Source organism: Calliopsis andreniformis, chromosome 1, assembly GCF_051401765.1.
Source record: "Calliopsis andreniformis isolate RMS-2024a chromosome 1, iyCalAndr_principal, whole genome shotgun sequence".
Lineage (NCBI taxonomy): Eukaryota > Metazoa > Arthropoda > Insecta > Hymenoptera > Andrenidae > Calliopsis > Calliopsis andreniformis.
This window is the reverse complement of record NC_135062.1, coordinates 15,584,184-15,827,976: the sequence shown is the minus strand read 5'-3', so window position 1 is coordinate 15,827,976 and position 243,793 is coordinate 15,584,184. Positions and strand designations below refer to the sequence as shown.

The following is a 243,793-nucleotide window of genomic DNA, read 5'->3' as shown; positions in this document are numbered from 1 at the left end:
CTTGTTAATATAACCTTCGAGTCGAATTTCTTCTCCAGGTGGAAAAAGTTTCTCCCGTTAATTGCAGTTTTATTATGCTTCCTAAAAAACGGTGGTAAAGGTGCTTGAAAAATCGCAACGAATTAATACATACAAACGTGCGTATACGATACTCATATAGTTATCGGTTATTAATTATATTATATTAGCCGTTTGTTTTTGCAAAGGCTCAGAGCGAATTGAATTTCAAAAACGCTAGTAATATCAGGGATTCGAGAACACTCGTAATTTGCCCCTTCAAAATGGATCATCGACGTAGCCATTACCAATTGTCTCGTCAATTATTTGTGCATTAATCATTGTACGTTGTTCCACGAGGCAGAAACAATCCACTTTGAAATTTGCAAGAATCCCATTCGAAAGCCCCTTTGTTAACGAATTGAAAATAATTTCCGAATATTTTTGCAATAACGACCCACTCTAAATTCCTCGAACGCAATTTAACGCACAGTTTTCTCGCTCCCTCGTGGTCGATCGCAGAATACTCTCGTGAGAGAGCGCAACTTATTACAGCGACGATTAACATGAACGCGTAAGAGGCACGAGCTTTTTAATTATGCATAATTGAGAATAATTAAACTCGAATCTGATCAGATCTAGATCGTTCGGTCAGTGTAAATCTTAACAAGCCTCCGTCCTTTTCTAACCAGATCCAGCACTTTCCACGTACTTCGCACAGGCCTAGATATTTGCAATGTCATTAGCAGCCGTCGTTGCCGCCACCTTGCGTAAGATTTTAAATCAGTGGAGCTGCAGTATCTAAGAACATTATTCTCCCAGAGCTTATAACACGTTCGCGCGCCATAAATATTTTGATACATGGCCACGAATTACGGCGCATCGCGTAATAAAACGCACGCGAGGCGGAAGAAGGATCTCGATACGTTATCGTGGTCTCGAAGAACGAAAAATCCTTCGGGAGATAATTCCGGATATAAATAGTGCTGGAGTAATTGCGAGAGAAAATTGCGAGCAATTATGACCACGATTCCCATTCGCTATGGAACTCGAGCACGCTTTAACGCACCCTCCGTGCAGGAGGAAGTTCTCCGGAATGGTGGTTTATCATAGCGTAGTCAGCTGCTGTCTGCATACACATAAGCTTAATAGCAGTAGTAGCAACAACAATACAAATTTTCTTGAAGATAATTACAAATGATTCACTTTAAGACACTTTAAATCTTACCCTTTAAGATCAGAGCTATCAGCGGACTTCTAATGAAACTTGAAATTAAGATCAGGTTTCTATAAATATTTAAATCACAATGGTAGCATCAATAGGTTGGAAATTCATTTGGTGACGAGCGAAACGACACAGAAAAGGGTTAAGTCAGCGTCGAAGGTGACTGTAATAAATTTCCCGGGAGCCACGGTCGAGCTCGCAGGGTTCTGGCGCAATTTTCTGCGGAACGCTTCTCCGCTCGCTCAATGGGAGAACAGGAAGCGAAGTAGGAACAACCAACCCCCGGTTTCGCTGCGCCGGCAGCAGGAAGAGGTGGGACAAGACAGGAGGAGAGGAGCATGGGATGAGTGAAGTGGAATTAGAGCAATCCTCTCTAATGGTAATTAATGTGCGGCGTAGTCAATGTAACTCACGTCGAAAGAAGGGCGCGCGATCAAGTCGAAAGTGGTAGAAGGCTCACCCTAGCTGCTGTGTGAGAGGGTGTTGGCGTTCACTGAAAACGCTGGTGGCCCTTTCTAGTAGGCGGATCAAATTTGTGGAACGAGATAATGTGAAAGAAAAATTGTAGGATAGGCTGAAAATAATAAGAAACCAATCTGGTGTCAGAAACTAACTAATTCAAGGTAGACTGAATTACCACTTTCTCTCTATACCCAATCCCGTGCTAAATTAATCTACTGATCACTTAAGAAAGGAATACAGTTATTTGAGAAGACCTGTATTTAAGCAACATACATTACTCCGATAATTGATTTATCACGTAGCGTTCATCCCCCAGAATCAAGACCAACCTTTTCTGCTTTCCCTCACTTCGCACCACGAATTTGCCGCACCCTGTATGGCAGGACAAGAAACACGATTGTCCCACTGGCGGTAATAGCGGCAGGAGCGTCGCGGTATCGGGGCCAGCACTTTTAAACAATGAAAGCTGATTGAATCGGGCTTCGTGCCGTAACCCTGTCTCCACTCTTTCGTCGAGCTGAACCTTGGTCGACGGTCGTACTCACCCCATGGATGGCATCGTGCACGTTCCAATCGCAGGCCACTTCTCCATGTCGATGGGGTTGGGCAGGTCGTGCACGTACGTTCGGGGTCGAGGGACACATAGTGGCTACTTTTCCTGTGTCACACCTCGTTCCTTCCTTCAACTAGTTTTATTACGATCGACTGTGTACAAAAAGAAGGCTCCAATCGATGATATTTTCTTATTGGCCGTGAAACGTAACTGGGTTAGGTGTTAGAATTGTACGAGGAAATGGTTTTCAAGAATTAAGTTAGTGTTGAATTTTAATAGTATTCCCAGTCGGAAACTCTGCTGTGAAAACATTTTTTGGGGATTTTTATTAAAGGGGAATGGCTAACATTGATATATCTGCACGTCGAAGCTTCAAGACGTGCCAAGATTAATGCAGGTACGTGGAGGGATGATTTTAATTATTGAAGTACTATAAGGATCCTGCACTTTCGACTCTTCCGTTTCGTTATACCGCGAGTGCTCCGATGCACCGTTCCATTAAGTCCTAATGCAATCTGGGGGACCGGACGGGGGTAAAATAGACACGGCTGCAAGTGGAACAGGTACAAACTACAGCTTTTAAAAGCCCTCTTTTAAAACTACCCCCACGGTGCTTACCTAGATCCCTCGCTGACCCTCTCTGTATGTTTCTTCCAAAACGCTTTGATGTTTCGCCGAAAGGCATTAAGCAGTACGCCATGGCTGAGTGCTGGTCAAACTAAATACACGATGTCCCCAAACGGGTTATTTAATCGAAACGCCGGATATCGATTAAGCAAAGAAACTGTGCAATTTGTAAACCGCAATATTATTCGACGTAGAATCTAAAAGGTACGTCAAGTGCATCGTTTACGAGGAAATGTTTCCTGTAAGCACTTTTTTCGCTAGAGTCTCTGGGCGAAATGATCTCTTATTCTACAGAAATTTGTAGAAAAGAAGAATTCCTACTAAAAGAAAAACGAAAATATTTGTATAAACTTTCGTCCCGAGGCGGTTCATTCTCGAGCTGCAGTCAATTTTTTCCTGGTTGCCTGACGCGCGTAAAAACGCCTGTAACACAGGCAGCTCTTGTTGAACCTTGCATCAATTTGCTCCGCGCGCTCTGTGGCTTCCTTAATTCTTAAGTTGGAGCTGAATCGCGGTAAAAGGTGGAGCATTTGCGAGAAAAATTTTCTATTTAGCGTTTCAACTAAATTCATACCCAGAATTCTCGAGCGAACAATCGCTGAAACACAATTCGAATTTTAGCGCAGAGAAAGGGAGCCGAGATTCGAGCGGACTGAGTGCTCCTGCACGTGGAATTTAATATCCAGCTAGTGGAGGCTCAGGCTCGTTTCGAAAGCATCCTTCGTCCATCAGAATCGTAGCAGCGTTCTCGCGGATGGACGATCAGTATTCGCGACGTGTACATCAATTACCGTCGACGTGGCGTCGGTTGCGTCGGCTTTGACGTGGCAGAGGCAGTTAATAATGCCGCGGCGCGCTACTTGCTAATGGTTTTCTATTACACGCGGCAGAATAATTAGCTTATTACAAGTGATCGCGAGCTACCTGTTGCCCAGCTGGCCTCTGTTGTTTAAAGTTGCCGGAAACTGGCGGGGCCAGCGCACATGCTAAATAATTAACGAACGAGCCAGCTCGTTGCAAAAACAACCGCGCGTCGCCGCCGCGCTCGTTCGCGTCCGGCCGTAATTAAAAGTAATATCGACCACGATGACGACCAAGTTTGCTGACGGAATTGACGGCCTGGATGAGCTTACACCTTCCGGCGCGGCTATTACGCAACGCCGTGCATGCGAGTTGACCGTAATGATACGCTTGGAAGAGGAACGAATGCTTACTAAACAGGGATGGTCAGTGCATCCTTGATTAACGAAAGAATATACCCAACTGCAACGTGTTCCTCTGCTCTGTTAATCCCATTTACTCTTGCCCCTATTTTAATTTATAGGTGCTTCCAAAAGCTTTTATCTGCAGCAGGAAAGAAACAGCGAGGCACTCAATGTAACTTCCTTAATTTTATTAACACCTTACTGAACCCAATACTTGCAAAATCAAAATTCCAAACAAAGGAAAAGAGCTCTGGTGGAAGTGCACTTGAAAGCCAGCGAGATCTCCTGCAATCCCATAACGTCTTGCAATTTTTAAAAAGGAAGGGATTTAATGAGTCTGTTCTCCGCGAGAAAGCAGCCCCGAGGTAGCAGTGGCGCTTCGCTGTCCGTATTGTAAAAACAGCCCTCGAGAACAATCGAAACGCAGCGGAACGAGAGCGAACGCGTTGGCCTCGACGCGTGTTCCTCGAACGTTCTGTAACGAAGACGGGCGATGGAACGGTTTAATCGATTCCAGGCTCCTCGTAATCGCTTATTCACCGATACCACCTGCACCCCTTTGTCCCCGACGTGGCGTGAGATCGACGCCAGCGAACCTGGCCGCTTTACCAGCGCGTGGAACGACCGCGAGGACGGTGTCGAGCGAGTAGCCGCCATAAACGTCCCCGCTCGGTTGATTGAAATTTATGTTTTAATTCATAGGCAGCGAACACGCTGCTGCAGCGGAAGAATAGGGCGGGAGGGACGATAGCGCGCGTGGAAAAAAGTTCGAGCGGCCGTGGTCGTTTCGTTTCGTTTCCCTGTTTGCTGTTAATTTACAGTGACACGCGTACTGGGCTAATAAATTTCTAGACTCCCACTCGGCTCGCTGGGAAGCTTTCTCGCGGCCTCCTTCCTCCTTTCTTCGGTCGCCCTATTGAAACTCGCCTTTTATTCCTTCCTGAGCGTCTTCCCTTTACACCGTGCCAACGTTTCTACGGTCTAGCTGGCAATTCGCGGTTCACGGTCGCTTTGTTGCGTGTACGGCTTCAGGGATGCGTCGTTATTCCCGATGTCGAGCTGATAGAGCTTCGTAAGGGGGATTGCTGCTGGCTTTTCTGGGAAAGGAGGAGAGGTGAACGTTTAACCCCTTTGCTGCGAAGATGCGCCAGATGTATTGGAATTTATAGAGCTGCCGTAGAGGAGATGTGTAATAGATCTATCATTCTGTAGGAATTGCTTCCCGTTGGTTCAAGAAGGTATTAACTGGGGTTTCTTAGGATCGATTACTGAATATTTGAGGAATTAATGAAAATAGAATTGGTTTCTGGTGTTTTATTGAAGATGAAAATAGCGTTTTTAAATGAATCGTAACGTTCAAAGTGGCAGATATTTTTATCCATTCTTTCTCCTTCGACGAGATCCTTTTTCATTTTTATTTCTCCCATCTGATCCCTTTCGTGACTACATTTTATAACAGGGTGGTTTCCTCTCTAGTCTCAAGTGAAGGGCTCGCGACGACTTTAAGTGGCTCGTCCCTGAGGTAGAAGATTCTTTGATTTATTGTCTGACGAGTAGAAGACTTTCCACAATATCGATTTCTTTCTCGGAAATACCACCGACCCATTCAATTGTGATAAATTAATTTTTTAATACATACGTGGTATAAGAAATCTTAGCAAGAGAAATTACTTGGAAAATTGTAAAGCAAAAATTTTGATAGAAAACTGGGTCGAGACCCTTTCTGTTTATGCAAATAGGAATAATACTTCCTCGTTTATGGTAACGAAGTGTACAGTCTATTGAGTTCGCCCAATTGAAATATTTGACGTACAGATTCATTACGAAGAAGTTGAAAGGAAGCTACGAAAATGGAGAAACTCGAAGAGAATAGCGAAATATACAATAACTCAATTGAAAAGAATTTTAAATTAATGTTCAGTTTGAAGAAGCTTTTGAAATCTCGGTTTGCGTTTCCCCTTAAAAGAGGGGAACAATAAATAGCGCGGTTCTACTTGAAGCGTCAATAGCTACGCTTTTCATCGTCACCGTTCACCAACTGTTTGCTTCAAACATTTGCGGGTAGCCGGTTCGCGGATATTCCAGCAAAAGGAAGACGAACATACCGTAAATTTCGGTGCAAACGTGTAAAACAGGGCAAAAGCAAACAACCAACCCCCGAGGCCAATATATTCGCTCTTAACTAACTTTTGAGACCGTCCAGGTCCCAGGTTCTTCGTGCTTTTCTTTCCGCCGTCGTTGTCTTAACTTTTGTCCCAACGATATCCAACTCTGCAAATTTAATAGAATTTTTCCTCCCTTCAACTTTTACCGATTCTGAAACTTCAACTGTAATAACGAAAATTATAAACTCCGAAGTCACTCACGATTGAAAAATGTCGGTCCGTCACTGTTCCATAAAAACAAAAAAAAAAAAAACGATATTTGACGAGATCAATCACCGAAAGCAGTAGGTATGCGGCCAAAAGGAAAAAAGAGAAAGATAAATTGGGAAGAGAGGAGCATAGTTGACTGTAAATCCACATCGACGCATGCAAACCTCGGTGAAAAATGGTGTCGCGAGCAAATTATTCCAACGGCCGGGTATTTCCTCGTGGCAGTGATTTATCGTAAACGAGCAATCGATACATTTCACAAATTTTTTGGTCGCGCAGCGGCCCACCTTTTTTTTTTCTCTTCTCTCGCCTTTTCAGTTTGCCTCTCGGTCAGGGAAAAATAAAAAATCATGAGGACCAGCGCTCAGAGCCGCCGAGTTCGATTATTGCAGCGAAGGAACGAGAGGCAAGTGAAGCAGAAAATCGTAACTTTCGGCCGTGAGATCGCGACGAATAAATACGACGCGTTTGGTCGGATCGCATAAAGCGTTTCGTATTTTGCGGGCTCCGCTAGCGAGCAGCGAGGGATAAAAAATCGAGGCGAGGGCTGTTGGTGAATTTTATAAATGCACGACGCACGCCTTGCGTTCGCCGATGTTTCGGTGGCTGATGGCCGACGGGGGTGGAACGGTGTATAAGTTTCCAAGATGGACGACCGACCGTCGGTTTTACGCGGAACTTGAACTTCCAAATATCTCATTAATTCCGAACTGTCTGCCGGTGGCAGTCATAAGTTTTGCCGCTCGTGGCAGTTTCAAAACTTCAGAAAGATCGCGAGAGGGCGAAATAAAGAAATGGTCCTGGCAAAGTTCGGTACCTTGCGCGCTTCTGGTCCACAAGCCTCGAAACGACCGACAAACGAGATACTGGAATAAACGTGATCGACTAGCCATGGGAAAACTCATAGCGCAAAGAGGTACGCGAGTGGCTGTTTTCTTTAATGACTGTGAAAAAAGGAAATATCACGAAGAAAAGTTCTGCCTTAGTTATTACGAAGTCATAGCATTTATCGACAATTTAAGAAAGGTAATGTAAAATATGAATTGTGACTGATTCAGAGGTTCGGTTACAACAGGCTTGTTATTATTCAAAAATATTCGATTTCGTGAAAGTATAGTCAGTGTGCATGTTACCAATTTTCAATAAGCAGTGTCGCAAATTTCAATGCAAGGGACGCTGCCGGAAACTGCCACTTCTGTCACCAATTTCGCATCCAGCACGATATCGAGTGTTTCAATGATAAATTTCAATGTCACGTTTCGCCAGAGATTATTTTATAACGCGAAGCAACAACAGGGAACACGTTCCGATTGCTGTATTGAACAAAGCCAGGAACAGTGCCGCTTGTGCGCGTATGAAACACGAAAGTGAAAAACGCTTGACACAAATCGAGCCTAGGTGCGCATAAATTCCAGCGCATATTTAAATTCACGATCCATCGCTCGTAGATCTGTGTCAGCTTTTAAAATCAACGTTTTCGATGAATTTCAACATGCTGAAATTGAATACGTTCACGTAACAGTAATAAAACTGGCTACTTTTAATTGAATTTAATTTAATTTATTCGATAATCAGAGAGTCGAAGTGGGCGACGTTCACAATGAAAGATCAAAGGTAAATAATTATACATATAGGTTATTGTAAAACGTATAAAAGAAACTTCCCTTTGTTATGAATTCAATATTCCCTGCAAAATATACCGCACAGCTAGAAAAATACACTGTAGCTAATGAATTTAACGAGAAAAGACTCCACTGACTTCACCATTGATGTATTTCTGAATTATAAAAAAATCCCTCAGCGAAATATTACATTTTTTAATAAATAGATATCTTTACCAAGACTTTCTCCCCACAAGATTTATTTGCAATCTCGTTCACAGATAATGCGCACACGCACTTCGTAAACGATCCATTTGTTCCCGACCCATAACGAATGGCCAATTTACTTTGAATCGCGGGGCGAAAATCGTGCAAGATGCGCGCCATTCGCCGTGCGCATCTATAATACACACCCTTCTGCAAAACGTCGAGGAAACTCAAACTTAAGCGCCGCCAGTTCCTGTATAAATCTACCCTCCCCTTCGTTGTAACGAAATCCAACCGTGCGCCGCCGTGATATCGTGCTCGTTACCATTCCCCCCACCCTCTGCCCTCGTCCCTCACACTCCTCTACCATTTTCCGACCCACTTTCATCTTCAACGGATGGAAGTTCGATTGTTTGCGTTGGAACTTCGATCGTTTAATTAGTCCATAAATTAACATAGAATTACACGCGGCTGGTCGATTGTACATCTCCTTGAGGCAGATATTTCCTTGCTCGTCGCATGCTTTCGACTGTTTTTATCAGTGACCTGCGTGCGTTGGGTCCCTTGTTTTCGACTGTTTTGGCGGAGGATGAGACCCAGTTGCCCCCTCGTGAATTGATGACCGCCATCCTTTGACGTTAATGTCTTCCTGTTTCCCGCGCAGTAGTGCGAGTCAGCCTATGGTCAGACAGCACGCGCTCGGTCTGGGTGGTGAGTATCGATCAAATACCACGACCGTTTTGTATCGATTTAATATTTCCGAGGCGGGACGTAGTGTTAGCATAGACGAGGTACAGGAACGAGCCAGCTTTCCGCATTTTTCTGCCCCTATTTTTCTGTTGGATGTATTCTAATTTTTACAGCTTTTAGGATTTTTATGGGAGATCGCTGGAAATATTTTAGCGAGGCGTTTGAACGCAGTATTACGTCGAAGGATAGGTTTGGTTTATATTCGTGTGTATACATGTCGATTTGATTGCGTAGCAGTGCATAAAGCAAGGTTTTAATTCGCACAGAAAAGAGTGTATTGAATCATCTGGTTTGGTTCCGTTCGGTTGCATGAAAACACTCGCGCATTAATTATATACTGTGACTTATTTCGAGCCATAAATAAATTTATTATTTGGAGTGGAATTGGAAATATTTTGCAGGGAACAATAACCAACCGTAATTTAAATACTCTCACTCAGGTTCTACAATTTCCTTCCTTTTTATTCGAGGGTCATTTCCGAAAGTTCGACTTTCGAAAGCAGGTCATTGAGAGTAGAAAAGAGTAAGGTAAGTAATAGTAAGTCACGTTGAAACATGATCTACAGACTACGCTGGATAAAATGGAAGTCGCGAAGTTGAGATGTAAACGATGCGTCGAAGTAAGCGACCCTTGTATTCTAGAGTGTATGGCGTCCTTTGTGGATCTGCACAATGGGATTCATAAATTACATAATCTCCCTTTTATCATGCAAAGTGGACGAACACGTAATTACGTGGGATAGTGGCGAACACTTGAATAGACGAACTTACCCGGTTGTGAAATAAGCTGGGCCTCGTGGCTGGGAAGGGTAGTGGATCGTAATGACGAGTATGATCACGAGAGTATAATGGATACATAAATAGCACCTTATCTAATATCACAGGATAATGCCTGCGGATATACGTCCATTAAGCTTCGCTGATATTTCGGGAAGATATTTATGTCTGTGATTTTCTATTGTCGAAAGGGCTTCGATCTGTCAACAGTGTAAAAGGGGATTCTCATCTAAAAAATTTCAGCTCACGGATTGAAATATAAAACGGAGGAGGTGAAACAAAAATCCATGGCCCCATTCGAAGGAATAGGTTTGGGATTGAAACCTCGGCAAGTAATACTATCAAAAAGGATTCAAGTAAAATATCACATTTCCTGTTTCAAATCAAACATCTCTCGTATCGGGAACTTTTCTATAGCCCTGATGCTTTGAAAAGTAACTACCTGCCCTTAAGTATCTTTTACTTAGCCTTTTACTCAAAGTATAGACCTTTGAGGGCTCTCCAGTGACCCCAACATAGGAACGCGAGGATTAAAAACATGTGACCTCGTTTCTCGATCTTACCCACAGGTCTAAATTGTCGCGACTCATGATTTCATTAACAAGATTATTAAAAAATCCTTGATTAATTCTCTTTCAACAGTTCCTGAGTCCAAGAAGATTCAATCGTAGTATTTCGATGGTTAATATTCCTCTTCAAGCCTCGAAAACATACTAAACCTTGAATACCGCGCATCATATTTTGATCAAACCACCCACCACTCCCTTCCGAATCCCCTCGATATTAATAAAAATACAGAAATCCTTGTTAGAGGAGGGAGAGGCCACGGGAGATGGGACAGGATGAAAATCGAAGCAGCCAAAGCGAATTCAATCTCGAAACACTTGGGTAAACGTGAGGGTGGTCGGACATCGAAAGGGGTCGTAGGAGGTCGGGGCGGAGGGTTGAAGCGAAAAGTTTAGCGAGCAGGATCTCCAGGGTGTATCGCGGAAACGCCGAAATCCGCCAGCGGGCAACGACGGTATCGCCATTGCTCGCCGCTGGAATTGGCGTGGTCCCATCGGACATAAATTTCAATCAACGGCAGCGACGACGCGCGCTCGACGCGCGCTCGACGCGCGCTCGACGCTCGCTTGAAGGGAATCCGAAATACACAATCGGTCGTTCTCATTCAAGGCGTCGCTCGCATACTTCGCTCCCTGTAGAGATATATTTATTGTCGGCTGATCGCAGCCACCGAGGGTCGATTGGCTCTCTCGCGTTCGTCTATCGTCCACCGTGCCGCGCGTTACACGCCACCCACGGAAACGTAAATCCCGTTGCCAGTGTTCCGTTGATTGGTTCCGGCGAGTCGAGATTTGCATTAAACGAAACCGTCGCTACGCTTTCGTTCGACGTTGTCGTTGCCCGTGATTCGGCCGTCAATTATTGATCGACCGTCGATTGACTGGTAAATTGGGCTTGCTTGATCCCCTCGAGAATTCCTCCAGTGTGTGCCGGAGAATACGTGAAGAAGGAGCTTTTTCATGGCGACGTGGGAATTGTGGTATGGAGGGTGAGTCGATAAGCAAAGTAATTCGACCGACTCCTGTAACACCTAATTTTGTGATTCACCAAACCGAACAGAGGTTAATAGATTTCTCTGGAGAAGCTGAGAAAGGAGTACAGAGAAAATGATGCAAGTGGAAAAGTTACTGTGAAAGATCTGCAACTTTCCTTAAACTACAAGGTTTCTCCTTTTTTCCTTGGATCTGCCATCGAGATCGGTGGATGCAAGCAAAAACAGCGCCTGTCGCACCCTCGTCGAACGTAAATTGCTTCATTAAGCTTTCCTTACCGCTCGTTCTCCAGACGTTTTTGTTTACCGATCGGCTACATCGAGTCCATTCGAGCGGGTAACAAACGTTACAGGGGAGTGACGTTCCCTGACAATCGAACGTTTCCCCCTATCGAGAGGCAACGCGAAATCGTGCGCTAGAATATTGCCTTCCGCTGCGAATTGACAGATTTTAATTAACTTCGCGTTCGAAGAAGTAATAATGCCCGGGCACTTTACATAAACTCGATAACCAAGGGACTGGGGCCACGAGGGAGCCGGGATTGATTCGAAAAACCTTGCATTGTGACTTCATTATTGCGCGACTACCGACTGCCGTGTACTCTGCTGCAGTCGACTGCAATTAACTAGCCACAATTGCTCTGAATTCTGCAGCGGAAGTGGCACTTCATTTTGCTTTTGATTGGCGGGAAATTTAGAATATTTTGAGAGATTTGTTTGTAGTGAAAGGCTCCGCCCTGGAAGGTGACGTGGAGCTATACAATTAGCCGGAATTCTAATAATCTTTTCATCAGTCCTAAAAATAGAAGTTTCATAAAAATCCATGTAACTTGACGCATGTTCCTTAGCAAATATTTGAATTATCAAGGAGCGTTCTCAGTAGAGCTGCCATAAATTTTCTGAATGTTTTAAATATTCCCAGCGGCTCAGTGCTCCGTGCATTCTGCATTCCCCATTGTTGCCGAATAGCTGCACTAATTGTGCATTCACGAACCATCGGTAATGAAACTGCTCATCAATCCGAATTACCAGTCGAACGTGCACGTTTTATTTTACTTTTTCACGGCAAAGTGCACGCCAGCGAGTCTTCTCGTTTCAATGAACTTCTGTGAAGAGTGCAATAGAGAACCAATAGTTCTCGTTCATGCTTGTGTAAATCGAAACGTAACAAGTGCCGTCGCTCCCGTCAGTTATTCTCTACACTCTATAGGACTGATTAGTCCCTTGATACTACTAATTACAGAGCGAAGCTGGTATTATAATGAAAGCATGAGTTCCACAGACACGTGGCAAAACAATTTCTGCAGAGTACAATGAAAGCAGTAGCAACGCAAATAGGAAAAATAATGTACTCCTATGGTATCTTCTCCAAGAAATTTGTCGCTAGCAAGCGATAAACAGCGTTAATCATTCTCTTCCTATCCACCCTCCTCCCTGTGTAACATTCACCTGATGGGCTCGAAACTTCCTGGAACAGGAACGCCCGGAGGACCTTCGCAATTAGTAAATTCAGCGTCCCTGAACGCGTTCGACCGCGGAGGAAAAGAAAGCAGCGGTGTATCTAGTTAAGGTAACGCTACAGCGGAAGTTTGATTAGGCGGCAGCCGGATGCAAGCAGAATATTAGCGAACTTAACCCGGGAAACTTGTTCATTAATGGATCGGGAGTTGTACGCCTTGGTATATCCACGGTTGTAATCTGAAGGTTGGATCGGGAGGGCAATTGAAACTGCCAGCAGCAGCCGAACAGTTCCAAGCCACCACGGTTTAGGAGGGTCTGGACCGCAACTAATATACGCACTTGTAATTAGTTGTGTCGCGCTCGATAGTGCGCTTCGTGGCTGATTTGTCGTCGACCATGGTAATTTTATTGGTTCCTCCGTCGCGTACCCATCGTCCCCCATTTCTGCAACTGTGCCGATGGTCTAAGCGCATCTAGGTTCTTGGTGGAAATTGTTTTCGATGAGGAAGGGAAGTTTGCGAGTGGAGAAGTGGCAAGTTATAGTGGAAGGGGAATCAGGAACAGGATAATTCCTTCTGGCGGTTCGTCAGGGGAAAGAAAATGAGACTCGTCTTAGAAAAACATTTACATATTTATATATATAAAATATAATACAATTTGTTACAGTGTAGATGATAGTGTAGCGTTTAGACGTTAATATCCAGTGTAAATTAGGTATAAATCTAACAAGAGCGGTATGGAAGGACAGGGCGCCCAGATACGCGTACGAATCGTGCTTGCGCGTCCGCTACTTGCTGCGAGGACGCACGCGCAAGTACTTCGAGTACAGCTTAACATGGTTACATGTAAATTATACAGATACAAGATACTATTTTTTTTTTCTCAGCTAGCTACCTTGAAGTCCAGTGTAGGTGCCTATGAAGAGTCCGAGACGTAGTTTAAATCTAAAAACTATATACAGGATAACTATGTACACGCACACGCTATTCGCTCGATTCCTTAATCCACTCGCTTGCGTTGCCGCTCGACCTGCCGCCCGCCCATCGATGGGCCTCACGGCTGTCGCTCATCACCTCTAATCTTTTCTACATACAGTACATACATCTCCGATACCCTGGCCCCGTCGAACTTCCGCCAAACACTCGTTGCTTCGATCGAGTTCTCGACGTTTCAGATATCTGTTTAATTCTCAGGTGGCTGCTTCTCCCTACTGCTGCTACGACTCAGGAGTAGGGGAACAGCCTCCAGCAGTCAGTTAACGTCGTTTGGACTATAAAGAAGTATTCTGGCTCGAGTTGACGAGAAATCGATGAACGTTCTTTCATGCACGACGCATCTTGTCAGGTACTGCACGCTGTCGTTGATTCGTTAAGCAGGATTCACACCTAACGAACGGGCATCTCAAAGCTAAGAATAAACGAAGTTTGGCAAGTGTAATATAGTAACGGACTAGAAGCTATTGCGTAGAGTATCGATAAACTCATAAGTGAATCGCGTCGTGACTTTTTCCACTTGTTTGTTAGATATGAACCCTGCTCTCTTGTGTACTCTATATTGGAGGAATTACTATGGAAAATCGCTAGCTGAATGTCTGAAGGAACGTGTGACGCGTCGATTTCGGATCGTCGAAAGGCTGACGGGGCGCCAGGAGCCTCGGCGCGAAAACGAACCAGCTAACGTACACACAATGCAAGATCATTGAGTATAAATGCGTAATATCGTTTCCCTATCGTATCTAACATACTTATTTCCAGCGTAAATGACATTTATACTTGTGACACTTTGCTTGATTGTTCTGGTCATATCACCGACAGTTCCTATCAACTCCCCACCCGCACTGCTCCAAACCACCCCAGTCCTCGTCGATGACGTCGGCATCTCGGAGGGCGGAAGAAGTCATAGCTTCCTCCTCGTACGATCGATTACGACGAGTTTCTTGGGCAATGATAAATCATCGCTTATCCCATGGATCATACGCGCACCGAAGATATTCGATTACTTCGTCGCCCCATTCTTGGACAATTTTTATCACCCATCTCTTATATTACGTGTCAGTATGCTTGTGTGTCTGTGTGTGTTTGTAAGTGTACGATGATTCGATGATTCAGAGTTGCTTCGGAAATCAACAACAGGCAGTAACGATAGGCAGTTCTGATGGCGAGCTACGAGCTCGATGATCGAGAGACGGTTCTCTTCAGCGCCTAAAACTGTCCGAGGCAAGGTAATCGCTCGACTGCCCTACGCTCTCTACACATACAAATCTCCTATGACACTTACGAGTAATCCGTAGTATTTAAATCGTAAAACGTAGCTACGCGTTATCGTTACCGATTTACTCGACTACGTGAGGTTTATCGCTACGCTAGGGAGAGACCTTCGTCACCGACAGGACGCGATGTACAGTGTTCCCTCGCTGCAATCTCGTTCCTGTGCTCGCCATAACTCGGAATTACTCGGAGCAAACGAGCTTTGCCGTCGAGTATCAGCGAGACAAAGGTGAGCTAGCAATGCAGGGATTCATTTAGAAATGTGTCCCTCGCTGTAAACTCGTCGACGAATAGCCATCACTTTTGCGACGAGGAAACACTGCATCGGCGACTGACGGTCCAGCGATTGTGAATCGAAACGTGACTTTTCCCCATCGTGAATTTTCGGTAGGATACGCGTTCGCAAGGCTCCCTCTCCTCCAGATTTTAGGTGTCGTCCCCGTGTAAGTTAAGTTCTTCCCGATGCTAATGGAATTCAGAAAAAGTGCGCGATAGGGGACCCTTGACTACAACGTGCTGCTATCGATCCAGCCGTGCTCTGGCGTAAGTCCTCTAGTTGCACGCCACCGTGCGCGTCATTTTTCCCTCTATTTCTTTCCCCAGAGAGAAGGAGACCTCTCCTTTCTTCCTCTTTTACTTGTTTCTTTTTTTTTTTTTTTTTTTTTTTTTTTTTTTTTTTTTTTTTTTAATACTTAAAGTGGTGCTTCGGAGACTTGATCGATTATACGACAGTGGAGTGTCGAGCGAGTAAATTAACGAAGTCGAAGATCGAGTCGAGTTAAACCAGGTTACGCGCTACTTCTGAGTTCAATTTAATTAAGAGAGGCGAGAGGCGCTCTCGAGAATGAAGTCGAAAATACTGAAACTGCGTTGTTGTGTAATTCGAAGTGGTCTTTCACCTGCGATTCAATTATTCGTGTGTTTTTAATATTTTTTACAATTTACCTGGAGTATTTCGTTAATTTTTTCCATGGAAAATACTCTGTTGCAATTTTTATCGATTCTTTTTACCTCGCGTGGTATTCGAATGAAAGACTGCAGCGGTAATGAATGAAGTTTCTGATAGCCACGCTTGATAACAACTATTCAATGAAACAATTGGTCATTGTTCATTTCCTACGATGCACGGGTATGTTCTCCGTTGAATAGCACCCCTTTAAAACGCTCCACAAAGAAACAGAAGTATGTGTCATTCATAGATAGAGACGATCAGGTAGAGATCGATCGAATCGCAGCGACAAGTGTCCCCGGTGGCGAAGACTGAGGGTGTGCTGGTACTTGAAATTTTCAGTGGTAACTGATCCGTACGATTCTAGTCAGGATTTCGAAAGCTTTCTAGGAGGAAAGATTTTTGGCCAGCGTGAACTCAATTTGGCAGCAACGCCTAAGGGTTACCTTTATTGAGGAATTGAAGTAGTACGTGAATTCACAGTTCAACTATTTCAGTTATTTTTTTAAGAGAAAATCCCTTACTGCAAAGTAAAGAAATGAAGGCACTGTTTCGTTAGTAGTAGTGCATGCAGGGCTCGCTTGAATTCACTAAATTCAAATAAAGTATTATTATAAAACTCCTACATTTATTTCATATACAACGATTCAATTTCCTCTACCTCCAGTTCAATAAATTCAAATAAAATAATATCGTGAAAACACATGCAATTATTTGATACAGAACAATATAACGAAAATCAAGTCGCAATAAAAATATAATTTGATTTATTTCTATTGCTTACAAAGAGTTTCACATTTACCATTGTTGCTATCCTGCAAATTACAAGTAAACCAAACCCCAGAGTGAATCGAAATCCAACACTCGAATCGAACCTAGCGGGAACGTTCGACGTCACGGTAAATCTTCGATGGTAAATCTTCAAGCACCGCCGTCACACCCCCGCAAAAGGCGCATCGAGAAGCCGAACGTGACTCGCGGGATACAAACGTACGCGTGAAAGAAAACGCGAGCTAGCGCGTAGCAAGCGAAACAGCGTCCGAATGTGGCTCTATACAATTAAATAAAAAATAAATAACCGCTCGGCCGCGCCTGGACCGGCATCTCGAACAACGTTACACTTAATAAACTGTACAGAATATTACAAAGGATCACCAGAGTTGCTCCATACAAACGTTGGTCGAGCGACACAACAGTTGAAAAAAAGAAACAAAGTACGATGTGTCTCGCATAACCGCGAAATGTCAACCCCTGTGCGGATCCACCAACGTTTATATGGTAATCCATTAAAAACGCATCTATTCATAGCTCTAATAATAACAGAATATACAAAGTCGGCTGGGAACCAGACGCACAATCGATTCGAAGAGGGTCGAAACGCAAAATCATGCGTTCCTGTACTCTGTAGACACTAACGTGGTCAGAAATAATATCAGCGAAAATCGCCATTGTCTACTGGTTCCCAGCTCCAGAAATAAACAACCAACAATATAAATTCTTTCGAGTCGAGCATCTTCAAAATATAATAATCCCACTCGATCGACAGGACTCAAGTGTCAAATTTCTCCCGTGGATATCTTTCGTTCGAGACCATCGACTGTTAAAAGAGGCCAAGCACCGATGATGCGCGCACGAGGACCGCGCGCGAGCGGTTCTTAACATAGAAATGACGAGCGAGCTCGAAACTCGTCGCTCGTCTACGTGGACTAGAAACTTGTGTGTCTCCTTGCTCCCTCTATCTGCATCGATCCTATCGCGATACTGCTGATCAACACAACGTGACATCCTATTACCCTCTCATCGCTGGACTTCTATATTATACTCGGAGCGATATAATATAAATCGTTCAGATGCACAAAAGGAGGAAACGAAAGGGTTGGAGCAACCTTATCGCTCCTCGGGACTCGCGACTCATATCGACTTTCGAGTTATAGAAGCATCTTTGCCAAAATCTCTAGCTACTTTCTTGGATCGTATCTTATATCTGCTTCTGCCTGCTCCTTTGCCAATGGACTCGATTCAAGAGAAGTGTCCTCGTCGATACGGGTCAGCGAATCTACTCGCGTCTGTAGATTCATACGAACATTTATACAGTCGTCGCATTCCATACACTATCGCAACCCCATTTACAGGGGAGATTAGACCGATCGAGAAATCGTGAACCGGGCGTTCGAAGCCGAAAGATATCCAACGACCGTCCTGTGCGAGCACGCGATACGTCATAACAATAGTGCACGAATAGAGATCGCGAAAAGGGAGGTCGATCGTCGAACGAGGGCAGCATGGATCCTCGATGGACGCGCGATGGGAACCTCTAGCCGGCAATCGGTTACGCGACGCGATAACGAATTCCATTCGTTCTGCTCGGTCGCGATCCCAAACTCGTCCAAAAATACGTGATCCCCTGCGATACTCACGGTCCATCGGTCGCGTCTCGACGTCAGCGAACGGAGAGCCGTCCTCTGTGTATGAAACATTGCACGTGACATCTAGTTTGGGTGACCGGGGGCGATCGTGGACGCGGGGAAAACCGTGTGTCGAAACGGAGACCTCGAAACGCAACCACCCTGTCCTCGCTCAACGACCAAACGAACGACAATAGTTAATTTAGTCTAAGTGACGCGTCAGAGAGAGTACACACCGGCACGTACTTACATGCATCTCCTCCCCGATCCAGCGCGATCAATAAGAGGATAAAACGGCCGTCCTAGGTAAACAGGATCGATCGAGAGTCGATCGGCGTCGAGACGACCGGCCAGTGTTCACCTGAACGCGCCGCCGACGATCACCGTGAACGTGGCCAGGACCAGGGCCACGGACACCGATCTAGTGGAGGAACTTCCGCCAGTGGGCCCGTCACTGCTGCGGGACACTTTGCTGCGCACCAATTGTCCCCGTTCGACAGCGTTGGTCTCGTCACTGTCAGGATCTACTGGCGCCCCGATGTCCCCGTCCTCGCTCAGCAGCATCGACAGCTTGTTCCTCGGGGGCTTCTTCGCGCAAGGGAGACTGGTCTCCTCGTACGGCCTCAGGATTCTAGGATAATGGACCTCCAATGCCTCCGTGCCTGCCAGCGCTCCCTGGCTAGTGGAGCAAAGAGGCTTAAAAGTACCTCTGCGTGTAGCCTCCTGGAAGCTTTGGAAATTCGTTTCCCAGTCGTACGTCATCAGGCGTTCCTCCAGCGTTTTGCCTTTTAGGTTCTGGGGTTCCTGGATCCTCACTGGGCTGGAGAATCTGTGGACAGAGAAAGGGTAACGCGGAGATGAGATTAAGGAGATTTTGTGTGAAAGGATTTCGAGTGAAATTTTTCTCGGTGGATTCAGAAAGTTCAAGTCGCTTCCTTAGCCTTGCAATTGAAATTATTAAGTTGGCGGAGCAATCGGGAACTGTACTACGTGTGTTTGTTACACGAGAACACAAGGGGCTTGAAATTTCGGAGGCAAGAGTTTCGCAACGGTGTATGTTCCATGACCTGCATCACGAATACGCTCGTTTGGGGAACAAAGCATGCTGGGAAGCCTTTGTGTACGCCGCTGGGGACCACGACATCTTTTTCTTAACAGAACAATTTTCCTGGATGTCGTGGTAAACTAGATTTCTCTGTCAAGAATAGAAGGCGAAACGAGACTAGCGTTAATGTATTCTATCAATAACATCGCTTCGATAGATCAAAAATATATACAAAATATTTTTTAAAATCACCCAGAATAATTTTCTCAATCATTCTTTTTTCCACACTACTCCTTAATTAGAGACACTCCGGTACTATGCTCACGTCCTATGAAACACTCTGCATAACTCTGGCATTCCCGCAACAAGCACATTCTTCTGGGACACACGAGTTTAAAGCGGAGACATTCGTTTCCTAGTTGGTCGTGCTTATCTGGTACCGATGTCACGCAACGATGACAATGATCTCCGCCAGAGTTAACGACCCAGACCGACAACTATCAACCTGCCGATATTAGTGGTGGTAATAATAGTAATTTAGCTACGGTATTCTATGTAACCGGGCGTGTGTTTAGCGAAACAGGACGCTTGTTACATTAAAGTTCGTGACACGTCGCAGGAAGCGTCTTCGTGACACACGTAACGTTACGTAATGCAATGAACGATGCGTCTGGTCGCAATATAGCCGGCCCTCGTTGAACTAACGACAGGTCGCGGCGGTCGTGACGCACGGGCCATCGCCGTCCCTAATTGCCAATTTAAAGTAATCAGAGTAAAAGGAGCGAGAACGTTTGCCCGCTTTGTGTACGTGCATACAGAGACACAGTGGTTGATCATTAGCGCGGTATCAAATGTGTCTCTGCCGTGTAAATTAATATGAAACGGTCTTTGAACTCCGATCAAAGAGAAACGAATGCGTGAAATGAACACTGCGATTATTTCGCGAGATTCGGAGCAGTAACGCGTGCGATCTTTTTGTCTAGAGACAGGGAGACGCCATGACAGAGTAGCCTGAAGAAGAAAACGATGGAATCTTGAAGGAATACTCACGGTATTAGCTGTTTGATCCCCAAACTCCCGAGAACAGTCGGTAACGAGGGTAGAGAGTAGCAGAGGGACAGGTCCATGCGCGGATAATAAAGAGTGGACACCAGGCAAGTCTCCTCTTTGGTCGTCACGCCGCCCAGCGTGATTGTTTGCCTCGACTCGGACGTATACGTGCACTCGGCTACCAAATGATCACCCTGTAACAAGAAACGAGAGATATGGCTGCGATTAGTCGACCAGAACGCTCACAGTAGATTGTTACTTCAGCCCCTCTCGGTTTCTTTCAGCATTCTTTTCGGTTTAAACGAGAGGGACATTAAACGTGTAAGAATAGCTAAATGGGCCACTGTAGACAGTTCATTAATAGTAGCTGAGTGGTCTGGAGTAGATCTCTTATAGGGTTCAACGTTCTACAATCTGTTCGACTTCGAATAAATAAAAAGATATACACTTTGATTCTATAATTAGATTCTCTACATTCGAATATATCCACAGCAATTACTAAATTACTTTGCACGAAGTCAAACATTTCCCTATCCACTCTAATCTCCATCCACTTCGAGCTAATCTAGCGATCTCTTCGTGGCACTATTTAAATCAACGTCTAATCAAATACATGGAGCACACAGCGCCGGCGAATCGTCGGAGCAAACACTCACCGGATAGACCATGACGGGCCTCTGCAGCTTCCGATACTCCTGATAGTTGGGGTCGTAATTGGTGTCAGACGCAATGGGTGGCAGTTCCTCGCCAGACCTTATCTGACGCAATCGGACCTTCCTGCCCAGCTGATGGGTATGCATGATGACGGCGAATACGTTGATGCCGCTGTTGGGAATGGTCTGCTTTGTACAGTCCGAGATGCAGTGACCTTCGGAGACCACTTCCGGCTGGCCAGGCGGTATGATGTGCCTCCAGTTCGGATCGATCCCGACGCTGAGGATACCAGCGTCATGCATGCGCAACCGATCCGTGTAATACAATCGTAGGCCTGAGTTGTCGGTGACGAACGAGTCCATCTGTGGATTTGTGTAGTGCGTCTCCAGCATGTAATAATGGGGGCCAGATTGTGGGTCCAGGGCGTAGCCTGCCTCTCGAGGATAATTGAAGCCCTGGAGAAGAGAATGGTGAAGGTTATTTCAGAGTTTCAAGATGAAGAAAGAAGGAGTACTGATGAGTGAATAAGAGGACGATGTATATAGCTCTGGATATCCACAGTTTTTAGTACAAGTGTTTTATTTAGAGATTGCTTGATCCAAGTTGACTAGTATTTTAGGATAGAGACATCTCAGCTAAGGCTAGAGTAGTAATAGCGTTGCTAGGACAGAAATCATCAGGTCCTAATCGGTAATTTGTCAGCTGAGCTTAACCAAGTAGGCCATTCTGGTCGTTGACAGGCTCTCCAATGCTAATTTGGTAAATTGCTGAGCCAGTCATAGCTCTCAGCATGAATCACCTAATAGCACAATAAAATTGAAGTTTCACTTGCAACACCGTGATTTCTATTCTTCTCAGTATTCTCATAATTATTGCTGAAATCCCTACAATTGTACCTATTCGTAAATTATGTTTGAGACACGGCTGAGATCTGCATCAGTCGGGCGACTAATTACAAAGGGGATAAATCACTGTCCACGGATGTTAATCTGACGTCATCGTAAGAGACACGAGTATACACAGGGTGTATCGCGGTAACGCTGGCTTTTGCGTAATGCATACCAATGCGACGGCAAGGCCACCGCAAACTCGTTCCTCCGTGGTCGCTGGAAACACGAACGTCCTGTGAAGACGCGACTGATCGTGCGACAGCGGTCACTAATTTCACACGGGATACACTGACAGAATTTAATTGCTTGTATGGATCATATCTATCCACTTCGTCATGCGAAATATACCATTCGCCTCTTCTTAGAATGAATGAATAGTGAGTCTATATCAAAGGAAAATTCTCCCCTTCCATACGACTAAAATTTACCGAAACAAGGTTCAATTAAACAAATTTCCACTGCATTATGCTTCGATTCCAAACGTTTCAATTAATTTCCTGCCCTATCTCCATAAGTTCCCGCAAACGTATTCAAGCGTATTCAATTTGGCAGCGTACTTAGACTGAAAATTCATTTCACCAGGCCACGCTGGGAATTTATCTAGTTCTTGCTCATTTACATTTAAACGTGTCACGTACCTCAGAGCCCAGGCTCCAGATAGCCGCGATTGTGTTGCACTGAAGGGACGGCTGATTGAGCTGCTTGCAAACGCTGCCGGACGTCTGCGACGCGGCTTCCAATTGTGTCTGGTTTCCACGACACTCGTACAGCGTCATGTGATGCAGGTACTGGTGACTTCCGGGTGGTATCACTGGCTCGTACTGTGAAAGAAAAAGGAAAGAACCATGATTGCGTTGCGCCGAACACCTGTCAGGTGCAGGAGAGACGTGAGCGCGACTCAGCGCGCGCCTTGAGGACTTAATCTACTGCGATCGAGGCATGAGAGTTGTTGATAGATCGGGGATGTTCCGATGAATCGATAACGTGTCGATGCGGTTTTAAACGATCGTTTCAATCGCGGAATCCTGATAATGAACGAATACTAAACAGCAGAGTTATCAGGATCTAGAAGCTAATCACCTCTGGTGCGAGAGCGATCGCATCGTGTATCACGGTCACGTTCGATTGACTTGGAGATGCTGTTGGGTCGATAGTAGACACGTACTGTATCGACTCGACATTGTTCGAGGTCTACCGAGTTATTCCACGTACTTCAGACAGGACTGTAAATCACAGCGAATGGGGAATTGTGATTTATGTGACGGGATGACTAGCGAGAAGGATTCGCGACGTGGAACGTGATAGAAATGAATCTCTGATTCGACTACTTTTTATTATTTCACAAAACAAACGTGTCATTTTCTAAGGAGACTTTCTACTTGCTTTCTCTATGTTCAGAACAGGCGGTGCTCAGTTCAGAATATCTATATCTACCGTTTGAATCTGTCGAAACGAATAGAGAGCAAATTTCGAAACGACTCGCTCTGAAATCTGCTACTGATAGAAAACGATTCGTGGTTAGCAACTTTACGATCACCACAGGTTCCCGTCGATTCAGTTCAGGAGCAGGTGTACTAAAACCGTAAAGTAATTTCGCAATTTCGTCCCGCCGCAATCAGGGACAGAAAACGACGTTCGAATGAGTCCTCTCGCGCGCGCAGGAATGATCGATTTCACGTAAACTCGACCTCGAGGTCTTGAAATATCCTTAAAACGTGCATAAAGATAATTTGATAGCCGTTTAAAGGAGAATTCGTCGCGTGGCCATCGAATTGACTGTTCCTCGAGTGTCCTCGTGAAACGTTTACGGTAATCGAGTCGTGGGACGTTAAACGTAAATAGAGGGAAGAAATGGCTGCCTCGATCCCAGAGAAAACTTGCGAGGATCTCTATTCGGGGGACTAGAATACACGTGGAAATCGAGTGCTCCCATGTCGACGGAGAATCTGCACCCACGTTCCTCGGTTTAATCAAGTTTAGATGGCTTGGATGCATATGGCGTGGAGCTGGCGCTGGCTTATAGCTACGAGAACTTACCTTCACAACGTGGTGTTTGTGATCAATGTTTGGCATCTTGAGAGTACGGCACCAGAGAAACGAGTCCTGGTCCATGGGTAGGCGAACCTGCTAAGTAGTTCAAAGAAGATTGGTTAAAAATGTGCTGCTTCCTGCGAATGGTATTTTCAAGGTGTTGATTAAACGTTCGAAGGTAGTTCCGCGCGAAGGGAGAAGAAAATGAATTCTAGTCTATATACTTTTTCTCGTGGATGTAGTTCAGTTTAGCGTGTCGTTCGTTGTCTACTCCGCATTCAGTTGTAATTGGACCCGTTAACTCTACCCAGCCATGCGTCTTCGTTCCTATTCTCCATGCAGCCTCGCGTTTTGCTATACAACGATAATCTAGGTTGCTCTGCAGTTTGTTCACTGCCCTCAGAACCCATGTACCTTAGCAAAAACCTTCCCTGAAGGTACAGAAACTGGCGAGGATGAGCAACCGACCTGTACTCGCGAAACCCGAAGAGACAAACACTCAAAGAACTTTTCCCAGCACCTAGTGAAACATGTGTCACTGGCAGTCAAAAGAAACACGTGTCCACGTGAAGTACATCGAATCCTTGTCGACGCCCGCGAGTAGACGGAAGATTACATAGCCTGCACGTCCAAGTGATTCAAACTCTGGAGAATCCAACTTGCTGGGACAAGGGGAAATGAAACACGAGAGACAAGACGTCCAACAGAATATCTGCAACAATTTACCCCGAACGCTATCCCGAAGTTATTCCTTTGATCCAAAGAAAACTTTCCCATCGATATGATTTTTTTGTCCACCCTTTGATAGGCCCTGCTCGTAGCCGAAGTTACAACTAATCTTTTAGGAATACCCCAGCATGAATGATGGTCGCAGACAGAGGAGCCATTCGCTTTTCTTGTGCCAAGGGGATGAGGGGAATCAGAGCTGGACGGGGATAGGCGGATGCTGTTGGCTGTACACGCGCGAGGAATTTCGTTAATGCTTTCTCAAAACTTCCCGAATGTTAACGCCCTGTACAGCCCTCCCTCTCGCAGCTCGCGTACCGTGCAATGCGACTGAAAACTCATCCAACGTTGCACGAAACTGTCTGGATACAGTAGATCCGTCTATACCCGTTAATGGAGTAACGTAGTATTTAGCAGGGAGTACACGGTCGCCAGACTCCAAACTGTTTTTCTAATTGCGACCGTCTTCGAACGAGTTCCCTGTATACAGGACATTTCGCGTGACGAAGTTAATCCGAGGCACAATTTTCGGAGCGGGGATGGGATTGCGAGCGAAACGAGCGAGACTATTGATGTTTTTGAAAATCGTCTGCTGTCTGTGTAGCAACTTCTGCCTCTACTTCCTCCCCTGGATTAGAGTATCGATCCGCAGCGAGTGAGGCGATCGATCAACGCGCGTCCTTTCGTGAAAATTTCATTTTCATTTTGTAATTTCGATCACAGGTACTTGGCATTTAACTACAGAGGCTCATTCATAAATCAAAATAGTTTTATCGTTGAAATAAGAGACTGACCACAGGGATCGGTATCGGATTTTATGCTGACATTGAAAGCGATCCGCTGAGATCCGAAAGAATGGAGAAAGCGAAGGAAAGGAAGGTGGCTGGCTCGAGTTGCAGCCGCGGGGTGTGTACGCGACCGAGGGGTCCCGAGAAAATTGCGATTCTTTTTTAGCAGCCGTGTTCCTCGGACGCCCTGAGCCTTCAGCATCGCCGTCAGATTCTCCCACGCGCTTCTGCGAAATTATCGATGTCAAGATTACCGAGAAGGACGGCCGCGTTTATTGTTTTGCGGTCGGGTATGCAGAACGCACCCTCCGGGGGCCAAGATTTAGGCTCGCGATCTGTATTTACGATTCCATAGCTGCTGACTGTCTGACCCTTTCGCAGCTACCCTATCCATGAAACGAAACGAAGCCCATCTGAGAGAAAATCTTCGACGAAACTTTTGCACGGCGTAACAAAAGACTGGACAATTTAATATCACTTTAAAGAAATTCATATTCGAATCTCTGAAAGAGCCCAAAGCAGTGCTTCCAGACGAAACTACAAATCTTTCGAACAACTTCGATGCACCGAAGAACGGGAGTCGATATCCATCCCCAGAAGCCATCGCCGAGATGGATGATACAAGAGAAATATTGCTATCGGTAAAGTTTGAAAGATTTCTTTGGAATTTCGTTGTAGAACAAATCGAGATGGAAAACTACCACTCTCGCTCGCGAGGAAAATCCTGAATATTGAAAGAGCAACTTATGATGCTAGAGTTGAGAAGAATTAAGAACGTTTAAAGACCATACACGGTGGAGGATCGCAGAATTTATTTTCACGAATTCAGCATGAGCAAACGTCGTTGAGCGAGCGATTCACGACGCGGCTCACCCTTGGCCGCTTTTTCCCCTGTCGCGCCACTTCTTGGAAAGAGAGGAGACGATAATTATCCTCCGGGTACGCCGCGTTTCACGTCCTACGCGTTCAAATGGGTGCCTTCTTTTGAACCGGGGGCCCATATAAAAACGCGTTTTATGCTGCTCGACCGGCTCACTCGTGCGACCACTTCGCATTTCGCTCTTTCCTGTTTCCCAGCGTGGCGCCGACTTTTTATCCAAGCTTTTGCTCCTACAAATAGCTAATAACGCGTCGCGATCCTCTTTCCAGCTCGACTCTGCTCGCGATCTACACGAACTATGGAGAGAATTAGTCTGAAAGGAGTTCAAACTAGAATATTTCATTTCTTTAAACAAAGTGAATTAAAAAGTCCAGAATAAATTCCGAAACCTCTCAAACATACAAAAACTTCTCTAGATTCTAATACCAGAGAATGCGATACACCAGACTCTTTATTATAAGCCCCAGCGTTTGTTGAAAAAGTACCAACACCTTTCGAAGCAAATAGGGACCAGCCCCGCAATCGACTCACGCAAGCACAGCCCGCAGGCAGATCCGTCTCTTGTCGACGAAGTTTCCCTTTCGATTCGTCGCGAGAATGGACCGAGTCGCGCAAAAAAAAAAAGGGTATCGCTGTCGGCCGAGAAAGGGGGTCGAATGAATGCAAACCTGTTCTAACAAGCCGCGCTCCTCTTTGTGCCCGCGGACATTCATATTCATCGCGGCGCGATACAAAAGTTATTCGACCGCCGCGAAACTTCCGCGTACGTAGTTAGGGGAAGAACAAGTAGCGTCCGCGTAAGAAAGAAGTAAAGGAAGACGAGTCGCTGCGGAGAGATAAGCGGCGTACACGGCTAACTTTGCCCGCGTCTGCCTCGAACGAGGATACTGCCACTGTCGAGACAATTAAGGCAGCGACGCGTTACTAAAGTTTCTGCGAGAAGGCGAGAACGTGTGTCGAGTAATCGGCTACATATGGAATTAAAAAGTTCGCGTTAACGAGAGAGGATGAAGGGAGTCTGGAGTTGTTCGGAGAAATTGCAGTTGAAGTGCGGGAGAAAGTATCCTGGACTTAAAGAAATCGATTGGAAGATATTGAGCCAAATGAAAGGAATTTGTAAGGTTTTGAAATTTATAAAAATTGAAACATTTAAAGATTTGAAATTTTAAAAATTTGAAATTTGAATTTGAAATTTGAAATTCGAAATTTTAAAAATTTGAAAATTTGAATTTGAAATTTAAAAATTTGAAATTTGAAAATTTGTGAATTTATTATATCTGGTTGATCGAACACAGTCTAAGTTAGGTTTACCTAGCTCTCTGCTCTCCTCTAGGAGTATCAACAATCGAATCTCCCAGTAGGACCATCTCAGCGTGCAAAGCAATTGGTACGGGAAGAGATCGATCATTCGGGAACGTAGCATAGAGGAAAAATCCTCAAGCGCGAGTGGCGTTGAAATATTTTTCGCTCTAAAAGAGAAAGTTCGCTTCGACGAGCCCGAGCGTAAATGGAGCCGTAAAAACGGCACAATTCGTAAATACGGAAATAAGGAGCGTACACAAGCACAGCGGAAACGGGGAGAAAAATCGCGAGTACACCCCGTCGGCGTTCGTCTTCGCCCCATCTTTCTTGCTCCGTTGCTCCCGATTCGCGGTGGATCGTAAATTTTAGAAAGAACGCCCGCGAAATTTCTACTGTCGTGGTTCTCCGCGCGAAATATATTCCATTCGCCGGACGAATCGACGCGTCGATATTTTTGAATAATTCAATCAACCGATGCGTGTCGACGGGTCGCGTAATGGAAGCGGCGACGAACGGAAGGAGGGTGACATTATCGGAATACCAGCGACGAAATAATAAATTGGAATTACGCGGGGTGGCGGTATGCCGGATGATACCGAACGACGCTAATTTCATCAGCTCTGTTTACAATTTATATCGAATGGAATTGGCGTGTTTCGGTGCTCATCACGCTGTAACCAATTACCGCTGCTCCCAGCTGGAAAGAAATTACTCGTTCGCCTGGCAAATGAAACGATCCGATGCCCCCTTTCGCCTTTTACTTCTGTTCCCCTCTGCTCTGAAATTATTTGTACTGGCCCGAGTAATGGGATCGCTCTAATCATTTCTGTTGTAAGGAAATTGGATGTTCATGGCGGTCGAATTAACATTAATAGAAATATTTAATGCATCGATAAATTTATGCTAGTGCATTACACGTATACTAAAGTTCAGCTTTTATCGTATCGTTAAAGGTAATAGCACGACAATTCTTTGCTACTTTTAACTTTCAGCTTGCGACTGTATTTCAGAGTATCAATTTCAAATGTACATATCTAAGCCCCATCCTTATATGTATAATACACCAGTATTGACGCGGAATTAAGAGTTACCGTGCACAAACTATAAGCAAACGAGGCAGCCTGTGGAATTAGCATCGTCCGATGGCAGCGATAGCGTCGACCCGTAATCTATGACCCGGCGACGCTAATGAACGAATAGTTTTTGCCGGCTGTGACCCGTTTAAGATTTATGTCGTCATAAATTCGCCATCACAATGCTGCCGCGGCTTGCATCCGATAAAAATCCACTCGTACCGGCCCTGAACAACGTTAAATGCGCTTCGAACATTCATCTCACGCGCGACCGAGTCACCACCGCCATCCCCTGTTCCCACTCCCCCTCTTCCCAGTCTTCCTCATCTTCTCTAGCTGTGTGTGCACGCGCAAAACAGAAGCGTGACTAAATCGACTTCGCCGGAGTATCGCAGCTCGAGCAACAAAAATCTATCCGCCGACGTCGGTTGCCTTCGGTTGTCGAACGAGGACGAATAATGGCCCCCTTTGCGCGAACAGATTGCGGCCAGGGCATCGACGGACCAACGAAATTAGCGAGCATGTGGGGAAATTGCGTTAGGGTGCCTTGGGATCCACGGAGCCCAGGCTTTTTGATTCTATTGGTTCTTCGAGTGAAGGGATTCTTCCTTCGATGAGTCTGGAAGTTGATCTGAATTTCGGGTAGTCCAGATGGATATGGGCTATGCTATTCTACATTATCCTACGCTATTGTATCGAATTAAAATGTGGATCGATGAATTGCGCCGAAGTTTAGAGTTTCTGTTCAATTAATTCTTTGCCATGTGCTGTACATAGTTCCGTCGAACTTTATTACAGATAATACTTCATAATTCTGCAGACACCGAGCAAGTTCGATGAATCCGTATCAGTGCTTTTACCACTCGACGATTCATTTCGCCCGGCACACTTTCAGGAAAGTAAACTCCAGCGGAGAGCTTTTAGAGAAGCAGCTTCTATAGAAGATCAAGTTTAGTACGCTATCGGTTATACCGCAAAAACCATCCACCTTTCGAACTGTAATTAAAAGTCTTTAATCGCCTTTGTCGGGAAATACACGGTCCCAGCGAATATTAAACTTCGTCCTGCCTCTTCTACTTAACTAGTAACTGCATTAAAAATAAAGTAGCAATATTCCATCCCTGGCAGCCACGCAAACAGAAAGATTAAATGCTTATTTGATGAGTCGATAAAAATTCCTTCTCTATTTCCAACCAATTGTCCCATTGTTTAGCGCATTGTTTGCGCAAAAGTGCGCAACCAATTGATTTCGACTCTGTAACGCATTGTCGAGCACCGAAATTTCAAAGCATTGTTCCCTAGGTGGTCCACGATCCGCAACAAAAGCGTGGCAAACAAAAATCTACGCGAAGTGTGTTCACGCATATAAAGCTCTTACCACGCCGCGCTATGTACACCGAGATATCCGGCTGGCTTCCCCTCCTACCCGCCTCCCCGTTAATTTTCCTAACACCCAAAATCCAGCGAACACCTATACATTACATTATTACCACCCACGCCCACGGTCTATCATTATGCATACATAAGACGCCTTGCACCGCGCCGTATACTTCTTTTCCTCCGCGGTATAATCATATTACGGGGATACTCGCCACGCAATGGCTCGTATTACACCATAATTTTCCGCCCACGCGATTCCCCCGGTTTCGCACATCATCGAGCGTCGAACGGAACGATTCGGCCGTGGCTGGACGCGCGGCCAACGCGTTACATAAGGATGAGATACAACGTGTAGGGTAATTGATCGCCTGGGAGCCACGCAGGGGACGTGGATAAATGATTGGACACCAACCTGGTTGAATATGTCCCACGTTTGAAGCGGTGGCTCGGCTTCTTGGTTGCGCGGGCTTGGCCTCGGCTGCGTGTCCCTTTGCGTGAAATACAGCGGCTTCGAGCCTTGCACCGTGCCATACTCTGGCAGAGCCCCGGCCACTGACATAGGCTCGTCCACGTGGTACTGCCAAACCACTTGCATCGTGTCGTTCTGGAACAGAAAAGAAGAATACTTAGGTATGCTTGGTAACTGGAACGAAATGAGTACTTAGGGTTAGAGGTGGAGAGATTGTGTCTACTGATATGCTGATTAGTGAATTTCCAGGTGAACCAAGTGGAAGAGATGGAGATAACGCTGGCAGAGTAAGAAAGTTTAGTCCGGAGGAGACGAGTTCAACGGTCGTTTTTCTTGCCGAAAAATATCAATAAGAACGTTTCGCGCAAGCACAAAGCTCCCATCTTTTGTACCCAGCATGCCATAAAAGTCGAAGCCTTTGGGTCAGAGTGGCAGGCGAAGGGAAGCCTTGTTCGTGCTTTCACGTTCAAATTCCGCAAGAATATTCTCGAGTCTTGGCCGAAGGACGGGGAACTCGACCGAGAATTTTTAATTTAACCCTTTTTATTTCGCAATATCCCCCGGCGGCGAATCGCATATTGCAGTGTTTCGACAAGGTCGCTCCAAGGGGAAAGAGCGTTCTCGTGTACATCGCACTCTAACCTGTGTTCCCCCGTTTATCGAAGGATAAGAGCCTTTTCAAAGCAGACTCGGCAGCTCATGCTAGCTATGTCAGACTCATTCACAGGCATTCCACATCTCCTTTGTTTGCCACTTGATAATGTGTCGCTTGTGAAACGAGTGGTACACGTTCGTCTAACCATGGAATCGAGTGGCTCGCCACCGACACGAGGGTAATGTGTAGACCTATTACACATAATTACAACAAAACAAGCACGAGAATAGAGCTATCTATTATCCACATGAATTTCACAGCTCCACGCCGTTTCCACATCACTCAGACATGTATAAAATTTCAACAAGCTTAATGAAATGCCACATATAGTACTTAATTCGATTTCACTTATATTCTCGTCTGTACCGCTGTCTCATCCTCCTCAGTTCTCATTTACTCTTAATAGTGCCACCAAAATGGAACTCGACATAAATTGATTAGCGGGCCATGGTAATAGAGTGGCGAGCAACACGGAATCGGACGAATCGCGTTCTAAGGGGCACGCCTGCCTGGAGTAATATTCCCCTGGCAGTCGTTCGCGTGGAATTTATCGCGATTGGATTGTATATCGACCAGGTGAAATTAGATAGGCAGGCCAGTCGAATCCTTCCCCTTTCCCCGGTTCGTCGATCCTTGAAATCGACACCTTACTCGGCCAGAGAGATACGCCTCGTTATTTGAGGTGAAATTAATTAATCTGCGAGCAGTTCGATTGCTCAAAATTCAGCACGCGAAAGAATTGATTGGCGGAAGAACGGATCACTGGACTATCCGATTGAGCGTGCAGACGTCGCGCATCCGTGTCGATAAATATGTCTCGCTAATCTAACCAGTCGACCTCCGTGCATCGCTCGATTTCGAATTAAGGATAGCCGGCTGGATTCATTTACGATTCACCTCTCCAAAAATTGACGTTATCGCCATGAAACGTGTGTTTACCCCGCAGCTGGCACCGTTCCAAGCACAAAATAGTATAGACATGGTTTTATGCATATACCGAATTAGTGCTGCAAGTGGTACCCTATCATTTTCATTTTTTCGACAAAATCGCGTATGAAATTCATGTTCGAATATGACACTTCAACTGCGAGCTATGTGAACTCGAAGAGTTGTGTTCTGAACACTTCGAGGGAATTTATTAATAAATTTTGTGAGACTTTAGAGGAATTGACTTCTGAATAAAAGTTAGCTAATACGAAATTTAACGATATGCAATTTATAATTTCTCATGTATTTTTCTTGTATTGTAAATCAAGTGTGCAACCTTAAGCTGTATTTTTTATTTGCTGCCTATTAAAGAGCAACCCTCTATTACAGGGTTTAACTCGCCCTTCGCACGACATGTTTAAGAAATATGCCAGCGAGCGTGTCTGATTTATTCACGTGACGCGGCCTGAATTTTTCCCACGTGAACGCGAGCAAAGCAATCAATCCGCAGCGTTTTCATCTCCGAAAGTTTTACGTGTAGGCATGCCTCAGGGATCAATTCCCCATTGTGTGTACCGATAATCTGTGTCTGTCGTGCACCCGCACAAGCTGCACCCTCGAAAAGGAGGGACACACGAGACACAGGAGGGTGGTCGGCCTCGCGAGCGTCCCACACAATACCGCCGATGGTATTCCTATCCACCGGTCGTGGTCGACCTCGAAACATGTATATCGATCCGCGTTATGTGCCAAACGTTTGGGGTCCACTCACAATTTGGAACAATCACACTTGATTGGAGCATTGGCCAGATGCAGTCTCGTTAATGTTGCATTCGACCGTAGGGAACCCCTTATCAGGTGGTCCTAAACTAATTGGAGTGATCAGATTTGTCCCATGGATCCTGTGTAGGGTGACCTTTCATTCTGGAATGGTTTTTGTTCGTTGCGTCCTCTATAATTAGTTTTTTGGGTCTCTTAGTGAATGATAGTTAATGATGTACATAGTACATAACAATGGTTGATAAATGGTATCGCGATACCTGATGTTTAGTATAAGTCTACCTATTATCCGACATCCATCACCTACTATTAACTATGCACCACGAAATATCTCGCACTTAACACCCCACTCAGCACTGCACATGTGTCTTCAGCACCTCCAACCCTGCCCTCCAATCCAATCTCTCTCACGCCTTGAAAACTTTCCCATCCCAATCCATTTTCCCATTGGTATTCCAGAACCACTCGAGACCAAATCATCTCCTTACCCTCTCGTAACGACAGATAAGATAACGCAGCCGCCGTAACGAGGGTACGTGCGACGTCGTCGAAAAATCCAACATAACATCGCGGCAGACTCGTAATTTAAGTCAAAGGGCGGAATTTCGCAGTCCCGATCGAATGACGGGAAGATTCGCAGGCGGCTCACGCGTCAGCCATCCAGGCTCTTCGATAATCGCCACAGTCTGAGATCCAGAGGCCCTGGAATCAACGATCTGACGGGGCTTTCCGCGCCTACGCTCATTCCGCGTCGAGACAATTGGGCGCCGTTTACCTGAATTGGATAGGTTGGGATAGGTACAGAAAGAGAGAGCCACCGACCTAGATCCCCGGCTGGAGATCGAGAGATTCCGTCAGGGCGAGGAGATGGAAGGTCGATAGGAGGAAATGGGCATCGCGTGAGAAGTCGGGACGGAATCACGCGATCCGACGCTATCGGGGAGCCTCTTTGACGACGTCATACAGAGCCAGCGCTTCTCACCGAACTTCCTCTCTTTCTCCGCGAGCTGATCATTAAGAAAATTAAACGCGTCGCATGCGACGGAACGATCGATACGGCCGCTCGGCTTTGAAGCGACGATCCCTCAGATCGAGACGAACCCTCCCGAGGGGACAAAGGCGGACGGTGAAAATTTCGATGGAACGGGGACTCCCTGAAAGGTTTCTCTCGCGAAAATTTCTTCCTCGGGGTTTCTTTCACTTTCACAGTCGCCTGGAATGTCTTGAATTTTCGCGTGATATTAGAGCTGCAGCGAGTGTCACTGTAGGCGAGCTACTGAATTAAAATTCCGAGAGCAGATGGATTAGAGTGACAACATTATCAATTGTCGGTGGGAGGCAGCAATTGGGGAGGAACGACAGAGGGATTAAGGGAAACAGAAGGAGCAATTCTAGGAGACAGAAAGCGAGGAGCTCAGGTTAAGTGGAAATATCTTTCCTTTCGTGGAAGCGTTATTCTTCATTAAGAAACTCTGTTGTCTTTCGCTCTGAAACGCTGGAATCTCTTCGTTCCTGAATCCTCTTTTGGATTTCCACCCCCATACACCTGAGCCGAACGTTTATCTTGCAGAGGACCATAGTTCGCGATTATCCTTTCCAATAGTCGTTGAATCCCCAACACGAGATCCCATTTAGGAAGTTAAAGATGTCACTGGCGATGCGAGCAAATGGCCTCGGGTCCTTCCAACGACCGTGCCATAAAGGATGTAGCCGCCCACGCCACTGACTCTGGTCTAGGTTCAACCAGATGCTGGCACGAATATTGGCGAATTACGTAACTGCGCTGCTCTCTTTAATAATGTTTTTAACAAAATAGCAGAAAAGATCTGGTGTAATTGCTCGAAGCTGTTGGAGACGATAGAGGTGGAAGGTCGAAGTATCTACGAGCGACAATCGGCAGGCAGGGTGGGGGTGACGAAAGGGTTGACGCGATACCATGGAGAAAAGAGATTAGTTAAGAAGTCCGAATATAACGAGCCATAATGGATCGCGAGAAAGGAGCCTTTTGTCAAGGCGATTCGACCAGTTCTAAGTTCGTTTCACTCCACCCTTCCTTTGTTCCCTCCATTTTCCAGCGCCTCCCCCACGAAGAGAGACCGTGCCTCGCCGATTAACCTTTCGCTCAGTGACAGTCGAATGCGAGAGGCGTGCTCCAATTTCGAGGAGAGATATCGGCGACGAACGAGTCGCCTCCGCGAAAAAGGCTCGTGTTAAAAGGTACTCGGTCGGACCCTCTTCGAGGCTTTCGAGACTCGGGGATGTTCTATGGGGAGGAAAAGATACGAGCGGCCCTCCCCCTTCGCGAAGCGCTCCCTTGCAATACCATTCGGTTTCGCATTTGAATGGACGTTCAGATGGAGAGCATCCCCGTGTTCTCATGCAATATGGATCAAAATGTAGATTAAACGCGTATCGTTAGGGGAAACGTTAAACAAGATCCACCGCGAAACGACTCGCGTTCTCGGTCCGCGGAAAATGAGGAGAGCCATTCCGACTTTCGAGGGAGGATAAAAATTTAGGGCGTCATTCGGCTGCTGCTGTGGGTCTACTTGATGATTCCCGTGAAATAAGATGAAGTAGAATATCCGTAGACACCTGGAGGTTTCATTAATATTGCAACGCTTGAGGGATACGTGGCAGGTGAATGTGCACCCTCCAGAAAATGGAGAAAAAGGTAAAATTCTGAGAATTGTATACGATCTATACAAGGAACGTTGACGAAGCATCGCGAGGCTCTTATGGGATGCTGGTGATTCCAGGGACGAAAGTTTCGGACCCCAATAAAAGTATCCACGCGCGAAACTAAGGAAAGGAGAACCAGAGAAAGTTGGAGGGGTCGAGCACTTTACAGTTTCGCGGAGTTTCGTGAAAGAAAAGTGAGCTTGACGGCCTGAGGATAGACAAACCGATAGAGGCGAGCGAAGGAGCGCGGCAGGTTCCCTCTCCGAGGGGCAGCGTTAATTGCTTCGAGTGCAAAAACCGAGTGGCGCGCGGCTAGTTATCGACGGGCCTCGAACTGTCTCCTCCTCCCTTTCTATTTTCTTGCGCGTCGCCACCCTCTTAGCGAGAGGCCTCTTCCTACCCCCTCATGGTGAGCGTGTTTGCAACTCCGATAGGGAAAACTAATATTGAACATTCCAAAGTGGAATGCAAAGGGTGCGACCAGGACGCGGGACGAGGATGAGGAACGACGAGGGGTCCGAGTCGAACTTGAAAGTTTTAAAAAGCAATTAAGGGCTTCAAACTTTCGACGCTTACTTCTCTCCCCCGCCACGCGGATCTATTCTTCTTTCTCTCAACCCTTATTTCTCTCCCCCATCTCATTCCCTATCAACTTGCGTTCGTTCATCACTAGCGGGGCAGTTTTCCTCGTTTTTCCCTCGCGCTGTCCTCCGTGTCGTTCGGGAAAGCCCTATTGTCCCCGATGCACTCCGATTCTCCCATCATCGCGCAGAATCTCGCGGTTCAAACCGCGACAGTCGATCAAAAGCTGGAGCCAACACAAGTGGAGTATTTACTCAAATTCTTGAAGGCATTTTTCCTCGACAGAGACTCGGAGTGTAAAGTGAATCTCATAACGCGTCTGTGTTCCCGCTGGCATTTCACTCTCGTCCTCCTCGAGTGGAACGCGATACGCATATCGTTCGAGGAGTCGTTCGTCTGTAACACAGTCCCATTGAGGCTGTCGCCGACGCAGTTACAAGCTGTCTGCATCGATTAGATTCGAATTCGATGCCTGCAGCTCGGGTTCCCTCGACACGCAGAGAGAATCGAATTTTTCTGTGAAATTCCGTCTGTGACGGCTCGAATGGACTCGAGCAAGCCCGTGACTTCATTCGTGCCTTTGGTAAACTGTGCGGTTTCGAGTTTAAAATTTAATTGCCTCGCGAGCAACCGCGTTCAAACGCGGAAGCAGCGTATAAAAGATCATGGTACTTAATAGCGACGAGGAATGAAAGTACTGAATCATTCGAGACCGCGCGAGCCATTCCGTCTTTTTTCTTTACCTCGACCGACCGCGTCTGACCTTTAACCTTCGCGCAGCCTACGAAATCCTTCGCGTTCGCGCGCCCATAGCTCTGGAGATAATTTTAGAATCGCGTGATTAAACTTTCCGCGATTAAAGCTCCCTGGGTCGGCCGTGAATAATGACTTTAAAGCGTGTAACACCGCGGCAAAGATACGCAACCTGCCCTGTCGGCTTGGATTATTTTCATGCTGACTGTTGTTGGCTAAACAAATTGAATTTCAAGGCGATAACCAGTCGTCGGTCGATCAAAGAGCTCATCTTCATACAATCAATAAAGTAAAAACTGTATCTCCTGAAATTATTCGAGATGGTCTAAGATATAATATTCCCCAATTAGAATCACAAATAATTGTATACTAGACCATCAGTAATTACTTGATCCGACTTCGACAGATTTACCATTTGCATGTATTTATAGAAGACCAATTTGCAGCGACTGGTTGATACGGTCGATAAAGTCAATTTACTTCCATCGAGGCGATTACCCGCACAGTCCTACGAAGACCGCGATATGGATTTCTCCTCGCGAAAAGAATACTGGCCAATTACGGTCAGTCTCGTTAAACGTGGATCGACGAGACTGGCATATCATCCAGTTAAAAGCAACTGGATCGATGAAATTGACACGGTATACCGTTTAACCCTCGATTAGATCGTTTAAAACTACGGCGAAATCGTGTCAAATAGCTTCACTTACGAACTTCATGGGAAGGATAGAACATTCCCGAGGAACTAACCAAAATGACTAGGCTAGGAGGCAGAGGCTAAAGAAGCAAGGCGGGGGTGCAAATATCCCCGGTTGGATCGGTCGATGGCTAGGAATTAAAAGTGAACGATGCACATGCCACTTGAAACGAGGTTTATCGCCCTGCTCGAGCCCACCCCTGTTGGCGCAACCCTCGCCTCCCTGTCTAGGGCGGCTGAATATTCGCGTCAGCAAGCCAGTCGAGTAAGTACGTACAGTACTTGTATAATTAATGACTTAGAAGACCTTCCGCTTTCCGACGGCATCCGGGATCCCCCCGAAGTCACATGTGTCCATTTCCAACCACGCTACTTATGCCGAACGCTCTAAAGTATTCGCCAACCACGACCTCCTGTTATTTCTCTCGAGTAATTGTTCTTTGTATCGACTCAGGGGCAAGCATCTTGTGTGTAAGGCAGGATAGAAAAAGTATCGTTAATGAATGATGCTAAGTGGCGGGGACCCTAAGGTCGGCTATAACTGTGGGAGTGGGAGGTACTAAGCAAAAAATTGTTCGATCGTTTATCTACTGCATCCTCTTCCATACATTATGAGTTTGAAGAAGTTGGTATGTTCCCTCGTGATGGATTATTTTTTAAAAAACTAGGAAATAGTATCCATGAACTGTGTGTCTTTCACTAGGTTGCAAGTTATCTATGTCCCGCGTCTTTCCAAGAAAGCCTATTTACGACGTGGCTCGACGATAGAGTAATTTCAAAGTCCTGGTGGAGTGAAATTTGTGCTACAAGTGCCTTAATGCCTCCCCGAAACTTCAGACGATTTCCCAATACAATTAGGCGTTCACTTTCCTTACTTTGTTCGGGATCCAGCCCACGGTAGAGCCATTTAATTCGAATTTAACGACAGACGAAGGGCTTAATAAGAATACTCGAGTCCGTCCCATCGAATATCTGGGAGGGCTGCGGTACCAAGGACGAGATATCCTAACTTCTGACGGTGACTGTCGCGCCGACGAACTGCGGAATCCCTAAGGACTGCCGCGTAGGTGGGGTTGACAGACACTAAAGTTTACCCACTATGTCTCTCCAGGAGACCGTATTACTTCCTTCGCCGTACACGTGGGTCAATATTAATCATTGTCATTAGAGAGCTTGCCAGACGCCCTGGAACAATGATTATCTGGGACGATAAAATTTTGAGCTTCCTCCGTAAGCCATGATGAACGTTCCTCTTGAATCTTTAATAAAGATTCTTTCGACAATCCTGGGAGATGCTAAAGAAAGGGAGCGCGTCCTTTTATGGGACACCTGTGAGCGTCGTTGCTCTCCAAGTCCTCAGGGCAAACGAGGATTCAATTGCGCTTCAAATTAAATCCGTCCACCCCTCGAAAGATACTATCGTGAACGAAAAGCAGAGGACGCAACGTAGTCGCAGTGGATATGGTAAAAATAACGCTGGAATAAAATGGAATCCTCCATTACGGACCCCCGAGGTTCATGCGGGGGTTATCTAAGCCCCCCCCACTGTTATCTTAATGGTACTTATTGTCTTGACGTATAGTACACCTTGCTTCCTAGCCCCTGTTCCTCTCTGTTCCTCCCTATTCCACCCCTGCAGTCTTACCCTCTCTACTTCTACGTACATTAAGCTCGTAGGGCCACGAAGGTGGTAGGTAGAGGCGCGCTGCTGATGCCAGTCGTTATCGCACACTGAAAACCCACCCCACTGTGCTCTGTCTCCTTTCCACCTGCGCAACCCTCCCGTTCACCCTTTGGCCCTATCGTGCCTCGTTTGCCCCTCGTTCCACCTTTCCATGTCCTTTCCTTTTCAAGCTCGCGGAGGCGCATGCGTGCTTCCTATTGCCGCCACCTGATTTCAAAGGGAGGAAGTCGACGACCAGAGAGCCGGAGAAAGAGGACCAAGGGAAAGTTCGAGGGGGGCGGAGGACGAGAGAAAAGAACAGAGTTCGGCACGTCCGATATCCGTGCACATATTGCCAGAGCGCTCGCGCACCTTATCCCGATCAGTAATTAGTCCGATCGTTTGCCAAAGAGCAAAAGGGAAGGACCGTTGATTGCCATTAACGGCGTCGCTGATTGGGCGAAACCGATTCAATTGCGCCTGGCGAGCCTTCGTTTCGCTTCGTACTTTCGAACACTTCCCACCACTTCCACACCGATTCTACTCCCCTTATTCCACCCCCCTTATTCATTCGACTCCGTCGTTTCGTTAGCCCCGTTCCACGGTTTCTTCGGGGAAGCTATTTCACCGCGATGTACAGGATAATAAATTGCCGGCGTATCTATTCCAGGATTCCGCTCGCGTGTACTCCGGTCAAGGATTATTGTACGAGCTGACGTTGAAATTCCATCGTTATCTCTTCATCCCCTTCCACGGACTTTTTCTTTGTTCTCTGTCGAGGGTTTTATTGCCCCGCCGGGGGAAGTGAATACAGCGGACTTCCACTGCAATTGGTAAACGTGATTACGTGGGTCGCCAAAGATGCGGAGAGTTCATTCATGAAATGTCTTTAGAAGAATAAACAAAGGTGGATGACGAGATAATCTTGACGAGAGAAAGGTAGATCTTGGAGAGAGATTGAATATCTACAGTGATGACAAAGTAATAACTTTAACTCTGAACATCGTGCTATCTGGAAGGGAAATATACTTCCTCGTACAGTATCGATACTCTTGTTCCTCTTTCGAATTTCCTTCAACCAGTCTTGTAATTATAAATACTTCCATCACGAGGCATTAAAATGTAGAATATTCCAGTACTTATTCCAGGTAACAAGGGTATAGCTTCTTTTTCCAAGAATCTTGAAAGCTGCGCCACTCTAACATATTTCAATTTCCTTTCGCTAAATAATTCAGTGGAGGACTTAATCGAAACAGAAACAGAAAGACGAAGTCGCTCACGATAAATGTACCTACACAGGAGAGAACGGGAACACGTTCCAGGCAGTCGGTAGACAGACGTTAGGATTGGATGGTACCGCAGCTCGAATCGATCCATGAAAATTCTTATCAACCGTTCGCCAGCCCAACCCCTTTCGTTTATTCTTCATCTTTCCCTCGTGCACCCCGTTTCGGGCAGCCGCTTCGACTGTTCCCCGCGCTCGAGATAAATAAACCTCGAATCGCGCGAGATTACGCGGGGGGCCGCGCGTTTTCCAATCCGTGGAGCGGTTCCCGAAAACCAGCAAGCGGATATGTAACGGCGCGGAAGAGGATCGAAGTCTGACAGAAGCAGGATCAGCGGTGGCTCGATAGACGAGTCTGGATTACGCGAGCGTGCACACACAGACGATTCCACACACGGGCGAAGGAGCACACGCCAGTCGAAAACGAATACCTTATGCGCTTTGAATCGAATCGGCCCCGCCACGATTGATCCAAAGGTTTCCGGCATGGACTCATTCATGCGTGCACCATCGGGCGAGCCATCCAATCAGCAGGGAACACCGAAAGGCTCGCAGAAGAGCTGCGGCCATTTAGTCGGTCGGATAAGCTGGCGGCCATGTAACAAGGCGGGAAAACGGTGAAAGAAGGCCTGGGAGCCGGGCGAAGGAGAATCGTGAAACTGGAGCATGGTCAGCGAAGTCGAAACTGCGCCAGTCGTTTCGTTTTCGTTCGACGTTTCCTTGCGCAAACCTGGGGAGCGGCCGACTTGGAGGAACGAGGGGGAGATTGATGGTCACGTTCGTGGAGAATTCGTTGGGCGCCCAGAGGGTGGAAATGACGCACGAGCGGGTTCGGTTTTCGGAAAAGCTCGAGAGATGTGCGTGGGAGGGTGAGCAGTGAACTGTGGCGAGGGAGGAAGTGCGCTTGGTGAACGAAAACCGTGGTAGGAGGTGGGAGAGGCGATTCTTTGCATGATAATGAGGGATTGGCTTTCGAGTATCTATTTACAAATTTGTTATATAATATTTATTAATACGACGAATATTTGTGCCGATAATTTACTGAATAAATATGAAATTGGTTGAAATTAGCGTTCTCAAATTTTCGACGATACTCTTCATCTTCTAAAAAAATTCCTTTCGGACACCTGTCGACTACTACCGAAGAGGAATCACCGTCGACTGGCAGCGAACGGTAAACAATATCGCGAGTACTATGCGAAGTGAGTACAGTTCAGCGAGCAGAGACAACAGCGGTATCGCGAGTACGGTTCATATGTTTCGTTCGCGCGACTCCATTCTCATCAACGCGGCTTCATTTGGAGCTATCCGCGAACAGGTCTCATCAGCTTTTTACAGTCTTGATTTATGCGCGCGGAAACGCGACAACTTTGGCATTCTAACATCGACTCGCGCACGCAGACAATGCAGAGGCTCGCGAATATAATGGCGTATTTAGGTCACGTCGCGGTTTCGCGGCAAAAATAACGCTGCCAGCGTTGTACTTCGATGCCTGACGTTTATTTACTGCGCCATATGGCTGAAGGGAGAAATTTATGTTAATTCCGCTCGGTGGAATTGTTATCTTTTTAAGTTGCGCCGCAGAGTAAATTTCTGTGTACTTCGTGCGGAAAGAGTAATGGAAAGCTCGGATTAAATGTTACAATGGAGCTGTCCAAAGTTCTCGTGCTATCTTCAGTGCAAAATGTTCTGCTGAAAATCGTGGAAATCAAATTCCCTGCATTTTATTCCGAAATATGGTAAATGAGAGTGCAACCCTTTCCCCAGACTGGAAATCGATTGACCCATCAGCCAAAGGGAGTTCAAGCATCCGCGGAAGAATTCAGCAGTGACAGGAGGCTGTTGTGCGGCGACGACGACGTTCCTCCAGCACTCAGCGCGCGAGAATTCAATCAGGGTTGAAAATACGGATAAATCGTGTCGTATCGCGCGGTCCACGCGACTCGATAAGGACGAGAACCATATTCCATTCCTATTACGCGGCTTATTCGCTGCTAGAATCCGTCAGTCGGTCTTCGCGAGCTGGCAGACGCACCTCTCCTCCCTTTGCAGACTCAGTCTAAGAGCACGCTGAATACAACCATTTGAGTAGCAGCCACTCTTCTGGCATTCGCCACTCGATCTTCAATTTCCACGAAATCCGAGCTATTTCGCGCTATTCGCCTCGGTGAGCCTCTTCTACCCTTTCTTTCGCTTCCGCTGGCTGAACAGGAATACTTAACGCAGCGAAGAAAGAACTGCCTAAGCGATAGGACCATTTCTTTCTTTATACTCCCATATTTTTCACGTGCTGAAATTTCTGCAGACTAGCGTGTGTAGAGCGGGGAAATTTTGTAACTTGTAACGCGATTAACGCAGCCCCGATAAAGCCATCTCCGCTGTGCAGTTTCGCGCGTCGCCGCCTTCCGGCGCATTTCCATGCATGGGAAATCAACTTTGACAACGAGCCCGGGAAATTTATAAATACGACAAGCCACGATAGGGCGGAACTATCGTCGGACGCGGCGAATAGGCATTAATTATACTCATCGCCTGAATCGCGCGGTAGCCACAGTATCGGTCCCCGTCGAGTTATGAAAGTTTCGAGTTGGCACGCTTTGCATAAAATAACATCCAAGTTCGCCTCTCCCTATTCCAGGGTTAACGCCCTAGCTCGCGACGATCCACTTGGCAAACTTGGATCGAAAACTGATCGTTTCTGTTCTCCGCTGGGACCTCCGAAATAAATAGCAATTTCATATTTAGACTTTGGACACATATTAAAAAAGCATTCTGAAGACACGTTCTCCCCTATCTGTTTTCAATTAGGTAACTCCAGGTAACTTTTGTAGCTTTATTGTTACTACTTGTCTCGCTAAAGCTGCCAAAATGCTCAAATTTAAGATGCTTCAGCAAACGCTGGCGATGAGAAGCTTTTTAGGACACCATCCATCGGAACACCTGTTACTGGCGTGTTTCAGCGAAAAAACGTGCGGTAGAGAGAGATAAGGGTGAAAGAGTAACCTGGGGATGATGGAAGTCCCTGTGCAGGCATCCTTGGCCGCAAGCTCGTGGGATTGCCGGTCTTAACATATATTAATCCAAGGATTCTGGGGAGGAACAGGGTTGGGGAGGGACTTCGATGAGCGCGTAATTCAGGGCAAAGAAGATTAGAGGCAAATGCGAGTTTTTCGTTCCCACGATAATTCCGAAGGTTACGGCGGCGAGCTTTTAGGAATTCATGGTGTTTGCACGGGTTCGCGCGTTAAAACACCTCCGCCCTCCGAAAATATGCGATTATGAGGGCGACGGTGAAGAATTTAAAGAATCCCGATTAGCGCTTCTACGCGCTAATACTGTTACTCTGCTTTCGAGATTATATTCGAAAAGCTCTAATCGGATTAGGCAGCCTAGCTTTTTCTATACTCATTTCTGCTTTGCAATGCTGAATATTCACACAGGAGGAATTACAAATTCGAATTGCTTTGCATGTGAAATTTTTATGTTAGGAATTAGTATCGACGTGAGTCCTCAGTGGAACGTTGAAGATCCTTATCGCGATGACATCGATCTAGGATACACGTTAGACTCGCAAGGTTTCCGCAATATGCAGCTTGCCTTCTCAATTTCTTCGGTGCGCTTTCACGCATGGAATGGAATCCAATCGGTGGCCTACATTTCCCCCTTGATGCTCGCCCCCACGACGAGATTTATATATCGAGGAATCTCGTACATATGATATCTCAACGTCGATTCCGGCCGCCCGCTCAGCTGTCTATTTCGAAGGAATGTGTTCTCTGGTTGACAAACTCGACACAGGAAAGGAAATGAACGTATGAAATGACATAGAATTCCTTGATACTATTTCCTTTGTCCAAGAATTAGAATAACCTTCTATTTAAAACAGAATGTGAACCCTCCAAAATCCACATCCTCATAAACACTCTTAAGCTTCCAATATTTCAGATCAATCGGATATCAGTTTAGCCCGAAAGTTAAGCGAAGAAGGAACATATGTCTGTTCCGAATCCTCGTATCAACCCTCCACCGCGAGGTTGCGATAGTCTTCTCGCGGCGGACGATATATTATGCGCGATAACCTGAGCGCGGAAGCGAGAAAGAGTTGTTCACCCGTAACTTAGTTGAGCTATCGCTGATTCCATGATATTTGCACGGGATTACCTCTTCGTTTGACTTCCGTGTGCTCGCTAGGGTGGTTCGCCAGCGAGGTACGTGGCAGTATAGAGACTGAACGCGTGCAAGGGAAAGAGGGTGAGCGCGGTGAACGATCGGCGGAAAGGGGAGAGCCGTCCTGGCATCGTTCTGGAAGCGTTCGAATCAGAGTCAACCAGAGGCCCACTCAGAGGAAGTAGGTAAAGGGAAGAAGTTCAACGACGGCAGAGACGAGAATTGAGAAGTAACGGGCGAAACTTCGACGCGAACTCCATCCAGGTTTGGCTGGATAAGCGGGAGGATTGTCGTTTTCGTGGAGGAAGCTGAGGTGACTCTTCCTTCTATCCAGCCAGCCAGGTATCTCTCCTGGGGTGGCTGGCTACATGACCGGAACTCGAATGTCGTTCCAGATCTCCGCGGTGACGGGAATTTACGATCATTAGAGTCTAGCCGAATCTTGGTGTCCTCGGAACAGGGACAAGGAAGATGGCTCGTCGCGATTAAAGGGAAACTGGTGAGGTCGGGTTTACGATCTACGTATCGGTATCCAAAACCTCGCACGATTTGTTCTTCGAAAGTTATTGTATCGACGTGATCACGGAGAAACGTACGGAATGTCTAAAAAGATGCTATCTAATATCTGTAGGAGAATATGAGTTGAGGAAGTTGGGCTACGATTGGATTGTGGTTTAGAGGAGGTGTCGTTAAGGGACATCTGGTATCTCGGATCGAAGCGGTCTTGAGAGTGTAGCTGATTTTATGACTTCATTATTTCTGAGTGGAGCTAGTGGAAGATAGGAATTTAAAGCACTATGAACGAAATAATGTGAACACATTTTTCAGCTTCTAAAGTGTTAATATATAAAATCTAACTTCACTTGGTCTACTTCTTGGCCTATCCCTTAAACTAGCTAGAACATTATACTGTAAAAGATCAATTCATTTTAATTTAATTTTATTCAGAAAATATCTGCTATAAATTGAACAAATACAACGACAGTTCATGCTCCTGATTGACTACTAACTCAGCCATAAATTGTTTCGAAAGTAAAACGCTCTCACCGATCGAAATTCCACAGCCTGTTCCGTTTCGTTTTCCTTGCTATCTAAATCTATACTGAGGAATGCATTTTTCCAAGTTCACGCACCAGAGCGCTCAAGATCCCCGCCGGAGCATGAGAAAGTTTAAATTAACTTGCAATATCTGGTGGCTGTTAACCACGCCAACTCCGATTCGAGCCACGGCCGCAGACATAATAGTTGCATTATCGCTGCCAACGGGTATTTCCTAGCTGGCATTTAGGGCCGAGATGATCGGACAGTTTAAACGTGCAGCCAACACTTAATCGATCGAGCTGCGGTAGTTATCAGACCGATAGAAATGCGACTGGGGGTCGAAGTCAAGCGTAAACTTTGTTCGACAGTTCATTGGTACTTTGGTGGGCTGTAATGGAAACAACAGGCACAAGGTTGCAACTTTTCGAGATTCCTTTGCGCATGCATATTTCTGCTTGCCCCGACACGGCCGATACGCGATCAATCGAACGATTGATGAAGTGGAGCTCGAACCCAACTTTGGTTTCGCCAGGAAACGTTTTTTTTTTCTTTTTTTTTACCTCGATGAATCCTTTCTTTCATCGTCACGCACGTGGTGACCATCTGGACGCTCGAAACTTTATTTTCTCATCGCGGTTGATCGACCCAACACGCCAGGCAAGAAGCCAATCTCTCTCGACCAAAGAAACTGTTGATGAATTTCGAAAATCGTCAGCGATGAAAACGGGTTAACTCACTGTGATTTCATTCGCCCGCGTTAAGTTTGCATTTCCCAGCAATTTCCCATCGCGTTCGACGACAGAACGGAAAAAAGTCGATCCGATAAGGAATTCCGCGCGCACGAGAGAGCAAAGTAAAGGGGTGGCGAAAATTGCTTTCGGCCGTTCGATTATTTCAGATCATAAATCATAAATCGCATTCCGCGCACGAACCTAGGTAAACCTCGTTACGAACTATAAACTTCCGTGTGTGACTTTGATGTAATGCCGCGATGTGTACACGTTCTAGAGCCTGGCTACAAATTGAAATCGTTGGTCGGATCAGTTTTATTAATGGTGCCCGACGATCGCGATCGGCAACACTATGACAACCCCGTCAACTTTCCAAAGATTAATGTCGCCTGTTCATTGCGTGAGACGTGTTTTCGTCCTTTTTTCCTATTCCCCCCGCCCTTCTCGTTCGCTTCGTTCTTTTTTTCTTTCGTTCCCCGCTAAATCGGGTCGCGCCGCCGCTAACCGACCACCGTTTTTGCATATAAAACCGCAATTAATGATAATGGAAATTGTTTCCTCGGTCGGAGCCATAACGCATAATCGTTATAAGCCCGGTTTAATCTCACCATTCGGTGTTTCAATAAAGAACATGCAGAGCCCGCGGGAAGGGACTCTACGCTGGTGTTGTACCACTAATTCCTATGTAGAATGCATCTTTCTGCTCAAGATAGCCGGGGGAAGACTAATCTGTTGAATAGTGATGAGTAGGAATTAATGATAATTTCTTGTCATTTCTGTGATAAGTATTTCAGCCTGGAAGCTATGGTTAAAGGGAGACCAAACACGAAGGAGGCTTTAATAGCTTCAATCGATACACGTGTACGCGGTAAAACGCGTGTAGCCTTCCTTCGTAAGAATGTCGCTTAAAATTGCATGACCGGCTCTTTCTACGTCGAACGTCCCTTTCCGGGCCGCCCAAGCCGCTGCCCTCCCCCCACCCCTAAATACGATCGCTTCCGCTTTGCATTAGCTTATTTTGTATGCAGCTAATTTACATGTCTAACGGCCACGATAAAATTGGTTAACGCTGTTCCGAGACTGTGAGCGAACGCCACCTAATTTTAAGCTTCGGTGTAAGCAGTTAAGCTCCGTGGCCGATTTCGTAATATGTGCTGGGGACGATTTAATGGCGTCGAGCTTGTCCTGTGTATAAACTACTTCGTGCGTATGACCACATCAACTGGCGACAACCTGGACTTTTAATGCAATTTTACAACTAGTCGATAATTGCCGCGCGAACCCGCGAGGATGCTAGTACTATTCTTCGATTAAGCACTATTGCTAGATTAATTTCACCGCGAAGAGCATTAAGTAAATAACAGAACAAAAAGCAGCGCTTTCTTTTAATCTGATCCTAGTGATTTGCACAACCCTGTGGAGTTAACGTTACTTCAATTTTAATTAGTCCGAAAATAAAAAAAGGACATTGAAAAAGATACGATTCGAATATTGCCATGCCTGTTACCATAGATCGGAGCACCGGTCATTTTTCATTTCTTTCAATTATGTACAAACATTCGTGATGAGGATCGAGTACACAGAGTCCCTTCTGTGTGTTTAAAATCACCCGCCCCCCTGGTTTCATCCCCTTTTACGAGGTCGCATCGATGTATCGACGTTTCAGATATATTTCGAACGCGATTCTTACACGTATAATATGTCCGTTAAATATTGATCCGCCCCAATGCAGCTTGTATAAAGTCATCGGTACAAAACCATCCCCTGCGATTCTTTCTTTCAAGTTAACAAGGTTTCCACATTGACCCGCTTTCTTTTGTAAAACGAAATTAGTGTGGTACAGTAAAAAGCAGCCGCCACTCCCTCTCTATCTCGGTTACGTATTCGCGTGGCCATGTTTCCGGTTTATGTACATTAATACACGTATCGGGTCGTCGAGTGCCACTAAAGCCAGTCCTTTGTGACGAAGTGACACTCCCTCGTCATCGGGGGAGATAATGAGAAGCCGCCAATTATTATAGCATATGTTCATGGACTCGGAAATGCCGTGAACTAAGCTGAATGATATCGTACTCATTGTTTTCAGATACTGTTATCTGTATATTTTAACTATATAAAACATGAAAGTACTTTTTTATCTCTCGCTCCCAGGATGACTTCCCCTTCTATCCCTTTATCCAACTCCCTTAAAAATGCCAATAGTTGCCACGGTTACCCAGACTAATATTTAACAGAATTCTCAGTCGAGATCGCGAGAGGAGATTCCCAGTACCTTGTCCGATAAAAAATGATTGGGGGCCGTCTTTCTTCCTGCAATTTTTTCCGCGCCATTTTACTTTCATTCCAGCCAGGAAGAAGTTACGGTCTCGCAACGCTTATCCAATTTAGCCTGAAGCGTGCCGTCGATAACTTGAACCTCGCGAAGGAAAGAAGCTTTTGTGAGGGAACCTGGAGGAAGTTTCTTCCAGGATCTCGAGCCATGGCCAGTATAACGTGTCCAACAGCTTAATCTTCGACTAATCCTGGCTCCCTCGACGCGACGCCTCCGAGGAATCAGATTATAATCCGAGACACGAGTTTAATGGCGACTCTTCATACAGTCGCGAGCTGAATGTTTACGCGACTACCGGGGCTGATGCATAAACAAATTGACGGTCTTCGTCGATCGATTATTAGTCAATCGGATTATTAGATTATTAGTGATGGAACCAAATACCATGAGAACAGTGATCTGTCTAAGCAACTTTTGCAGACTCCACAATATTTCAAATATTCATGCCCTTTATTTACACTGTCAGTTTTGTTTCGTTTAATTGTACTCTATTAAAGAAAACAGATCCTCTGTTCTAGAAGGAAATTAATTTGTTTTCTTAAAAGAGTCAGACAATTTCATTTTATTCGATTTAATTACTCCAATTTCTCGGACGACCAGGTCAATATCCACGTTTCCCTTTATCTCTCATGGTGGCCGCTCGACCCAGTAGTAACATTTCGAATATGGGAGACATTACCGAGTCGTGATCGTCTTCACAGAGAACATTCGATTCTTCGATTGGGAAGGGTTTCCAGAAGCAAAAAGGCCAATTCTGAAGTCTGATTTTCCGAATCACGCCACTTTTCGAACTTCTAGCATTCTAGAACTTTATTCCCGCCATTTCGACGAAACATCACAGACGTAAATGACGGTGATCGCTGATTGGAAAGCGCTGGGATGCGATTGATCACAGTCACCACATCGATAACACCCCCTACGAGGATAGTCCCAGTGTCTGAACGGGATTCTTCTAGGTAAATGTCAGTTTGCAAGTTTTTGGCCGATTGGAAAACTTTGAAACCAGACTGGAGAAGGAGGAGAAACTTCTTCGAACTGTCATTAGTTACAGAAGCGTGGGCTCGCATGATAGGCGAGCGGGTTTCATTCAATCTCGGCCGGCTGGCCCCCTTTAACAAACATGTTGACAACGGCACGATTGTTCGCTGCGAAAAACCGAGGAAGAACAGGCATCCAAGTAATTGGAAGCTACTTCTCCGTGACGCTCGTCTCTCTGACCGCCTGCCTCCTACGGAACTTCAGAAACGGTTGCTTTTGTCGCATGCTTGGTTAGATCGATGTCTCGCTGGCATCCGCAAAGAGACAGCCGATTGAGCGAAAATGGGGGCTCTGGGACGAAGTAGTTGTTTGAGTAGTTTGTACACTGTCTCTATGTAGCCCAAAATCCCTGTATCTTCTATATTTTAAGTCCAGAACGTGTTAGTTTTTAAGGGGATTTAAACTCTTAATGAATTTAACTGGGAATAAAATATGTAGACGGTGTTAAATTTAATTAAAAGAAAGTCCTCTTCTGCTGCTGAAATATTGAAACACAGAGGAGCTGAATCAGCCCAAGAACCTTTCTCATCTGACAATCCTGTCTTGAGTGAGCGATTAAAGCAATAATCGGGCACAGGCTGTCTGACGCAGAAATCGAATTTCCGCCAATAATTGTCTCCAAACGTATGTAATCTGGATGCTGGGGGGTCCCGCGGAATCTCCTTCCCTGTTGATTTGATTTCCCGTCACTCCGGATAGTAGCTTCCGGCGAAATCCCCCTGGCGCCCTCTGCCATCACGCTAGGAGTATACGAATCCACCCAATAAGATCGTCAGCGCACCTGGCGACTCGTCCTCCCCTCTGGCTGGGCCAACCCTCTCCTCGTCACTCCCAAAGGCATCGGTCAAATTCGATTTTCCTTTTACACCGAGTCGAACCATTCGGAATGGCGATCAGTTCTAGCGCCGAGGGAGGACCTTATTCAGGAAGTTCGCGTTGGTTACTATAGGGCCGGTCGGTAGTCAGCCAGCCAGCCAGGGAGCGAAGTGGTAAACTAGATACGGCTACAGATAGGAAGGGAATAGAAGCAGAACCGGGTCAGCTAGCCAATCCCCTCTGCAAGGCACACCAATCACCCTGCCGGTAACATTCACGTGCACATCCTCCAGCTACCTCCAACTGTCCTCTTTCTTTCTCCCCCTCCGCCCTTTCCTCTTCAGTCCTTCATCCCACTTTTCCTGCATCTTCTTTCCCTCTTGCCACCTCCCGATTTTCCATGCGCTTCCTTGAGATATGTACGTCCGAGTTCGCGGCAGCTCGCTCCAGATCGCGCCGATTCCCCGTCATCGCACTCGAGAGGATTGCGCCGTGAAAAAAGGACGCCAGCCGCGGCCCACGGAAAAACCGGACCAGAAATCTTGCAAAGTGGAAACTCTCGGTGACGGTCGATTTCGTTTGCCAGCTTTGGTCGGATTGCATAATGCCTCGCCGCAGAATCCTTGCTCCCTCAAAGAGGAATCCGTGGACGCGCGGCACAGAACTTTTGCGGCTTCTCTATCGCTGACGTCCGACAACACACGGCCAGTGGAGTTGCTGACTGACTTCCCAGATCCCGTTGCAGCCTGTCCCGCGCATTGGGAAATTTATCGGATGCAAAGGACCTGGTCTGTTTACTCTGTCCGCGTGACCCGCGGACAAATGCGAAATTAGGCCGAGCTTGCCAATGCTGCTGCTGGTTGCTTCTTTGTCCCGGAGCAGAGTCGGGAGCGACCTGTGGTGACTTTGTCTCGCGATGAATGTCGGTGCTCTGTATTGTCTGAGTAATTATGTTCGTTCTCAGACTCAATTTTGCTAATAATCCTCATTACTCTAAATCAAATCTCGTTTCTTCAAAGTCCACTCAGGGATAGTTTTGGTAGCAGCCTCACTTTCGACCATTCTTTCAAACTTTCTCCATTAGGCTGGCATATGAGAAGCCCCCAGCAAAGCACTCCAGCAGTTGGAAATCCTCTGTCCAGCAGGTTCGTTTGCAATTTCGCCGCGGCGGGCTAACGAAATAATTACTAGTTTGCATAACTCTGTCGCGTGATTTGTACCGGGCAGAGAAGCCTAATTACGAAAAATACGTGTTTCAATGGGCGTCGAAATATCACGCGTTCCCTGTTCCCTCTCCCCGTTAATGAACTAATTACGAACACACAAGACGAAGCAGAATCCTCTGAATACAACCCCTGGATCGTTTCCGACTCTGCGTCATTCACGACGTAGTCGAGCTTAATTTCGTGTCCCGTCGGTGGAACCGTCTGCATACTAAGCCAACGAACGGACCAACAATATTAATATGCGATCGTGGTCCTCTCTCTTCCATGTAAGCCGGTTAGGTTGGAGCATCACTTAATTTGATGTTCATTCGATTAATCCAACGTGGTTGGCGGTAGAAATAACAATGGTTCGAGGGCCCGTTGCGAGACCAAGCTATTGCCAATTTACAAGGACGATCGATACCATGGATGTCGCGCTCACGTGTACCTTGTAACCCTAATTTGACACGCGAGTGACATTTGCTTTCCAAATACTTTCTCGTCTTTTCTTACCCTTATCTTGTATCGGAGAAAACATCGATTCGTTGTCATATTGCCATGTACATTAGACTCTCGATATGGCAGACCAGGAATTTCTATTTTTGAATTAAGTTTCGAAATACTGTACAAGCTTTAAGACACATGAGTACCTATATAGACCTATGTAGAGGTGAACAGGTGTTCCATAAAGAGTTCTGATGATTCCCCTGCACAAAATTTTTGCTTGTTTCTTTCTCGAAGGATCGCCTCTTTGGTAGTAGTACATATATTGATATCTTGCCTCCGCTGGAGCTCCTGCAATGACTCCTCAGCGTGATTTTCGTTTTCAAAACAAAGACTCGCCATACATTTTCCGTCCCTGATCGCCGATAACCTTGTACGAAACGTACGCTGGTACCGAGACTCGGGCCCATTTAAAGTATCTCGGGTCCACCTACGGATTCAGCAGTTCCTTTCGCAGGGCATAATGCAGGGCCTAGGGTCGTCCCGGGCAGGCGAACGTGACACGTAAAAATATCATGTAGGGTACCGATACATCACGCGATCAGATAAAACGAAAGGGGAGCTGACTTCGTCGTTTGTCGTGCCGATAGAATCTCGGTGGCCGCGGTGGCTCGCTTTATTTTTGCACCCAACTATTTTGATGACTCAACTGCCTAGATGGACGTACCCTGGGCCGTGGGCAACCGGTACTGCCACGTCCAGGAGGATGTTCAGCGCCTTCGTAACAGATTCCCGGAGATCAAGATCCCCCAGCGGCCCTGACCGTTTTTTCTAAATCGTGGCTACGTGGAGAAGATCGGCCCACGCGACAACGCTCTGAAATCTTCATCTGCATGATTTAGACATTTCTCGAAATTAATGGTCGATCCTGCTGAGCCACGCTTAAAGAAGCGTGGACGAGTACACGGATTATCTTCAAATTTCGGAGTTCCCCCGAGCCGAGCAAACAATGCGTTCCTCTTTCCTATGAACATTACCTATTCCTCTGCGAGAAACCGCGAACACCGTGTTATTACTTTATTGACAAAGCACTCCTGCTTCAGCGTCTTCGCGTGCGTGGAAATTCCACGCGTCAGTCTAGCCAAACGTTCCTCTTCAACTTCGCGTTCGCCTGCCAATATTTGCACTTGCATGCGTCGATTATTTACGCGTACACAGAACACGAATATTCATCGTTCGGCCAGCAACGAGTCACTCCGTTCTGTTTCGCGCGTCACAGCATCGAACGCTAACTTCAATGTTGACACTTGCTGCGTCATCGTTACAGTAGCCATGTATCCAGAATTATTTTCACTTAGTTGACAGAAAAGATTTCCTTAAGGATCTTTGCTCTAATTCACATCCAGATGAAGTCGCTAGGAAATAAAATTCCAATTCATCTACCAAGAAGATAAGCTTCTTCACAAACATATTATGTACCAGACTAATATCTCGATTAGAATTCCCTGAACCCCAAAACGATGGAAGTTAGTCACGAACGATTACCAATTAAAGCGTCCCATGTCCCACGATAATTTCTCGGCCGATTGCACCCCCTCAGCCCCGACCTCGCCAATTAGTCCCCTTCGAAGGCAGCCGCTGAAAAATAGTTGCAGGACACCGGAAGACATAACTGCACATCGATGGCGGCATTAGCCAGGCCTCGTGCCCTGCTCGATCGCCACAAATTGCAGGCTGCATGGGTTCAGGCAAATCGCAACACGCGCGTAATCCCTTTTCCGCGAGTTAAACCCGTGCCGAGCACCAACGGCGGTGAACTAGACGGCTCTATCGTGCGATCTACTTCTGAGTTAATTACCAACGAAATAAAGAACTGGGTCGGCCTGTCCTACAACCGGTTGGAATGCTGAGAACGAAAACCGCTCGCGATAACGAGTCTGGAATGAATCGAGGCCTACGTTAACCCTGGCTGACCAATCGTTCTGCATATCGGTCAGGAACCCTCGGCTAGACCTGCGGGCTCCACCCTCTGGTTACTCGACCGTGAACCCTTTGGACATTCCTGACACTTTGGCTGGTGGGATTCGAGCACGAGTCGGGGCGGTAATTAAAGTTAATTGCGATGAAGAGTGAAGTTCATTGTGTTCAGGGGAACTGTGACTGGAGCTTAATTTTATCCTGGCTTTGTTGTAGTATTGGATTCTGAATTAATTTGCCTGAAAGGGGACAGATTTGTTTCGTGAAGGACGTGGTTGAAGTAGAGAGGATGCTTAATTCTCGGCTGCTTTGGTTACTTATACACTGTAGGGGTGACAGAATTAAATCGACAGTGGTGTAAGGTGTAATTTAGTGAGATTGATAAACTGAATATTAAATTACTTTTTGTAGTATGGTACCAGAGATCCAGTTGTACCACTTTCATTATAACAGTGTCACTATGTCAACCGAGCATTAAGCACGCGTTTAAATCCTACACAGACAACTCACGGAACCACTGAATCACGCGCTCTTCGTTTTCGTATCAATACTACCGCGTTGTGCAATTTCCTAAAGAGCCAGGATAAATAATTCTTCCTGTGGCTGTTCAATTTTTCCCGTAAATCCATCAAACGATCCTCTGGCGAGTACTTCACGCTGCAGGCGAAATTATCTTTCACACCGGCAACCTTATAAATCAAACCACCTACCGTGATCTTGAGGTCCCGTGGGTCGCACGTATCGTATCGTCTGCTGAAACGGAGAACCGTGTGTGTCTTGTTCTCGTAACCCACTAGCAGACAATAGTCTTGGCTCGAGTCCATCTGAGGGTACTTGCTGTCATCCTTCACGTGCCGGTCCTGAAAAGAGCAATAACTTCACGTTAAACTACGCGCAAATCGAGCGGTAAAAACATTAGGATAATGTACGACGGTGATGGACCATTTCCATTTCGGAATCGACCTTCTGTCGGCCTAGACGACGAAATGGAGTTCCGCCCGATCGCAAACTTTCGCACTCCATATTTTACCCTTCTGTGAGCTCTTTATCAAACCAATTCATCAGGAAACGGCGATCTATCTCCGTTTCACTCAAAAAACCTCTCTCCACAGATTTTCAATTCTTTCAAAGTGCAGTAATCCTAGAAAATTTGATACTCGAGTGAAGTTCATTCCTGCACTACACGCTACTACGCTCTTCAAACAAGAAGAATCTAGTATGCTACTCCGAATTGCAAAGGGAGGGAAGCCTGATTCCTCTCCCACGTGCCAAAAAAATGAAACAACTCACAAGTCCTCGGGTCTGAAGAATTCCCTATCGACTCCCTGCATCCAGCTGGTCTCGGTTCTCGAAACGCGAAGGTATCAAAGCAGCCGACCAGAGGCGATAGAAAGACGCAGCACACGAAGTCCACAAAGGCACGAATGCACGAAACTATTCGTCGCGCCGCCTTTTTCGACTATCGCCACCTAACCCAGACCTTTTTTCTCAGCCCGACGCGGTTCGAGGCGACACACCTAGTCGGATACCGACGCGAGCGGGAGTTAGTTAACAGTCACCGTGGCGGGGCCCGAGGACAAGTTTTTCTGCGGGATTCCCGGTCGCCGCCTCGATATAATTATCCGCGGTTCGCGTCGGCCCGAAGGACGCCTCGCAACGCCATTGTTCACTCGGTAAACGGGGCCAGGGGCCCGTCGGCTTTTTTCTCGGGCTTTTTCGGCGGGCTTTATTAGAATTTAATTTAGCCAGGGACAAGAGAGGCAGCGCGTACGCCGTGTGCGCCGACGAGTCACGCGTGTTATACTTCTGGCCCGTCTTTTGTCCCGGCATTCTTTGGCCCTGGCCATTCGTCTCACCTGCGAGTCGCATGCACATGCACGTACGCGAAAACACGGCGAGAGGGAGAAGGATGGCAGAGGGAGGAATAAAGAACGCCTCGAATATCCATTTACGTTAGCTCCGACGCGTGAAAGGCTCGGAGCAGGCCCTGTCGCGGGGGGAGCGGCCTGATTGGATATAAAATATAAAGCTGTTGGAAATAAAAAGTTGCCGCGGCGCGAGTGGACTGGGATAGCGCAAAAACAAGCCGCTGTTTGGAACGATGAAAAAAGAGGCGGTCGCAGGTGTAGGAATGGTCGAACGGGAACGATATTGTCAAAGTTGCCTCTCGTGATGCTAGCTGGTGCGCGCGAAGTCGATACTTATATAGATTTCTATTAACGTTCTCGAAGGGCTCCTCTCTTGTCTTCCTTTTTCGCGTCGACCGTCTGCAATGGACACGGTAACTGCTTGAAAATGTAACACAGTGAATCTGGAGAGAAAATTCGAATTCCTGGAGGAAACAAGAGCCGTTCCTTCGCTTTGAGAGCGCGACGATCGTGCTTTGAGCTGGCAGTCGCCGTCGATATTGCTTCCGCGTTTAGCGTTTCGATAAAGGCTTCCCTGGGAAAGAAAGGGAGTTCGTGTACGCTGATAGCTAACAACTACTCCCTTTTGTCTCGGACGCTTCGGGAATCCGCGTCGCTGAGACAAGATGCTGTGGATTTAAACTTGCCGGGATATGGGGCTACGCTTTATTGGCTAGATAAGCGTCGTTTTAATCGTCCAAGTGAAACTGCTTGCAGAGGAAATTGAATGCTCTCTGGATCGATTGTTCAACAGTTGTAACTTAGTAAAAATAATGTACAGATTAAATTCCATCCAAATCTCTGGGCGTGTCTATTCCTGGAATTATCAATCTCTTTATTTCGAAGCTTCTCGTAATGGATACTAATCTGTCAAAGAACTCGAAGACACTGTCTCTTAAAATTAGCAACTGGTAATATTTTATTGCCAAAAATGTCATTGTAAGACGTAATAGTAGATAATAACAATCTGGGGTACAAACTCAATTTTATCCAGACTTATTTTAAGAACTTAATACAAAGCGAAGTGTTCTAAAATTAGAGAAATATTCCAGAGATCCGCAAGGCGCATCTGCGATACTATCCATGTTTCAGTTGGATACGCAAGAGCTAATCACACCTCGTAATACCGAGTCGAAGACTCAGCGGACCTTGAACGCTAAACTCCACGATCTGGCCACTGAAAGGCTGGGAAACCGCGGGCTGGGCTGCAAAAAGCAGTGACGCGAGACAAGCGAGTAATAAATAATTTCCAGCACCGTCTCGCGCAACTTCTTCAATTTCCGCCGCCACGTCGGAAGCGTACTTTTTCCCGCGCTGGCAGCCGCCGCCAGACGCACAAGACCGATCGAAAATTCAGGCCCACCTCCTCCCCTCCATCACACTCTACGGTCGTACGTGCTCCCCCCATCGCGCGAGGTGCTCGTCGACAATTTCGCGTACGCGAGACACGGTCTGGGGGGCAGTTTACAAGTCCCTACCCCTGCCTCTTCAGCGCTACACGCGTTCGTTCACCGAGGTATGTCGGGCCGCGCGCGGACGCGGTCGTCGAACGATAAAGGGAAGTCGGATCGAATCACGTACGGCAGTAAAGCCGCGGATATATAGTTTTCCTGTTGGCAGCCGCGTGAAGTAGCGCCGTGAGAAAGGGATAGCATCGAAACGGAGAACCATCATTTTCGCCCTGTGGAAATCGCTCCCTGTCCCGACGAGGGTTCCGTTTCCGCCGCGGTCCCCACACTATTGTCCGCCTCCAGCATGCGCCGGCTGTTTATTGCCACCCACGCGCTGCCGGTTGATGCCCGCGGAATACCGCGTATCGCCGCGAAAGAATACGTGTCCTGCAATTACGCGAATTATGTCTGCGCCATTCAACAAACGGACAATACCTTCTCGCGAACGAGCGCCAGCCTGTAGACTCGTCGGGAACGCGTTTAGCGTCCCAGATCCAAATGGGAAAAGCGAGTTTCGGCTACCGTTTCGAGTCTGCTCGTCAAACCTTGTACCAGTCGTTGCAAAACGACTTTCTCTGCGATTCGACAGGTTCTCCCGTGCCATTTTTGCTTTTTCGTACGCTGGATAATGCATTCATTTGCGACGCTCCGAAATAGTGAATTTAATTTGATTCATTTGAAAGTTAGCACCTAATTTGAATAGAATACTGAAAATAATTGAAATGTTTCGTTCATTACAGAGTCGATTGAAGCAATAGTCAAGTTGCAGGCTGAACCTTGCTTTTGTGAAGAGTTTGCAAGGCGTAACGAGAAAGTTTTCACAAGTTTCTGCGGCTCGCGTGCAGCGGACTGCATTGTTTGCGCGTTTACATACACAGTCCAAAGCTACTGAAAAAATCAGGAAGTGTACGCTGTTGTAAAATGCTATCGCGATAGAAGCATCGTTTCCGCGGCTGCACGCGTCCCACGGTGCTATTGCCTTGCCTTTCCATCGACTGTCATTCCTCGTGTTTATTGTCGCGAGGGCGTCATGCTATAGGAAACACGCAGCTCGCGAGGTTGGTCTTGGAATCAGCCGATTCGTGGAACTACTTTATCGTACAAATTGCATTCCAGTTATTCATTAATTCCGTAATACTAACCTTATCTGAATAACGTTTCAGAAAACAGAAAATTGTTTCCAGCAGACCAAGACGCAGCAGTAATTCTTAATTATGAGCGATACATAATTACATCGCCGAAAGCGGAAGTCTGAAGAAAATAGAGAACTTACTCGGCCCTGTCAATTCTCCCTAAGCCAGCCCACAGCCACCAACCTCCTATCAACGATCGTTCGCCAGCAGTCAATGAATTACTCCAAGCTCGTTATCGCAAGATCGTTCAACCGAGCAAGCAATAAATTTCTTTCGGTCGCAGCCGTGTTTGTTAATACAATTTCCGATATGCTGGTAATCAAATAGCCAGGAGTATCGCTTAATCTGCAATCAGGTCGGTAATCCACGACTGGGAATTATGATCAACCCCGAGTCTTCCGTAAATCCAGCCGTGTCGTTCGGCGTCCACGCAACCAAGCCACGTGTGTACCTTTGCTGGACGCGAGTGTCCGCTGTCCCATCGCGTATAATTGTCTTGACACTCCATCGGGCCAGGTATCTCACGTTCGCCACCCGATACGTGCGTTTTGCGTCCTGCAGCACACGTACGTGGCGTAACAACAGATCCTCTGTGTGGAGAAATTACAGCAATTACGTTGATCCTATACGCACTTGCGTGTGAAGCATCATCAGGGGCGAGAAACGACAGGTTTCGCTGAACAGCCAGCAACCCGTTTGACGGTTCGTCGAGGATAGTATTGACGTATCATCTAAGCGTGCTTCTGCCTTGGACCTGAAATCCTTTTGTTTGGATGCTAGGTGATTGCCTCGAAATCATGAATATTTTGTGTACTGTTTAAGTCCCGAATTTTTCTACCATCTCACACTTGTCTGTAGTTATGAACACGAAGAATGGTTTAGAGAACGTTCGGTTCCCAGTGTTTCTTGCGCCGAGAGTTATCATCTTTTATGCAAAACGTCGAGAATATAGTTTTTAACAATTGACCTGTCACGCTTCGACAAAAATCGTTGGAGTCTCAGGAGAGGGTCGGTCACGCACGCAGACGGGAACAACCACCGGATGGGGTAATTGTTAATAAATTGTCGTTGCGTTCTTGTGCTCGACGCAGCGTGTTCACGAACCGTGTGAGAGCGAGAAGGGAAAGGAGAAACGCGAAGCGACAAAAGGAAAACGTTTCCGGAAATTCCAAGTCGCGACTCGCGGCTGGAAAGTTTCTTTATAATAACGAGTGACACGGAATGAACGAGGGTGACCGCGTAATTGACCTTCGTGTGTCCAACCACAGCTTCTCACGATTACTCTAATTATCTTGCGAACCTGCAGTTTCCCGTAGCGAAAAATTTGCACCAATTAGGCACGATACTCCGTTTCGGCAGTCATATATCATCCTCGGGGCAACTTTGGAAGCATTGTTACGTAAAGAGGGGTTCACTAATCTTCCCCTTTCTCTACTAATTACACTTCTACCACTAATTATCCTTATTTAGGGATATTACATAATTTGAAGCGCGCGAAAGGCCTCTGTTGTTTGTTCCTACAAAAGAAGGATGACTTTTGGGGTGAGGAATGTTGGAAGTTTAGTGTCAGGGGCCAGTACGCATTCCTTTCAGACTAAAAAAGAACGCAAAACAGTCAAAATCGAACAATGGACAATCAAATCATTCAGAATAATTGCCTTCATTAAATTAGCAAAGACAGTGGTTGAATATCACATAATAAAATATGCATTTCCTCGATGGTTAATGATCAGCCACTTTAAAAACCCCAATAAAGTGTTCTCTGACATATTGAGCTACTCGAGGTACCAATCAGTTTGGTCATCGTAAAGCTGCAAGAACCGTTTCGTAGAAGCTGCAATTACGAGGTACAGTTCATAGAATTTCGTGATAAGCACAAGGTCCTTCTCGCCCTGAACCCTTCCTCGCCGTCGAACCCAATCGATTTCACGTACCGGACAATTATGTCAATTACTCCGTCCCGATTCGTCGGTGGCGATAATGCGATGCGACGTCAGCGACGCTGACAGCCGCGTCCTGGCAGACCAGCTAATGATCGCGCTTAATGGGCTCCAATAGCGTCAAGAACCAGAATCGATAGCCGAAATTCCCATAATGAGAACGTCATATCGAGGGTCGAAGGTGGTCGCTGTCCCCTTTGTCGCGAACGACGGAATGAAGCAGCAGGACGAGATTGTACGAGGGCGCGCATTGTGCCAAAGATTTGAATCGAAGTGTCAGGGAGCTATGGATCTCAAAAATGAATGATAGAGAGCGGGAATATTCTTCGGGTTATGGATGCATATTGGCAACCACTGACGTGGATATGTCTGATAGGATCTTCACAAGAAGAACAATGGTGAACCGACGATGAACTAGATTTCTCGAACAGGAACTCACTATTTGAACAAGTCTTTAACAAGTGAAAAGATACTGATTTCTGAAGAAGATATCGATCATAACATTTTCAGCTCTTCGGGTTTACTAAATACATTGGTCAAAATAATTATGGCATAGAAAAGTTTTGGGCAAAAATCGGCTAACTTTGACTGACGATAACTCCGCGAAAAATCATCGTAGAATCATGATCTTTTTTTTAAATTACAGCTTGAAGTCTTGACTGAAAGATGCTGTACTTCAATTTTAAGTTTAGTGCACCTCTACTACTGTAGCGCCTTAAATCTGAAGGCATGTTTGTCGTATTGAAAATTATCAAATTCGATGAGATGCACAGACTTGGCAAAATTTTTTTCAAAGATGCCGTGTACAGGAGCATATAGTCTGATCCTTTCCCTTTAATTTAAAAAAAGAATCAAGTTGCTACGATTTTTTTTCGCAAAGTTACAGCAGTTCAAAGTAACCCATGCATTTTCATAGCAGATGGGGTAGTGCTAATACATGACAGAAATGCAAGGGTTACTTTGAAGTGCTGTAACTTCGCGAAAAAAAATCGCTAGGGGATGATCTTTTTTTTAAATTAAAGAGGAAGGTTCTAATCTTATGCTCCTGTAAACGAAACTTTCAAAAAAAATGTTTCCAAGTCTGTGCATCCCGTCAAAGTTGGCAATTTTCAATACGACAAATTGCAAAGTTTGACAAAATGCAGGGACTCGTTAAAATTTTTTTCGGAGATATCTTTCACAGTAACATAAAGTTGGGACCTTCCTCTTTGATTTAAAAAAAAGATCAAGTCGCTATGATTTTTTTTCGCAAAGTTACAGCACTTCAAAGTAACCCTCGCATTTCTGCCATGTATTGGCACTACCCCATCTACTATGAAAATGCATGGGTTACTTTGAACTGCTGTAACTTTGCGAAAAAAAATCGTATCAACTTGATTCTTTTTTTAAATTAAAGGGAAAGGATCAGACTATATGCTCCTGTACACGGCATCTTTGAAAAAAATTTTACCAAGTCTGTGCATCTCATCGAAGTTGGTAATTTTCAATACGACAAACATGCCTTCAGATTTAAGACGCTACAGTAGTAGAGGTACACTAAACTTAAATTTGAAGCATAGTGCATTACAGTCAAGACTTTAAGCTGTAATTTAAAAAAAAGACCATGATCCTACGATGATTTTTCGCAGAGTTATCGTCAATCAAAGTTAGCCGATTTTTGCCCAAAACTTTCCTGTGCCATGATTTGTTTGGCCAGTGTATTTCAGCAATTATCATATTGCAGAGCATTGCATGGATCAAGTCGAGGCATCGTCTACAGCTACTGACGTATCTCGGGGAATCTGGGTTACCGTGAAATTCGTAGCCGGCAGCTCCTTGGTATTCATGAAATTTTTTCGTCCCGTCGCCCTTTCCCCTCGCCCTTCCGCTGTTCTTTTTCAGCGCGTAATTGTCTTCATCTGTAACAAGTCCAGAGCCGCCGCTTACGATTTCCCGGCAATACGAGGCAACGTCTTGAATAAAATATTTCTCTCGTACCGAGACGTCAGCCACGCTCAATCTCCGCGAAGACGATACATTCGCGTTCCCGCATCCAACATTCATTTTCCATCCGTTCGATAATTTCCTGTAAATTCCCCGAAGCTTGCCGTGACTGCTGCTCGATAATGCTTCATTTGACTCCACTCTGCTCCTATAACGCCCCTACCTTTAGACAGGGTAATCCCCTTGGAAATCGTTCCTGGACGAAACCTTAAAGTAGTAGCCGAGAAACGAATCGATTTGCAAGTGGAAGAGATCGACGAGAGAGCAGACCGAGTCTCCGACGAGCTTTTCATCGCCGTCAACCTTTGACTTCGCCAACCCGACTTGGCAATTTATACACGACCCATTCGTAAGGCATTTTGGCACTTAAAAGAACCTGAGACGTGTCTCTTCTTAGAGCTGCAATTCTATTACTCGCAATCCATCATTTACGAAAGTTATTTATTCGAATAGGTCCGACAGAGTTTGAGCGGAGATTTTTGAAAATATTTGCTGCTTCGAGACTTTAAGTTTTGGACTCGTGATTTAATCCTCTTTACAAGTCTGCAGGAAATTAACGACAGGGAGCTCCTCCCTCACAATTATTACAAATCAGTCCTGGTAGCCAGACCGCCCAGAAGCTCCGAAATTAATTTAAACAAACCCCAGCCAGCATCTCATTGTCCCAGTTCTTCTATCGCCGTAGGGTGGTCCTTCCAACCTACTTGGCACACGGTGCAAGGGTCAAATAAGTCGACGTTATCCACAGCGCAATAGAATTAGCCCGTGCGAGCTCTCGATACGACTCTTTCACCGATTCCAATTCAGCTGGCGTCTCTGAGTTACGTTCGATTACCGAGACGCACGAATTCGCCGCGATTGTAATCCCCGCTCGATGGATAAATGGAGTACGAGGAATCGAAGGTCGTTGTTCGGGCTGTAACATCGATTATGTCGTGCACCCACGGAATCGTGTTGCACGGAACAATGTTTCGCTGGACACGAGCGCGGTAAATTATTAATCCTGATTCGTGTGGTCGCGCTGTTAAGGTGAAAAGCTGTGAAGCAAGCATTTTTCGAAACAGTCGAGTTGCACACTCGAACTTCTGGAATTTATTTCTCCAAAAAGGCAGGGAACAATTTTCGGGAAAAGTAAGTTTCAGAAGCCTCCAGCGGTTCCATATCTCAGACAGCGGTTAACTCCTCTCACATACAAAGACCTAATTTTTGGTCGAGCACCTTTACTGCATTCAGTCTTATCACGAGCCACCGTGCATCCTGCATAACTCTGCTCCTGGAGCAATTTCTCTTGACAACGCCACGAGGATGAAGATACACGTTTAATCTCGTGGCTCATTCCGCGCTCGCTTTTGTTATCGTGTAAGCACTTGTCATTAAACCACGGCTATTTTCGACCGAGAATCAGCGCCCCATGGCTCCCGTCTGGTTTCGCGCGCACGCGCTCGCAGATAAACATGGACCGCGGATGCGTGCGGTTGTCGTTATCAATTTTATGATTTCGGGAGAACGCGCGACCGCCAAATGTTTCACGGCTGAGAAACGCCGCACGGGCTTTGCGCTTATTTATCGAGCCGATAGCATCGGCGGCAGAGGAACACGGGCTACTGTTAATGATTACGCGGACACTCGTGGAAACGAGCGCGCCGTATAAAATCCACATTGCTCGGTACGCATTGCGACAAACGGGACGAGGTTAACCGCCGCTTAGATCGTCGCGCGACGATAACCGTTTTATGACGGGGCAAGGATGTGTGGCCAACCCTCCACCCTGAATGCCAATGGACGCAGGAGCACGCGAAAAGTGCGCGGCTTAAGCAAAACCAGCAGGCTCAAGGTAACCTTTGGAGAGTTTGTCAATTTCTGAAAAAGCCTAGCTGAGAGATTGAACTCTCGTAGAAAATAATCTATGTAGAGCAGGATTTCTCCTAAAGGTCAGATAAATAAAAGGAAAATGGAGCAGAAAAAAATGAGAATAGGAGAAAAATAGGAAGAGAAGGGAGTCGTAGAGGTGGCCAATTGCGAAAGGAAAGCATGTTCCCCAAATGAGTTGAGAAACCCTGGTCTCGAGAAAACTAATGTCCTGAATACCCAAGTAGATGCTCCAGAAAGTTATCGAATAAGCTCATATCCTCTAATATCAAGTTAACCCAGCAATGAGATAATGAAAGGAAACTCCAGCTGAAACAGTCCCCGAATTCGCGCGAAGATCGCACGCCCCCGCGGCCTGCATAGTAAATTTCAGCGACGTCTGATACGCAGCACCGGTGTTACGCTCGAAGGAGCTCCGCCGCGAGTGCTCCACTATGCACGCAGATCCTTGTCGCGTGGAGTGCGGAACGAAGGATCCCCATATTACACGTTCACGTCTCCTGACAGTTTAAACCTTCCCACGGCGGGGGTGTCGCGCGCGTCTCGCAGTCGTCGCCGATGGAGGCTTGCTACGAAAGGAGTCATCAGTGCGCGACGCCATTATTCTTTCCGTCCCGTGCAGCCAGTTTTTCTGGATCACGAGTCGAACCAGGCACAAGCTCGTCGCCTTTTCACCAGCCGAGCGACTGCATTAATCACGAGACAGGCGGGGATATTATCGTGGAAACGCGAAACGACCTCCACCCGTAAATTCCTTGCCCTTTCTGTCCTGCTTCGATTCCCCTCCACACTCCTTAGTCTGATTAAGTATTAATTTATTCGATTCTTTCGCAGTTCTTGCTCCCTCCCGACGCTTGTTTCCAGAGATGTTCCGCGTTACGAGGTCTCCTCCCTGGGAATCTATTTTCTTCACCGATGCCTCGTGCAATCGTGCATCCGTCGATCGTTATCGTTCCGCGCGGAGACATCCGGCGGAGTGGTTCATCGACGACGAAACAACGTCGCCGTGATCGTTCGATTTTATTGGCAATTGTTCCCGCGTTATTGCGCGTTCGCGCAGAGGACACCGACCAGGCTTGCAATTCTGCGCGATCCATGTTCGGTCGATGTAGAATCGGAGTGAAGCTAGTGCTCCGGTGGTAATAGCGATTGGAACAGCGTGTATGATGATGATGGAGTATGAGTACTGTAGAAGAGAAGGCTTCCATGCCCTTTGAGGAACAGAGTCGATCTTGTGCCTTAGAAAGACAGTTCTCTATAATTAAATATTTTGAAAGAGTCCTACAACAGACAAATTTTTCCCAAAAATGCATTCTCCGGTTCCCTCCTTTGCGTGTTCCAGTGAAAAGCATCAAGCGCCATAGCGTCCAGGAACTTTAAAATGCAAATTCTGACCACTTGCGCGTAATCCGCATTAAAAACAACCTCACCAGGAGGAGTAAGTAATTCTAAACAGCAATCCCGTGTTACTCCGTATATTAGTTCCCGTGACAAGTCGGGACTTAATTAGATAACAGAGGAAACGCGCGCGGTTAAAAGTTGTATACGCTCACGGCGTGCTACCGTTCTAGGTGGACTCGTCGCTCGTTTAAAATTCAAGCCTCGAAACCCGACGGAGATAATCGCCTCCAATTTCGCCGGGCCATCGTTACGAGCCACCCCTACCGTTGATAATTTCGCTATAATTACGCATGTTCGTAAATTATCAGGGTGGCGGGGGGTAAGTATCGAGCGCGCGACCGCGACCACTCGCCGCTCCGACGATAGAAAATCCCAGAAAGCGTTTCACGCTCATAAATCACTTTCATCGTATTTAATATCGCGCTACTCCAGTCCTCCACTCGCTGTACACGTGCACCGTGAAAGAAAAATGGTCATGCTGTGACGTCACGCCGAGGTGGAATAATAATCATCAGCCTGTTAAGTGCTCTTCGTGCACTCGATGAGCCATCTGAGTATATTTTCTGCTGAATTTCGCTTCAGATGCTGTGCTCGACGAGCTTTGGTAAAATATCACTGATTCGTAGAGTAATTAGTTTATAGTCCACAAAAATACAGCAAGTGATTATCTTGAGCCTTAGGTAGAATGAGAGTCTATCGCTTGACAGGTGGACAATGTCGTATTCAGGAGCCTGTATAGAGTCTTGACAAAAGTGTGATCGTTCTATTATCTATTATGCGTCACAGAAGTCCCCTCCATTGTCATCCGTCACGAAGTCAACGGCAACGCACCGCGATACCAGATATCGATAGCCCGGAAGATTAATACGAAAGAGTTGGCACAAAGAAAACTGACTGCGAAGGGGCCGGATTAAAAAGTCATCGTTCACCGGTCGCAGTTGAAGACGAACCAGAGAGTTTGCTCTTCCTCGGTCTAATTCATTCGTAACTTCTCCCCCGTCCAGCTGCGGAGGGGGCAGGAGCGGAGAAAGAAGTCGTCGTCGGCCGGATGGGATGAGGCGAAAGCTGAAAGACGTAAAAGCAGTCTGCGGTAGGCAGTGAAAAATCTCAAAGCCATTCCTCATCTGTCCTCGTGGAGGGACAGAGAGGGTGGTCGTGGCAGGGAGAGAGAAGACGAGACAGGTAGTAGCCGCGGCGCAGCGAAACCCACCCGCATCAGATAATATTTAAATTGATGATAAACATTTATAAAAGCGTTTTGTTATACAGAAAACATATTTGGATCATTGTGCGCCGTAGGAATGAGGATTATGAATTCAGGGGCCCGGTCCCGAAAGCCATTGTCCGACGGGCCCTCTCATCTCCATAACGGGTCCCATCTTCGTCGACCTTCTGTCTTTCTTCTCCTTACCCCTTTCTTTCCTCTCTCCCTTTGTCGTCCCCCTGTCTCTGTCCTCGTCCCTTCAGCAGCGATCTCCTCTGCATGGACGCCCTGGGTCCTCTCCTGGATCCACCTTCTCTCGCCCAGAGGTGGCCTCCTCGCTCGGTATCTCTCGCTACCGCTTCTCCCGCGCGACTGCGCTCTCCCCTCTTTGTAAGTCCAAACTCGACTCGATCCCGATCCCCGATTGTTTTCTCCTTGTCCGCCTAAATTGTCCAAATGAATGCGAGCCGAGGCGGGCTGCGCGCAGGCCCCCTCGTATATACGCTAAACGTCGCTGGCATTAATCCTGGCTGCCGGAATAGCGCGATCCTATCGTAACGAGGACTCCTCCTTTGAACGCTGGACCGAGAGCAGGCTCGTAAAGGCGAAGAACGCGGCACAGGATCGCCTTGTAACGCCGTGGAACGTCGCTGCTTGATATTACACCGTACCTTAGCTGCTCCTTGAATCGACACGAATAAGGCCTTAAACTACGCATTTTCATGGCCCTGTTGCTTCGTGATTGGACCTACTTTGGGAGACATAAACTAGTGGAGGCTGTTTCTTGACAATTGCTCTTGCGACGACAGAGCTACAAATCTTGAGCGAGCCTTCAACTAACTATGAGAAAGAATTTATTTAGACAGTATTAGAATCAGCCAACTTCTTCATAAATCTAATTCACTGATAGTATAGTCCATTATAAGTACTTCAGCCAAGAACAGGCTGTACGTACCATCCCACTTCCACCTTGAAAACAGCTTCGGGGCATGCTCCGAAAGAAGATACGTAAGTGGATGATAGGTGTAGGTACGACAAACGAGTCCCAGAATCAACCTCCTTCACGACCACGATCGTCCGCGGTGCGCGATGCCGCGCATCAGTGTGCGAAGACAGCATTAATCAAGCCAACCGAATCACGATCCCCTCGTCGGGACGTTTCGTTTTCTCGCGAAACCCGACGTACGTTCGCTGCAAGGAATTCCAAGACATCCTTTCGCATCCTCTCGTCCAACGCGCTTTCATGGCTGACTGAGCCGGATCTCGTGAAACCTGCTACTAATATTTATCCTCCGAGTGACACCGGAGACCGTCCTTCGAACAGGGCTGCTTTTTATTTCCCTGTCCCTCGAGCAGCCTTGTGTCGTATACCGCAAGGGTGGGCCCGCAGCCTCTTCTGCCCCTCCCCTCTCGTTACCGCGAGCCTGTGTCCAGCCGAAACCGAGGGCGAAATTTATTTCACGGACAGAATATACGATAGCTGTAATATGCAAATCGCCGACGCACGCGTGACTTTATTGGCCGTGACACGTTACGCGAGCCCTAAGAGAACGTGGCCTTCCGTTGGCCAGCGGCTCGGGATCCGCGCGGACCAACAGAAACAACGAGAGACGCAGAGGGGAGGGAAACGTTACACCAGCCAGGTTCGTGAATTTATTAGAACGGCTCTCGGTAATTAGATTCATGGGATTCCCCGAAGTTTTTGCGCGACTGCCGCGGCAGCGAGCCCTCAGAGTCGGTCCGCCGCGGTTTCGACGAGCTCACCGCGAAATCAACTCTTCCGGCGGATTATCCACGAAGGAATCTCGCGGCGTTTCTGCGCCGAATGACGGCGACGGACGTTTTAATTTTATTCGTCGGGCCAGCGCGGTCAGGCGTTAGCGAGCCACGCACTATCACCTTCGGTGATCTCGGACAAGCTCGTAATCCTCGACTCTCGAATTCCCCTGGACGTCTCCGCGCCCCTAGCTTCTAGTTCCCTTCGCGTTTTATGGCTCGCGCTCTTTTGACACAGGCCGTTATCGTTCACCTGCGTCTGATGCGTGTTGACGCGGACAGGACAGCGCCGTTGTCCCCGACACAAAGTAGAAAAAGATACGGGCCTCTCGCGTTTCCTCGGCCAGACGTTCCGTGGAATTTGACGAGGTGTGGCGCGGACGCACGGTCGAATTAACCGGGCCAGTGCTCGCCAAGATCCGTGGGTCCGATCGTCGAGGGTCAGAATGTAAATGGGGAAGAGGATCCTCTGGAACACGAGAGTCCATGTCGTCGGGAACGATCGTAGCTTTCGGTCCAGTAGACCCCCGTCTACTCCCTAAACTCCCAATTTTAGGGGGGTCTTGAAGATCTAATCTCTGTGCATTGCGATGTATGTTTCAGACAGACGCTAATTATTATTGTCGTTATTGTCACGGGGAAGAGTTAGGTTTCGATGGGCTGGTATGGGTAGCTGGCTTCATCTGCTTCATCCACGAGTATTCTTCAGGTCTAAGGGCTCGTGAAGTAGAATGTGGAGACGGTGGAAGCTATGTAGGTCAGGCATATAAGCAGTGGCCACGATAGTACTTATACTTCAGCATGACTCACCCTCCTCAGGCCTTGAAGCACAGCTCTGGAGACGGTGACAGTGTCCACGAAGAAAAGACCGCAAAGTACGTGCGCCGAAAGAAAGCAGATTAGCAAGAAACAGAGCAGGCATGGCATATCAGCAGTAATCGACAACGAGCAAGTGTACCCCTCGCATGTTTTCCGAAGCTGACATCTTTCTTCAGCAACTTCCCTCGCGCAGCGGTTTTTCGCATGGCATCCCGTAAATTAGAAGCACCGAGTTCTCGGTGGATCGCGCGCGTGCGACAGAAATTACGACGTGGCAGGGAACCTCGCGCACCGTTCGCCTCGTCTATCAGCTTTTTCAAAGGATCGCGCGCGCGGCTCTGCTCCTGTTTTATAGACTCCTCGGCAACTCCCATGTCCCGCGGTAATTAGAAATTGTTTCCTCTTTCGCGGCGGGCCCAGCGCGAATCCTGCGCCGGTAATTAACGTCGTCGGGTATATTGTAATTTATTAATAACGTGCGAGCTTACTTAGCAACGTTCAGGCGGATGCGAGCGCGTCTCCGCCGTGAGCTTTCGTCCCTCGAGCCATTATACGTCGTGACCCATTGCGATATTTTAACCTGGACCTGGAACGCTTATTAATTCCGCTTCCTGGTCTCCCATGGTGACGTGGCTTGTAAACTGAGACGATACGCAACGCTGCTGTGTTTTGGACCGTTTCTTCTCCCTGGGGGCGTAGATCGTTCGCGCGATCCTCTGTTCTCGATAGGTCCAAGACGTTTACAGGCTCCCTCCTGAAAACTTCATTCGCTTGTTGACCCTTCTGAACCACCCTCGTCTCTCAGGCTCCTTTGCACGCGCGAGGAATCGTAAGTTTGATCACCTTGTGACTTGCGAAATGGTACAAAGGTAAGAGTGCAAGGGAGAGTTCGTGTATCGTCCAGTTTCAGCGAAAAGTGCTCGACTGCCGTTTTTCCCTGACAAAGTGCTAGCGTTTCTTTCATCCCCTGCTGGAATAATTTCGTTTTTTCTTCCACCTCCGCACAGCCAGCTGCTTTTAGCCTAATGATTTTTTTCCTTTTTTAGAACGCACCACTCTCTGAACGCTGATACACCTGCGCTCTTCTGGTAATATTCCACCGTCAGAATGATGCTCGTCATCGACGCAAAGTTTCCCGTGACTGGGGCTTATCGCGGAAACTGGGACGAATCTAGTTCTTCGTGGATTATTGAGGGGACGAGAAAGTTGGGTAACTTATAACGAGGACGTTTGTCGAGGAAGAATTCGAGGATAATGGTCTCGAGTTCAGCATAGAATGATAATTATTCTAATTAAATCAACAAAAAACATAGATCCTATTACTCACACTTCTCAGCAATTATTCTGTTCTCGTTTGATCCACCTCGAATGCACTTCATCTGTATATCACTGCACACACTGCGTGCAATAGATAAACGAAAAATGTTTCACGCGCACGCGATTGAAGTCACGAAGAACTCCGAAAAGCTTCGGGAAACCTGTCACTCCAGAGAATTCGAGCGCCTACGAAACAAAGCAGATCGATGAAAAAGCCGGATAGACGAGACAAATCACGCGTCGCTGCTCTGGCCGCGTTTTCCTGCGCTCGCTGACTTATCGCCAGCCGCGAAGCGGAAGATCAACACGGTACACGAGCGTCGAAGACAAATCGTGCGCGTGACGGTTGCGGTTTTTCCAAGCGGAGCTGCTCCGAGCGTGAACATTGAATGTGACATATTTTCGCGAGGCAGCCAGCGATTTCTCGGGGAAAAAGGGGGCGATGACCGTTCGACGAGCAGGTACGCGAGCTCCTATCGTTTTCATGAAACTCAATACCCTTAACCGAGGCTCCCTCGATTCCCACGAGGCGCGTATAAACTGTCCCCGTTGCTGCGTGCCCTCGTAACACCAAGGGTTTCCGTGTAATAAGATGTCATCGACATTCCGTCGTTACGGCCCGTGAATCCCTTGTAAAGATTGGTCGGAAGGGGTCAGGTTCTTGGGAAGGGTAGAACGAAATTCGACAGCAAAGTTTTTTTCACTGCGAGAAGAAATATTGCGCAGCTGCTGTGTAGATTGATTTTTTAATTTTTCTACTTCAATTTTGTTTTAGTTAAAATTTACTCTCACTTGTGGGAGTATAATATCGTTAGAGTCGATTGATCAAACGCTGTTTGAATGTAAGTGTCAAAGTTCCCATACAGGAAGCGTCGATCAAAGCTGCTAACCCTTCGCGTCTTCTAATTACGGATAATTGCTTACAGACTCAGGCGTGGTGCACATAAACGAATGGGAATTCTCAGCTGGTCGGCAAGACAATTAATACGTGCGAACAAGCCCAAAAATACGAATATCGCTAAAAGGAGCAAAAGATCGAGGAAGAATTTATTGAAATTTACTGGATTTAATGGAAAACCGATGCCCTGTACTTCAGCAAAAAGCTACGATAGAAAGTTCGTGCCAGACAGGCAAGTTAAAGAAGGTTTTGCCCGGCGGTTAAACGCTCCACGAACCAACCATTCGGCCTCGCAAATTTCGAGAAAGCCGGAATCGAGTGCAGGAAAGTCGGAGCGTGCAGCGTTTTTCCCTCTATCGCCTTCGCGATGGCTCGTACTTGCGGCACGCGGCGGCGAGCAATTATTGAAAAACGATTTGCCAGGCCGCAGAATATTCCGCAATTCCAGTATCAGTGATACGCGCTGCCCTGATCGTAGCTAACCAGCGCCCAGGATAACTAGCCTCCATCCCGCAATCGCTCGACCACCGCTCGTAAAGCGTTTTAACGAGCTATCCTGCTTGCTTTGGAATTGACATTTGCACGTGGCGAAAATTATACTGATCATGTGTTCTAAACATAGTTCTAAAAGAAACCCTGCAACGCGAACTGGACATAAATCTTCTGAACGGGATGATAATCTTGACTCCGAGTTACTAGAGTGTTATAATCGAGTGAAGCTAGTAACACAGGAGGACCTGAAGTCACAACCAAGGCTTCGTTAACCTGTTTCTTATTCTCCGACGGATGGAAGAGGATGCAGAAAGTTTGCGTGAAGTAGGCTCGAAGGGGTCTCGCAGTACATATTTCTGAAGGTTTCCCAAGCGACTAATACGCGATCGAATCAGCTCGTAAACTACTTCCGGCGGTCTATCGGGGGTAGGCACGACGTGTAGTTCGCAGCACGGGACTAATCCACTTACGTGACCTTTGGTGCATGCACGCATATGCACCGGTGAACGCGTGGCATTCATGCAGCAAGCCGAATGGCTGAGGACCGAGCGAGCGACGGTCAACGCTTCGGCGAACGCGCACAGCCCTCTGGCCCGACGCGAGGAATGTCAAGCAGCCGAAAATCCTCCGGCTCCTTTGTCAGATCGTCGTGATAAAGCCATCGAAATTCTCCGCGTCGTATCCTCCGCTGAGATTCTCTGCCGCGCACGCTTCGGTTACCCTCCATCGATTTGCGAGATCCTCGATCGAGAGCTATTGTCCGCAATTATTCCATTGAGATTTATCTCACAAGTGTATCGCGAATTTCAGAAATCCAAGAGTGAAACGTATAGGGAACAGCATTCACGTTGGCAACCCAAGCAAGTTAGCCACGTGGCCTACAGTAAATGCGAAGTTTAGAAATAAAAAACGTCGTCTATTTTTATTTGGCGACTAACCTAGAAAAGAGCAATCTCGCGATGCAGAAATAAACGGGGCCAAAACGATAAATCGGTCTTCCACTAATTCCCCATCGAACATCTAAAAGAGAAACACCCAGAAGATAGCCTGATAGCTTATACACTCTCTCCACCGTGCAGTCGGACGGATGACATCCATTTATTCGTTCCACTTTCCAACCGTGCCTCTTTTTTCATCCATCTCCAGGGAAATACATACTATTTCTCTATCTAATCTTTTTCACAGCCCGTGCCAATTTCTTTGCGCTGGGGAACGGTGGCGAGAGCAGTCCGTGCAAAAGTGAATTTCTCCGAGAGTCATTTTTCCCGAATGATAACCGAGATCATCGATAGTTAATCCGCGAGGTGAATTAATCGTGATGAAATCGTGTATCGCCACGGTTTTGTCGACTCTTCGATGAGGGGAAACACCGCAGCCGCGTGGATAAAATTTTTATTGCAGTAATAAACAAAAAACCGTTTCCCTCGGCTTTATCTGGCTCCAGCGATTGTAAACGTATTGATAAGGAAGGTGTAAATTGTTCTGTCGTAAAATATAAATCACTCTGGAGCCAGGGATTTACCGAGGTTGATTCCCCGCCTCGATTCAACGGCGAGAGTGCCTTTTTTACGGCACCGTAGTGTTTCCACGACATCGGGAAGGCATTTCAGCTGCAGACGATACAGATAACTGCCGTTTGAGGTTTCCAGTAGCCCTGACTTTGTCGGAGATATTTTCTCTTCGAGGGAGGGGAATAAAGCTGGGAGTTAATGAAGGAATATTTGAGATAGGACTGCGAGAGAAACGATAACCGGTTCCATTTAAGTCTTGGATGGATATACATACAGCATTTTTTTGCTACAAGATCAGTGCTATCTTCAATAACTCTTGAAGCGATAAATTTCTCTAGTTCCATAAAAAGGACTGAAAAGATAAGTAACTGTTCCTAATTCACTTCAACAAGAATTTCCATTCGCATGAATTTGATTGAAAGCCTCGACAAATCATCCCGCTGGTACATAGGAAGACATCAAACACGCGAAATGAACCGAAGCAATCTCGAAACATCTCCACACCCCAACATCTCCATCCAGCTTCATCCCTGCAACCATTTAACGACCTCTTCCCCTTAACGCACATCAACCTCAAACTCCCCCGACTCACAGTACGCTCATACGTTAAAATAAGCCGTCCCGCGCAATTTACAAGAGGGTCTGGGTCCGTAGACACCACTACATCGAAAGTCGCAGACAAGCCTGGTCGTTGTAGCAAAAGGAGAGCGTGTCCGTAGCTCGTTCCATCCCGCTGCCATTTTCCCCGCTAACACGGCGCGTTGTTGTCCCGAAGTGGAAACACCGAGCGAATTGCGCCCGATTGTCCGTTCTCGTCGGCCAATCCCGAGTAACTGCACCGTCAGCGAGAGTAGCAAAACTGTCAGCGGCACGAAGGAAAAACACTGCTATCTTGTCGGGACAGAAATAAAGCGGCCGTGGCAAGAGGATGAGGAGGAGTCGGGCGAGGCGGGGCAGGGCGTACAGAAGGGTAGAGAGCGCCGCGACGGAGTGTGCGAGTGGATGGATAACGTTATGTACAGAGCAAGTGGTCCGGTATCACGCTACGTTTCCTCCCACGTCACAGTTCGACGTCTCTTTTCGCCGTTTCTTGTCCACCGTTCGCCTGCTCGTCGTCGTCGTCGGGCTGAGAGCAAGGGGACACGATGGTAGACGGCCTCTCGCAGCCGGCAGAAAGAGACGAAGGGCCAGCCCCGTTTTTCTTCCCGACCGTCTTATTGCGGCTCATTACTGCACGCAGGATGTTCCTGGCCCCAGCAGAAGCTTTGTCCCGGCGGGGAAGCGAGCCGAATGCCAGGTGCCGGCCGCCTTCTCTTCATCGCGGACGCAATACATTAGCTGGCGAACGAAACGGCAAAAAGTAACTTACGACCAGGCCGCTTGTCAACCCGATAATGGCGTAAGCTCTTGCCATCATAATCGGATGACAACGAACGCCGCAGAAAATCCACGACCCTTCTCCACGCGCACAATGCCGCGGATGGATAGAAAACCGCAGTCGTTACGCGAAGCCTCGTTATTCGCGGGGAATTCAATTGTGCTCCCTCTGCCTCGCCTTCGAGAATCAAAACGGGAATTCCACGGCTGGATACGCGATTGAGCTCCGTCGATTTTTAGACGTTGCTGGTGTTAAATATGTTCTTTCGAATAACGTAGTCGACTCGGTACTCGATCAGTACACATCATTTCGATAGATAATAAGATAGCGTTACTTGAACTTTCTTAAATTAATCTCACTCTAAGTTTTGATATGTTATTATATCTTACAGTTTTTCTTAATAGCACAATGAATAAATAAGTACTTCAACACCATTATTTATTGAAGTGATTGAGTATCGAGTCAATTATTTTAAACCACTCGCTGAGAAAGGATCAATGAATACTTATGAATCTTAATGAATAGTAAGAGTGATTTGAAAATATATTTTTGTAGGGTTGAAAAATTCTGGATCCTCTGCAAGGTGTGATGTTTTTCTACAGTGGAACTCGTAAAGAGTGTCGAAAGGAATTTAAGAGCAGAGTGAAGGCAGATCACGCGAAACAGTTATCAGGCGAATAAATAAAATTCCAAAGCACGATCTCGCCGCCCCCGGCTCGTTCACCTAATCGACGCCCTTAATTTTCCCGGCAATCACCCGCGAGCAAGCGTACAACAGAGTCCAGAAAAAATGACGCAATCGCGAACTGGCCGATGTTTCTTAATTACTTGAAACGCCTTAATTTATGAGGCTGGGCAAGACGAGTCGGCAAGAAACCGGGATGCCAATGAATAAGTGCCACGACTGTAATTAATCTATTAACGATTATTGCCTCCCTAACGCAGACCCCGGGAGCTAATTGGTCGTGAGGCGTGACACTGTAACGCGGCCAACAGCGACCGCTCTCTTTCTCTCTCTCGAGGTAGAAATGGAAGCGTCGTTAAGGAGTGAGCCATTAAACGGACGCAGCCGTTCCACCAATTAGCCGTAATACGAGTTAAGTAGCCGAATAGCCGGAATTTATCTTGGGGAGGGCCCCCGACGAAAACCGACGACCTCGTGGCTTTCACCTCGGCCCCGATAATCTTTTAACAAGCCATGGGCATCCTCGACTCGTTCGCGTTCCTCGCGATGCTATTGCGTGTGAACGATACGGCCGATAATTTGTCGAATTTACAGATAATACGTTCTCGCTCTCCGCGGGCCGGCCGAGGAATCCGAAAGATTCTTAAGATGCTATCGCGGACCGCTGCTGCAGCACCGAGAGCTCCATCAGGCGTCTCCCTCCCACTGGACGTTAACACGGCGATCGTGACTCGAGCACGCCGCCTGGGTTGTTCCTTTCAACGGAAACTCGATACACCTTTAATTCCTCGCCGGGGCTAAATTAATCTTTCGCGATCTCTCGAATCGTCTCGGCTCAATTATTCGGGGCACCCCCGACGCTTCGACTACTGTGCGGAATCAATTAATGGGTGGGCCCCTGCTTCGAGACGTGCCGACAGTGTTCTTTTGGAAATGCGAAGAGGTCAAGGAACGATGAGCTGGGAAAGAGATCGGGTGGAAGATATTTTTCGAATACATAATTGTTGTTTGGGTAATAGATATGTGTTCTAAGCATCACGCGTCCCATCTTCGAGGGATTAAATAAAATAGGTACTATTGTTAAGTATAGTATGACCTTCGACTGACCTGAAGAGTGAATTTTACTTAAAAAATCAATCTGTAAGTTTGAAGCTCCTTTGCTCATACATGACCCCTCTTCCTAAAGTTCCCCACGGAGCAAAATTCAATCTCAATTCGTGAGTTCTCCCGAGCAACGAGGAAACAGAGTTTTCCTCCGGCTGACAGCTCCAGGATAATATAGTCCGCGAAGGATACGTGAAGCCACGCGAGGCAATCATCCCGCTTGCCTTCGAGACACTCTCCTCCGCGGTGGAGGCGATCGCGCGCGCACCGCGTCGAAACGGTGAACGTTCAAAAAACTTCCATCCAGGGAGCGTCTCGAAATTACGCTCGGTCCGCGTTCCAGATAATGCGGCGCCACTGCGAGAGTTATTTACCATGTTTAAAGTGAGCAGCCCATCCCATTATACGAGGGTGCTCGGGCGGGGGACGAGCAGCGGGCACGCAGACAGAGGCGTGCAGGGGCCGTGCAGGGGCCGTGCAGGGGCCGTGCAGGGGCCGTGCAGAGGCTCACGGACAAGGGCGGGAGGGACAGAGACGCGGTCGCGATGCCACAGATTGCGGCCTCTCACACGGATAACAGCCATCTCTCGGACAATAAGGCGTAAAAGGTGTAAGCGGTCTCGAAGATCATTGCCATACGAGCAGAGCGAAGGTAAGGGAGTCAAGCGGGCCAGAGCAAAGCTGGAGCGGACGCGGAGCTATCATTGCATCTCCTCATTACCATAACTAGTTCCTCCCCTTCCCCTCCCTGCCTGCCTTCGTTCATGCCTCTTAGGCCTCCACCTTCTCCTCCCTCTGTTCTACCCTTCTCTCTGTCCTTCGGCCTCCATGCATCATTCCTGATACACATTCACGCACACCGTCGCCGCCGAGCCTGGGCTACCCGAGATGGAGGACGAGAAAAAGGACCAAGAGGGGACGGGGACGCGAGAGATCGCAGAGGGACCTGGTGGACGCTCTTGAAGAGCGGCGGCAGCAACAGCTGGGACCGCGGACGTTTGCCTTATAAGATGAAACGGAGCTGGGAAATGAGAGGCGAACGGAGATACTCGATGAATGTCCCTGCGCAGGGCCCGAGATCTGCCGAGATTTGTTTCGTGCTCTCGTTGCGCCGTCTTTGGTGTTCTTCTTGCGCCGAGCTAGTCGATTTTTGGTATCCCAAGGAGGTCGACCTCTTTTCACTTTTATTTCATGCACGTTTCGGTAATAGGTTTGCGAGGTGTTCGAGAATATTACGCCCCGTCGGCTTGTTCTTATAACACAGCCTTCGAGCGAGGCGGAAAAAGACAACGTCCTCGAAGAGTTTCTGGCGCTTCGCAACCGTCACAATGGCATTAAGCTATATCTAGAGATATGGCCGAGCGCCTTATAAGATCAACCTGGGTCGAGAGAAAAAGGCGGAGGAAAGCAAGACAGATAATGAGTCTTCTTTTAAGAAGATAAAACACGTACCGACTATTTCGCTCTCTTCACGGTCTAAGTCAAGAGCAACCGCGAGGAATTGTTCTCCGGAGTTGAACGTGTTACCATTTAATCTAGATTCGCACCTGCTCCTAGAAAAATCGCATCAATCTACCTTCCTCAACGTGCCACTTTTCGACCATGAAATTAATATTTCGTCCAGAAAACGAGCACGCTCGTTAAAGGTCGATAAAATCCTGATGCCGACCTGGAAGTAGAAATATAAGGGCACGTGTGATGAAAGAAGATGAAAGGGGAGCAAGGAAGAGGATTTCGGTGAACCCACACACCTACCAGACCTGCTGCTGATGCACTACCTGGCCAACGCCGTAAACATGAATCTTGCGAAATGAGGAATTTCATCGTCAACCGGATCGCGGCTGCTCGCATAAAAACGTGTCACGCACGCTCCGCGCAGCGAGGTAGCAAGAAAGTAGCCGGTTCCTGAAATCTTGATGGGACCGGTCTCGTTCTCCACGCGTTAACCCCGAAGTTCCGGGCACCACTCACGGGAAAAAAATATCCACGAAGTGATATAATGGCGTGCGCGTGACTTTCATAACAAAAATTGTTTAATCCCGCGACAGCGGGGGGTTTCGACAAAAAGGATCGATAAGAAGCTGCCGGTTGACAATGTTTCAGTCTGGTTTTAATCAATTCCGAGAAATGAGTTTTACGATGCACCTCTCAATCCTGAGAGACCAGTCTTTCGATGGCCTTAGTCTCTGTCCACGCTAAATGTTAAGTCAACACTTGAAGCTTCCAAAGCCAACAGTTGAATCTTCAGAAGGATTTCAACCTTCCTCTAATCAACCCTCCCAGTCCTCGGTTGTAAACTTCTGTGTATCGAAGTTCTGGTACCAGCTTCTATTTCCACTCGAAATCACCAGTATCCGCAAGCTCTTCAAGTCAGGCCTGGAACAGCAGTTGACGCGTCCCACGCGCCTCTTCTTTTGCCCACGAAAGCCGAAGGGAATTCCCGCGCGGGAGGACAATTTCCGGGTCCATTTGGAAAGGATTACCGGACAAAAGGCGCACGGCTCGTAATCCGCGATAAAGCAGTCAATACACCGGCATCACTCGGCGTGCTTGCAATGTAAGTCCTGTCCCCGGCGTAAAAGCCTCGAGTGCGCGACTGTCGCGAGCGATTCAGGCGTTTCTCTAGGGGTTTGGGGGGAAACGGAGGGAGGAGAGTGCGCCTAGCGGTCTTTGAAGAGGAGCCGACCGTGCAGCAGCATTTTTGTTCTGTCCCGGAGCAGGAAAGGCTCTCGGGAATTTCGATACAATGCTAGGCTCGCGAGGGGCGGGTCGGGGCGAAAGGCGAAGGATAGGGTTGTACGGAGCCGTAAGAGACGAGGTAAAACTAGACACACACGGCTGCCTAAAGCTGACTCAGCGGAGTCGACTTTTACGTCGGCGCTTGTTACAGCCGGAGATGTGGAAGGACGAACAAGAACGGCGGGAGGGGCTTAAGTCGACCCGCAATCCTTCTCTATCCGTCGACCAGAACCGAGTCTATCCGTTTCGCCACTGCAACCGGCGTCTTACCCTGGTCCTCGTGTTGCCCTGGACACTGGCCGAGCACCGCGCGAGCCAGCTTCACTTCGAGGATTTCGAACTAAGCCGGGGATCGTTAAGAGCTGGCAGATTTGATCCTTTGTATCGTGCCACCACTTAACCGCGGGGCTCGGTTAAATCTATGGAGACTCCTTTTGGCTCGGGATTCTCGTCCCCTCGAAACAGGGGAAGGATAACGAAAGGAGGAAGAATTATTGAGGGCTTCCTCCATCTTGGGGTCCAATGATGAGAGCAAAGTCGGAGGATATCCTCCGAGGAGACAGTATATATATATCTATCTGTTCTGAGACGTCCTGCGCTATTATATCAGGCGATGTATTAGATCCCAGGTCGTTTGTCTTCCTCCCGGTGTGCAGAACTAATAAAAATAAAGACGCGATCGAGCGGGATTAGGTGCTTTCGAAACGATGGGGTTACGGTGACGTGGCGCGGGAGAATGACGTGTCTGGGTGTATCAACCCTCTGGAGCACTCGACGAACGTCAGCATTAGCGTGGCTTCACGCAAAAGTCCGCTTGCTCTTGTGACGGATCATCATCCAACGACTGGTGGTATTTAAAGTGCCTCTCGGTTCGGAGAAACAAGATCAAACTCTGTAGAAACTCTCTCTCTCTTTCTCTCTCTCTCTCTTGATCGTGAAATGAAACGGACGAACAGCTTTTCGAGCGTTTCCCACGCTCCCCTACCTCGACACAATTTCCTTTCGGGAACTCTTTCTTCGAAGTCCCCAAACACGCTAAGAAGTAATTACAAATGAAAAAGGAATTCATAAATGCTAGTGGAGAGATTAAAAGAGAACAAGCAATGGGAGACGCGGCGAGGATTTTTCATTACTCCAGGTACAACAAGTCGAGCAGCGCGCTTAAAAATGCAATTACTTACTGCAAACGAACCCGAAGGATGAGTCGGCAAATCCTCTTACGACCGGTTCATAATTACGCGGAGAAATCAAAAGGACCGCAATAAGTCTCATAGTTAGCGTTACATTTGCTTGGACAAGCTGCTCCTTTTCTATTGTCCCTCTCGCCTGGACGGTGGGGGTCACGGGCCACAGTTGAGCAATTAAAAATTAAAGGGCTCGCGTTTATTGGCTGTGCTTAAAGAATCGGCCATTAGGAAGATACATCGCGCGGACAGCGGCGGAAGACAAAGCCTGTATCAGTAATTGGCTTAGCCGCAACACAATCGATGAATCCTGCCGTCCTTTCCGAAGAACCAATAGAAGTTGAACCCAATTTAGCCCGAGCCCCGGTTAACTTTCCCTCCCAGGGAACCTACGTTTCACCGAATCCCTGTTTCCCTCGTCTAAACTTATTGGACATCTAATTTCTGCTAATTAGCCGCTCCCGAAGAACGGTAGCGCTAGGACAGTTATGGAAGTGCAATCGTAGCTGTTTCTACGAGGACATATTAACGTCACGGAATAATACGCTTAGCTGGATGACAAGTGAAAACTGTGGGCATGAAATGGTCGATGATGAACCATTTTATGAGAGAAATTCGTGTACCGCTTTTCTGCTAGTTTCAGATGGACTCTGCTGACTTTGTCAGAAGTGAGATCTCATCCATGACCGATTACATTCGTTATGGCGTTTCAGAAGTAAAACAGAACGAAGAGTCGGGAGGTGTGCTCCTGTCTGACATAGCTGGGACATCGGAACCACCTTGTCTCTGTTAGAGATTAATGCGATAGAGTCGTGTCGAGATGACAGTAACGTAAGATTAATTGATAGAACTTCTTGTCTATCGTGTTCCAACAAAATCGATTATCCACCATACCGCGTCTGTGTTGGTTGTACAGACAGAAGTGGTCATGACAGTGGTCATGATGAATCCCGAATCGGAGTTGTATTTCTAACTTCGTATCACTGTAACCATGGAAACTGTAATTTTGTCGTGATCCCTCGTCCCAAGTTATTGTTATTTATCGACCAATCATATTTCACGGCTCAATAACTGTGCGTTCACCTGGCCACGAATTTGCATACGTATCGAATCAGTTGTCGGTGTCCTATCCGTCGCTGATAACGGACTGACGCATTCACGAGACGTATGGTGACTCGTGACAGCTATCATTCGACTGCCCGCTGCGTTCATCTGTCTAACGAATAGCGCGTTGTAAATTGTTATTAAATCGTTCGCTTGTGAATGTCAGGATTCTCAATCCCCATGCACCGGCTGTATGGAATATGATAATTGTATCGCATATGCCCCACTAAAGCCAGGCTACGCTTCGGTGGAAGTACTGAATAATCCATAAACTTCTTCCTCCGCTTCCTTTAGTCCCCGAATAACGAGAACTCGTTGCTAAAGAATATCATTATTACACGATATAGTTTTGCAATCAGATTAATTACGAGCAAGACGATAATTGCCAAACACTTGCGTAAACAGAAATCCGAGAAAGATAACAGCGGTGACCACACGCTGGATCGTTTATCCCTCCCCTAACCACCGCATAATTTAATAATTAAACGACAGTAATGACAGCAGATTTTGGCGTTCCAATAATTCACGTCGCGCGACATTCCAGCTAGTCATGTAACGGCCCGCGGAGCCGCGTCGAATTAACAATAATTTAATAACATCTGCCATCGATGGCCGCTGACCCACCGTTGGTTAACGAGCAAAAGTTACAGCAGCGGTGGGACTCGTTAAAAAATTGTTAACCACCTGACACGACGAGTCGAGGAAGTCGAGGAAGATAATCGTTGCTGTTCCACTGGAGGGAGAGATAGAGGGGACGTTCACGCCCATCCTATCGTCGTTCAGACAGTATCGGCCTGGCTCATCGAGGTCCCCGAGAAAGTAACTTCTCGACTCCCTTTCAAGAGGACACCGATCGACGTTCAAAACGATTGCATTATAATATACCTATCTATATTCGCGAAATGAGACCTGATCCATCACTCAGCGTCCACCTTCAGACATTTCTTTGGTTCTTTCAGTATGTATTCCTTTCTCGGGGGACGTTGCTTTCTCTTCTTGCGTCAAACTGGGTGGTTCGTGATGTTTACTGATCTTGATCCTCGATCCACTACTGTATTGTAATTGAAGGTGTATAATGGGAACGAGACTTTGAGATCTACTTAACACTTGGCGTAATATTTTATGTCAAATCCTGACGCAAGTATAAATACACGTCAGGGAAAACATTGGTCCTAATTACCTTTTTCCTGTCAGTGATTATTCAGGTTCGTGGTGCATTTGCATTTGCGTGGCTAGAATCGAATGAGCTAGATAGACCCTAACTAATGTCTCAGGTATTATTTACAACTTCCGAATGCTAAAAAGAAACTGCCCGAAGCCATCAAAGCGGCCATAGTTAACTAGCATCGCCCACCAACTGCAAAATCACCTCTGGTGCGACTGCGATACTTGTAGGGGTTATGGTCGTTGAAAATGGTTAATAAGACGAGACGTAAGGGCGGACAATTTGATTGGTCCAGCGTTGAATCGCAGCGACAATCGTATTAGCGCCATTAAAATCGTTCAAGAGTGACTCGTTTGAATTTGAAGATTTAAATGGTCCTTCTTGGAAGGATTTGGGTCTGAGTAATCTCGTCTCGAGAGTCTAGACGCAGCCCGAGGCGCCGAATGGCTCCAAAGACGTCGAGAGAGAGACGAATCAGCATGCGAGGCATGGCTTCGGGCCGAGGATCTTTTGAAGCCATTCGTATAGCGAGAGAGTCTTCCATGGACTCGTTTCAGGCATACATTTCGCGACCGACTACAAAACCTCGGACTGCTTGAATGCCATTATGTAGCCCTTCCTCGGGACACCTCCAATGCCAGCTACGTAATTATGTCCGCCATTATAATGCAATTTGTAGCGAAATTAATTCTCCTTCAAACATTTCCCTTCCGACACGACACCTTTTTCTCTACGACTGGACAAGGAATACTCCATTCAAATCACGGCAGCGTTCATTGGAAAATCAATATTATCTTTTGACGAATGGTTCGAGAGATACCGCGAGTGGCTCTCCAGTGGACCAAGAAGGCACAGAATCGCGAAGCAGATATATTCAGAAGAATGTCTGGAGAATCCTTTATTTCCCTAGGACGCTCGTTTCGCTTTATCTTAATACATTCTCGAAATATCTGTATGATCGTATAATTTAGACGATTTGTGGGTTCTTCTTACAGATGGAACTTTAAATGGTTTTCTGTTGTCGATTTCGAGGTGTGCGACGATTCCGTAGAATAGCAGAGGAGGAATCTCGAAAAGTGAATCGACATGCAAGGCGTTGAACGAGAAACCTTTTACACAGCCCCACGCTTTTCCAAACGACGCGCCACCCAGGAACACCCAACTTCATTTCAAATGCCATAACACGGACTCCTATCCCTGATCCGATAAGTAGCTGCGCAGAGTCAATAATGGAATCGACTGACTGAATCCGTTCATTCTCGAACAGGTGATCGGGACTTTCGCGTTGGCTCCAGGATAGGGAAAGAAGCGAGAGATCGACACTGCTTGTCTATTTCCGCGACTGTGGAATTATACTAATACCCAGCCGGATTTGATCAATTATTTCTATAGACGAGCCATCGACTCGAATCATTTTTTAAAACGAACCGATGCAGGATTTATTGATAGGAAAATTGGTCCCACGGAGAAGCGTAGGGCACACGACAGAATCCAACGTTAAATGTTGTACACCGGAGAGCGGATTGCATCGATTGTTTCGTTACAGTTTCGCGTCGATCCAAATAGAAAGCCAGGAATGAAAAGTAAATACCCCTGACAGCTCGTAATTACTTGTGCAATTTTCATTGGATCAACTCGCTTCTGTCCGCGTGTGCCTGAGTGGACTTTGAAATTTTGGTAAAACTGGTAGGAAGGGTTGATTTCTCGTACTAAAATAAAGTGGAAATGGGGCAGGTGTTCCTGGACGTTCAATTTACCGTTGAGGTAAATCTAAAAGGTGCCTCGATTTATCTACGCCAGAAGCATCGCATCTCCGTTTAGAAATTGACGTTATTAAAAAATGACAAGCATCGCGTCGAATGAAATTCTCTTACTCGTGATCAGACTCTGCGATCTTGCTGACGTCTGCAGCTTTTATATTTCCACCCAGAAAATGAACAAAGAATACAGAAGCACTCTTTTCGTCCCCGAACCTGCTCACAATTAGAAGCAGAGGATTCGTTTGTCACTCTAAGAAGCTTAGAATGAAAAAGACGATCCTCATTTGCAGCAATTGCATTCGAGCTTAGTAGCACAGAGATTTCGTCGCAGCGGGACTATCGTGTCGATGCATGTGCAAGAGGTGAAAGCAGCAGCGAGGAGTGGGGGTCTTTTAAACAGTGTCGCGACACAACATTTGCTCGAACGTGCGTGCGCGTGTGTATACGTAACTGCATTTACGCTGAATCCTATTTACGGTGGGTAAAATCGCATTGGGGGATCCCATGGCAGAAGTGCCTTGGGAATAGCCTCTGCACAGTTATACACCTCTCGCCCCTTCCGCAGCGTGGGTGCAGCGAACAGTGCCGCGCATGCAGAATGCACAGCTAGCATTTTTACGCAAGAACGTTGCACGCCGCTGCTAAGCACTTTCGCGAATCTCGCGTATTTTTATCGTCTCTCGTTGTTTCTGCCCCCAACCCTCCCTCTGTTTCTTTTCATCCCCCGTCGCCGTTCGTCGAGGTGTCCCAGAGCTAGTCGGTGATTTTGTACGCTCCGCAATTTTCTGTTTTTTAAACGACTAATAGGCGGAGTATCGCGCGAAAGTAAAAGGAAAGGATGAACAGCAGTCCACTAATACCTAAACGGAATGGTGGGAAGAGTAAACGAGATTCGATTCCATTGAAACTCGGTCTTCCAACTTCCTACACTTTCAATAGATAATGACGATATTCACAGATGAATAGAATTAAAACTGTGCCGCATAAATCGTGTCAGTAGTTCGAAGCTTATATTAATACCCACAAATTGATGTTATTCATTCTGAGACGATTGAAACTGAGGTTAAATCTAAACGAGATCCGAATACAATTAAATATCCATGAATAGAACACCCTTGCTACACTCTAACTATAACAACTTTTCGTGCTTCCCGTATCATTCTATTTCATCATCAATAAAATCTCCCGTAAAAAATTCCTACTTGACAATTGTATGGAGAAAAGTCCGCTGCGCTCGTCGTCAGCGCGTGACATTAAATCATTTAGAAAACAACAATTTACGATCTGGACCCACGCATCGCACGATTCTTTTATGATTTATTCACCTAGCCGACTATTTGCCCGTGTCCCCTGCCTCCCCGCGGCTGCCCACGAATACCGCGAGTAGCGCATCGCGACGTGGTATTACTAAACATATCATTTATTCACCAAACAGTCGGAATGCACGGCGAGCAGAACGGGTGCAGTTGGTTGTGCACCTCGCACAATAAAGGGCGGAGCACGCGGCACATGTTTGCGAACATCGAACAGAATTCAATGTGGACACGCGTCCGCAAATATCCGCAAATTCTTTCCAATCCCTCCTTCCACGGCGTCATCGGAAAAACGTTTTTTTCCCCCAATGCCCTCTGTTCGCCTGATGCACTCGCAATTGCACCGCTACGCTGCGGTCATTGTTTCCGTTTCGACGCGTTGCGTTCTTTTAAACGCTACCCTCGCTTCGATATTGCTCGCCGAAAGAATTAATGGCCGTCGAACGATTTTTTTCAGCGCGACGCGGCGAGAGTGAACCGAGAAATTATGCAGACTTTATTGTTCATTCACTGGGAAAAACGTGCCAAACTATATCTGCATTGAAACGCTACAATCACCAACAGTGGAAATCGGAAAAACTATTAACAATCTATTTCCACTTGGCCAAATCAATTAGAAATATTAAATTGTACATACTAAAAATACGAGTTCGTCAGATACGATTATTCAGTCGACCATGGAAATTCGAGATAGCCAGAAATATCTCGTTTCTATTCAAACAGGAATAACCCTCCGTCAAAAATTATTCCCAAAAGATATTCCACATATAACCATGCCCGGAATATGCGGAAAAATTGTATTCTGTTTCATACATATTACACTGCCGCATTCGCCTTGCTAAACTCTAATTTAAATTCCGATGCGCTTAGATCGGAATAGATTCTGCATGCGGAACCGCGGCCGAACTATCCGCCGCTTCGAACCCTTTTGGGTGCCGTCCAAAACACCGCCCCTCCCATCCCATCCTCCGCCCAAGGAGCTCTCGTTCTCCAGCAGGCAGAGGCTGGCTCAAAAAAAAAAAAAAAAAAAAATTCCCACCGCGAATTAGGAAATTCGCTGTTTGCCCAACAATCGTCCGAACCCCTCGTTAATGGGTTTCGCGTAGCAAGTGTTTCGCCACGTGACGACGACGAAATACGCGACGCAGCGTGCACGGAGGCTCGCTGAATTTCATCTCGGCCGAATGGTCGCCTTTTTCAGCCACTTTAGCCGAGTGCTGGGCGGCGAACCGCCGACAATGCGGAATAGGAATTTCATTCTGCGCGTCGCTCCTCGTTTTTTCCTCTCACCCATGCGCCTGTCCCGCATCCGGTTCCGCCGTGATTACATTTGACTACTCGCGCGCAACGAAACGAGGGCCGTCGCGGGGGAGATACCGAAATTAACTGCACGGGCGCAAGATCTCATTACCATTTCGCTCGAGGCTCGTTTCGTCGTGACCCACCGACGTCGCCAAGCGGTTGAAATAATCGCGCATTAACCGAGTTTTCGCGCGCGATGCTTTCTTTTAAAGAGGCTCGAGGGTAGGGGGAGGAAGAACACTGGAGGACCAGGGCAGCTAAACCCGAGGAACGATTTATCATGTTGCATTATTTATCCGTACGCCAGCCACAGCTCCCGAAGAATTTTCTGTGTGCTCCTCGGCTCGCAGGTCTGTATAAGTTGTTAAATATTAACCGCCCTCTTTGGATCATACTGCCGAGGATCTATTCTTTCCTTCGTTTCTGGTTGCCGCTTCGTATCGCGCGCCACGCGGCAACACCAGGATTCTTTACGACAGAGAAGAACGTTCTTGAGGTCTTCTGAACGTTCTGAGCTGTTGGGAATTTTTTGGACATCGCTGTGGGTGTCAGACTCTCGTTTTCTAGGGTTTAGCTGCCTTGGGAGCATTTTTAGGAATTCTCAGCAGAAATAGTACGGCAGGGTAATTATGATTTTAATTATAAATTAGATTAATTAAATTTCCTATCAATCACCGACTAATCACGGGGGACAAAATGGGTAACTGAATTTAAAGAACGATAAAACTGAACCGTCTGAAGGTATGAATTCGTCTCAGGGACGCTGGAAAAGTATTTCAGGTAGAGGAGACCTCAAATAGACACCGAGCCAAGGATCCGCCGTGAAACGACGCGCCGAACGGAACGGGCAAGTTAAACGAAGCGAATAAAAGAATTAGACCAGGGAAATTGAATTCAGCTGACTGAAGAGAGACGGGGGGTTCGAGGAGTGGTTGAGCACACAGGGAGGCTGCAGTCTGAACGGCGAATGTATCGAGCGTACATCTTTAATCAACTTCAATTCGTCTTGTCGAGCCTCGCTCCTCTTCCCCGTTCGCATTTGCCTCAGGAGCAATAAAGACGAGTCACCTCCGCGGCGAAAATACTCTCCATAAACAGTCCTTGTCCAGATGGCGCAAGGTTAGACCTTCGACTCCACCAACCCCATTCGCCCAACGTTACGATACGTCATAGAGACTCGGTTCGTTTGCCACGGGAAGGGCCGAGGGGAAGGGGAAGTGGAGCCACGCGAATAAAAGAATCGGACTATTGGATCGAAAGCGTGGCGTGGGAGGATGGGGGGTGCAAAACGGGCATATCCACGAGGACAAGAAATCGAGCGCTAGGAGTCTCGGGGTCGTTCGGTCGCCTGGCTGGGTCTGGACGCCCGCGGCTGTTCTGGTTCTAAGATTACGATCATAACGAAAAACCTTCTCGCTCCCATTGCCCCGTCAACTCTCTCTTTCTTTGCCCGTTCTTCGGAGCCCTCTGTCCCTCTCTGTCCTGCTGCCAGCCTCGTCCCTTCCTTTTTCACCCCGGCGTCGCTCTGTATGAGAACGTCCGGCGACGGCTGCATCGCATAGAGCATTGCGCGCGGCACGGCATGCATTATGGAACGAGCAGGCAACGATTCTACCGGAAAAATTGCGGACACGCGAGACGGACGCGATCTGCAGCCTGACTACCTATCCACCTACCAACCTAACGTAGATATGTACCTAAGTACCGACCCACCACTCTCGGTAACCCGGCGCGCTGGTCGACGGAGAAGATTGCTTTCCTATATTGCATCCCTCTTCTCTGTTACAGCTCCTTTCCATTTTAGAAGAAACGCCCGAGATCTCTATACCGCGAGTCTGATACCGAACGATCATGTACTCCTGTGCAATAAGCAGGCTGTTTACGCGATAGAATGCCGAGGAGAAGAGGGAACTACTTCCTTTGTTTTCTCTTTCATTCTCTTCGAGTTCCTAGAGATCAAGTAGGGCTGTGCTTTAAGTTGATCTTAGGGTGTTACTGTTATTGAATTATTAAAGGCATGTTAAACGTTCCAGAGTTGCTTGAGAAGTACAAGTGTATTACTAGTTATTCCCTGAAAGAGCCCTTAATTATTCCCAGCTAACCACTCTCCACTTCCTCCTCTCAACTCCTCACCAGTTTCGGTCGTATGAACCCGTATCTCATCGATGAACTACAAAATTGCTAGGTTATGCTTTATAGCAAAAAATAGAAAGCTTGAAATCACTCAGCTGAAAGTAGCTGAGCATGTACCAAGCATCGCTGTAATCATATCAGAATTAACAATTGGTCAGGCTACTTGGACCGCAGGTTTCGGATCCATTACCGGAAAAGAGAAATTATATCGATTAAAATGAGCAGTGGAATGGTTATCTCCTGGACAATCCTATGATAAGAAATTACAGCCGCGCTCTGAAAGGCTTATTCGTGGCGAAGCTGGTGTCGTTAATTGGGGAAAGTAATCAGGAAAGGTGGAACGTCTGTCGTGCGGTTGACAATGCCGCAGCGGGTTCGTCGTCGACGGAAAACTCCTCGGCAAGCAGCTTGGCCGAGGCCGAGGCCGATAATGAAACGGAGCGTTAACGTGGCCATTGCGAAAGAAATATTCAACGAGAAAAACGTGCAAACGAGAGACGAGCAACGCGTGCACGGTTGCTCGCGTAATGCCTCCTCGTCCCCCATTTGCGTCATAGCAAAAGCTGCGGGGGAGGGAGGGAAAAAAAAGAATAACATCCGTCTCCCTGCGTCGGAGCCCAGCGTCGGAGCCCAGCGTCGCAGCGAAGAACCGGTGAAGTGACAACAGCTCCGCGTAACGCTGATGAAAGGGAGGATAGCCGCGTAATCCTCTTGAGTCCGGTTTTCGAGAAGGGCTTGCGTCAACAGATGCGCCCGAGGACAACGAGATGTTTTAAATTTAACGCCGCTCGAAAAATAAACCGGCCACGACGAAATTCTACGCACGTTCGCTTTCTGAGCCTCTTTTCTAGCGAAATTAAACCGGTTCGAAACGTTTCCAGGGCGTTTCCCGGCACCGATGTTTACCCTCCGTGCTTTATCAACCTGCTTCCACGGATCTGGAAGATATTTCGAACGTGCTCCGTTTCAACGAGCCGGAAGATATCGAGTCGATCTGCACCTTCCACGTGTACCTTAGCAACCGACTCACAATGTACATATTCAGACGTCCGTTACTTTACGAGGGAAGATACGAGTGTGTCATGACTCGAACCAGTTTCATTTCTTACGTAGAAATAAAGCACGAGGTCTTGTAAGAGCTGGACGAAATGTTATTAAATAAATCATCGCTGAATTAGGTTGAATTGCTGTCTAAAATTGACTGTACCTTCCCTCGTTACTCGTACAGCTTTTGTTCCCCTTGTTTTCTTCCATTGTTGAAAGTATTGAAGTCGAAACAAGGCTTTATCCTCTTCATCGAGGAACAGCGGTGCATCGTTTCGACAAAAGCGATGCATCATGCACGGTGAGTGAAAATTGTCCAAGATAATCGTCCCCCGCGCAATAAAACGACAACAAGTGTCGTACAAAATGACGAGCACGCGTAATGACAGGCCGCTGGCCTCAGTTGGCAAGATTGATAACTATCCGATGCACCGATCGAAACGAGAAACCCATTACTTATCTTCGGAAGGACTATCATTATGCGCGGTTCCCCCCACACCGGTTTGCATTCCGAGCTACAACGTTCGACCGAGCAGAGGGATCGGTAGCATAAGAGTAATTAGTCGAAATTATTCCACGCGGACGTACACGGTGGATGAATATAATCTTGCTAGAGGACGCTGGGAGTAATCGTTTTCGCAGAACGAATAGCTTTTCTATTTCTTGTCTACGCAGCTGCCAATGATAGTAATTCATAATTACGTCTCTCGTTTCTTTTATTACACGTGAGTCTCTATGAACAAGCTTCGTTCATGGGTATCAATGATTCGATACATTAAGAAGCTTCCAGGAATCGTGGAGGAAATTCGAACGACGAGTATGGTGGTAAAACTAAGAGCTTCTCTAGAATAACGCTCGCTAAAGGACACTTACCTCGAGATGGACCTGTCCTTGGTTGTCGACCCATCCGATGACCATGTCAACTCGACCATCATCGTTCGTGAAACCGAGGCCCACGTAGCCGAGGGTCTTCACTTGAACCTCGAACGTAACCTCGCTCTCATCTGGCGCCCAAAGAACCAAGAAGTTATTGTCCAGGATCGCGCTGTGTTTCCACTCGACGACAGAGAGGACGCTGCTAACGAGGAGAAGGAGGACACAGCACCCGATTACGGCCTTCATCTTTACGGCTGGTGCGATTCAAAACATCTGCAATCAGAGAATTATGGGTTATTAATTTCTGGCCAAGTTCAGGAGGGGAAAACAGCTGCTTTACTGGCTACAGTAGAGAAAGTGGGGAAGTTTCCTAGAAGGGATGGGTAACAAGCAGTGCTTCTCACAGATGGGCTCGCGAATTACTTAGGAAATCTTAATCAAATTAGAATATTGTACACCACGTCACTTGTGTAAAAAGTTCTTTATCTTCGTGATTAAATCGCAGGCTGCGTGAAATCGTGGTATTGCTGATACCTCCAAGGTGATTAAAAGAACAATTTTCACACGTAGTGCAAGGCAAGCACTTCTTATGCACATTCCACTGTTTCACTTTAGCAATTCTCTGCATACGGAACATAGACCAGCAGTTTCGCAGAGACTCCAATGCTGCAATTACAAGTACTTCGAGTCCTTAGAAGGAATGCGGGGCCGTGAAAACGACGCGGGAATTTTTCCATCGATGGTCGATCTCCGCGCGAGAACGCTGCCTCGATGTCCAAGTCCTATCAGCAGCGAAAATTCAAGACGCCTCGTAATTCAGGCTTCCACGCCACTGGCGCATCGTTAGTCTTCTATTTAAGAGTCTTACGCAGCCATGGACGGCCGAGTAGTATTTTCCTTCAACATTTTAACGACGCCGATTCGCCATTAAGCGATGCGCAAAGCAGGCCAGTCGGCCTTTTAAAGCGTAAACGAGTCGACTAGGTACAGGACCGGTTGTTGTTCAAGCTCAATGCTTCCTGTTTCGTGCGACCCATTTCACCACGTTTAAGGGAAGCTACCGTGTACGTACATTAGCTATTTTCACTCGCTTCCTACGTGAAATCGTATTAACCTCTTTATCGCGGCCCCTGGTCGCCCCACTTGCCGCTGAAGGTAAAGGTTGCCACCGGAAAGTGCATGGAAACACGGTTGCACGTTGGGAAAATGATGTCATCGTCGGAAAATTTCTATCTGACTTCGTTCATCTGATTTTAGCTAGGTCACGTACACTGAGATTGGTTTATTTTGTCGATTATTGCCGCTTGATGACCTAGAGCGATAAACCAAGAGTGATCTCAGGAAATGGACAAGATTGTAGCGAAGAACTGAGTTTAAGGGAAGCAGTTTGATAAGGTTGAAGTTGTGAGGATAATTTGATGCAATCTTGTGGACTTCACTGGAATTCTTGGCTGACACTTCTACCCAAGCACACGAAGCTAAATGCTCGCAGAAACGGAAGAACAGTTTCGGTCGTCTTTACTTAGCTCGGTATTCTTATCGGTGATTGATGCTGACCTTAATTTCGAATCGAAGTGAAAGGCGATTCGATTTCCAAAGACAACGCGATATTATGGATATATTCTTGCCCAGTCCTTTGTGAAGTCGCGTCGATCTAGCCGCTATCAATTTTACTTTGTTCCCAGCGAGTATATATCGCAGTGCTATCGTACCACAGGTCGATGAGTATAACGTGATTAACGTCGCCGACTGAATAGCTCTCCGAACAAAGGGAGAATCGTGCGGCTATACTGCTCGAAAAAGAAAACGATCGAAGCGCGTTCGAAAAGACCATCGACGCATCATTTGGACGAACGGCAATCAAGCAAGGCGCGAGGGAATTCTCGCACCAGCCGAAGAGTCAATTTGCGTTCCAGTAACTTTCCTCTGCACTCTCGAAAAGAAAACAGAATAGATCTAAGAAAAGGAACAGCGTGAAAATAGTAAGGGAGAAAAATTCAGGACACGGTTCGAGTCCTGGGAAAACACGATGGGAGCCTGGACGAAGGGAATCGAATGAAACGTCGATTAAAGATTCAATAGGCACCGTGGAACACCACGAAAGTCTGTGAAACGTGCGAGGTCCCTCAACAGTGGGCAGCGGAAAGGGAGAAAAAGCAGATGGAGGTGGTGGGATGCCTCTTTTGTCTAGCGAGCGCAAACATCCGCCAGTAAATCAGCAGGACACCGCTTAAGAGAACTGTCAATTCGAAAGCAATCGAATCGATTAATAGTAACGATCGCGTGACGCTTGAACGGGCCGATGCAAATTGAGGGGACGCTGCAGTTACCAAGTGTCGGACGAGTGCCGGCCACCATCGAGCTATTCGTTTCGCCCGCGAACAGAGGAGCGCAGAATTAAGCGCTTCAGAGAGATCATCGATCGCGTGGATTGCACCTGAATGTTTTCCGCGGGCGTCTGCAAAACGCGCGGCACCGCGGTTCACCCTGCCCGCGTGCCTCCGAGCAATTTCCACAGGCCGGCGAAACGACCGCGAACTCGCGACCGATCGGTTTAATTAACGACAACAATGGTATTACGCGGGGTTTAACTAACGCCTGCGCTACAATGTTGACGTAGTGATTCGCCGCGTGACAATTGCGACTGTTAGCTTCGATTCGCGCCTCCGAGTTTATGGCGAAATTAGTTTCAATGGATTAGTTGAGTGCTTAGCGTTGGCTCGTACGAACCTTCTTTCTCGGATTGCTGTCGAAATATCTTCTTCTAAATAGCTTATTCATCTGAAATGTTTATGGCTTTCGAAAATAATAGAATAAATTTGCTAATTTGAAATATTCATTCTGCTTCGCTAATTATGTAGCAAGTGTTGCAATTAAAGCGAGTTTTGGGAGCTGAAATATTGAGAGTGCGAACAACGAGCATAAACTATTAGTAATTAATTTGCTCTCGCCGGAATAAAGAATGAGAATGAGAAATACATGCATCCAGAGATACAGTATTTATGTCACTTGTTGCTCTCGAGCGTAATAATTACCTAGCAAATTTGGGACGAAACAGGGACAATTGCAATGACTGAGATAGCAAGCGTAGGACGACTTCTGAATTGACAAATTGAGACTTGGTCAAGCGACGAAGCAATTTGGGAGAACTGTATGGACTTCTGATGCATAACCATTTCTAACGCGGCACGAAGCCGAAACTTCACTCTCGAAGAGCAGAAACCTCAAATAAGGTCGCACAAATAGTTGAAGTTCGACCAGCAATCAAACTACATCGCTTCAAGTGCGCGAAGTTTCAAGTACATGTCAGATAATTTCCCTGAAGAACATTCAGTTTATATTGACGACGTCGGTAGGAACGTCTTAAAAAATACAGAAAAAATATTCAATCCTTTTTCATGAAGTATCTGTCACCACTTCTATTCCAATCTGTCAACCATAGACTATAATACAGAAATGCAGGAAGAGCCATCAAAGAGCCAGGGATCGATTTGCCAAACGAAATCACGTCGAACGATATCAGCCCCGATCTTAACGACCCTCGAAAAGGAGCCATAGACAGACGGAAGTTGAATCGTTACCCGTTTCCTCGAGCCAGCCCGCATCCGATACACCGAATTTGCGGTAGCACCCTCATCCCTCCCGACGCGACACGTCGATCCTGGCCCCTCCCGTGACGAGGCAACGCCACGCTTATGCATGCAGGCGGGGAGCGCGCCCGATGTGATTTCGACGATTTCACGGTGCTAGTAGAGCAACCGCCAATCTGAAAACGATCGATTCAATTAACAGTAACAGCGGTGTAATGCGCGTTCGACGCGAGGTGATGCATCGGCGGGAGCAGCTGTCGCTCGCTCGTGCGAGCGCGCGCGCGCGCTCGCGTACACGACAACTCGAATCGGCGAACCGTGCAGGGAAGCGTCAACTCAAATTGAGAGGACAGTGGCGGTCCGCGAAACGGCAAGGGTGAGGGTCAGGGGGGTGGTTCAGGGTGAAAGGTGACGCAAAGGGTCCAAGGGAGCGTCGGAGGGAGGGGGAAGGGTTCGAGGGTGACAGAAACGACGGAGGTGAGGCTGGCTAACACACGACTACCACGGGTGGGTTTGATTTGCGGCGTGTCGTTCAGTCGATTGCTCTCAAATTGCGTCCAACGCCAGTGGCATCAACCTGGAACGTACCCCCAATACATTGACGCCCCCGAATGTCGGAGGGATGCCTGCTGCCAGGCTTTCCCATCGATGCACGCGCATCCACCTATTCTCCCCTTTCGCGTCCCGCAAAACCAACCTATTCTACCCGTCTCCCTCCTCCTCTCGACCCACATCCACGTTCTCCCTTTATCCGTCCTCTTCATCCCTGCCGCTGGCCACCACTTCGCCGCTCAACTCCTCTTAAAGTTAAATAAATCGCGAAGTGCTTGCTAAAGCGGCGAAATCGAAATCACGCGCGGCGATCTCGATCAGCCTGTAAACCGGGACCGCTGCTAGGCCAACGAGAGGATTGTTTGCGATGAGGGCCGCAGCGACGAACATGAAATGAAACCGTGGCCCATCGATTTTTCCTCGTTGCTGAAGGGTAGTTTTTGTGCGAAGGATTAGTGCGTCGGTTCAATCGTTCCGTGATACGTACTTGGCGCAATAAAAGGAGAATTACCGAAGAATTGTTTTTCAAGCAGTTTCATCTATAAAAGCTTAAGCATTGTTCGTGGATCAATAACCAATTTACTAGCGTGTAATCGTGCGAATTGTGTAGGAAATTTGAAGTCAGTTCTCTGGAAAATTAAACGCAAGATTCGCAAACTATTCGGTATAAGTAACGCGAGAGATTCTCAAAGCAAAAACTACGGTCACGCTTTTTACTTACGTCGAATCTGCTGTGTCACATTGTTACTTATGAAACTAATATGCTACGATACTAAGCTATATTCAGCAATAAAATTCCAAGCTACTGTAAGATCCTCGTGACACATTTCAATCCAATTGCCCCGTTAAGAAATTTTCCAGCGATTCTAAGCAAACTTTGTCGAAAGAAAAACGAGAACTACTGTATCGGTACGAGGTCGTTTGAAAAATCTGACGTTGGTACGCTAAAGAGGAACTTGAAATGTAATTTCTGCGGATGACACCGGAGATAAGCGTGACGTGGAATATTACAAAGCTGCTGTCGCCCCTCCCATTCACTTTTAATCCCAGACAAATTCCGACGCTATCGGGATGACAGTTTAAAACAGTATAGAGACGGTGGACCGGTATCGGTCGATGCAGCTACGGTATCAAGTTTTCGAGGCTGAAACTTTTAAACGAACCCCCTGGGTCAACGAACCAGCACGGTGTCGTTTGGAGTGCCGAGAGCTGGCTAACTCGAGTCTCATCCATCCATCAACCTGACACTGGGCCGTCTTACTCTTTTTCACGCTGCCAAGGGAGAGGGGGAATCATATACCTGCTGACAAGTTGGGGACGTGGAGCGCTAATTAACGCCCGTGAAATCATTCGGTGTCACGAGAAGACGCCTGGAACGCGCCTCAAATTGCCTTTACTATCGTGAAACGCAACGGGGCCCAGAGGTCTAAACGTTTCAGCGTTTAAGACGCGTTGACGTGATGGATCTTAACTATGTGTGCTAGGAAAACACGTTAAGCGGTCTTGGGTTTGTAAATTCCGCTATGGTACGTTACTGCGATCCTCCTCGTGTTCGATTGATCAGAGCTTTCACGGGATTCGTGACGTCCACGACGCTTCGCCGAAGGATAAAGGCACCGAAAGGTAGATGCAACGCGGAGAAGTCGGAAGACGCGATAAAACTGAGATTGGACTGAATGATCATTTATATTCGTGACCTCGTTCCATTTCTTAATTGGATATGCGCTGAAAGGAGGGTTCCTGGGGAAAGAAGGAAAGAGGGAGTTCCATTAGCGACGCACTATCTTTTGAGCCCTGTCTATGCCGAAAGAAGGAAATGGAATGAAAGCAACGAAGTTTGCGTTTTCGTGGAATGCTAATTAAATTCTTGGGTGAGTCTATTCAAGGACGGGTGTAAGCGTCGATTTTAGGTGAGCTAAGGTTACGACTATGCACATACATCGCTCGATTTAGAAGAAAGATACGGTTAAAAAATTACGAAACCATGCAATATTTTTCTTATCCTATTTTCACCTTGTTTCAGGAAAAGATACGGTACTACCCAGTAAAATATTCATTACACGTAACGTGTCCAGTAGCAATTAACACAGTCTACCGTTCCGTCAACAACCAGTCGACGTTCCTCTCGGCTCCCATTTTTCTCTGGCAGCTCTGCACCCAGTCTAAACAACACTGGTCGCGAAATTAAAGCACCTCCAAGGTATCACATCAAAGGTCGTCGATAACGAACGTTAGCGATAACGCGTTTCACCTGAACTCGTTCGTCACCCAGCGACACGGTATCGTTATCGCGCTATACATTGCTCTCGCGTGTTTTTCGACACGGTCACGTGTCCTTCCGCGATTAGCTTGCCAGTTCTCCCTCGATTTTGCCCGTAGCCGAGCAAATAATTCCTCGTTTTTAATGATCCTTGATACAGGGTTCCAGCATTAATACCGACCAGACTTACTATTCTAATATTTCTGTGGATTACAATGTGCCTGGCTCCACAATGAAACCTACCGCCGACGCGTGCAGATCTCCACTCGCCGATAAAAGCTAGCTGGCCGCCGGTGCACTGCGTCGTCACGTAACGAGAAACTATTTGAGACTTGTTAACCCTCGGTTGATGGTGGCTGGGTCACTCGATATCCATGCGAGTGAACTGGAGCGAGTCAGAGCAGGTTCCAGCGAGTTGCAGCGAGTTGGAGCGAAGCAAAAGCTTCAAAGAATTGCATTTGCAGGATGAAATTTCCAGTAAACCGTGGTGCAGGAATGAAAATTGCTACTCCAGTGAAATTGCTTTTAATTATATTTGGAGTCCAGAGTACTTAAACGCGTTTCATGCCCATCGCTATCAAAATGTAAAACGGTTGTCCTAGGTCATCAAAGCCGCGTCTTTTTCGCGGGCAACGTGAAACCACGTTGTTAATTAATAATTCAATGGGAAGAGGGAAATATGCCACGCTTTCTGCGCCTGCTGAAGAGGTATTCAAGAGCCGGAAAGCCGATAAGAGGATTCCAGGATCGGTGAGCGTAGTAGGGGCAGGAGCGTTGCTCCTAAGCCCGCGACCTACTTTCCCCGCAGTTTTCCATTTTAAAAATGACCGAACCGTATAACTTCTTTCGTGGAATCGCGATATTCATAATGTACCGAGTGTAAAGTTGGACCAGAGATCGCGATGCCGTCGTTTCTGGTCGAGGAACGCGCTCAGCAGAGAAAGGGGGGCGAACAGGCTCCACGCGCGTAAAGATAAACTTTTAAAGTTGCTGGAGACTTGGAGAACAGAGAAGGAACGGGATTTTCGAGGGAACGAGCGAGAAGATGCACGAAAGAGAGTGGGGTGAGCTTTCGAAGTCGAAGAGAACATGGAACGCAATCGCATTGATGCAACTGTCGCCTGGAAGGGAGCGATAATTCTTTTTCTTATTCCTATAACCTCGTCGGCTTCCTGAGAAATACTGATGACGCTATATCCCATCGAATCGAAGTTCCCTCCTATAAAACAGTTATAGGCGCAATCATTATCGATAGCTTACGATTAAATCTCCCATCAATATTTCACTAATATTTCAATATGCATCGATATCACCGTATTTGCATTTATATTGTCGGTTTATCGTTAACAGGACTACGTACCATTAAGTGTGCGACTACATCAAGCTCGTTTCCGCGACGAGAAGGAACACACGGGCAGCTGGCACACAGGCTCCGCACAAGGCAATTAATTTTAAAAGAAACTGTCGCGCACGCCAGCGGCAGGATATTTTTATTTTCACCCAGGCATTTTATTCGCGCGTCGCGGACTCAACGGCGAGTCTCGCATGAATTCTGATGCCAAGTCTGCCGTCGTCTTGCGAACGTTGAAATTAATTTCCCTGTAGCCAGGAACCGCGTATATCAACCGCGGCCGCGCTCTCTGGCCCCGTAGAAAAAAAAAATGAAAAGCACGAACGAAAAAAGGACGTGGCAACAGAAGTAGGATGTTCCTCCGCGGCCCGTCTTTTGTCCCGCGAAACAGAAGATCGTCCCGCGGTGGATGCGCTCCCTCCTCCCCGGAGTCGAGACCGCGCTCGCGAGCTCTAATTGTGGTGCTTACCCAATTAAGTTTAAAAAAATGATGAGGTCGTCGATCCTGGCGACGCTAATTAACGCTCGCCTGTCAAAAGTGCCCTTCCCCGTTCCGTGCACCCACCGACGTCCCGGAAGCTTCCCTTGACTTTCCCACGAGTCAGCTCGCGCACGGCAGCTTCGCGTCGTCGCGTCGTTTCGCGTCCGCTCAGGGGATTTAATTACATTTCTATGGACCTGGGGGCAAATGAGGGAGTAATAGGCAGAGGATTCCGACCTGCCGAGAGAACAGGCGCAGAGAGTCTTCGGTGGCACGGGAACTCGACTCCAGATCGCTCTAGCCTCGGCGCGGGTCTGCAGAAGTGCCGGCGTATGCATAATAGGTGATTTAGCCCGCGGAACGCCATAAGGGTAATCCAACTCTTAACCACGTAGGATCAGAGCGACGAGGATACGACGTGGGGCGGGGAGGGGAGGGATGATGACGAAGAGGAACGAGGAAGAAGATGAGAGAGCGAGGTCGACGGCACTGGGGAACGTGCATCGTGCAGGAAGCCCGCAGATAGATTTCACGCGTGTTCTTACGCGGTAGCCAACTCGCGAGCTCATTCTGAGATGGTGCCTAGCAATCTATTATAGATAGGAGTGAGTCGTGGAAGCGAAAGCAAAGGCGGTGGAGTGTCGAAAATGAAGAAGAGTATACTATTTCTGGATCCTGGACGCTGGAAAATATACCCAGTAGTCGCGAATAGATTAATCTCAACTTTGTCATTTATGGGCCCATGAATTATCGCGTCTCGGTTATGGAAATGAGTCATAGTAGCTCAAAAAGCGTTCGCGTTGCTGAAGCTCATTAGCTGTCGGCTATATTTCTCTATACGGTCTAAGAAAGTGCGTACTAATTTAAATATTCACGTTCCCCATACAATTAGGTTTACTCTCATCCTCCACAGCAACAGCCTCGTGTCCCTCTGTTTGCCAGCCGTAACAAGTCCGATAGATCGAGGTCAAAAACATATGAACAGCATAAAGCGCGCATGCGAGAATAGATCGCGTTCGGAATGCATAATACATCAGAGCGGGTGAGAGCGAGGACGAGGATAATATATAACCGTCGTAACGTAACCGTAAATATATTATGAGATAAGTCTCCGAACGCGTTATCCCTTTAAAGCGAGGTCGCGCAAGCATCATCGGGATACCTATAGCGAAGTCGATGATGGCTGCTACAAGGGTGCTTATGGTCGAACTCGAACGAATATTTCTTAACGTGCTGGGCGATGCTTCACCGACTCGAATTTATCTCGATGATCCTGCTAGCGAAGCTCGACCGACCGGGAAACTGAATCGTCACCTTGCTCGAGTCGCTCCACCTTCGATCAGCGGCAATTTTTTCCTGTCGCCCGATTGCATCGCATTTCTATCACCTGCTGATCCAGAGCTCGGCCTCTTCGGAACTTCAGTGACCTGTGATATTTTCAAGGAGCAATCAGAAAAAGGAAATAAATTTGCTGCTGGTTCACTAAATTCAAATTCAGCTAATTCCTAATTCTGACTCGGACATGTCTCCCTTCAACGTTCAGACAATACAATTAATTCCCTTTCATAAATTTCCTTCCAGATAAGGTCCTGTTATACTTGCACTCGAGATATCTTCAAAGTTCTTTAGAGTCAATCTGCGCTTCAAGAAATCACGGTACGTAAACTTTCATAGAAGGACGAAGGTTCGTATGATGGATACCATCATACAATATTGACACCCAGTAAAGATCTTTTTATGCTCCTCCATGCGGTAGCCGCGAGTTCCTATCTTATCGTGACTCCTATCAAGTTCGAGGCTTTTCGAGTAGCGCTGGTTTTGCTAGCAACTCTCATATACACAGATAATCATAGTCCTCGAAACTTGTCCTTGCTGGATGAAATAATCAAGAGAACCACGCCCTTGTCCGTTCTTGTCCTGCTTCAGCGCACCTTGAAGCAGCATTGAAGAAATGGCGTCCTTCCTGCGAGGGTTGCGATTGGTCGACGGATTTGCGCTTCCTTCTGCGATGCTCTGCACGTTTTAAGCTTCTTGCATGCCTTTTATTCTGCAATGGTTGTACACGCGTGTTGCACGCACCTGCACCGAGCGGAAGTCCGCGGCAAGGCGAGTCGCACGCTCCTCCTGTTGACAGCGCGAGCCTTGGACGAAAGGAAGCGAAGAAATCGCGGACAATTTATCACTCGCAATGCTGTCGCGATAGATCAATGGGCTCTCAGAGTGTGACCCAAATGAGGATTTAAGTTTGGGAATTTAAGAATTTGAAAATTTGAAAATTTGAAAATTTAAAAATTTAAAAATTTGAAAATTCAAAAATTTGAAAATTTGAAAATTTGAAAATTTGAAAATTCAAAAATTTGAAAATTTGAAAACTTGAAAGTTTTAAAATCTGAATATATGAATATCTATTTGAATATTTGAACATTAAATGTAGGTTCTATACAACCAGTGGAACTACACAGTTGCTGCAGTTCTAATCTAGGTACAAGAGGATCAATAGAAAATTACCGATAAGGAGCGTTTAAAAACGGATCTCCAATACCTCATTGCTGTGGATTCCAATCTCGCCGGCCGTTTTTCTTCAGGCAACGTCTCCCGTGAGGCAAATTAAATTAACGGGACGCGGGGGAACGTCTTCGGCGCGAATAATTGCGAGCTTAATTGTGGCGATTCGTTCTGGGACGCTACCTCCCTACCGCTCAATAGGATTCCTCGTCATCGACTCCCAATCACGCGACGCTGGAATTGTTAAAAGTGGGGCGCGATCGTTATCCAGCCGATCAAAGAGTAACTCCTGTCAACAATATTGAAAAATATCAGCCTATATCTGGCGCAGCGATCTGCTAACGAAATACGAGTATTATGTGGTTCGTCACACGAACACGCGTTACCGATCATCAATCGGTGACAATTAATCATTTATCACTTTTTCCTTGCAACAGTGTCCCCATAAAATCGCGACCACTGCTCCCGTGATATTTACTTCAATTATCCGTCGTCGACAAACAACGGATCCGAATTCAAAAATATTCAGAGGTCTGCTCGTAATAAACTCGCAGGCTTTATCGCTCGAAAAGCGTATCGATCGCAGCAGGGCGACAGAAAAAGCTGCCCGCAAATGAGACCAATTCTCGGCGTGTCGTTTCGATAGGAGAACGATGTATGGTTTTCTACGCCACAATCAGCCGACGTTTCAAGTTATAGCTGGTTGAAGGCAATGATATGGGAAAATCGTCCGTTTCCTGGGCTTTCAGAGAATTGGCAGCAGTTAAGGTTGGCGAAGTTGAGCTCTCCATCGGTTTCAATTCAAAAAGGTTCCAAGAATTCCTACAGAAGCACCTTCGATTCATTTTTATACACAGGGCGACGTGCTGGCAGTGCGTCCAGTATACCACGAGCATATTTCGTGGCAATCGGCAACGGTCGAAGGGCCACGGCTACCTCTCGCCAGGGGCCTTGTTATCACGTGCTTTGAGGCGAGTTGCAAATCGATAAATAACTGCGCCACCAGTCGCAGAAGACGGTGGTGTGCGCGCGCGGTGAGGAATCGGGCGAAACGAAATAAGAGAAAATCACGCGATGCGCGAGTGTCCGTACCGCAAACGAATCGCACGTAATGAGGGATAAACCACAGACCACCTTGCTCCGCGGATAGACGAGCGGACCGATGCATCGATGCCCGAGGTGCTCTTCCTCCCTTCGCCCTCCCCAACGACAATGAGATTCGAAATCCATTTCGCTGGGAAGACTCTCTAGCCTGGTCGTTCCAACGTGGTCAGGCCTTAAATTCTGCCCTTCCTTTCCCCTCGTTTTGTCACGAGGACCTAACCGACGCGATATCACGCTATTCAGTCACCAAGGGCGCGGAGAAAATGCGGCACGAAGATTTGCGGGTATCTATGGGCAAGGAATTTCCGGGGATCCTGTTATTTTCGACGCTCTTCGGTCGATAGCGAACGAGCAAGTGGGTAATGGCTACGATGAAGGCCGTTGAGCGAAAGATGAATGTGCTTTGATATCGGAGCAGAGTTTATTATCCTGCTGACTTTGTAATATCGAGAGGTTCGAGTGGTTCCAGGCGATCAACGCAGGGACTCCTCTACCCACCGATTTCTTTTTATTACCGCCACCTTTCAATTCGTTTGTTGATACGATTGCTCCTTCTAAAGGTTCCTCAAAGGACGCGTGAAATACTTCATGGCAGCCTGGCACTGTAATAAGAATATTTTTCGAGAGATTCTACTTTCTGCACCTCAAAAGAAGCTATCGTAAAATGTCCGTAAAGTCCGTAATTGTAATATTGAAAGATGAAAGGGTCAGTGAACCTCAGTACTCGAGGACTGCGTCGTACTCGTTGACCTCTACGCGTCAAGCCCGACTCCATCCAAAGAGCGCTCGTCCAGGTCATGACCTCCCTTGGCAAGTTATCTAAATTACAAAAAGAGTGAAGTGGAAGGAGGGGGCGTTGGCTCGCAGGTATCCAAGGAAACGAAAACAGGAAAGTTTCTCACAGCGTGGCTCGTTGTTTCCTCCCATCGCGCCTATGCTGATTATCTCTCGCTTTTCGAAAGAAATATTTTAAACCGTACTCGTTAACCCGTGGCTTGTAAATCCACGGCGAATCAATGCCTAGCGTAATGTGACTCTTATCGCGGCCATCGCCTAATAAGACGCCTCGGTGAAGCCTTAATTGAACCGCGGATGCATGTGATCCGACGTGTACGCGTTGCGTGGCGTATTCTCCTCTGAATGGGAACAATCTCTGAACACTTGGCTGAGCATCGCGAGGTCTGACTTCCTCCCAGCTCCGTCCGTGCCCTGAAAGCTCGGGCTTCGAAATTGCAGCGATAAATGCGCGAAGAAAGGTCAAGGAAAACTAAACGACGCGCCAATGGCGAATAGTTGAACGTATCCAGCCTGTACAATGGTCGATTAAGATGTTCCCTGATCGAGGGAAAGAAACTCGACGACGTACCATTAATTATCAGCTAACTTGGGTCTAGATTCAATAGCAGAACCTATCTTTTTTCTACCCTATTCAGTAGTCAAGTCAGCTCATCACGCTACCTGTGATTCCACTTGGTAGTGTGTAATAATTACCATGTACGAGTGGTTATTTCTTTATGCCTAGTGAACACATTAATGCTACAAGAAAGAGAGAACCTATCGAACGGGATGTGAACATGCAGATAAAGTAATCTTGAAATAATTAGCAAGCTCGAAGTACTTTAACCCTCGGAGTATGGACAGTTTATGGCCTGCGCCTAGGTCAATGGTAACCCCTCCGTGCTCGCTCTAGCGGGTCTCCAGTGACCTAGTCGTAGGAACGCGTGGATTAAAAATACCTAGCCACGTCTCTAAAAGAAAAGAATTTAGAAATATAGAGAAAATCTGAATGCAACGTAGACTCCATTCTTATTCCCCAAAACCGTGTTTGAAAGCTAATCTCTCAATCGCTAAAATACGAACACAGAATTCCTCAGATTCAGTGCGCAACGTGTTAAGAGAATTACAGTGGCGAGAAAAATTTTGTTGAAAACGGGAGAATAGTGCGTGAGGGGATAGAAAACAAATCCCGAGGTTATTTAATTCAGCAGTGTCGCGACAGAGAGTTGGTCGCGACGAGCTCGCGATGATCACGCCGCTCCGAGAAAAGCGCTTTCGCAATCATTTCAATTAATATTGAAACCCAACGCAGGGGATAGTGGGCGCCGGTTCAGAGCCAGTTTTCAGGTAAATAGACGTGGCTCCTCGTATCCGGTCAAAGAGAAAGACAAACCGCTGGCTCGGCCGTCGCTGGACCGCCGAAGGCGACATTACCTTAATTGCTACGTAGGTAACGCGACGTGCTGCTTCTCTCCTCTCTCCCTAGTCCTCTCTGGTCGCGCGATGCTCACTAATACAAATTCGACCAGTAAAGCGCGCGACGACGTGGCCCTTTCACAGCGCGGCTCTGTTCTACACGTCGTTGGCAAACAGTACTCCGCGTAATTGTGTAAATCACTAGAAGCGTGACAAACGACTCTGCGTATTCGCCCTCGACACGCTAAAATATGCTCTCGCGACGGAAGGAGTTTGTTTTGCCCAGTCGATCGCGCTATCGGCCGTTCTCTACGAAATTATCTGCGAAGGAGCAAAACAGACGAGATTATCGACTCACCCTTTCCGCTCTGTTCGCCTCGCTCCTTTCCCGCTTCCCCCAGAGAGGCAATAGCGTCGAGAGGATTATGTAAAGGCTTAACAAACAGTACTCAGCATAATAATATAAATCCTCGCGAACGTGACAAGCATGTTCGCACCTGGGGTCGCTGCTGTTGAACTAACTGTAAGAGCAGTTTAACTATCCTTCTGCGGGGAGGGGAAACATTGTTGAAATTTTCATTTTCTTGCGCAATTGTTTCAGGTAGCTTGAACGACTTTGCGTACAGATTACTATATATAAATAAATGAATAAAAAATGAAACTCTCCTCCATCACTCTATCATTCCATTCTCCTTCCTTCCCTCGCAATTACAGTGCCCCGAACGCAACGTGCGTACAATTAACTGCCTAAATACAGTCCTCGCGAATGGAATTCGCCGCGCATAATTGCGTAAATCACCGCGAGCGTGATGGACGATCTCGCTGCGAAGCGCCACGGTGAAATACGCGCGGCTAATCTTCTTCACGTACCAGAACAGGAATATGTATTTCTCTTATCATGTAAAGAAGCGACTCAGCGTTCCTCCGACCCTTCCAACCCTTGTACTCAACGATATCGTCGACGTTCGGTCCACAGGACCGCTGGACGTCGATGTGCCTCGAATCGAGCGAAAATTTCAACCGCGAATTTCCCTCGGCTCGCTCGCCTGTTGAGATGAAAATTTCGAGCAGGGCGGAAGCGAGGCGGTCGATCGATGGAAAATTCGCAGCGAATTCGAGCAATTTGTCTCCTGTCCGGGGCCAGGATCGAAGCCATGTTCTGAAAATCAATCGCAACGTGTTACTCGAACGATCCAATCCATCCTGGAGGATTCTTTATCCGACGGAGGCATCGGGCGCCGCGGGGCCACGGTACAACGGTACACGCCACGGGAAATCCAATATCCGACGACGTCGAGGCAAAAACGCCTTAGGATGTCATGCGTCGCGAAAATTTACCGATTGATCGATGTCCCACGGACAGGCCACAGTGTACGGTTCATCCGTGATACTCGATTTTATGCGCCGCTTACCCGAGCACGAAGCCTCGAGTTTTTGCGCGATCCAGTTTCCATCCATCAGCGGCGGCAGCCCAGCGAGCCGCTGGCGAAAAGACGAGCGGAGTAACGGCGTGAAAATAAGAGGAGAACTGTCGTCCAGGCCGCAGATTCCACGCCGCGTTCCGCGTATCAGGCCCCGCCACGCCGCGCCGCACCGCGAACATAATGTTGCGGTCGGGGATTCCAGCGGCTATTAGGAGCGCTGCGCTTAATCGAGTCAGATGCCATCAGCTTGGAACGGACTCGTTTGCTTCTTAATTTCAAGGGAAACGAGCAATTCGGAATGAAGAGCGATTAATCGGCGAGTTACATGTTAATGAATTCTGCTTGGTTAGTTTGCTGAATGGTTATTTAGTATAATTATGAATCGAGAGAGAGAGAGGAACGCGCAATAAAGGATGCTAAAGGCTTTGCTGAAGTTCTCTTTAACTGATGATTATAAAATTCATGGAACCTGAAGATCGTATTTTTATACTCGAACTTGTCAGAATAATTTGACGCTCGATAAAGAAGAGCTGGATGAAAAATTCATGGGAGAGACGTCGTAGAAGAAGGAGAAGATTTTCGCGAACGAGTCTTCACGACCACGCACAATCTCACGAACGACTCAACGCGCCCGACTGTTTGCGTTTCCGTTTGCGAGCAGTCGACGCGCAGCTCGTGCTGTAACGAGCGATTTACATCCGAAATCAGGACGACGGGTCGACCGAGCGTATCTCTGTCGACGATTGTATTGCTAATCCCTGGGGCGACGTTGTCGGCCTTCGAAAATTGCAAGCTACCGGTTACGATATTTCTCGCGTTCGATACGTTCGAGAGAGTGGAGGTGACCAAAAAAAAAAGAGAATCGAAATCATAACCCGAGGCGCCAATCGCAATTTCGTGCTCTCTGTCCTGTCGCGACCGATACTCCCGGCGTTACGCTGCAGCCAAAAAATATGAAAGCTTCCGGGGGTGGGAACCTCTCCCGTTAACTCGAGTTACTCCGCTTTGTTCGCGAAATGTTGCACAAAAATCGAGCTCGTCGATGACTACGTGTATTTATGGTGCCATTGCGCGATTAAGTGATAAAAGAATTGCGGAGAGATAAGGGAAAAATGTTGATTTGTAACCCTGTATCGAGCGAACATTTTGCCAGGAGCCTTGTTCTAGATTACACCGAGTATTCTGATTGCTGGATAGTAGGTTATTTAATTTATGCAACAATTATGTTAACAGGCGTGCAGGGGCGTAACAGTGAATCGATGCGTCCATGAATACAGGTTAGGTGTGTGGGATGAAACTGGAGCTCGTATAACGTAATTGAAGAAAATTCACGGCACTAAAGTCATCACCCTATATTAATTACGATGTTATAAGTGCCTGAAATGATAAAACAGGCCATCAACGTTGTAAATTGAAACAAGATTGGAATGTACGTTCTCGACAAAAAATCAACTGTATGGAGCTAATTTTCATAGAATTGATCAATGTTAATTACGTTCTGTGCGTTTGTACAGCAGGTTTTGAATATGCATATATGTTATGAATCTTCAAACTCGTTCACTATTTTAAACATTGGATGTTGCACGCGAATAAACTATCTTTTATTGGAAATTAACATTCATATTATTCTGTGCGTTAAATTTAGACAGTACTTTGCGAATTCAATTCCATATCTGATGCTTTAAATACTTGTTAAATCGAGATTAAAAAGAGTAACAAACATGAGGGAATGGAATAGGAGAGCAACAGGACCGTGCCACCCCATACTCGTATTTGCGTTTCTATAGGATCACCGCTTCCGGTGATTATATTCCAGGCGATATCGGAACTAGGACAAAACGCGCGCCCCTGTTCTCCGTTAATTCATTTAAACCTGGCCAATTTCTGGCCACCCTTGGCAGGAAACTCAATTATGCCGGCCCGCAGGACGAAAGAGCAAGCGGAACGACGACGAATAAGGCGAAGGAATCCTGGCCGACGTCGCCGCTGAAATTGCGGTCGAGATTATCCAGTTAGATCGATCAAAGTACGCTCATTAATTGCATTCTGTAGATTCGAACGCGCGGATGTGCTGGAAACCCGTTTAAATCGATCATTAAACTGTCCAGCCCGACCACCCATCGTCTTCTACGTGATCCCCCAAATCCGAGGAGCTTCAACTTCCGCTGTATTCGCCACGACGACGTCTCCAAGTGTTTAACGAGAGGAGGGTGTAAAGTGTTCTCCAATTATTGAAAAATAAGCCAAAAGTTAAGTACAGGCTAAGAAATAGCACAAGTAGCGATGAAAAGAGGAAAGAAAGATGCGGAATATCTGGCCGCGAAGTTGAAGTCAAAGTCATACTCGTATTTCTGAAAGCTATTTCTCTAATTGTATCTAATTACCCCAGATATTGGCAAAGCGGAGGACCATCCTCACGGTCTTCGAAGACCGTTAAACTATTTAAATGGAAACTCCAGCAATTTCGCGACGGAGATCACAAAGCGAAAGTTTCGGGAATCTTTTGGACGATTCGACAGTGCGCGTTTCAGGCTCACGCTAGCGGGTCACAGGAACTGTTGTGGGGAGCCCATTTAAAGCGATCCTGCGTCCAGCCCAACTGCGCTAAATGGAAAGCCATGGTGTAATAAGGAACTGCTTAGAATTTCACCTTCGGGCTGTTCAACGGAGCGACGCAGCTCCTCTGTTTAAGCCACCAGTACTCAACACTCCCTTCCTCTCTCTCTCTCTCTCTCTCTCTCTCTCTCTCTCTCTCTCTCTCCCTCTCTGTCCTCCCTTTTGTGCAGTCACATCTAATTAACCGAGGCATTGCCAGGGAACGGCGTTGATCTCTACCTCCCCAGGCAGCCGAGAAATTTCGACCCTAAGAGGATGCGGTCGAACTTAAACGAATTAGCGATAAAGTCATTTCAGACACCAGCAGCGTCTGATTGAACGTTCGCTGGAGATGGGACGAAGGAGACGACGGAAAGCGGAAGGGAAAGGATTTCCGTATCTGCCCCTCCCGGTAAATGGACTCTCAATTTCAATGGGTCGCGCGGAAAGGCAGGAGCCAGTACAGAGAACATTTTCGATTGGTATTCCGGCCAATTTGCGATAAAGCCCCCCGATTCTTTGCGAAAAGACGGCCGTGATTCCCTTAAGAAATCGATTCGCTCTTGGATAGGGGAGAATATGTTCTCATTGTCTCTCTGGGAGGATTGGTCCGCGGTGGATTGACGATATATCGCCAGATCGTCGCATAAAATCAAAGGGAATCAAGAGGAAGTGATGGAAAAGATTTACCAAGATTACACCTGACGTAGGAAGTTCGTTACGACTGCCACCATCTCAGTTTGCCTTTCGACGACGCTCCCTCGCAAAGTACTCCGACTGTCCTCGGACTGTCTTCTGGCAAACAAGAATCGAACGACTCGTTTTGGATTCACGGGGAGCACCAGCCTCCTCCTGTCTCCCTCTGTCCCCCTCTGTCCCCCTCTGTCCCCCGATCCTCGCCCTTTCGCCTGTGAAACACGCATTCTATTTACATGGCTGTCCCGACTCCGTAAACTTTTGTGTATGCACGAGCGACTCGTCTACGGTGACAAATCATTGTCATATCCATGAGGGAAAATCAATATTTGGCGGCGGCTGATGTATGTACACACGCGCGATCCCGTTCTACGTAATTCTCGCTGTTCGGATGAGTGTATGCGCAGCGAATTCCCAGCGGTCTCTGACACGGTGAAAAAGGGAGTTCGATCGGGCGATCGAGCTCGACCGGAAATGGAGGGGTTTCTCTACTCGACTCCTTGCCTCGATATTCGGGGATAACCTTTTCAGCTGCCTTTTAAAACTCGGAATCTGTCAAATAATTTAGAAACTCGTCGACCTCTATTATTCATACTCAATTTCATATAAAACGAAGGAGAATTCTATGGTTGAGGACTTCTCTGCTTAATTTCTCGTCCCTTCTACTATTAATCGCTCGTTCTCTCTTCTGAAACCCTTTTCCACGTACATAATTTCCAGAGTGGAGAGTCCCTCAAAAAATCAGCTCCAACTTCCCTGGCGACTTTACTCTAGCCTCATAAAAAAAATCTCGGTGCAAAGTTCCGCCGCGACAGAAGATAAAAGTTTTAAGCTACGATTTGTAGAGATCGAGCCACCTTAAGCTACGTGCTCCTTCCGAGGCGGTAGATTCCCCTAAATAAATGTATCCACTTATAGTTTGATTAATATAGAGCAACTGAAAGCGGCTGAATCCATTTAAGCCCGGGGGGAGAAGCTTTTCCATCTGCGAGGCGAAATGTCTGGAGGTCGAAGGAAACGCTCGCAAGAGGGCTGTTCATTCGATCTTCTTCCGTCGATGGAATCAACTTCTCAGACGGAACGGGCGAGATGGAGCGAGAGAAAAGCTCCCGGTATATCCGAAGGAAAATTGAAGAGCGCGGAGCAGAAGACAGTGTCGCCTCTCATGGAAATTCGTCAATCAGCCAGGACAATCTGACGTCACGAATGAAGCGTAACGCGATCCCTTCACGTCTTCCTCACCCGAGGCGCTTTGTTCAGGACAGATGAGGCGATGGAATCACTCGGCGTGATGAGAAGGCAAAATGTCGCCTCCGCGTAACTAACTCCACGCTGTTAATGGCCAGCTCCCGCAGCTTTATCTGCATCGTCAAAGGCGAGCTTTTACGGACGCGCATCAGCGGAACCACTGCGCGGCCGACATCAAAGTAACGACTTCTCGCGCGAGCATAACAAGCGGGTCAGAGTCGTTTTCGTGTCAGCTGGAAAAGAGCGAGGGTGAAAGGGTTACGAGGGCGAATCGATAAGCCTGAAATTTCGGCGCTGATGGCCACTGGCGAGGATGCGAGGAAGCGCAACCCAGTTCTGCAGGGCAACACCTGGGACAGGGCCCTCGACGGATTGTCAGGGAGCCGCTATCTGCGGCAAGGACTCCCGTGCACAGGTGCCCGCACGCGATACATACGTACGTATGTAGAAAACGTATGTACGTCGAGCAGGGACCGTGTCGAATCATAACCGAGGACACTTGCCCCTGGCGTCGCCAGATACCCGTTTCTATGACGACGGCAGTTCGTTCTGGCTGAAACGTCGCGACGGTTAGCTTCTTTCCTAACGAGGAAACCCGTCACCTCGGAGCACGGTCGAGGGCGAGCAAAAGGATTTAGCGGGTGTGAAAGGACCCAGGGGGTGGGCGGAAAGATAGAAATCGTAAGGGTGAAAATGTCAGCAATGTTGGAAACTTTGGAGACAAGGCGCTAGGGGGATATATCCTTTTCCCCTCGTGCTCGCCAGTGGAACGGCATAATGGATATTCTCGATTTTTTTTCCAACCGACTAAAGCCGACGTGCCTTTCCCAGGGCTCGCAATTTATTTCGCCTTTCCTCGTTTACTCGATTAGAAACCGATGGCTGGGCCCGGACGAAGGGGTCTGTCGTTCAAGGCGCACGAGGATCGAGGGGTTCCAGAGACTGTCATTTTGTTTCTCCGGTTCGTCGGCAGACAGGCTGCCACTTAATTGTGTACGCGTTAATTATAGGACGCGACGCGGTCGGGGGACAATGGGAAAGGGCAGACGCATTCGATTCGTTCCCTTCGAGCAGGGATTCAAGAACAACGGGATCCCACACCTGAGATACCTTCATTCGAAGGATATCTTTTTTCCCTAATGAGAAGCCCCGCGCAGAAGGGATGAAGAGAATGCAGGGAGGACACGAGGGGTGACGCGCGGCTTGGTAGGACGAGGACAACGTGAGCGCGCGATTGCGTCGGGCGATTCGACGGGCGAGCAGGGAAAACGAACACCGGAGATGGAAGACGAGGGGTGAACTCGGTTTGCATAATGCCTCTGCTCGCTCGACTGCGAAGCGTAAGCTGTTTTACCATTTCCATCGACAATAATCCTGGTAAAATATTATTTTAAAGGCGCAAGAGCTGGAAGCGCCTCCGGAATTCCCCTGTTGTGTGCGCCCTTCGTGTGTGTGCGCGTGCGCGAGCGCCACCGCACTCCTCTATAAGCGCGTGTTCGCGTCGAGGGGTGTTTGGTGTAGGCACGTTTTATAAGACGCGGTAAGTAACGAAGCGTGTACGATATATTGAACTTCGTCGTACGTATGTAGGGACAAACGTTTCGCTGCATATTTTATAATGAGAACGCGTTCGGAATTGAACTTAAGTCGATGCTATCTACTCGCTGCTAGAATTATAGTGGAATAAGTAAAGGGGGATAAACAATATTTGATATTCACTTAGAAAAGGACCCTGTCCTGAATAGGAAGACAATTCCAAACATCCGTTTACGTCATGTCACTGACATCTGGAGCAGAAGGAGGAAACGTGTGCCCCCTAAAGTTTGATACCTTCACCCCAGTCGTCAAACCCTGTCAAAGTAACCCACGCTGTTTCACCAAAGCTTGCCCGTGTGATTGATCATAACTCAATCTATTAAATCTCGAACAGAAGGCAATGAGGTAAAACTGTCAATAAAGAATAATGTATATATGACAATCTTTATCTTAAAGCACCCATTTCCCCTCTAAGTAGAGGACTAAAGCTAAGGATTCACAAAGTCCTAAGTGGATAGATTGAACTTTCTGTTACTTTCCAATCACTGTTCTTCAAAGTTTCACCCCTCCAACTTTACTCCAATCTTTTAACCCTTGCACCCCTACAGTAGTAAGTATTCCTCTCAGATATCACTCGAAATTCTAATTTCAATCCCTTCAGAAGGAAGCCTTATTTCCAAGTGCATCGAGGTAGCGAGTAACAGCGTTCCCAGTCTCTTCACGACGAATTCCATCGCACGAAACAATGCACGATTCACTGGTCGCGTCACACGCGTGTTTGCGCAACCTTACACACAGACGCACGTTCGACAAACACGGAAGGGTGCACCGAGGGGGATTGAGGGAGCAGGTGTGCTAACATCACTCGCGCTAATCTTCAGCCATAACTCTAGGAACATAGCAGGACGAACGGCGCGCGAGATATCATGCGTCGATCGCTAATTGAACCATGACTACGTGTCTGCTGGCGAATCGATTGACGAGCCAGAGTCTGTCCGTAGTCGGGAGTGACTGACCTATAAAACGCTTTCGATTCGAGGAGACGGAAGCCACTCAAGAAGCTCTGGGAGGGCGAAGGACTAAGAAAGCACCGTGGACCGACTTCAAAAGGGACAAGAGCCTTTCCAATAAACGAAAGGGAGGGAGACGGGATGAAGTAACTGGTTCCAATCGGAATCATCCCCCGCCAGGAACGTCCCGACTTGGTCCATCCCTACGTTCATAAATGACTGATGCACCAGCTGAATCCGCTCATGTATGAATAGATACACGACATACACTCGTGAAATGTCCCTCTCCACAGTGGGCCGAGCTGTCGATAGTCATGAATTCCTAATGACCCGCGAAGGGAGTCGTCTACTCGTTTCACGCCGGAACGCGGCCTCTAAGAACACACCTCGACGCGACATGAAAGTTTCATGTGTGCGAACCCTGATGGACTCTTCTGTAAATTTAAACGGGCGTCGACGAATCGCTTATCCCCGCCGCTTGGCCGCCCTGTCACAAGGGATTGTTTAACCTTCACGGGTAAATTGGATTAACAGAATCGTCGCGGCCCGTCCACGGAGGAGGCGAAACGACGAGAGCTCGCGCGAGAACAATGAAGGATCTCGTTGTGGATAGGAGGCGGGATCCAGCAAGAACCCGGAAACCGAGTACATCTCGAGAGGTATAACGTCGCTCAGAGCTACTAATGGCGACGGGAAGATCGAGAATACCAGGAATATAATAAATCACCTGCGCCGAGCAACGATCAATTAATCCAGGTAGCGTGCAATTTGTAGCGGCTGGAGCGCGAACGCCTCGTCACGGATTCAGGCGGTTGTGATAACGATAAATAAGCGTCGAAATCAATTTCCATGGCGGCGAGAAACGACTTGAGCCCGTGAACGCGTGAGAAACAACCCGAAGCCAGGGGATTCCTTTTTTCCGCCTCGGTCCCACCAGCGAAACGACCTTAACGCGATCAAACTTTTTAAGCGAGCTAGAGATCCCCGGTGAACTTTTTGCTAAGCGCGTTTCGCTTTTCAGACTCGACCGTCGAATTCCCTATATTTTCGTCGAGCGACGGAAATTTGGTTTGCATGTAGGCGGGTAGTTGCGCCGAAGAATAGGGTCATCTGCAATCTTGCTCGGGGCTAACGGCAAGTACGAACCCCCGCGCCTGTATCGACGCCACCGATTCTCAGCGTCTCCCATAAAACGCACGGGCATAAAAGACCCGATCGTATCGTGGCAATCTTTTTCCAAAGTTATATGTCAAAGATGCACACGATCGATCTGCAGGCTCAAAGGACGCCAGCGACGCGAAGACCTTTTCGCAGTGCTCTTTCTGCGATGTAAGAGGTTTCGTCAAAATTTCTGAAGGGAGGAACGGTAAAATGAAAAGTAATTTCCGAAGCTGAGGCAAGTCTGCGAAACGGTGGAACGGTAAACGGGACACTGGTACGTGACATATCGCAGTTGGTGCCAGTGAATGCGATCTGCCCAGTCGGTGATGTTAAAAAGCGATTTCTCAGCGAAAAGAGGATCCTTGAAATATAAACCTCCTTATGGGATGGCAGAGACGCGAGTCACTCAAAGGAGACACCGATTCTTAGGTGAGCACGAGGCGAGTGGAGTCCGTGCGGAGAGACTGCGAGGAAAGGCGGAATCTATCGGAGAATATAGGGTCTATAAAATATTTTTGAATATACATGCTCCTCTATATTCTTTAGTGCTGGCTTCATCCGCGAGACTCGCGCAGACGTAACTCGGAAATGCTTGCTTTGCGATCGACAGGGATTGCTCAATAAGTAAAAGTAGAAACAGGAAAGAACAGTGTGGACTCAGCAGAGTTGAGCTAGTAGGAATTGTACTTGGAATATTTAGTACCGGAGAGGTTATATGATCTACTTCATTCAAAGGATGATTGCTCGATCATAAAGTTAGATAAAAATATTAGCTGACGCGAGGTTTCTCGATGCAGCCTGATTTCTTGACCCATTTACCGGAGGATAATGACTGCAGTAGACTGAGAATCGCTGCGCTACAGTTCTGACATAAAAAACAAGTTTTTATCCAGAGATTATGCCGACAGAACTCTACAAGTTGGAACAACCTGCGCGTAATCCTTCCCGAGAGCCAAAGTACAAGAGGCTTCAACTCAGCTCAGCATCCTCGCGAATTACCAGTTACGTTTACGTCTGGAGAACATTAAAGTCATCAAACTTCCTGGTAGCACGTAATTGAGTCACTGATCCAAAGCTTGGAAAGGACGTTAGCGAATGAAGATAGAGGGACTTCCACGACGAAGACTTTCTCCCCATCAATGATCGTTCAAGAGGTGAATGCGCGAGTAAAGGATCAAGGGGATCAGAGGATCGACTACACCGCGCATACAAATAACCGATCGAAGATTCCACGGTCGGCGGAAGTGCATTAAACGTGGCTTAGCCAGCGAGTGTAATAGGTGAACCTGTTCGACTAGGCGTTTATTGTGCCCGGCACGTCGATGCTTTTTCCTTGCCCCTCGCTCGCATCCCGTCCCCTCTTCACCGTTTCCAACATGCTACCCCCTTCCACGACATCAACAGGAGACGTTGGAGTGCCAGGAGAAATAACCACTGGGGTATTTAACCGCGACGTTACCCGAGGCTGTTGATGCTGTTGCTATTGTTGTTGCCTCTGGCGATTGGCAATCTCCGAGCAGGTAATAGGTGGCAGATTGGTGGGGGCTGCTATTCGGACCCGCGGAGGATCGCTTCACGAGTGCGCAGGATGAATGAGAAGGATCGTTTTAAAGATGCTTTAATAGAAATATTTATATGTTCCGTTTCGTCGTGGTTAGGTAGACGGGTAGCCCTGCGGCGAGGGCAATCCCCCAAGCGACGCATTATTAGTTATTCATGCGGTTTGACGAGGGAACAATCCGTCGTATTTACTCGGCGAACCTTTCACGCTTGGCGTTAGCAAAATTGTCTCCCTTTTGTCCGTTCGACGCGTATTTACCCGGTTTCTGGGCCTCGGTTTTCACGATCTTCGCCGGAAAATCGCTCGAGCGTGTACCTAGACATCTGCCCCGATCCGACGTCCTTTCTTCCCTCGTTAAAAGCGTCTGCCGGCATATGGTCGGGCACGATTCGCGCGCCAAGTGGATCGTTCGCTCCAGAAGAGGAAGAGAGAATGACAGGATGCACGAGACAGGCGAATGGGAGTCGATTTATCGCGACATAACGCTGAACTTTAAGGATATTTGCGAATGACGTATAATACAAAACGAAATAGTTCTACTTTAGAGCATTCGATCAAATGCCAATGCCCACTGCCGTTCGCCATTAAAATACCACTGTATGCAAGAAGCTTATTAAATATTACATGTTTTCCCTCTGAAACCACTTCACTTTTATCAATAATCGATACGTTCATAAGCTGCAAGAAGAGTTTCGAGGGATGTCTGATACGTGACACGGCAAGAAGCGTAATTTACAGTGGGACGTTTTTCTCCCAGGCGGATCGAGACGGTGCAATCGTGGAAGGATAAAAATTTAATTCTCGTTAGAGTCGCGAATTTATCGCGAAGGAATTTATTCCCCATCCTTCTCTCCTCCCCTGGTTCGCGGGCGTTGAGACGTCTTTCCAGCAGGCCGGATGATACAAAGGAGATCCGGTCGGCGGAAAAACTTTCTTCCTCCGCTACTCCGGCAAGTTTTTGTTAGTAAAATGAAGCACTCCAGTTTTTCCCCCTTTTCAGCGAAGCCCCGGATTATTTGTATATCGTCCCAGCTTCCTTTCGGCTTTTCCCTCCCTTCTTTTTCATCGGCTATTGCCGTACAACAGCCAGTCCGCTCGAATTTCGCGCCAGCTCAGCTTTCCTTAACTGGAGCACCGGGTGAAAGGTTAACGCAGGCCGAGGGGCAAGAGCCGCGTTAATATTCCGCGAAAGACGTCTTGTCTTTGATCCAAAGGGACTACGATCAGCAGCAGAGACTCGGGGAAATTCGTCGCATAGTTCTCAGCCTGCGCGAACCCTTTGCAATGTTAATAGACGCCAAGGAAGCGTTATCCTTACTCATTCTGAAAGACACCGTTCGCAATACCACTTTTATCCATCCCTCAGTCGCCGCCCTTCCCGTTCAATCTCCGCGCCGAGTAGAAAAGAACTCATTTGCTGATTAAATATCGCGCAGCTGTGTACCCGTTGCACCAGGCACAAACGGAGATTTAAACGCGCGCCAAACGTTCAATCTCTCGAATAATTCCGATTGAAGAGGGACTCAAAGGATCCAGTCAAAGGACGAACGCGAGCAATGCGCGCACCATCAGCTCTCCGTCCGCTCCAGTCGGAAGGATTGTGGAACGGACAGAGTGCTCGAGTCGCAGGTAGGAAATCTTGGAAAAGACGTTTCTCACCTTTCGTGAATATATTTAAAACGGGTCGTGGGAAGGGGGCGAGGGTAGGACGATCGAAGATACGACGTTGTTTCCCTACCAACTACCGACAGCCAGACAGACGGGGAGATCGTGGCAGAGAGGAGAGAAGGGAAAAAGAGAGAGAGAGAGAATTGCAACTCCCTCGCCCACGTTTTCGGGATCGCAAGAAGGCTCGCTCGGTCGCTCATGGCGTATCCGACGATCTCGAAACGCCTCGTATGCGGGCAAATATATCATTACTCATTCCCAGGCGACACCTTTTGCTCGGTCGCCTGGTTATAAATCTGCAAATACGCCGCGTGTCCCGCCTGCGATGCCCGCTATGCTCTCTCTCTCTCTCGCTCCACTTTGTCATCCTCCTCCATCGTCTCTCTCCTCCCCTTCGTTTTTCTCCTCGACTTATTCTTCCTGTATCCCCTCGGCTCCCAAGACATTCACCTTGGAACGGTCGCGCAGGAATTTCAGGTACATCACGCGTATTCTCGGCACGTATTATTAATTATCGTCCAGCGCAGCGATTCCATCGGTCGGTGAAAAACTGAGGGAGAACGGGCCTCGACAAAACTCGCCAGGCCAAGAGAACTAGATCGCGAGGAATGTTACGCCGGGTTCGGAGAACCGAGGGCCTCTTAGCGCGATCATTAGCGCGTTTTGTTACGTGCTGCGCACGATAAATATAGGCGATTGTTCGCTCCACCGAGAGAACGTTTCGCCGCTGCTTTCTTGCGCCTCGCTCGTAACGCAACGTTAATTTTAGTTAATTCTATTCTCTGTCTTCTGCCGGGCTTCCTCGAGCTCACGAAAGGCTACGACCAATTACGCGAACCTCTGCTGGCGATTGATTACTCGGACGTTATGCCGCTGCTCGACGAGTGTGAGAAAGCAGCGATTGGGAAACCATATTTTCCTGAATGAAGTTCCCCGAATGGAGGGGTCCGAGATTTGGAAAGGTCTTGAAGGAATGACGATGACAAACGTGACAGACATACGACTGAATAAGGAAGAAACGTTATGAAAGTGGAGTCTAGTCTAAGAAATAACTTCTCAGAAATTCCATTCACAATTTTCTCAAATTTCAGTCATCTTTATAACAAAAGATTACCAACACTTGACGTAAGCCCACGTAGCCGGTTGAAATCGCGTAATTGGGGACGCAAAAACATGTCCACGATATTTTCCAACCGAAAAACAACCCCGCCGCTTTGTCGGCTGCGATATATTCCGGGGAATCTCGTAATAAAGCGGCCTGGCTGCAATCCGGACTAACGTCAAGAATTTATTCGATTTAATCCGGCAGCTGGGATAAAAAGGGTTGCTCTTAGCGACGAGTGGCGGAGAGAGCCGCGGCGATGGTGAAAAACCATCGGCGTCCGCGAATTGTGTCAAGGATCGCGTGGGGGATACGCGTCAGCTCGTAGACGGCCGACGTATCCGCGGATAATGCAGACGCACGCCGTTTTATCGCGAATCTTAATAAAATTCATGAACACGAGCCAGCCAGCCAGGCAAGCAGGCGAGTCAGCCAGCGACGAAAACTTTTCTCGATGGTAGACTCGCGATAAAAAGCAAATTACCGGTCGCGACGCGAACTCGAATGGTTAAGAGTCAGGGTGAAACTGCACGGCGAGAAAATGAGAAGAAACGTAACTCCATAATACCTCCAGCTCACAGGGAAACGATCTCGCGCTGCACTCCAGACAATAGGTAAATTGTTATTTCGAATTAGTTGCCGTTAATGGTAGCACGTGGTGGGCAATTAAAGTGAGGCAAAAACGCGATTAAGACTTTCATTGGAGAGGCATTTTCGTGGTACTTTAAAAGCTTTCACACATTCTTCAGTAGCTTTTGTCTTCCAGGGGTAGTGCATGGAACAGGTATATTCGAGATAAGAAAATTAAGAGATAAATAGTGTTCGTACTAATTTGGAAACAATACGGAGTGAAGAGGCCAAGAGATCTGCTATCCGTCAAAGAGGCGCTCTTCCCATGTTTTTCTTGGGCCATTATGCTGCACGATTGTGCTTTATTGCCGCGTTATCCAGTTACGCCTGTTCCGAATGCATTTTTCCCCGACCTGTTGCTGGCTAAGACAGAGCCCCAGGTTTTCCTTCGCGCCTGACATCGCGAAATTACGTTAATTGAGTTTAATAAGCGTGAGCTGAAAATATTTGCGCTGGTTCAAGGCAACTTCTTGAACCCGCAAACGTAATTAGCCGTATCGCTTCTTCCTCACTTAGCTTCGCGCCTGACTCGGGGCGTTAATTGGATCAAATTTTATCCGAGCTTCTGTTCGGAATAAAAATTTTATTTTCCTTATCTCGATTATTCGCAGCTCGTTCGCGGTACAGAGAGGAATCATGTGATGATAATAAAACAAGGCGAGATACAAGTTTCAGTTCGTGATATAATTGAGCGGTAAAAATTAGATACGGTAATCGATCGGTCGGTGCTCCATCTCGCCGATACAAACTTAATAAAGCGAACCTCGCGCACCGAGAATTTCCGCGATGCGAAAATTCCCGCTGATCGATTGGGCGAGATTAAGTACACTTACGAAAGCAGCAATGAGCGCCTAACTTCGCTTTAATCGAGTTCCACCGATCTTCCGGACGCAAGATAAATCGGCGACGCGTGTTTTATTTCCCCGCGAAAGTTGCACGCGGGCAGGGGCCGTGAAAGCTCGTTTCCCCGCGTCCTTCAATCGAATTAAAAAGTTCGGTAAATGAATTCCCCGATAGCGAGTTTTGCTCTTCCCTTCCCTATCCCTACCCCCGCCCACGCTGCAACAGGCATAAGTTTCCTTTTTCTGCGCTGACAGTTGGACTTGATTAAAATCTGAATAGTCCGGGGGCGGAAATATTATTCCGAGTTCCAGCGTCGAGGGTCGCCGTCAACCCTTGGCCCATACCTGATTTTCCAGGCTTTGGAAAATGCAGCAGGAAGAAGCGCTGGAAAAAAGAACAAAGGGCGCCGCTGCAATTTAAAAGAGGGTGCTTAAGTTTTTATGTGTCAGCGAGGGAGGGATGGAGGCAGGACGAATCACGAAAATTCGTTCACATTTCTTCTCCCGTTTTTACTACTCTCCTCTCTTTTTCCGCTATCCCTTTCCTCCTTCCTTTGTTTCGTTCATTTCGAATCGAATCACGATGCGTCTCTTTGGACTGACTGTTCGCTTAAGTGGGATACTAGCCAGTCGGGTAAATAGTTAAATTCGCAAAGGACGTTAAACGATGGGGGGACGCGTAAAGTTTTACGACTTGAAAAAACTTTTTACCGTGGATTAACATAAATTTGCTTCGGTCAGGGAACTCTCTCGCTCGATAATTTCAAAATTTTCCGAACAGCGGGTTAGTTTTAAGTGACTCTTAGCAATGCAAACACCGCGGTCGTTAACGAACCTCCGTTGGCACCCTAATTGCTATCATTTCGCCAACTTGCGACAAAAATGTAGTCTTCCGCAGTTTTATCCCTTTATCTGCTAGTATGAGTCTCTGAGAGCAAACAATGCATAGAAATGCAGAGATGCATGACTATAGGTTACGCTTTCTAAGCCTAAAAGTTGAGACAGGTAAAAGATTTTGAAGAACTAAACATATGTAAACTTGATATTTAAAAATTCAAAAGTTCAAAAATTTGAAAATTCAAAAATTCAAAAATTTGAAAATTTAAAAATTTGAAAATTCAAAAATTCAAATATTTCAAAGTTTCGAAATTGACCAAAATCTCTTACCCAAGCTTTAAAAACCAGAGATCCCATTGCAACTGAATACAGTGGCCTCCCGTTTCAGTGCATAAATAAACACGTTCTACCTAGGCAATCCAAGGTCGTTGACGTTTAAAAGAGACCAGATAGCTGCGGCAGTCTCCAGCTATCTATCAAGAACTGGATCACGTCAGCGGGATGCTGAGAACGTTTGCACGCGCGGCTGAGGTTTCTTGCTGGTGTTGTTGGTACCGAGCCACGGCGTTCAATGGCAGCTGGATCTTGCAGCAGCCTGTTTAAGCGCCGCCAGAGAATGGACCAGGGTGGATGGAATAGTGTGCATCGGTGGAGGGTCTCACATTACGTCAGTATAAGTCGGCAGGCAGCACCAGCACAATACAGACACTGTCTGGAAGACGCCCGGTCTCCTTTGTAAACATGTAACTGAGGATCGAATGCATGCACATATGCGTGTGTACAGCATCGAGGAGGGGCAAAGGAGGGCTGGATGCGTCCGTACAATGCAATGTTGATATTGAACACACGCGACTCGCCGCGGAACTGCGAAATGCACACCAGAAAGTAGACCCGACAGTGGGGCCGTTTGCCTTTGATCATGATCCTCTCTTCGACCCTCAACCGACCGATATGATAATGCTCCGCGCCTTTGCAAGGCGGTTTTTCATGACTATCGACGGCTGGACGAGTTTGCGCGGCTCTATGAACATTCTCAGACAGGATGCGAGAGGACACTCTCCCTGGTATACCAGATTGTGAACAGGAAGGAATATTATCCATTTCGAGTGTGTTTGATTCTTCAAACTTAGGCACCGAGTTATGTATATGCATAACGGAAAGGCGTCGACGGTTCTCATGTAGCAGAAGAATCTTCTTAGGAATGCACCTCTTCACAATCGCCTCTAACCGAGGCTCCAGTTACACGCAGCGGCGGTTTTTATTGCGTCTAGCTTTTCCCAGGAATACTAAAATCCCATAGAAGTTGTTCAGCCAGCGGCGATGCCGTGACCAACAGGATCGACAGACTTCAGTGTCGGCCATTCAACGTATCAACCGAGAACGTACATTTCCGGCTGGCGAAAGATCATGAACGGCTGCGCCGGGGGAAACGCAAGGGATACATAAAGCAGAAACGTGAGGTAGGAGATCCGAGAACACGGAACGGTTGAAACGGATACACCCTGGCGGTGGCTCGTCGCGCGATATTTCAACCGTGTATATAATCCCGTATCATGACCGTGGGCTTAGTTTCGACACCGTGGACGACGAGCCCTAATCCTCTCTTCTTCCGTGGCGAGACCAAAAGTGGGAACACCGCGGCACCGTGGAGAAAAAGATTCTCGGAGGCGAGGCTTATAGCGCAGAGAGGGAGGGGGAGAGCTTCTGATGTTTCGAACGATGGAAAAAGATAGGGTCCGCGAGAGGAAGAGAGCCAGGCGTCCCCGTGAGGATTATGTGGGTATAATAGGCGATCCCGAAGGTAACCTCGCGTCGATGGCTCAGCTTTTTGTACCCCCGTGGAACCGAGGGACAGGCCAGGAAGCGCGCTCGAGGAACCGACAACCGGCTCTCGATTTATCCGCTCGAGGGATCACCGCTCCTCCGCCTGCATTAGTTTTGCGGAGATGCGCTGAATTATTGCACGGAAAGTCTATCGATCTCGCGTTCCGCTTCGCTTTTCAAAGCGACAACCTCGCCGAGTTACGGGGCCAACTTCCACATCCCGCCCGCTCGGAATGCTTCCTCGGCAGACAACTTCCATCGAATTCTGTGAACGGCTTTCGAAAGACTCGACGCGGAGTCTTATTGAACCTGGAGCTTCTACGAACTTCAGATCCGAGAACTCTGCCTGACCTGATGAATAATGAGATCCAGATTCTTGCTAATCTTACGATTATGGAGTAGCTTTTTTATAGGTATCTGTAGAAGTTCCAGGTTCAGTATTTGCCCCGAAATTTAGACTATCGGGGTATTACTTCCAGAAAATCCCTTCCTTTCGCGAGCCTACTAATATACTGTCCCACTTGACCACAATACAGGTCTAATGAAATCCCAATTAAGACGCTGTTGAAGCGAGTGGGGTTGCGAAGAGAACCGTGAACAGAAAAAAATACGTGGATACACCGATGGTTGGGCCAGCGAGCAATCGACCAACCGCAAAAGGGTACTTGCCAGAAAGCTACACAGCGCCAAGGTTTGCGCAACGAAGTCTTCATCTCCTAACTATGTTGAACGAGAAGAAAGGGAAGAGGGATAAGAAAAGGAGGAGGATGATGAAAGGTGGAGTGGCTGGGATAAGTGGAAGAAAGGAGTAGAAGGGAGCAGAGAAAGAAGGAGAAAGGAGAAAAAAGGAGATCCGCGAAGAATAGCGCGCGGGATGTTCGTACGAAAGCGGAGTCATTAAAACAATTAGAGGAGAGCGTAGTTTTCTTCGCAGCGAGGAACGAGCGACTGGAAAGGCGCCTTTGCGCCGACCGTCACGACGATACACCAACTTCCAGGGACCGTTCTTAAGGGTAAGCGAGTGTCTACGCGGCCGAGTAGAATAAGGTCTACACGTAGAGGAGCAGAGGCTGGGTCTACCCGCGTATTAACGGCGCATTAACGCCGAGCCGTCGTCAGAGAGGCGTAAAGTAACGCGGAATTCGCGTAATTGGAGCAGCCATTATGCCGCGGGATGCAGGTAAGTGTTACATTGAATTTAAGGAGACCGGCAAGAATTTATCTTGTTCCAAGGGATCTCAGTTAGACGCGCGCTCGTTATTCTTGCGGGTCCAGGGAACTCTTTGTTAAACCAGGTTCACATAAAGACAGCCCTGCTACAGTCTTTGCACTCACTGTTCAATACAAAGTGCACTTAACCAGTCGCCACAGACAGCGCCGAATAATTAAGAGCGATGCACTTTTCAACTGGTCGAGATTCCTGCAAAAAATAATCGCAAGGACAAGATGAAATCAGCGTAGGAATTCTAAATAAAAGTGGAGTAGAAGCAGCAGAACTATTTCCAGCAGAAACTAGATCTCTGATATTAAGTGAAGCACCATAGGGCAAAAACGCGTTTAGAGTTCTGTGAAAATAGAGTCGTTCTATTTCGAGGCGCGTTTTAGACCCTGTTCCTTAAACGTTCACCGAGTTATACGCGAAATCTCGACCCAATTTTCGGAAAGCCACGCCACCGCCGTGATTCTCATTCGGCGCGCGCGACCGTATATTAACGATACCGCGGAGAGGAGGCGACGTCGAACTGACGCAAAGTAACGCGGAACTCGGCGTAAGTGGAACGGTCATTATGTCGAGTAGCGTAGGTAAGTAGTAAGTTAAATTCAAAGAGACCGTGCAAAGTGGAGTCCGCCGAGTTCCGCGAGTTTACGCGCTCCAATTAATCGTACGTATTTCAACGAGAAGCCCTCTCTGCTTTGTCGCGTTGACATTACGCCGGAACACTTCGAGGTCCGACTGGTAACTCGATTTTCATCCTCCTGCCTGCATATTTCAGCGGAGCGACTCAAGAGATGGACACTTCTTAACTTCTTATCTCGGGCGTTCGTAACAAGGACATGCTGTCCGTGTCCTCAACGTTCTGCCAGAGAAAGGACGGCGACTTGGCGACAGACATACAACTGAATAATAAAATCATCCCAAGTTCCACTGATAACAAGTCTCACTCTTTGACTATCTTTGTCGAGTTGAAAAATTCCTCGGGGGAAAAGAAACACAGTAGAAATTTCAGAAGCTTCAAGGGACCCTATGTTCACCAATCCACTGGTCGAGTAACCAGTATCTCTCCACGTCAATATCTCATCTCGAAATTACCATGAAGTTCCGTTTGAGGTAGCCTGCATTCGTTTTTAAGTATTCAATCTCCCAGCGATCCGCTTGCGCATCTGGAAGCCGCGCTGCGTCTGGTGCCGAGGAGCGTATTTACATTTAGATGCAGGCGGCGTGGGTAATCGCGAAGACGCGCGAACGCTAATCGCGAAAAGGTTTAATGCCGGCCGACGATTATTCTCGATGTGCCGTTGCTCGGTTGGACGCCTGCCTTCGGGACTTCTCAAAGGAACGATGCCGATTACCATTAATGGGCTGTAATGGCATATTAACTGCGGTACATTCCGCTGGGACGTTACGGCTGATTCGACGCATTAGGCGCGGCGGATCTCGCCGATCTATCCTAAATCATAGTGTTCATTAATATTAGAAACACGACGGTTTCGTTCGCGTTTGATCTACGTCCTTCGCGCAGGATTGTCCCTCGTAATTTCGATTAGCGCGCGTCCGTTTGTGGCCGGCCGTGAAATCAACGCGGGGGATTCCTCGCCGACGCATCGCGAGATGCCGCTGAAAGAAACGACGATTAATCGTTCGAGGAATTTGTGTTTTACGATTATCTGTTGGTAATTGCTCTCTCCGGTACGTTCGCCATGCTGGGAATGGAACCGAGCGTCCTTGGATCGTACGAGCGTTTGAAGATTACTCCGAGACTTCTCAGATGATTAAGATTATATTAAATGCATAGCGGGAGAGTACATTTCAATCTATCGAGCACGTAAAAGGAAACTTGTGGAGGACATGGTACGATTCAAAGGAATATACTGACACTTTTGAAAACTGTAGCTGTGTACCACACTGACAGAAAAAAAGATAATTAAAACGTGGTAGAATTCCTTGCACCATCAGATCTCTAAAAAAATTTCCATTTCCCATTTTCCATGCGGAGTACAATAGAATCCCACCCTTTCTAACCATTTTCAACCCTCCCATACACATTCCTCGACACGTTTGATCCCACTTCCTCCCCTAGCAGATAACAGAGATTTCATTGCACCCCACGACCCAGTATCGCTCTAACTATGCACGTAGCAAGCTTACCTAACCTACATAGCATTCGACACTGCTTCTAACACCATTCTGCTAAATTTCCCCACGCAATGGATTAAAATATTCTGGCAGGTTTCCTCGGCGGCGAGAACTCGTCCGTGTAATCGCGGTTTAAATTGCTCGGCTGCACCGTTGAGGGCGATGCGTCGGTGCAAGAGCGAGGCCGAGGCCGCGCAAGAATGCAGCGAGATTTACAACGGGGACGCAATTCCGGCTGACGCGTTTACAACGGGGAAACGAGCCGTATTATAAAGAGGAACACGGGTGTCCCGGCGTAACGCATCTTGACGGCAGGAAATTAGATCTCCGAGGATGAAATTGGTTAACCCCGGACGTCGCGTCGTTTTTCAGAGGGTAAACGGTATTTCTGTGGCACAGGGACGCGGACTGGGTCGCGGCGCGGATTACGGACGCTTTTAAAAAAATCCCCGTTTCTCTGCGAGCGACCAGCGGAAGGAAATATCGTTTAGCCGGAACCACCTGATACAAATACGAGGAGGGTCGTATTTGGGACGAGCACGGCACGAGTCTTTTGTGACTGAGTCGAGGGAGGAGCCGTGTTTTCATTGCTTTTGGATAGGGGAGATCTAAGTTACAGGAAGACAGGTTCGAAACGCGAATTATCTTGAATATGCGATTTCGCGGCTTTCGGAATGAGACTGCAGACGCTTAAGACTGCAGAGATATTCGAAACACGTTCCTATCGGAATTCCGGCTGGAAATTAAAATATTAAATCGCGGAAAATGTGGATGATAAGGAGCGCCGCGACAGCGTGACGTTCGTGATAAAATTCTTTCTCTTAAAGTACTTACTTAGCCGATAAGATCGCGGATGTGGAGCGTTTACGTACTTCTAGGCCCCTTGGAATTAAAAAACGTGGGAGGATGCTTACCTGGAACAGACAAAATATGAACTGGTTAGTGAAATGCAGTTTTATTAAAAAATGTATGTGAACAGAAAGAAGAACTTTTCACTCTGAAGTATTAAACAGTTTTCAGTGTAAAATTGATTACTTTATGGGCATTTTAGAAAGAAATTCAATATTGTTAACACGATCCAGCTTTCAGTTTTTCCCTAAAAAATTTTTTAATTGCCACTTCGCCGCACGAATTACAACAAGAACTGCATGGAGAGGTTTCAGCGAAAATTACCAGGAAATAATTTCTGGCATAATAGTCTGCGGCTAATTAATGCATCATTTCCCGCGATACTTGCTTACAATATACTCGGAAACTGACAAAATAGTTCGACTGTGTGGCTGAACGAAGTTAATACCAAACATGTTCGAGCTCGCTTCTATTCTTCTCGCTCTTGCATATACGCCCACGCCCACGCGCTTTCCCAACAATTCTCGTACACGTCGTTCCTCCATTCGCATTTCTAATACTGCATACCTTTCCTTGCGCGAATGTGGACTAAATTAGTGAAGCGAGAACGTGTATTACACCAAACTTGTGCGTTCTCTGTCGCGGATAATCGCGTGGAAACGGTTATTAAGTCACCTTTCCGCAAAACTGAACGTTTCACCAAACTTTCGATCCCCTTTTAGTGAAACAAAAATTCCGCCTAAACAACTCCCTGGATGAACAAAGGGACACGCGGTAAATTTTGTGAAAATGCAGCACAGCTTGTTTTAGTCACATTTTTTAGGGTTGCGTAACCAATGAAGCTTTGTTTACGTTAGGGTGACCCATATTTCGAATATTAGAGGTGGAAAGAAAAAGTTTGTCGATGATAGGGACAGCTCAACTCGTTAGAGCGATTGCCCAGTAAACAAATTATCGGAGCTCCAATCCTTGTTTGGCAATTTGATCGATTTCTCACCCTGCAATTTCCAAAGCCCACTTCTTGCACTTATACTCGTGTTATTTTAAATCTACTAGGTCAATTGCGAGTGACAGCTATTTGTAGAGCTAGATCTAGGAGAAATCTAGAATTGTGGTCCAATTATATCCAGCGAAGTGATTCGAAACCAATGAATCATAGATACTGAAATGCTCGTGGATAAAATTAGGGCTTTCTGTAAATGAGAAAACTTCTCACGTTCTATCGAGAAAGAATAATCCTCGGCTATCCCTTTACCCTGCTGTCCTCTGTTCATCATTCGGGCAATGCTAAACGGAATCCGAGGGCCACTTCTAGAGTCGTTAAAACGCGCAGCACTGAGGAGGCTTCGCGGGACGGGGCGAAACAAGGGACAAAATAAATACGGGCACAATTCAACTGTAACGAGACCCGTCGCTTGTATTTTCACGACTGGACGGGAGATCACGGGTTCGCGAGGAATGGGGCGAAGGCACGGAAAACGCGGAGGCGAAAAAAGAACGAGACAGGCGAGAGAGCTCGGTGGAAAGGGGGAGGGAAAGATAGATAGAAGGGAACAAAAGAAGAATAGAGGGAAAGAAAGGAGGCAGGAGGCGCGAGGAACGTTTCGCGAAATTATCCTCGCGAGCCCGCCTGCTTCCCTGCAAACGCCAACATAATAGGGCAATATAGGGCGGCCTACAAAACAACCTACCGAGACATTCCGTAATTGGCCGCGGCTACTGGCAAAGAGCGAGCGAAGAAAAGCGCGAAAAGCAGCGCATTCCTGGAGGGTGGGCTGCGACCATCGCGTCTCCATGCTAATGTCACCCTACCTATAGTCATTGCTCGCGTGCCCCGAATGTTCCCCGCGACAACGACCGCTTGGGAATTCCAACAGTGCGCATAATGGGACGCGGTATAATTCCAAGGGACAAACGAACGTCGCGGAATGGTTTTCTCTGAGGGTGACGTGAAGCAGCATCTGTTGCTCTCGGCTCCAGGCCTAGATATTCAAAGTGTCTCGGGGCTTGTCTCATACCTGACACCATCGATGTTATTAGGATATTGCGTGTACTATCACTTCCACAGGAGGCACTGTCAAGCGAAATTATGGAAGCCGCGAATGGCCTATTCTCCCTTCAGCGGCAGAGCACACCAAAAGAGTTCTCTGGCTGAATGGGGAACGATTCAGCGTAATGAATGGGAGGAACATGTAAGCGCTGTAGAGGACGTTAGTCCGGCGCGTGGTCTCTTCAGCCGGAAGACAGCTCCTAATTAATACGGTGCAAGAGGTCGGGGTAAGACGAGAATATTTCAAGTGCGACGTCCGAGGGGGGAGTAATTCATGATGCGGGTCTAATGTCCCTAATGTCATTCGATCGCGCACAATAGGCCGGTGTCATGCACTCGTCTCGTCTCTCTGTTCTCGTATCGATCCCCTTCGCAGCGAGCCACTCGCTGGCGGCACCCTTCGCATCCTCTTCTTCCCTGGCTCTCTTCAGCTGCTGTATAGACGCGCGTTAAGACGTAATTTCGTGACCACACGGAGGCGAAGCACCGACAAGCATTATTACCCCCGCACAACTGTCATAAAACTCGGCTGCCGCGTAAGCTCGTAAGCTCGGCCTCGAGCACCAGCATCCATCGTAATGGTAATTTCTGGCTGGGACATATGCGCATTGGAAGACGGATGAGACGTCAGGCCGCTGTTGCTCCCCGTGTCTCGAGTAACGCGGACATGCCACTGGAAAATGGATGCTCGTGTGCCTGTAAGTTCGCTCCTAATTTCCTAAGCACCATCCACTAGCCCGGGACCGGATGACGCGCCACGAAATTAATGCTTGTCTTGCCAACTTTCCTCCAATTGCGCCGAGTCTTTACAAATGGCCCCGTCGTCACCTCGAACTGTCCCAGTGTCCCGCGCTTTCAAAGGACCGCTTCTCCCTGGGCACCCTTCCGAGCGAATAGCGGATGCACCAGACAGAGGTTGGTTGTCTATGCCCGAGAGCGTAGACAGAGAAAACGACGATGGAAAAACCGATGGAATGGTTAGCGCCGCGGTCGAATCATCGAGCAAGTGTGTCACGAGGAAAAAGGAAAGTGAATGCGCGGCAGCGTAGCATTACGACGAGGCGTGCAAACGATTTGGTGCTCAAACAGTGATTACGGGAGCTGCAAAGATTCGATTAGGCGGATGTTGAGTCGGCGGGTCGGGGGGATATTGCGAGCGTGAAATTAGAAGCACGCGATCGCAACGGGTGATTAAGTCCTAAGCCTGCTGTCAGTGCCGCGATAATAACATCCCTGTTTGCGTATCGCTAACCGTTCGTTGCTCGATCCTATTCCCGTTTACTCAACGCTCCGTGCCGTTGCGATATCAAGAGATAAACGAGATCACGCTAACGCCGAGCCACCGCCTTTTGCCTTGTTTCCTGTCTTTGCTGAAACCGTAGCGCAGCGAAAAGTAGATTCCAGCATGATAAATCGGGCTGTGGCGATGCTCGAGTTTGCTTTTCTTGGAAACGGAGCTCAGTTTCGAGAAAGGAAATCACTCCTTTCTCGAACTTGCGTGCGTATTAATCCAATCAAGGGTCAGAGAAACGTGGCGCAGGGGCAACTGCCAGGTCTCAAGAGAGGACCCAAGGATTGTTATTAATCGGTCGGCGATTGGCCGTCTCCTCGTCGCGTGGCTGTGCTTGACAAGTTCGATCAAACACGGATATTGCTACGAGTCACGTCGCATTTAGTTTTCACTTAATCAATTCCCAATGATCCTTCTGTCGCCGACACTCAATCCTTTCTTTGAGAAATACAGGCGCGATAAGCCGTCCTCCTTGCGTCCTCGCTTCGGCATCGCAGTCGAATCAAACGAGAGGCCAACGTTGACGACGCTAGTCTAGTCGCGAAATCTCATTATAAACTTACTCGCGACGGGGCACGACGTTTGTGCAACAGAGTAACGTTTCCTCTCCGACCGAGTCGATATAAATTGCGCCAAAAGAGATCACCGTCGGAGATTCAATTTCCAGACGAGACAACGGGCAATTCGATATTTCTACGTTCGAAAAAGGAACGGACCAGCATAGCTGACAGGTTCGCGTGACTGCATGAAACGCAATATAACGAGAAAAAAAAGGAACAGAGAGAAAAATATGGGAAAAACACGGATTTTCATGTTGAGACCTTTTTTCCCTTAGCGTTTTGTTTCTGTCCTTTCTATCCACCGTACGCCAACAACAATATTACCATTCTCTTTTACATGCTGCTGCAACGCGAAGTCGATAGTATTATCTCTCACATTATAATAAAAATATAAGCTCGCTGGAACGACAGCTGTGCAACATTCGTATCTGAACAGGACACAGTCCCGTTGTTCACTCTTGAAGGGCTGTCAATAAAACCGTTTACCACGACAGGCCTACCTTCTTCAGCATCAGCAACGTCCACGGAGCGATACTCCCTCTGACGGAGTCGATCGATCTCTCATCCATAAACTACGGTGACGGCGATCTAGTCTGGAGGATGTCAACGTTCTCGCGCGACCAGGTGAGCTAGTTACGGAAGGAGCGTAGAGAATGACGGGAACGGCGAGAAACTGCCGCAACAGCAGCCATCCTGGCCACGGTGCTTTCTGACTTATGCATGCCAGCAGGCTGAGCCAGTGGACACACGAACAGACGTACGTGACCAACGTTAGCGGGACGAGTTTGCATGCACGCTTACACGGTGCGCAAAAATATGCAACAGCCAGCGAGGCTGGCCGAGGGAAACCGAGGGCGAGGACAGGGGCTCGAGGGGCTCGGGGATACGTTGCTGGCGGGATAACTGCTCTGAGAATATGTATGCTTCATGCGGAGTAACGGTACCAGGGAGACTGTGGATGACCCCGCCTGTGTAAATGCACGACCTCGACGGAGACGGGATCCAGGATCGGTAAGCCCTCTTCTCTTCCTCCTGTCCTTCTTCGTCGTCGACCTCGGCAACTTTGCCGTTTCGACGTCGTCGCTCGCGCGAAACACGTAACCTTCCGCAGCGTAGGTACCGTATGCTGAGAGAGAAGCACGCGAACAACGCGCCGATCGCTGCGCCACGCCACCCGCGGGCCTTATGCATTACGTGCTCCATGCCGTATCACCGTGCTTCACTCGCTCTGCGTGTGTATACGCTCGGCTGTACGCGCACACGGAATGTATCATTTTGATAATCTCGCCTCAAAGAGACGCGGGGATATTGCCGCGTACGCCGGCTCCAACCGGTAGCTCTGTCGTGTTTGTTTGCTCGCTGCTATCGAGCATTTCGAGGGAGCACCGTTCTCACGCTGCTGGATTATGGTTTTTCGTTGGAGAAGGGACCTTCTTTTTGGGAATTGATGTTCCAGGGTTTGTTCTGTTGATGGGGAGCTATTCTTCTTGACTACCATTGAGTGGGAGCAATGTGCGTTCATGTTAGAGATAAATCTAGAGTTTAATAGTTTAATCTGTTGCGTGTAGGATAGTAAAGGATAATTTGTTGAACGTCGAGTGATTTAGGAGACATAGCTTCTGATAGATGTTCAATGTATAGCATCGCGTTGCAGCTGGGTTATAGTTAGCTGTTGGACAAATAAAATCCTTGATGATTGAATTTAATTCGCGCATGAAGCATTAGTTAAGCCATTATCGATAAGTTTCATTACCTCGGTAAATCACACGTGCCATTTTCCAGATGATTGGTAGCACGAAGCTGAAGAGCAGTTAATAGATATCATCGAAGGATAAGTCGATTCGTAGGAGAGACTATCGCACCGTACAATGTGAAAGGAGTTAACTCGTGTTCCGACATTCGCGAGCGCATCAGCCAGAGGACGAGGACGGGAACCAGGACCCAGTGTTCCTGACCTTTGTGTCAGCTCACGTGACCCTATACATGCCGTATGTGGCGAAACACGCAACGGGCCAGTCCGCTATGCGCACACGACTCCGGACGTACATCAATCTACGCTAGAATGTGTGTCTATAATCTTATCAATATACAACCTCTGACCAAGCCAATGGGAACTATTTACTGTGCCAATTCGTTACCCACATCGCACGTTTCCAATTTACCTACTTCCCCTCTTCATTCTTCTACGGACCCAGACCACGTATTTTATCGGATATTAACGACGGGCCACTGTACATGGCCTTCCGACACCGTTCGCGAGTTTAATTATCTAATGAATCAAAAAATTCGTTGCAACAGCCACGAAGAGACTCTTTAATCACCGAAAACGGGCTACGAAACGACGCGTCGCGTGCCGAGAAACGAGCGTACAATTTAATCACTTAAATGAGATTCTGCGAGGCTGCCGTCGCGCTTGTTTTAATTTCGACTGCGACGCGGAAGAGAGATGCGCCCAGTAATTACGTGCCCGTTCGTATAAACTTGCCCGTGATATCGGGAATATTTTGAAAGACGGGCCGTGAGAATTGGAGCGAGGGTGGAATCAGAGAGAGACAGAGAGAGATAGAGGCGTTGCATAAGGGTGCAAGAAACGGTGTCAGCGTGGCAGCCGTGGCGGAAAAATTCTAGTGGAGACGAAGCGGAACGGAAAGGAAGCGCAAAAGAGTAGGTCTGTCAAGGTGAATTACTCGTACGAGAGGATTCCGAAAAGATTCCGTGGGGGCTCGAGTGGAACCAGAATCCGACCAGCTTCGCTCGTAAATGGCAAGGTGTCATTAAAACGAGGGAAAGCGAGAGGCTGTACGCCGTGTTCTCTGTTGTCCCGAGAGTCGTCCAGTTCACGCTCAGAAATGCTCGTCTTTGCCACCTCGTCCGTATTCAGTTGATGCCTCTGACCGTTGACTTCTTCCGCGGAGTATTTCAAACGTACCTCCGAGGCAAACTTGTTCTCTACGTGACACGGATTCCGCGAATAGCCCGCGAAAGGGACAAACCACTGCTTTAGCGTTTCTTTCACTCAATTGAGAATTGATCACTTAGAAACCAGGAAGTGCTTTTTACCTTGCTCGCTGACTTTTCAGAGATTCATTGATAAACTAAATATTTCCCTCAAGACAGATATAACAGACTTCACTCAATTTCTATAGATGCATCCTCGCAATTCCTCAATGCTGCGCTTCAAGAGGCTGAAGCAGCATCTGACCCAAACCCACTCGAGCTGGAGACACCGTCAATTAGGCTTTTCATCATACTCGTTACTCTCGTTACTGAGCGCTTTGTTTCATCGCGCGAAAACTATCCCGACGGTCCTCGAAGAAAATTAATAACCGTTCCTCTGAGACTAACCTCTCCCCGAGAACTCGAGGAAAGCCTGTTCACTTGAATTACCTCGAACGAAACGACGTTACAATTTCCGATGCAACGCTCTGGCGAAAAGAAAAAAGTGGCGAGCCGGACGAGGAGGAAAATCAATAGACCTTTGAGTCCACAGAGACGAACTAGCCGTCAGTCGCACGCTTCAAAGCGCAGCGTCATGTTAGAGCAGGAGATTGACGGAGACAAACAAAAACGCCTTTCCACAGATTACTAATCTCTGGCGTCGAGACTGCCGATAGGGAACAAGAGAACACGTGTTGACAGACTTCAGCGAGCCACGCATATATCTCGGAGAAAAGAATCCGAGAGTCGGGTATCGCGGATGACGCGTGGCTAATTACAGCGTCAAGGGGCTTAATTAGTCAACGAATACGACTGTCGGCGACTTGGCTTCTTTGTGCAACCGCTCGCGTCGACGAGCGTCGCGCCATGCTGGCGTAGTCGGGGTGAGCCCGTCCGCGAATATTCGGCAGTGTAGCGAATGTCGCGTGACGAGGCGCTTTGGCCACGCTCTCTCGACGACTGTTAATTAAACGACCAATTAAGGGAGGCCCATAATTAATCGGCCCCTCGGTCAGACTGCACGAAAGCAGTGCATGGGGAACATTGGCGTTCTATCGTCTACACGCTGTTCAGACGAGGCTATGGCATTTTTCGGCCAGGTGATCGATGAACGCATTCAGCGAGACCGAGTCGTGCGCCAGTTCTTCGATAGCTTGAATTATGATCCGCGATAGTGCCACAGGTCCAGGCCGCCTTATCAGCTTCATCATTTCCTGCGCGAGCGTAAATTTATAGGGGCGTGAGGGTGGCTGCGCGGTCACGTTCCTCCCCTGCTCCAATTCGGGGAAATTATAGAAGTTTGGAGAACTTGTTGAGCAGAAGTGGATAACAATCGTCGATGAATCGTAAAACTGCTTTTCGTTCAGCAACCATCGCCTCTGTGTTTCGGGAATACGGAGAAAGGCTAGGTGAAATGATTGGGGGATATTGGAATACGATATTAGCGAGGAGTTTGCGTTTTAGTGGATAATAAAATTGCCTAGTTATTTATCGACCTACAACTCGGGAACAAGGCGAAATAAAACAGTGTTTGTGTAAACTTTTTTCGTTGCCTTTATGACCCCCGATTTATTCCAGGAATTATGGGCCGCATGTTTTCAAGTATTTTGTACAATAAAGTGGAGTGCTCTTTCTACTTGCGATGAAGTGGTTGTTAAGAAAGGGAAAAGGATAACGATACGAATTACTATATCGTTTTTACTTTCAGGAGAGTAACCTGGAATCCACCCACGTAAATTGCCCATCGTCAATCGCCATAGACTGGCACGATGAGGTCCACGACCGATCGACGTGCCCGTTGTCCTCACGCTGGACGCGACCCACGATACGAGCTTCTTCCGCCGGGGTTCCGGAGGAAAAAAGGCACAGTAAAAAGGCTATACGTTCGTCCAATAGTATTACGACCACAGGCTGCGAGCCAAGCCACGATCACAATCAATCCGCGACCAATGGGGTCGCGCGACCGATGCGGACGTGTCTCCTCGTTGCAGAGCCTATCGATCTTCCGTATCAGAACTGTTCTGTGCACTCACTATAAATGCTAGACCTATGTATTTCTTTTCGAACCAATTTTTCTCAAACTGGTCAACCAGACTGTTCTACTCCCACTGATTCTGGGAGGACTAGGTATCTAATTTTCAGTATTATTATTATTAAAATTTATAACTTCCATACTTCGTTTTCTCCTCGTACGTAATCCACTTGAATTTTATTCGCCACATCTAGGTCCAGTCACAAGGGAGTTAAACCAGCCCAGCTTACCTCACCCCACCCTGCTCACCGTAAAACGAGGGCAAGAAGCAAAACTGGTAGTCGATTCCACAAGGAAGTAATCCGTCCAGACACGTTTCCTCGTCATCGAGCAGCATGCAGAGTGAACGAGGACAATTTTTTCGAGCCGTTAGTTTATAAAGCCTCCTTTTCGGTTCTAATTCCGAGGGTCCATAAAATCCGAGGAACACGCACAGCTCGCGGGGGAAAAAAGCACGCATGTCCCCGGGACGGTTATTTAGGGAAGCACAGACGCGTCCACGCGCGTTCGACTTCTTCGCCCGGAAACTTTTTTTTTCCTGTTTAACTTCAGAACGCCGCAATCGGGGACCGGGACTGTGTACGGCTCGCCACATCAAACGGACGAGTGCCCTTTGAAGATGAAAAGCTCGCATCACACAACAATTTAATCTTCACGGTAATAGTGAACGCGAGGGCGAGTCGCGACACAGTTTACGGAAGTCCCCAGAGGTTCTCTGGTCCTCGGCAAAGGGAGCAGTCGCAGGGGGGGAAGTAGGAGACAGGGGGTCCAGCACGAGTTCCGGTAGCCGTGGAACCGGCGTGGCCAACGAGGCGGAGGACAAACGAACAAACGAGCACGCCATATCACATAATTAGGTACACCCGCTGACGGCATAACGAAGTTTGACGAGAGACCGTAAAGTTCTTTTCCCATGGACTGACCGATGCTTTCCGACTCTATTTTCTGCTATCAGCCGAATATGCTATCTGGTCGCGATTAAATGTCCAGGGAAATCTAGCGCGGAGAAATCGTTCTAGTGGAACGAACGATGAAAGAGTAATATAGGCGGTGCATACTACATAGACTGAAGTTGCTTGGAAAGTTATGAAAACGAAGCGGTGAAGGATGGGTCAGGAAATATCTTCTGCGTGAAGGAGACAGGGTGATTGAATGGGAGGTCCGAGGAAACGAATCTTCCTGGATCTCAGCGTGAGCCCAAAGGGTCCCGAATCTTCTTGGATAACGAAGGCATTGTGTCCGATCGCCGCTGGCGGTCGAATTCCGTAGAAATGACATAATTGTCGTTATTAGAGTTTGCCTATAATCGCTGGAACGGAACCTTGGTATAATAGGCCCCTGGCAAATTACTTAGCAGTCTATGATGGGAATAGAAACATGTACAGTCACCGTCGTTGGTGCGCTGGCACAATAGAGACTCCACGTATCCCATCAAAACAGACTTAAACTATTCTAAACTTCACAGTGATCGAACTCCAAGAAATGCCATAGTTTTTGGACATCGGAAGATGGAAATCTTCTTACTTCACAGTGCAGGAAAGTTCTCCCAACCACTCATGAGAGTTCAACCACTATCAGAACAATGCATTTCTTGTCGTCTGCAGAGCGAGTCTCGAAATCGTTCGGAGTCTGCAAACGGTTTTGGTAATCGCACCAGTCGCTCGACGTTATTAGACGCCCTAAGACGATCAAGAGCTTTCTGATTCCAGAACGACACGACCTCTCGTCGGTTTCGTGATACGGACAAGCCCTGATTCCCAGGGCAAACAAATTGAAACGTGGAAATTTCACGGAACAGCCTGTCTCTCTCCCTCGATGTAATCCGGGAAAATGGAGAAATATGTTCATTACGATGAACGTGACGATGCCACCAACTCGAAGCGTCGTTCAATTTCCACGTACGATTTATTTTTATATCAGGGATCACGGTGAACATTCATTGCTCACATTGATTGCGGGTAAACCCGAAACACGTTCTTTCCCGTATGATAACCGATCATTTGCTGCCTCCAGACCGGCTCCCAAACAATGTTTACCAGAGATGAGCGAGCAGTAAACATGCACAGGCACGTGCGGAAGCCCTCTGTGATCGACGCTATCGACTATCGAAAATAACGAACGGATCGTCCTATCTCGGGCATCTTTGGATGGAAAGTATATTTAATCTCCAGTTAGCCTGATTACCTGGAGACTATTAATGAAACCTATTCCTAGTCAATCTGAAATTCTTGCATCGTCTACCCAGATTATATGAAATAATTAAGTAAAACGATGACGGTGGTAGGACCGACACGAAAAATGGTCGACGTAAATAATTTCATGGACTACCGAACGCGTAATTCGTTATTCAAGGGCAACGGTATTAATAATTAATCCAGTGATAAATAAATCGCTTAGCAGAGGAATATATGAGCAGCGCGAGCGGTCTGACAGGCGGAGATCTGATAAAATATAGGACCCGATTTCCGACTGTCTTATTAATTCCTTCGTTCGCGGTATCGACCGACGGTTCCAGCCGTCTAGTTTAATCGGTCAAGCGCACCTCGGCTCGTGCACCGAAGCCTCGCACGATTTACACCCTTCGTTCATCCACCGCGAGCTCTGTACACGCACGCTCTCGCGTACGTATTAATGGCACGCATTAGCATATATTGACCGCGAACGGAGGTCGTTGAGCGTGTCTGCGGCGATGCTTGTAATTATGAGTTACGCTCGACTGTGGTTAACGAACGAAAGCCGCTTTCGCGGACATGCGAACGCGAGGCCAGCTTGCAGAATTGTGAACTGGTTACTTGGGGTAAAGTAACTTCACCATGATCTGCAAGATTGGATCGAGGATTTGTTTTTCAGTGGCTATTGTGGGGTTAACCTCCTGCAAACCACCCAGACACGTGTTTCTTTCCACACCTGAAAGGTACAGGTGAGGAATTTTTTGGAAGAGCTTGTAGATACCCTGTGTCCCCCTTAAATACATACGTGAACGTATGTCAGAGGTGTCTCGTGTGAAGCAGGTCTTCCTAAGAATTCGATTAGCGTCAAACTTAGTGCGCATAAAGATCCTGTTATGACTACTTTCTAAGACCCGCTACGTTCGAAGACAGGCAGCTGTATGTATTAACGATGACAAAGTGAAATCTATAGATTTTACTATCGATCGATGTTCCAGTTACGACCAAGCAACTTGAGCCCAAAGCACTGTTGGATTTCGTCCCGGCCCTTCATGTTCCATTAATTATCATAATATATAGGCGAGAGGACGGCGTTTAATTAAAAAAGAACAGGTCGTTAGGTCTGAGATCGAGCGCCACAAAGTACCCAGTGCGTAGGTACATAATGAGGACGGAGACGTTAAGGCTACTTCAGCTCTACCCCTAATATCAGGAACCCTGCCAACTTTCAGAGTGGTTTCCCGAGAGGTCTCTACGGCTGTCGTTGAACTCCAACGACCGCCTCACCTGCTCGTTCAATATATGAACAGCATTCGTGGATGTAATCCTTCCGCGCGGCTAACAACCGCCGCACGATCAAATAGTTATGCGGAACGACCAATTTTCTCTCGAAGCTTAAAATCTAGAACGCGGACGGTCTTTCTTATTGAAGGGGGACACGGAAGAGAAGGGGTGCATTTCCTGGGACGAAGCGTGCCGGTGTAATATATCGAGCGTGAACAAACTTTCGCGATCTCTTCAAACTATTCGCGATCATTCGCCGTTATGCTATTCCTTGCAACATTTTCTACCAGCGACTTCTTTGTCGTGGCTGTAAGGAACTTCCAACTTAAGTCTTGGCCCTCTTCGAGAGCGTCCTCTAAGAAGCGGCAAGAGGTATTATAGTGTTCCCGTGAAAAAGTACCGCGAAAGTCTCGGCAGGTTTGCACAAGAACGAAAGAAACTACGAGCCATCCGTGTCGCCCCTCTAAAGTGTCCTAATTACCCGACTGAAAATTGCAGGGAGCTTAAAGTTTCACGTTTCCAGATTGTTGTCGTTTCCTTTTTTCCCTCAAACTGCCCGAGCCTCGGAAAGTAGTCCAGCAGGACGTGACGAATCCAAGGGGCTTCCACGCGTGCACACGAACGTGCGTCTCGACGCGGCTACATGTAAATGCGGCTCGCGTAACTCCGCCTTCGTCATTATAAATTCCACCTATGCGCCTCTCCCCCCACGACGTCAGGTAATTCTACGCTCAGACCGATAGAGTCTTCTGCGACTTCGGGAGTAATTACGAGCGACGCGCCTAAACACCACCCACGCTCGCCCACACTCCCTGTCAGGGGTGTGCTACGTGCGTGGCATCCGAGGAAGGAAAACAGGACGCGTTGTAAAAGTGAGCATCGAATGGGCGTTGAAAGATCGTGCGAACGCGCCGAGTTAATTTCTATTCAGACAAGTCGGATGCTTTATGAAGCTGACTGAGACCTTGTGTCTGAGCCAGAGAATTGATGATGCTTCTTGCTCGTGTGACAAGCGGTCTATTGGATGATATAGAGTATAGAGCAACCACAGCTAAACTGTGGCTCCAGTACCACGTGTGGCTCTCCTAGATACCTGTCGTGGTTCTTAGATTCTGAATATCTACCTCAAACTCAATTCAAGCATGCAAGTAAAAGATTTTCTTTTTAAAACGAACCCAGACTCGCTATCACGCAATCTTTTTCCTCAACGTTACAGCAGCTCAAAGATTCACAATGTTTCATTCCATAATGAGTAATTCTAGTAGGCCTTATACTAGAGAATGTGGCTTTCGAGTATGTATTTCTGGTAGCCGAAATATGACTCCTGTTACGTCACGGTTTGGCCAGCAGGTCTACAGAGCGGTCTAGTTTGTACTTATTACGAGAAGCTGACCAACACCTTGCATTTTAGACGGAAGATTGCAGAATCTCCTGCTTGAAACCGGAAGATCGGCAGGTGCAAGGCTCGTGAGTATCGATTAGTTTAGAAACGGTGTAGTAGATTTTTTATGCTTATTGCTTTGAAAGTGACGTAAAATTGTTTAAGTGCTGCGATGGCTACAGGAAATGAGAATTCTAAGGATCAAAAAACGATTTAAAAACACAGTACCAGCACCGCTAATCGACCTGCTCAGCCGTTTATAGAAGCTTCTATGCTCGATCGCAGAAAGCAAGGCAACATTTTGTCGACAGATTAATTTCCCCAGAACTTTCGTGTCACAGGCGATCTGGGCTCGGTGCCTGTATCGTATCGGATGGTTCTCGTCTCATGGGAATCAGCCTCGACGAGCACGCGCTGGGTACATATTCCCGGTAGATGCGCACCTATGTAAGACCAAACGACCGCCTACGCTCGATACACGCTCATCCGCGCGCGTGTATCTCGCGTGCACGACGACCACTAGGGTAGAAAATTTTACGCTGCTTGTTGAAACGTTCGCCTGCCGCGTGAATTATTGCACATCGAACGACTTATTGCTTATTATAAATACACCCACGCGGTTGTCTGCGTCCAGACTTGACCGAGACACACAGCCGTGGTAATTCGACGCTTGAAATCCACTTTCAAGGGTCGTGGAACCCTTACACCTTCGATCAATGAAAGGGTAGGGCGATTAGCGAGGAAGCTCTGGAAAATAACTTCGCACGTGTTGCGAAAGATGACGAAGGACAAAGGCAGGCGAAGCTGGCTGTAGCCCTATCCTAGGGATTACTGGCTACAGATCGGGGAATTTAGATTAGCTCTATCTAAATTCGTGCCACGAAGCGTTTCCGTAGAATCGTAGAAAGCCGAGATTAAACGAGATTTAACTTAATTTAACGCTGGGGAGGAACCCTATCCAGCCGCTCCGAAAATATCGGTGGCGAAACTCGAAACTGGTCTCTCACGAAACCGAGCCACAGAGATAGTTCGCTTCGGCTCCGAACAACGATCTCTCGCGGGGATCCTCGCAAGCCTCCGCGATCTATCATAAGCGGAGATTATTGTAAACACGCCCACGCGACCTCTTTCTCGATTTCAGACCGCGGCTCGAGGAGATGGAAACTGTCTCCCAGCCTGCTAATAACTTCGCGTTACGTAACGCTGGGACGTCTTAACGCGCGGCGTATTTTGACAACGACGCCACGGTTTAGCGGGGAAATTTAATCTGCGAGCCAGCCCGGGGACAAAGGTAATCCTGTTCAAGCTAATAGTGACCCGTGACGTCGTAAGTCGGAGCAACAAGCGATTTACAGCGGAACGAAGACGATACGAGGCCTGGAGGAAGGGTCCCGTGACTTCTCCAAGGCTTCTCTCGAGGTCTGACCCTTGGTCCCCCCGGCGTCCCTTTACGATTTTACTTTACGAGCTGGCACTTCGTTCCCGCCGATGAATCTTCCCCCCCAACGGTCAAACAAAACAAGCTCGGAACCATAGCGAAGCCCACGGTTCACGTTGCGTACGCGTGTAACGTTATTTACGACGAGGTATAATGGGATGTCGGTTACTAATGAGCCCTTTGACATAACGCTGCGAAACGATCGCTGCTTCCACGGAAATATCGCGATGCAGCGTTCCTCGCTCCAACACTCGCGCTGATGTAACGACCACTTTAAAAGAAAGTCACTCGTGCTGATTCGATTACACGTACGAGGACGTGCCTTGGTGGACGATGGATTAAAGCGATGACCCACCTGCCTAACGGGCCAGAACGAACCTATTGTGCCTCTTTTCCTACTAAATCTGCTGGCCTAGCGTTTCTTTCACGGCTGACTACCCTCACGCGACAGCGATCAATTGGCGAGGATTTTCTACTGAACATGTGACGAGTGTTGCACAGTCACTTCGACTAGTGTCCACACACTGCACGCGAGGAAAATCTAAGAGGAGGACTAATTTATTTGACGGTGGAATATTACCCAGACAATTACCCTACCATTACCCAAATACGGTGTAACAAATGTACCAATCAATCCATCGTAACAAGAGATTGCACGTGGCTCTTAGCCTGGCTAGCCGTTCAGAGGATGAAGAGAGGATACCAGAATGCTTGCGGCGAAAATAATGAAGGGTCAATGCGGCGGCAATGACAAGCGAACATAGGACAAGCTCGGTAAATCACGAGCACGAGGAGAGGTGCTTCTAACGAGCCACAGACCGTCGGCTAAGCGCAATAAATAGCAGGGAATTTTTCGAGCGGGTAATTAGTTCCGGGCGTGAAGTATCGGCGAGACGTCGGCCGCTGGGGAACAATACGCGCGTACGCGCGAGGATGATAAAACGCGAACGGGTGATCCCGCGCGGCAGTGTGCGTGCAACACCATCAACTTGCCCATGGAGCGAGGGTACCTCGGGGGAGTTAAAAATGTTCCATAAATCACATTACGATGAGAAATGTCCCGCGCCATCCACATATAACGTTTCACTGTCATTCTCAACCGACCAAGGTCCGTGTGTCCACGTCGATTTTGATGAAACGGCTCTTTCCGCGCGGCGAACGCCATCCAATAAAGCGGGGAAAAGTCACGTCGACGCGTCCGAGGGGACGTCGAGCGACACTCGATCGCGGAGCTTTTTCACGGGGGTGGCCAGGGTCAGTTACATCCGCGAAAGGCGTTTAATAAGACACCCGAGCTCTCGCGAGGAGAACAATAAATCTAACCGTCCACGTACACTGTACGGCGCATTTACCGCGAGCTATAAATCGCCAAGTGTGAATCCACAGCGCGGCCACCGTTGTTCGTCGTCGAAACGTCCGACGGAGGAGTTACTACTTACAAGCGTGCGTCACTAGTCTCCTGCGGCGGTGGCCACGTAAATGACACTTTTGACACAGCCAGTGGCTGGTCAGGCGATTCAAACGAGCGCAGGAATGACAACGAAAGGCATGAAAGCGCGACCACGACGCGGCTGTAACAATTCCCGCTGGAAATCGTTAAACCAGTCGTGGTCACTGAACGTCAGACATCGTTGGTTTTAGTCCTGCCCCCTTATAAGGATGGAATTATTCCTGCTCTCGTCAGGACGGTAAGATTTCGCAGAAATTACTGCATAACATAAATCTTGGCCCCGGTAACCGGCAACTGGGTATCCTTGCCACTCTTAATTACGTTCTTTTTTCCTTGCGACCGCGCCCATTACGCCCAGCCATTAAGTCCGTCAAATTAAGCAGCGACGTGATACCCTGGCTCTTGCCCTTCCCCGTAATATACGCATAATATACATATATACAAGGAGTCGGGTGCTGCTCTCGTTGCCACAGCCTCGTCCCTTTCTCAGAGACTCTCTCGACTTTACGTTCTCCCTTCTGCTCCTTCTCCTTCTGTTCTTCGGCGTCGTTCCTCCCACGGCCTGCCCCTGTGTCCCCGCGCCACTTCAACGCCACATCCGACGTGCCGCGGCCAACTTAATTATATTTTATCGCAGCTTCGTCGCGCTTATTTAAATTTAAATCGTGCGCCCTGCGCTCGCTGCCCGACGAGAGGATGCTTTAACGATGCGCTATGGAGCCACCGCCGAACACTGTGCTATCCTCATCACCGCTCTCGGCTGCCGACGATCTTCGTGGTGGTTAACCGTCGCTCTCTTGGCTATGAAGCTCGAGGCGTGCGAAACTCAGGAAGCAACGTGTTAGAGGAAGAGGAACGACTTTGCTGTGCGTTGGAAAAAGAGGCTGGAATGTCTAAGCGACGTCCTGGATGCTGAAGATAAGTTTTGGAGAAGTGGAATCTTCCTTTTCAGGCGGAGCAATTGTAGTATGGACAACGAATCTGCAGCGTAAAGGAACTATTTTTCTTCGTAGCTCGAATGAGCTCTTAGGCACAAAAGTTATGCAATTCTCGGAGAGGATGGTATTCAATCTAGGGAACAGAAGCGTGTAGAGTAACTCAATTCTCAAACTTGTTTGATTTACCGCTGCCCTAGTCCCACGGGTTCAATTGAAGCTCCGAAGGGAAGATTCTGGTTCAGTTTGTAAACCTTTCAAGCGAATTTATTACAATGCTGTTCGCGAAAAAGCTCAGGTAATAGCGGATACCACGAAATGAGGAAACAAAAATGATAACTCGAGGAGGGTGGGAAACGGAGAAGCTAGGAATATCAAGTTATACGTGCTTTAGTACGGTTTCTTTGGCGCGGCCAACAAATGGAAACGTAACAGCATTAGCAACTAGAGCAAGAACTGGCAACGAGGAAATGCATACATTACGAAGGGAACTGTGTCGGCTGAACAAATAGGCATCGCGAAATATTACATCGCGGTATTTTATTTACGTCCCGGTCGTGCCCCTTAGGGGCGTGTAATAAACGCGAGAACCGTAACATCGTTTCGGGGACAAGGAGGTCGCTGCTGTTTGCACGAGATGCTCTTGCAAATACGATTAAGTGAGGATGACGTGACGACCGCGAAAACTCAGCGACAATCACAGCTCAGAGAGTAGAAATAACGAGGGCAACTTGGACACTCGATGAAACGTAAAAGATTTCGCTGCAAGCAACCAAATAACTCTCAAAGTAAGCTACTAGCGAGGAAGACACTGGCACAAAGTCAGGCCAACGTCTAACCAATGAGAAAAGAAAGGGGAATAAGTTTCTTTTTGTAGCTCGAGGCGGTATTTCAATGAAGGTCGATTCCAGGTAATATCATTGGTCTCACTGTACAGACTCAACTTCATCTTTTTCCCTGTTCTTCATTTCGTGATTTCTTCGGTCCATCGCCGTGAAATAATTATTACCCCTGGGAACCGTCGATTCCATAACGCGCTTTGAATATTTATAATTGCGACCCTTCGGTGCCAGTAATTACACAGTGTCCCTTTAAACGATCGGCGATCCAATCCCAGCAGACTTACAGTTTGAAAAAGAAGCAGAGAGTCTAGGGTCGTGAGAGCAGGGATTACCATGTCCAAACCGACGAGTTGGAAATGCTAAAATGCTCAGCGAGGAAGTAGCAGAAGAGAGAGACTTTTCGCGTCGTCCAGACGCGTTTCTAAGAACGCAGCTTGAGTATCATTCAGCTTTTCGTTTGCGCGACTCCTCGTCTTTGTCTCTACGCGAGATGAACCATTCACCGGTCTGTCTGCTCGGCAATCCTTCTAACCGCGTTCTCGCGAAATAATTATTATTCCCGGCTGGGTTAGGCAGTCAGTGGGTTGAGGAAATCTCGCAGTCGAGCGGTTATTAGCGGACAATGCTCGGGGTCGTGGCAACGAGTGGGCTCGACAGAGGAATTAGCATAAAATCTTTCTTCTTCTACGCTCGATAGTCTATGATCACTGGGGTCGCTGGCTGGCCGACCCCTGCCACGCGAAACTGCACGTATTGTGCGTGCTATTCAAGCGTATTAATTCCCCGTCGCAACCATCAATTTACTCTGCCTCGTTCTTTCATCTCCCCTTTCGTACGTATCTTTCATGACGCTCAATCGATATCGACATTTCTTCCCTGTTTTTTAATTAACTTTCATCCTTTAGCTGCGACACAATGAATCCTCACCATTGTCTACTTTTCAGTCAAACCAAATTCCCAAGCATCTCTGAATGAAAAATGGGTTTGTCAAGTCTCGAAGCTCAGTTTATCGCTGCATCTAATATTTCAGCGTTTAACATTATCGACTAAACGTGCAGTCTAATCTACGAAGCAGGTTCGTTCGTACGATAAATTCAATTAGCAACGCGCGCAGATATTCTAGGGATTCGAATACGCTTCTAATCCTAACAAGCCACTTAATAACAGTGTTTCGCGATGAGGCTTATGTGCAGGAAAGTTGCGTAGTTACGGGGTGGAAAAGCGATGATGCACAGTGCATATATCGTGAAAGCGTCTAATAGCGATGTAGGAAAGCGAGTCGAAGACAGGAACGAAATAAAAGTAACAGGATTAGCAAGAGAACGATGCAATTCCGTGAGATCAATCGTAAAGCTCGACTTTCATCAGAACAAGGAATTCTCAATGGGTCGCAGAGATGCCGTTGGGAGGACGTTTAATTAAGGCTTCAATGCGGAGGGCGAGGAATATTTCTTGCTCGAGTAACGTTTCATTTATTTAAAGCTTCACGATAATTGCGAAAGCACGGAGGGCCTCGCTAAAGATTACGTTCGCGCAATTAAATGCCGTTGGAAGTGCACGAAAATTATTTAAGTGCTCATGCATCGTGCACGAGCACCGCCGCTGCGGGCGTCGCTACGTGAGGATAATAACATTCAGGAAAAAAGCCCCTAAAGTGGTTGTAGCCATACAAGTTCCACGCGAAAAATGATTAAAATTAATACCAAGCCCAGTAGGCCTGTGTAACGCCCCTGGGAGATTATTAAACCTATAAATCTTGCAATTACCTTCAAATTGCAAAGCCCCCCGCGCCTTGTAATAAACACTCGGCGATGCGCGGAGGCTACCGACGCTCGAGGAAATATTGTTTTTTAATGACGTCGCGTTAGGGGTGAGAAGATGCACGGAAAGGAGCAACAAATCATCGATGCCGTAATAAATATTCCCCAGGAGACGATCGCCACGATTGAATTAATCAACTCGATAACGCGCGAACCAGCCGGAAATATTTGCCTCTCTCGTTAAAATAATGAATTCGCTCCTTGCCAGCGAGACCGGGCTATGATTTATTGTTTTATCTCCAGGCAAACACTATGCAATCTGTCTGGACGGTCTATCTATGAAGTGCTCCATGTAATCACCAACATCCATTCTGGTTAGTCAGCTCATTCGTCTCTATTTCTCAGTCTTCTCCTCACGCACCCTCCCTCCTCTTGTATTATTTCCCAAGTTCTCGTTCGCAGACATTTCCGCGAGTTCCCTAATCAGGCTCCCTCAATCTCCAGAAAGAGAGCATACTAATCCACAAATCATCGAGAGAATGTCGCCGAACGGCGGCTAACGAGCAGGTAATACGCGTTGACCACGAAATATTCCCACGTTACCGGAAGTCAATAAGCCGGACGCGTATCGAGCAGGCACGGATTCCCTCCGCTCGCGCGAGCTCAAATTTCCGCGTGCCGCGGGTACCGACGCATTGCAAGGGATCACCGTCGAACAGCTGTATCCCTCGTGCCCGCGGTGAATTCCTGAGCGAAGCTCGACGTGACCCGAATTCCTTCGCTGACGAATTTCGAATTTCGACAGCCATGCGACGGGACGTCAAAAATCAGACCCTCGGTTTACGGTCACAGGATCACTGTACCAGTCCAAGCATTGATGCACTGTGCTTTGATGCACAGCCCATAGCAATGAGATCTGAAGCGCCGTGTGAATAGTAGTGCTGTGGGATAGCAACACGCGAGAAGAAATTAGAGGCATACTTCCTTTAATGATTTCAAATGAGGAATACGGAGGAACGCGCATGCCAATATAGGGAATATGAGAAACGATGCCAGCTCGTTACAGAGACTTGGCAGAGATGATATGGCGTGACGAGCATTTCCCTTAAGCATAGCATTGTCTTTTGAAAGCGATTAAAAGTTCCGACAGCCTCGTCGTTGCCTCGACGCTTTTGCCAATATTTTCGCGAGAATGAGGAAACTACTGCAAGAATTCTTGAAAATTTCTCGCCAAACTAAAGTGCTATACTTGTCACTTAAGACTTTTTATCGATCGAAGTACTTGTTATGACCTAGTCTTCTTTCAACTATTAAAAGATTGAACAAAACTTATTTATACGTCATTAAATTGACAGAATATTCTATACAACTCCACTACTACCTCACCTAGCGATATCAAGTACCCGACTCTAATTTTCTACGGCTCCTTCTCTGGAAATTCGAGACAGCCACGGAAAAAGGCACGTGTCACGCGTCAAAGAGAGCATCGTAAGAATCCGTGGAGCTACATCTGCCATGGCAGTGCATCTTCCGTCGGTTCAAGCTTCCGAGTGGCATCGGGCGGCGTGACGAAGAAGGATTGTCAAGCAGCTGTAACCCTCGCGTCCGATTCGAGCCGAGACTAACGGGTCGCACGTATTTCCAAGGAACACGTCTCGGGGACGTGTCACTTGAGCGTGTCTCGCGTTACGGGCACGATTCGCGGAGGAAATGGGAGGAAGACACGAAAATACCGAGGAATGCGAAAAAGAAACACCCTCCACTCCTGGGCAAACAGTTTTTCCCTGTTCGCAGCAAACCCCGTTGGACCGACGATGAGCTACCATCAGAGAGCCATACCTTTCTCATTACGTCGGAGTCCCGTAGGAAACGGTGCCATATTTCACGCTGTACATTTGCCATCGCGTCAAGTTTCTGCTCCTGTGCTCGTTCCGCGGACGTCTCTGCGAATGGTCACAGGGCAGCATAAAACGACGTCATTGGATCTGGAATACCGTCTCCTAGACGAAGTTCATTCAATGCTCACGAGTGGAACACGATAGGGCTCTATTAGCGCGCTCTATAACGCTCGACAGATCGGTCTGCAAAACGAAACCGTAAATTTGTCACGGACACCCCTTCTCATTTCCTCGAGGAATGAAGGTGTTTGGGAAAAAGAAGACTGGTCCAGGCAGCTCTGTAACCAGCGCTCGGCGGGTTCAGGGACGAGATTCGGACAGCTGCGCAGCTGAATTCGAATTCCAGACGCGAATAGTGGCGGGCCACACGCGTGTCTGGTGATACACGCCCCCGCCTCGTCCGTGTAACCCACACGACGCGCGTAGCCTCAGAAGCTGCTAAGAAAATCGAGGATATGTATACGAGGGCGCGAAGGAAGAAACGAGCGACGTTTATGTAGACAAGCTCGTCCAGCAAGCTCGCCTCCATCTTGCATCATCGTCCTCCTTCCACTCCCTCTTTTGCATTTCTTCTCTGCCCTTTGCTTCGTCTTTTTCCTCTTCCTTCCACTTCATGCTCGTCTCCGTGGCACTGTACATCGTCGTAACCGCTGTCGTGCAAGTTGGCATCTCTGCCCACGCCACGGAGATCGCCAGACCGAGTACCAGCAGCAACAACACGTGGGAGTGTATCTCGTTCCCCGTGCAACGTCCACATATTTATGGTATCTGAGAGTGGCGCGAACGGAGGCACTACTCCTCGCGGCAGTGTGCGTCTCGATTAGGTTTCACAGGATGAGCCCAGCGAACAGGAATACCGAAAGCCGGCGACCAACTATTTACGATATCCTTTTCGACCGTGGCAGAAGCCAGAACCGGGGGAGCTCCTCGAATCGCTGGGAATTCTTATTTCCCACCCCGCCAAAGCTCGTTTCGTATTTCGCGGGATTCCCAGGGAATCTTTACGGGCTTTGTCGCGCTTGATAAGTATTTATAGTCGAGTTACACATGCCACACTGCCAGAGTGTACTGTTAGGTCTGTTTTGGAGTTGGAAGGAGATATAAATGCGTTATTCGAGAGATATTATTTATAAAAATAGTTGTGTCTGTTGCTTAGTCACTGTGTATGAGAAATTAATCAGCAAATGAATTTGTTTTCAATTATCATATCACTCGTAACTTCCTATCATACTGCATCTCTCGAAACCTTTGATCAGTACTCTTCTGTGAACATTCTACCGATATCATATTCTATAAACATTCGCGTTGGAGTGTCGATCAGGAACGTGAGAAAATTGCACCTTCCCACTGTTCGTGTTCCTGAGCAACAGTCGCCTACGGGGAAACGTTCGCCATCCAAGCATTTCCAACAATTTCTCATGTAACTTGGATTAACGTTTTTCAGCATCTCCTTCACAATCGAATCACTCGATTGTCAGCGACATTCCCTTTCACCTGCGACCGGTCTCGAACGCGATACGGTTCGACGAAGAAGGAAACAGATATCTCACAACTTCCAAGCACTCCAGAAAATATTATTTAACTGCTCTTGAAATAATCCAATACTCCAATTTCGTTATTATAAAAATACGTCTTTGTATCTCGTTCCTCTTCCACAAGTTTCTGCACAGACGTTCCAAGACTCGATGCCGGAAGCACTAAGCGAGCAAGGCCACAGCGCCTCGCCCTCGCTAAGGAACCAGGAGGAAAATCGTGTTAGCTGTAACCGACGAAACGAATCGTCCGGTTCCGTGACGAGCCGCTTTGAGCCAGGATCTGGCGCGCGATCATCGATTCCGATCGTTCAGCCACGGGGGATGCAGGAGCACGCAGGGAGGAAGACGGACGCTGACGAACGGGGGAAACGTGAGAAAATGAACGGTGATTTATTTGAGAAACTAAACGGCGCGCGTGAAACGGTCGAGGAAAACGCGATGGTTAATGTTACGGAACGGACGAGACTTTGAAGAGCGGAGAAGCAATGATGCGAGGATAGAAGAAGCGGGAAGGAATAATGTGTTCCTCGAGGCCTCGGCTCACGAGACGGTTGCACGCGAGCAGAAAGCGAAAGAGGCCCGATGAAAAGCAATCCGTACGTTTGCTTTCCGTGCGAGTCAATGGCATAGTTGCGGGAGAGCGCCGAGATTAGTCCATAGACGGGCTGGTCTCGTTAAGGAAGGCAGTAACATACTATAATCGGAGCTGGGGATCGCCGCTACCGCGTAGACCGCGTCCACGCTATCTCGATGCATTGTTTCGCGTGTACACGTGTTTCTCGAGGAAACTGACCGTGTATCGATTCAACCAGATACCGTGGAAACGCGTTCGACGCAAAAGGGGACGGTGAAGAAAGCCAGCTGGGTTCGACGACTGCGTTTAGCGCAAGGCAACCTGACAATAGGATCCAGAGTTTCAGTCTTATTCCACGTTCGCTTCTCCGCGTTTGCTCCGTTTACGCTGACAATCAACATCGCCCGACAATGCTATCCGAAGCCGTCGCACTCCAACAGACTTTGGATTGCCATGTCCTCGTATAAATCTTCTATTGCGTTCCATTTTATACTCTCAGCGTATGGACAATTTCTACGACTTCTCCGGGGATTAAAAATGCAGCAGCTTAATTCGTAATAAAGCTCTCCCGACAAAAGGTTCCCCTCTACCTTGCTCCTTTTTTTCCGCACAGTGTTCCGACGTATTGTTTTTCTATTTTCCTCCGGGTCACCACTCCTGCGTCCTGGCTCCACTTTTGCCTCGAATTAAGCCCGCGTAGCCGGAAGTGGGAAAACGAAAGAGAGCCGGTTGAAAAACGGGTCATGTTTTGCTTGTGTCGGTAACGAGGCATTTAGCAACGAATAAGCTACAGTGGAGCCAGGGAAAAGGCAGGGATCGAGTCGGAAGAAACGAATGGCAGCCCATATCTAATTAGTTCCTTCAGGAAGCACGAAACCCTAGAGATTCCAAACTCGCCTTGTAAACGGCCTGGTCTTGTTAAAACGACCGCCGCTCCGAAGGTGCTTCAGGCTAATTGTCATCCTCCTGCCTAGGTGAGCGATAAATTCTCACCGTCCGCGACTTTCAGACGTCGACCAAAGAGTCGAACCGTTCTCCAGTCGCTCTTGTCGTCGCGTCGAGTTCGAATGCCGCTCTGATCCAGCTAAATTCACGTTAACCCGACGTCCGCGGCGAACGACTCGGAACGGCTCGACTAACAAGCGGAGATTTCACACGCGCGTGCACAGACAAACACGCGAATCACCAGGGATCCTTCTCCAGCCAGCAGTCGGGGCTTGGCTACGTTGGCGATTCATTAAACGCCGACTCCACGTTATCGAGCGCTCAGCGGTCGCGGTTTGGTGCCTTCCCGCCAGCAGAAAATCGTCAAAGACAGTGATTTTTAAAGGCTGGTCCTACGTGAAAAAGCTGGAGCCTTTCATACGTGCTCTGGCGGTTGGTCGCGCGATTTACTCATTAAGCAGGCCTTCCCTCCTCGGCTGTAATATTCATCAGCCACGGTGAGATATCAGCAGTGAGAGGAAACGAAGGAAAGCGTCGGATTGAGATTAAAAGGGGAATTCTATCTCAAAGAAATGCCTGGAGAATATCACCCTCGGCTGGATCTTAATTGTCTATGCGAATTGGAATGATTACGATTTTCCTGTGATTGAAATTGTTTCTAATGCGAGTAAGTGGAGATGGCTGAGTGGAATGTAGGCAACGATTATTTTTTTAACGAAATTGATCCTTTGAAGATTTCCCTAACTCATACGAGATGGGAACGAAGGAAATAATTGATACGTTCTCTAGAGTCTAAGAGGAATTCGGTATTACTAACAAACACATCGCAGTCTGGCAATTACTTTTTCAGCGAAAGAATCGCTTGAATTCTATTCATACATCACGTCTTAGTAGCGAACTTCCGATTAAGATAACATTCGTCCAGTGAAAAAGAGTGCTCATTTCCGTGACGCAAAGTGAGCTCTTTAAATGCCAGCGCGCCGCGTGGGTAAGCATTCCACAGAGCTCGCGTAGGTATCGTTGAACAGAAGAAGGAAAGGCTTCGTTAAAATCGTGTGATTTAAAACGGGATAATTTCTGCACGACACAAAGCGAAAGAGAGGGGGAGGGTGGTGGGAGATGGGGGGGAAAAAACACGTTACGCTCATTCCAGGCCGCGATTATAAGCACGTTCTCACGTAAATACAGGTCGTCGCGAAGCGTTATACGTTTACCCGCTCGCAACCCCCTCGCCTCATTGAACCGCATACTTCGAATGCTTTCCATAACGAGCACCGCACGACGAGAGTTCGACAAATTTATTTACTCGTCTTGCTCCCCGTCCTCTGCCCCCGCTCTTCTCATTCACCACTCTGGGTGTCCTGCCTTCGCACGCGTTCCCTCTCCATTTGTATAGCGGCGTTATTTGTACACGGTGACGTGATCCAGATAATTAAAAAGTAATGACTGAAACACCGAGAACGAAACGAGTATATTACCCGCGCAATTTCGAGAAGCGGCGCTTTTCGGCTCGCGCCCGATGCTGCTGATTGTGAATTAATTATTAACTCGTTCATAACGATTCTAATAACGGAATAATTGCATCGTTAAGCTGGGTAGACAGGCTGATTGCTATTAAAAATCTATTCGGGGAGAGATCCGACCAATTCATTGGGCCGAGAGACAGTGCGCGACTGGTTGGAGTTTATGTTCTTTGGCTTTCGTCTTTGTAAAAGTATAATTAGAGGAAAATGGACGGAGAATATTGACCACTTGTGACCAGCAATAGGAGCATAAAACTGGTGGTTATTGCTAAGTGCGATTCGAGTGGAGGAAGTAGAAGTAACCTTGGTGAGACAGTCAACCTTGGTCTGCTTATACTCTGCCACTTGCACGGAATAAGAAACGACAGGAAGCCTGTTGGATAGCAAATATGGGGAACGTCGTCACAAGTCGTAACGTGTCTAGACTGAATCTAGACCCGAGAAGAAAAACGACCCCACGGTTTCGTGCGCCACATTCGCCAACTCCATTTTGCGGAGTTGTCATAAATTCGCAGTATGCAACGTTGCAGGTAGCACGATGCAAAACAAACCCCTGTGGGACGTTCACGGTAACCATCTTTAGATACAGTAAGACCCCTCTATAACGCCAGAGATACGCTCCATGTAGCTCGGCTTTCAGAGGCTACGATATTACTATTCACAAGAAATAAGACCGTTTCAACAATTATTAACTTGTTAAGAAGTAGATTCACGTGCACGAAACTTTGCGCAGGTGAAAATCCCTCCTTATCGTACTTTGAAACCCAACTCTTACGTAACACAGAGACTCTGGAACTGAACTAAAGAACCCTTGCTGTCTTTTGCACTTCTTCTGATGCAGTTCCTCCTTTCGAAACATGTCCGCCAGTGACACGCAATTTTCACCCTTAAAAGAGATACTGAAGGAGCAATACCTCCGCGATTTAACCTTAAAGTTTCCTCGTTAAGTCACCCTCAGAAGGTGAATCGAGGAAGGGGTGATCGAGGGAGGCAAATTTTCCTCGGCCAAGGAGCAAGGAAAACGAGCGCGCGATCAATGCTCACCAACGCAGCCTGACAATTCGGAGTTATGCAATAAGGCAGGAAACAGTCAAGTACGGGTAAGAAAATGCGCTGGTGCACTCGAGGAACCCCTTCCTCCATCGAGAGAACTTTAAGTCACGTCAAGAAGAGTACAACGCGACTGGCTCTTGACTGTAAGAGCGTCTCTTGACTCGGCCACGGAGCGAGGCGACTCACGAATTAGTATGCGCTTATGGGAAGGCCCCGCGATTGCAACCAGGTAAATGCGTTCTCGACGAACAAACGAGCTACGCACAGTGGACCCCTCGCTGGAGAGAGAGAGAGAATGAGAGAGAGGAAACAACGAGCAGCTCGCGCTTTATTCTACTAGCTATACACAACAACCTTTTCATGGGGATATCTTGACAGAGTATAATACCGCGAATGGGATAAATTGCGCATTGTTCAACTATCATTAAAATAATAATACAATAATATGTAAATAGGGGAGGAATTAAAATCGACATCCCTGGATGAATTCGCTATTATGGTGGTAACCAAAAGTAGAATAATGGGAAAGTTAAACGTCGAAACTTCAGTCGAACGACAGAGGCGCTTTCGAATTATTCTACAGTCGGGAAAATGAAAAATCGACCGAGTTAAGCACGAATCTCGGTTATAAATGCGGTTAATTGTTCATCCCCCTGGCGATAGGCGAGCGAGATAAAAGTGGAACGCGGCTCGCTGGAAAAAACTGCTATCTTCACGAAAGCATCTGCGCTTCCTGACGATGCTCGCTCGAATGAAGGGTACAAATGACGGACAATTTAATATTTTACCCATTCGTACCGCAGCCCCGCCGCTGTTATCTCCCTCGGTGTACCGCGAGGAGCAGCAGCAGCGGATGGGAGCAGATAGGGTGACATCAGCGTTCGGTGTCCTGCGTGCTGCGACCAGCGAGACACAACTATAAATACGCACCAGAACCGGCATAATATAATTATCTGCGTGATATATGGAGCAGCTCGTTCATTTCTTACCGGTAGCATTTGTCATCTGACGCAGACGACACGACCGATCTGTTGGCTCCACGGTTTACAAGGGGGGGACACGCGTTCTATTTCGTCCTTCCCCGAAAAAATCGTCGTTGAACGATTCCAGGCGGTTTAATAAAACCGCTTATTTCCGGAATGAAAATGCTGGCGCTCCAACACGCGACAAGTTATGCCGTGACTTTTTCAGCTGCTCGTGAATAAACATCTCGCGCGAGCATGCGTGACCCCAAAACGCGAACGAATTGCATTTCAAGGCATTTGTTAATTCTGGAAGCTTCGGAGGTAAAATTTTTCATTCCACGGGAAGGGGGCACTTTTGCGTGCTGGAGGAGCAATTTTCTGTTGTTTGTATGTAAAATTCGCTTACGAGAAAATATAGAAAAGGTTGTAATTTTGCCAGTTGTGTAATTTCAGATATGCATCGGCTTAAATTATATTCCTAAGTGGGCAATATAAATGTTTCCAGACGAAAGGACACATTGTCGATCAATCTCGAGACACAATGACAAGATTATTCTGTAGCCATCGAGAGCACGAAAAACATGTCGTTGGAACTGGTCCAATGTACTTCTTGAGAAGGCCGAGTCCTCGAAATTTCGCCATACACGACTCCATTCTATGAGAACACGAGGACTAAGCAGAATCACTGTCTAGCAAATAGATAACGACTCGATACCACAATCCTGTCCCTCTCGGTCCACTTGTCCCCATCGAAAAATGGGGGATGTTACATCGACGTCAGGGATCGATCGCTGCCCCGCGACGCGGATATACCAATATTCAATTAATCATTTTAGTTCATACCGCGAGGTTTCAGTACGCGACAAAAGCGTGGACCGATGGACACCTGCGAAGCGTGACGAAACGGTGGTAGACAATACGTTTCCCATCGATGAAATTTCTCCGAACAAAAGCTAACACGCTCTTTTTTCCGTAGGCCGTGAGGGTCGCGCAATTTCAATTTCGAATTAGCAAGTCAAAGGGGACCGACAGAGTTCTCGCCTGCCCCTGTCAGAGCAGCCGAAACACGATGGCACAATTAATTATCCTGTTGCGAATTTGCAGCATTTCAACCGACCGCGCCAAGAGTCAAAAGCTGACGTTTATTCGCGCCCTTTCCGCGGAACAATGCTGCCCACGAATTTACATCGACGCTTCGACACGGTCACTCTTTGTTCCCGACGTCGAGTCGCTTGTACTGTCATGGATATCGATAGCTTGGAATTGATAATGGAGCTCTCGCTCTCATTACCGCATTAACTTCTTTCCGCAGGTTTTCCAATTCAAATTTACAATATTTCTTTGCGTAGTGTTTCTTCTTATTCAGAGAAAATTCATTCAATTATTATATATGTATTCCACATAGTAATTTTTATTGAAACCTCTTCTCTTTCCTTGAAAAAACGTCGACGCCAAGGCGTGTCAATCGCAAACGAGTGGGGGACCATAGCTGATCGCAGGAAGCGAAAACAGCGGATGACCCATGGGACCAGCGTCGAAATTAGCAAGTCAGAGCGATGCTCTCATCGTCGGGTGGACCTCTCCCCCGAATTCTCGCGGATAATGTGTACCTCTGTCACGGTGAAATCATGGTTTTCGGGGCGCAGCTTAATCTCGTCGCCCTTCCCAAATTGCTGGGTTCTGTCCACGACGACCGCTCGCGACTCAGCTGCGTCGCGTAATTTGTAAGTGTGCCCTGGCCACGTCCCACTCGACCTCTCCTCCGCCGAGTCTTTGGCATTTCCATGAGGAAATTACAGATCAGCCAGCAGCGGTGCCAGGGAACTCCATTTTCTCTCCATTAGCATTCTTTCCAGCTGTCATTATACCGATGCCCATTTCGGCCCCGCTGGAATCTAAAGGCAATTAACACGCGCCGCGGGGCACGCGATAAGAGGCGACGTGGGCGTGTGCGTGTGCCTAGGGAATCCTTCTCTCTCCTCCTTGCGCGTGGTAGTCTTGCGTAGCTTCGAGCAATTAAAGTATTTCGATATTTCTGGTTGAAATGGCTCGTATTGACGTTTCCCGTGGCGATTGAGCAATAACTCTCCGCGGGGGCGTGTTACCTTATAAATTTCTTGAGCAACTCCAATTGATTTCTTTTATAGTATTAATATGGCAACTGAGACACATTGTGAACGAGGTCGATACTCGGATACGTATTCGTAGACGACTACAATCTATAGTTTTCTTTACGAGTTATGTTTGCAGTCATTTATAGTTGAGCTTTTGACCGACAGATATGTGGTCACACACTTTCATGGTGGTATTTAATTTATGTTCGTACAAGTTGATAATTGCAAATTGCAGTTTCGATTTGCGTTACACAATCGAGTCTGTCTCGTTAATTTCGTTTCGCACAAATTGTCTGTCATCAAATATTGCAGTTTGTAATGAGTACAGAATCAGATGAACGTGAATTTAGAATAACGACGTTAATGCAAGTGAATGTATCGGAGATAATTTAATATTGATGCAATTATTGAACGAAAATTAATATTTCCGTCGATTGATCGAGATTCGGCATTCCGATTTCTTGGAGAGCTCATTTCGAAAAAGAAAAGTAGAATAAGTACGCGCACCCACGTTGCACACAAAGCAAAAAGAGACTACTCTTCAAACTCTCTATCGTTTTATTGTGATTATGATTGTATCTCGCAGTCGGAACATCCTCATCTGCAATATGCATTCGACGCGAAGTAACGGAGCAAAGTTTACTGCTGATTAGGATAATTGGGAGAGGGGTGTCATGCGTCGAGCTGTCGATTGCAGGCTAGTAGACCAGAGACTTCGCTCGGTTGGAATTAGCGAGCTCTGTCGGTTGATTATATTAACGTGGGCGTTAATCAGGCTACCGCACCGAGTGCTTTGCATTTTAATCCTAATCAGGCTGGAAATCAACGTTCCGGGGGGGAGAGAATGAAGAAGTAAGCAAATGCGTGCGCGTTAATGCCTCCACGGATCAACGCGTGTGCTCGACGCCAAGTAAGGCAATGCGAAGAGCGTCGTAAACTCGTACGAACACCGACCATCAACAGATGCAGGTAGTATACAACGCGTGATTTAGTCGCTGAAAAGAAACGAAGCCGCATGGTGTACATAGTGAAATAAGAAGGGAAAAACTTTAATGGAGAAGAGGAAATACAATATCTGAAATAAGCAATTTCGCACGCACCAATTCAATATTTTCATCAGCACACATATATTTTCCCTGAATCAATATTAAAATACCTTGGAATGAAATAACAGGCAGCAAAGTACCTATTAATATCCAAGATGAAAGTCGAAGACCAAGGAACTCATAATTCAAGTACAAAGCAAAAAGCCAAGGTTCTCGCCGCGCATTAACACCAGCCCCTTAATTTATTAGCGGCATAAAATAACTCAGATCAATACGAGGCACGAAATCTATGCGGAAATATACGAGATCTTATCAGGCTGCTCGCAAAACGTGAATTCGCGTGAGCAGACTATCCGTCGAGAGAGCGGTTCTACACGGCCGATATCGACCTTTAACGTCGCCTTATCTATTCCTACGATTTAGACTGTGACCTAGCGATTCGACTCCTTCGAAGCTCGTGCTCGAGGTGTTTGACGTCGTTATCGAGCCTGTCTTAGATACGCCTTGCTATCTGTGGAACAAAGGGGAAACCAAAGATAGACGAAAGGGTGAAAAGATAATTATGGCAACGAATCAAGGACGATCGAAACTAAATCTAGCCAAATAGAGAACAGTATATCAATACAATGATATACTGGGAAAATGATCCCTGACAATTTTCCATTAACAATAGAATGAGTAAATTCAACAGTATTAACCACCTGTACAAACAATTAATTCACCCAACCACGTGATAGCTTACGACCAGCCAACGACGCGTTAATGGTCAACCACTTCTGTGCACAATCTAGAATCTAGAAGAATATTCGTGTCCAGAGTGCATCAGGAACCGAGATTCTTCGCTGAAGCTGCCGAATTACACCCCAGGAGATTATGTTCGCCAGTAGCCAGACACGCAACTCTCGAGCAGCGGTCGCGTGATTTGTTCGCAGAGGCGACGAATAGAGAGCACGCGCTTGAGAAGGAAGGAAGGAAGGAAGCGCGAAGAAGATGAGAACGCGAACGATCTCGCGAGGCAGACGAACACCTTCGGGGGAGAAACTTAAAGGAGATAGCCGGTAGAGATCCTGGGCGCAGGACAAGCGAGTAATGTATAGCTACGCCGCTGCTATCCGCGCGCACCATCTCCCTGGCCCGTCGACTCTCGCCTCGCGCGACAATCTTTTCTCACTTTCCGACGAAGAAGCCATCCCTCAACTTATGGAAATTCGCCCGACCCCCGAAACTTTCTCAACTACCGTGTTGCTGGCAGTGTCGCTTACGGTGGTGTTGCTCGCGCGAGTACCCAACTCCTTCTTTCCTATCGAGACACGACAACAGAAACGAGGATCCTGCTCTTTTTCCTTTGCGATCTCGCCCGCCACTTTCGAGGGCTCAGTCGTGACGTAACAGGATGTAAGACGCTAACTTTTGCGCCACGTATTCGCGCCCGGAGATACGTTCCCCGAGCAGACTCGCGCTCAGACTGATTTATGACGGACTTTCAGGAAGCTGGTGGAGCAGCCAGCCATTTGTAACGGAACCGGCTGTTTAGCTCGCGTAGAATGCCCAGGAATTTTGGACCGTTATCGCGGGAAATTGGGTGGCCCGCTTCGGAGCTCTGAGCCGATCGCCGAGGGAACTTTATAGGCAGATTCAGAAAGGAGAAATTGTTTTGAAGATCGTACTATATAGAAGAATGGGAAGGCACTTCAACTATGGACTATAAAGGCTTTATTACTACAGATAGATCAAAAAAGTAATAAAGAGGTGATATCAAAACTGAGTGGCAGTTAAACGCGTTCTAGCTTCCCCATTCTTTTCGACCTCCGACAAACGAATTTCAAAGAATTCCGCGCGTCAAGTGGTTTTAACATTTACCAGAATTCTGGGATATAAGGATCGCTTGTAGAAAGTAGGGATAATTCGAGATAAAATGGAACGGACATTTCGTCATGGTAAATGAAGGATTCATCGCCTACAGAAATAAAAAATCTCCCATTTTTCATTCATTAAAATTAGAACGAGTGCGATTTGCGGAATAGCAGTCCAATCTACCTACTCGAGGTCATTTTGCTTTTTCACCTTTCCTCTTCATTGCAATAAAAAGGAAATACGTAGGGGGTGAATACACACAAGCATCGAGTACCTATATCGACGTGCCGTGCGTTACCGCGAAAAACTGTGGGCAAATATTAAAAATCCTTCCGCGGTTATATGAGTTCAGAATTAATTAAACGGTTAAAGCAAGGGAATGGTAATGGTGGCAAGAGTGGTACAATCGCAATTCTTACTGGTTGAAATTAATGTTTTCTGGGGGTCGTTTAGAAATTCATCCGTGATCCTTTTTCGCGCGGTAGCAAATAAAAATCTCATTTCCCTCATAAAGCAATATATCCCGCTTTTATATGAGCCGCGGCGTGTATCACGTAACATCAAGATTACGGCATAAAAACGAACCTTCCCCGAGCTTTTATTTCTCATCATTTCCGCGCCATATTTTTTATCGTGCCATCGCACGATCGTTCTCCTTCGGCACAGATACGCTGAGGAGATGGTTTCGCCTCGAGATTTACAGACATCCCTCTGATATCGCAACCAACCGAGAGAGAAAGGAGGAAAAGCGAAGGAGACAAAGACTTTTCCACGGCGGATACCGTGCAAAGAGTTTCATTCAAACTTTTCTTATTTCCGACTCGGCCCCGCTACACGACAATGCTCTTAAATTCTCAGTCTTGCACGCTGGACACTGCCATTATACTTGGGGCGCTTCATAAGAACCGTTTGACCGGTCACCAAAGAAATTGGGTCACTCATCGTGTCGGATGAGCAAACTTTATACAGGGTCCAACTTGAGCTTAAAACGATGACACTATGCTTCAAGGAGGATACACTGTGTAATAATCGATTTTAATTTATATTTCTCTTTCAATTCGTAAAAATAATTAGTGTAGATTAGACTAGTCACTTTTCAGTATAGTGTGTAGACGAAAACGCTACGTAATCTATTCGAACGATCATTTTAGCGAGCCATGAGTCACTATAGCTGAAGGTACCTATCCTTCCCTAGACTCGTTCCCTTCCGTGTTTTTTAAATGATTCATATTCGGTTCCCAGCAGATTAACACTTACTCATAGGCGAACTCAACGTACGAAGCAATAAGGAAACACTCAGAGATACGATCAGTCTACGAAAACAATTATTAAATAAAAAAACCGAATTAACAGCTTGCTCTACAATGCCGTATAACGTTACTATCATTGCGAGGGAAATATAAAACTGCTATTATGTGCTCAACAATGACGAGAATTGAATCGGTACAAATTGATTTACAGCGTCAGCGATTAAATACATCAGCATATACGCAAATAGATCCGATTCCCTCTAATTTTGGAGACTGTCAGCGATATTGTTCATGAAACGAATTTGAGAGAGGAGATTCAACGACTCGAAACGCTCTGTTCGAAATTCTGACGCAAGCAACCGGAACGTATTGACGGCCGTGTGTTTTTAAAAAGTTCTCTAGCCCCTGTAGAGCAGGACAATTTTGCCCCTGCCCTCGACCGTGTTTCACAGGCAGCGAGTATTTTCCACGGTATCAAGATAAACATTCGCGGGCCCAGTTTTTCTCAGGAGCACAGCTTGATTGTGAAAATTCGAATTGCAAAAGGCTGGAGAATATTGGGGAACGGTTCGGCATACATATTGCGTACGCAGCCGGAAGCGGCGTACGCAGATTAAGCATTCAACTCGTGAATAGTGAATTTTCCAGGAGTAGAAACTCCCCGAAAACGATCGCGGAGGAATGAACGAGTCTCTGAACAATCGGAAATTCTAAAATGGAAATACGTTATACAGGATATAAAAGAGCGACAGATCCAATTGGATATGAAATTACGCGAACGTTTCTAATTGACGGATAGTCTCTGTTGCGCTTCGCGTTCTATCGATGGAATTCCTGAATTTCTCTCCTCTAATTACACCGGCACGCGATTCCCCTCTTTATTTATCGCGGAACGCAAGAACGTCGTTACCCACAAAAACGTGTACACAACCTCGCTAAAGAGATTCGTCGACGATAAAGGCAAATATTGAACGTGTAAACCGATAAAACGTCACGCGACGACACGACGAAATAAGTGATTGATTTCTTCCTATTCACGCCGAAGCTTCCGTCTACCAAACGAAATGAGTAGTCTAGATCCACTCCATTTCCGTAATAACGATAACGCCCACCTTTCGGAACGAGTTTCGTAAAAAAGATGTTATTTGATCGAGACCAGTCGCTCGCGCCACGAATAATACAAATTTAGCGATTTCCTGTCGGGTCAGCGACCTGTTTCGTGACGATTTTCGCGTGTAAACGTTTTTTCAATGAGATAGCATCTGCACGAGGCACGAGCTAGAGAGCCACCAAAGGACTCGGACAAAAGGGAATGCCAGAGACCGGCTATCTGGAGCAATCGCGCGTTTCCTATTTCGACTAAACGGGAGGACCTTGTGCAAAGCGAAGAAAACCGAAACAGAATGATTTCGGTAATGTAAGATCCCTTTCACGTAAATAGATTGAACAAACTGTCTGGAAAAGCGGAATTTCCGAGGGACCATGGGACCCACGAGAAAGAGTAGTAAATCAATTTACCGTGTAATACAATTTTCAAGCTTCAATTTAATGTCAACGTTTGTCACGATTTTTTCTGATTCTCTAAGTAGTTATTAGAAAATAATTTTTATTGGTCTAACAACCATTCCTATTTGGAATTGAGAAATCAGATTTACTCCATTTCGGTAGAATAAATTTCATCAGCATTTTCGGGAAATATACAGAAAAATTTGGAATAAAGTATTAAAATCACACTTTTGAAATAAGCCAAATGAAATAGCGATTGGAGCTATACGATATGCTGGAAAATATTTTAGTGTAATTGAATAGTCTATTTTTATATGCATATGGAATGGCATAAAAAATTTCTGGAACTTCAGAAAAGCGAAAGAACATATAGAGAATCATAAAATAATTAAATTTTAGAGATAGAAATATTTTCTACCTCGTTCAGTTTTATCTACATACTTCCCAAGCAAGCGCTACAATATGAATCGATATAAATTTCTTACCGAAAACTGATGAATGATGAAAAACTGTAAAAAGCTCGTAACCACAACACATTCGGAGCAAGAGATGCCATACTGAATAAAACTGCACGTTACTTCAAATTCATTCGATCCTCACGTTTAAAAGTTCCTTCTCATGTCACATTTCCTTCTGTACCATTTCCAACGAGTGCTTGTTACAACGATAAAGAGGTTAGAATAAGCATCTATGTTACGCATTTAACCTATGGTGGGTGAAGCTATTAGATAGAGTGTACCCTCTATCTCTTTCCTGATCGACATCGATATGACAGAGAAGCAAACGCCTCGGTAGCACTCAATTCCTCCTCGAAACGTAAAATTTAATCTCTGCGACTTCCAGTCACGAAAAACGCGAGGAAAGAAAGCCCAAGAAGGGGGACGAAGAATAAGTCAGAACTCACCACTCGGTGTACGGTAGTGCCGTGAAGTTGCCGCCGGTTTTTAATAGTCGTCGAGCAGCTCGTCCGGCCGGAGCGCAAGTGGCGGAAAAAAATCTTCGCGAGATGTGTCGGTGGCGGAGCAACGGAAGAAGAAAAAACTCTACTCTCTCTCGTCGCTTATCACTCGTTCGCCTCGTTTGCGCACTAAAGGTGTCACTCTCACTCACTCCGAATCCACGAGCCAAGGAGGATCGTCCGAGCGTGGTCCCAAGTTTTTCAGCCGAGTCGACTGCCACCAGCGACACCAGCAGCGACAGCCACGGCGAGCAAGAGGTACAGCAAACGTTTGCACACCGAAATCGACGACAGAGTTCCACCCAGCACGCTCGACTCCGGGGAGACCTTCGCTCTGGGTTTGTTTATGTCGCGGGAGCTGTGGACCGTCCGCCAGATAAGCAGAGTAAGCACGTTCAGACGCCAACGTCTTCCTACACTTTGTCACAGTATGCGTTTGTTTATTGGGAGAAGTTGCCCGCACTTGGAACTCGCGCGCCACAGTCTCCCAGCACGCGATTAACACACGAGCACGTTAGGACGTTCTGGTAGTGTAGCTTGGTCCAACCAGTTGTACACTGTCGCGTAGAAAACGAATTCGTTTGATCGAGGTTGGAGCACGACTCGTCCACACTGACGTAGCGTGCGAGGTTCGACCGAATGAAACGGCGAGCGTGTGGTGCGACGCGAGACGCAGAGGCCAACCGCGCGGTACGGCTCTCGCCTGTGAACTGAACACCCGTCGCGACCTGAAGCCGGGACTCGACTGGTTTCTGCTAGGGAATCTCCCCACTCTGTGTTCTCTTCTCGCGCGACCCTAGGCATACCAACCCCTCGGCCACCTCTCTCGCTCCTTTCACCTCGCACCCTCGTCCCTCTCGTCGTCCTTTCGCCCTTACTCTCCTCACCGTACCACGCTTCATTTCTTTCTTCTCTCTCTGTTCCTCGTTCCATCCTTTGCCCCACTATCCACGTTCCAACTGCCTAACGCCGACCCTTCACGTACGACCGAACGACCACCCGTTTCTTTCGGTATACCCTGTGCTTTGGAACTCTAGGTGTGATCTAGATGGCTTTCTTTAAGGTTTACGACCTTTTTTTTTCTCTTGATACAGATACTGATCAATTTTTGGTTCGGTGATGAAGACTCGTCTGCGACACGTGTTAGGGGTGGATGAAATGTAATTTGGTTATAAGATACTGAATGAGTACACTGTTGAAGGTTGTTACGAACACAACAGTTTTCTGCTATAATACTATTGTCTAAGGATGTGATATTTTCATGTTGTCGTAAGCGCTGTGTAATTGAAAATGTAAACGAAGGTTCGTGTTAGCGCGTCCTCTGAAGTTACACGTTTCTTGTTTGTATCTTACTAAAATCTAAGATTCTATTACCCTACAATCTTGTAGCAAATTGTTTCCACTTTTCTTAATTTCCTGTTGTTATGCTGCAATTATTTATGCAAAACAATCAGATCACGCCTCTATATCTCTTGAAATATTTTTTTCAACTCTTAGAAAAACCCTGTAGGTATCAATCTCATTCCCCGTTTCAAATACTTTTCCCTTCCTCTCTACATGCACACCTCTTTTTTTGTGGCGCTCCATTCCACGTTCTCGCTTCTCCCCGTCGAGTCTCCTTCCAAAGACTTTCCGGATCCCGTTCCATCCTTTCAGAAATATTTTGGTGCTGGCACACCATTGCAGTCGACTCGATTCGACCTCTTTTCGAAGGAGCAGCAGCGAAGTGCCCCGGTCAATCCCGGGGCACATACTCGCCACTTCGAGTCCCTCCATTCTTCTAGGATCAGAAAAAGAAAGGGGGAAGAAAGGAAGGGAAACAGTGGAAAGGGGGAACCGGAAGACGGGTAGGGGATCTTTTTATCATACCCGCGGAGGATGGATTTTCTCGTGAGCAAGTGCACGAAAGTGTTTTGACCCTCCGTGTTTGGAGGCAGGACGATGGCCCTTTTAAGGATAAAGGGGGCTTACACAGCGGCATGGGTCATGGTCGAACATTGAAAGAGCCATCGAAATCTTCTAGTTCTGTGTAATGCTCCGCAAAGTGAAATAATAATTTCGAACCGATTGCGGTCGGACTACGATTAAAAGCGTGAAATTTGATGAGCCGAGTGGACACTTCCGCCCGACCGTTCGACGAGGAAAACCACCCTGTTCGCTTTTCATCAGCGGGAATGTGTTTCGAAAGTAATTAACGTTTACCGACTCTGTGTTTCAATTCGCGCGGGCTTTAAGTCCATGTATCGTGGACACGAAAATCAGCAGTGAAAGGAAGCTCGTTTAATGTTCCGCGTGTGCTATTCTTGCCCTCGTTTCTCTACTCTTTTTCCATTTCTCTTTCGGCAAACGTTAATTAAAGTTCATCACTGAAGAACAAAATGTGTTTCACTGGAAAACGAATATTCATGATACGAGCGCGTATATTGAATGAACATTCACGCGTTCTTAAGTTTCGTTGACGCGGAGGTGAAATATGAAAACAAGGCGTTTTATTAAACGCACCTCTGTGATCAAAAGTGAAACTGGCTACGTGCACAGATGGATGCCCAAAACCACGGAATTTCGGTTGCGGGAATTAAAGAGATACAGTGGGTGGACAGAAAAGGGAAATATAGTGAACAATGTTTCGACAGTGTATGCATGCATACTGTGCACTTACGAATCATGGATGAGCGCGAAAACGATAGCATTTCCGGCGTCCAGTTCGAAGATTAAATTTCTATGGTAGAGTGAGTGTGGAAGTGCAAATTCAAGAAAAAGGTTTCCGCGAATTCTTCCCGAAGTTGAATAAAATCTGTGCTCCCGTGGAAAATTCAGCGGTAAGGGCATCCAAGCGTTGCACCGCTTTCAATGCATTTACGCAAAGCAGCCGCGGGTGAAGGTAACATTTTTCTACTCTAAAAAATTCCGCCAACGTGAATAATACATCGATGCAAATCACGCGCGTTGCTCCGAAAGCTCATCTTCTATTTCTTTTCTACCTCCCACATTAGTCTTTCGACTTCAATTAACGTCGAAATGAGAATTTATAATGTTATTCGTAGTATTAATCGATCTATCATAATTATCTAAAAACTGGAGATGTAAACTCGAACAGTTTGAACAAGAGAAGGATTAAATGTTTAACGTAGTACTCGTCGCCCAAAGCTTCACGTATATGACCTCTGAAACGAGATTGTAATTGACTCTTTAACCAGACGTACTATAGTCGCTGTCAACACATTTACGAGAAATATGTTCGTGTAATATAACCAAGATTGAAGACAATCATATCTCTGAGGGCCATTTCCCTGGAGATTATTACTTTGTCATGCAAATGAGTTTCGGTTCACCACGAGATGTTATAATTACCCTCGTCCTGCTTATTTTCGAACGCAGACGGTCCAAACAACTTCTTCTGCCTCTCCTTGATCATGCATCAGAAAATAGATGGCATTTGAGACAACTGTTCCAGCCATCGTTCCCGACAATCATTTCATTCGGGATGTAGCACACGATGAGCGCATAAACTCGATGCGCGAATCGGCACGGTTTAGTTCTCATGCTCTGTGAGGTTTCGCTAATCTTCGCCATGATACCCGCATCACACGAGCTAGGCAATTAACTGGCTGAATATGTAGATCCGTTTAGTCGGTGACGAGTTCTCCTCGTAAGAATAAACTCTAAACGCGAAATGTTTCCAGCGTTTCTGCGTCCCCATCTTCCTTGCAGCATAAAGCTTTGGGCTATGGCCGCGGTGTTTTATACACGCGCGCACAATGGGACGGTCATATAAAAGTATTCGCGAGAAATTTAAAAAATAATTTTATACCGTTGTATTTAACTCGTGATCTGCATATCCGTATATTCTCTCTGGCAGAATGTCATTTGTTGTCCGCTTTTGGCATCTCTTGAGCGAACCAAGTTTCATGCTCCTGTGAGCAGAAAAGGAAGCGCGTAAAATTTAATTCTATCCTTCCAGGTTAAACGTAACGTCCCTCTTGGAAATTAGATTTTTTAATGAAAGTTCATTCGCTCTTGAACCTTTAGCCCTCGGTAGTCGAGGATTAAATCCCTGGTCGGGCTTGTGATGGGCTACTCGGTCTTCAAAACGAATTGCAGCGTAAAAGACAATATATTGAATATTAAAAATTGCGGATAGAAGCGTAGGACAATTACTGTTCCTAGCAGGAGAGTAATTAAATTAGGAATTTAGACGAAATTATTAATACACGGAAGTAGGAGCTACTATTTCGTGATATTAAATTTTTAATTATCCGGTAAATTTTATTTAAAGCTGTAAGAGTGTGAAACTAGATATTTAACGATGGCGGTTCATTACTAATTTGGAATTATAAGGGTTGCATACACGTGTACAGGTTTGGCTCGTCGAATTTCAAAATTGAAAAACATTATGGGCCATTAGGGTGCGAAATTGCCTGGCCCTTTGGCGCGGGACAGTAAATCATCCCAATGTCGGAAGAGCAATTTAGACAAGGCACAATATTTTGTGGATCTCTCAAGGAAACTCGAAAGTCCCATTTAAACGGGCAATGAACGTTTGACTGTTCGAGCATTACGAATAAATTGCGAGTGATATATTGCCACTAAACTAATCCCATGGAGTTCATCTGTTTATGATACGCCCACAATGGCATTTTCGAAGGAAAATTGCAGTCCCTTCAGCCTCCTTCCAGCTGGCGTGTCCTTGAATCCTACGCATACGTAACGCCAGTGATCGAGCGACCGTAAAGTCTCCACTTATTGCAATTCCCTACTTTCGCTTTTACGGTGCGACAGTCGGATTACGAAGGCGCTGTCGGGTCTCGTAAAATCGGCAATAATCGTAATTTACATTGGTTCCATGGCTCATGATTTACGAGGCTTAAAGATTTTCATAAGCCACAAATAGATATCGGTGCAACCGGTTGGATCCTGGAGACTCACTCTTGAATATAATCATACGCGAGGAATTTCGTTTTATCGCGTCGAAGAATATGCTGGAACTTCGTGTCGCGGCTTTATTATTATAACTTAATCAACGTCGCTCCTCGAGCTCTGTACGGGGTATAATGAACGTGGTTTCGCCTAGGTGACAGTTTTATCCCTTGCCACGCGCTCAAGATCAAGATCGTACGATAATAATATTTATGGGATTAGCGAGATTGCTAGAAAAAATGAAGAAAATAAAAATTCTTCGATCCTAATTGTGTTCTCCGAGTCTCTCTTTCGATTCTCTTGCAGTAAACGCGTCATATCTTACGCATAATCACCGTGCAGTCATTCACGTCTTCCCACTCGATTAATTATACTTCGACCACTCCCAGTTTCCTTCTCACGCACATCGATAATCCTTGCATCATTTTGCTTCGAAAGTTACAGGACTTCTATTTTTTCTTCTTTCGCCCATTTAGTTCTTCATCAAACTTAAAGTCACACGGGGCAACTTTTACACTCGTGTCAACGAAAGTGCATAAAATGCATCGGTGCATCTTGTGTATCCGCCGCGTTGATCCAAGATACTCTATCAATTCATTACGCTGTCCCAACTCGCGTCCACGAAATTCGTCGAGTCCCTGGAGCACCTTCGCGTGGCCATCGATCATGTTTCGCGACCGAACCTGCCGGGTGGGGCCCTGAAAAACGCCAAGCAGCTTAACGACCCGTCTACGTCTCGTACCACGAACCATACAGAAACACAATTACGGAGTTTTCACCACGGAAGCTTTCACGAGACAGCAACAAGGCGTTGAATTTCTTGCGGCGTTCGCCCGTCTCTCTTCTTCGGTTTTTCTTCCATCGAGCCGACGATCCGAGGAACCAGGATACGTTTTGTCCGGCAGGTAGAAGGTAACGAGTGTGTCTTCGAAACTTTTAAAACCTATTTCACATCGGCCGTGTTCAGAACGTTTCCCGTAAGTTCAGCCAGTTTTTGCTCGGTCATTTAGCTAGCGGTCGTATCGCCCGATGAGGGGAAGAACGGACAGTTTCCGCTTCGCTCCGTTCTGCTGCAAAACACCGATAGCGGGTAACATAATGTTCGATTTAATATTCCAATAAAGGAAACGGGTCTAGAATAACGTTTCCACAGTCTTGTAAATTATTATCTTTCAATCCAGGCAAGAAAAATACCAAAGACATTACTCAAATTAAATTGATTTATTTTGTGACGTTCCTAGCCGGAAAGCAAATGAATATTCAACAGCCCTAGTACTAGAGTTGCTTGACAAGGTCGCTATTTTGTAAGATGCGCCGCAGGGTATTCCACAGCGAAGCTAGACCTTCGAAATTCTGGCGCGGAGTGTAAATAAATACAAATAAGTAAATACAAATTCGTGCAGTTGTCTGGCTGCCGAAATAGCATTCCATGACGCACAGCAGTCGTGCACGAGACGCTCGGGGTCGTGCGATGTGGGAGCGTAATTACCACTGGGCAGTTGAACGAAGATGAACATGTTCGCCTCCACGGTTGGTAACCTAGGTAGCCAGTCGTGGCCCATCCTACGCGACTCGTCTTTCTCTATTCTTCCCTGGACGATGCTTCCCTGTCCTCTCATCGTCAACATCTCCCTGCTCGACCCAAACGCCTCGTCGAGGGTGAGAAACACGGAGGATTGCCTGTAACGGCACTCTTGCCAGTCTACTGCTCAGGGTAGACACATACACTTCTTTGTTCACCCTTCTTCCTCCCTTCGCCACCCATTACAACGGCCCTACATTTTTTCTTCACAGACACCGTATCGTTACCTCAACACTGTATTATGGTGAAGCGCGGGGCACGTCCTCGAGATAATGCCTCCTCTTAAGTGGCAATCGCTGTTCATTAGGGAAGTGAGAATTTTAGAATGTTCCCTGTAATAAAAAGCACCTGATGGTCTCCAGTAGTTTCGGGGCGCTAGTGTTTACTCGTTTCCCCTCCACGCGTTCTTCTTCAATTTCCCGTGTGAATTACGCCGCGAGCCGCTGCCGGCTGTTGACGTTCCTCGCATCGAGGATCAGTACTGCCCGCGCTCATCTCGATGAATCGCGATCCTGCTCGACGTACCGTGCATCGTCGAAGCACGAATCACCGATGCGCAATGGTACATCACGAAGACGGATTTCGATTAAACCTATCAGAAGCCTTCACCGATTGAATTTATCCGTATGCAATCTACGTGCTATTAGGTAGGTTAGAGGTTCTCCATCAGGTAAGCCAGCGTTCCATTAGCTCCGCGCGTAAGTCTAATCGAAATGCCACGTGCAGCAAGCAACTGAAAATCTGATCGGTCGAATTTGACGTTTAGAAACGTTAATTCAAACATCTGGTATTACCAAACATGAGGAATGAGGTGAATGTCCCAGTAACTGGACGTGTCCTAGAACCTGGACACTAAGGCTAATTTCATTTCACGTTGAACTGAGGTATAGTCTTGTATATCTCATCAAAAACAGTACCCACAGAACAGAAAAAGTATCATAAAATAGAACATTCAGGTACTACATTTCTAGATTGTTCACATACTGGGACATGTGTATGTTTTAAGCATCCGGGTATTGAGACAGTTACCGTATAACAGGGATGAGCGACGGAAGAAAAATAAAAGAATCGATCGTAGACACCAAGTTTGAAGGACTTTCGTCGGTTGCCCGCTACTTTCTGTGCAGTGTCTCGACGTTACAGGATGCAGGACCACGTGCCCCCTACAACAAGGAATCGACATTTCCATGAAACCCATCAGAAAGTTTCGCCGATAGGATTTGACGAACGCGACGCAGCCCCTAAGTCCGTCGGAGTGGCTGCTCCGCGTCGAGGACTGTCGTATAATTCCATTAGTGGCGCGAACGTGGGTGTTCCCACGTTTGTCGTGTCGCTCGAACCGAAGAGAACTCAGTTATCGTTCAAAAAGTTTCCCGGTTACAACCACTTTGTGCGATTAGTGCCGCGAACCATTCGACCCTGGCTTTCTTAGACGCTTTACCTCCTAATATTACACTCGACGACGAGCATTGCGCCACGAACTACCTCTAACTTGAAAATATTTGCGTATATCCTCATTACGAAGTTTCATAATCGAGAAGGGAAAGAGAGTTGAACAGTTCGCTGTTGACTGGGGAGAAAATGTAGCGAGCAAGATGGAGGAAGATTTCGTCTCCTACTTTTTCCAATACCTAGAAAATTGATAGTTCTCATGTGTGGGAGCTTCGAACTTCTCCGCAAAACGTGTATAAATCTGTAAACTTGTATGGCGAGACAGGATTCTCCGTTCAGGTAATTCCTCCAGCAAGAGCAAATAACATCCTTTCCGTTCTCAGCATCTGGCTGAACTGGTTCTAGGAATCGCTCGCAATTTATTGCCTTAATGCGTTTCTCCGTAATCGTAGTAATTGCCATAAGCGTAATTCATTTCGTTAATCCCCTGGTGGTCTGTCTCTCCTTGTGCAGGTGAATCAAAGGCTCGCCCAATGACGTAACGGTGGGTAACAATCGTAGTCGCTAATCCTTATTAGGATAATAAGGTGCGCGCGAACGTCATACGAGTCTTAGGGGTGTTGCCAAGCATCCATAACTGGGGTGGAAGCGGTTGTCCTGACGGAAATGTTTATCCCAGCAAGTGGCGAGATTTGGAATGCTGCCACTTGCTCTACATACGTGAACTGCACCAGCAAACAGCTATTCGCATTTCGCAGCATACTCCCAGCGATTTACACCCAGATTGCATTACATGATCTTGAACAAGTTCGCCCCCTCGTTTTGTCCCCTCGGAATTTTATATTTTAGGTAGACGTATACTCTGCCTGCTATCCGTCTGTGGGCGTCCCCCCTCGCTCCCATTCACGCCAGACCGCCATGGAAGAGGGCCGATCGGATTCGTCTTTAATTTTATTAGACGACTCGAATATGGTCCCCAGAGAAACAGGGAGACTTTACACGACGTGGGTGTGTGTTTTGGCCCCCCGACTCTTGCCTAAATTCCAAGACGAGAAGATGTTACATCTCCGCTTTTTCTTCTCTAAAAGATTTGTCTCGCTTTTTAGTAGAATACTGACGCTTTGACCTGCGCGATTATCTGCCGTAACTCCTGTTATTCTTTTATTGCCAGAATCAAAGCGGAGAATAGGTGGGGCTATCTATTGTGCTCCACGGATAGGCGAGCCTCATAAACGAACGGCTTACCGTGTAACAGAGAAACGGCTACGTAATACAGGGTCGAAGTCAATAAATTTCTAATTTTCTGCTATCTGCGTCCGCCTACCGCGTTGTAAGCCCCCGAAACGGGTGGGGATTAATGTAAAAATGGAATCTGCCTGCTGCTAGAAATATATTCTGGGTATTATCTGTGAAACGTGTCACAGCTGGAATATGCACGGGCCACGCGTATTACGATACATCGGCCGCAACAGCGTTTCCCCCCTTGATAGGATGCTGGAAAATTACACGCATTTCTTGTTTACACGGTCATCACGGCCTGTGAAACGCAATCCGCAGTGGCTGGCATGCTAGAAGAAAAAACTGTGTACGAGTAATGTTATCGCGGTTGTCGTAACAGAATGCACCGATAAAATGGGAAGCTCGAAGCGCCTCTTCCACGAACTGATTTTACGGGAAAATTGATAATTGAGTCGGAGAAGCGTAATTATTTTCGTGGGCGCCAATCGACGTTCATTGAAACCGTAATTAACGTGGATCCAGTTGTGCTCAAGCGAACATCAGCGAACAAATTCAATTGATTCGATGCAACTAGATTCGATGTAAAATGTTCGCGTAGCTTTAAATCCTTTGCTAAATATTCACATGGTATACAGAAAATATTCAGACAATACAGAGGGACTAAAATTATTGTTGAGAATCTGGTGTAAGCAGAGGCTATGTTTTTCTAACGTTACTTTCGGCCGCTGAAAAGAAAAGGTAACCGGACACACCAGGCGGAAATTCAAAAGTTTCCTGGCTGCTCGGCAGAGACTGACTTTTCCTGCGGTGGACCGTGGATGCAAAGTGTTTACACGCTGGCTGCATTCGTGAGCATAATTCACGAACATAAACCCCCGACACGTGAAAACAAGGGGTGGCTAAAAAATCGTTTCCACTTTAATTAATACCCTCATTTATGGCGAGACAACGAGTCCTGGCGGCACAATAGAAAAAGAACGATTCCTCCATTAATTAACAAAATTGTTCCGAGTAACGTGATTGTAAACTTGCTCGGGGAAGGAAAAATCGTAAATATTATAATTGCAAATGAGCCACGGGGTTTGCCTCGCCGCTGAAGCGCTTGTCAGGCGTGTCTATACACTCTACCTATTTTATGGTATCACGCAAATAACGCGATCGACTGCATTTTATGTAATATTATTCTGAATATTATGTAGAATACGTGGCGCTCATAAACATACCTCGTATGTTGGCTTTTATTCGGGTATGAAGAGAAGGGGTAATTAGAGTTGTTCTTTCTGACGAATGGAAGAAGGCAACCTCGCATCGAGGGAAATTAACAATAAATCGATGCAACCTGCGCGCGGGAATTGTCTGCCGCGAATACCGCTTGCTTCCGCCTACGTTACCCTCTTCATCGATATTCCTACCTTTCGGTCTTCCGTATAAAAAGGAACTCGAATGGTTCTCTGGAGAACGCGCATATATATATCGTGCACATGTTCCCTCGATAAATATCGCCGTGAAATACAACGGCAAAATAAAAGCTGAAAATCTCGCAAGAGTGAAAGCATGGATTGTCTGACGACCTCCTGTCACAAATCCCTTGTTTCTGGCCGAACGAGAACCACGTGGCGGAGGCTCGGCTGAGTCAGCGAGGCAAATGGTGGGCCGAGGTCGAAGGACACTCTTTCTCGCTAGGAAAATTTCAATTACTCGCTCGACGACGCAATATCGGGTAACATAAATATCACATTGACAGGCCAGTAAATAGGGATTCATTGTAAAAACATCTAATGGACGGGAGAGGGGTGCCTCATCGGGGGTCGCTTTCCATTTGGTTCCATGGTGGGCTACGAAGTAACCCCAACAGTACCCCAGGGTGCGACGAACTGGATGCCAGGGGGAAAGGAGTTGAAAAAACGGTATAGAACGAATTTTTGCACGTGTTGGAAATATGGGAACGACTTTATAAGATCGTTGACTTCACTTTTTTTCCTTCCATTTTCGTAAATCTCTTACCGTAATTACTGCAGTTGGAATCGTCTAACAATTCTAAACACATTCTTTCAGCGGTAAGTAATATTACAACACAGAGTTTTTAGTCCAGCTTTAAACATAGTTATCATGACAACTACTTACAGTGACGGTTACAATACGTACCATGTACCTACTCACGAAGGAACAACATATTGCGGAAAAGAGGAGCCTGCTCTGCCACTTTTAAATATTAAATTCCGAGAGTTGACGCAACTGTTTGTCCCAGCTCGTGAAAAACGTCCACTCTGTTAACGGCGAAACTTTGTCCGAGATCCACTGTAAAAACGAAGTTCCAGCGACAATGGGGGGGACACTTTCATTGTAAATTCATAGTAGGCGAAGAACCCCGAAAGTGTTTCAGGGTGCCTCCGAATGAGAAATGCGGGGCGATCTCAGGGAACTGCCTAGGACCAATCAGGCCCTCCTTTCGTCGTGTTAAAACTGCTGGAATGGCTTAAACGGTCTTGCGGATCGCAAAGGGCGAAACTATATAGGGTCGCCCGATGCGAACTTCACCCGTGAGCCGTCGTTATTCAAGTGTTACACGAACACGTTATACTACTTACCCCGCCACTTGCCCCTTGTATTGCTCTACCAGGAACCGTATTGCCTTTACCCACGAGTACCACTGCGCGTGGCAAGACGAACATATCTTCTCGGAGACGTGGACCATTTTTTACGTCACGCCAGCGAGGGATACTCTCCCTCTGGTAACGGATATGAAATCATTAAACGAAAGGGTTCTTATCTAATGTGCTCGAATAACGTAATTTCGCCTCCCGTGACAAGGTTTTTCTTCGCTGGATCTGAGAAAATATATTTCTGGAATATTCTTCGTACAATAAAATCCTCTGCCTGTAATAGGTTAGTCGTTTCCCTGTAGGAAAACTTGAAAACTGAATTGTGCTTGAAGGATGAAATTGTCAAATGTATTTACACACTTTCCCATTGAGTTATGACATACACGTAGGGTGTATTACGAGTGTTTACATGCATGAGTAAAAGCATTCACGTTGTACCAGGATCAACATATACTCTTGTGTGTACGCAGAAACTCGACCTCATACATCATGTTTGACCCTGCCAATTCTAAATCGTCTTCAGAATGAAGTTCTACAATATTGATCCACCTTTCTTCCCCTGTGACATTCTTTCCTTTACTTCCACCATTTGCTAAAAGGAAAAGATATAGATAGCGTTCGTCAGAATTCGTAGAATCTAGAACTTCAACGTCGCACACAAAGGGACATTAAAGTACTGAGTGTAAAGGCATGTTCTAAAGACAAATACTTTGATTGGAAGAAATTGTTGAATCGAAGAAATTCTCCGGTTCGACTCGCTTCGAAAGAATGTCTTTATCCTTAAATTAAATCTAGCGCATTAACGCCATCTCGTTAAGCACTAGACAGATGCAGGCAGAGACAAAAGGATAGCGATCTGATTCGACCAGAAATATCCCTCCATGAATGGCTAGGATTGTTCGACGAATTTTCTCGTTTCCATCCAATTTTCCTCCTATTTTCTCTTCTCTTTTTCGAGACAGCATGGATTTGATTCCCGGCGAGAGAAACGACGCGAGTGACGCCGGTATCGTCACCGGTGTATGCCATTTATCGGTTGACCCACTCATCCTCGCGATAGAATCCGGCGCACGAGTCCGATTTCCCCTGTAACCCCCGGTTTATTCGCGGGGACCCGATCATCCCTTTGTGAGACCCCCATTGTGAGCCATCGGTCCACGTAAACGAAATTGCCGAGGGGCGACGGAGGGATTGAATACAAAAGCGAATATAGTATCTGGGCGTGACTGGCGACGATTCGCCGCGGCTTCGCCCGTTTTCACGCTACAGTTCCCGAAAAACTGACCCCCTTCGATCGACGCTGCTCGTTTCCTTACCAATCCCGACTCTTTTTCTTCTCGTGTTATCTCTGTGACAAATTATCCCCACGTAATATCGTTTAAGCCCCATCGCGAACGCCGAAACCTACCTCGACTTTCTGCCCCGCTTCCTCGCGTCTCGTCGCCATTCGTTTCCTTCTCCAGCCATCCATCGTCGGGAGAAAAGATATTTCTCGATGTGTCTCGTCTCCACGAGTCAGGATCGAACGTTTCCGCTGTTTCCACTCGATCCCATTTCGATCGCGAAATTGCAAGGAGCGGGGCGATTGAATTTAATCGTTCAATTAATCGGCAGAACCAACGCGAAAACCGATGAAATAGCTGGTGTTTCGGCGGCACCGTTACCCTTGCCACAGCTACGCGGAATTCCATTTATGCACGGTGAAAAATTGGGCAAATCGGTTTTTATTGGATTGGATGTGTACGTCGATGCCGCGTGTGTACCTTCCGTTCAATCTCCTCTGTTTATTGAATCGAGAATGAGAACGCTACGAGCGATCTGTAGTTCCATGTTCTTCAGACGCGGAACATTTTTCGAAAACTATCCTGGATCGACTGGCGACGTGCTCTCTCTAAATTGCAGAGCGTGCAGCAAGAAAGGCAAAGGTTTCCGACAAAGAGTCAGTGCAATTCGTTAATAAGACTGATTTATTCATGGGTCCTTATTCAATCGTTATATATCCGATGAAATTTCTATTTCACCTCTGCATCTACAGTCAGATCATAGATAAACACGGTGAGTTCATATCGAGCACATCGGTGATGAAATTGAATTAAAATCGAAGTTTTATTGTTCTCTTTTTTCCTCCACTAACCGAGTGAAACGACTGCCCGAACTGTCGAGCACTTCAAACACAGAAATTGATATAGTCAATTTCAGACAAAGTGATATCTCCTGTGAAAACTCCGAGATGCGACGGTGTTCAATTCTTGATCGTCGATCACGATCCAATTCGATAATTAAATCTAGTATCTCCTGTTGACTAGAACGATTTCACGTATTTCTACATTTTTAGGATCCTTTAATCAGACTAAATTCCTTCAATTTATCACACATTTTAATAGACTCCTTTTCTCGTAATAACATCACTTAGCTAATCTACCAATAGTTATTACTCTCGTACAAGGAAGCAGAATTACTTCCAGCATCCGGAACGCAGTCAGCGTGACGAACTTCGGAAGCTTGTGCATTGCCATGGGGTCTCTCCTTAACGAGTCGCCATCGGCAGGCGCAATCTTCGTAGGACATAAAGATGGATTAATTCCACGACTAAAGTCCCGTTCTTGTGGAATGGAATTATCCCGGGGATCAATGCAGGAGGCGTGCAGCGTGTACGTGATCCTGAAATTTTATGAACGTGATTTGTCACGGCTTAATAGTATCGATAGTCTAACTTGGATATCTTTTCTAAATGACTGCAGCTGCAGCTAGAGCGACCAATTAAGAGTCTTCTAAAGAGAAGAGTCATTTCTACCGACATTGAATTATTCCCGACTTTTCCCAACACTTTCCGATTTGAAATCCTTGAAGTCTTGAATGAATGAAATTGATAATTAGAGACGCTTTGTGCATCGAATTTTCTCCATTTCAAGTGGCAGAGGCGTGTATTTCAATACCTGGGTCGTAAACAACCTAGAACAAGTAACACATTATGCTTTCAACGCTCCTGGGATCGTCCTCAGAAGTTGGAAGGAAGTTTTCTCGCAACGGGGTCTGCAAGTGCGCACGCATAAAACTTTCCATTGAGTGTCGTTGCGCTTGAATCTTAGAGGGAGCTTGGTGATGAGCACGAAACCGTCGTGGGCACCAGACGAAACTTGCTATTGTTGGCTAACAAAGAGTTATGGAAGAGTTGAATCCCATGGATAACCCCGTCTGAATTTGATCGATGAAAGATTGCGAGGGGTTTATCCCCGGCTGGTTGGTTGACGTTTCTGAAAATCGCCGATAACGAGGTCACACGATCGCGTTGGGTCCCTTCTCAAATACCTGCTCGTCGAAAAAGTCTACTCGGTAGTAAAAGTAAACTCATTATCCTTTATCGGTTGCGGATAAACATTCATTAAAGAGTGTGTAAATTATGAAGGCTCCCCGCGTGTACGTGTATAATGCATGCGCAATTTAGCCGGGTAGACTGTTTAAATGATAATTGACGCGAGCACAAATGACGCTCGAGCGTGTTTAGCCGGGTGAATGCGAGTCTCTAATTAAAACGTCGTTTACAGGATTTTCGACATTTATGTAGCGTCAGGAAATTGCGGTTTTAGTACGGACAGTTCAGTGGTAGGAGATTTGTTAAACGCGCTGAAATATTTACATTCGCGGAAATTTATTGCATATTTGATGGACGACGCGAATGTACACTCGCTCGCTCGCTCGCGCGTCCATCTGCACGCCTGCGCGATGCAGCCGCGCCCGTTCGGCCCGCGTATAGCTACGTGGTTAATAAAAAATGTATTATGCAACTTCTCGCATTATCGATCGAGAGGATAGCATAAATGATTGAATTATGCAAACGAGCCAACGTCAATTTGCATTTTTCTCTCTCTTTTCCCTTCTATCTCTTCTTCCATTTCCTTTTTCTATAGATTCTATACATATAACAAGGAAAATAGGAAGGAACTCTTGACGAGGAGTAAGAAAAGGAGTAAACAAAAGGACGAATATTATCCGTGCAGCGAGGCTGCCGCGGTTATATTTTTTAAACGAAATATTGTGCACGGTTTAAGCTCATTACACCGCCCCCGCCACTCGAACCATTATTCTTCATTATTCCTTTCTTCGATGGCTTCATGCTTCGAACTTTTTCGCTAAGGAAATAAACGCTGTATTTCAATTTGACTTTATCCACTACCCACTCGCGATGGTAGATAGAATGAAACCTCCCCTGTTGAAACTTCCAAGTATTCTATCATACCGTCCAGCAATCTGAGCAAACTATCTTTTGCAAAAATCCTTTTCCACAATTGTTAACCTGCTTGGTCTTTACACAAAATCTTCGAACTAATTCATAAAATTAAATTATTCTACTACCAGTGAAGTCTTTCAGTTTATTCAAATAACAAGGACTCTCGTAGCACAAAAAGGTAATTAGATGGATGGATATGTTCCAAAGAACTGGACCTGTGGCACGCTCGAAACGAAAGCGTCAGGTGAATCGGGCATTGTTTAAGCTGCACGCGTTCCTTTTATATGAGTAATACGAAACGACGAGCGGCATGAATCACAATCTGGGGTGACCCGGGGAAAATGAATGACAACCCATTTGTACGACGTATTCGTTGCCTCCCACCCTACACAAGGCATTTTACGTACGCTGTGATGGAGGCTACCCGTTTCTTCGGCGTGTCACAGCCAGGTAAAATATCACAGCCTTACGAAACAGGATTCTGGTTGCCACCCGGCGTTGGAACGACGCTCGCGTGGGATAAGAAACCGGAAATCCACTGGCAACGATGCCCGTTACAATTGCCACCAATTCAAGTTTAACACGTGGACACGCTCCCCGCCGTTCCAATCGTGGAAAATATGCGAAGGCGCGTAGAAATCGGCGCGTGGGTGTTCTGGTGCTCGGAATACCGTGTATATTGGAGCTCTATTCGAGCTTGAGCGGATACTTCAAACAATTACGGTCATAAGTGATGCCCTTAAAATGTTAAGAACGTTATTAATCGCATCGCTAGAAGCCATGGAACCGATACTTTTTCGATTTCCTTTAAGCGGCTTATCAAAAGTTACCCCTTTCTGCTGATGAAGAGTCTGTTGCTGGAAAGTCTAATATTCCTTTACACCGTGATACATACGATTGCGTTGTGTGCTGTTAGAACTTTAGACTGGTTAAATTCCCTGTGGTTATAGGGGTATTTATGTATAGATTTTCCGATAATTTTCTGCTTCTACAATTTCTTCTAATTGTATGGGGAATACTCTGATATTTTCAGTTCAAGATTTTACTACGTACTTGTTAGTATAAAAAATTCAGAGAGACTTGGTCACACTGTACATTTTCTACGGTACACTCTCACGGTGACTTTTAATCGCGGATTCTCCACAGCTATATAGTCATAATTTTTATTCAGAAAGATTGAATCGGGATGAATGTCATCGTACAGCACAGCATGTCGACTCGGTATGGAGCACGAGTGAAGAGACTAAAGATACCCAAGACGGAGCTGGCTAGTCTGAAAATCCCCTAGGGAAGGTTGAAATCTACTTCTCCCCCTGGCGTGGTTCGCCTCTTCTAATACCGAGTTCCATCGCATTGATTCTGGCTTCCCTTCTAGACCTCTATCAGCATATACAAAGAGGGTCCAATTTATAAACTGCCCGCAGATTCACCCGCCTGCGGTGTCTGATTAGACGTCCCTGGCGATTGAATATATCTTGATGATAATTGGGGGAGAAAGATTTCCAGAACGGAACGGAACGCGTCCATTTTCAATTACGCTGCCATTGTGACCCAATGGGAAAACGCGGCGTCAGATTTTTTTTTTCCCTCTGCCCTTCCTACGCTCGGTTTCTTCGTTGATAAAACGACGCGCTGTGCTTCAGAGCCTCGCCCTCGCGTCACGTGTTTCGTGCGAGGGAAATGTTAATTCGTACGCAAGATCTCGCGACACGATTATATGCAACGTGCACCGACATTAAAAATAATACGGCAAGTATTTAAGTAAAATCGCATCACGCGACGGGTTATCGGGAATTCGCGCGTTACTTCGTGCTTTCGTATTCACGGGCTACGACCCCCGTCCTCGCTTCCCTTCGCAAAAGTTTCTAGTACCGAGTAGGAGAAATGACTACGAGGTAAACGAGAAGAGTATAAACGTTGAAAAAGTTCGGCGCGAAGTTTTTTAAACGATCTAAATTTCGCTTGTGGAATGACTCGCGTTGAGAAAAAAATTCTTGTGAATAATTTTCTCCCCGTTTACGTTTGACACGGCAGTTTCTTACTGGACACAATTCGTTTCGTTGAAAATTGCATCGGTGTAATGCTCTTATAACGGTTCGGCTGTTTTCAAATGCAAGTGGAATGCGCTTTATTTGCACCGATAACTCCTTTTTCGTGTTCGCAATTCGTTTTCGTTAAGCCCACCCTCTGCTTTGAATCTGATTCGATATTGAATCACTTGAACAGAGGGGTTACAGGGTATAACACAAAATAGATATGTATATATGCGAATCTATTCAGCAACCAAGATCCCCCGTTTCGATAGCACTGCATCACTCTTCCATTGGGTAGCTCAAGATATGATTTATACGAATACATACTCACCAGCGTTGCTAAGCTGAAAAGATAACGTTTCTGTAGTTGGACGCCAGCAAGGACTAACTGGATATCTTATTTTTCTGAAACAGATCTTCATACGATTTCTGATTTCTGATTCAGTCTTGTAACTATGTAGTATGCAATGAGATATGTTATCATTTTTACCATTGGAAATACTTTAGTTATATTTATTACCCGGCATAGATATGAACTAATGTATTATGTATACCCTGTAGTTTCTCTAGATTAGAGTTTCATAGGAATTGCCGATCAAAAGATTCTTAAAATCCTTTTAAACAGAATCCTAAAGCTCCATGCTCTCCACAGTTACCTAAATAATACTCCCACGTACTTCCGCTTTACAACTATCATTTAATCCACCGAACTGTGCCACTTTAACTTCAGCATCGAGAACATTTGGTTCCGTTAACGGATCAGAGTTTCGAATCTTTTAATACTATGTCAGAACATCTGAATCTGTCCCCAACTTCATCCCCTGCATGCGATTCACCGTCGTGATTCGTGGTGGTTAAGTCACTTGAATGGGCGGTTCGGAAGCTACCAGGTCAACTTAGATAACGCTCGACGTTCGAGTCGAGCATGTACATATCAAAGTGTTTAATATTCTCATCGCGAACAGTCTATTCGGGCTCCGCCAACTGGTACGCGAAAATTATTGACGATCAAATTTCGCGGGCAAAACGTAACGCAATGTTTCAATTGAAAATTGACAGGAAGTTCGATTTTCGAGTTAATCGAATTGGAACCGGAATAGCTTTATACGCTCTATAATGTTTTCCAATATTGCGGACAATTTACCAGCATGAAAGCAGAGTGGTACTCGAGCGTAGATTTTGAAGCACGTTTCCCTCTAGGTCCCACGGCAAGAACAGTGTACTGCATTTCGAAAATGCTGGCATTAGGAGCAACCTCAGCATATTTCTCAAGAATCCCCTTTATACCTGCCCTGTGCCATTCAACTTTCTCGGCGAAACCGCTGCATAGCTCGGGAAGCTCGCTCCTCTGGGACGAGCCACGAAGAACGTTTTCAATAAATTGCTCTACCAGGCAAATGCTAGTCTTTTCTTGAAAATCAATTTCAAAAATACCAGTTCAGATCATCGAAATCTGAATCTATTGCAGCGCTACCCCCAAGGACGTGGGCTGTATCAAAGCGACCAGCTAGAACCCTCCTGCCTCTCCCTCGAATCACCGTTCCTGCACACCGTTCTACACGCAACACGAACTCGCCGTCGTTATCCGGTACATTTAAATAATTGCGAACGCCGGGTGTCGTTTTAGCAAGGATAATTTATAGGAACGATTCGCGACGCTCGCTGAACCGACTCGGTCCGTGGCGAATTCCAGCGGAGCTTCCTGCACGGTGCAATCGTCGACGCTGCGTATCCAGCCGGGTTCATCCCCCTCTCGATCGCGCAGCCTTCTTTCATTGCCGCTAGGAGGGTGAACTTAAGCCCGCCGGTGTTTCATCTACCCCCGTGGAAGCTGCCTTTCGCCCCGACAAGCCGCTTGTTATGATTGTCTCGACTAGGTACGTGCGTGGTGGATCTTTGTTCAACTCCCTGCCCAGTGCCGTCGATTCGGGGGCTGAAATCGAGTTGCACCCTCAGCACCAATATGAACTCGGAGTCCTTCAAGCAGACGGATATAGAGGGAAACAGGAAACTGTCGCCAAGTTGCCCCCTTTTTTCCTTTTTTCGAACGTTTCAGAGGAGAAAATTATTGGGATCTGGAGAAATTTGTTGGGTCGTTTAAGCATGAAATTTTTGTCTGCAAGCGAGGTTCGCTGCAACTTGTGCCTCGGATTCCATGGATTTTTATATTATGAGCTGGACGCGCGGTGTAATTTAATTCTACCGTGATGAGGAATTTTAATTGCAGAGATGCGGAAGTTGTGTTCCGACTTTGAGGTGGTCGCAATTTGGATTTTTCTTTTTCGTCGGGTTCTACAAGTAAAATTAGCGCTGATAATGCGTCTCATTTGAAAGTCCATTTATTTTAATAATAAGCGGGGGAAAAATGTACGCGTGCACTACCGGTGGCGTCTTTGATGTAAATGTACAGCCCTGGATGGGCGCATCCTTTAGCTACTCCCCCCGAGTCCTTCGTATCTACCACCCCGTGCAATTCGAGTCTGTCTGGTAAAACACTGTGCGGCACAGAATTTATTCCCCGGAGAGAAGAGCAGCGTGCATTTCGATAAATCTCTCCGCCACCAATAACGTATTAAATTTTTTTTCTTCCTTCCCCCTACCCCGACCGTGGCGTAAATCGATGCGAGGGGCGCAGGAGCGAACTATCGATTTCGTGCAAAAATTAATGCCACGAGTAATAAATAAAAATAGTGTAGAAGCCGTGACGCAAATTCCGCGATGTATCTCTCGAAATACACGATGCATATTTTTATGTGTGTACCTTCTCTGAGGGAAGATATCGATGTGAGAAGAACTTCGCGGGAATCTCGTTACAGGGGTCGCAACCAGTCCCTTTACGAATGTATAGAGACCGTGAGACAAGTTAGGGAGCGCTGCTACAAGTTTCTTGAATATAGTCGCGACGATTCAGTTCAGAATGGATTTGTATAATCTGGTGTTCCCTTCGTGTTCGCCGATTACGAATAATCCAGCCGTGTCATGTAAACCTTGCATTAGAGAAATTATAGGGAACCATAGGGGGAAGATTAATTCACTTGTATGACATTTCTGTAACACGTATGCAATTGTGTCGCGAAACAATGTCCTATTATGCAAGATTCTTTGTAAGGAACAGAACTGGATGAAGGTTTCGCGTTCCTTCGGCATGGTCAGCGATTCGAATCTATTCAGCGGGTCTAGCCCCGAAACGATTGATAAGGAAACGTTGAGCGGTCTGTGTAGGCACGGTCTGATTCAGCACACCCTTTCAGCGACCCTTAACCGTTCATACCTCACGCAAAACTTGACTCAGCGTTTAGGTCAAACGCAAGTAATAGCCCTGTTTCGATAACTGATACGCCCCAGTTAACCTCGTTCCTCGATATCGTGACTACATCTTCGGCCATTTGCAAGATGACCAATAAAAATTAATAGCATGCTTCTACACATAAAGTCTCACAAACGTTTCGAGAGTATTTGGGTCGCGTGATAAGAGAAAGATTCTGGAACATTGATTTCTGCACAGGAGAATGAGAGTAAAAAGAATCGCGTTTTGTTTTTTAAACACTTGACGTCTCTGAACAGCTGACGGAAACAAGACAAGTAGGAGAAGCAAACAATAAAATCTTGGGGGTTGACTTTACTCTGATGCCACCCGTTCTCTTGACATATTTTATGGCAGTCTAGTCAGTTCCTCTGGAGGCTTGTATCTAACATACCGCACAATTCAACTCTATCAGACAAACTGCTTTCGAGCACAGACCAGAGTCTCGCGGGACAGGCTAGGATAACATTCCGATAGATTGGAGTACTACGGAGGCAGTGAAAACTTTCATTTCAAAGTCAATTACAGAAATGAAGATCGGAATTCAGCCTGGGTTATTTGGATCCTTCTTTTTCGACTTGCCGACTTACACAATTAACTTTTAAGACTGGGCTAATTTCAAGAAAACTATATTCCAGATGACTTTTACACCCTTTTTAATGATACTCTTATTCCCTTCACTTCTGAAATATTCCTCAAAACTAGAAACGTCGAGTTAAAGAAGTACCTACAGTTCTGCAAAAAAATCCTCGTTATTTATATGAGAAATGACAAAACATGCGGAAAAATGGAATCAACATTCTGCCACAAATGAAACTCACCTCCGAAGCCTTTCTTGCCACACTCGCCCAACGAGGCGCGATACAAATTAATTTACCGGTTTAAATTCTCTGGCGACGAGGTACCGCGGAATTTAAATTGATTCCCTGGAAGCCGTATTCCATCTTGTCCAGCAGCAATTAAATTACAAAATATATACAGAGCGGTGGCTGGCTGGCCACGGAATATCCCTTAACAAACCCCGCGAGTCCTTGGAGCGCGGCGTGGCGCGGCGCGGCGCGGCGCGTCGGAACCGAGCAGAATTCGACTCTATCGAGCAAACGGTTGCGCAATGGCAGGATCCTGGTCTCCAGGGGACCAGAGGAGAGCAGCGTTGCGTTTCAATAAATTTGACTACCGCCCGAATGTCCGCCCACTCGCCCACCGACGTTTTCGCCACCCACGCCGCGCATATCCGGCTGTACTACAAATTAAACCAGCGTGTACTTCGCTCATCGAACAAAATTTCAACACCAGCTTGACTCGAAACGCGGCGCCGGGGTTGACGAAGCATCGGGTTAACATGATCGTACTCCTGTCCCTTGTCCCGCTGATGGCATTGCGGGGGTGGGCGAAAGGGGCGCCGTTGCGATGCAGTCGCCGTATATTTTAGAACCCGACTCGTCCGCGTTGCCAACATGAATCTTCTCGGTACACTGTACACCCGTCTTTGTTTCCTTGATTTCAAAGGGGTAAGTTCAGCGAGGAAATAGAAGCGCAGGGGGTCCTGTTTAAGTGCACGATGAACAGACTCGAGTGGCATCGAGCGAACCGGACCACCTGTACCCGATGCTCCCTGACGGACGATGAGTCAGGGCTGGGTTATTCGCATTGTATTTCAGTTGGAGGATGTTTCAAACCAGTCCACTCAAAAAAAAGGTTTCTGCCAGCAGTAATCGTTGGTAAATGTGGAATTTCAGCATTCGTTAATAATGTGTTCATTACGGCTCATAATATTCGGAGGCGAACGTGTCAGCGGTTTTCGCGCGGAGAGATCATCGAACGGCACAGTAATGCAAATATCCTACATATTTCATAGCGACAGAATATTCGCTAAATATGAGTGAAGCTGTTGGGGATATTCATTTTCGACAGAGTGGTTCCCATTATTATGCAGGGGTTTATGACACAGTAACGCTCGACGTTGAAAGTATATTTCTAGCAAAAAGTCTTCGTATTTATGGGTATCTGAACTCATAAATTGTTTTATGTTTCACGAAAAATCGTGGCGAATAATCAGGACTTTGATCAAATTGAATAGTAATAAAATTATCCCAGAGACTTATCCCACTATTCCTCTGGGACGGGGTTGCGTCCTTGACTCCAGCAAAATGCTCTAGTCTTCATTTTACGAATCTCCAAGGTGTCGTTCTCGAATCAAAAGTGTGAACCGCATTTCAGGACGGTCGTTCCAATTTTCTCTCTCCTCGTTTTTGGCGTCATTTAATCGAGCTCTGCCTCGATTTATACCCCCTGGAGTGAAACCACTCGAGCCTCTATTCCCGGATTACCGAAGCGGTGGCAGAATATGGAGGGTAGGAAGTCAGGGGGAAGGTAGACGGTCGAGAGGTAAATATTCCAGAGGTTAGTTTCCAAGTCGGTGAAGGGAAAGTCCGAGGTATTGTTTTCGTAACGCAAGCATCGGCCAGTGCAAGCGTCGACTTCGAACATTTTTCGTGCAATACCAACACACAAATACGCGGCGTATTTACGAAACGTGCTCGGCTGTCTCTTTAGGCCGACGAAACTGCCTCATCCACTGTTTTCGAATTCCTAATCCTAATGGATGAGATTTCACCGAATTTCCCTCAAGATCCCGCGCAGGTGATTTATTATCTCGGCCAGGATACGTGCGCACACCCCTCCCATCATCCCTCTTGCTTTTCCTCTCGTTTTATTCGTGAAAGTATTCGTCTCGGACCTTTGTTCAGACGTCCCAGGAGGGAGTCCATCGTGGAGGGCACTTTCCTTAAAACTAAACTATACCCCTACTCCAGAAGGCGAACGAGCCTGTCCGCCCTCCGCAGAATACTTAATTTATTCCGTGACCGCCCCCTCCCCATCTGTAACCGAGCCAGCCAGAACCGAACGGGGAAGGGGTTGGGGAGGGATCATTTATTACATTCAGGGACTTTATAGTTCCGCAAGGGCAACCGAGAATTTGACGCAGTCGATTTTTAGACGCGTAATCGTCGCGTCGAGTCATCGTGATCAGCTAGAAATATATTAATATACATAGTGGTTGTGGGGAAGGGATGATTATGAGCTCTATCGTGTTCTCTCATCAGCTGAATCAAGATGTGGGAGAGTGTACGACTCTATTACGTTTGAATGGAGTGGGTTAGGACTAGAGGATATTCGGTTCCCTAATTAACAATGATTCAAGATGTTATACGTTTAAAATTGTAGGAAAGAAAGTGTGCTTACAGTATCGAACCAACTAAACGATTAAACTCAGTCTCAAATGGCTTCAGTTTAGTTACGTTAAATTTTGTATGAACAGAATTTATTGTTCGTACCAATGTACCAATTCTTCGCGTTGCACGAAGGTCGATTCATTACCTTCCTTTCCCTACATAATCCTCTGTTTGGACTTGAACTCGTCCCCAGCGACTTCTCTCGCGAAACTCGATTCTGTCCGTGTAACGGGGGTCTGCGCGCGTTTTTCTTCACAAAAGGCGCGCTTTGTAGCATCGTTTTATTCAATATAAATTTATAAACGCGCAAAGTTTGGGGAGAGCCATGCAAAGGGGCGCAAGGGTTCGGGAAGGCGGAGGGGCGTCACTCTTCCCTCGAATCCCCATAGGAAGACCCTCTGGGAAATGTAAAATAATATACGCCGTGCTGCTTTTATGCATTGCCTCGTGGCCGCCGCGTCGCCATTTCGCCAACTGCTGGCTTTTGCATAGCTGCACAGCCCCGCCGTCGTAATTTCATTTTCGACGAGACAAGTGAATTATCCGACTATCTGTGTGTATTATCCAAACACAAGGCAGCCCGTGCTGCGATGCAGCCTCCCACTTCTCCTCGAACGACCAAGATTATTTCAACGAGTGCCGAATCTGCGTTTTGCAGTGTTTGTTCGCGGTACATATTACGCGCTTTTGGTGGGGATTAGATAGGCCACTACGATAACAATAACACCGTTTTTCCAATTCCCGTTGGGACGTGATGCCTGACGCTTCTGTCACACCCAACACTAGCCTTATCGCTGATGATTTGATCGTTTTTCGAGATCTACGACCTACAGGAATTTGTGTAGTTTAACCCTCAACTGGGGTACAAGTTAGATCATCGATAGGGTGGTTCGCTCTTTGCTATTGATGGGATCTTTATTCTTGAGACAACTAAATATTCTGACGACTCATTTTATGAGGCAAGTTGAAGTTCATGTTGTAGAATATACTACATTATTTATGTCCATTTTAGTTGTCTCTACTCCACAGCTTCATCTGTTCTTCAAAGATAACGACACCCAGTTCACTACAGGACCATAAAAGTCCGAACTACAGCCCACAAAAAATATTTGCAAACGATACCTTTGTTTTTTGATTGCAGAATTCCTTCGAGTGGCGAGCATCATGGATCTTCCCTTATCTGTCCCCGAAAATCGAAAGCGGCGGGCGATATTCAAAACAGCCGAAACCGCGGGACCTAAATCTATTTGTTAAAGTCGTAAAGCGGGTATCCATAAAGATAGGGATCTCGAGCGAGGAATTTATAGCGTCTGCGGAGAAGAGAGTAAAACGCGTCGTCCAATGAGGCGTCGCGGAAATAAGATATCTCCTGTTTAGATGTGATTCGACACCCCCGTCGTCAACAAACACAATCGACGCGTCCACAAAGGCGATAGAGGAGCGGCGCACGAGGAGGGAAGCGTGCACAAGGGACCCGTTCGATCCTTGCCAACCACGACAGGGTCAATTGAGCGTTTCTACGGTTTTCTACCTGCCGCGACGGTGCACGGAGGAATCCAGGAAAGGCGGTAATAACTACGACAACCAAAACCGAGACCTGCCCAAAATATTGACTGTCCCTGGGACACGGCGGGGCAAGCTGCCAAAGTATACTAGTCAGCGGCAGTCTCGGATCCCGTCTCGTGGAAATGCAACAGTTATTGGAAGGTGAGTCCACGCAGACTAATTTTTCTGGCTGAATGTATCTCGATCGCTGTGTAGAATTTCTTGTCTACCCTAGTTCTTTTCTTTCTCGCCCTTAACCTAGAAAATTAGAACCGACGTGACGGTATTTTGAGATGAGCACTTACAAGCTACGGTTTGTCCATCGTCGTGCTATCTATAGTCACTCTGCCTCTACTCCAGTGACCCAAACACCACCAGGAAATATCCGAATCCGATATCCGCGAAATTCACAATTTTCCGACATTGTTCCGCGTTAAACGTTTCCACGAGTTGGGAAACGGATTAGCCCGGTGTTTAAAGTTTATCGAGCGATAAGTAGAGGGCAAAAGAGAAGGCAGGCAAGCTGCCAAAGCGTCCGCGTGGGGTATCGAACTCTTTCAGCCCGAAAAATAACAGTCACGCTCGTTTACGGGCCGCTTTAACTGGCGCATAAACACGCAAACCAATTTTCCGGGAGTGGAAGCCCCTTCATCATTACTCCCGATAGAATCTCTCGCGGAAATCATATTGTTCCGGAACCGACGACTTATTACGGCTGTCAGGAGGGAATCGCTGACGCATCTACTTTAATCTACCAGCTTGCCTTTATTTTCGGAGGGACTGATAAAGCTCCTACAGAGATCAGCCCTAAACGTTCGGCCAGGGTCATGGCCAGCTCGTAACTATAACAGCAACCACCGTCGAAAACGATAATACAGCTCGCATGATGCTGGCCACCGACACGGTTCGCTAACACGGTCACGAACAGGTTTTGAACGTATAATAGAACGATACCATTGGAAATCAGGGGGTGGATAACGTTTAGGGTTGTTGGAGGGTGTATGAATTATGGATCCAGGAGGGGTGTTTTTGCTGATTCCGCGCGTGGTGGGGGAAGGAAAAGAAAAAACTTCTGGCTGGATAAACTACGACATCGCGTTCTGAAAAACGTGTTAAGAAGCGAGGATGGAGACGTTAGAGGCAGGGTAATGCGTTCACTCGCAGAAAAACCGTCGAGCTACGTTAGACGTGCCGGCTTGAAGAAGGGTTCGCGCGAGAAAAATGGGGGCTGTTTCGTTTTCCTTCTTGCCCTGGAACTGAGGGCGAAGTCGTGAAAGGGAAAGGAAAGGAAATGATCGAATGAAGACGACTCGACTCGACGGGGCGATCGTAAATTGTCGAGCGTCGAAAACTGCAGCTGGCAAAGGTGCAACCGGTTGCTTCTAAATCGAATTCGCTAATTTCTTCCGGATCGCGTGAACCGACGGAATCGCGCTTTGGCCACCGTAATCTGAGAAACTTTATCGCCTTTAATCCAGCGGGAAACCGGTCGTAGGTTCCTTAATCAGGATTACGTGTGCTCGGTCACTATCGTTTGTTGTCTGAAAACTGGCGATGAATCATACGTGCTTTCAACTTAATCACGCGGGCCACTTAATCAACGAAGAGACTTCCACGAGACGAGCGATAATAAATTAACGCGTTCATCACGCTTCGAGGAGCAAAGAGACGCACGAAACCCGGTGAAGACGGTCTTAATATTATCGGGGACGACTTTGGTAAGCGACACAGTTTCCACGATGTAATCGCCTTAAGTAACACGGCCGTGGGCAGGGGCGGAAAGAGTGTTTCGGGTCTCATTAGAAATTTAATATCATCGCGAGTGCCTGTATAATTTTTCTTAATAATGCAATCTTTGGGAATGGTTCGCGCTTATCTGAGGTATAATATAATTATTTGCTGCCCTCGCGCATCTGGCACCCGCCCCTCACCCGCTGCTAATAATCTCCAGCAATTTCTCTAGGCGAAAATAAATCAAGGTAAAACACTTTTTGATAGAGACGTCTGCGGTTCGTAGGGAGCGTGCCATTAAAGTGGCGACTACGTTAATCTGCAACGATCCCCACCACTCTGTAGCCTCTTCTCCCACTGGATTTATGTACAAGCAGTAAATAATAACTAACGCAACGTTCCCCCAAGTGTACATTAAATCGGCGATACGTGTACGAATCGACATTATACACAGCAGGGTGGAGGTGCAAAGTTCTCATTACTTTCCTGGTCCGTTCGTGGTCTATGGGACGAAAGGGCGTGCTCGGCATTATTTATTGCCGCAATGGTTCGCCAAACTTCTTGCGAACCAAGGGGCCGACTCTTGGGGTTGACGCTGAATTTAAGCAATCCCATTTTTTATCCGCTCGCGCATAGAGAGGATTTTCTTGGTCTAGTAAGCGCAGACTCCGTGACGGTCCTTTCGCCAGAATGAACAGCCTGCTCCTTTTTTTCCCTCACTCTTCTTCTTCTTCTCCACCCTCTGAAGATGATCGCGCCCGACACTCTTGAATAAGCATGAAAACCACATTGCTCGTATCGCGATAAATTTTGGGGTGCGCGCTGGGTAAGACTAGTCTACGAAAGGGGAAGTGCGAAATAAAAATGGCAGACTTGGGGAAAGATTTGTCAATTGTGAAATCGACGTGGATCATGAGTAACGTGGTTTGAAGGTAATTATTGGTGGGTACCAGTCCAGTACTCTGTTCCTTCAATGGCAAGGCCGTTTTTCTCCTGAAACGTGGAAAAATGTCCCTATGGCCGAACGGGTGCAAGATTTATCGACGATAATCTTACTTCTTGTCATCCCATGGGAGGGTTCCTTTTGCCTCACTAAACGCAGACTCTCTGACGTCTCTTTCACAACATAAAGCAAATCACCTATCCCCTATTGTTACAGCGTCACTGTTATAAAACGACATATTGCGACTAGATGAGTACTCATATTTCCGTGTGCATATGTGCGCACCCCAATTGAAAACAAAGTTCTAAAGATGGAACTGGGAAGCAGGTTTTGTGGAATATAATTTCAATTTTATCCGTTTAACACACAGAAATATCTTCATTAAAATAGTTGGAGATATGATAATGAAAAATCCTTAGCTTCTCAAAAAGCAACGACTCTCCTTCTTCTCAGAATTGTCGACGATTCACCATATCCCAAGACATTAAGGATTCGCAGAACATCGCTGATTTACTGGTCAACACGATAGCCCCGTGAGCACACTTTTCGAATGGACATGCATTCTAAATCATCCAGACGACGTTCTACATGCGCTACCCAATATTTCATCAGGCCTGGCTATAAGGTGCAAAGTTCTCATTACTTTTCCGAACGAGGTACGGTCTACACGGCAATCGTGATATTATTTATCGTCATGGAGGCAAACTAAACTCCTCAAGGAGGGTGCACCAAAGGAAACTGGGTTCTCGGGGTTGACGGTGAATTTAAGCAAACCCATTTTTTATCGGCCACACACGGCAGATTGTCTCGGGCCGACAAGCATGGACTCGTTCGGCGACTGCCTCCATGGCCTGTTCGCGTCGAGAAAATCCCGATAAAGTGCTTGGAAAGTTCTCCAGGAAGTGCACTTTTCGCGCAACTTCTCAGCTGACATGTTTACCGATCCCATAGACTATCGTGTTCGAGGCTCCCATTTTATGTATTTATCGCCATATTGACGTTTTGGACGTCGAGGGGGAAAAAACGTATCGATTTTATGGGGCGAGCAGAAGGCGCGAATTCTAATGGCGATACCTACCATTCGTTTCAGGCTACCCTTCTTTCACCGAGCAGCGCTGATCAGCCCAACTTTTTTTTTTTTTTTTTTCGTTTCTCTCTCGACGACGTGACAGGACCCGGTTCTATCTGTGTAATCATTAATTTCCTTAAAAGCGAACGTTCGTAATCACGCGAACGTCGTGCTTTCATTAATGAACCGAAAATTACTTGAAATATTTGGCTAACTGTTCGTTTATTAATTTCGATTGGAAATGGAAGTAATTGGAGACTCGTGTACCTAGGTAAAGGATCATTAGTATTCATAAATTCGATCATTGCAAAACGAACGTTCAGAGTGATTTATTATATTCAGTCGTCGGGCGGGTTCGCAATTGGCGATATTTTATTGAGAAACGGTTTTGATATGCGCCGCGTGGGTGATAATGATGCGAGGTTTCCTGAAACCACAGACGAGTACATATGGTAAATTAGACAAGTAATGCTCTTTTCTCTCCCACGCTTTTGAGGTTTTAGGTCCCATTATCATTTCTGTGACACGCTCAATGTTGGTGTGCGTGAAATAAGAGTGCAGAATTAACAATTTACCATTTAATAAAAATTTGGTTTGAAAGCTAGTGGTTCTTCAAAAAGTTTCGAAACTCTATAAAATATTTCATACACTTTCTCGTCTGTGCTGAAACGATCGCTATCGATTCCGTGTCAATCTGGCACTGTTTAGGTAGCGTCACTCAAACATTCTAATTCGACGCTATTTTCCTAGGTTGACCCAAATCGCTACAGTATAATTAACATTTCCATTCCCACTGCAAATTTGCTTATGTTCTTCGGTTTTCAGCGTCGTCTGTACCATTGAATGTTCGCGCGGTCGGGAACACGATGGATGTGGCGAATATTTGCGGAATCTGCTACAAGTGGATCGTAGATAATTAGGATAAATGTCTTCTATGGTAAATTTGGAATATTCAGGTTTTAACGGTTTTAATTTAATATCGAGCTTAATTCACCACTATAAATATCGAAATGTGATTCATGCAAAACGCGATAATGACATCATAGGTAACGCAATTCCAGAGAAACCTTTTTAAAATACCTTTCATCATTTTTAGTTTTTGTTTAAAAGTTAAAACAGAATCAAGCATCGAGCATGTGCAACGTGATCCTGTCAGCACAAATTTCGGGTTAAAGAATAATTTATGCACCTTTATTATTACTAAAATCTATAAATCGCTCTTTCGTGGCACAAGCATTAATAGCACGTGGTCGTCAGCCACCCCTGATCGCAAAAATATAAGCCGACGAAAATGGCCGTAGGGTGTGTTCGGCGTTATAAAAAAAAATCGTCTATACGTAGCAGACGCGCAAGGGAGAGTTAAATGCACTGGCAAATTATAAATCAACTTAACGAGCTTTTGATTACCAGAACTTTTTATGCGGCAGGAATAAAAGTGTCACCACCGATCGAAATACCTTGGTCCCGTTTCTCTTATCGTTTCTGAACCTCATCCACCACGGCGTATTATCTTGCAGTTCACGCATTGAAATATCAACTGGTAAAGATCAAGGAATTAAAGGACGAGAACTAAACGTTGACTTTTTAATCAATCTTGAATCGAAACGTAGATAATTAAGATTGTAATTATAATTATTCATTTTACGCTACAAAAAGCAGTTTTCCACGAAGAGAAAGGTTTTTAAGAGCGCATAATCTTCGATAAGAGAAGCGAAAAGTACTTAATCAATACGAGACAGAGAACAAACCCTGTCTGACTAAATTGCGATTTTCTACCCCAGTAACGAGAGCATTTAGCCCGCTTCTAATTATGACAAGCGCTGCAGACGAGTAATAAGCAGATATGTACCTATATACACCCTGCTGGATTCATCGAGCAGTCGTTCGACTTCCCGGTATTTCTTATGTAATTCTTCGGGGCCAGAGCTACTTGCAGTTCTCTGTTCATTAGAGCCCGTCTTCTAACTTCTACCTTCTTGGCGAAATTATTAAGGAAAGCTGTGACGTCTGAAATAAGGAGGGGAAAAGGGAGACGATGAATAAGACTTTTTTTCGCATGGCTCCAACGTAACATACAATTTCGAGGAAATACCCAGCACAGAATTTTAATAAAGTCGTGGGTGTAAGCCAAAAATTTTAGTACCTTTTAGGTATGAGCTCGTTCAGCTGGAAACAAGAAATGGATAAAATCTTCGTAACGACGCGCTTCGCTTTAATTAAGTTCCTGCCTCGTGGAAAAAATTCAAAGATGTTCCCGCCTGTAGCGAAAATTTGCTGTTCCCGATAAATCTTTTTATTATCTTCTTAACTAATTTTTCCGTCTATTCATCGTTTCATACCGTTTCCTTTCGCTCGACTAAAATACGCGCGGTCGCATTAATAACGTGAACGCGTGCTCATCAAAGGCGAGCAGAAGAACATATATGAATCATGTCGTATTTACTATTGATGCTATCTTTGTACAAAAGCCCATCGGTTCTCTGAAGGCTTGCTTTCAAAAGCGAAGCAGATACGGACACAGACGGCGTAACGAGTAAAATTGGACCCCGAATCGACGTGCGTGATGCAGACGGTCTGTTAGGTCGAGTCAGTGTAGATACCAAGGAAAAGTACCATTAAAAGGCCCCCCATGTTCGATAACGCGACTTCAGAGACTCGAATTATCGTCTTGGACGACGAATCTGTGCACGTGTACCTTTGTACAACCAGCCTTTTTTGCCGTCTGTCAGTCTGTTCCATTGGGGATACTTCTTTGCATCCACTTTGTGAGATTTCGCTTCTGACGTAGACCGTCTTTCGATGTACATTGAAATATTTATGGAAATATGTAAGTAGAATGAAATCTCCCAACTGTGGCACATTAATTCTAAAGCTATATTGCTCCAAAACAGAGGTAGAACAAATATTCTGCCATTGGATAGATCTTCCAAGGAAACAGGGGATCTAGAAGTTCAATAATTCGAGACTCACGCATGGTGGAGGTCGCTATTCGTATTTCTTAAAGAGAACACTGAACGATCATCCAGGAAATAAGAAGTGAAAATCACCATTTTATCCAGTTTTTCACGAACATTCTCCGGAAGACTCATACATCACGCAGGGGAGGAAGACAAGCGTTATCCACGAAAAAATAATAGCCAATCCTTTGCGCTTCTGGCGCCACGTTTTTCCGAGTTGGAATCGTGGAGGCTTGGTAAGCCAACAGCTAACGAACAGTTCAATCCCCTCGGCAAAGCCTGCGAAAGAAAGTACATATCGAAGATTGTTTCTCTGTGGCCGTGATAAGCTAGAAATCGGCGACTGACGCGAGATGGAGCGGTGGCTGGTTGCAACTTGAGCATAAATTCAAATTAATATTGCGAAGTTTCACGCGTGCCTCGTTGCAAATTACCCTGACTACCGCCGAACCCGTGGCGATCAAATTATAAAGTTGCGCATTCCTCAACTTACTACTTTGCGGCGAATAACTTTGCGGCAAGGAGGAATTACTCGGATTTAAAAGTTTATAGTAGAAGCTAGAGCGTCGGCATCTACGACATCGTTTCCTTAATACTCCTGGAATGCTCCTTTTGGGAGGCATTTCGTGAATATGGGTAACTGTGGAGACAGTTCCTTGACGACTGTAAATTAGACGATTTTAAAAGCTTACATGTAGTACTAGCTCCTTCTATTATTTTTTTAAACATATTAAATGCCGAGTCAGTGCCGAGAATAATTTATTCACAGTGCTTCTTTCACGGTTTCTTTGTTCCGAAAGTTAATTAATACTTGAACTGGAATACAAGAAACTTGAGGAAAAAGGATTATTTATCATTTGAAAAGCGTCTCTTGACTATTGATGCAATGGTAGCGCCAGCGGGAAGTTTATTAGCAGCTGTAAAGTACGGGCAACAATGAGCTGCCTCGTCGCACTTAATTAAACCTTAGAAACGTCCGCAAATTTGTCGTTCTTTAACCGTAATTTAAGTCTAGTAGCAACGAAGACAATAGCAACGAATCGAATCTAAAGGGAAGAATCACTGGTGTGCAACATTGTGGTCGCTCTTGTGTTCAAGAATTCTTTGATTACAGCTGCGCTTTCTGACAGCGAGACAATAGTGAAAATGTGTACGTAACCGACAGCTAATATAAAACGAGAATTGAAATTAAATTTAATTGAAATAAATACAATACTGCAAAGTTACAAAACTTCTATCTAAAACAAGCAATCTAGTGTATTTTTCGCAACTTCTCTATTCTAGAAGTTTCGTTTCTCCAAGTAGCGCAGTCTTCCCGAAGATCTTTCTTCCCATACGAAGTAAAAATTCGCTTAAACAAAGTCAAAGAACTCAATGCACTCGAGTAACAACGAATTCCACGTAAACGTTACGTAACTGAAGGCAGTCTTAGAAAGTTAGAAGCAAGCAGAAGAGAACCTGGAAAGTAGCGCTGTGTAAAAGAGCAGAGATGAATCGTTTCGCCCCTCGTCCGCCCCCGAGCCAAGCCCGTTCGAATCGTTGAACTAAGCTTTCGGAGCAAGAACTTGAATTCGTGCCGTTCCACGGTGGTAATTAAATTGAATGTTCCTCACGAAGAAAGTGGCAAGCGGACGGTCTACCCTCACGCCTAACCGTTCCGAGGATAGCTGAATCGAATGAAGAGAATCCATCGTGAAAGGGCCTGATTGCTCGCTAATCTTCGCGAAATTGCGCCGCCGCGCGCTAAGCCGCAGTTCAACGTCGCCGATTAGTCGAAGACCTCGAACTTCGGGGTACTGTTTCGAGACTCTTGAAGCAGCCTGTCGTTTCTTATCGGTGTCAAAGAGCGATTTAAGGATGCGTTACCTCTGACCCCTGGTCAACCATGCTACCAATGTTGATACAAGACTCATTTGTAATGAGACGTTGCTTCAAAGTTAGACGAATTAATATAAACCTCGATATTGGAGAATAGGAAGTATTCGTAATTTGTGTTAAACGATAGATGAGATTATTGGTAATAGCATGTAGAGCTAGAATTGTCGCCAGAGTCACTATTTGATCCGGTATGTCAATCATTTGTGAAGTATTTATCGGTTGATTAGTTTCGCGGATTCGATCCACCAATCAATTAGAACTTCGTCCCATCTTGTGTCCTCGGAGGGGTATAAATACAACCCTACGACAAGTCAACCTTGCAGATGTCTCCGGGACGTCGTCGGAGACGGATCGTCCCTAGTCTCTGGGACTCCTTGGGTGAGTACCTGACCCCTTCCACCAGCCAATGGTGGTTGTTCCCTAACCCCTGACCCATGCCTCCGAAGGCATCTCCTCTCCATCCCTCTCTTCAATCTTTTCTCCTTTTTTTTTAAAATTGGAATACTTCGCTTATTAAAAATTCTGAAGACGTTGAACACCGTATCGCAACCAAAATTTTAGTCATCGAGTACGTTAGTAGGTTCAAGTAGCAGAGCATATTTCTCAGGAAATGCCAGCAGCCTGGAATGCAGTAGAACGTGCTAACGCACCAAGCCGTTGCGATATCCGGAGCTTTATTGCGCACAAACCTTCGTGAACGAATACAGGAGCCGCGCTGATTTATTAACTTAAAACAAAGGCGCGAAAGGGGAGTCGAAAGTGGTTTCGAACATTAAGGTGGATATATTTATGCGGCAGTGGCGTCTCTGCGGTCCCAATATCACCGATACGCCAGCACAAGACACGAAATTATGTTATCTGTTCAGCTATACGGAAACTAACCGGAATTCCACTGTGGCCATAAACATGACGATCCTAGAGCGTGTATGGGGACACGAGCCCGTCGCCGTGGGCGTTATGATACTGTCCTCTTCTCTACTCTCTGCTTGAACATTTAGACAAGCTTTCTCCTCGCCTCTATATTCTCCACGATCCTACCGCTACAAGTCGTCTAGGAATTGTCACGCTCCTCCAACCGAGAGTCCTCTAAATGTGACTGCGTTCTGATTGCGAGACCTTTGAAACTGGCATGGCACACCCACTCTATCCCATACCTCGAAAAATCCGTTTTCAATGGATTGAGTAATACGTTTCTCTGAATTTTGAGTAACAAGAAATCCCCATGAGCATTGTCTCGAAAGGTTGCTCATAAAATCTGATACCAGGATAATCAATCAATGGCGAACGGTGCACAGTCTCGCGACTTAAAATTCTGTAAAAGCAGTTCTAACATATTGCTTAATCTGATAGAGGGTGCAACCTACCCAGTAATTTACAAAGCTCTTTATTCCACAATATTTCTCGCTGGCTCGTACGTATTTTTCCAGCAACATCAAAAACGAATTTCACGCAACGCAAACACCAACGCGTAACAGTTTTTCCCTTTGAACCGGTGGATACGGTCCGCGGTCGACAATTTTATTATCGAATTTCTTCAAACGAAATATCAAGCTCGCGCTTCGAATGTCGCTGCTACATTTTTGGCCCGCTCTGAGGGCAGCCCATACGGTTGCATCCTCGTGCGGAGAAGGAAGCTGACCTCGAGAGCCTTCCCGCGAGCCAGAGGAGACACCACGGCAGTGGGGCCCGTCCCTCCACTGACAATGGCCAGCTGACCCAGCCCGGACACACCGTCGTTATTAAACCTAAATCATTTGCGTCGACCGCGACTGCCATAACTCACGGACGTCTCGGTGAAATATGAGCTGCGTTCAAATTATTATTGTGCCTCGAAACTCTTTCTGCCTTCGCGCCAACCGCGTCCCCGGGACCCTTTTTCTTCGTGCTCTTCCTTCGTCCCCGTTGATCCGCTCCGTCTGATCTCTCCGGGCAGCGTCATCTCGACGTTTCGCAGCCAGAGCGATTCCGTAACGCGGCCATGATTTACTGCACGTGTCGGGATTTAACTTCGAGAATTTTAAGGCACTCGGACGGAGTTAGGTGCTCCTGCTTTCTTTTTTATCCTCGGGATGGGTTTAGGCCTCGGTTCAACTCGAATCCCCATTCGTCTTCTAGGAAATTTGTTTCCACCTTACAGAGAACCACTCTGTTTCCTTCAGAGCTTTGTATTCAAATATGTTTCACGTTTCGTGCCGTCTACTTTTCCGAGACGATTTCACGTTGCTCTCGCGATGACATTCAACTGTCGTCAATCTGCCACCAATCTGTCTTTGTGAAAGTCGATTCGATATGAGATTAAAATGGTCTTCGCGATGAAATTAGTGCCTGTCAAGTGTTTTAATCCACGTCTATTACGAACGCGTATCAGGGATCGAGCAGAAATAACTGGAACAGAGGATATTTCTGTCGTACTCTGCATGGACCTAATATAACGTATGGATAATTAAAGATCGTGAGTTGATTGCACTATTCGATTGTTGATTACAATATTCGACGTACCGTTAAACGATATTATCATCAGTCACGGAGCATCGCTACCGTTTCGCACTTTGACCTCTCTCTAATGCACGTGTGCGTTACCAGAATTCAATTAGGTGATATTACCATCAGTCTCTGCTTCCTGTCGATTATATCTCACACTGAAATTGATCAGCTCGTTTAGGAATCTCTTCTCATCATAGCAACCTTTCAAAAGCAAGATACCTCTAGAGACAGGAATAGCTACTATGAAAAAGGATTAAAGAATACAAAAGAGTAGATCTTATGAAAGGGACTGGTAATGTAAATCGCATCAGTGCAATCTCTTAATTCATAGACTGTTATTTCGTCTAGATCTTCTCCCATTCTTCCTACAGAACCATCCCACGGAGTCCCTCGCATTCTTTCACGTGAAGTCATTAATTTCTCCGTTGTGAGACACTTCGTTCCTACTTCCCTCCTTAAAAAGTTAATTCGCCGTTATAAATTATGACGATAGTCGTGTAGGCCGCGGCGCGTATGGGATCGGACAAATGCCTGGTCCAGGGTCGAGTGTAATATCGAGGAATCGCGGAACACGGGGCGGCGTAATGTTGTGCACCGCGGCAAATGGCTGATCGAAATCGTTAAGACCGCGTACATCTTATTTATTAGCCGTGTAAGCGTGTCGAGCGCGCCTTACAAGGCCTGGATACGGTTATACGAGGCGAAGCGCGCTTTGATGAACAGCCCCTGCTTACGTATTCACTTAAGGCCCAATAATGGCTTTATAAAACACGGCCGAATGCTCAGCCGTCTCGTTGCCCATTCGTCTTGCCTGTTCTGATCCTAATAGCTAATTGGGAACGGGGCGGGAGAAAGATAAGGCGAGTCGCGCGTTTTAATTGCCCCACGGGACGCAAATCGAGAGCGATTAATAACCAAGGATCAAACGTCATCGACCAGCTGAATAAAGGATCATCGGTTAATAACGACACGATCCAGTATGCATACATCGTCGACGGAATTAAATCGACGTATTTAACTATTCAATATTTGATTTATTCTTCCTCGCTGTCTCGCCGTTTATTTGTTACATTGCAGTGTTTTAATTAGATTTCGATCGATGCTACGTGCCTTAAAACAAGCAAACACACAGCCCTTCCAACCAGAATTCCGGAAATAGATGTTGAGAATTTTCATCGATTCGAGCGCCAGTTTAATTTGTCGGTTGGTTATAGATTTGTGCATCGCTGACGACGAACGTACAGGGAGGGCCAATCCATATATTATTCTGAGGTCAATTCATATATTAAGAGACTTCTTTCTTCATTAAGCATATCTGAAGCAGTTTATTCTACATAAGACCAAGATGTAGAAAGTCTAACAACCAGCTTGCAACCGAGGTAACATTGTATTACACAAAGGATGAGGTTCCTGTATTCCTTCCTCAATGCAAAAACCGTTTCTTTGGCCTCAGGACTTGGAACAATTTTTCAGACTAATGTTTGATCATACGTTATGATTACTCCGTTGTTCCATGATATACATTAATGTCCTGGCTTTTTACGAGGAAAAAAGCCTTTCCAGAACGTGGTCCAAGAATTCCTTTATATCATGGGAGGTCGTTACGCAATTACACGCACATTCGTTTCCGCAGAATGGGAATGTCTATGTGGGCGGGAAGGAAGAGAGAGAAGGAGAAGAAGGAAGAGAGAGTCAGAACGCGTGAGGCATAGGTGAAACCTGGCGATGCCTTGATTACTCGGAATTAGATTCCCAATGAGTTTAATTTCCAGGAAGGCTCTCTCACAATTGGTGTCCTCCGCGCGCCAGTTGGCGTTGGAAAAGCCAGATACACATTTAACTAACAAAGTAGAGACCATCTCGTCAAGAGTATATTTAAAAGTAATTGCCACAAAGCAGCGTGTTTGTTGGTACCGCTTTTGCCCGAGTGATTTGCCCTCGTTGTTTCGCCACTGCTATGCGAAGGCAGCATTAATCACAGGATTAACGAAAGCACGTAGAAGGCGAGGGAACATGTTCTGAATAATTTCGTGGATGAAAACAGTATGTGCACCTTGTGTTGGCGTCAGGTGACTCGAATGATGTATATCCTCTTGCAAGTACTGTTCCTTCTGACGATTATTTCATTCTAAAAAAATTAATATCTACATTCTTCAATGACTTAATAAATTTACACTGCGGTAGGTAATATTTTTTTCAGAATACAAATACAAAAGATTTAATATTTTATTTTTTGAACCTACTCGAAATCTTACATGCAATTACTGTCGATAAATGAGGCACCCCGCTGATTCAACTATCCTTCAAAGTCTGTGCAACTCTATATAGTAGCTAGATTAATATATTGCCCCTACCATTACATAATTTTTCTCCCCTCTTATACAACTGACTCCATTTAAGGCAAGTTACAAGCAACAATACTAACACGATCATGGAGCCATAATTCCGGAATATATATTTCAAACCGTGCCTGTAGCTATTTACGTCCAGAACGCCGCTACCTTGACCACAAGGGTAAAAGGGATTAGTCAACTACTCGTTATATATCACGGGCTTAGACCACAGTCTGTCTGGTCAGGTAAAGTATCTATAGGGCATAAACATTCCGACCTGTCGGCCGTTCCGAATTATGGCAAAGACTAGCGTGACGAGAAAGGTGTTTCGGAGGTGTCCTATGATCGGAGTACACGTCACTGCTCTTGGAATCCAAATTTCTCGTTCCCACACGACACTTGACTAATAACCCAGATTTCGAAATCTGATCCCTCGGAAACTGGATTGAAAAAACTGAATACCTTGACGCGTGAAGGAGGACTGCTTAATGCATATGAAATTAATAACTGGAAAAGCTAGACGTATAGAATATTCATTGAAAAGAGTCCTCAAAAAATTCAACAGCAGAGACGTTCTTTATCTTGAGATGCTGGATCCCACAGAAACCGGTTGGATATAAGATAATTTCCTCAGGTAGCGTCGCGTTAAACGACTTCAACTGCAAATTGCTTTCGCGAGAGCCGACACCTTACAGCCACTCCAAGTCGAATTATTCTCTTATTAGCATTCGAGGATCGATCCAATCTTCGACTTACCAGTAGGTACGGGTAGCCCCCAACTTTCTCCTCGGCTGTCCACTAGCGCACAAAAGATCGTTAAAGAGATAAACCGCAACGCGTTCGAATCGCCAAGGAAATCTCATCCCATCTCTCGGTCGGTCGTATTTTCTACTGTTGGAGAGGGTCTGCTTGTCCAAACTGTGGGACGTGAAAATGTAATTATACCCTTGCTTGGAAAGACTTCCAGAACGGCGAGGAATCGGGGGTGGGGGCGTAAGGGGGTAACTACGTGTCCAGGACGACTGTTTCCTCGGGAATACAATAGACGTAATGGGCGGTTGCTGCGGGCAGACGTTTCGGTCACATCTCCAGACGGATGTAAGGAGCTGTTCCGGGGACCCGGAGACGCTGGGAGGTCCCTGGGACAGCATCCTTCGACATCACGCCGTTTACGGGCTCAATACATCATTCTTTTCACAATTTGTCCGAAAGCCGTGAAAGCTGTGGGTTTTCTCCTGTACCCAGCCCCAGGGATACGCTTATCTCCGGCAAACCTAGTCCCTGACGCAACGGAAGTGTCAGCTACTTATCCCTGACAGTTAAGTTTTCTCTGCGCCGTACATTTTCCTCGGTTGACCCGTCCAATCAAACTTCCGTCGGCTACCGTTTCTAAACCTTCGATCGAACGCCAGACGAGGCGCAGCGAATTTGTGGGAAACAGGATGCAACGCGTTCTATGGATTTGGCGGGTGATTGGAGAGGATGTTTGATTTTGCCCAAGCATGTAGACGTGCGGAAAGGTGTTCTGCATGGTGTATTAGTCGAGAAGGGATTGAATTCAAAAATGTGCACTCAGAGCTGTTTAAAAAATTGTTAACATAAACGTGATGTCATCCTGAGAAAAATTCTATTCTAATCGCACGTCTTCTATTGTGTATCCCAAGCAACAATGGAACATCTGCGACGCCCACAATTAATGTCACGTGAATTACCCATCATCCCTCTGAACGAGCAATTTATGATCCGCGAGTCTGGCGGCCAATAATACATAGGACAAGTCTCTTCACCCCAGTAGTCGAGCGCCGTTCGCACATAGCGGGAATACCTGAGTAAACAAATAAAAGTAATCGCTCAGCCGTGGGAACCGAAATTGGCCCTGGACCATCGACAACACCTTCACTCGCTGGGAATCGCGACGAGCCTTATTACTGGTAACCTCCGTCCACTATCAGTCACACAGTGTTCGAGCCTTTGGTCGATCGACAGTCGGCCGAAGATTAAACTAAAATAAATAGAGAACAGGCGCGTCGCGATCGATGAACTAGGTAGGCGCGCGTAATCCCGAAGTATAAATTAATCTCGAAAGGTCGAGGATTAATTTACAATTCAGGATTACCGTCAAGCATCCATCCCTCCTATCCTGCCCGTTTGCTCGCTCATCCCTTGCCCCTCCCCCCCTGTTTTTCGTCGCTTGACGAAGGGTTGCATGCGTCTGGGTGGGTGTAGCGTAACAAGGAGAGGGGGTTGAAGGGTGGGTCGTGGATGATAGAGAACTAGAAGGGGGGTTGTATATCGCGTGTCGGATCGAGACTCATTGTCTTCCTGTCAGGACCGCGCAAATATTGCCACCATCTCGAGCAAACGCGGGCATTCCGTCTATATCTATGCAAACAGCCTGCGCACACGGGCGTATACGTGCGCGTATTAAGGGATGGTATGCGTCGTCTGTTCGCCGGTGGTGGTGAATAAGTGAGGTGCTACGGTACTGTAGGTAAGTGGAGGGTTGGTATTTCTGACAAAGCTTTCCACGATCGTCACTCCTTTGACACGAGTGCCGGGGACCGTGAGGGGGATGACAAATCCTGCGCGAGGGATTTCGACGATAACCAGCATCGCGTTTGATGGAAACTCGATTCCGTCTGGATATTCTGGATCGTTGGGAGGGAGGGGGGGGGCTAAAAAAATCTTGCCGCTTCCCGCGCACTCGGTAAGAGACCTTTATCTACTCGATTGGTGGAGCGACAAGTTCTAAGGATGAGAAATTAAACGCGACAGGTTTCGTTGACACGAGTGCTCTTGGAATCGATAACCTACGCAGGGGTTTGATAAACTGCAAGTTTTCTAGGAATCTTCTCTTTTCACTCTGCAGAATTTAGAATTTGGTTACTTCAGCAAAATTTGTATACATCTCAAGAAAGTATAATACCATTAAAAATAGAGAGAAATGTGCAACTAAGAAGGTTCTCCAACGTGTTTTCCAAGAGTCGCTAGTTCATTGTGAAAATTTGATCTTCTTTTCAGAAGCTTAGAATATGCATATTAAGATTACAGTTAAATGTCACTTTCTTTTACTAGGACCTGTAGGATGGATTAACGAGATGCCTTTTACCGCATGTCCTTTTTCTATTTCGTTATTTTTATTTCCTTTCAAACGAAATCCTCTTCAGACGGCAGAGCTCTAATTATTTTGAAGCGCAAGGCGCGACCACGTCGACCTGACTTAATGCATAATGTATAGTCGGTTTTCCAGAGACATTCCCGTAGCATGAATACCCGGTCTGCTGTATTAACAAAGGCACCGTGAATGGCTTAACGATGTTCTTCTCGTGGAAGTTTCTATTAACCTTATGCCACCGGTTGGCATCACTAGAAAACGTCGGAATGCTACAAAGAACACCCTATCGTGCCATCTGGCCCATCCTGGAAAGCATGAATTAACTGTGAAGCATCGTCCCACCCGTTTGTCCCAGGTAGAAATCCATGCGCAAGGATTTTTCTTAGTTGGGGGTGGTCTAGCCCCTGAGCGTTCTGTTTCCTCGCTAAAACAATAGAAACAGATAAGAATCTCGTAACTTGAGCAAACAAACTTGATGGGTATACATTTCCAAGAATGCCAGACATTCCATTGAGCGATCCAAAGTTAATATAGTAGATTCAGGTCAACTCCAGAGGTCTATTTTCAACTTGAGACTTAATATTTTTACTTATTGCAAAGTGTTTCTGCAAACATGTCATTACCTGTATTTCGCGTCATCCTGTATAAGAGGAGACAAGTAATCGCCTGAGAGGACACTTAAGATCGATGGACAAACTGTTTTTGAAGCGTCTATCCCGCGACAAGCAATCTCTTTTTTCGCTGCAGGAAGAAGCAAGAGCGTTTTAATAGAATTTTTACAAGCAGAAACAACGACAACTAACAAGATTCCGTTTCAATTTCCTGCGAGGCACGGTAAGCACCGCCAATATTAATTCGCGTTACTATTTAAACACGCGGAGACGAGGGACGGGCTTGTACATTTCCATAACTAATTAGAACAGTCGTCTCATCGTCGATATTTAAATTTTACTCATTTATACAGTAATTACGATAAAATCCACGGAAGCCAGGATTTGCCAAGGTCCACTGCAATCTTAGCGTTCGACCAACCGACTGAACACGATCTCCAGTTTTTCCGCTTCATTTTGGAGCAGTGCAGTTCGAGGTAAATGAGCCAGACGGCAGTGCCGAAATTGAAAGATCAAAGGATTACCATTATTACCTTGTTCCCACGGTAACCTCCCACGTAATCTCTGTTTTTCACCTCTATATTACTACGGTGGAACCAACGAGCCAACCATTTCACGCGCATCTCGCCTTTTTGCAACGACCTCTTTTCCGTCTAGACTCGCTGCGACGTCATATTCTTCCTATTTTAAACGATAAACAGTTGTTATTTAATTCCTTCGAAGAGAATACTGCCACCCCCATTTTTCCCGCAGTTTTTCTAAAAGAATTTCCAAGCGCCATTAAGATACTCGAAATTGCTCAGACATGAATATCAGTCGAGGCATCTTAAGAGCCATCGCCAATCGGGGGCCACCGAAGTGTCTATTCTGAAAGGGGTATCGATCGGGGAAGTACACTCGATAGCCAATTCGATGCTCGAGGTACGTGGTACGCGGAGTTGCACGCCACGGGACAAAGCGCGCGCCGATAATCTATGAAAGGAGAGAGCACCGCAGCGAGGAACAGCGGGTTAAGCAACTGCTGGTATCTTTATCATTGGAACACAATTTCATTACAATGCGGCCGCGCCGCTTACGAGTCCCAGGAGTGTGCAAACCGTGTGCGGTTTAATTAATCGTTCGTAAGCACAGTTCGCATCCTCCGCGTTAATTATTGGCGGGGAACCGTACGCGCAGAGCCGCGCGCTACGCTGCCTTTCGGTATAAATCGAAACAAGCGAGAAGGTGGGGATAGCTCGCGGATCGAGTGTTCGCCTCGGGGGCTGTAGACTAAGAACAGGGGATCGAGGAATAAAAACAAGAAGGGTATTTGTTGCGCATTACGAATGCGGCTTTCATGCCCGGAATTCCGCGAATTAGTCCGGAAATAATGTTGAACCGGTGAATTGGCGGTGATCCAGCTGGTGGAACACTCGCGATCGTCGTCGCATTTTTATTCCCTGTAACCCGGGAAAAGCGGTTCTCAGGTCGCGGAATGGAATAGCGCGCGAAATGAATTATGAAAACGGGTAAGCCCCTATCGACGGTATCGCGTGCATCTCGTGGCATCGATTGCGAAAACAACGCGAGCTAATTGTTCGTTGAACGTGCTCGAACGGCACGCTCCCTCGTTATCCGCGATCTTCATTACCGCGTCGGTTGACAGCTTATTTCGCGGCGTCGAACGACTGCCGCCATTAAACGCGACAATTCGAAAGCTGCTCGTGAAGAAAAATGCGTGAACAGGTGCGAAATACGGGACTGACAACATATGCCCTGTCATAACTCTCGCGGGCAAGAGTAATGTCCGCGTCGCTCATAAAGAACGCGAAGCTTTGTCAGTATCGAGCTACTCGACGCTTTATCGCCGCCCCACCCCCGCTGCTGCGTGCGTATGCGTGGCTGTCCGTGGTTGCAAAAGGAAAGGTTCGACGGGGAGGACCTGGAACAGCGCAACCGATATTTTATCGTCGCCCCTTGTTGTCGGGAACCATTGTGGGCTGCCTTGGCTGGTCCTCTGCCATAGTTCAACCCATGACATTTCAATAAACCCTTTAGGGAATAAGGTCAACGTCGTAGCTCTGCTAGTTGTCGCGGTCGACGAGGTCTACTGTTGGACAGCCATGATTTCCAGTGTTTGTTACGATTAAGAGAGTATAGGCTGATCAGGGTTGCCACATGAATTCCCTTTTGGGTATAGCGGGGGGAAATTGGAAGGGGACAAAAATTATGATTATTGTATTGGTATAGGTCTAGATCCTAGACTTCAAAGAAGTATTAGCAATACAATACAATTTATTATTAGTGGAAAAGTTATTTCTTTTCCACTTTCCAATTTCTCCCACTATACTTAAGGAGGGAATTCACGCGGTAACCCTGGGGCTCATGGAAGAATCGGCTCCCTCTTGTTTGAGTTTAATTAGGATCGTCGATTTAACGCGTAGCACTTTGTCGACCGCCAATGACGCTGTTAACTTTAATTGAAACGTTTAAAACGTGGGTGGACTTACATCCGTGAGGCTCTAATTAAAATTGGTAATAGGAAAAAGTAGGAAAACTTTGCGTACGTGGACGTTAACGGATGAGGTGAAAAAGGGTGGAAGCTATCTCGTTAAATAGTAATGCGCTGCTGTGTACCCGTTATTCACGATGACTTCCACTTTAATCTTCCTCTAATGACGACTAGCGTCCATTGATATCCAATCTGTGATCGACAGTAGTCTGAAGATGTCGCCATTGGAAGTGTCGCGAGTTACAGGTCAGGCTACACGGGTTCACTGAACAATTGGGTCTTTCTTGTTTGAGTTTAATTAAAATCTTTGATTCAAGGTTCGGTCGCTAATTAAAGACGTTCCTCGCTGGAAATATTATCTTTCTGAAAATTGCAAGAAGAACTGGAATACCTTGGTCCGAGGAATTAAGCTTTTTTCTCGAGCTGTGAATCAGCTCTTTTTCGAGCAACCAGCCGGACAGCTTTAACCAGAGTCGAGCTCGACGTCAGTGGATGATATTTCGACAAGTTTGTTACGAAATAAGATTTCTCTGATCCGACGTGGAGCTCCAATTGAAATACCTGCTCGTAAACGCATACCGCAAAAGTATTGTGTGGCGTCGAAAGCAGCAGGCGAGGGTAGCAGGAGGAAAATTCGACAGATTCTGCTTTCTCAACGACGTGTGTTCAGTTTATTAGGAACGCCAAATGATTCCCGCATGTATCGTTGATGTTTGCCTTCACAGTCTGAATAGATGCAATTGCGAACGAATTACAGCCGTCTGCTAATAATTCACATTTTAATATCTCGATTTCTGCTATACAAAACAAACGTTTCTCGTTAAATTCAGCAGAACGAGAAGCATGGTATAAACGTTTCAAAATGTAGATATGAATTTCCATCAGAGAAGCTTAATATCAACCGTTAATATTACTCGTAACTGGCCCATTAAAATCCTGGCGGGTGGTTCTGTAATTAGTAATATTGCTATTCAAGGTACAGAGGGTTGTACTTTAAGGCGCCTTTTGCTCCGTGTTTATCCTGAAATGATTACTGGACACCGGATAACGAACAGTTTTCACAGCATCTCGATGAAATTTCTCGAATGATACCCCACTGTAATATAGAATCCGACGGAGGAAATTTGCTCCACAGAAAAGTCAGGATGACGAGAGTTGGAAAAATTAATAAAAGCTCTTAGTCGGCGTTTTTCTGAAAAGGAACATACGGTTGGCTGCTCTGACCAATTAGTCAAGGCTGGAAGAGAGAAAAAGGAAACGGGAAACAACGGATTCGAGGCGAGCGTTTTTCTTTTCGTGGCTGCGGAAGAGTCACGCGCGGAAATGGTTTTCACGTGTCAGCATAGGAGAACGGGGGATGAAGGTTTTGGTAGGAAAAGTTCTCAGACCTCCTGCTGGAGCCACGGGTGGGCTCCGTGAAGGCAATTCCTCTGGTATTGTGCGTAAATACTGAATCATTGGCGGCCATAAAAGCGATTCCAACGCGGTATTTAACGGCTTTTAAGGTGGCTCAAAGGAGGGCCGTCAGTCGAGCGCCAGAACACCGAGAGAGCCTCTTCTTCTCGACGTCGTTTTCCATTTTTCACCTTTTCACATCGATTTCCGCGGCACAATGAAACTCCAGTGGGGACGGTTGCGCAGCTTGCCACGACCACCGGGACAAACAGAGAAGGCGAGCCTGATTCTTTAGAAAATTGATATGTTCCGCTCAGCCAGTGTACTTTGCTCCGAGTAAAAATTCATAAACGGTGTGAGCTATAAAACAGGAGCTAGTTTATAGCGTTTAATGACTGAATTAATTATTAGTTAACGTGGAGACGGATCCCACAGTACGTGTACCAGCTCCTTTAATTATTCACGTGGGCCGATAGTGCGTTAAAACTTGTTACGGCAAAACGAGAACCGCCGCAGCGGCGCTTAGGGGTCGGTGCACACGAACGCAATGGAACAAAGAAGCAAATAGAGAAGACAGCGGAGAAAATTCCAGCGGTTCACGTGGGGGGACGTTGATTGCCAGGGCTCCCTTGTTTTCTATTTAGCCTACTGCGAGCAAAATTTCCGTCGAGCTATACAATACACTTACCCAAGCGTTCCCTAAACCAGCCGCGTTATTCGCAGCGTCTGTGCTCAACATTGCGTTCAATTCCAATTTGTACAAGGTCGACTTAGGGAAGCCAAATTCATTAATTTTCCTATTCAAATGATCCTAATAGCAAAATCTGGGAATGTAAACAAGAAAAGTTTAATTGATAACGCTAACAGGGGAACCGTGTTGATCCTGTGCTCTCCAAAGTAAATTTCGCTCTCACGCAATATAGGAAGGACTACTGCTATCAAAACAGAGCCATAAATACATTCTCGAGTTAGAGTCACTCTAGTAGCAAGAGTATCCAATTTAGGGCGTCTACTTTCCCATACTTTAGCCTAATCTTCCACTTATGGAATATTAGCCAGCATGGAACCTAACAATAAGTTCATCGCTCTATTCACGCCCTAGAGAAGATTGCTTTGATTCCGATAACATTCGCGTGAGATTCTTGGGAATAAAGATTGCATACCATTCTCTGACAAATAATAAAGTAAGTGTCATCTCGTGAAGACAATATCAGAAAATATAGGAAAAGAAATGATTTCTTACAAAAAACCTCCTTTTCCTAAATTTAATCGTGGACTCCTGCACAATAGAGGAAGCTTTACCGCGAGGGTCGCTGCAATTTCCGGCTGATCCGCGCACGACAATTTGGAAATGGTGCGCGGCAGATATTTCTACGGCATCAAAGATCGACACATAATTCCCCAGCAGCTAACAGGGTTCCGCCTTCGCGGCGAAATCCACAGAGGATTCGGGGCTGGCGGCTAGACGACAGCAGAATTTCCGTGGAATTTGGCGACGATCGAGGCGCGAGGACATATTTACGTCGAATGGTGACGTTTACCGGCGACGACTCGGTATTCCCTCGGTTCCCGATGACGTATGCATGAAATCGCAGGCTAGTTTATTGGCGGACCTCCGTCGATGCAAATTGTGACGGTACTGTGTATCCCACGCGCTCATAACTCGGCCACTTGCGCCAGTTTCGAGCAAACGGCGAACTGAATTTACGAACACTGACAAGCATCAAGGAATCCTCCCCTGGGAGTGTTTAGGTACCTGAAATTTCATTAGTTAAATGGACTATCGTTAACTTCATCCAAGTTAACTTCGGCTGAATGCTGACTGAGTGAGTGAATTCCTCGTCGATACGTGCCTGCCGTTCGACTATCGATCTGTTAGGTTCACTGTTCCCTTGCTGAGGCGATTCATCTGCACTTTGTAAATTTATTACGCTCCATTGTTAATTCTTTACGCGTTACACGGACGCAAAACTCCGCGCGTTTTTCGTAACTAATTTTCACGCGGAGTTAGTCGACGCAAATTCAAGAGACGAGTAACTTTATTTTTCTTCGCTGGAAATTTTGCAAAAACGGGACTCGAGAGAAATGTATTCTGCTTAGCGAAACATACAGAGGAGTAAAAATTAATATATTTGTGTTTGGGGCTTGAAACATTTTCTGTGCATGCTAATGTACACTGGCGAGGAGTGTTCGCTTGTTATTTCGAAATCCGACTCTCTTTGACTAACACTCGTCTGGTATGATAAAATATTCGAAAGGACTTCGTTCGAAATTACAGTCACTGCGCCAAAACTGGAGCTTCTCGTGAATTATAGGGAACGTGTTAACACTTGTATGGAAAAGGCTGCTGAATCTCTTTGCGAAGTGCAAATTCGTCAAAAGCATGAAGATATCTGAGTTTCGCTTCGCGTACGTGGCACAGGATTTCGTGGAACGCGAGCCCGCGTTTTCTAAAGCTGACGCCTACCTTACGATTTTCTCGTACTAGCAAGATCGGAGCTGGCTCACCGCGGGGGATCACGTAACGCCGCAGGTGTGCCAAACATTTTTCAGGAAACGTGAGCGGGCCGGTGAGCCAAAATTATACGAAATCTCCAGCGGCGAAAGACGTCCCTTCTGTAAATTCCGACCTCCTCTTTCGTGTCATCCCCTTAAACTCTCGTGGAAGTCGTAGGGACACGTCTCTCTTACACTGCGACCGAAACTTACGTCTTTATGCTGTGTGACAGGCACAGAATAGATTACAAGAAATACGTTTCTAATTAAGGGTATTATATGCTAGTACTTTTCTATTAAGTGAATTAATTGACTTAGATAGTTTTTCAAACTGATCGAGCACGGGAATTATTTTAATAACATCGTTTTTTTTTACTGGAATACTGGTCGTGTTTGAAAATAATCAATATGCTAATTCCGCACGAAACAATTCACGCCACCGTGTTAAAAAAACAAAGGTGTCGGACATTGTCGCCAGAGACAGAATCTTTCGCGCATATTTTTGCACAGAGGTAGACGTTAAATAAAATTTCACGGCCCGTCGCTTTGGCGCATAAAATCAACCCAGACGTAATCTCGCGTCAGTGTAATTTCGCGACTGCATTAACGTTACTTTCAATTTATTTGCAAAATCGTTATTCAGAAAAACGTGTGGGGGGCGCAACGCGGAGGAACGGAAAAAACGATTAACCGTGATTTCGACGCGATTCAATTTCCATAAATACTAGTCGCAGTTTCATTTTTAATCCTCTCTGATTTGCGATCAGTCGTAAATACAATTACCGTGGCCCGACGGAACGACGAATCCGCGTCGGCGATTATTGACTGGGACGGTCATCGATACTCGTCGAAATGAAATTTTCAGAGTCCCCGGCAGCTACAAGCGTTGATTAACCAATCTAACCGCGCGGATATCGTCTCGGCCGAAGGTATCAGGCGATGATCACCTATCCGTGCAGGTGTTCCAAATATTTTTCTGTTGCGGGATACCTGAACGCCACGTGAGCCGAAATTACATGAAATCCCCGACAGAGTCTCTTAGGGAATCCCAATGATTCCCTCCTTGTCCTCCTCGCCCTCAGCCATCCTCCTCCATCCTTTTTCGTCCTTTTTTTCCAACAATCCTCGGTTGGTGAGCATCACTTGAGCGCAGCGTTGCGCGAATCAGCACAATACCAGCAGGGTATATCCTTACAGGCAGAAAGCGATTCCAAATATTTTCGTAATAATGTCCGACCGAAGGGGAGGGTCCACGGTGTCAACGACAACAACAGGATATGTCTCAATGTTTTGGTCCGCTCCTTCAGCTGTCCCCATTGTCGAACGAAATTGACAATGGCACGGCTCGAATGACGTCCTCCCGCCGGGAGCACACGGCCTATACCTGCCTGCGAGCGACAGAGAGGGCCAGAAATAAAAGAACCCGCACACCACGGAGGTCCCCCATTCCGAAGCGATTCTGGCCGCTTTTAGCGACACTTAAGATCGGTCGGTGGCTTCAGTTTGCTCTTTTGTGGCTCCGTTTTTGGAAATACGCGCCACCGACGCTTTTGCCAACCACCGAGGATCGGGAGAAGATGGATACCTTCCTGGCGCACGGACAATACCGTCTCGGTTGTTCTGCTCGACGAAGTTTTAATAGATTTGTTGCTGCTCGCTCGTCAGTACCGGAAAACGAAGGGCTTGAGGGAGAAATGTAACCAACCTCTCCCTTCTGCAAGGTTCTCTGTTGCTGGAGGACGTTCAACTCGCTGGTGATAGTTGTAGAAGCGTTCAAGTGGTTCGAATGTGGCAATTAGAGATTTGAATTGGCGCGCCTAGCGACGGGGAGTGTAATTACGGGGTGGCGCCACCTGCGCGCGCGGCGGGAGTATGGTGACGCGAGTGTGTGGAGAGGTTGTTGTCGGATTGTGAGAAAATGACAGAAATCCGTCAAAATAGTGAAGATCATGTGATAATTTTTATATACACTAGTGTAAAATGTAAGTATACACTGCGGGAAATAATTTTTTTGCGTTATAGATACCTATTATTAAAGATATATCGTGCATTTGATAACAAGTTTATAGCGTCACTTTTTCACTTCTGAATTTTACTTATAATGGAGAATATTTGACTATTTTGGCATTGCAGCAGCGAATTTATGTTTCTAGAGGAAAAGGGTGGATATAATGTGACATGTTTACATATTTCTTATTACAGATGCGTCATCGTCTGGACGTGGGAGTGCTCCTCTTCGTCACATTCTGTTGCTGCAGCTGGAGAATCTGCAAGTCATCGCTGGTGAGTAAAAACAGTTAATGCTTTCAATCTGGCTTAAGCTTCCATTCTTATGGGAAAACAGTAAGCTCAGAGAGGAAGCTGTGCTTCTCGTTATACACTTGTTGCTACTTCACCCTCGAAAAACTGAATTGTTCTAGCAAATCTTTACTATTAACCAACGTATAGTTAGACAATTTTTTAGCTATTTCAAAGTATCACTCTCATGAGAAAGGAAGCAGTGCCATTTAAAAAACCCATTTTTGTGGCTCAATTATCTCTAGTCGTAATAACAACGCGAACAGCAGCTTGTAATTCTTCCCTATTCGGATTGCGTGTAGTATTAATAGTCGACTTAAAAACCAAATAGCCATTCGCGTAAAGTGGTAGGTAAATTTCCCCCGAAAACCTTCGCGAAAGTCGGAAACCCATAATCATTAGGCGGCGAGGTATATTTTCAAACGTATTTCGTGGTGGGTCGTTATTCTTATAGTTATGATTAGACCAGCAAAAGATAGTGTTCCGTCTAATTGCCTAATTGCACCATTTAAGGGGACCCATTTAATTTCTTCACTTTGTTGCGTAAATCCTACTGCCCAGGCCCGATTCGAAATGAAAGGGTTCGACACCGTGCACATATATCAATCCCGAGAAATCCCAGAGTCTTTCGGCCGTCTAAACTGCCTAGATAAAATTATATGGCGAAACATTATTGTCTAAACGGTGGAATGTAAATTCTAGACCGCTTGTTCCTCGGAAGGATTAAAGACCGTAATTACTCGCCGACCGAGAGACTGACTGGGAGGGGAAATTCTTGATCTGAGCTACTCAAACTAATTCGCGGGAATTTCTCATTCATTTCTTTTCTGGTTCCACGAATGTTAATTAAATACTAATCTACAAATAATCGGCGAAAGCTGTAACGTCAATATAATCTGCTTATATCAGTTTATAATCATTTTCTACAATTAATTTTTTAATAAAAAATAATTTTTTGGAGTTTGTCATGTCTTATCTATATTGTTAGCATCGCGTTATCTTGTTTCTTCTCTTCGATCCGATCTCATCGGTTTAATCAGACATAGCACACTCGTCTCTCGCCGAAGGAAGCGATAACTCTTAGGCCCTTCGTTGAATTCACGCCGGAAAAGCGGGCAAGAAACAGAATCGTCTTACTGTTTCTTTTGCCGAGTTTCCATAAATCTCTCCTCGGCCGCTCAAAGGCGAAGAAGCCACGCTCGGAATCGAATTTCTTTGCCACGTGGCGGGCATATTTTATTGTAGGTTCCGGGTGGGTTCTTTAAAAAAACAGGAACAGCTGTCTGTCCTTTATGGATTATTCTGTTTGTTGTATGTTGAGACATCGAACGGGTGCGAAGCCTGTTTATGATACACGCCCCCTTGGACATCTTATAACAGCGGCACTTTTATGGAGATTAACCCTGAATTCGATTGTCATTCACGTTCATACATCTTCAAACTACCATATGACTCCTTTATCATCAACTTTTTAAGCTTCTACTTGCCTCAAAAATTGAATAAAGCTGTTGCTTCATAAAGCACAATGTACCATCATCCTTGCGTGTACCATTCGCTCTCTTATAGTATAGTTTATTCAACATATCACCTCAATTATTCTACACACGGTACATATACACTTGACACATCTTTTTTCATTATTACACTTGTTTCCTGTGCAACTAAATCGATATAAACGAACAGCGCCGCAAGCCGACGCTGTCTAGCCTATTTATCATCGCGAGAAGACGGCAGCTCGTGCGAAACTTTTCCGGTAGTTACGTTTCCTGTGCAAACTTGTGTCATCTTCCGTACTTCCAAAAGCAGTTGGACATATAATTGTGTATATCAGTGGGAACAAACAGCAGCGACGTGAACGAACGTGAACGCAACAGCTTTATTAGCACGCGTGAAATATACGGAAGTGTCGGTCGAAGCGAAACGGGACTCTCTTCTTGCTAGTGGAAAATAAAGCCTGACGAGCTATGTTTTTATCAGAAAACAAGATTTTATCTTGCCTGCTCATCGCCTTATGCTCGGCGAATACTCGTGATCTTCGGTCAGGTTTGCTTAACCCTTTGCGGTGCTGACTACTCGGCTCATCAACTGACGAAATGAATTAAGCAAACGTCTCCTTTCCTTTCTCTAATAGTGGGTTGCTTCTGGGGGTCTATGTGAAATAACACGTATATTGTGGTATAGTGGTTTAGCCAGTGTTGGGTAAAAATTTATTGAAAGGCATTTTGAGTCTTCTCATGTCTGACCCAATATTTGGGAAAATTTGAATATTTCTTGGAATTTCGAAGTTTCTGCTTGAATGATTTAACGTAAGTGCTAATTTACATTCAGAAGATATCGTATACATATTTAGAAGCTTGCACGTAGGTATCATTATACTTTCATATAGTCTTTATGTCGAATCTTCCAATACATAGGCTCTTAATCCTTGTTATCAACAGATATTAATATTCCACATTAGGTCAGTGCACTTTCTATCCCTCGTCGCAGCTCGAGCTATTAAATCAATCATCTCAAAGATTGGATCGATCGGATCAACCTTCGGTCACGCCCATAATTACGACACTACGTGACAAGTTTCACGATATAGTCCGCAAATTCTCTTCCGTTTTCCTCGATTTTTGTCCTCGCAATAATTCAGACCAAATTTTTGTGGCGACGCCGGTAGGGCGTAATTTATCGGTTCACAATTTTAGGAGCAACTTGCACGACTGAATTCAGCGCTCGAGGAAAATATCCTAAAATGAAGTTTAAAGATACTGTGGTCAAAGAAGGTTAAACAATCATCAAAATTTTATTCGTGTTACTTATGGACCTTCTTTAAATGTTAACAAATTAGTCTACTATTCTCTCTAATTAAAGGATTACCCTGTTAACAGGTTACTTTTAATAAGTTATTTCACATTTCCGTGAGCTCTGTTTTTCTCCTCCACCCAAGCGTTTGTTGAAACGTAAACGTTAAGTGTTTCGTAATATCACAACTAACGTAGAGTAAAGGCATATTTATGCAGCGTATTCTCGGCTAAATTTGCAAAAACAGCGGGAGGGGAAGGGTTTAGGAGTGAGAAAGCTGTTTTTTCGACCCTCGACCGACGCCACCCTCCAGTACTCGACTGCCTCGGCTTTCCGCCGCGAGCAACAACACTCGTCATTTACAAAAGCGACCCTTTAAAATAAATCCACATCGCCTCCCGTAAGAGTCGCTCTGGGGGATGTACTCGCGCCTGTTTCATCCCCGCTATAATCCGCCGCAGTCCTCCTCGGAACTCGCTCGTGGCCCGACGACGACAAATTGCTCGCGGGCCTATCATTAACTTTCATTCATCGATAAGTTAACTGGACCGCAAAACCGAAAGGTCAGGCCCGCTACTTTCTTCTGATCACCTGCCATCCTATTTAGACACAACAGGGGATGTAGTTTTAATTGAACGCTGGCGGGATCGTTATTATTTGGGCAGAGATGACTCATCGGTTTTTCTTAATTCATGTTACAAGAAGATATTGTACAATAATACTTTAGATCTATCATTTTAACGTTTGATTTGAGAGTATGCTTTTCATTATTTCTGACTAAAGTGTTTGCAATATTTTGAATAAATAATTAGTGTCATAACTTAGTAAATGTTGACTATACGGTATTTCTAAAATCACTAAAATAATCGTGAGCAGAGCCCTACGACCCTGCGTGAACGTTAATGAAATCAGCAACATTCATTAATCAATCAATTAATTAAGGAGACCATTAAGTGTTCAGTTTCGAGACTACATAAACTTTCCTTGCAAATGCAGTATCAAGAGTTAAAACATCGTTAACAGTAAGTAAAGTTTGGCGCCGTAGAGTGGGTCGAACATTATTGAAACTAATAACTACGTGTTCTGGCATAAATACGATGACCACCGCGGCAGTGGACGCCGAAACAATGATTCCCAATTGTACCAGCCGATATCGCAAACCCCCGAAGTTGAGACCCGATAATAGCGAGTTCCGGGTCATGTGATACGATACCAACTATTTCCGGCTTCTGGAATCGAGTAGGGCGAACCCCTGGGTCGACAGAGAACTCGACACTGGCAACATCCATTTCGTAGAAACCAACACAAAATTCGGTCGTGCTCTTCTCTAGAAATCGACGATTTGCCTTATTTAGGGGTAAACGATCGCAGGGCAGATGTTTGCCTGGCACGCTTAGAACGTGCGGATAGATATCAGGGCTTAGAACCGAGCTCTTCATGCTCCCATTGCTGAATGTTCCATGTAAGCATGAGTCTGAGAGATAAGTCCTTAATTAATCGAATGATTTGCACGCGGCTCGTCGGCTGACAGTCAGCTCGCGCATAGAGATACTCGTTGGAGAGGTAATTTGTTAGGTCAACGACGTAGGTATGCTTTATGAGCGAAGTCAAAGCGTACTCTGGTACATTAATTATTTCGATGATGTTCACAGTGTAGATCGTCTGGTTCGCGATGGAAGCATTAAACAAATTTTATGATTATTCATTTTCAACATTATTACCCGGAGGATCGTCCATTTTTACGCTCATATCATATAGAGGGTAGAAATTTTCGACTGAGACGCATAGAATTCGTAGGAGCGCATATTTCTTAATTAATATGCCCAACCTCCGACGACATAGTAAAACCCTCGAAGCAGCCAGCCCTTATTTCGCATTTTCGTCTCATCGCTCGCTGGCGTATTCTCATTTTAGTACAGGCAAAGTACGAAAGTGTTCGCCGAAGGGGAATGTGTACCGTGTATAGCCGTACGTATTCAAGTTTTCGCTCGAAGAAATGGTCCCCGATACGACCTCGGAGCGCAAAGTTCGTCGCGTTTAATCTCTCACATTAAGAACGTACAAGCGCTTAATTAAGCCAGGACGCGTGACATCTCATCTCCTCGTAACGATTTTGCCGCTTTCCTTTTGATAAAACGGGTCATTAGGATGAAACCGGGATAATAGAGGGAACTGGAAGGGAGCTTCCTCTTTTCTCGGTACAATTTCCATTATTTCGTTTAGCTGGCGTTTATCGTCGATTGAAATATTCGTGCACTTTGTGGAATTAAGGCGGTCTTCTGCTTTTCAGCCGTAAGGTAAGAAATTCATTGAAAGATCTTCGCGACTTTTATTCAGGGACCATTGATAATAATTATTAAAACATTATCAATTTTCTGGGTGGCGACTACCTAAGTTTTACGCCAGAAGCTTCGATTCCTCTTCGAATTTTAAAACTAGATAAGAACATCAATTTGTTCTGTAATGCTTCAAAATGGTCTCTCGCAAAAGAAATTATTATCCAGTGGAATCCCGTGATCTCTGAAAAAAAGACAAGCTTCTCTAAAGTGATCATTTAATTACACAAATACCACACTAACAGCTAATGCTGCCTCTATTTTCTCCTTGTTTCCAGTCTTACGAAAGAATAGCGCTACCGGGGTAATCTCGTGGACCAACTTCTTCTCATCTTCTTATACTCGAGAACCCCTTGCAGAATTTGCCGCCGCGTAATCTTCGTTTTCTTTTTACATTATCCGTTAAAAATACATCTCTACCCAGAAAGAGATTACACATGAACTTCTTGCTCGTCAGATTTCCCCTCAACGGACGGAATCTGTTTCGAGTTATAACAAACAAGAGACGCTCCTCCTTTAGCGACATAATCCCATTAGCCGACTTAGATAATTTCATCGCGACCAGCAAACCGAATCAGTTTATCTCGATCCTCTATTTCTTATTCGTCCTCCGTTCTGCTAGACAATTTTCATTATCTGTAGAAGTTGGCCGTAATACATGTTTGTCCCTTGTTGAAGATGGGAACCCTCTCAAGACGCCTCGCAACAAAGTTTCCTCCCCAAAGCTTGGACATTCGGGCCAGGTACGCGCTCTAATGAAACAATTAACATCCTCCGTATTTGCATATAACGATTATACAGGCTTCTCCTAACGACTCAACAAAGTAACGGATTAAACGACGATCTAACAGAAACATCAGATACTCAGAATCCTCGTCCCCTTCTCGGACGAAGTGTGAGTCTGGTAATTGCCAGCGTCCAACGTTCACTTTGGCTTCCTTTTTTTTCATTTTCTCGCGCGAAAGTCGGATTTTACCAGCTCGCCGTGATTTGTTGCGAATCTACTATTATCCTCCTCGGATTTTCATTCTACGTTTGCTATTTAAACGAAGTAGCCGCCTCCTCGCAATACGGTTCGTGTAGACCGACGCTAATTGAAATCCATCCTTCCCCCCTTTTTAATTAAAGTATAAGTGCCCCTAAGAATCGTTCTACCGTCAGCAAAATCTCATAAGCCACCGTGTCGTAACTCGTTACGTAGTCAGTAAAGCAGGGGAGGATTCAGCAAATCAGTTGATATAATGATGCTAGAATGAAACAGACTTATAATGAGATTTATGAAAGATATTACTATTCCATCCTCTCGAGTTTCATGACGTTTATATCCCAGCACCGATAGCCTTCCTCCACCCAGCTTTCTAATATCGTCGAAACTTCTCCCCCAATGTTCAACATACGTTTTAACCAAAAAACATTTAGCGTAATTAACGGATCTAATCTCGAGGTTCCAAGAGGGAGCCGCGGATGGGCCGTCGTTGAGCCATATTACGAGCTTAGAAACTGGTGCCACGGATCCTTCTCTTTCCCTGTCTCATGGCCAAAGTTTGCCTGCCGCTTGAGGCTCGGACGTTCAGCGGGCGCGCGGACAAGCGCTTAATTAAGCGAATAACATATATCATCTTAACGCGTAACGGCCAGGCGAACTTGCTCGGGTTGGGCGTAGAAGAACGGGTCCAACTAGGCCAGAGCCGTGTAACGCGCCACTACACGCCGCTTTTCACCAGTTCCTCTGCTCCCTCATATGTGGCAGGGAACCAGGAATGTCCTGGTTCAGCGGCAGAGACGCCCCTTCCTTGCAGCCCCTTCTTCTTCTCCATTCTCCTTCGTCGACATTGCACACCTTAACGTGTACCTACATTGCTGTGCATTTGCTGGCTAACTAATAGACGGTCCCTCCTACCACGGCCTTCCTCTTCGTTTCATCCTCCCACAGCACTACCATCCACACACCAGCTACCGAACGTGCTGCCCGTAACGAAGATATCCTGGAATTACATAGCTTGAGTATAGCACCCTCAGGCGGCCTGCGACCGAGATATCGCGCCGGTTGCCAGCCCTCGAACTGAAAGAGATCGAACGAACCGCCCTCCACCTACGCCTCCACGTGTATACAGGGTGATCTAGAAGAGAGATTGAAGGATCTGGAGGCACGTGGTGCTTGAGGAAGTGGGCGGGAAACGGTGGTTCGATGATCAAGTTTAGCTTTTAAGAGATAACGGTGAAGAAACAGTCTTTTTTTATGCTTTCTCGGTACTCCAGGAGATACCTGCAATATGTCTACTGTATAGTTTAGTATCGAGAGGTATTGTTAAAAACTTCTGCTTTGTATCTTACCATTGCATATATAAGCTCCTTTATATTTCATGGTTTAGCAAAGAGTAGTTGAACTTTTCATGTGGGCTCGTAAAATGAAATATGAACGGAGGTTTACTGTGGACCTCCATAAATGTAATACCTTCCTTTTTATTTTTAGTAAATATTGTACGCCCCTGAATTCTTCAAGTTCTCCTTCAGATCATCTCGTACGTGCCCATGTATAACATCAGTCGGACTCGATTTTCTTTCGCGCGGTAAAAGGGAATTCAACCGAGCAATCATCGGCGCGATGTTCTACGCAAAGTGTTTTGGTCTGCGGTGTGTCCCATCCCATCGGGAAATCGATTCCCTTCTCCGATGTAGACGGTGTTTATCTCATGCCGAAAAGTCTTCTCTGCTGGGAGAGCCTTTTTGCTTTCGCCTCTTTTCTTCGTTTCGCGAAATCGAAACGTGATACGCGATCATTGGGTATTGGCAAGCAGAGGGTGGCTCGCGAAGCTGGTTATGGAAATTGAGTCCTGCGGGGAATAGGTCGAATATGATCGAAGGGAAGCATAAAGACAAAGATACATATTTCAAATTATAGAATAGTACCTTCTGCGAAAATTGAAATTTCATTTTTTCTGATTAGAAGCTATTTCAGCTAATATTTTCAGTTCTACTCCAATAAGATTCAAACGCTTACTCTACCAAATGTAGGACACGTTGCAATTCAGATTCACATAGCTAACCGGAAAAGATCTCTCGCGGAAGATTTAATTGTCATGAACGAATTTCATTAACCGACAAACAGCAAAAGTCCCCCAAATTGTAACCAGTTAAGGCGTTCAACTATTTGAGTTAGAAATTACCAGACGTAATTTCAATGGCGCTTTCACGGTCGTACTCTATTCATGCGCTAAGAGAGGAACTACTGTCAGGCTGTCGGCTAAGGATTTCGCTCGCTCCTAAAGACTGAAACGTGTTTGGCATAATTGAGGCGCTTGAATGGCTGCGCGAATATTTCAGCTGCCGACTAACGTCGATGTTTTGCGCAGTAATGTATTCAAAATCGTACGTGTCGCGTCGGTAATCCGGCCCACCCGCTGAACGCTTTAATAATCCATCCCAACGCTTCAGACTTTCCTCGCGAACTCGCTCGTTCGTCAGCTAGGTAGCTCGTGCTTCGATGTAAACACCAGTTGACGATCCAGATAACATGTAACCCGACAAAGTGATAATAATTTCGAACTTTAGGCACTAACTAGTTCCTCCTCGTCGCTGCAATTGAGAGGATAGTTTCACGTACGCGCGATGAATTGTACCTTCAGCTAATTCAATTTTTATGACTAATTAAGAGATGGCTGAAGTTGAAGATTACACAGATAATTATAAAAATAGAATTTTTTAAAATTGTATTGGAGAGAATGAATACAGTATTATAGATCTCTTCTAGCAAATATAAATCTAAAGAATGGAACGCTGGGCTTTTGTTACAAAATGACACGTCTTCTAAAATCGTTAGCTCGCGTGATTCTATACGCCTCGAGTTATTAACGAGTACACCGCGTATAGTGCATCAAACGAGATTCCATTTACGACCACATAAATACGTCCCTCCTTTGCATACATTATAGCCCGCTCTCGAGCGCCACCCTCTGGGATTACAGTCGTTCTTAATCCATTAAATTACATAGAAATGCCTCCCCCGTATCAAGGATACGTGCGTTTATATCCTTCCAAGGCTGACGTGTCGACAGGTATCTAAGTAACTATCTCGGAAAGAAATTCAAGCGGGTAGGCCGAGGAGATGTGATTAATGCGCGGAAGATAAGAAGCGGGAAGGGGCTCGACTTCCGGGCAGCAGAGACAGCGGCGCTCGCGCAAACAACGAGAATGATTAAGTTACAGACGCGGACTAATGAAATCATCAAATTTACCTCGCTCTTCCTGTATCAGGCAAACAACGCCGCGCAGCTCTGATCTCGAATGAGGATCTCCCTCCTGGAATCGTGTTTCTTCGTAGCGCCGAATAAATGAAACGCAACCGGATGCAATGAGAGCCGCGCTCTCGGAGGCTATTATTAATTGTACTCTTGATAGCTGCCAGACAGCCTTATCTTGAGATTCTTCGCTGTTTTGAATCAATAGCTTCATCTGGAAAGCTACCCTTTCTTTATCATTATCCTCTTTGCGCCCAGTGTTTGAGGATTTCACGTTACAATCAGACTACGCGTTTTCCAGCTTAAACCAGCCCGTTTGGCATTGTTACATTCACAAGCGTAATTGGTAGTCGGTTAGAAGAGTATTCCCGCATTAGTTATAACAAGTATCTAATGGCAAACGTAGCACGCATTCGCGTGCTGCCGCCACAAAGCGAATAGAGAAAGCTCCACCTTTGTTCCCACTGTTCCATTGCGGTCGGCTGGTATGCGAGCAGCGCCAGCAGCCTTTAAAACTCCGTATCAGTAAGACATCAAAGGCTTTGTTGCTACAATTACTATTGACACCACATACCTTCGTTAGTAAACCTCTATTATATCATTGTCCAAATTTCCTACTATGTTAATAACGCATAACAATGTTTCTAGAAACTGGAACGCGGATAATTGTATTTTTAAGAACAAAGGAGTGGAATAATAGTAATTGGCCGGGAGAAATTGACTTTGCATAATCTCGAAAGGGGACAAAAAGTTAGTGTAATAAACAGCCGAGGAAGTTCCTCCCGAGCCTCGAGTGAGAGGCGCTTTTTTCTCCCCGAGAAGTTTTTAATATTTTTTTAAGTAGCTTCGCGCAAAGGTGACGGCAAAAAGAAGAGCGCGCTGCCCCGTTTGGGTATAATTAATGACTGTCCAGGAAAATAGAAGCGTAATTAACGAGTGTCCTAGGAGGTAATTTTCTTCGTAATTTAGTGTGTCACTCTGACAGCGGAAGCCATGCTGCTCCTTCTAACTGCGAAAATATCTTGTGCAGTCGATTAGCTTAAATTAAACAGCAAGTAATAAGATACATAAAGTATCGAAACTTCTAAAATATGCGGCTCTAAATTTCTGAAGAGTTCTATATTAATTTCATCTCAAAATTTACTTCCCTTTCGTCGACCAAGTATTATAGAAGGCTGTGACAAGTTACCTTTTAAGCGGCGAACGATATCTAAAGGGGTAGAACTTTCATTTCTCGAGCTATCTCTCTGGAGAAACAGAAAAATAGGGTTTCGCTTCCTCCGTGGAGCGGAGCAATAAAACGAAATGCTGGCGACGACGACTATCGTCCGAGATTAATAGCTTATACGAAAGTTATCGTTGACTGATTATGGTGTGAACCCTGCCAGTGCAGTGGGTGTAAAGCGAATGACAGTATCGCTTTGTCTGCTCGCAACGACCCTCATATATCCGATGATAAAAATATCTCAACGCGATTTTTTACAATGAATGGACGAGAAGAGGGCTCGAGATGAGACGTAGTTGGGATAACGTTAGGAGCATGAATTAATGTGTGTCCTGTTGCTTTAACGCGAGCGTATGATATAGTTTGTGTATCTTAAAAAAAACCCCTATAGGGTAGCACTGATTTGTGGTGCAGTTGAAAGGGAAAAATGATCGGTATATAAATAACTAAAAAGTAATATTTATTTACGCTCCATGTCGTATATAGCTTCGTACATAACAGTCTATGTTTTTGTTTCTCATTTTTGCAAACGAAATTATCTCGTTTTTGATTGCATTAAGAGTTAAATCGCCCCAGTCTGCACAGTGAGGAATATTTCTCGTGTAAATTTAGCTCTACATCCTGCTCGCGCTTAGTAAGTGGTTTCATCTGAAAAAACGGTTCACTATAAATCCGTCGCCGTCCCTCGTGTGAGTGTACGCGTGTCTGCGGCTGGAATGGAGCATATGAGAAGTTTACGTTCACGATCTGTGAAACTACGCTCCCTCTCACGTCCCCACGGACGCGGCGCGTCAGACAGGCCGTCCAGGAACACGTGTTTATGCTTTCTGGAGTGTCATTCTGGGCAAGAAATTAGGGATCGAGCGTGTAAGCGGGGGCGGCTCCGGCTTGTCTCGAGGCCTCGAGTTTGATCGATTCACCAGCCGGAGCCAAGACGTGTCCCCGTCTCCTACAGTGGTTTTCTTCTATACATATAGCCCTGCTTAAACGGGGAATTAGCTTTCGCTTAAAAGGGAGCAGTTTTTTCGTCCCTGTTTCGCGCTCCCTCGCGCGGGAAGTTCGTTTCGTCGCGTCGCGAGATGTAGATTTTAGAGACCCATTCGCGTCGAACGAGAATGTTAGGAAATTTATTTACGCGCATAAAACGTGCAAGCACCGCTTAGGAGCTACTGGCGATAAAGGGATCGTGTCCCCACTTTCGCTTGATCTAATGGGTTGTAATGCCAGATTTTCATTCAAGTAGTCAATGGTACTTATAGAGTTGATCCTATAGTTTCTAAATTATTCGATTGAATAATCGAACTAATTTCAATAGAAGCTACCTTTCAGCCTACGGGTCTCTGTTGGGATTTGACCAAAATACAGGGCAAAGTCGCGATATAATTTAATAGGAATTATCCCCGCTGAATTATGCAATTAATAGAGGCTGACGCAATTAGGGAGCCATAGGTTTATAATGAATCCAGATCAGTGCGGGATTTCACGGGAGCTGATCGGCCTAGCGATAAACCACTGGATAAAAGTACAATTATTACGCTATCTGATTCCATTGTATGCAAATAAAGAATATAAATGCGAGCTAATTTCACGTCTGACACCTACAGCCGAGCCACACCTCGTGAAAGAGTACATCTTCCTCTCCTATTCACGCAGTGAAAGCCCATTATCGCGGGCCCCCCCAAGAAATAAGAACAGGAAGCACACTCTTAACGTTGCTTCGTATTCTTTCCCCCGTTTCCCGTCTTCGTTCGCCACTAGCATCTTTTAATACAATTACGACACTCGACTGGGATCGCACGGCGAGTTACTTATTCATTATCGGAAAATACATTATCTGGATTGCAGCAGCGGTGACGTGTGCGCCATCGCGATGAAATCTCGGAAAATGCACTGTCTGTTGCGAAACGGAACAAGGGGGATGGGGATCGCGGTCCGAGTTGAAGGAAATTAAATTACCAGACGTCTTAATACGGGTATTACGCAGTGAAATTATGGGATGGGGTAACGCGTATAACGGAAGATAATTAGTTACATAATTGCACAGCAATTTGCGTGGCTGTCTGTTCCCGGATTACAAGAATAGAAGAGTGGAAAAAAAAAGACTGTGGCTGATATTATCGACGTATCGCTTTACTCTATGGAATAAATCAGCGAACCTGTGTTCAGTTAAATGTCTGGGAATTGTAACTTAAAAAATAATCTATTGAACATCTAGAAGATTATTATTCTATTCTATATTGTACAAAAAAAGGCATTCAACAGTTTCGTTGCACTTTAATATCCAGCGGTGACATTTCGGTTGGTCCAAAAAGAGGATGCTAAAAAAAGAACTGTGGAAGAAAACGGCAGACACGCGGCGCGGTCTTTCAAATTCCTCTTTCACACTTGTCAATCGTCGAAACGCACTATTTCCGTGTTGCCATCAATCTCGGGAACGGTTCCGCGCCCCCACGACATAAATCCAATTTCCAAGGTAGGCATTCTATTTACAAACTATTCGGCATTCGCGCGCACCTGACCGAAGCCCCGGCCGTTGCAGCGAATTTTCGCGTCGGTTCTTTTTCTTCGACACGACCCGGCCGCAAATTCAATAAACTTTTCCGAGTCGGCACTTAAGCGAAATTGACCGAATCGCGGCCATTCCACAGGGGCATTTCCATACGAGCGGGTCCGCGGTGCGTCTGCAGGTGTGGCGAACGATCACCCCACGGGTTATTTAGAAGGCGTTTTGCATTAATTATTCAAATGGGGATTCTCGGCCGTGCCAAGGCCCTGATAAATTACGCGCCCGTGCACTCTCCGATTCTTTTATGCCGCGTTTGACCATAATTTTGCATACTATTTCGGACAGGGAGCGAAATGAAACTGGTATCGTCCCGTGTACGGTGATATTGGCCCGTGGCATCCCAAGTGTCCATCTTTTTCAGATGAAATTGGAAATCCTTCGTTCTTCTTTTTTAATCGAATCACTTTGTCGATTGCCACTTAGAATTTCTTTATTTTACAATATTGTTTTACTTCGATTCGATTTCTGTAGAATTATTTTTTAATGAATTTTAATATTCAAGAATTAGTTCGACTCCTTTAGCGATTTTAATAATGGAACTTTAATAACAGGCTCCAAGGTTTAGTGAACAATTTCGTTCGACGCAACGAAGAAGGAAAGGAATAAGGAAGGGTAGAAACTACATATTACAAAGGTGCAGTATATTTAAATGATAATGTTCTTACTGTAGATTGAACTTCGCGAAACAGTACCTTATTCGGAATTTACCGACTGAAAGCTCGCCTAGAATATTCGATTCAGTTCGATACGTGTGTATTGGCACCGAAGAGACACTTGTAAAAAATGGAACAAAGACGTCGACGTATCTACCAGGAATAGTCACACTTTTCGATACCTAGGATTATCGATCTATACCTGCAGCTTCAACTTTATTACTGGAACACTTTATTGCGATAGTAAGAAACTGATCTCGAACATGTGAAGTGCTCTAACCGAGCGAAAAACTGCTCGTCATGAGGCAATGACAGCGTGAAACGAGGAAAATTAATGCAATGACTGAAATAATGTCTCTTTGAAGGGCTTATTACCTATCCGCGACAAGAAAGAAGTATGAAAAGCACCATCGAGGGTGGATATTGAAATGTTCGTCGACGTGGTAAAATAACACAAAATTTCCAACGTTAATGGCGTCCTTTGCCCGCCGAGAAATTGACTTTCCTCGAATGAGACACCGCTCGAAACGCGTCTCGTAATGACATTATGGCATGAAAGTCGGGAAAACCTCATTCCATGCGGAGTTGTAGCAAATAATATAATATTATGCCGTTGGAATATTGGATGTTCAAGCACGACAGACGCTATGGCCGCCGGCGACTGTTGTCATTAGCAAGCTCGCCGGTTTAAATATGCTAAATTCCTGCTGAGCGCGGAAACGCGACTGTCCAACGACATTCCCAGCCTCGCTGATCAGTCTGAACTTCCAGACAATTGAAGATTGATCAGCATTTACCATGGATGCCCCTTCAGCTCTGCATATCACAGCGGATTCCAAAATCTCTCGGTGCAGTCACCTTTTACCTGCCCTCGGTCGAACGTAATTACCTTTTTTATTTTCAACCTGTGCATAGATTCACAAATTCTACATATCACTGATGGCCAAATCCTGGCGTGATGGTATGAAATAATCGTAAGGATAGCGGAGAGCCTGAGCCCATTTAATAAGGCAAACCACTTTTTTTTAAACTTGAATGCAGGGAGTAAAGGTGAAAGTGTTTTTTTCCTTGGGCATCCTTGCTACGTCTTCGAATTTGTTTTAAGGACTTTCATTCGTTTTTGGCCCGCCTAAAATTTGGGCTCGTAAAAATTTGACTCGTTTGATTTCCGCCCACGATTCCTACTGATTTCGAGAGGCGTCCCGGACGCGCCTTTTTAATTCACACCGAAACGAGACCATACGCGATAAAATACGACAGGGGTTGGACACTTAACGCGTCAGTGGGGCGATACAGGGCATGCGTGGCCCTTCAAAAGGACCATCGGGCGACCTATAAAGGGCCGACGATTCGGTCGTGAACGAGCGTGCCGGTTCAAATTAAGACGTAATTTAGTGCCAGTGCTCGGCCCTCATTTACGTACTTTTATGGGAAAAAGATAAACACCGCGCCGAGGCCGAGAGATGACTCTCTTTTCGTGCTATTACGTCGATCGTTAAAAGGCTTACTTTATGCTGATTAACTTCGGAACACGGAGTCGAGGGAGGACGGTATCGTGCATAAATACGCGAGCTCTTTGCGTGTATGAATATGTATGAATATTAACGTAACTGTTACGACAGCGATAGTCCTGTCAACGGTCTCGTAGGAGGCTTACGGTGATTGATAACCCAATAAAACTCCCACTCGATCGATCTCGTCGATTGAAATTGAAAATTCGGGAGGAATCGACAGTGATTGGATTTAACGTGTTACACATGCTGTCAAACCTAGTACATACTTGAGAAAAGACAATGTTCCATTCTGTAGCAATGAAAACTTCCAAGAATTTCACATTCTTTAAACTTTCATTGTTCGTGGTTTCTAAAGGTTTAGAAAACCTCCATTCGCATTTCGGCATTGTCATTTAAAAGTTGGATTCCTTCTTGTACTTTACGAGTCCCCGCGGTATTACCTTGTTGCGCTTTTTTTAACCTGCCTGGAAATAAATTTCGTTCACCCAGCGACACACAGTTCTGCGAGTGTCCCCATGGTCTCCTGGAAGCATTACATCTTACCGCGGTCAAAGGAAGAATTGTCGTCTCGGGACAAGGAAGAACTTTGAGCGGTCTAATTCCTCGATAGTTGATAGCCACGCGTTCTCTTCTTTCAGTGGCTTCCCACATTGTCTGTCTCTTCTATGGGCGCTAGTAGAAACTCAAGTTGGAGTCACGAGAAAGGTCTCTGGCTCTGCTAAAATTGGCTGGCGCCAGAACTCAACAGAGTTAGGTCTTCAACCTTAGCGAGAAGGTATGTTCTATTGTATCAGGCAATTGTCAAAATTATACATACTTCTTTTTGCAACATTTTTCTAAAAACACTAATTACAGCGCAGAGGCGAAGAAAGAATGAAAAACAGAAATGGGAAAAAAGATGTGATGAATCTGGGGATCGAAACAGGAGATAGGGAACACGTGGTTAATGGAATAGATGTTGTTGGATCGCTGGTCACAAACGTAAGGGATAATTCCAGGGCTAATCCAAGGGAACGATCGTACGAGAGACAATTGTCTCTTCTTTCACATGGTCATCCTCTTGTTCCGTGCGTGCACCTGATTCTTTGATACGATACTATTCGTTTACCAGCGATCGCTGGAACGCAACCGATTAGGTCGACGAGAGCCCTTTGTCTCGCGAATGTTTGCGAATTTACATGGGTCAACTGTTCATCGATAAGGCGCACACTGGTTCGTGATCAAATTGAATTGAAAAACTCGATCCAGAGGCCTGTGTTGCGTTGAATCGATCCTAATTTATGGTTTATTCGCTCGACCTGTTGCAGCTTCCACGCTCTTTTTTTCTGTCCGTATTTTTTGAATGAATTGTACTAATGGCTGGATCGATTCCACTATTTACTGCACGTGATTCTGGTCTGACTTATTTCAAAAGTGATGAGACCTACAAAGTCATTTTAAAAGGTTAGAATAGAAGATTGCAGACGCTTTCCATGTAGCAGACGATAAAAGTCTAATGGATCCTGAGGAACACTAATTTGTCCAAGCGACAGTAATTATTATTAGCTTTCGGTTCATGATAATCCATCACTGGTGTGTATTTGTGTCACGGTAAAGCTGCTTTATCTTTAAAAGGGAAGAAACTTTTCAGACTTATCAAACGAAAATTCACTTAAAGCAAATTGCGAAACTGCTTAAGTATGAAGAGACACATTCATGAGACGATTTTAGAAATATTATCGTTTGAAAGGCTGAAGACCTCCGACTGAATCATTCAAATGAAGCATACTGACAAAGGGGGGTCTGAAAGTTAGACACCTATTTTGAGAATCCCTAATAAGTAATACATACAGACACCTCTCATTTTACAGTCAACGTTGTTTGCATAAATTATTGAAACTCCACCGTGGAATTTCACTTAACTGTGTCCGAGAATAACACTTCCAGAATTACAGACCCAGATATAAAAGAATTCAGAGATTAGAAATTAGACACCACTTAAGAGAAGAATGTCGAATACTCCTCCAATTTAGAACTTGTTTGTGGCCACTCGGATACTACCACTAAGAAAGGATTTAAACAAGCTCATTCCAGGATATTGTCATTAAATGCACGATCTCCTCGCGCCAGCCAAGACCGAACTACATTACTGCCAGGCAGATGCAAGGGACATCACAAATTCGTCATTAATTACATACGCTCGTTAAATAACGTGAATCTTCTCGCGGAGTAAAAAGAAACGAGCAACAGCTTTAAGTGGTGCCATAAAGCGAGCGGGTCGGGTTTAACGAATAGCGCGTTAAGCGCCGACGAAGATCGGTCTCAATATGCGAAGTTTTACGGGGCAGCTCGCAAAAATCAGCCGCAAACGAGTCGCCGCGCGCTTGTAAATAATCAAGTGCGCTAATGCATTTTATCGTGGCAATGTTTGCCTCGATCCCTGGTTCTCTATCCAGCCGGAGCTTTTATGCCACTGACATAAATTCGCCGCTGCATTCTCAGAATAGTCGAGAGGACCACGTGCCTCTCCGGCACGCCGAAATTATCTTCACATGTTTCCTTGCGTATTTTCGCTCGCCTCCGAGACGTGCAACACGTAATTGTATCCAATTTACAGTTTTCGTTAAGCCTCCACGTTGCACGTTGGCATGACAAGATTAGGCGTTTTCAGAGGTGCATAAATGAGACTCGAGGAGCAGTTAAACGAAAATGAACGGTGCATTACGTTGAATAATTTTTCGCTAAGAAACCTATGGTTATAGAGACACCTATGGAGTACTTCTATCAGTTGCACGACATCGTCTTCTCCTCATTCGTTGCCACGTCACGAACGCATATGGCAGTTGAGGCTACGCATTACAAGAGAAGTGGCCAGCACAAAGATACAACAGAGACAAGGCCGACAGAGATCAGGACAGGAGGATGAAAAAGGTGCTATTGGGCGTCGGTGGTTTTGTTGGTGCCAGACAGAGGATCCCCTGCTGAGAATCGCGCTCAAAGAAACCGATGTCGGCCTTGCCGTGTCCCCCTTTTCGCCCGCGTCTGGCCAGCTGACCATAAATCTTCGGACTAGACAAAAGCAGGAAAAAATGAAGAGCATCAATTAAAGCGGAGGACCTGGGCCGGTTTGATGACGCTTAAAAATTTGCCGATGAGGGCGTGCGCACACCCTCTGCCGCCTCAGGGGTACAACTGCGATCGTTAGGGAACAACGTGCACGTGTCTTCAAGATGTTTCCTCGCGGAGATCACCGTATATCATTTTAATTACTGTGCAGAAGTTTTTTCGATATGAAATGGACACTTTCAACGCTTTTTTCTGCCGTACCAACTGCGTTTTTTGAAATGGAAAAACGAGCGTCAAAGGCGGCTAATAAATCTCTGTTTAACGCGGGTCATGTCGTCAAAATATTGTTAAATATTTGACAATAGAGAACGAGTTAATTAAGAACGAAACGGGGGAGTTGGTATCGCAGTGGAAGAATTTCAAGACCGTAAATAGCTGACAAGCCACTGTCCAGTGCAGACACTAATAACAGTTTTAAACAAGTAACAGTCGATTCAGCTGGATAAAAATGGTCCAAAGGACGGTCCATGCAGCTTCATTACCCGCACAAGTAAATTGTCTGTATCGACAGACGTCGTGGCGGAGAAGGAAAAAGAATTGGACTTCCATTCAAACAGCCGTCTGTTTACTTTTGAAAAAGTGCATTGACTCGTTTTTAACGGGACTCGAAAGACTGCCATTGAAATGAGGATTCCATTGAATTGTCGCGGTTCGTTGACATTTGTTGGGGTTGCAACTATGTAACTTGCTTTCTCGAAAAAAATATTTTTCACCATTAAATATCCTTCATATTAAAGAATTTGTTATTGTGAAATCAGTATGGCAGAAGCATCGAATACAAGCAGTTCCTCAAGAAACTCCTAAGAAGCGTCGATATAACGTTCCCGATGTTTCTGATTCCATCTGATCTGATCGCAATAGCACCTGCGGACCGGGAGTCAACCACCTGGACTTGCTCTACCGCGTGTACGATTAATAATTCCTGTCTAGCGAAGATAGTAACGGAATCGCGTGCGCCTAATTCATAGGCAAGAGTTTTTGAGTTATTGGCGTTCGTGCTTTGTCCACTGGTACCGGTGGCGCTCTATCAAAACTTGCAACACAGAGGGCCTTCGATGGAGAAAGAAGTGCCAGAATAATATGGTCATCAGTAATGTAGTCTTAAAGCAGCAAAATGAACGTAAAAAGATTGAAAAACGTCGGGAGCACTTTGTGGCAAATAATCTCCATAATAGATGGGACGATGGAGTACAAAGATCAGTGGCGAAGAATTAATCATCTCAACGATCGCTTCGCCGAAAATGAAATCTCTCATATTTGTCGTACTTCGGTTCCCCTTTTATTCCCGAAACAGGAGGAAGAGACGGCGCGAGAGAAATAATCGTCAGCCTGAGGAAAAATACCGTGTCGCCTCGCGGAACGTCGGAGCTGCGGGAACATCGCCACCGTCGACAAGAAAATCCACTAGGCATACGGAGGTTCCGGGCAGGCGAATTGGGAAAACATGTCACCCCCATAAGCCCAATCTTATTTCACTCAGCCTCCCGCCCTATCTCGGTCGAGAGCTTTGCGCACCTGTAAACATCCGACGGAGACAAAGGAGGAACTAAAACGTGCCCGGAACGATTCCGTTTTAACGCTGAATTTATGGCGGCGCGTGATTTTCGCCCGAGAAGATTTCCGCGAGGCTTTCCGCCTTCCTGCCCCTCGCCAGCGGTGCTCCGCAACCGTGAAAATACTTCTCCACGTCGATAAGGCGGAAACGAGACTGAACGAGATTGCAATAGCTTCGCTGAATGTGTGCATTATAAAGAAATAGCGCAATCTTCGGGGTGAGCACGCCGAGAGGAAAGAGGAAAAGGGAAGGGGAGGATGGAACAGAAGAGGACAGGTCGAAGGGGCGAGAGGAAGGGAGGAAAGTGAAAACAGAAAGGACATAAGCGATGGAAGGGGTAAAAGAGGGTGGGGGAAGAGAGGGAGAAAGAATGAAGTCGAGAAGGGACGAGGTTACGCGACATTCGGGTTACACGAGCAACGACATTGCGTGTTCGCGCGCGTGCATCTGCGTGCACATGCACGGGCAGACGAGCCGGCAAGGGTAGCAGCGCGTGCCCGTGCACACTTGAAGCGCACATGCGCGCACGGAGGGCAAGCATTAAGCGTTACTCGTGAGCATTCACTCGCGCCTGTGGCTACGTGTGTATGTGTCTCCCTAAGAGCTACCCCTCAAGTGAGATATGGATCTTCCAGCTCGTTGAACATACAGAACAGAACGTTACGTTACGTTAGGCGCGGTGGGAAGGGGTTGCGCGAGTGAATGTAAACCGCAATGCCACCCCGCGGCGACCACTCGACGTTACTATTGATACGAACCACCTATCTCCGCGTACTTCTGTTTCTCCTTGTACGTCTAGTACGTCGTCGAGTCGTCAACGCGAAAATAGTGACCCCATGTCGTCCAACTGGTCCTTCTTTACCATGTATTCGCGCTATTTGGAGCAGGTAAATGCTCGTTCTTTCAGGCAGGCTCGTTCTCGCTTCTCGGCAACGAAGCGGTAATGCTTTTTTTAAAGTCAGCTTTCTTTAACAGAAATCGTAATTGGGTTAAAGTTACGCACACGTTTAAATTTAACTTGACACTGTCAATTACTGCAAAATATTTCAGCAGCAAAAAGAGTAGAAATAATTGTCGAACTTCGGCCAAGCAAAATCCAATCAACTGTTTCATCAATGAGGTTCCCCCTTTCAAAGGTAAAGATGTGAAAGGACGTAGCGAAGGTTTAACCCCGTAGGAGGGCTGAATTGATTAAGGCTGAAGGGCCGGTAACCGTAAACAGTAATCGTCCGTCAATAGCGAACACACACTCTCCGCGGTTATATGCATAATCGTATACCACTCTGTGCATCTATACATATAACAATAATAGGATGTTAGGTTACGTCACGCGTAATGGTTAGGGGGTTACTCGAGTGAATGTAAACCGCAACACTACCCCCGGTGACGTTCATGCGACGTTACCGTTAATGCGATGTGCCTGCTCGTAGCGTTCGTTGTCCTGTTCGCTTTTCCATCGTGAACCGAACGCGTCGCGCTCTTCTCTTGTCCCGAAATTTACACATTGTCTGAGATAACGTTCCCTCCAGCCCCGACATTCTCGAAGGAAAGGGGATTATTCGCCGCGGCGCGGCGAGGAAAGAGGCGGTCGTTCGAAAAGCACGACAGGTCATTAAAAGTGTCGCGCGAAAATTCGATGAAATTAATAGCAACGGCCTGTTCGTGAATTATCGTATCGCGCTGCGTACTCGAGCGTCGCAACGGGATGAATTAAAGCTCCCTCCATCCCCTTTAAGCGTCAGACAAAGCCTGAAGTTTAAGCGGGATTCGTCGGGCTATCCTCGGTGAATACGCGAGATAAATCAGCTTCATTATAGGAACTGCACCGGAAGGCGTCTAAAAGAGAGCCTCGTAATACATAATATGGAAGTCAAATATAGTAGCCTTTGCGCTCCTCTTCGGGTTCAATTAATTCGCGATTACACACGACCGCGGGACGGGTTACGTGCATAGAATCCGAAGTTTCCATGAAGACAGAGCGAACGCGGCGCGGCGTTCCGTTTGACGTCGAAGAGCTATTGTGCCGACCGTCGATTCTTCGAATTAATCGTGCAAATGAATTCGACGCGATCCGCAGATTGAATTGTGTTAACTAAAACGATTATTTCTAGTTGAATTTCCCTTTGTTCGGGACCTGAAATATTCACCGTGATTTCTGTCTTGAATGAAGGTGATTTTAAGTCGAGAGCCTCGTAAATCAGTGACAAAGGCAGGTCATTTTATTTCAGCGTAATACATTGACAATTTTTACAAGAAATTCTATAAAAATCGGAAAACGCTTATAGGTGATAAGAGTTCTAAATTTTCTCGACATCCTCAATACTAATCCATTTTATCAATTTATTTCTACAGATCCGTTCATTTCCTTTGTGTTTGAGCGCAAAATACGCGTTACGCGAACGGGGTCAGCGAAATCGAGCCCAACTCGTTCCAAATAAATAAAATCAGAGATCGTTACTGTAAGAGGAAGTCGATGTTTTCTTGTAATTCAGCACTGAGACGGTTAACCACGAGAACTTCGTCGAAGCAATTAATCCGATAACGGTAACGATGTTACCCCCATGATGAAGTGGAGCCGCGTAGTAGGGACCAATCGTTTTACAAACACCGTGACGTAATCTTGTTCTAGAAACTGATCCCGTGGGGCTGGCGGATGTATTCTGGGCCGATGTGCACACGTTATGCAATCTAGTTCACCTCATTCGCTCTGTGTAACCGTGCATTGTGCCAGACGAAATAAACAGTGTCCCCGCGTGCAGCGATCGATGGAAATAATTCATGCAGTCGCGACGCTATCTAAACAAGGGAAACTTAATTTTTCACTTAACTTTCAATTAATAAATCACTTTTGATCATCTTTCCGATGTACGTTTTGGAGAGAAAGCTGGGAACTAATGGATATTTCGTATCGTTTGGAAGCATAGAGAAAGAGTTTTTATATTTTATTGAGAGTTATTTTCGATTTTGAAGACGATACGTTGCAGAGATGTTTAGATTGATTGGCTTTTCTTTTTTAAGATAAATGATTAGTGGAAAAAATGTACAGCTACCTCTTTGATAGTTTACTTGACGAGGGATGGTACGGTTCAGTAGCATTCAGAATAATTTTGCATAATACATTCTCTGGGATTCTGTTTTTATTCAGAAATTATTCAAACGAACGTTATCTTTATATTAATGGGGAACGAGGAAATTGGAATAATATGCGCGTTCGAATTGGAGCAATTTGTGCTCCCGAAGGGACGGTTGATTAATCCGCATCTTTTCAGTCGAATGATCGTTGCTGAGTCGCTGAGAACTTTGTTCTATCGGCGGGTGCCGATCGATGAATATATCCTTTTGTCAATATGTCACTCCCAAACGAGAGTATAATCTCATTTTCCTACCTTCGTCAGGAGAGACCCATGTGACGCGACATAACTGCCACAGCAGCATATCAATCTGATAACGATAACGACGTTTTCGATGATGGAGCACAGTCGATCAACCAGTTCTCCTTCGACTAAAAACGCTCACGTTTTCAGTTCGTTGCACTCAATGTCTCCTCGTTTACCCTTTTCCAATATTCAGATTGCGGTAAGTGCCGTATCATTAGCCAACCCCTATTAATCTCCAAAGGGCAGAATAGCGAATCACCTTCCTCAAATATTTACCAATATTTTATCACACGAATCTTTTGAATTTTCTTCGCTCATGCTCTTCACGGAGTAAAATATTCCGCATTCTAAACTAATCTGAAAACAATATCGCCAGTGCCCCAGAAACATGCATTCTTCCATATAGGAAAGACTGGTTCGATTTGCAAAGGCAACAAAATCTGCATGCAATGTTGCTCCAAACTTTGCCGCAGTGTTTCGCAGATGCACCTGGACCTTAACACCTGACCTCCCTTCTGCTTTGGCGGCTCGGTCGAACTTCAAAAGCTTAGCAGCCTCCAATATGATGCGCTGCCACACAATCAGAAACAAGAAGAGTGTCGATATCTCCTCAGGGAGACGAAATTCGGAGCGTCAGGGTCATTAAGTATGCACAAAGCTTGATTACGAGCCTGGATCCCGTCAAAATGACATTATGCGCGCAATTCGATTGTCACGGATGACGATTCGAAAGAGGCCCGCACTGCGAGATGCAGCTTATCGAATCCGTCGTGGCCGCAAATCAGTCGTTATCGATAACGATAACGACGTTCGTGCCGGTGATGCACACTCGGCCAGGCCAACAGTCGATTGTTCCACGCGCAATCTTGCCGGCAACCGATTGCGCGGCACCGATTGCTATGATCAAGCCGGAACGAGGCGTGCAACGGCGCATGAAATGCAGACGGAATGATTTCAATTATCCAAATGAACATCTATATTAAGCCCCGTCGACGCCATCTTGTTGCCCGGCCGACGGACGCATTGAAACTCTATCAAAGATATTGCCCGACGACGTCCCTCCAAGGAATCCTGAGCCGCTCCTTCAGTGAACACGCCGATGAGACTTTTCACTCGAGTTGCCAGGAGTTTAATTCCGTAGGTGGGAGGCTGGAGCGAACGAAAGGACCAACTGGCAGGAGGAGACGGAGTGCACGAACAACGAAGGGACACAGAAAATCTCTATTCTGCTCTAGAAAGAAGTCCACCTTGGAGGATTCTCTCCCTCTGTTTCTCTGTGGTGGACACATACGCGGGTCAGGCTTCCAGCTACCGAGATGAACAGAAAGAAAGGCTCTGCCAACAAAAAAGTTAATTACGGAATCATCCTGAGCAAAGAAACCGCACAGTTCCCATCTTACGCCTCATTCTTCTCCTTCGCCCTGGACCCTCGCATTTTTTTCTACCTGCTCGGCTATCGGAGCCGATTCTTCTCCCGAATTCGATGCCAATTCCATTCCACCTTGGCTAATAATGTGGGTTCTTGTCCCGCCGCGTGAGCATGCAAATTATTACTCGGAGGAATGAAGCTTCAGTCGTCGGTACAAGCCTCGCTGCGGGCAACGCGTGCAAGAAATAACACCTGACGCGTCTTAGCGTGCAGCGAAACCGAGGATGCCCGCGTGGTTGGGAAAACAGCGGCAAGTGTGAAATCGATTCAATCGCCCGAAGGTACGTGGATATTAAAGATAAATAGAGTTTCATTGGATAACGTTCCGCCAGGCCATCGGCGTTCGACGTAAATTGATTTCGGCCAATGGACGAGAGAAATTTGGGTCAGAGTTAATTAATCGCGACATCGGGGAACACGTTCCGCTCGGGAGGAGCGGAGAAAGAGTGGACGGGATCGTGATTCATCCCACGGTTTTAAACCAGACCATAGGATCGAGAGGTGTCGAGCTGGAGGGCAGTGTGCGAGGAGTATGTCTACCCGAGTGCATCGTCCTGCGCGATCGCAGATAGGCACGCACGGGTTTTACCAAGAGATTGATTAGAAGCGTTGTCTCTATTTGAATCGTGAATCCATCCTCGAAGACAAATGAGCGTCGCGTCATTTATGTGAACGAACCACCACCCGTGGTTGCACAGCTGGCCACCTTCCTCCATCACGGATATTAATACGCGAGTATACGCCATTTCGCTGCGCGGTCGAGCAATGTTTATCGTCCTTGCAGATCAATCACGTGTCACGGCACTACACCAAATTGCTCTATGATCTCGCTGTCGCTCTGATTCGGGCCCGCGACGACCACCTAGTCGCTGCAATCGTTTCGAGCTCATCGTGTTGTTTTTGAATCAGCTATTTATCTTCCGGGGTTCCTGAAACGGGTTTCTAGTCCTCGAAATTTTAAGCCTGGCCTCATTCAAAGGCGCTTATTCAGGTCATCTCTTGGATCCACTGCGACGTACATATTCATCAACGAGGTTGCCTCTGTAGTCTGTCTATTGCTTGGGCAGGACACTCAGCATTTAGAACTTGCTGGAGTAAGGAGGAATGGAAAGCCCTTTGCTGGTGAATATGAAAGCTGTGCTAGCCCAAAGAGGAAGAAATTCGTATCATAATACCTGAAGGACTTGTAATGGAAAATATCACACGTTTAAACAACAGTTTCCATATCTCCCACTAATGGAAGCTCTAAGAACAAAAGGCCCCCCCATATTGGGAATGCAGTACAGCCCGATTAGCCGAATTCCAGCGCGCCTATCCGCGCAATCAGTAAGGCGCGCGTACAGCGAAACATCTACATCATGTCGCGCTTCCAGGCTGGCCATGGATTAGACTCGGCGGTCCCGGCACCCGACCGCGGGAAGATATGTGTGTG

General features: G+C 46.4%; 1 protein-coding gene across 2 annotated transcripts; it reads right to left on the bottom strand.

Moving 5' to 3' along the window:
• Positions 1-18,769: 18,769 nt before the first annotated feature.
• On the bottom strand, positions 18,770-165,769 carry Olf413 (DBH like monooxygenase olf413). Of its 2 annotated transcripts, none has more exons than XM_076376435.1 (9): positions 165,640-165,769; positions 91,968-92,243; positions 55,193-55,342; positions 30,651-30,842; positions 24,096-24,185; positions 22,697-22,879; positions 21,171-21,623; positions 20,515-20,708; positions 18,770-19,248 (listed from the first exon to the last, which is right to left on the bottom strand). In XM_076376435.1, exons 2-9 carry the CDS (start codon positions 92,214-92,216, stop codon positions 18,777-18,779), a joined length of 1,983 nt encoding a protein of 660 aa, XP_076232550.1. In that variant the 5' UTR covers positions 92,217-92,243; positions 165,640-165,769; the 3' UTR covers positions 18,770-18,776. The 2 variants fall into 2 exon arrangements, with proteins under 2 accessions (XP_076232550.1, XP_076232558.1); XM_076376443.1 differs by having other exon boundaries at positions 24,096-24,182.
• Positions 165,770-243,793: the final 78,024 nt, after the last annotated feature.

Excerpts from the sequence above, each read along its gene's own strand:
- Olf413 (XM_076376435.1), bottom strand. The coding sequence starts at position 92,216 with ATGAAGGCCGTAATCGGGTGCTGTGTCCTCCTTCTCCTCGTTAGCAGC. Across the intron at positions 30,843-55,192 it reads CACGGGACCTCAAGATCACG|AACGACACGATGCAAGTGGT; the intron begins GTAGGTGGTTTG and ends TTTCTGTTCCAG. Across the intron at positions 24,186-30,650 it reads CGTGGGACATATTCAACCAG|CAGGTTCGCCTACCCATGGA; the intron begins GTTGGTGTCCAA and ends TGAACTACTTAG.